Genomic DNA, 287,440 nt, shown 5'->3' with positions numbered 1-287,440 from the left:
GGAACACAAACAAAACGGAAACGTAATGGTGGCCGCTGGAGTGTTAAACACCTGACCGAATCTGGCTGCCACAGGTTGGCCAACTCCAAGGGGTTTTTTGGCAGCCGGCCTGCTTCCGAGCACATGTTGTAGTTGTGCGTCGGAGCGCGTGTTCCAAGCACGTGCGCATCCCACTTCCTGCCCGACGAATCCCGCCGGGTACAACCTGTCCGAATCAATTTCCTCTTCCGCCGCTCGATGGATCACGACGCGGGAATGAGAAAGAGGCAGAAAAACACCTGATCCTTACATCGATTCACCCTCCATCCTCCTACGATTAATTCTCCATTAAAACAAACGTTACACAGCAGCTCCTCGTTACCATCTACGTGCCTCAATCCTAGTTGTCCTTTTGTTTCAGAATCTTCCTCCCTCCTCGTAATCGTCTCCGGCCAACCCGCCGTGGGTTTTATTTGGGTTCGGCTATAATTTATCCCGTCTAGGAAGCTCGCCAAGCTGTTGTCCTCCCGCTGGATGGGATTTTTCGGTGGGCTCACCTGCGGTCTCGATTTTCCACCGATTAGCCTTCCGGAAAATAAAAGCGACGAGGGTCGCGGATCCGAGCGGTGGCACAAGTGTTGCCACAAATTTCGGCTTGATGTTACCGTGTCGTTCCGCCGTGGATCTTCATGTTTTCTTCGTCCAGCTGTTAAGCAACACCCCGAACAGGGAGGACGTAAGACAATAAGGATAATAGGTTGGTATGGAGCCCGTAAATTATGTCAAAACCAAAATAAAGCACACACTCAAAAAAGAACATTCTCATTTGCAGCTGGCCCTTTGCTTCGGAAGAGCATCAAGGAGAGGTTAACTTGTTTTGCATCGTTTCCCTGCGATTGTCCACGTGTTCGGCCTCGGGGTGCGGATGAACTTCCTTCTGGTTGCGGTTTACTTCAAGGCGGTGGATTTATTTTGCGAAGCACAAAATGATGAAGTTCATAAAGAATGACAGAAACAATCTTTGACGTGCCCATTGTCTCCTCGAATCCCATATGGAGCGATTATTAAGTCCGGGAGCTTGTGAAACGCAATACGGACACGGTCCACAAAGCCACTCACTCGGGGTTCAGCCGGACGGGATCCGTTCTGATTGAAATCACACATGTCTCGTTAAGTCCTGCCACATTTGCTGTCATAAATGGTCGCCCGAGAATGATGATGGAACGGCAGGAAAGACACGGAGGACGAAAGCACAGCACTTCGGCTTTAGTTCATGTCGTTACCTGGGCCCGGCTTTCGTGACTCCTCTCGGGGAAGTTAAACCAACCACTTCCGAGTGTGTGCGGCGGTGCCATGTGGTGGTCATCAGAAGTTAATCGAATCTGCTACCCTCCTCATACCCCGGTACGTACGTCACGACAAACTTCTCGCCCGCCGGAAAGAAGCTGCACCTTTAAGCAGATGGTTTGCGTAAATCTTTAATGTTGACGTTGCTTCGTTGCTTTCTTTCTCTCACTGCTATCCGTCGAAGCTTGAACTGAACAGAAGTTGAAATTGGCCGTGTTGGAAGGGAGAATAAACTCCCGGAAGCACAGTGAGCCTGTGAGGTTAGGTCCGGAGTGTGGTGTGGCCTGATGGTGGAGTGAAACCGTTCCCGCTCGACGGCTGACGATGGCAGGTGCAACGGACACACATCTACAGAGATCCTGTTTTCCTACGGGGGGAACGGTGCCGGTCGTTGGCGTTTGTGGGTTGGCACCGGGATTGGCAGGAGATTTACTGCATGCTTTCGTGTTCATACCAATGCACCTTTCGGAGCTGACATGCCATTCGGTCTGATGCAATGCAAATATGAGTTTTATTAAGTTGCTCCGACTGTGATGGCAAAACCATTGGGTTCAAAGTATTGACTGTCAGTAGTTCAGGGGATCAGAGAAGGCTTCCCGCAACGTTTCAGGAACTCGTTTCACCAAAGTCTCCTCCCAAACTGTTCATCAACTCCTGGAATGTTGCAAAAAGGTTAGCAAAAAGATATCATTCAGGATCAGAAATTCAAACTATTTGAATGCAATTCAAAGACTTCCCAAACCGCACCATAAGTGAATTACATTTGTGTGTAAAGTGACGTACGGTTATGTCAAGATGTTGGCTTGCTTTCGATCTTAATCTCTCCTTTGTCAGGTTTGCTCACGTAATATAAAGCTGAGCATGGTAATCACTCGAGCTGCAATTGTCACCGCCAGTGTTCGTGTGTTGAGCAACGAACAGACGCCATTACTCGGATCCCTGTTGCTTGTGGAACCAGCATGACAAGTTTTTATCCGACATGACGGGGAAAAAAACCGAACATACATATTTGGACCGAAATAAATTCCATCTTCTATCTGCTTACGTTAGCGACGGACCGAAATGGAACCACTACGATTTTCGAGCGCCGTACACCAAGCCAGTGGCTCATCAAAGATGTAGAATGTATGCGAAAGCTTTCCTCTGAGTGTGGGGTGTTGCTCGAAATTATACATCTACTTTGGGAATCCATCTAATCTCGAACGCACGTGCATGCAATCCACTTCCAAGCGGATTTCAAAATTAGTGCAGTCATAAATATTTAACCATTTTCATCATCATGTATATCGTTTTCGGGGTTTCGCTTCCTAATCTGCTGGTCTTTTTGCCTCCAATTTAATTGTAAACTTAATAAGCACGATTCTTAGAAGATCTTTTTTTGGCTATATTTGGCATTTCTCCTAGGAAACCTTCATCAACAGCATGGAACCGGACAAGGAACTCGATGTCAATCAGGAGATCTTTTTCAGTCGGCCTTCGAGTCCTTTCGGTTCGATCTAGGAAAAATCGATCCAATCTATTTACGGTGCCTCAAAGGCCGGTCGCACTTGTTGCTGACACGGCTGGATGAACCCTTTTCCGTACCTTAATTTCCCAATGTTTTGACATTTATTGGTTGCCTATGCCAAGGGACAGATTGATCGACGCACCTTTAAACACCTTCCCGGATGAAAATCGTGAACGAGTGGAAGATTGGTATTCGATCATTTGCATTTCTTAAAGCGATTCGTTTTCGGTTATCTATTAATTTGCGAGCGTCACTTCCTTGGTACGAACATTGATTGAGTATATCGATGTAAAGAGCGGACGCTGGAAACATTTCCCAACCCGTTATTTGAGATGCATTAGGTGTTTAATTGAACACGAAGGCCCGCTTCCCGATGGGCACATTAAAACACTTGCAAAGATACCTTTCCGGCTCGGGTGTCCGATTGGACCTGAGCTGCAGTCGAATGCGATGGAAAACCGTCTGCTTTCCAATGCGAACGGACCTCGCCGGAAAACTACTTCGATCGACTGTTCTCAGACCCATTAGGAAGAGAAAACAACAGTGTTGGTAAATGATGGAAAAGGAAAGTTTAGCCTTATAACCGGTGCCGGATATTCATTTCATCTTCCTTTTCGTTTTCTGTTGTGCCTCTGTTGTGACGAAGAGGAGTCTGTGGGGAAGGTGGGGTGTGGCGTCAATGATGCTAAATTATTCAGCTAATTAATGACCATTGCCGGTTTTTAGCGCAAAACCCACTGACTCCGTTCCGGATGGACGGCGGCGTTCGCGTCTCGGCGTCGGACTCTCGTCTGATTAATTGCGCAAAAGTTTAGCCCGTGACGGTGGACCGGTGGAGAGATGCTGTTGAAAATGAATTATCATCACTTCGGCGTGATGAATAATGCTCTCGCGGGTGGAACAAGAACTGGGCCACCGAACCTCGGTACCGTTTGTTTTTTTACGTTTTGGGGAAAGGTAAATCGAACAAGTGAAGTTGATGCATTATGGCGAAAATGTGACAGAAACTTACTTTTGGAGCGTAAAGTCCCCCGGGGGCTTAATGTGGTGGATGATTCGATAAAATAGGCAATTTGAGACTGTTGCGGGACTGTTTTGTGTTTGCTAGTGGACCGAAACAAGTGAGTGATTGAGTTCATTTGGAGGAATTGTAGTCCTAATGAAATAGTAAAGCGGGAGAAAAGCTTTACCGGATGACATAAATTTGAAGACAATTGTTTCTACTTGAAGTCTTCCTCTGCTCTTGAATCTCGAAACTATTCTTTCACAGTCAAGGTGTGATTTAGCCTTATTATTTGTTTTGCAAACTAACAAAGAACGGGTCAAATGAAGCAAGAAAATGTTTCAAGTGTTTCGTAAACTATTTAAAGCTGATTATTCAAAGCACTTTTCTTGATCACTTCACTTCTACCAAGAGGTGGCGAATAAACGGAATGATTCTACAGAAAGTTCTTTCAGTTTCTTCCTCCCCCCAGTCAACACGTTAGGGGTTGATTGTTTGCCGGAGGTTTTTCTTTTCTTCCGACCGCAAATGATCCGAGGAGAAAACAAGTTTCCATTCTTCCGGTGCTGGATGTATTTTTTTTCTTTTCGAATCAGTTTCACGTATTATGATAAGCCGTTCGGGGGGGTTTGGGATCGGTGGCGAAGGAGTAATTTGTTTGTTTTTGAGCCACTCCTTTTGCGGGTTAGTTTTTGTTTGCTCGCTCGGAACCACCGGATGAAAGCTTATGACCGTTCTTCCGACAGTTATGATAATCAACAGTCCCCGGCTAGTTCGCCTCTGTAGTCGGCCGCGTCTCGTCGCGATGAAGATGAATTATTCAAACCGCAGCTAAAGAAGCGTTGCGCTCGGTTCTTCATCACCGACTTCTGAAAGCTAGCGTTGAGGTTGAGGAACGCGCCGACGGAATTCGATGAGGGTGGATAGGTTTTTCTTTTTTTTCGTTTTTTTTCGCCAAATCCTTCTATCCATCACGACGGCCCCTTTCAGAGGAGAAGGACCCACACCTCATTCTTAAAAGCGCAACATTCGATTATGTAAATGGCGCCAGATTTTGATGGCTTGATAACTCATTCACCCGTTCTTCGTGAAGCGGAGAACCGATAGGAAAATCATTAGTACATCACTGTTTTTCTTTCCACCGGTATTCATCCCCAGGCAACACACGCAACACTTGGCGCTTCGATGGAAACCCATTTCGGGAGGAGCTTTGATTGAACAGCTGAAGACTTCCGTTGGCCGGTTTATGCCGCGCTCGAGCATGACTTCCGGTCGAATGGGTCAGTGCCGCTTGGTTGATGTTAAACCAAAAAATGGCATGACGTGTAATAGTTCTATTTTTCGATTTCCCAATAGACGATAACTAGTCTCCCTCCCAAGGAGGGAAAATTAATGATAGTGGAATCGGTGGTTTTTGCGGCTGCCCGAAATCGACCGAACGCCCCGAACAAATGTGACTGGTCATCGCGATGTAATCTGTTGATTGCGCCAGATTGACTCATTTGCTGGAGCCGTTTGTTTTATGGGCGTCATGATTATGGTAAGTAATTTTCATTACGATGAATTCTTGGCAGCCACAAGAAGAGGGAGTGATGAATCACAGCAACGGACACGGTTCCCTGCTTTGGGAGCAATGCCAAAGCAGAAGCTTTCGTGTGGTTCTTAGATTCGCTAGGATGGGTTTAATTAATGCAGATTTTGAGATCCACTCTACCTTTCTCATTAGCTTTGGTTTTAATTGGCGCGTGATGTTTTGTTGCAACAATTAGGCGAACACTTTGCTGTTTAACAATGTTATTTGTGCATTCTACATCATTAGAATCCACAACTTTAATCAAAAGTGCAGAACGATGACTAATATGTTGTACAATGAAATCATGTAGAGCACATTAGACACAACGAGAAAGGTTTGATTGTTCGTTTTAAAGGATACAATATTATCCCTCAACTTTTCTTAATACACTCATAACTGTACAATGATATGGTTGTTCTAAAATGCCATCAAAGTCGACTGTTCCGACAAGTTCCCTTGTTATATCAAACATATGTTTTTATTAGCTCGTCCTGTTTTCGGAGATTTGTGTGTCTTTTTCCAAAGAAAGTTTAAGGTGTATCTCGAGATAAGTTTCTTTCTTTCATTGTGATTTCTTTTCTTCCCGACTCGACAAGCTACTTCCACGAAATATTCGACAGTTATAATTCAAAACTTATCAGATGGTTGCCCTTTTGCCTCCACCTTACGGTACCGTCTCCATTGTTTCGGTGTCGTTGAATAACACACAAACTCGAACCCAAGCTCCTCGCAGCATAAATTTTCAACTTGATCCTTCCTTGATTCCCGTCCCATGTTGTACTTCGCTGGGAAGGGAATAAACGTGCGTTGTGGTACATATTTCGAGCGCAGGTTTGAAGGACAATAATACCACTTTATGCACCTGACGCGTTCGCCTTCGCCGGGGAAAATGCTTTCTCAAGCAATATATGGTGTGGATAAAGGATGCAACCTAAATGCCGCGTTCGTAACCTTCCTGCAACAGGTAAACAAGGCATCATATAGTCCTTCCTCGGAAGGAGGTACGAGAAGCAGCAAAACTGGTTCTCACACGGATGTGCGTTCGTAAGAACCTATAAACCATTTAGTGCTCGGATGACAAGAAACCATAGGTCTCCGCAGGGAGAGCCGGGCCGAACGATGCTTGGGAATCGAGGAAAAGGTGAGAAATAAATAGAAATAGCCGAAATTCCAGAACGTTGTAAACCGTTACGGCCAAATGCGTGCCACTCCTTCCCGGGCTCTTGTTAGGATTTGTGAACAGTGTTGTACAGTGCATTCGCATTGCTGATAAAACTTATGAAGAATGCACATGCAATTTTTACTTATGTTTTAATATGATCATCATAAGTTTTCGTTTCTCAATAGAAGATTGGAAAAGGATTTAGTATCAGAATTATGCTCTGCTATATTTTTGTAAACCACTGTGCCATTGAAGGGAAAAAGGACATACCCAGTGTATGTGTTAAAAATTTATCACAACAGTCAATAAACTCGTCCCTCGAGGACGTGAGAAACTCACCGATCCGCTACTAAACGGTGTGAGAATCGAGTCTGACGATGTATCGCCTCATTTTGACACGTCCCTGGTCGATTATTGGTGCCACTGTCCGTAGTAAGCCACCATAAACTTCCTGCTACCCTGCTGCCTATACTTCAGGCTATATGCAAATTTTAATACACCACCATTTATTACTTCTTCTTTACAGTAAACCGGAAAGAAAAGTGCGATCTAAAACTTTTGCCAACCTTAGAAAGGCGTGGGAAAATGCCCGTTTGCGGTAGAAATTCGACAGGCGATGCAGTTTTCTTTTATGGATCCTTAAATCTTAAACTGTGTCCTTTTGGCTCTCGTTTAACTTGGGTCGAGTTGTGGAGGACAAGCCGGAAGATAAATTATTCATATCTTCTCACTGGCATGGATTCACAGGTTGTAAAATTTATTAAGTAGAACCCTCGAGACTGGGGGTGGAAGGCCGACGACCTTTCGGCTCGGGTATGTCAGCATGATGCCTTCATTATGGAAAACATAACATTTCATGATTGAAACGATCTCTATTTGTTTTACCGTTTTTTGTTCGGATGGACTTTCTGTGGATCATTTTCTACTGTTGAAAGGGAATTTAATCTTAACAAATCCCCACAAATTCGCCACACAATCATCCGGCAGCGGGTTCTTAAGCAACTGGCCGTGGCCGACGTTTGATTGAATCACCCGCTCCATTCCAATTTGCCCGATTCTCGACGCCCAAGGGTTATGAATATATTTTGGGGTAATTCAATTTTCGACTCAACTTTTGCCCCGCCTTTCGGCTAACGTTTGACCAAACTTTTCTCAGGTGACATCGATAGCATCGACGAGGACGACGACGATGATGGTGAAAGCCCGAGCTTCGTCCTCGTAATCAAATAACCTCTGGGTAATTGCATTTGCCAAGTGACGACCGAAATCAACGCTGCCCTTGACCGTGAGTGGGTGGGTGAGATGGGGTGGAGGGGGGCGCAAATGCTGGGCGTGAGGTGAGAATTGCTCTAACGCTTCTGGCTGGTGGCCATCGGGAAGGTAAGCTGTAAGTGCTGCTGCACGACCGGTTTCGTTCTCAATTAACCCGAAGGGTCAAAAGTTTTTGATCTGTCTTCCGTTTCCCAGCTGTTGGCCGTTGACCGCTGGTGTTATTCTCCTTCGACGGGTCATGTTACGTCCGTGCCTCGCCTCGGGAAATCTCACATTTTCAACCAAATTCGGAAGTGTTAAAAGAAGCCGGGAAAAGGGAAAGACATGGAGGAAGGAAACTTCAAACCACATCAAACGGCCGACGGAGGACTATGACTTTTCGGGAACTGGTGCCGCATCCCTTTCGGAAATGTGTTGTGTATCGGCGCGTCGGGAAAGGAGCTCTGAAGAGATCAATATGTTTGTGGCCGTGTTTACGAATACGACCGACGACGAAAACAAGTACGTGGAAAATCCTCTTTCCGCTAGGAAAATTGTTGTGCGTTGGGTTAGGGTAGCTCTTGAATAACAACAACATTATGATGGGAAGCCCTTTTTCGAACAATGTTTAGATTGTGTTTGATTTTTCCAGGAACGCGTAAGGCAAGGAGTTTTCCGGGACTAGTCTGATTTTCTGCTTGTTGATAAAACATTTATGGTAAATATATTTTCTTGACTAAATGAAATTTAAATAACGAAAGTTCTCTTCTTTATTTCTAGTTCTATTGAAAACTAGTTCTACTGGAATTTAAAGGAAATGATGTTCTACTTTAAGATCTTTGGAATGCAGTGAATTTTGCTTTGGAAACTACCCTCCCAAGCAAACGAGCATTCGTGTCAATGAACAACGAGGCCACGTCGCTTCGTTTGCTTCCTTTCAACGCTCCGAGATCCTGCCAGGTTTTGCAAGCGACTCGCTGACTCCGTCGTAAAGATAACACGGTTCCTTGCCTCGAGGAACAGGATGCTGCCTTTGCCATCGTCCTGCCTGCGTAGTTTCGCACGCACACACAAATAACCTGCCTGTTGTCTTCGGCGCGTCGTAACAATGCCTCCATTGGCTTTCGAATCACCCGCCTGTTTGTGTTGGTGGTTCCCCGAAACCACCGGGAATGTCCATGTCCAGACGCGAACACCGTCGGTACAGATATCTCTTCCGAGGCTCCGGGGGTTAGTGAACCGTGCGCAGAAACCTCCCCCTGAGGTCGTAGTCGATCTACGTCAAGTGACGAAGCATAATTGGAGCGTCACATCGCGCCCGACATGGGCTCGCCATGGCTCGGATGGTGCCGTCAAGCAGTGGAAGTAATCTGTCCAACCGAAGCCTAAACGGCCCCCGCCCTTCCGTGACCCCTTTTGCAACAAACGGCCCCTTCCGGAAGTCCCCGAAACTTCGGCGCAGTACCGTAAACCGTCGGTTCTTGTTGCGTTCTTTCGGCCATCAATTATGCGCCCAACTGATGGCACTGAGGACGTCGGGGAGAGGGAGAGAGAGCTGGCCAGACCGAGTAACAGTGTTTTGTGGCGTTTGCGGTTGATAAAATATGAACCACCTCCGGGAGTGTCCGGGAGGTACGCAAAATATGCGTGCCATGTTCGTGGCCACCACAGGAAATGTATCCGGTCCGGGTGTGTGTGTGTTTGGTTGGCCAAAAAGCTGGCTCGCATGGACAGGCCATCGGGAAAATCATCTCGAGCAGAAAATGAAAGTCCAACATCGGCTGCGCTGTGTGCAAACAACGTTCCCGACGATCGTGGTTTTTCGGGGCATCCATTCCGGATGACACCGTTCAAAACATCGAGCACTTTTTACAAGAGAGACCCATTAAACCATGGCCAACGTTGCTTTGGAGGGTTTTGGTTATCTTTCGCCACATAAAACTGCAACAAGAGCTCGGCCAAAAAGGCCTCGAGATGTGTTGGCCTAAGGATAAAGAATAGAAGAGGTGTCAAGTGAAACTGTAAATGGTGCAAACGGCTCCGACTGTGGTGTATGATTTATTTAAATTCGGTTACATTTGGTGCGCTATAAACTGGCGGAGTTTCCGTATCTATTTGTGTGCGTCCTAAGATCGGACGAAAACATTGCGGATGCAGCTGTATTTTTCATCTGAATATTTGCACGACGGAATGGTTTTTGTGGTGCGAGTTTTTCGTGATATTAGAGTGCATTTGTTTGTGGTAAGTTTTACTGAACGTTGTTTAAATTATGTTCTATTATATTGAATTGTTTTGTTCCCATTTATTACAGCTCCAACCAATCAATGCACCAACCGGATATTCCTCCAAGCTGAAGGTGTCAATGTCACCCTACAAAATCGATCATTCGGTCACACGTTCCCGTTCGTACGCAAACCACACGACATTCCCGACCGGAAGGGCTGTTGAACTTCACCCCGCTTCGGGCTTCTGTTGGCCTTCCCTGCTTAACCCGTTCGCTCGTTCCGGGCCGCTCGCTTCGGATTTCCTTCCCGTAGGGAAACGGGTCTCACATTACACTGATGAACCACCCTCCCCCCACCGTTCCATTTCCAAATGATGCATGAAATACTAGAAAATCACTATTAACAACGATATGTGACAGTTACAGGTCTCATTGCAGCTCGTTTTCATCGCTCATGGGAAATTTCGCCAGCGGAAACACACGCACCGGATACCGGGAACCAAAGCCCAACCGTAGGGCAGGCCAATAACACCTGCGTGTGTGTGCGCGCATACCTGGCCGGGAGACAGGACTCTTCGGTGCCGAGACATTCGAGATGCGAAACAATGGATTGGATGTCGTTCTCCCAACGTGTGTGTATGTGTGCCTGTATGCTGGTTTAGATGCACACTCTTATGCTGCCCATTGTCACACGGAGGTTTCGCGAACGTGAAGCCATTTCGCATACACCCCCGCGCCCGAAGAGGAAAGTTATGGTGCAGGGAAAAAGAAATAAACAAACTACAAAAGGGCCTCCAGGGGTGGGGGCGATGGGAAAAAAAAGGGAAAGATTAGCCCGAAGCCACAAGCGGCCTCTGAGCGGCCGAAGAGACACCAAACCATCCCATCATCTTCCCAGCACAATGTTCGGTGGCACAATGGCGCAGCAACCTCTCCGGTGCCGGTGTACAGATGGACTGTTTTCATGTAATTCGAGTAAATCTTGCTCAATATTAATTTCATACTCATAATTCAGTTACCTGTGGCGGTCGATGGTGGCGGCCCGGGTGCATTCGTGGCTCGGCGAAATTGCGCAACTATTTGCTGGCGAAATTCCTGCCGACAGCCCGGCTGGAACGCGCCCGGGTGGCTCTGCGGGCCGCGATGGGAACGGTTTTAATGAATTGAAATGGTTCACATCTTCTGCGTGTTTAGTGTAGCAGAAAAAAAGGGGAAGCGAACTTCCCGCGAGGGAACAAAAACCCGTGCGCTTTGGGTTGTGCTCTGGGGTTTCTTATGAGGAGTCGTGAAGATATCAGAGAGATCTGTCGCTTTTCTCTTCAGCCGAGCGTTCTTTTTTCCTTTAGTTTCCTCGGAATGTCGGTGATGTGCGCGTATGATTGATGATGAGAGTTTTTCATCCCTTACGATGGTGAACCCGGCTGATGTACTATTTTTGGGATGATTTGGATAAATGGTCCTAGCGAGTGTGATGGACAAATTGTCAGATTTTATGGAGTGGAACCTGCTTATAACAAATGTTTATTTTTAGTAGAAGACTTTAGGTGCTCAAATGAAATTGTTTCGTAGATTAAAATGTACAAAGGGTACTCGGTAATTGAAATGAAATGCTAACGCTTGACCGTGCTTCTAATATGAACTATTACAAAGTCGCTTCAATTGGCAGTTTCAGGCCAAGGTTATATAAAACCTTGAAGTTGAACATCAAGTTCGTTACTGCGTTCGTTATCGAGCATGTGTAGCTGCAGATTACTTTTAAATTATTAAATAATAAGTATTACCACAGGCCTATCCTACGCCGATGGGGATCCCCATCACGAACTGATGTCCCACGGTGGCATAACAAAACCCTGGCATCGGTTAATGATTTCGTGTCCCATGGAAGCTCGCCACTGTCAGGTGCGAAGTAGATCATTTGTCCAAGACGATGATGAATGTTGTTGTCACGCTCTCAAACAACCAAAAACCTAGCCATGGTATCGAAAAACCCTCCTCGAAAATAGTTCCACCGTTTGGTCTCGTTTGGCATTTCCCAAGTAATTAGTTTTCGATTTTGCTGCCCCATCGCCATGCACATTCCCGGCTGGTTGCTTGTTATAAAGCGGATCACTTTCATTTTCTCATCAGCTGATCTTGGCAGACTGGGCAGGCGGCTTTCGTGGAGGCCATGGATGCGTGGACATCGTGCCCGGCGCCCAGGGAGCATCTGTTTTGACAATGATTATGTATCGATTTTCTCACGATGCGACGCTCGGCTTTTGCAAGCCAACGTTTTTTAAGATGGGAAAATGTGTTCACCAAGTTGTCCTCCAGTTGCGTATATGCCTATTTGTGGTGGTAATTTTGGTGCGACCTTTAATGTAAAAAAGTACATGCTTTTGTGGTACTTTTCGTCACATATGAGATTGTCGTTCGATAGCCTTGCGGTGCAGCGGAAAGTCTCAAGGAGTTCAAACCTACGAGCTGATGGTTTAGTTTAAAAAAGATGAGATGAAACTTGAAATGCAAGGGTCGCCGATCGAATGCTTGATTGGGTAATTGAAGCTTCTCGAACATGTACGAATTATTTTCTGCGACCCTGCGCTGACAAACTCGATCATGGGAGATTGATTAGCGATCAATTGAGACCCGCATAGTTGACCAACCTTTGCTTGAAGGCAGTGGGAAAGCCTTAAAGTTTATCAACCCACAATTTGCTGTCCATGGTCATGCGGAGAAGATACTCTTTTTCCAATGAGAAAAACGTAGATCAACGACCGGATTACTAACATGTTGTCTGCTTCAACTTTTCTTCTAAATGTATTTGGTTTTTCGCAATATAAAGGAAGAGAATAGAAGACAGAATTTCAGTTTTCTGAACAGTGTTAATACTTTTAATGTTAATCAGATATGGTTAAATGAATTAAGAAGCCACAAGGGGATAGTAACACGCAATGCTCAATTTACTCGGAGTTGCCAAAAGCCTCGGAGTCAATTGTCCGTACATCTGCAATCTAGTTAGCTGTGCCTTTTCTTCCGATCTGATTAAAAGTGGCTCCGAAAATGGTACATTTTATCGAGCCGGTGCAATTGAAGTAGAATAGCACGGAAATGAAAATGAGCGCGGGTAAAAAGAAACTGGAAGGAAACGATTATTTCGGTTCGGCAGGCCGTCCGCCATTCCCCGCTATCCATCGGCTTTTCCTGCCCCGAAGCAGTTAAATGTCCTTCCTCTGGTTATCTCGCGGTACAGATAACGACATGAAGCGGTATCCTTCCGATTGGCGGCGAAAATGAAAAAGGATGGCCAACGAGGTGAGCCTATCTGATGTGCGTCATCGACGCTATTAAACGGGAGCCTTGACGGGCAGTATCCTTTATCGTCCGATGGACACACATTTTCTTTCGCTATCCATCGCTCAGCAGTTTTCGGAGCCGTCACGTAGAAAAACACGGCCGGATGGCAGGAACCACGCACAATTCAGAACACGCACGCATACCTGACACCCGAGGGATGTGGAATGGATCGGAAAAGGACCAGCAGTTAACGCTAATGTCCACCGGATCTCGGGTATTCTCTCAACAACCAGCCGCGCGCTCCGGCCGTGTCCAATCGAAGCCGTTTCCTATCGACTTCTCCTATTTTCCCGAGCGGCCTTTTTTTTATTTTCCCTTTCCGGCATCTTTACAAAGCGTCGGAAGTGGACACAATCGGAGTAAATTTTAACGATGTTTCTGCTTTCGATTTTCGGTCACTTTTGTTTAGTGTCCTTTAGTTTCGGGCACATCCTCGGCGCGTCGAACGAATCAAAGTCGGATGCCTTGACCGTGTTGTCCAATGTGTGTCTTTTGTCCAGGAAGGAAGGCAGGTATATTGTGGGTGGTTTGGGAATGGAAGCTGTGCAACACTTGCCAACTTCCGGCCGAGGGCCAGGGTTTCGATTGCAGGTTATTGCCGGAGGGCAACGAATGGAAAATGAGACACTCGGAGAACTTCTTACCATCGAGCAGGTTTCCTCTAGCCTTTTGCGCTTCTGAGCCAACTTGGATGCAATTTAAAATTGCAAGAAGGCGTTGAGCGGCCCCTTCTTGGGTCGCACCTACGTCTGGGACACCTTTTTCTCGCGTAGGCTGTGGTGTATGTGCGGAATGGAAAGTAGGGCAGCGAACCGGCGGATGGCGTGTGCGCCTTCAGAACATGGCCAATCCGTTCGTTTCGTTGCACCGCCTCCATCTCGAGAGGGCATTGGCATCGCACCCCGGTTAGCATGTTGGCTAGTTAGGGCATAGTCATTTGCCGCTCGTTTTCGTTTCGTCGAGACACCGGAAAAATAAATTTCTGGCTTTGGTTTGGAAAGGAAAAGAACGCGCTTGTGGCACGCAGCCTCATCGCGGGGTTTTGCCGCAAGTGGTTTGATTAGTTTTATCAGCCCACATTACGTGGGGTGTTATACGTATGTATTTTACCCAGCTCGCATAACGTTCCCCCCAGATGCAGCAATGCTACGTTTTTATGGCATTTTGTGCACGCGAACCGAAGCCGTTTTCGTGATTAATACCGAGCGATTGCGTGGTATTCGCCCCAAACTGATTGCCTAATGCTATCATGTGAGAGGGTTTGAAGGGAAAAAGAGGAGGAAAGCAGCGGCACAGATTGAATATATGCGCGCAAAACATTAACCATGCTGAGGTTTTCTTGTAGTGAAGATAATTTTATTAATGTTGCAGCGCTAACGGAAAAAAGTCACGTTTGGATGAGAATTGAAATGTGTTTTGAGAAGAAGAAAATAATCCTTATTTTATTTTTAAGTCCCAAGATGTATGTTGCTCCAGCAAAATAAGTCAATTCCATCTTCATGATTCTTCTCGAGCGCACGCAGTAGCTTTTATGTAACGAATTCAATGGAAAGTAGGTAATTTTATTTTCATCACAAAACGCAAATCAAATGCTTTCTCGGTAGGAATTTTTTGTCATGGCTTTCCCAAAACTGCCGCTTCCCGAACCATGATGTTCCAAGTGATGCATATTCCGACGGCATTCCGACATCAACATTATTGAATGCGAATTCGAGAGTTTTCCTCGAATTTAGCCGCAAGAAAACAAAAACTTTGCCAAACAAATTCCTCCACCGAATGATAATCGCTCAGGAAAAATAATCTTGTTGAACATACTGTTTTTGCCGGATGAAAGGAAAATGTTATTCCAACCGAGGGAGAGAAGCATCTCGAAATCGAGCGAAATCATTGATATTCAATATATTTTCGCGTCATTTTCTTGGGACGTTCTGGGAACTCGCTGTTCGCTGGTTCGGTGAACAAACGCAGGAGGACGTATTGTTTTTCCAGCGACGAACGAAACGTCTTCAGTGATAATCGTTTGTGACCTTTATGGCGGTTGCAGATTAAATTCGATGTCTAGCGATTTTGTGTTTTCCTCTACCCTTCCGTAGGCAATTCTTTGCCAGATGGCTGCACAGTTTTCCATTTTCGCACGCACTTTCTCCGGCAGCATCGAAAACGAAAACGTTGGTTCACTTTCGCGACAGCAATGCAAATAGAAATAGAATAAAATGCAGTGCAAGAGCGGCGTTTGTACATCCGGTGGCGCCCATTTGCGTCTGGGAAGCAGGTTATGTTTAACCAGATTGTGGAAGATCAGGTTAACCATCTGGTAGGGTAGGAAAGCAAGCTTCAGCCTTCGGTTTGGGTGCAAGAAATTGGCGCGCAACCCGGCGTACGGGGTGCATGTTTTCACTTACATTTCGTCCGACTGCAACCCTTCATTGGGGGGTGTCTTCTTCTTCAGGGCGACAAGTTCACAGCGTTGCGATACACAATTTCCTTACAAAGAAAACCCAGTTCAGCCCACGAAAAACGGAGTGCAGAGTTAATACAACCCCCTGGGGGTGAAACTGTAAGTCTATTATGTAGGTGTGAATGGAGTGGCGAACGAATGAATGAATGAATGCAAAATCGAAAGTGCTCGAAAAGACGGGGTGCGTGCCGATCGCAAACCTGCCGGCCCCATCTGGCCTCGTTAGGCGTCGATAGACGGCGATGGAAAAAGGTGCCAATGCTTCGCTTCCCTTCGAGTGAAATTGTGGAAATGGGAAATTGGGTGCACTTTCCAGCGAGCCGCCTCGCCTTAACACTTTATGATTGTTTAATTGATGTGCGAACGCGGCACCGTTGACGCCTTCGGACGCCCTTAACGACACAAAATACCGGAGGTGACAATGAGCCGTAATGATAATGAACGAAAGCACGCGGGAAAAATTAAGTACCGGCTTGTGGGAAGTGTGTGAAGGTGGCTAATCACCGTCAAATTTTAGTTTGATTTTAATTATTTATATTCAATTTTAAGTTGTCAAGTTTTCAAGCCAGTAAAGTTTTTACTCTTGTAGGAATTGAACTCAAATTGCACAAGTTAATTGTAGGTTTAAAGACTTGATTTGTTTGACCATTTATTTCGGAACCTCCGTAAAATTTAAATTTATTATTTACTTTCAAATATTCAGGTCAAAGGTTCAATGTTGAGATTATTCCCAACTCTTCTGAGAAATTAACTACATCTTTTATTCTTGTATTTGCTGCATCCTCCAGCGTTTGATACTGATTTATTCTGATCCCCCGTATAGGAAGATCTCATAATAAATGATCAACATTTCTCGTTTCCGATCGGGTTCTGGACTTGGGCGAATGATGAACCATCAAAAGAACTTCAAACTACCATTGTATTCCAGGTTAATCTTTTTCGTACAGTTTTCCGATGTTCCACAAACGACGAACAGAAACATGCTGTTACAAAAGGAACGGAAATGACCTTTTCTTAAGAAAAAGAAATCTCCCGCATGGGTTTCGAGGAAGGGCCCGTGCTGACGATCGCGCTGCGCTCCGGTGGGATATGATCCCGGAAGGATCAACCGAGCTAGGAAAGGAAGGTGCGGAACCCGGTGTCGAGGCGGGGTGCACCCAACGGCGGAGGAACCGGATGTGTGGCGTGTTTCTCGTGGCAAGAACGCTCGGATGCAACCGGAGGTGGTGGGATGAATGATGCTGGCCCGGTTCATGCAGCGCGGGGGAAGTGGGAAAAGATGCACCCTGCGGCCAACCCTTAAGAGAAGCCTTGGGCGAGATGCGATCCGCATTCGCAAGCCAATCCGGAAGTGTTCTCTCGAGAAAGTGTGCCCTGCGTGGAGTGGATGCACTCCTCGGGGGATGCACATCCTTCCGGAGTGTCATTCATAAAAAGGACAGTTCGCAGTTGTGTAAGGGAATTTTTCCTTTCTCGAAAATTTCATGCTGCCTCCCGGCGGGAGCTTGCCGATTGAAATGGTCCACAGCGTGCGATTGCGTTTAATTTCCACTTCCTACTTTAATGTGTGTCTTTCTTCTCAGCTTGATAAACTGTCGTAAGAAGCACACGAGTTGCCATCGCTACGATCTCCGCTTGCCCAGTTTTTAATTTTATTTACATTTTCCCTCACTCCAGACCCCGAACCGTTGTACTCGAGTCGAGTGCGCCGTTCCTTGGGCCATACCATATTTCCGCTGTCATCATCAAACGAGTAAACTGGTCGGAATTAGTGTTAATGTTAATATCCTGCCCTTTTTCTCTTTCCATTTCCCCAGACTCGAGCCAGTTGGCGCCTTCATTGGACGAAGCGCCATGGAAAACGGCGGTGGACCGTTCCGTTCCGAAAGCGAATACGGTGCCAGCAGCAGTTGGAAAAAGTTAGTCTGATTGAGTCTCATTTCCTTATTTCATATTTCATAACGATTCGCAACTTCCCAGACGAAGCAAACGATTGCCAACGATTTTACTTCCTCCGACGACGGCGAGAGTTGCTCATACGAAAATGTTGTTCGGAGTGGTTTTGTTTTGGTTTTTAAAAGTCATCCTCAAAAAATGTCAAACATTTAATACACTTCCATGGGTGGTTTTAAAGTGCGGGTTTGGGGAGTACAAATAAAACCCCTTCTTTTCATCGAATCGTGGGTGGTAAAAGGTGTCACCGTGTGTGGATATGCTTCACCTTTGGTGGACATGTTACAGCAGCCATTCGGTGGAAGACCTACACGAAACACTCGGTTTCATGTTTACGGTTTTCGGTGACGCCATTAAACACGGACAGTTGAACCCATTCGGGCGCTCTAACTTCCTCGATCCTCCTCCTCGAACACTTTCTCTCGGTTCAGTTATGCTAACACACGAGGCCAAACGGGGGCAAAAGGGCAGGGAGTGTGTGGGAGTATGTTTTGTGATGCCACCCATTTTTCCGGCGGTTGACTTCATACGGCCACGAAAAAAAAACAAAAAAAGGAACCACGAACGCAAGCGGGGAGTTCGTTTTCGGAAGTGGTGTCACCAGGCCGTCACGTGAACCATGAAACGGAAAACACATGTTCGATTACGATTACAGGCGGAAAAATCGATCAACGTGCTGCCGTCCTTCTCTCTCTCTCTCCCTGCGTGTGGTTGTCATCATTAACCGTCGAGCCATAGATCACCCGTTTGCGAGCCCCGGTTTCGAACCCGCCGAACCCAAACCCGCCGGTCCCATTTTTCCCAGCGATCGCCGGTCGCCGGTGCCGGTTTCCGGTTTTTCCACCAAATGTTTTGACAGTGAAAGTGTGGTGTAGGGAATAACAATTATGAGGAAAATTAAATGGGAATCTTTGGCTCCCGCAGTCGCAGGCCGTAGATCATTACGATCGGTCCGCTGCCAAACACACAATAGAGTGCGCTTTCCTCCGACGGCGAAAGGCCGGAAATTGGTAACGTCGTTAGTAACCGGTTGAGGCGAGTGTCACCGCGTTACATCCTGGGTCGCGATGTCGCCAGGGAGGGGAAATTTAATGTGGGAGGGAACGAAACTAAATCCGTTAGACGAGTCTCCCGTCTAGTGATAGATTTTCCTGTAGATTTTATTGGTTTCACATGCAGTATGAAGTTTTCCTTCTAGGAGTTCGTTTTCCTTCATTTATTTTTTGTTTCTTGATTCTTTTATTGTGTATTTATTTTTGTTAATATTAACAGAATAATTCTTCACTCCATACACACTATTGTAGCATTTCTGCATTCTGTTTTCTTCTTTTAATGGCTTTACAAGAAATCAAACTCATCAACAATGTAACAATTTGCTACAAACATTATTTATTTTGGTGGAAAACGTCCTTCACCGATCGCAATAAAAACGCTAATGAAATTAGACAACTTTTCCCATTCCGTATGGATTTCCAAGGTATCTTTATGGTCGGTCATTAGGCGACCGGGTGTCAACATGTCAAGTTTTGGAGACATAATTCGGCTGAAGCGAAACGTGAACACGCACACATAATAATCCATTCACAAGGGGTCTTTCCTGGAACCACGCAAGATGAAACTTTTGGTGGTTAGGTTGTTGGCAATAAGAAAGAAAAGACGCTGAACTTTGGCCCGCAGTGACACTTGCCTACATATTCTTTCCGACGGCCTGAGTTCCGTTCGTGGAAATGTTGTGAAACAACCGTGAAAAAAACGCTTTGGTCATGCAAGATCCATGGTACAAAGAAAGGGCTCCCTCTCCCTCTCTGGGGTGGAAGATAAAATAACACTTCGTGGCAAAACCTCATCGAGCCTGGGTGGTACTTAAGGGGTTGAGGATTGGCTGGTTGGGGCGATTAATGCCGTAAACAGCAGCCAATTAGTTCACCGCAGTCGATAGAAGTTGGGCGGCCAGTAGCTTGCCTGGCTTTGTCTGAGTGTGTCTTTTATGGCTCGTTCACCCCCTTTTTTTCGCCGACCGTTCAAGTGGTTTATCCTTGGCCTTCGAAGAGTAAAGCGAGCGTTCTCGAAGACGAACGCATCGGGCAGTTAAGCGTGGGAGTGAAAGCAACTAGTGCTCTTATTCTTGTTCAGTTCAAATGCCATGCAACGGTAATAGTTCTTGTCTGAAATATGGGATATAGTTTACGGAGGAAATGGAAATTATAGCCTACTTTATAGGGTAGTTCTTTTCCTAGAGATTGGAATGATCCATATTTTATAATTCTTTTTAAAATTTGAATTGATATACGTAACAGTTTTTCTTTTGAGGTGTTCAAAAATAGTTCATCCAGTTTAAAAACATTTCGAAAGATTAATAATTCCACGTAGAGGTTTTCGATGCCCTCCATCACCCTTTGCCAAGAGTTATAAAACGTTGAATCATGCCTGCGGTTCATGAGCGTTATAGGAAAGATCGGTAAGAAAACTCGCACAACTTTATCATCGCACATTGGCGATACGGACGCACCGATGCGTGGAGTTTGGAAATAAAACTCTCCGTCACCATGTCTGGCCAGAACGACGGTGACTTGGCGTGATGGGCAAGAACAAGAGCGCACCTCAGGAAGAGTTGGATTTATTCCGACGATCATCCATCCACCCGTCCCGTGGGGGACACGAACTCCTCGCCGCATATCGCAGCATATTAGCGCCGGTCGTTCCGGGAAGGAAGGTCAGACAAACTGAAGCGCAACCGAACAACGTCAAGCGAACGAAGTAAATCGGGCCAAGCCCTGGCAGGGTTGTCGGTAGGGCGAGGAAAACATTATGAGTATTGCACGGAAGGAAAAAGTTTGCTGCGGCAAATTACGGATTCATCGGATAAGTTCCAGACCGCAGCCACTTTTTTTGCTACACACGGACACGGGAAGGCGTGGGAGGAGGAGCGACCAAAGGGTGGTTCCGGGGCGAATCGAACATCTTGCTTGCTTCACACAAGACACAAGAGAGTGGACGCGGGAGTGCATCATCCCGCCCGGAGAAAGAAGCCACTCTCGTGAAGTGCATTAAATGGATCATGAGTCGTACCGTTCTAAGCCCTCGACTGCGAGAGACTCCTACCAAAGACTATGTTGACGTGGGTTTGAGGGAAACTCTTTAAGTGCGATTTCTTTTACGTGTTTTTAATTAGCAGTAAATCTTGGAACATATGGAATCATATAAGGATAATCTGCTTGAAAATAAAAATGGAGTCCTAAACTTTTGCAATAAAACGAATCCCTTCGCGGTTGAGTGCCTTAGCTTTTCCTGCGTTGAATACATGTAATCTAAGCTCTTTTAGAGCTGGAGTGGAGGAAAACTTTTCTGCTGTGAAACTGGGTTCACATTTGAATAAATCTCTCCATACATCTGCAGCTCATATCTTCCTATTTTAATTCCAGCTCAAGTGTAATACTCGTGAACTTTATTTATGAGTTTCGGCAACTTCACTCGCAGCTACCGACTTCTTGTCGGGCGATTGGATCATCGACTTCAGAATCGCTCACTTGCATTTCTCTCACGCACGAGTGCAATCTAAAACAATGCGAATGAAAGTTTACCAACCAATTCCTCTGCCAATAGCATCATCGAGCCGGCAAGAGTCTTTTTATGCGTCAGCAAAAGCAAAACCCCACATCATCCGTGTGGGACTGACACTTCGACAAAACAAGGCTGCAAGTTCTTCCACTCCGATGCTGGGCTCTCATATTTTAGAAGTGTGTATCCTCCTTTTGCAAAGTTGTTTGCACTTGCAGTCGCCGCTTTCGGGCGAGGACGCGGACTCGACAGATCCAGTCCGAAAGTCGTAAAGTAGTGTTCCTGCCACCGTGACTTACTCGCAGGGAAAATCCCTCCCTGTACGTCGTGAAGATGGCACGTGTACGAAAGGTAACTTGAAGCCATGTTCGCGTGGTGCACCTTCTCGTGCTTGAGTACCCGGGAAACTTTGGTGGTCAAGTTGTGGTCTAGAAAACGGGCTCCGACTTCGAAAGGCGAGGGGAGAACCCGAAGGCGATAAAACTTTGGATGGAATAGGTGAGGATTTTTGGGAGTCTTGGAGCACCTTCAATCCATTTCCAGCAGAGAGTGTATCGTGGGGGGCTGGAAGTTGTTTGGGAAAACTTTTCAAGTTAGGATTGAACGGGTGTAAAGTTACGTTTTATTTTCGGGTTTTAATTCAAAGCCAAGAGAGTTTGGTTTTAGGCGAATGGAAGACTTTGGAAAGGATAGAACTTATTTTGTAAATAATTCACGTTTCAAGTTACAGCGCTGAGTCTTTTGCAGTTCATAGCTGGTATGGTGCATCCATCCATGTATAAAAAATACAACAATGCATAGCATAAAGAACTGGGCAAAGGGAAACAAGTGACGCCACATGGACAAATGTACTATCAGCAGATCTAGTTCTCTTGTTGTTTTTCGTTGCAGAGAATAGAGTGTCTATAATGTTGATGATTTCCTGCATCCGGCCACAACGGTGTGTGTGGTGAGCAAATCCCTTCAGGGACACGGACAAAAATCAAGGCCACAGCATGGTATGATTGATGCCCGGAAATAGACAGGTGTCCGGACTGTGCGACTGCTAGCTAGGTGATGAAGATGAACTGCGTCAGCCAGGGAGAAAAGACGCATCGAAAGGACCGGATCCGACCGGGGCACTAGAACTTCGCTTCAGTGACTCGAAAGAAAGGAAATGCAGGACAGGAAGAAGGATAGATTATGGCACGCACCGACACACACACATAGGTGTGAACGAAGGAGTGGCCCGAAGGTGTTACAAAGGGGACATGTTTCATATTAATTAAACGAAGGCAAACGCCTACACACCGAAAAGGGCTGCACGGTGGGGTCATTGGTGGGCATGCGAGAGGCGAGTGTGATGAATGATTACGGCACAGAATGTTGCTGGCAGGCATCTCTTTGAAGTTGCTCAAAACATCATCGTGGAGTACGTAAAGTTTCCCACCAGTGGAAGGGAAATCTGGTCCAAGCGGAGAGGTCTGTGCCACCTCGAGATGAGTGGAAAACAAACAGAACACGCCAACAAACAACGCCCAGCATCACACACACAAGATGGCGGACACCGTTCGGAGGACACTTTGAAGGAGTGAAAATTAGAAAGCAAAGCCGTGGAGCTGCTCCTTTTGAAGATGACGTGACTGATGAAACATTTTGCGAGAGACAAAGCAGAACGTGCTAAGAAAACAACAATCTTGGACGAGTGATCGTTTGAGCACGTGTTGCTCGTCCTTGCCCAAGGACACGTTCGTTGAAGGAGATTTTTCACTCCTTCTGGATGATAAGGAAAGCGTGAAAATGAATGAATTTCACCACACCGTTAGCGCATATATTTGATCTTCGGTTGATTACGGGTCACACATTCAGTAAATCACGACGTTTCGTAATGTCTTGTTTACTATCTTCACGCCATCTTGTCTTCTTCTAAAAAAAAAGACGCATTTGTTTAAGTCACAGTTAGTTATAAGGAAAGTAGGAATCATGTTAGATTCCTTGGCGAAAAAAGTCTGATTAAGATTTTCCTCAACTTTCCCATACGGTTCCTTTGGACCATTTTCATTGGCCAACGCCATCCAAGGCCAGCTGTGTGTGTTTGTCCTTGGATTCGCACTGCGAAAAGGTGCTCCTGGGGAAAGTTGCGCTCGTTTTCCGGAAACGATCTCACGGTTTGCCGTTAAGATGAGTCAGATTGTTTCGATATTGATATTTGTGTGGGTGGATATCATGATAACTGTTCCGTGGAGGAAAGCGTGAGCTAGAGCAGATTGGTTTAGATCTTTTCTATTTCCCAGTGTTTACTGTTATAGAACGCGGAGCGTTAGGAACGATTATTGCTTTTGGGCGACGACGAAACGCAGACCGCTTCTAGGAGGTTGTGTTTGTTTGTGGTTTTCTACTTGCACATTTTTCCCCCAAGATTTGGGTTGATAAGAAAATGGCGCCGTGGTTCTTTAAGGTGGCATTGCTGATCGTGCAAAAGCTCGTGATTCAATTAGAAACACCCTCGAGTGAACGGTTGAAATTGTTTCCGAAACTGAACGAAACATTAGTGGAACCAAATTGAAAATGTTACTTTAAATGTTTGGAATTAAGGTATGTTTTATGATCGTTCGGGTGACATCGTGTGCCAACCGCACACATTGTTACAAGTCCTTGCTTTACGATTTACCGCCTCCATTCGAGAGTAACGGTGTCCACATTCCGTGAACTAGTCCATTTGATGCAACTGCACCGCATCCTAGATCGGATCTGTAACGTTCGTGTGATAAAAAAAACCTTTCCCTTCGTTAAGAAAACTTCTTCAACTTCGAAACTATTTCTCGCTTGCACAGGCCCGGTCGGTTTCTTCGAGTCATAAATCCTGAGAACGTGGGTAGGTGTTTCGTTCTTCGCTTGACCGGGACAAAGTTAAACGTTTAGCGGTAGGCCACACTCGAGCCGTTTTCTTTGGGTGAACCTTTTCTCGTTTTCCTTTTTGGAATGCCGCCGGAAAAAACGAGACCGATCGAGGACTTACCCGACTGAAACGATACCTTTGTGGCTTTGTTGCTTTCCAATTCTAACTCCTGATGTAAGGCTGGACAGAAAACTTTGGTGGGCTTGAGAGCAACGCTATTGTTAAATCTTTAGCTTGTGATGTCGCCGGGTTGATCGCATAAACATTACCAGACAGTTCTGTGGCATCTTCACTTTGGAGATGGTTCTTTAATTAAAGATCCTATCCAATCAAAACTTTCATCAAACTTTCACGTGACTTTTGTTCCGTTTCAACTCCTTATGACTGGGAGTTGAGTTCAACTTAAAGATTCAATATTATAATTTACATAATATGGTACATCAATACTATAGTAGTGTAGAGTGTAACATGAAATGCATTGACTTAGAAAGCTAAGACAGAAAACCCTTGGCTCGTAACTCAAGTAAAGAGCTTGTGGAGCAAAAAAAAAGGAAGCAGGAAATGTTCCATAATAGGATGCCCTTACTTCCGCGAGGTTATCGGAGCACTTTTATCAATTCATTTCCGAAACATCCGCTTTTACCGACGGTCGTGTTTTTGCCGGCTTGGATGGAAATTGGTTGCGCAGCAGCATACATTCTCGTTAATCATAAATCCCATGGCACCAGATGCTAACCAGGATTTTGGATTTTTTTCTCACCCACCTCTCCTCTGTTTCTCGGTCTCTGTGGATCCTTTTTAGCACCTTCCATTTGGCCGCTGCCTCGATGCACTCGAATCGACCCCGGCAGGACGCCATCACCAGTGGCTCGTGGTGTGTTCCCATCAGGATTTGCTTTTTTTTTCGTTCTTCCTTTCCGTTGTGTATTTTCGTTTTCCTTTTTTTCGGGTTGCTCGATCGTATATCCTTCTCTTCAGTGGTGGTGGTGTTGGTGTCTTGGGAGAAAAATCTGCCTGCGTTCTTTGCTGCTGCTTCCCACGGCCGCTCGCGGGAACCACAGAATGCATCTCGCGCCCGGATCGGAAGGCAAGCAAGGAGGCTGGGAAAAAAATCCACACCAAACTAATAACGATGACGAAAAGTTAAAAACCCTTCACATAGCTTCTGGTGGCCGTGATGGGAAAAAAAGTCTCGCGGTCCAGAGCCACAGACCCCAGCTGCATCAGGTTTGGCCATATGGAGCGTACCGTTGGGTTGGGAAAATTTAGCGATGATACAATTTTTACACTCCACGCCAACACGGATACGGTTGCCATGGCGAGGAATCATGGCGGCATGGGAATTTTTGTCGATGAACAGCAGGTTGAAGAGGGCTTGATACTCAAGCAGATGAGATAATACACTTGTAACATTTTTAAACATTTATGTTTGAAGTTTCCGATAAGGCGAAAGCAAGTGTAGGGCGTCGAAGATGAAAAATATTACCGTCTAAAAAGCAAAATATTGCCTACACAAGAACAGGAAACTATAAAGGAACTAATGATAAATGTTTTTAACGGAAATATTGTTTTGAAAAAAAGCCTAGGAAGTGCAAGTGTTCCAACATCCTGCAGGAAATAGCATCGATCCAATCTAAATAGCAGAAGGCAGCGCCCAAGGAGCATAAAATGTTTTAAAAAAACCATTTTTACGATAGAACGGATGGCACCAGCCCGAACCTGCTGCTGCTGTCAGAAAAGAATCGGGAAAGAAGGAGCAAAAAATAAAACGCATCCGAACTTGAGAAAATCCTTGTAAACGACCATGTGTTTCACAGCTTCTCCGTCGGCAGAAATATGAGTTAAGGAAAAGGTCGTCAAAAGATGCGACCGGGCTAGACGAGATAGTTTTACTTCCCCGTTTGTTTGTTCCTTTTTTCGCCTCCTTAATGGAAGTACTTCCTTGTCGTCGGCATCCGTGCGTGCGTGCGTGCGTGCGTGGAAGAACGTAGGAAAAATGATGATGATTTTTATGCTCCCAGACGCCTTCTTGACCGGATCGCTTTTTCTGCTTCGCCATGCGTCTTCGCAGCGTAAAATGGACCCGGTGTGTCACATGGACCGGCGGTACTTTCCGACGATCACTTGTTTCCAAGGACCCGTGGCATCCGATTTGAAGCTGACCCATCGAGAACGGGGGTTTCTTGTGTGGTTTTCGGTACAAAATCTCGTATTACCTCCAAGAGGCCTTCTTTTGTGGATTCGTGATTGGGTCGCTCGTTAGGTTTGGTTGCATGCTTCATTTGCGAAGCTAAGATTTCTCAAGGATGCTCTAGTATAGAATTTTCTCTAAAGTTTTAAATTTGTTTTCTCCTTTTAAAATGTCTTGTGTTCATTTCTTCAATGTTGTTCTTTCTTGAAACCCCAAAGATTATGCCTGTAACAATTACTTTTATAATTTTACTCTCTTTTCGCAATTGCTTTGCTCTACTTTGTTCTCCTTCTTCTAGAACATAATCCCAACATAATTCCATCCATTGCGCACTTGAAACACCATCCTTCCGGTGCTTGTTAGCCAACCAGAGAGTAGTCCAGAGGTACTTGTTGTTTGTTTGATGTCCACAAAGTGCTGGCGAGTGTTCTGAAGTATCTAGGAACAAAAAAGAACCAAACTCCTCTGTCCAGCAAACGTCAACAGAGGGAGAAATACAACTCAAAAAAAGTAGAAAGAAGCCAACATTCCATCATGCAGCACTTGCGGCAATTTAGAAGCGCTGTTCTTCGGTGTTTGGCGCAGGAAAACTTTGTGTCTAACATATTTAGCGCACACAGAATGTTGGTTTAGGGACGGTTTCCGGCGTGTTTAATCCACTGCGGCGACGACCCCATGAGGGATTTTGCATAATTTCTCAACCCCGCTTGGAGCTCCCGGTCCCTTTGGCGTAATCTGGTGTTGGTTTGCTGATGGGTTTTCGTAAAAGCGTGGGTTCTCGCTGGGTTTGACCGCAGAATCTCGCGGACACGCAGCTTCGGTTGGCTCATTACCCAGATTAAACATTTGCTGGCCACCTGTTGCGGTTCCGGTTGGAAACGTAGTCCCAGCAACGACGTCCAGTGATAAAGTACCAGTAACTTCCACGCGGAAAAGTAATGTTTCCCCCTTCACTTCCCGTGTTGTCCAGGACTTTGGAGGAACCCAGCAGAAAATGCGATAGGTTGTGATTGAAGAGGAGTAGAGTATTTTAGTGACAACAGAATATAAAGGACGGTAAAAAATCAACAAACGCTACAGACAGCCATAACTTGCACGAGCGCGCCAGGAAGATACACTTGAACGCTGCGACAGCGATTCATCGACTTTACCCACCTCGACGGGCGGGAGTCGTCTGGAATGGGAGGTAAAAAACACACTCCACACACACCAGTTGTAGCTTCTGATGGCTTGTAGTAACTTCTTATTTCTTCCGCAGGGTTGCCGGCGAATGGTAAAAAACCGGAGAGTAAAACGACAATTTCATGTGTTGCAGTAAACGCGGGATGATGAAGTGTTATCGTAGCTCTATCAGTGGTGGGGCGCGAGTGTAGGAGAGAAAAAATAATAACCTCACACAAACCATCCATCCAACACCGAAACACGGACGGCTCAACACGCCCCGCGGTTCAGCTTTACATCGCCGATGTCGCAGCATTTGTCGCCAGTTAACGTTCACCACCGCATAGTCGTTAAAGGGCCTCGCAGGGTTTTGCAGTTCGCAGGAGTAGAGCAAAAAGTAAGGAAACCGAACAAACAGTATAACATGCAAACTAAATAAAGAAGAGGGGTGGGGGAGGGAGAGAGAGAGGAAGAAAAAAAAGGGCACTTTGCGCCACCAGATGAATCTATGATTAAGATGATGTCATACGTTTCGATGGCGTCTGGGTAATGTTTATGTCTGCGATCAGAACACGCGGCCCCGGGTGCGGCCTGCGAGTGCCTGTGAGTCTTTTTGCGACCGCCTTTTCTTGACGCTTTGCGAATGGAAAGAAGGAGCTAAGAATATGTATTTTAAAAAACCCCACAGTTTGTCCGTTGCGAGCGATGGAGGAAGCATAACTGAACTCCAGTTCAGCTCGGCAGAGAGTGGTTTGCTATTTTCGTATTTGCACAAACGGCACACTATCTGCGGTGTTGAAGACCGCAGTCTGGCACACAATGGCAGTCCGTTGAGGCGTGAAACGAAGATGGATCCACCAGATTTGGTATGTGCAAACGTTCTTTTCAAGGCCAATAACGTTTCGCTTTCCGTCTCGGAAAATGAGCCGGCATTAAAGTGTCATTAAAGCAAATATTAGGCCATCAAAGGTGGAGCATTCCTATACCGTTTTATTAGCCTCAGGGACTCACTTTTTCATATTTCATATGAATGATTTTCAATTAGAAATATTATGCACTCGAATATGTCGTCCAATCAGTGTAAGCATCTGAATGGGAAATGCTTCGTGAAACATCATCGTGTATCGTTCATTGCAAGTAATAACTTTTGTCGGGCTTTTGATTTGCTTATAGATAGCCCACCATATGCCGGCCTGCAAACATCAGCCCGTAGAGCGCTATAAATAAATCATCTCGTTACTTCACAATACTGGCAGCATACATTCCTCCTTATCATTGTATAGAGAACTACATGCGGGACCATACCGGCATTCGGTTTGCGTGAAATCATTTTCCTCGGTACTGGAGGACGATGGAAAGATTGGCTGAATCTTGTCTCGATGTATACTGGACGTAACAAGATTTCACGTCACTTTCCGGCACGGAGAAAGTCATTGCTGCACATGGAGTGTATTCCGGGTGGCAACGGAAGGAAATGAAGTAACGTTTGGGACGTCTTTTTCCATGGAAGAATACCACACAATTTTCTCATTCGTGACCATCTTATTGAATGATCTTGAATGCGTTATATGTTGAGGCAGTTTCGTTTCGTCTTGTCTCGATAACGTCTTTGAGAAGACCAAAGCAAGAAACATTTTTCCGATGAAACGTGCAAGGTTACCTACATTTAATGTGTGTGCATTTTTAGGTTCATTTCACGGATTCCGATATTTGTTATTAATTTAACAAAATACTGTTTTGTTCTTATCAAATTTTAACATTTCCCAATGAAACGTGCAATGTTACCTACATTTACTGTGCGTGTATTTTTAGTTTCATTTCACGGATTCCGATATTTGTTATTAATTTAACAAAGTACTGTTTTGTCCTTATCCAATTTTAGATAAAACAGATTTGATTGTAGACTAAGTAATACATTTTTTATCTTGGAAATGGATAAGATCAATTTTTAATCAACATTCTGTGCTACTGCAAACCGGAGGCATGCCATCATTTATTTGATCTGTACCCTGGAAATTATTTTCCCACTGCGGTTTTGTCGCCTTCCTTGAACCAACCACGAAGACACTTTCAGACAAAACCCACCGTTACAATGTTGCTAGCGAAGCGAAACTTGTTCTCAAAATCGTCACGCAAAATTTTCACCGAAGAAAGACGGTTTTCTGTACGCTCGCTTTTCATCTTCACCTTTGCGTTTATTTCGCTTTCCGCCGGCCAATGGAATGGTGTCTCGGTGTCTTGCGTTTACTTCAAGATCTGCACGGTAATGCCGCCGAGACGCAGACGGTGGTCAACGTGGGACCAGAACCGTCCGTTCTACATTATCTGCATAGGCCTCTACATCCAAGGATGGGGCGACACTGCAGAGAATCTTCAAAAGATGGTGGAGAAATTGTTCATCTTCCAACGCGCGTTGACGATGGTTTCGTTTTTCTGTCCTCCGTTCGTTTAACACCAACGTACCGAACTGCATTCCACGAGATCCTGGGACGACGAGGAAGGGCCCCAGTTGTGGCAGAGAACTCGTCAAAATACGGAAAAATATGTCTTTTTGGAGATGCCGTAATCGACGGCCCGAGCGGGCGGAGGGAACACGATCTCTCTCAAGGAACGATCGGTTCGAAAAAATGCGGCCAACTTAATGGCGCAGAATGGAATGAGTTTTTTTCGGTTTTGACGGCTTTTTCGTCGCCGGAGCAAACGATGGGGAGAGGAATGTTGGAGTCCGGGGTTGAAGGAAAAAAAGTGATCCCAAAAAGGGTTGAGACTACTTATGAGTGTGAAGCGTCGCTTGGAGATGGAGTCTCGTTGTCTTTTCCTCGCTTTCGATGTCTGCTCTCGAACCCAAGCCGGTCGTAACGGCCTGGTATGGGCTGAGAATATACACTTTTTTCAGATTCCTTGCCCCGAAAGTGGAAGTGAACGAGTTTCAGAGTGACGAAATCTCTCTGAACAGGGGATGAACAAGTGGAAGACCGAGTGAGAGAAGCCGACACGATGTGCATGTTTTTTACTTTGCTTGTTTGATGGAAAATATTTCTCTTATGTAATTTGGCCCATTTTCGATCCCATCGATATCGTGTGCTGTAGGGAAATTCTTTTTCCCTCCCCCATCAATCACGGTGCAGCGTTTCGAGGGGAAAGTGTTGTGCGTGTCTCGATCAGTTCCGGTTAGCTAACACTTTATCAAACATATTGCACTCAATCTCGTGGATCACCAAATTGAACGGACGGTTTTTCCTTAATGGAAAGTGTCTTCTGGCATTGGATATCATTTTTATTAACTGACGGAAATAGTGCTCGCCTGGGGTGGTGTTAATTTGGTGGAGATTGTCCTGATCGAGTTTTCGAGTTTTCCTCTAACCAAACTAGGTTAACGGAAGAGTGGCTCTAAAGATACGATACAGAACCTTTCATACGACATTGTGTCTCACGCTCTACAACGCGGGTTGAAGAAAAGAGAAGACCAAAACAACAATCTCAGTGATATTGCATCGAAACGACAGCAAAAGCCATGCTACCGTTCGCAAAACCACGACGACGATGACGCCGGGAAAATTCCAGGTGGATCGAATTATCCTTCACAATGACCGCACTAAATCAGGTGCAAGGTGTGGCGGAAGGATGCTCGGTCGTCTCGTTCCGATCCGTTATCGCTTTGATGCCTTCCTTTTCAATATATTGCTCCCGTTGGTTCTCGGTTGCAGGAACGCTTCTCAGACGGCAGCTCAAAAGCGGACAGGAGAGTATGAAGGACATTTTTCCCGGCGACCGAGACAAATGGACATGGTGTTGGGGCGCAAGGGCATCCTGGTACCCCCATGAGACTGGGAACCACTCGCTGGCCGAATGGAACGGAGCGAATGGACGAAAGTGCCTTCGTTTGGCCTTGGTGTACGATAGTGGTTTTCGGCATTCTGCGGCTAGCCACAGCAATCTTCCGGTGCACAGGAGCTCCAGGTCGGTGGTGGGAAATCAGGTGCCAGCTACCCGATGGCCGTGCTTCAGGTGAGACGAACGAACACACACACTCCACCGAGGGAGCTTGCGAGAACGAGTGAAACCGAAGTGACGAAATTGAGATATCGTTGGGAACCGGTTTTCCGAACGGAGAGGATCTGCCGCCCCAACTTTGAACGATTCAGGCCTGATGCAACGTTTGCGATCGGCCGCCCGCAATGTTTTTCTCTCTCCATCTTTTACACACTTTCCTGAATCCTTTTCCCAACCCAACCCTCGTCCCTTTCAGGTGGCGGTTCCTTTTTAAAGGGCTAACAACCGGACGTTTTCCGATGAGCTTGTTTTATTCCGGACGACCCAGGGAAGGGGGCGTGATCGACGTAAATTTTTGGCTTTGGCCCGTATTAGACCTACCGACCAAAAACCGCACAAACAAACCCATACACACACACGATGGTCGTTCGATACCGTCCAGTTTATTGCCTAGTCATACATTTTCGACTTCGATAGTTTGTTTTTCCGAGAGGGCGAGAGTGGAGGCTTCTCGTGTTCCCGGCGTATATCGACCCCTTCAGGTCCTTCGCAAAATCCAACCCATTCGACGCGAGGGCTACAAATACATTTTATCGTGGCAAGGGTTGCATAAAAATGGGTGCGCATCAACCCCCTGGAAAAACGGTAAAAAGGAGCTGGAGTGCAACGGGGAATTTTGAAACGCAAAGCGGTGTTTCGGGTTTTTCTGCACCGCATTGCACATTTATTCCCGCCACCCCGCCCCAGCGTTGGCCGGGGGTCGTGTTTTGGGAGAATTGGGTTATGGTTTTAAAGTTGGTTTTGAAAAATTTATGCTGATTCTTTCGGTGTGCCAGGGTTTGCTACGATTCGGGGTTTCGGTTTTTGCTTTGCCGGTGGTCTCTAGTGCGTTGTAAAAACAGCAGGATGGTAGTGGTGGTAACATGTCTTTTGGGAAACCGAAACCGTTGGCATAGAACGGACCATTTTGCTGACGACGAATGGAGTTCTACTTAACTCAAATACTATTACTTCGAATTTATTTCCGTTCGTAAATGAATCGTTGATAAACGGTACAGTTAAATTAAGCCACCGTTAAAGTTTTACCTAGTTTTAAGTTTTTATTTACATTTTATGAACCATGAGAAATAACAAATCCTAAAGAAGTTGTTTTTCTACACTTTATTTGTAGGCCATGCACAAGGAGGACACTAAGAACCCGTTTGAGAGTCGCCGGTCTAGAAGGTGGCACATAACTTCCGACAGCGGACCCATCAAGTGTTAGATTGCGTATCGATCGACTCAGTGAAACTCGAACCCACGGCTGCGGTTTAGGATGGACGAAGCATTGGCATTCAGCTTCCGGCATTCACGGTCCGGAGCGTGGGCCGACTCCTCAAACTCCTTCGCTAACAAGAGACGGGAGTCCTTCGGCGCCCGGCGAGAAGGTGATACCGTATATTATATTCTCAAAACACCCACCGTCACACCTACCGTGACGTGGAGTTGATTTACTCCGGGACACTCCTCAACTCCGGCGGGCCCACGTTCGAACAGACGCAAACAATCTCTCGCGTCGGGACGGAAACTGAAAAAAGCAACAGAAACATAAACATAAACAAACCCCTCGGCGTGCGGTCTGTGTTGACGCGACCATTTTTGGCGCCTTGCGACGATCGGCAATGGTTTGGTGGTCCGACGTAAAGTGAAACATAAATTAGGAATTGGCGATTGGCGACACACCAGGCCAGTGTAGCCCGGTCGAAGACACAACAACATAATTATTAGTTTGGTGCGTGGCGCAAACTGCACGTCTTTAAGGCAGTTGGCGCCTTTGAAAAAGTACGTGGGAAACCCGTTTCCTTTCGTCCGCTGTGACCCTTCTGCACGCAACGAAAACGCCAACGCGCTGAAGACATTAAACGCCTGCACAAAGAAAAGAACTTGGTTCGTAAAAAAAACTGATGATCGAGGCAACCACAGGCTCCCTAATGCCCCATATGTCACTCATCGGTACCAACCCTTCTCCGCTAAAGAGGCACGACATAATGCAACCATTTTCGAAACATCAGCAAATCGAGACCGATCATCGGTTTGGTTTGACAAGTCAGCACATTCGACACGATTCGATTCCAGGCGTTCACCAACTCCGGAACTCCACAACGGATGGCAAATCATCCATTTTTCGGATGTTTTCCTCTACTTTCGCGGGGGCTTTCAACCCGGGATCAACCCGGTGACCTCCCGGCTTGCGGGCTCGTTGGATTAGCATAACTGATGGGTCTCATAAAAGTCCATTAGTTCGAACGCGAAATCCAGAGGACGCTTCCGCCTTTCGTTCTCCCAAGGCTCCGGTTGAGTCGTTACCGTTTTTTACCGCTCGGCTGCCTAAAGCCTGATGAGCTTTGCGGGTCTTAGCGACACCTACGATCGGTATTAAACGGACGGAACGGGGCGAACCTCACAAGAGCAACAAGTTGGGCCGCGCCTGGAGCGAGGAATTGGGATGGGATTGACGATGAAACCAAAACGGTGACGATTATGAGGTATTTTCGAAGTAGATTACATTCGAATGGGACGTAGGACTTGATGCCGGACGATGCCGGGGTTCTCACTCGCTTGTTTGGTGAAGTGACTTTATGGACACCATCATTTTCATCTTTTTTCGATATGCTGTGGGAGCCTGCTCGTGTGGGTGGAATCACTTTGCTCGGAATGCGTCGTTGCGTCGGGGTTTTCTGTTTATCTATCCACCGGGTGCGCTGGTCTGCACCCTTCTGCCGGTGGGTGGGTGATCATTTTATCACGCACCCTGGGGAAATTCTATTACCAATGTCATAAATTATTGTCGTAACAGTTTCCCAAAAAATGATCGTTATTTATTCGCCTTTTCGTGTCGCCGGCCGGTTCGTGCCGAAGCCATTTGTTCGAACGGGGAGATTCCGTTCGCATGATTTGTGTCCCAATCGAAATTTAAGAGGATGAGATTCCGAAATTGATTTAGATATTATTTATGGCCCTTAAGAATCTTGACAAGAATCAAACGAAACGGTTACGATAGCTGGGGGAATGTTTTTACTTCCTTCTTTAATACAGATCCGGCGGATTTTCGGGTGATAAGCCACGGTTCCGTTCGGCTTTATTTTCCCCATGGAGGCGGATTATCCTTCACTTACATCCGGTCTATTCTGTGTTTATCGCCGCTAAGCAGGTTCTACTCCTGCGCCATGCAAATAATGTAAGGCACCCCGTGGCGTAGGCCGCGACTAAGTGTTTCGTAATCCGCCGACTCCAAAGCTTTGAAGCTTTCGGGTTCGACCCTTGACACCCACAAGCCGAGTGTGTGGAGGAGTTTCCGTTCGACCTTGAGCCAATGGAGCCTACGTACATTACATGACATGAAGGCGGTCAGTATACGCGCGCGCGCGTTGGCGTGAAGATGAAGAAAAACAGATAGATCCACGCACGTTGCGCCTTCCGTTCGGGTTTCCAACGTGGACATGGTCCATTCCGCTGGTTTATTGTTGCGTTCGCCCTTCGCTGTACCTCCGCGGCGTGGGCTTAATTACTTCATCCGCCCGCTGGCGTAGGTCGCCCGGGCGTCTGGGCGCATCCCACGTTCGCGGGCGGAAAATTCGGACCTCGACTCGGTCCGAAGAAAAACACTTACTTCCCCGGACGTTATCTTCATTGATCTTTCGGGGCGGCAGCCGACCGTAAGCGGGTCTCTGACTTCGTTTAGTAGCCAATTTTCCAAAAACCGGAGCGAAGAACAAACGGTTGATGCACCGATATCGGAACGGCCGAAGAAGAGGAGCTTCTTCCGAGTGTGTGTGCGTGTGGAAGAAGATCAGAATTGTTTTTCGGAGCCCTGCTGATTCGTTCGCTTTTTGCTTCGTGTGTTTCTTTTTAGGTTTTGCTAATGGAGAACGAAAAACCCATCAAGGAAACTGAGGGTCGGGGGGAGCTGGGAGTGGAAGCTAGACAAACAAAGACCGTCCGTTATTGCCCCAACCCCCAAGGGTGTTCCTCCGTCCTCCGTCCCAGTCCGGTCCCGTACAGCACATTGTGGCGTATGAAATTTAATGTCGGAAAATCCTCTAAACGGGCGCTACTGGGAGTTCCGGGAGCGTTCCGAATCAGCACGGAAATGACTGCTGCACCCAGGCAGATATGGAAAATCTAACGGGAGCGGCCGGGAATTGTGTGTTTGGGTGTAGGAAAAGCCTCCCCAAAATCCTATTCTCGCAGGATAAGCGAATAACAAAACCATCATCGGAGGGAAAAACAAACCAACACCCGCTGGGGAGCTGACTCCATGTTTTTTTATGGAGTATTCCACAAACAAAAACGCACGATGGGCTTGGTTGGTTTTATTTTTTTTTGGGTGTTTGGGCTTGGTGTATATTGTTTTCAATTTGCCTAATTGTATTACTACACCACACCCCTCCCGGTGAGGGGATGAAAAATCGGAAACCCGAACCGAACCGAGAGGGGAAGAAACGAAGAAGCAAACAACATTTAATAACGCCTCTTCGCTTTTCACTGAGCAACACGGACAAGCCTTCAAAAAATAACGAACACTGCTGAAGCCTGAGATGAGTGGAAGTTTTCTTGATAAATCTCGATTTATGGTTGCCCATTGTGGCTTGAGGTTTCTTTTTATTCAACCTTCTTCTTCCACCGGGTGGTACATTATTAAAATTTTATAAACGTTTTCGTTAAGATTATCCGATTTTGGAAATCTCTTCTTCCACCGGGTGGTACATTATTAAAATTTTATAAACGTTTTCGTTAAGATTATCCGATTTTGATTGTCGCTGCGCTCTCGATACTTTGAGTGCCTCTTTGGCGCAGCTGAACATGAGCTTTGAGCGATACACGCCAAATCGTCTGACCATTCCCATTTGGCAATCGTTTGACAATTCCTTCAAGAGGGAGGAGTTAAATTTTAATGGGTTTTTAAAATATTTCAACAAATCTATAGTTATGCAAAGGGAAAACGGGGTGGTTAGGTAAGCTTTTGAATGATTTCATAACATATGCTTTCAACAAGGGAGATAATACTTTAGTTTTGCTTCTCTTCTTGAGACATATTGTTCATGTTTTAGTTTTAGTGTAGAAATTAATCATTCCAATATTGTTTTTTGGCATTATTTTTCGTTCTTTATATACTTTAACTTTCTTATATTACGATTTTGATTCTTGAAACAATTTTGTTTTCATTTAGGAATATTTTATAAACCTCCCACGATACCTTTTTCATCATTCCCCCATATTTTCAACAATCCTAAGAAGTTGAAGAACCCGACAAAAGCAGACGCAAAAAGAGGATTGCGATCGCTAGCGGTGCAGCTAAATTATTTGCGGCTGTCATGCGCCATTAATCCAGCGTCAATTCTAAATTGGAACATTATGTCAAAAGCATGCAATTTTTTCCTGTGGCTTATTTTTCTCTCGCCGGCTTTCCTCCATCGCTGGCCCATCTTTTGCTGTCGGTGACACCGTTTCCTGACGATCAGGCGAAACCAAAGGGAACGAACCTGAACCCCCTTGTCCAACAAACGACTCCGGAGACAGGAGCCGATGTTGGTCACCGTCATGCACTTGGGAGCTGTTGTCACGCGATTCCAAAGCCCACCGGAATGTCGTGTGTCCCCTCGAAGGGCAACGCACACCAACGCGTGGAGGGTCGGTGGGCAAACATTGCCGGTGTGTGCATGGACAGTGATGTTTATTGAGGGAGCAGTGCAGTTGCTTCCCGATGCATGGTTGCCCTCCTTTCCTGCGGACGTTCCGCGCAGAAGCCGGACAGACATTGACTGACACGCGGAGCAGAACATGACAGGCAGTCATGCTCTCTCGCACCCTTCGGGAGGGGTGAGAGGGTTTTATGCTTATGCTTGCCGAGGAGGGATGAAAACCCTCCACCAAGCCCGTGCAAGAGCATAGAGAAACATCGACGGAGAGAGAATCTCGTGAGGCAGAGAGCGTTATGCTAGCGATCGCGAAGCTGCAGCATAAAGTCCGGAGAGCGAAAGAGAGTGCGTCGCGATTCGGAGAAAAATGCTTCTCGGAGAACTTCCCGTTGCATTCGGCGATCGAGAGGAGGCGCCGGCTAAGCGGATGTACGCTAAGTCAGTTCAGCTTAAGCCGTACGCGTGAACGGAGACCAAAAACCCGCACGTCCGTTACGTCCACCTATCCATCGCTAAGTGAAAACCATTGTGCATCCTATGTTTGTTGTTTGTTGCCTTTCCGGACATCAGCAGCATCATAAGTGTACACGACCGGAACGGTTTGGTGCTCGAGTGATGTTGCTATAATTGGAAGAACCTAAGGCGGCGCCATCCGTCCTGATAGTGCACTCCATCGGAAACAAGTGTAAAACAACGTCGTCCCATGTTGCAGCTTGCAACAAGTGCATCGTCGCTGGCTTATCAGTACCCGGAGGTTGTCTTTGGTGTTTGCTTTCAATCGCAAACGAACAGGGGGCCCATTCCGATATAGGTTCGCAATGCAGGGCACCGTGTCCTGCGCGTTTGTGCCTGTTGTGTAGTCCCGGGGAAAGGAAAATATAAAAATTTTCTACCCGATAGTGACCCATCCGAAGTGGCATTCCGGTCTGTCGGTGATAAGCGACGTGTCTCTGGCGAATCCGGAGCATTCGCCCGTACGCCGTGTTTACCCAATCGTCAAAAGTGAAACAAAAACAGACGCGATCAGGGAAACAATCCAAAAAGAAAGCAACCAGATAAATAGCTAAAACAAACCGAACCGAACCGTTGGAAAAACCCGGCAGCATCGGGAAAAGCAAACAGTCCACAGGAAGGAGCTTGGTGCGGTGAACGAGGGCAGTTTGGGGTCCGAAAAATTTGCCACGCCAATATCGGTGGTCGCTTTCATTAATCAAAAAGTGAATCCTTCACCCATCGGGGTGTCAGTGTGTGTGTGTGTATGTGCGCTCTTACATCAAGTAAAAGCTCGCGAGAGGAGTGATGATGTTGTGCTTTTTTGCCGTCTGTTGCGAAAACAAGTGAAACATAATCAGAGTAGGTGGTGCTGGTGTGTGGAGTAATCGAGCAACGGAAGAAAAACGAAAAGTGTGTACCAAAGTGCCGGTGACCGAAAGGTAGCAAATGTGCAACAACGTATATTAACAAAAAAAAAAATAAGTAAAAACGAATCAGCTCTTTGTGCAATCGCGAAAAACCGGGTTGTGATTGTTGGCGAGAAAAGAAACATAAATCGTTGCGAACCAAAGGCAAATCAACAACAAAAATAACACCCCGCAAATTGAGCGTTTGCAAAACAACGTGGCTGCTAAGGAAGTGGAAACGAAAATTAATAGATTGTCTCGCAAAACGTCCTATCGGGGCGAACAATTTGACGTCAATAACAAAAACGTGAAATTTATGAGAGCGTGCATTGAGGGAAAGAAAAAACGAAGGAATAAATCTATCTGCACAAAATTCCGATGCTGATAGAGTGAAGCAATAAAAAAAAGGAATCCTAATCTTCCCGCAACCAGACCCGTTTAATTAGGGAACGAAAACAAATTGCGGCAAAATTGTGACCGATTAGCGCGTGTGCCGATTGTGTTTGATGTGCGTCTATCAAAATTTTGAACGTTCGCACACGCCGGCCATCAGGAGCCACATTCACAGAGCCGATCGATCTTCCTCAACGTCTTGGCCGAAAGACCGAGTGACGATCGTAAAAATTAAGCTGTTAGCTATCAGCCGAACGGATCAGAAGTCTTCAACAAGGCAGCAAAGGTGAGTCACGGCACTTCCTTGATTACTCGTGAGGTTCTAAGTAGCTTATAGTTAGCGTGTGGCGATGAGGTGTTTTTTCGCCAGAATCGACGGCTGTCATTTCACGCTCGCCTTGCTATTAAAGCGTGGAAGCTGAATCACTCGAGTGTTTATCGAGCCGATGACGAGATACACTGTTCGGAACGGAGCGTGCCATCCATGAGGCGAAGACACCCGATTGCAAAAGACGTCTCGGAGAGAAAGAGAGCTAGAAAAAATATGATACGATCAAACCAAGGGGAAACCCGCGAGGTTACGAAATAACACTTGCTTACCTTTTGCCGCCCGAAGGGGCTCGTGGTTGGGTGTTTTAAATTTTCTTTAACGAGGCCCCCCGACCGACGTCTTGCGAGTTTTTGAGCCATTTTTGGATGATCTTGTTTTTCTTTTGCCAAACAAAATATCGTTCGACGCGCACGGGGGAAACTTTTCACTTCACGGATTGAAACAATGGAATCAAGAACAGCGAAACAAAAACTTTGGCCCGCGAGTGAGGGAAAACAAGGCGAAAAAAAAATGGTATAACCCTCCACCTCAAGTGAAAATCAGCCCCCTCGAACGCTGGCAGGAATGTGTCCGAGTATGGACGCGTAATTTATGGGTAATTTATGCGGGTCGCGATCGCCAGCCCCGGGTCCGGGCGGTTCAGCATTCCACCGGCACTTGTCGGTGAGTTAGAACACGACCCTCCGGTCTTCCCCCCCCCCGGGGGTCTACGGTGGTGGTGGTGGTAATGGTGGTCACTACGTTCACCTGACGCGCGCGCCGTAAACCACAAGCGGTGAAGTGGTTCTAGCCGTCGTTAGAAAATCCGTAGAGAAACGTCTCAACCGTGCGGCGATAGGGTAAAGCACCCCGCGGGTGGAGGGTTTCTTTTTCATTTCCTTTTTTTTTTTGGGTTCTTCCACCAGCACCGGATGTAACGCTCTCTAACTCATCAGTGCGCGAGGCCCCGCGATTCGATCGTCTAGCTCCTCCGAATTTTGTGCTTCCCCGAGTTTCGGTGATGAAAATGATCATAAAACAAAACAAAAATCTCCATCGAGAATATCTTCTAGCTTTTTTTTTTTTGTTTTGTCTTCCATCCTAGAAATTCCTTACAGGCCTTCGGTTTTTACTAGAGCACGCCGAAGGTTGTACGAAGGTGTTGGAAAGGCGCGTGTGATAAAAAACGACTTCGCTGATGGAATAAATTACCACGAGTCATTTTTCTCCTTGTAAGGAATTTCTTGGCCTGGGAGACAATATCTCTCCTACAAAAGAATATTCATATTTAAGATTATTTTATAACAAAATAAACATACACTTTCCGGCCATCGCAGGTCCTCGGGAAACTCCTGGGAAACAATCACTTACTGTAAACAACATTTTACAGCTACACGATTTCGTCCGGTCCGACTCATATTTCAACGTCGCCCGCCATTGTCGGAGTCGGTGTGTGTTCTTCTAGGTTCGGACACCCACAGTTTTCGTTTCGATTTTTCACGGCTACAACGGATCACCAATCAGGCCCGGTTGTGGATCCGATCGAGCCATCGTGGGATCGGTAGCGTGGAAAATGCGGCACAATTTCGACCGGCCCGCTTAATCACATGCTCTTGACGGTATGCGTTATTTCGGTAAATAAAGCCATGGTCTCTTTAATTGATACTCGCCCGAGCGGGTGTTGAGTGGCAGCAGCATTGGGTCTCGAGAATCTTCCCAAGAACCCTTTGATCCCCGAACCAACCGACGATGGCCTGCGGATCGAACGGGTTGATTGAGGGGTTCAGCACTTCGACACCAGGTGTTCTGCGTCCGCTTTGACGGGTGTTTGTTCACCCGCGGTTGGTAACGCACGAACGGAACCCTTCTCGAGCTCCCGAGGGAAGCGAGGAACCGATTCGGTGGAAGAGTTCGATCAGAATTACCAGTCCCTCCCGTCCATCCAAAGTTTGTGGTTACGCAAATGCGACCAACGCGCGGCGAAGGTTGACCCTACCGACCTTCGGCGTCCGTCCGATTCCGAAAACAGAGCATTCGGCAATCGCGATCTCGACCCTTTTCCGATCCGAACCTCGAACGCCTTAGATGGAGAATGCAAATTGACCCCATGGGCGCATCGCGCACTCGCCCGACGAAGGTCAACCTTGAGTGGACGATGCGCCGTGGCGATCGTTAAGCGCCCCGGGCCAGCGTATCCGCAAGGTTTTCCACCATCAGCAAATCACACTTTGTGGCCACAAATGGGGATCCCAGCCGTGTGTGTCGGTCGTTAAAAAGACCGCTCAGGAATGCCCGAAATTGCTGCAACTTCGCTCGAGCGGCCGACCCGCTGCAATTATCGATGGCTGACCGCGACCAACGGGGAAGATTCTCGATCTCTTCCGCATGCTGCACTGAGCTCACATATGCGATCGAGACGCACGCAGTCGAGCCTTTAATGGTGAAGCTAAACGATTCCACCGCTGGTTTCTTCTAATTTACATCTCGTGCTTTATAGCCTGAAATTTCGAGCCGAATCTCTCGACGAATTCAATCGAACGTCCATTGGCCTGGCGCTCCGGCTCTGGACCCGAAACCCAGGCACACTCGCTGCTGGACCCGCTTTCCGGTCATTTGTTTCAACTTTTCTGACCTGGCGCTTCTTCGCCTCCTTCTCCTCCGAAGATGGTGATGCTGCTGATGCTGATGATGATGATGATGGGTCAAAATGGACAAAGAAGGAATGTTCGGGGCTAGTTTGATATATTGGTTTTTCGGAGCCGATCGCTTCCACCCGACACCGATGAGCCCACGGGTCAGCATAGCACATTATTCGGCCTGCCTCGGAGGTTCAATTATCCATTCCAATTCCGGGTCCTTCCCCCGAGCCTCCATCTCGCTAAGAACATTTCGGTGCGCTTCGCTCCGGCCTCTGATTTCTCCGACACTCACAGTGGGAGAAAATCGAAGGTAATTATTAAAAAATTCCTTTCCTCTAAGTGGCATGACTTTTTCTTCCTCAGCGGAAGACTGTTGTTCTAAGTCTCCTCTACCTTCTGCTCCGTCCCGTCGAGTGGCTTCACCTTGGCGGAAACGACGCATTTCGATGTGAAAGTGGAGTGGTATTCTGAGGTACCGCTCTCGAGAGTAAAACAGCCACGATTAGCCTCTAATGACAGACAGATCGGTATGGCTCAAAGGAGCGAAACATTCTTAACGAATAGGCGCCTTAGGCCTTTCCTCAATGTCAAGCGAGTGCTCGGGCGATAGGCCTTAAGAGGGCATTATCATTCAACCGAGCCAAATGGCTCTATTTTTGGTCAATTACTTTTCGGAAAAGACGAAATTGGTTGCGAGTTTCTCGTTTGGTCGGAAGTTTTGGTTCAAGAATTCATCGATTAACGTTTACGAAGCGTAACCAATAACTTCACCCTCATAGAGATCATTGGTTTTAAGAGGACTTTGGATGCGAGTTTCCATTTCCTTTTTGCACCACCATCGATGCAAAGGCACTCCCTGCTCGGATCCAAAACAATGTCGCAGGTGCCACCTCGCGAAATAGTGTCGCGTAAATTTCCACTCCATTGGCCGCGTGTGCCATTTCTCGGGCACATCCGGCAAAAAAAGAGGCAACACGCGATTGGAAGAAGCAGAAAATGTCGCGACTTGCGTTTGGGTTCCCCCTTCGGGTTTCGTGCTCGGAAGTAGGTAAAGTCCGGGCGCAAAAGTGTAGAAATGTAAATTATAAATTGGAACTTCCTGTCACCCGGGCGACATGCGAAGTGAACTAGATCCGTTTATTATACGGATGGACTGTTCGTCTTCATTCTATCGTTGAATCGCTGGAGGGAGTCCAATGGTCTCACCGCTGGGGAATGACCGAGGGACACTTCTCACATCCGGTGGGACGTTGGTTTAAAGAATTTCCATACACACACACACACACACACGCTATCGTGTGTGACACTTGAGTTTCCTACTCTTGTATCGAATGAAAACAAGAAAAAAAGGGAAGCAACAAACCCATTCCCCAAATCGGTTGCGTTTCTCGGAAGACTTTCGCCCTTGGAGTCGAACGATAAAAATTTATCGATCGATCGATTTCTCTTTCGAATTGAAAAACTAACGCCTTAAAGCGACGGGGCTTCAAGAAGGAAAAACAATCAACTTCGGCTGCCAGGAAAAGGGCGCTTATGTAAGCAGAGTGGGACGCCCGGGTGGTGGAACGAATCGTAGAGGAGGGAAAGAATTTTGATATTAAACATTTTTACGATCATACGATTCGGGGTTTCGTCGGGGAGTTCGTCGGCTCAGCGGAAGTCACCAACACCAGGGCGAGCGAAAGGTAAACACGCGTGCACACACAGGGAAAAGCGCGATGGAATTTTTGGGCTTCAAGAACGCGCCGAAAAGGAGGCTAGAAAAGAGGAAGCGGACAATTCCAACGTTGATTATGATCGCGGCCGAAGAAAACGGTGGAAACTGATGGAGAGGACGATAATAATGATTGCCCTTTGCTCGCACACTCGCGCGATCGCGATCATCATCTGGCGCGAAGCGGGAGGGGAATGGAAAACCCGCGAGAAAGGGGGGGTGGGGATTATTAGAGCACTATTTGATGGGCATTTTTCCAACAACCCTGCCCATCGCCCGCGATGGCTGCCGGAATTATTCTAATGAACGTATTTTAGCGTGAATGAGGGAAACCGAATCGCACCCACCACCACCACCACCACCACTCCACGAAAACATCAGCACATAAGCAACCTCCGGCCAGGGGTCAAGAACCCCCCTGGGGGCACCTCCGCAAGAAATCCCGTTCCGGCAAATTTGGCAACTAAATCATCTCGCGATCAACAATCGGCCGAAAAATGGCCGTTCTTTGTGTGGAACATCATTTTTCTCTCGAGTGGAAAGTAAACTTGGTGGCTTCGAAAAAAAATTCCTAGCGATTTTCCACGGACACAGAAATGACATTTTGGAAGAAAAACGATGGCGTACCGTTTTGTCCCCGAGATTGTCGCGACTCAAACGGCACCGGAGCTTTCTCTCTTTTCCACTGGCTTTGGTTTGCTAATCTGCACCGGAGCCAGGGAAGATTTATGGAACAACCATTTCCTCCAGCCACAATGGTCCGAGGCGCTGCGTCGTTGTGAGACGAAAAACAATAAAAGCGAAAATGCTGGACGAATTTTCCCTCACCCACTCCCCGGCCGGTGCAACAGCGCACACAAATGGTGCAATTTTCCAACCACTCGTCAGCGCTTTCCCGGCGTTTGACTGGCGTTTGTTGCGGGAGGAAATTAACCGGGAGGTTTTCCATTCGCTTTCCTCCTGCCATCTCTCGCGTCTTGTACATGTGTCGTGTATTTGGAGGAAATCCCTCATAAGAAAAAAACGCCACTAGTTTCAAAAACACGCCGTGGAAGAATGTGTGCCTCATTAATGCTGTCATTAATCACACGAAGCGCAGAAGAAAGATTGGAACCGACAGCCATGATAAAGTGCAGTGCTCGTGGTTCCTTCTTGGCCGTCGTTGCTCGACGTCATTTATGTGTGTGTGTGTGGTCTCGTTTCTCTCACCGGTTGGTGGTTTTTGCACGATATTGTACGAATGACGGTTTTCATTTAATTTTCACTGCGCTGAACGAAAAGTAAACGAAATAAAAAATAACTGAACAGTATTTTCCCACAGAGAAAAATTCACCTCACGTGCTTGAAACACACACAACTAGGAGATAAAAAACAAACTGTAGCACATATAATAAAAGATAATCAGATGGGTTATACAAAAGCAGAGATGCATAGCTACAAACGAGATTTCCAGTCGGGAAGGGACACCTAACACATTCTTTGGAATGATTATGTTGACCGGAAGTGGGCCAACGGAAAGCGGGGAGCAAAAGAAGAGGAATGAATGGTTGAAACACCGATGGAGGCACCCATGTTTCCTACGGTTAACTTTCATCCACCCAAAAGGTATTCAAAACGCCCGATCGACCGAACGAACTCAACCGGAAGTTTAATGGTTTAATCCCGGACACATTCGTCGCGCAATGGCGTACCGGAGGGGTTTTGGGGGGTACCGGAATGGAATTTGAGATGATACCCCACCCTCCTTCAACCCCCGGTTCTCGGCCCGACGAAAGGTAGTGCGTCCTGTGTGGGCATATTAGAACCATTATCGTATAACCGAACGTGACACCTTCGCCCGTTTCTCGACGATCGCCACCATAATGATCATCATCATCATCATCGTCGCCGCGACGAACCAGAAGCGGCAGCAGCATTCGCATCCGGACCTCCAGCGGATGCTTCGGTCCCTTTTCTCGCCTGTAATTTTCCGCTTTCCATTCGGGGCCTAGAATTTGGACGCCGGAATTGCAACGACGACGATACCCGCAGCATAAAGCTCTGCTTTCGAGAGACCACCGGGAACTGTATCTGATGGTATGTGTGTGTGTCCTTTTTTTAGCCTTAATGTACCTGTATAATTTGAAAGGAGCTGAGATTTTAGTTTTGGGAGAAAAAATTGTTTTAACCACCCGCATCACCGCAGGAAGAGGAAGCTCTCAAAGGAAGCGTTAACAAATTTGCAACTCGTTTCCGTTTCGTGAACGATTTTGAAGAGGTAAAGAGAGCGAGAGAGAGAGTAGGAGACAGTTTAACATGGCCACATTAAACCACCCACTTTGATTGACAGCTGATTACGGTTTGGTTTTACGTCGTTCACTTCATGGGCCGGGTTTTCCCGGCCGGTTTCCACCTTGTTCAAGCGACATTAATTCCGATGTAACGACTGATAACGAGTGACGCCAGAAAACGTGCCGGAAAAGTAACGACGCATGTTCACTGTCGCCAAAGTTGGTGTGCGCTTTTCACCTTTCCATGCCGCTTTCGCATTTTGTAACATTTTCGCCCACCCCCCTCCCCAAAAAAAAAAACCGGTAAAAGGCGTCAAGTGTTATTGGAGTCGGCCTTGGACTTGCCTTGCCAAACGAACGTGAGATCGCGGTGGACACATTTCACACCCGAAGCCGTTTTCGGCCGGGGGATTTGTTTTGGTTTTTGGAAAGGCGCGCGCCGCGTGTGTGGGAGCGCGTCGAGTGGAAAAACGGGGACAAATGGCGAGACAAAGTGATGAAAAGCCGTCTCCAAGCATTTGCCGAAAACGAAAAGGGGCGATTCGGCATAACATCGAAAATACCCGGGCAACGAGACAAAGAAAAACAGGCATGTGTGTGTGTGTGTGTGTGTGTGTGTGCCGAAAAAAGCTCGTCAAAAAACCGCTTTGGTTCGGCTGACTCGCCTCTAACGAGCTCTTCCACCACTTCCTGCGTCTTGATGTTGATCGATGTCATTTTCCGCACATTTTCACGCACGTGAAACGCCCTATGGTAAAAATTGGGCCAGCCAAGAAGGTGTGGGGAGGGAGGAAGGGGGAGGAAGCAATTTGCATGGAATTCGCCACACTTGACTGTGGGAGCAATTCGGCCGTTAGAAAGGTCGAAGCTTTTATCGAAATTGGAGAATCGGTGAATCGAGATGTGGACACGCAACCGGGGGGGTGTGCGGGAAAATTGGTGGAAAATAGGTTCCCCTTTCGTTGGCCCGAAAGTGAAAAGCTGCAATCAGCAGGGAGTCGTATGTTTTCTCAGGCCGCACACAAAAGTGGGCAAACAGGTGGCCTATTTGATTAGCGGCATGCCAATTGCAAAAGATTGATTCGAAACGTCAAAACGAGATGCTTGTGCGAATTGCGTGGAATCAAAACAATTTATTTGACATGTTTACGATGGCTGCGGCAAGTGATCAAAGTGAAGAAAACCAAAACTTAACGTCCTCGTAAGTGGCCATTTCATCACGAGAAAATTCTAAATCACAGCCAAGTATAAATCTCTGCTTTTTGTTTTGCCATGACAAACCCCCCTCAATGCATATTAATCATAACAAGGAAATCTAATTCATATTCATCTTTTCACAGGCCTTATCAAAAAGCCCGGCCCTTGGAAGCACACTTTTTCGCCGGCTTTTTCTTGTGATTCTCGCTTGAAACAAAACAAGATTTCAAACGTTTCTCGAGGGTCGCCGGTTTGTCTTGACTCCCGGTGCGTGTATGGGTTTACCTTTTCTTATTTTTTCCCTTCTTGTTGTGTGTTTAATGTTGGATGTTTTCGTTTCGTGTGTCTCGGTTTTTGTTTTGTTTTTCTCTCCTCCTCTACCAAAAGCCCCTTTACGCTTATGATGTCAACGTATCGCGGGGCTGTTTTTGCATGTTGCATGCAATTCCAACTACCTCCAGCGAACCCCCACCCCATAATCCTCCCTTTTCGTCCCGATACGCATGGAAAACGCTCGTCCCATCCCGCCGCACATAAGAAGGAAACCGACGATGGAACCCGGCGAACGCAACGGAGCGTAGAAATTACTTAAGAAACAATTCAATCCATCTCGACGTCGAGGGATGTTGGGGTCTGATGTCAATATGTGAAGGGGGGGCTAGGGAGAGGGTGGAAGAGACAAACATACATACACGGCACGTAAAATAACAGCGACGGTGTGTGCATATGTTTAGCATGAATTTGCATAGCATCCGAGCATTGGTTCGGGCGCGGAACTTTACTCCAGCGTTGCAGTTTGGAGAACTCACAGTTCTCGGCATGTATGATCATCGTCATAAGCACTAGCTGTGTGTGTGTATGGTGAGGATTAGCTTCCTTTGGGTAGTAAAGCTATAAAACGTTTGTTCTCCTGCTTGTTGAGGGCTCTTTGTTTTCCATCCAGCAAACTTGCGAAATGGTGATTGAGAATTCGCAAAACTAGAGACGAGCCGAGATCGGAGTTCAACTTTGGAAGCAGATGCGGGAACCCCGTGTGGGTGGTGGGTGTATCACAAACGACAGTCGTCGTAAATCAAACCAATCCGCATAAAACATCGTCCACAGACCACATCGGTTTGTGGAACTCTCTAGGAAGGTATCGCCGTTGAAGCGTAAGAAAGCAAAGAAAAATGTTTCTTGCACAAACGATCGACCCGTTCGGGTAAAAAAAAAGGTTGGCGCATTTCGCGAGGGCTCTTCGAATGACCAGTGGCTTCGCACGCGACGCGGCTTCCTTGGAAGGGAAAAAAATAAAAAAAAAAACCGAGAGGAAACGCCATCACAACCCGGCCGGAAGGTGGGGAAAACACCGCGGTTGCGGTTTTTACGATGTTTGCATTCCGAACCAACGTCGCGGTTTTATGGACGGCGGAGTTCCTCGGGCCGCAAGTGGACATTGTTTGCACCCGAGCGGAGTTTGAAAAGGAAATGCGGTCGCGGGTTGCAAGATCGCGTTCTAAGAACGTTCCGCCACTGGAACAGTTCCCTGTTTTTTTTTTGTTTGTACCGGGTTGTTCACTTTCCATCGGAAGGGATAGAGTTGCTCGCCTGTTTTAGACGAAGAAGTTGCCACCAACCTTTTGCGTTGGGACTCCGGTTGCAAACGGACGGCGAAGGTTTAAGTTGCGAAAGAGTATCATTTTTCAATACGTGAACAAAAATACGGCGAGTATTTCGCACGATCAAGCAGAAAGGCAACAAAATTCGGAAAAAATAACCTTCCTTCAACCCCGGGGGTTCATGTTTCGATCCCCTTCGAGCGGAGGGAAATCGCTCCGAACTACTTCATGTTCGAAGTTCTCGAACTCAATCCCCCGCCCCGTCCCGATCTTCCAAACCGCCTTCACCGACCTTTAGACACGCTTCATTTATTCCGCGAGCAGAAGAAATCGAAGGCTCCCGTTGTTGCGAAAAACTTCCCCCATAAGACACATTTCGACACAAGTTCCTGGAACTTCGGTATCGATCTGGCTTCAACGAGGGTGGAGAAATAGCCGGCTTACACAACATCCACCGGAGTTCTTCCAAACGAGACCCGGCCGCCGAATGTTTATGTCTTCGAGAGGTCTCCGGTATTCCTTTCCAATCCTTGTGCTTGATCATGTTCACGGGATTCGTTTTGTTTTTGCTCGACCAGGCAATTAGGCTCCCGCGGCGAAACTTTTGAAAACAAACGGAACAGACTCGCAAAACTGCAACCGGTAGGATTTGTGATGTCTTTACCCTCGGCCAGCAACGAAACTCACCGAAGTGTGAACTAAAAGTATCCTTTGTTTTCGAGGTAAGTCTTTTGCTTAAGCTTTTCGTCGTCGTAGAGAAGAACAGGTGGATAAATCGAGTGATAAAGATTTAAGTTTATGTTCACTTAAGCGACTCAAATTTGTTTGTTTTGTGAATCTCTTTGAAGTACAATTCTTTCCCAAAATCGCTTAAAAGAAGATTTTACTTAGGCAAAAAAGGCTTAGATCCCCAAACTTTCATCTTTTAGTGAGGTCCGTACCAAATTGCTAGTACTTATCCAAAATAACCAACAGAAAGAACGGCTCACATAAAACAACATTGAAGGACACTTCTGGTTTCACGGTATTTTTTGGAGTGCACCCCAAAATTTTGGACTGAATCCAAGTGCACCAAAGCAAGCTGTGCCGACAAACGCGCTCACCTGCATTAATTTACATTCCTTGCCTAAACTGCAACTCACCACCTGACTGGCCAAAGGGAGTGCAAAGTTGAAGTGCTGCAATTTTCACCTTCTACACAAATATCAACAACCGGGCCAACCGTGACCAAAGAGCCACGAATCTACACGAATCGGTCGCATTCCTCAGGTGTCGTTTCCTCCGCCAGGTGTCGGTGGGGGGGGGTTTCGAGCAACCGAACCTGAAATAACACCCTTTTGCACATGTTCCTCGGGACTGTTTATCCCGCCGTCTGACGTCCTCCGGTGGCAAGGCATGGGAATTTCCTTGTGGCGCAGGTCTGTTTCGGTGTGTTTGTTTATTTCTTTTTCGGTGAAGGAAGGTTTCTCTCCCTCCCTGATCCGAGGACCTGAAGCAGAACACACAGCCACATCAACACACTCTCATACTTTACATTCGATTCCGCCAACTGACGGAACGGAAAAACAGCCATAGGAACGGAAGTGTTCCTTCCTTTCGACGAGTTTGCCTTCTTTAGAGTTCGTTCTCCCCGTGGCAGCAAAAGCCCGATCTCTGTCTGTTTGAGAAACGAAACGAGTTGAATCACCTACGGCGTCCTGCCGGTAGGAATGTGGAATGTAATTTAAAACAGCTTCCCTTCCAACCTTGTTGAGCGTCATTGGATAGGGTGAAAAAACAATAATCCTCAAGTGTGTCCATGTTTTGTCACTGACAGTTCCGAAATTGCACGAATTCTGTTAGAGGACTAAATATGCACAGGTGGAGTGGAGTTGAGCTGGATGTTCCTAAGAGCCTCTTGACGTGGGCATGGCGTTGGAGGACTTTTGTTGTTGTTTTTATAGGCTCGTGGGGATATCATCCTCTAAAAATATGTGTGTGTGTGTGTGTTTGTATATTGATTGCATGTTAATTTCATCATACCAATCCAAGTCCTTCTCGAGTTCCTGGTTCCAACTCCTGGATCATTGAACCTACGAATCGATTTCCAAATTCGGAAGCGTTCTTGACGTTCGCTGGCACGCCGAAGCATAACCGATCGTCGTCGCATACCCCTCTGGGGGAGAAGTACCTCAGCTCAACTCTGCACCTCGAGTTCCAGCCAAGCGCAAATCCTCTCATCCTCAGCTCAACCGTAACGGCGTCACCCAAATCTCGGCGCGCTCTTACAGCACAATGGACCCGCACCGTCTCGAACACGCTACTTCCGTTGTTTTGGGTAACTTCCTCTCCGATCGGATCGGCATAGGTACATTATGGAGTCTTCGATTCCACTCCAGCATGTACGCGGTCCGCCAACATAAACAATGGCCTCTATCTCCTCCTCTTCCTCCGACTGTGTTTTATATCCGCCCTGGTACTGCTTTGAGATTTTCGGTAAGCTTGAGTGCCGGCGCTGTTTTCCTTCGTTCTGAACGTCGACCTCTCCTCCCCCTCGGGGAATATCGGAGGGACACATTTCTGCTTTTTTATTCTCGTATGCCCCTGCAGACTTCATCAAGCTATATTTGGGTGTATACATTTTCATAATTTCAATCAGTCCCTTTATGGAAATCCTCCTCCTCCTCCTCGGTAGAAGGTTTTCTGCATTGCGTGCACGATGAAAGTTCTAACCACATCCGGGCACAACAATATAGGACACAGGCTGAATGTGAGTGAGTGACAAAAACAAGAACTGTGAGTGAAACAGATGAACATATCATCGTCGTGCAACGTCGGCAACGGGTTAACGGGCTGTGTAATGTTTCCGGTGCCACGGAACGGAACATTACATTTTTATGTTAATTTAATTGTAAACAATCGCGTTCCGGCAGTGTTTCACGAGGCAGCAACAAGTAACTAACGAAAAGGGAAAAAAAATTAAACGGAGGGTGAGCCCACTGGCATTCCGCCGCACAGATCGGGATTGGAACCGGGTTCCGGAAGCCGGGTTCTGCAGGGTTAAAAGGGGGAGTTGTGTTGTTTTGAATTCAAACCTCTTTGCGTACGTGCACCGGGAGGAAGAACGAGAATTACGGTGAGGAAATCATAATTTCCCGTCCGGCTTCGGGAGAGGAGCGTTGGAAGGCGAGTTCCGGTGTTTTGTTCTGAGTCGGTAAAGGGATCAATCCTCATATTCCGCGGCGCTGGGTTGGGCCAGCGTCCGGAGGGGGTTTTCGGATCAAGTCCCTTGGACCGGAAAGCGAGCTCTCTCTAACATTGTCACACGATGTTCTGTATCGCTCCCGTTAATGGGTTGGGTGACGCTCGTCGCCAACGTGTCAGTTCAGAGGTTTTCCTGTGCACCAAGTTCCATTTTAATGTCGGACCGTCCCGGCAACGAGTTTCATAAATTTCATAATGCAGTATGAACCGCCGCCAAAGGGGGTTTAATTGAAGGAAATCGATCCGTTCTCTCCACGCACCCGCCCGAGAGAGATCCACTGCCTCACCCTCGAGGTGCAGATGACATGCTTGAACTAATTTAAAAGCTGACGAGATCCAGCCTCACATTAAACGCCGGGGGGGAACTGGGCAGGGTCCGTCGGCCTTTCTGGCGCAGGAAGTAGCAGGAAGGAGCCCGGTAAGAGCGGCGTAACTTTAGTGTGCGGTTGGCAGTTTTATTGACGCCATCCTTCCGGTCCGGGGGTTCTTGCGGTGACGGTACCGTTCTTTCATTTCTGCTCGCAGCGGATCTGTTTTTCTTCCTCTCCTCTGGCTGGAGCTCTTTGATTTGACAAACCAAGTGCGGCGTTATGCTCGTTCCATGGTCCACTTTGACGGACAGGATGCGCGTGTGCTGCAGCGTCGAGGTCTCGATTGCGTGCGATTATGTGGAGGACAATTGTCTGCGAGCCCGACAAGGTCTTCGAGTGCACTTGTGGGGAATGCCTCGTTAACAGTGAATGGAGGTTTTTTTTTCTGCCTCTCTACTGGTTACAATTGTCCAACCGGGGGGCAGAGATTCTCCCGCGAGCGGGCTGTTAAGACTCTACCACCGCTTTCGGAACGGAAGCCGAAGATCGGTTTCATCCGTTTCGACCTGAGAGATGCCCATCGCTTAACCCATCCGAGGGGAAGCACTTTCGAAACGCGCCGATTATTAACTGGCGGATTATTGTGCCCCCCCCCCCCCCCCCCCCCCCCTTCAGTCTGGTACTTTGGAAGATCATGGTGACCCTCAAGGTTGGTTCGTGGAATGTCCTCCAGCACTTTTGGAACCACACCATCCTCACATCAGCGTGGAAAAACTGAGTTCGTTAGTGCACGGTTGGTCTCATCCGATCAATCGACGCAAGGTGGAGAACGGGTTTTCGGAAAAATTTATACTTTCCTCCACGCTGCGGCGCTCCAACATTTCCCAGCAGGGGAACTACTCCGCGAACGGAAGCCGCGTGGGGCGAGAATGCATAATCGCGCGCTCGATCGCCAAAGGACAGTTACGTTACCTTCGCACGCATACGCATTCTCCCGATGGTTTGAGATCTTCATTCCGCCCGTATGGGCCCGAGGGCAAGAAGTTGTCCCACCACCTGCTCCAAGCTCCGAGAGGGAGAACACGGTCCAGAAGAGAAGGCACACATTGAAAAGTGTACGATCAGTTCTCCGGTGGAAAGTAGGTTAAACTGCTTCCGTCGCCGCGCGGAAGGATGGAAGACGCATGCAGCGTGATTAGCCTCCTGCACATGACTTATGTATCCTCTGCCATCCCCCTCAGTCCCAGGCGGAAAAAGGAGGTGTCTAACGTGCCTTCGGGGGGTAGCCACAAGTCTCTGTTCATTAGGAAAAGATTTATCAAACGTTGGGTTTCTTTTCCCCTTCTCGCGATGATGTGTGAAGAAGCTTATTTTTCCTTCGGGGCCCCATTTTCAAACCTCGATCATCTTTTCATTTTTCGGTGCGCATCTGCCCGGTATGGAAAGAATATACAAAGGCCGCAAAAAAGCAGGTCCACAAAACCGGTCCAATTCGGCGGAACAAATGAGCTTTGGCCTATTTACGTTTTTTGGGTTGCTGTTCACAAATAGTTTCTTAATGGCAATTACTTTGCGACGATTTTCCCGAAACGACAAATCCTGTCAAATACAAGGACAATTATGCCCGTTCATGGTGTGTAACTCATCGGGGATTTTTTTCCTTTCTCCCAAGCGTCATCCCAAAAAAAAACTTCGAAAAGGAAAAAAGTGCATTCAATTGTGTTCGAAATCCTTTCTTCCTTCCTTTTTCCGATCGCTTCGTGCGCCGAAAGGGGACAAAAATAAAATCAGAAATCATTTCAAAGGACAATTCACCCGGGGACCGGATGTTCTCCGACACTGACCTGGGACTAAGGGATTGCCGGACAATAGGAAAAAGCTGCAAGCTGCAGAAGCTCCGTTTCCTATGAGGGTTTTCCACACGGCGGGTATCATCCCTAGTGTGACCAGCTCATTTTCATTTCGTTCCAATTCGGTTTCGACAAACGGAAAAGAAGCTGCTTCTGGTGGTGGATAATGTTTGGATTTAATATTGCCTTTTCCATAATGCCCTACCGGTGTCGCATTGTCAAATGGTGGCGGGATGTGGGGGGGTGGGGAGGAAAAAGATTTGTGGGTCATAAAAAGCTACCGGGGAAAGCGCAGCAAAACACAGCCATCCAGCTGACCAGCGCAATCGATGGCAAATATTTTCCCGGAAAAAATTACGTCCTCGTGCTGCCGTCAGCAGATTTTTTCCTGGAGATCTTGTTCCTTCCCTTTTAAAAACTTACACTGTTCGTATTTGCAAATGGTGTTTGCACAACCTCGAGTGGAAAGTGCAAGGAACGGACCGGGCGTTTGAGGGAAAACGGTGCAGTTTCCGCAATCGGATACGGTTCGCTCTCTAACGATGGTTTTTCCCCGATTGGTTCGATTGCATCAATACGGAAAGAGGAACCAGATCATTAGCATCGAATGTCGTCCCGGACGATCTCTGGAGTGAGGGTGGAAACATCATCCCCTTGCGCAAACTTTCTTCCCTTTCCGATCTTTTCCCGGGGTTCGGGGGGGCGCACAATGGAAAAGCTCTGGTTGGTGACTGGTGGTCACTTTTCTTTTCTTTCGTTCAAACGTTGGCGTGCGCGCGGGGAGGGTTGCGGTGCACGGAGGAGCATTGTTTAATTAGCCGTTGATGAGTTATGTGCCTGAGATGGAACACAAAAGCGCGCAGACGGCACATCGCCTGCATTTTCTGTTTCGTAGTTTTATTTTTCACCTTTTCGTCTTTTTGTGGCGTGAGAAAGGAAAAACGTGTGCGGATGAAGGTACGCGATAGCGCCCTGGAAGCCACCTTTTGTGCCAGGGTTTATCTTTGGTTGGCAAGTGTTTAAAATCCCCAGCTCGAGCTGGCTCGGAGTGTGCACGGAAACAACGGCCAAACAACATCATCCCTCGTGTTGGGTGTTGGACACGATGTTTGGTACAAATTTACCCAGGTTGGAAGCACAGGGAGCAGGAAAGGTCATCCTTGGGTTCGGGATGTAACACGTTAAACAATTACTTAGCGAGCTCCGGAATTGAAAAATGAGCAAAAATGAGGCAAGAGTATCATCTGTCTTCGAAGAAAGATGCTTCCGAGCGAGAATTATTATCCTATCTTCACGTACGTTACTCTTATGTCTTGGACTTGGATCGAACCAACCACCTTTTCCTTTCGGCTAACGGCGGGAAAGTTTTGTGGCTCAAGAAAGCACCAGCCCAAGAGCGGCAATTAGAGAGAAATTATTCTGTTTTCACTTTCTCCCAATCTTTCCCCACCCCCGCCCCCCTTCTGGATCGTCGCCGGGGGTGGATGGATAAGTACGTGCTCGAAATTGATGCCCGCCGAGGTTTTCCGTTTTCCGACTCTAATGAGGAACCGTGCCGTTTCCGCGGAAGTTTTGGGGCCCCGCGGCCCACCTGGGCATGCCACGGAAATTGGACACTAATTTCAATTCATTGGCGCACAATGTGCAACCCTCTCGCGTGAGAATACGACTTCGGCGCCGACTTCGGAATAAAGTTATCTTGTGCTGTCAAGGAAGGAAGGTCGGAGGGAATGGTACAGGGGGTGGGTGGGAAAAAGCAGGCAACCGTCAATGCCTAAATCAACGTCAAAGACACCCCCGCTTGGAGTTGCAATGGGAAACAATGTGATTTACCTGCTTGCATCATGTTCCAGCTGCGTTCGCGTTGTGGTTCCGAAGGCCAACGACGCCGAAAAACATCGTCTACTACTACTACTACGACTACTACTACTGCTAACTTCGTCGCCATTTTGCCCGCCAATGGCCATTTTGCTTCTCAGGGAGCTGTCAAACGGGTGCAATCAACTCCCCCCCGTCGGAGCGTCGCAGAACAATGGCCGATTGCGTCCGCTTCCTAACCTCGCTTTTTTTCTTCTGGGAGATCTCTCGCGTTTCGCGCGCTTTTGGGGCGGACAGTAGTTGTTGCGTTTTTGTTCCATGGTCCATGGTGTTGCTTCTAGACTTCCCGTTCGTTTCGTGACAGGGTCATCCGCCATTGTTTCGTGTGTGGGTGGGTGTGTTTGTAGATGAATCTCCCGGTGACACTTTGCACGGGCCGGGATTGCGCTCAGAAGACATCGAAGCGCACGACGCTCGTTCGCCCCGGTAATGTCTTTCGTTCGTGTTGTTGCTGGACCTTCCACGGCACGCGACCGCACCTTCAACCCCGGCACCACGCCCTCCCTCCCGGGTATTGTAATCGTACAAGAGTTGCGTGCCTTTGTGCAGACAAAACAACAGAAACTGAAATCTTGCTGGGAGAACCCAGATATTTCCCAGGGCCTCCAAGTCGCCTGCTTCCACTTCTGCAATTCGTCTTTGCAAGGGAGGTCAGCGCAAAGATTAAGGGTGCACACCATCCCCACCCCCTGGAGAGGCGAACAATCACCCGCCGTTGAATTTGAGCTTAACTAATAAATGAAAATAACTATAAAGCTAAACAAAACCGAGACACAGGCGATTGCTAGACTTTCCCAGGCGTTGTCTAGCTATTGTGTTTTAGTGGCTGTGTGTGTGAGTGTTTAACGCTGTGTTTTCTAGCCTTTCCATTCGGTTGTGAAAATGGGTTTTTGATTTGAAGTTGTCACAATTTCAGAAAATGACAGCCACAAAAAGAGAACCCTGGTAGTCAGCTTAGAATGACGGCAGAAATAAATAGCCAAATATTCTTTCGTCTAAAAAACAGGCGGTTTTGTGTGCGTGTACCCCAGGGTACTATTGTTCTTGACGTACAGAGTTTCACCATGGTGTGAGGATTTTTTGCGTGATTTTGGAGCTTCACTAACTGGCCTGGCGCTAATCGGTACTGTGGCCAGCTGTGCTGTCGACATGTTCCCCTCCGGGAAACTCCCTCTGCAGTAACAATCACTCCTCTCGGTCCATTGTAACGAACGGGCAGGTTTTCCTCACCATGGAAACCATGGTTGCTGTGATGTCGAGACCCATTTCCACACGATTTGTCCAACGTGAGAATGCTTTAGGAGCAGAATAAAAAAAAAGATAAAGCATGGAGAGATTTGACAGTCGGATTTAATACCCGTTCTCAGTAGGCTTTGTGACAGCTGTCAAGTGGCGTAAGAGTGACGCTCGTTTGCAGAATTTGTTGCATTTCGGGCCGTTTCGAATGGATTTCGCGTGCTAAGCGCTTTCGATTGGATTCGCGTATAATCGGTAGACTCTATATTTTAAAAGCATCATTTCTGTTGTTTTTATTTGCTATTAAAAAACTCATTGAAAAGCAAATTAAAAATCATAGTTACGGTTGTAGGTGGTCGTTGTTTCACTCCCCAAGTAGAAGATGGGCCTTTGATGATACTTGTGGCTCTCGAGCACGTTCTTAAGCCAACGACGTGGACACGACGGGAAGCACCAAGAATATTCCCCAGTGCAAAGAGAGAACGCCACCGTTGGGTTGACTCTTTGGCGCTGAAGATAAGCTCTTAACCGGGTGTTCCGACTGTGGAGCTTCTTCACACGATTGGAGCCTTGAGCTGAGGGCACTCCGGGGCAACACGATGGGCTGCTGTCGGGTGCACGTTGAATGAATAATTATTGCCTGCTTAACAAGTTCTCTTGAACACGGGCTACAACTTAACCGAATGGTCGAAATGACCGGGAGCCATCGGCGGGAAGAATCTGCATGCACATTTCAAACGTTCTTCCCGAAAATACACACACACACTGGCGTGAAGATTTTTGGAGAATGACCGTAAATTAATTTAATTAAGTGAGATGTTTCTCCTGGGTCGTAAAGATCGTTTCGTTCTGTCCGCATTCTTGCGCTCCTACTTCTGGACCATGTTTCTTCCCCTTCCCGTGGGTGAAATTTCTCCCAAAATCGATTCTCCATTCCGTCCGCGTTCTGGCGAGTTTTGTTTTTTCCCATGATCCATGCGCCCGCGCTTTCGGAATAAAAAGGGAGCTTCCTGTTGTTTTCGTTCCGGATTCCTGCCATCCCCGACCCGAACCGGTCGGATCAACAATAACTTTGCGCCATTCGGCAAACCCCCGGCGGACGGTTAATCAACCGATAACGCATCCGGTGTTCTACTGGGAAGGGTTTAATTTCATGATTTTCCGCCCAGAAACCTGTCCTGTCCCGGATCTGGGCTGTGGTTTGCTGAGGAAGACGACGGTGTGATAGTGAGGCACAAAATTCCGAACCCTTTGTGCAACTCGCAAATCCAGGCTTGCCCAGCCTGGAGCGATGGGACCCCCGAAAAACCGCACCGTGTTGCGGTTGGCTTTGGGGTCGGATGAGGTCCAATGATAGGGAGAGAGGAAGGCATATTTACATATTTGGAAATTTTGGAACAAAGGGATCAGGTGAAGAGTGACGCTCTAGGGGTGAACCAACGGATGTGGGAAGAGAGTGGTCAGTCTCCCGGAAACTAAGTTGACCTGGGTCGTTCCCGGGATCGCCGGACGTTATCCGGCGATTCTCAGGGATTTTGGAAACCAGAGGATTGGCTGAGTTTCGAAACATTAAAGTAATTGAAAGTCATGGCAGCTGTTTCTCGGTATTCTAACACCCTGAGGGATTTTGTGTCCAGACTTACCAGAAGTCGGAGGCCGAAGGTCAAACAGACCATTAGGATGCTCTTTAAAACTAGGTCATCCAATCGCTGGAACGAAAGGTTGGACTATGTTCTAAAGCACTTTCCACGATAAACAAATTTTCACCCCCGAATATGCTCCGGTTTGCCTGGCATCACTTTGCAAAACTGATGAAATTGTTCTTTAAAGAAAAAATATCATAAAAACCCATCCTCAGTTTCCCGCCGATACGCCACTAACGAGATCAGTGATCCCCGGATGTCGGACATACCTTCTCGGTTTCCCTGCGTGCGTATGAGAACGTCTGCAATCGAATGTGATGACATGATATTTGGGAAGGGAAAGAACTATGCGGTGAATGTAAAATCTGGACGAAACAATCCGGTGAAATGAAATTAGAAACGAACGAACGTTCGGAATGCGTAGAGAACACGGCATTGAGCCCGGGAAGAGAGGGAGACTCCCAAGAATGTGTCGTAATCATGTCGTGTGTTCCTCCCCGTGCGGTAGACGCAACGAACCTGCAGCGAACGGGATCGTTTCCCGCGGTCGCCAGATTTTCTAGAGCTCTCACCCATTCTCGCGGGGCTCTAGTTCCACCTCCTCCGGGGTGTAGCCCTTAATGGGGATTCCAGAGTAACCGCTTCTGCCTCAATATGCCTGGGACCAGCATTCTTTCTAAGGTCGTTTCGAAACGCCATCCGGGCGGTTTTGGGGGGATGGACGGTTGGATCATCTCCTCCAAAGGCGCTTGGTCCCGAGACGATTTGTGTTGTTGATCGTGAATCTTCAAAAGTTCATGTTATATTATCGCCCGCTTTTGCGGGTTCGCCGTGCCTTCTCATCCGGTGCGCTTTTGGAAGACCCTGCCGTCCGTTTTATTTCTTTTCCTTCCTTTCTCGGTTCTTTCGCCGATCGCCGCATAAACCAGCCCGAGCTGTGTACGGTTGACCATCGGTCCGAAGCATCTTGCGGGACACGAATCTAATTTGGATGGATCGCTGTCCTTCTCCCGCGCGGGAACTCAAAATTCGAATGAAAACGAAGCATTTTAATTAACGTAAATCGTCACGTAATGGGCGGCAGTTGCGCAACTTCATGCGGGCTCCAATGGATCGCCAGAAATAGGAAGTCGCGGGACCTAAACCGAAACTCTTCCCCAAACATTCCCGATACAGCGCTAGAGACTCCACCGGCGGCTTCCTTCTGGGAAGTCATTGTGCTGAGGACCTACCGCGGTGTCGTAAGTGACGACGCTGATGATCCAGACAATGGGGACAATGTACCGGGACTTCGAATGTGTTGTGACAAATGGAGTGGAATTCTCGATCGATTCGTCTCGAGCGCGAGGAGGTGTTTCTCGGCTTTTAATAGCCTTCAACTTCCGCGCGACTTCCAATGATCGATCAATCCTCAAACCATTGGATGGATTGGAGATCGATCCCCCTGGGTAGTTCGTTTGGTGTGTTTATTCCTCCTCGGTTGCATAACTCTAGCTTACAACATAGTATCAGTAGTCGCTAACGGAATCTCAGGGGAGAAGACTTTAGCACCAACGGGATGGACTTATCTTCCACGGTCAGATCTTGGAAGTATGCAACAACCGGGCCAAACGGTGAATGAACGGTTCGCTCCAAGTGCGGAACTGGAACGTGCCCCGGTGACGTCCATAATTGATCAATTAGCTCGACGACTCGATCGATGCCGGTGTCAAACCCGATGCCTGTGACAGCTGTGTCCGGTTTGTGGCTCATCGGAATATCGCAGAAATTATCTGTCATTACCTCCCGACAAACCAAACGTGTGTCCCACTCGTCTACTCGTATGCTCGTGTGTGTGTCTAATCGGAGATCCTCCTTCTTTTGCAGATGCTGAAACACGTGCAGATATCGCCGATGCGCAGCCGGTCCGACTCGCTGTCGATGCGTTCGTCCACATCCTGCGCCTCGTCGCTGTGCGGCAGCCCGGAACCTCCGAACGACCAGCTGCGAAGTCACTCGAGGGCATCCAGCTACTCCAGCCTCAACGAGACCATTCCCCAGGTAGGTGGCACCCAAGAGAAACCGCCGGAGCAAGAAGCCACGAGTGAGCGTTATGCAAAGTTTACGATTTAATTATTCTGCAATCCTCGGCTCGCAATCCGGGACTCCACAAGGGAGTCAAGTTCACTTCTCCAAGTGGCTTGTGAGTTGAACGTTTTGCACGGTCTTATATTTGATCTTGCCTTTTTCCCCCCAGTAAAGAGTCGTAAAAAATCGTACTCTAATTGCAACATAACGCAATTATTTTCCCCAAAACGTTCTTCGGGGGAAAAGGGACGGAAAAACACCATCACTCTCGGCCAAACAATGGTCGCTCTGATTTTGACTTTCAAGGCAAAAAGTTAAAACCCCACCGACAACTAGTTTTTCGGCGGGGGGATTTAAATTTTATTATCTACCCACACCGCCTTGTCCCCCATTTTCCCTCCCGTTTCAACTGGCCATTGCCAATCTTTCAATGAACCTGATGATGATGATGATGATGCGGCGATGAAGATGTTGACGAGGTGCTCATTACGGTGAAGTGGTTCGACACCCAATTTTTGGACCATTCGCGCGCGCTGGTTGTTGGCCAAAACGTAACGTTTCCGTACGAGAGTTTTCCGAGGGTTGGGTGAGGGAAGCCGGAAGAAGGTACCAAACGCAAACGGTTAGATCGGCGTAACGTTAATTATTGTCATTACGCTCGGTTGTTACTCTACCACCGGGTGAGGAAAGTAAAATTATTTTCCACGACGACATACATCTTTTTTCCCTCCCCACTGATGTTTTGGGTTGGCGTGAAAAATGTGTAGTGCTGAGTGTGCGAAAGAAGTCATCCGCTGGCCTGCATGAGTTTGAATCTCTTCCGACAAATGGTGGATGCATGTGGTTAGCAAATCATCCCCATTTTAATGAAGTATTGTTCGCGTCGAAAAAAACATGGCGTGCCGTCGAGGTTAGGAAAGCAATTTGGTTTTCCTTCGCTCGTGCCGGCGGGGCGAATATTTGCCCCCGTTCCCACCCACCTCCTCCGGAGAGACCTTTGCTATCGTTCATCGCCATTCTTGGTGCGTTGCGTGGTTTTAATTGTGCATATGGATCGCGGAACACACACACTTACTCTTCACTTCACTTCGCCAGGGAGAATTATGCGCGAATATGATCGTGCTCATAACGGTGTTGTGTTGTGTTGTTTTCATCTGCAGAACCGACGTCTAAGGGATGGTTGGGATTAAAAATGGAATAGATTCCCCTCGGAGAGAAAATATGAATCACACAAAACCAACGTTGCTGGGCCACAGTTTGCCATTTTCCAATCCGTTACAGCAGGTTCCTTTAAGCAATTCTCAAACCACAAGAACACCACTCCGGAGGTTGCCATGTTCGCCCTTCAGTGTTTAATTGGATTCTGGCTTCCCACAGCAAACACACATGCTGCTGGCTACGAAAACGGGCAGGAAGACCCCAAGCAAACCGAAACGGGCAATGAAGAATCTCGCGAGAGAGTTCTGGTGTGCGCGCAATCTGGTGATGGAATCGACATCGGATGCAACCGGACCAGCTGGTGCATGTATGCAACTAATTAAATCTGCAACAGCTGCCCGGTGGCGAACCGAACCCGGTGGTGCATTCGGTACGAGGGTTGCCCTTTTCTGGCCTCCGGGTGCGCGCAAGTTTACTACTGCATCGAAATTGACTTGAGAAAGTATTTTGCGAAGGCTAACAGCTCACTTAATAAATGAGGTTCACTTTGCTTTCGTTTTGCGCGGGAAAAGATCAAACCGAACTGTTTTCGGTTCGGTTTTCAAAGAAACACAAGAATGATTGCTTCAAACTGTCACAAAGTGACGTTTCAGTTCCTCCCGTCGTGCGCTTTCCATCCGTTTGCCACATATGTCAACCCTTTTGTCGGTGGAGGGTGGTTTTTCTTCACCCTAGCGGCGTGTCTTTCCCTGGTCAGTCAGTTGCCCCAGTTTTGTGGTGAAATTTTTCGCTAGAAATCGAAAGTTCAGCATACATCGTCCGATCGGCAAGGCAAAGATCACGAAGATGCACACACAGGCACACACACATACGATTGAGTCACGCACGAAGGAGGAAAAGCGGCTTATTTTTATTCGCGGAAAGGCATCGCAACGATCATCGCGATCGATGGATTGTAAATGGCTGCCTTTTCTCCCTACCTCTCTCCCTAGTAAGATTGGATTTCGTTTAGCATGTTTTGCTCATCCGGGGGGAGGGGGGAGGCTTCAGAAGGGAATTAGAAAAGGGCCTCATCGGGGCGGGCAGGAAATTGGTTTTAGCACCAGCGAGCGAGCAGATGGTTTCGCTTTCGCAGAGGAAAAGCTCCATCGGAACTTTTCGATGCGGTCTGTTTGTACTCTTTGAACGAACGATCGGAACGGAAGCTGCTGATATCAAGGGGCGGCATTTTGTTTTGGAATGGGAAGAGAAATGGTGGCTAGGAAAATATTGTTTAGATAGAAGAAAACTGGCCCCTTCCGGTGTTTGTGGAGCGAAAACCACACCAAAAAAGGTGAAAGACTGCCCAACGCTAACCGATTTATGACTCAGATTCCCCACATGAGAGGTAAAAGTTGGAGTGTGTCCGTTTGGCAAACCAACGTTAGCAACACCTGCTCTTTTCCTTCCTGAAGACCCTCGAAAGGGAACGCTCAGCTCGACGCTTGAAACACTAAACCGGAACATATGACCACCCGCACCAAGCACCGGAAAAAGGAAAGAACCGGTCCGACCTTAAGCCCGATTTATGATTCACCGGAAGCGTCAGGAGGCAGAAGCCTTACATGGGAGCGACAGGTGTGGCATTGTAGGACGTTCGTGTACGTTCTGGTGCTGCAGTTGGATTTTCGCAAGTGTCGACAAATTGCAAGCTGAATCATTGCGCCGTTGTCGGATTAAACCGTTTGGAAAACCGAGCAGGGTGGAAAAATTCATTCTCAGGAAGTAGTGAAATTGTTCAAGATGGCTAAATCTGGACGAATTCTTGTGAAGGTGTTCAGCAGCTCGTCGTTGTTTGCACGGCGTATGTACCGTTCGCTTACCTTTCCTTCTTTCGTGACCGAATCCCGAAATCCAAGAACGAAGGAAAGTTGCCGCAAATGGTACGCAGGCTCGGTCTTGTGTTTGCTAAACAGAGGCTCCTATCCGGTTTCCTTAGTACAACTGTTGCTGCTTTCTGGCTCCTCCCGGGGCATAAGAAGGACCGAATGGCCCGCGGTCTGTTGAAAGATGTTATGCTATTTTTGGGGTTCGGTTGCGTGAACCCCAAGGATCCTTTTTATTTCTTTTGCTGAGAAAAGGAAATGAAAGGACCTACACGACCTTTTACCTACTTCCTGGACCCAGCGAAGCATCTCCGGGTTCACCAATTCGGGAAGTATTATTTGCGGTTCATTATTTGACCATCTTTGGGTTTTCTTTTGTGCCCATTTTCTTACTTGAACTAAGATAGTGTTGGATTATTACATCCTTCTGTTAGGACGGTTACGTTTTACTTTGATTCCATTTGCTAGTTGGATGGAAGATCCCTGTCCTAGATGAAGGCTATGTTTGGGCTACCTTTGGAGTGTGCGCGCGCGTTCATTAAGACCGTTCTTTGCGTGTTTGCTGCTCAATTTATTTCACCTCAACAAGACCCTAATTTCTGGGGAATTTATTTGTCTCTTACGGCGGAAAATAGAAACGCACTTGTCGGAAGGCTAACTTAAAATAGATCTACACTAAAAGGAGGTCCTTTCTTTCCTTCATCAAAGGCAAAAAGGACAACGAGGTTGGAAAAAACCCTTATTTGTAACGTAAGCGGTAGTAAAAATGGTTAAACTCGTTTAGCAATCCGCCGCCGGTTTTGGGTTCTCGTCTCGGGCCTAAGCTTGGCTTAAACTGCTCGGAATCGGATTCAATTTGCCAAGGTTTGTTTGTGTGTGTGTTCGTAGATAAATAGTATTTGGGAAACCCGCTTGTGGGATATATGTTAGTTGATGAATTTAACGGACCGTTTCGGTTTTCGGAAGAAGATCCTCAGCGAAACTCCTATCGGTGAAGGAGAGATGTGGCCCTTTCCGGGAGTCGGCCTTGTACCTTGATCTCGACCTTCTCCGCCTAATGAGAGGGTGTTGATTGAGAGGATCAAAATCGGGTTTTCTCCTTGGCCGGAAGGGACCTCCTAGTTCCAATGCCGGAGGCTCTGCACTATCGGGTGTGTTTAAATTAATTTGCTTCAGGGGGAGAGAAAAAACAACCGGTGCTGCTCATTTTGCATGCGGTCAAAAGAAAGGGTTTGTTTTTTGGATACAGTTTGTGAAATTTCGTAACATACTTTTTCCGCCCTTTCCCCACCAAACGCAGAATCCACCCGGGCCGGTTGTTGGGTGTTTTGGGAATCGAGAATGTGGTTCCACCGGGGAGCTCATTAATTTCGCTTTTTCGGCTTTTAAAGTAAGTCTGACGTGTGCCTACCGGAAACTGCTGGACCGCCACCACCCCACTCTCACTGCCTCATCACTTGCCTTTGCGAACGATGGCCAGCGGGCCAAAACGCTAGAGGGAAGACGAAAAGAAATGGAAACAAAACTCGAAACGAAAATCACCACCAGATTGTGGCACCGGTATCCAATCCGCATCCACCCCTTGGGGTGAAAATATTTGGATTATTTTCATTTCCACCACTGGCCCTGGGGTTGGGGTTGGTGGGGTGAGGTTTCGCGCTTTCCCCGCCCGGTCTCCCGTTTTGTCATTTCACGAACGCCCTATCGTTGGAGCGGGAAAAAAGGAGGAAAAAAACCCTCCATAAGTTTGGTTATATTCCGCCCCGATAATGACGTGCGTCCGATTAAAGCGCGCCTTCTCTCGGCCACGGCACGGAGAGATTAAAAATATTCGCCCTTTCCCGTTACACCCGTTGACCGGTCCATCCGGTATCCAAATCAGAGAAAAAAAAATGGAACAGATGCAAAGAAAAACAGCATCAAAGTAAATAAAACAACCAACAACTCAGAGTGGCACAAATGAACTCGCAAATACTCGCTGGACAATGGGACACCGGGCAGCAGTTTTTCGTGCCGAATGATTAAAAAAGACTAAATCACTGTTTGATAACAAATGTCGTTACTGTTGCGAGGGGGCCCTCTCTGGGTCTTTTTATAGGTTGCGCTTCAGAACACACGCTATGAAAAACGGAAGTAAAAGTTCAAAACAAAAAGTGTAAAGGGGCGAAAAAAGTTTCGGCCTCTGATTTTGTCCACTTGGTGGAACATCGGGGGTTTGGAACCATTTCATCGGGAAAAAGTGTCGCCACGATGGAAAAACGATAGTTTCGGTTCCTTGTTTTCATTAATCGATCCTTTGGGAAACATGTGTTTGTCAGTTGTTTACTTCAAACATGTTTTTATTGCGTGACATTGAGACAAATGCCGAACCTTTTTCAAAACTAATAAAAGTTGCTAACGAATGTATCGAACCGATTAAAACTTGCACATGCCACCCTCGAGAGTGTAAAGTTGAGAAGTAAAAATAAATGCGAAACGTCTATCGGCACGATCGAATGGAGGTAGAAATTATTAGGCCATCAATCGGCATCGGGAGAATTGCGTTCCGTTTGACAAGAGTATCCATTCCGATTGTTTTACGACACAGGGTTTTTAAAAAATGGTCGTCCGGAACCGTTGGTGACTTTTCAAATTTTATTATCACCAGCGTCTTCGCGAATTCGAATCAATTCAAGGTCCAGTTCTAAAGTTCTGAAAAAAGGGGACACAAGACACAAGCAAATAAGTCGTAAATAAAACGGGGTTCCAAACTAAACCCCCAAGCTGAGTGAAGGGTCATCGTCCATGTGCGCCATAGCGATCAATTTAATTTTCTTTCAATCCCATGGATTGGTCGTGAAAATTGAAAGTGAGCCCCTGCGGTCGATTCCCCCGCCCGGAAAAGTTTACATTTCACGATTGATGCGAATCCCTTTTTTCCGCTTTTTTATTCGTTGATTAAATTTAAAGCTAGGTAGGCTAGATTTTATTTATTTCAATTCATGCTACCCGGTTACATAAAATAATAAATAACCCAATGGAACCGATGAAATATTTCTAACTGATTTTCCAAAATCAATTCCACTATAAACTACTTCTGAAAATCGGCAGCCATTTGTCGAACGCTGGTGAGGATAAAAAGGAATGTTTTATGTCCTAAAAACGGTCTCACACCCCGATCTACGCCTCCACCCACCAAACAAGGGCGGTCCCTCCGACGCCATTGTGGGTTAATTTGAAAAGCGGCCGTGTTCGGAAAAGCACCACGCGCGGGAAAGCCGTTTTACGCCTGCAATTTGCTAGACGCCGATGGAACCGGTGACACAAAGTTAAATTTTACGGTCGGCACAAACCGTCACCCCGAAGGGGCGGTACATTCCAGTTTCGGGTTGTGAAAACCGTGGGAGGAAAGGAAGGAAGTTTTCCAACCGCTAGTTCTCCGCTCGGGAAAGGACGTGAGGAGAAAATTTACTATTATGACGCGTAAAGTGTGTGTGCTTGAGGTTTCTTATCTTTCCCGAGCCTCTTTGAGCTCACGTTTGTCGAAGGCCATGACATGCGGTGTTGTGTGTGTGTGTGTGTTACGAGGTTCCAAACCGATCGTTTTGAGCAAAAGGAGGAGGCCTGTTGTGTGATTCAATAACTTTTGCTTCACCATTTCCATCCCACTGGAAAAAGGGTGAACGACGATAACGAATGTGGGTGGATGGTTGGAAGAGGTGACAAACGATGAAAAACTGCTTTCCTAGTTCCCCCTCCCACCCCCCTCCCCTATCGCGCAGTTTCGTCCTTAACTCGAGGAGAGGGCATAAAAATGTTATTCCTCAACGTGTGGAAAACCATACCCGGTCGACTTGATTTCCCCGAATTGTACCCTATCCCCGCACCGAACCATCCTGCTCCTTCAACCTGCCGGATGCCGAAGCAGATAAAATGCGGCGCAGTGGCTCGGAAAATGGAAATTAAATCGGAAAAAAGGAAGCGCGTAAACGCGACCGCGAACCTCGATTCCCGAATGATCTCGTGGAAAACGCGGAGAGGGAGAGGTTGTCAGGGTACCACACCACACCAACAACAACCGGTTGGTGAGCGAGCGTCTGTGTGTATTTTTCCAACGTTCCTTTTGTTGTGGTTTCTCACGTTGAAGGCACGTCCTTGTTGGTTCGTTCCACGAGCGAAGAAACCGCACGAAAAATGGATTTCCCAGCGTGCCAAAAAAATAAAATGGCGCTAAATGGAAAATATGCTCATTTGTCTAGCGATGTTGTTGCGTTGTACATATGTGTGTATGGGGGGAAAACCAGCCGGTGCCAATTTTTGGCGTCAGCTCACGTGCGCCCGGTGGTGAAAAGCCTATTTCGCTGTCATCTCTCGTCGTGGACTGACTTTCCCGGTTAGACTTTCCCGAGAAACACGTTCTTCGGTAGCTGGTTTTTGGCTCGATAGTATTGTACTTTATAGATTAATATATTTTTTCTCAAATCCACCGCATCACGCACGTGCTTTAATAAATCCTCTAACTGTTTTCCATAACCCCGTGAGCATGATCTTTGGTAATTTCCTTTAATGCTTTATCTTGTCACATGCGCGAATCCAGTATTCACACCCGCACATTGTCTCGGGCGGTTCACACAAATGTTCCCTTAAAGCCAAAGTTCAAAAACAGGATCCCCTTTTCAATGGCTTTAAGTTCCCGCGAAGATTTTCTTCAACCACCCAATGTCAAGCCGCGTCGGGGTAATATGAGCTCGTTCTTCCATTACAACGATCACAGCCACCGCAAACGGGCGTGCAAGAATTCCCGTGAGCGACACCGTGAGCATATTATTTCCACCCGCTGGCATCGGAAAAGCCTTATTTTTGCTGTGCGGAACGCTGTTTCACGGAAACACGTATCGCTGGTTAACCAAGGCACATCGTTTTCCTCGGATTGTCCTTTTGCTTTTGCGTTGCCAGACCTTTTGGGGTCCAATCCAGACCGAAAGGCATAACCTCTACGTCCAATAATGTCTAAGTGACGATGGGTGCGAATTATTGCAACTTTGTGTTACTCTTTCCCTAAACAAGGGAGCGTTCTTTCACCTTGTTTCCCGTCGGTTTTTCCCACCGCGATCGGTGAAAGTGGTTGAGTGAGTGAATATTCCACCGATTTATCGACTCCATCGAGAGCGTCGGGTTCCCTATGTTTTGTCACAGCGGACAGAGGAGTCAATCACGGGAGAAAAGAGAAGATGTGCGTCATGTGATGAGTGCACGCGACGATTATCTCCAATGGCCCCTTGTCCCCGCCGTTAGCTAGCGTTCCATCGGGTTTTCACCGCGCCCTCCGGTTGGAAATTTGTCTAATTAAAATAGTTTCCCCTTCTACTCCCGCCGGGGCCAACACTCCTCTTCGGGAGCTGGAAATATAAAAGGGGGTTCGAAAGGTCCATTGTTTCTGCATCGGATCACGTCTCTCCGGGGACCGTCTTGGAGTTAGTGCCAACCTTCTTCGTTGGGAGAAAGAAAAGACCTCCAGGGGTTGGGAGGAGTAAAGCTCGTTGCGACAATAAATTACTGAATTGCGCACAGTTGGGCGAAGGCGCACGAACGGAAAGTTCCCACGGGGAGGGGTTGGAAAAACCGTGAAAACTGCACCTTCTAATGCCGGTGGCACGAGCCTTCGACTCACACCGGGTTGTCTCGGGCTTCCAGTCGCAGGTCGAACACAAAGGTTGCCTCCTCCAACAAAACAAAGAAGCACACAACAGCGCAAAAGAAAATTCCCTCACCAGCGCGGGTGGCTTCTACTACTGGGTGGTTGTTTTATGCATTAAAATCACATTTGAGTCACGCACCGCACACCTCGACGGAACACGGAGGGGATTGAGCCATTCGGAAGGGGAAATGGGAGGGTGATTTTCCCGCGCTTTCTCTCCGATGCTGGAAGGAAAACCAAAACAAACCCAACGGCGCATGCGCGATCTCAAGATGGACGAGTTTTCCCGCGCACACGTTCCATCGTGCGTCGTTCGAGGTGAGACAAACAAACAAACTAACGCCCGAACGATTTATGGCACCTTTATCAATGGAGGCCGAATGCGCACAATGCGCAAACTCTCTATTTTCGCCGCGGAAATGCTGCCTTATCTTAGCGGCACGAAAATAAAAAAAAACGGTAGCGGGTTTTTCGATTTGCTTAGAAATGGTATCATTTAAATTATTAAAGCTTTCTCCGGCCTTAACACATTCCGCTACGAAAAGCGAAAGGTGTTTGAACTTATTTTTGTTAACCAACGCCTGCTTTAATGGATTTACCAAACGGATTTTTTGAATTCTTCGACGTTCGGTTAAAAAAAGACTCCAACCGGGAGCTTTTCGGCCGAAATCCTACGTTCAACAACTACGCACTAACGAAGGGACGGTTGAAAAGAACCAACGTCCCAATTTGCGTCACCAAAGCCGCCCAAACCCGAATTTTACTTCCGGGTATCCTGGATGCTCTTCCTTTGAAGTTTCCCGACCGGGAAACCGGGAGGAGGCCTCTTATTTTGCTCACCTAAAGCCGAAAAAATCCCAAAGGCACCGCGGACAAATCCTTTCGCGCTAACACAGGGATTTGTCCTTTTTTTTCGGTCGGTGGACCATTTCGACGACCAGGTTGGGCTTTTGTCCGGTGGGGTTTCGGGAAACGCACGAAAAACATCGGATTAATCTCTAACTGGGTCGAGGGACGGTTGCAACATTGTTGCACCTAAGGGTTTTTATCTGTAGGAAACAAAGAAAAGGAAAACCCCTTTACCAAATGGAACCGTAAATGTAATGATTTCCTACGTCCAGATGTTTCGCAAACCGAAGAATATCTATGTTCCTTCCGATTTATTTCCTTCGATTACTTATCGGTTTCTCGTTTTTTCTCTGCTCGTTTTTTTCCCAAACAGACCACAATTAAAATCTACACCGCGTGCCTGCGCCAGGACATCGAGTACAAAACGTTGGGCATCTCGTACGACGCCACCAGCAAAGGAGTCGTCCAGCAGCTTCTCCGAAGGTACGTGTTTCGGTCAAACCGAACCTTCCGGTTGGTTTTTATGTTCACTTTTCTTATCCACCGCTTTTCATTCTTCTCTTCTCTCAGGTGTAAGATGCGCCACCGGGATCCGAGGCTGTTCTATCTCACGATGGAGGTAACCGTACGCCGTCCGGGTGTGAAATCGGTCCTAGAACTCGACGACGAAGCACGTCCGGCGTTGCTGCAAGCGTGCCACCCGAAGGGAGACTCACGGTAGGTTTCTTTAATTGAAACCTTTTTTTTTTAATGTTTCCGAACCACATAAAGGCTTCCTACTAAACGCTCCCTTCCTTTGGTTTCCCTTACAGATTTTGTCTCCAACAGAGACCGGGAGGTCTTATACGGGTTCACACCTCGGCCTTGCAGCCAAACTCTCAGTACAAATCGCTGCTCATCTCGGAGGAGACGACCTCGGACGAGCTGCTGTCGCTGCTGCTTTCCTGCTACAACTCCATCGAACCGGTCGAGCAGTTCTCGCTGTACGAGGTGTGTCCCGGGCAGGAGTACCAGCGCAAGCTCCACCCGGACGATCTTCCCCTGAAGACGCAGCTGCAGCGTCAGCAGAAGGGTGAAATTATGCATTTTCTCGTGCGCCGCAATCCCAACTATCCACGCCGCCGCAGTGGCCAGCTGTTGGCAACGATCGCCGAAACGAAACACTTCATTCTAAACACCTCGCTCGACTCCTGCACCAACGGAGGTTCACTGCAGCAACCCGCGTCCCTCGCGCACCACAACAACCATCTACATCCGGCGCAGTTTGCCCACCATCGGTTGTCGCTGCACTCGACCAGCTTCTCGCTCGGACCGGCCGGCACCCCGACCAACACCTTCATCTCGGACATTGTCGACGGGTTGTCCTCGCTGAACGATCTTCCGGCGGAGACGAAGAGTCTTTGCTTGAAGGAGAGTTCATTCGTCGGCTCCTACCCGGAGGTTTCGTTGGACGATTCGACCGCGTCGACCGATTCCGCCGATTCGGCTGAATCGTCCACTTCGTCGGCGTCCTCCTCCTCATCGTGCTCGTCGTTTTCCTCCCTTTCGTCCGATACATCCTCTTCGTCATCGTCGTCGAGTGAACCCGAGGTGGAAGCACGAAGAAACACACCTCAGAAATCGGTAACCAACAACAACAACGACGTCACGAGTCCCTGCCACCAGTGTCCTTCCCAACCCCAAGGCACCACCACGACGTGGAGACATTCGGAACCTACGGAACTGCTCCACGGGGGAAGTGGCGCACCACCGGAAATAAAAAGTAAAAACAGCGCACAACACCAGCAACCTCCACCGCGGCCAGCTAAATCCTCCAGCGTGCAGTTGGTGGCAGCGTTGACCAACAGAGCGACCCTCCCTGCCTCGGCCCTCGCCTCACCGTCCTACAATCCGGTGTACAACATTCGCGAGATCCGCACCGTGAGCCACTCGTTCTCTTCGCTCGGCATCGACAAGAAGCTGGTGGACATTCGTGCGTCACTCGGACCGGAAGCGACCCCTGGGACGTTGCGTAAGGCATCCTCCACCAACGGCAGCGCACCGCCCGTCAACGAGATGGTCAACACCGACCCGGCCAAGGGTGTCGGTAACTTTGTGTACATCTAACTCTACTCTCCCCTACTCCCTAGCATGTCCCCCACGTGTGTGCGTGTGTGTTTTTGTTATCATCCTAGTCGCATCGTAGTAGTAAGAAACACAACAATCGTTCGGTCCGGCGGGGGAAGATGAAACCCCGCAGTGGATCCTTTGAATCGATTCCACCCAAGCGGAGGGAAGCCGCTGAAGTGGAAACCGGACCACACAACGAGGTACATAGAGGCACAGATTACCAGTTAAACCGAAGAGAGATTAATAGGGAAACACCAAATCGAGATGGACACCGTACGGAGGAAGAGGACATTCGAACGGAGGAAGAAGAGAAGAGGAGTGGACCTTTTTACGATTATTTTTTAAACAGAAGAAGACGCGAGAAGCAAGAAATGAACTGTATCGACAATGTGCGCTGAATGCCAAAGAGTTTTAAAGTAGATGCTATGGAATAGTTATAAGGCACGAGAGAGAAAGATAAAAAGTAAGTTTGCAGGACGTTTATCGAAGAAGAAAAATGAAACAGCACTATTAGCCAAAGCCACCCTTGATGTCCAGAGCAAGAAACAGGCGAGCCTGTTGCGATGCGTAAAGAAACGCAAAGGCTCCGCGAAACTACAGAAATACCAAATGAAGCATGTTTTAAAAGCGTTTAATCGAAGGAAGCCAATTCCAGACGAATTATGCGTCGCACTTTTCTATTTAACGTAAACCCTCCTCCACCTTTACCTACGAGTCGCACCTTAGATGGCTATTTGTCTATTTTATTGTCTACTCGCAACATCATCCTGCACATGAATATTGGAAACATTTAGCTTACATCTTATGGCATACACGTATCGAAATTTATATCAAATATCTCCGAATTTTACTCGTTACTTTCTGCACCCTTTACGTACGTTGTGTTTAAACCAATCTCCCCGTCAACAATTATTCTCTATGTAGATGTGTATGATTTTTAAAAATTATGTTTTAAGTAAGTTATGAAACAAATATAAACTAAAACATATGAAACCCTTAAAAGTAGCTCTTGTACGGTTCGATTTTGTGGGGATTATAAATGATGACTTCCTTGTGGAAAAACGTTATGAAACCGTTATTCTTTATCCAGCCAAATGACATTCGTTGTCCCTAAAAAAATCCCTCATTATGTCCGCCTTACCTCCGTTACGTTCTGCCATCTTTTGGGCCAATACCGATCGGTCTTGTGCGCCATCCATCAACGCTGCGACATGCGACGCCATGTGCCACTGTCCATAAAGGGAAAAAGGGTTTCCCGAGGTCCTTGAGCCACTTGTGCTTCACACACACACACACGAGCGATTTCTCATATGGCGTACCAACCGGTTCGTCCTGTCAAGTGTCTTGTGTGGGACGAACTAGAAAAGGAGAAAAACAATCCTTGCGACTCAAGTGCCTACCAGCAAACCACCGGAATCAACCCCTTGACACTCGGGGACTCTTTGGGTAATTAGTTCGTGGTTTTATGTGTGTGTGCTTTGTATTTGTGCACCACAATCCTGTAAGCCACCAGAAGCTTTCCCTCGGCTTAGCGCTAGTTTTCCACTCCATCGTTGAACTATTTTCCCAACTGCTTGGTTGGGTTCGGTTGGACCTGGCTGCACTTGTCGGGGTTTCCCGGTTGAGCCTGGAATAATTATATTCAAATTTACACCATCCGCTCGGGTCACGTGGGTGTTTGGAAAATAACTTCAAGCCCCTTCGAAACCGGTACCGAAGCAGGGAACGGTGCTCTTCGCGACCGCACATCATCCTTTGGTGATTAACGTCAGTTTCAAGTCGTGCAGCGACAATTCTGGTAACAGACTCGCGACAGCAGAAGCCAGCTGAAGCCCCGTTGGTGGGTTTCCAGATGACTTTGGACTTCGCTGCTTTAAGCTGGTTTCCGGCGCGTCAATCTTCAATCCTTTCCACTCGGCATCGGATCGGATTGTGCCACTGCAAGTTGGCGCCGTTCGGAAGGCAATAGGAAGGCTAATGCAGTGCACCTTCAGACCCACGTTTGCGATCCGATGAGAGGAATTTGCATTTCCAACACCAACAGCTGGCGAGAGACTGGTTTCTTTGGAGAAAAGTTTTCTGCCACACCGAGGCTTCATAGACAAAATCCGCCCGGGAAAAGTTTTCCCAACTCCTTACGCTTCCCACCGTTAATCTTCAACCAAACGCGACACCAGCTCAAACCATGGCACCACGACGTTCTTATCGCGGGGATTTTTCTTTGCTGAAGTAGAAATATCCTCGATTTACCCGTTTCCTCGTGGAAATGCGCTCGGAATGTTTGGCTCTCGAAAAGGCAGCACTAGAAGAAAAACAATTTCCCCGACCCCGGCCAACATGTTTGGACTGCTACGGATCACGGCTCGGATGGTAAATGGTGTGAAGGTAAATATCAAATGCACCGTTTGCAGTGAAATGCATCCACTTGCCCTTTGGTTGAAGTGGTGGATGAAAACAGTTTCCCACAGAAGTTATTTAACCGATGGTTATGGTTTCGGATTGAGTTTGTTTATTGCAAGGAATTGAAAATAGAATATTTTATTTCAGCATCGCGTTTCTATTAAATGTTTATTTGGGTTTGCTGATGTGCTTCTTAGTTCTTAAAGAATATTTTAACTACTTTTTGTTTCACAATTTTTACAATATTATGAGAATAGAATAGAATTTTGAAAATTTTTGATATAATTTTTTGTTAAAATATACAATATTATAGTAAAAACAATTCCATCATATTAATTCTTTAACGGATTGTGCAAGTCACAAGATATTCTGTTTCAAATCGTTTTGCAACCATCCCATGGATTGGACTTTAGCAGAAAATCCTGCAGGGATTCAAAAGAACAGCACCAGTTTCGGTCAGTTTGACGTTGAGAGATGTTTGTTTGTTTTATTTTCATTCCCCTTCCTTGCCACAAAAAAAAACAAAACTCGACCCAGGACGAACGGAAGCCTGAAAGTTTCAAGGCTATAACACTGCAGTCGGAAAACAAATTCCGTCCCGCGGTATTCGTAAACAATAAATGGCCCTCTCCTTTGGCGGGAACAGACGTGGACCACCGCCATCGACGGGGTGTGAGGATATTTACTGCACTTCCGTCCTCACAGGCTCTGGGGCTCCTACCCCCCCTTTCGTTTTCCCAAGCCCCTGGAAGTCTGGAGTTTCGTGCTCAAACCGAGGCAAGCTTCATAAACACGATAATTTAATAACAAAACATTTAAATCCGCCTCAGTGCCGGGGGTGTTATGTTATGTTGGCCGTGAATGACAAAGGGAATGGCTTGAAACAGAGGAGTAGGGAGGAGGAGATGGAGAGGATATAAAGATTAAACCAGCGAGGGCGGCCCACCAGCGGGGAAAAAAACAAAACAATCACGGAAAGGAACCGGAAATGTGGCAATAAGGATTAAAAATGCACCACACTTCCCTCACCCGGCGAGCCCACGTGTTTTTTTATTATTTTTTTCTCCCACCCAACATTGGGTATCGCAACCGAATGTTTACAAACAAATGAGGAATTATGTAAATCGTACCATAAAAACAAATATCATTGCCTTTTACTTTGTTTTCTCTATGTTGGCCCCGTACAATTGTCTCGGGGAAAATGCGGTGAAAATGCTGTTGCCCGTGGTATATTTCCGGATTATCCGCAGGACTCGTTTGGGTTCGTTTTGGGTTTGGTTTTTTCTATTCATCATCTTTTGGATGAAACACCAAAAAAAAAATCCTCCAAATGAGATTTTTCACCCGCGAACTTCATTTCCATCCGGGATTGGGTGTGGAAAACAATTTACTCTCAAGTGACAAAGAAGATGCTTATCTTGCCTCCAGGGCAAGCTGCGATCGATGAATCAACCGCTCTCCAAAATTGCCTTTTTTGGGCAGTTAGGCGCCAATTGCACATGGTCAGGAAATGGTTGAATCCAATTGCGCAATGTTACAAACCATACTTTCTCATAAGTGAGGCTGCGTCCAAGAGAGTATTGGCGTGGTGTCGAGTCAATATTGATTTGTGTGATACTATGGGTTGGTGTAAAAATGGGCTTTGACATTTTTATTTGAATAAATATGATGAGATTGGTGACTTTCCCAAAGCTTCGTTGCCCGTTGAACTTTTTTTTAAATTATTAGTTGAGATCAAATAAAGTATATTCCTTCATCAAAGCAAATTCTAATCGATGGGAAAAAATTCCATTTAAATTTCCAAACAAACCGGCCCTTCACTTTTCCATCAACCCAAGCATGTTCAATTGAGTTTGCCCCCCCATCGCACGCAGCTGAGATAAGATAAACAGCGTGATTCGCGAACACACTCGCCGGCTGAAGGAAAAAAAAATGGGGAGCAATGTGGAGCCATTCGCGTTCACGCAAACTTACGCATTCCGCGGCAAAACCTACACCAACTGGGGATGTATTTAAGCCGGTTCCGTGTGGACCACTCTAAGCGAACTCATCTCTGCAAGTTCATCGTCATCGTCGTCAGTGTGCCCGCGGTATTCGTGCCGACCAGAGCATAACTCTCCAGCCAAAGCAGACGGACAGCCACGGTGTGTGTGTGTTTAGAAAAAGATTAGAACAATCGTCAGTTCTCGTTCCCCAACAGCGCAACAATGGCGACCAAGAAGATCACGCCGATGTTCAACGACTACGTGTACGAGGCGATGCGGCGGATTGCGGTCGAGCAGGGCTTTACGCCGGATCTGTTCTCGGTGGACTTCGACGAGGAGACGCGCATGGAGTGCGACGGGTACGTGAGCTTCGTGTTCAAGGCCATCATCAATGGGGACGACCGGGAGTTTACCGTGTGGTGCAAGGTGCCGCCGAACGACGACCCGCGCTCGCTGGAGCTGTTCAAGCGCGAGTGTCTGTTCTATCGGGAAATTCTGAACGGGTTCTACGAGTTCCAGTCGGAGAAGGGTGTGTCGGAGGAGTCGGGCGAAGGGTTCTACGCAACGCCCCGGTGTTACCTGGCGCACTGCGATACCGAGAAGCCGGAACCGGAGGCCCTGATCATGCTCGAGTACAACGAGGCGTACGAGAAGTGGGACTGGGACAAGCTGGAACCGATCAATGTTGAGCACACGAAGCTGTTGATGCAGCAGCTCGGTCGGTTGCATGCGCTCTCGTTTGCGCTGAAGGAGCAGCGGCCGGAAGCGTTCGAGCAGTACAAGCAGATGACGGACGTGCTGGCGACCCAGGATGGGCTGGTGACGTTGATGAAGGAGTCGTTCGATCGCGCCCTCACCACCATGAAGACGCGCTTCGAAGACGAGCGGGACAAGATCGTCGCCGTCAAGGATGCCGTATTCGAGGCTCTCAAGGGTTACTTCGATCCGGCCCGGGCAGAACCATACTATGTCATCACGCACGGGGACTGTTGGATCAACAATCTCATCTACTCTCACAACCAGGTATGTTCGAGGTACCAAAACCGTCCAGAATGCCAGTTCCCTAACCGCTCGATTTCTTTCATCTTGACAGAATAATGTGGCCACGGGAGTGATTCTTACCGATTGGCAATCCTCACGGTACGCGTCGCCCGTTCTCGACCTGTGCTACTTCTTCTTTATCTCCGCCGGGGAGCAGTTCCGGCGGGAGCACATGGACAGCATGCTGCACCACTACCATGCCGCCCTGGCCGACTTCCTGGCCAAGCTCGGTGGGGACGCGTCGCGTCAGTTCCCGCTCACCACCCTGCTGCGTCTCATGAAGCCATACCGGGACCTGTTGGGGAGTTAGCTCCACGCCCCGTTCCCGCGATCCCGGGAGTAAACGCGGGATACCAATACGAGCCACCGTGTCGACGTTCCGTTGACGCTCCCATCCGATCGGATCGTGGGAATATCATTAATCTGCCCCGCCTCTGGCCACTCAAATCGGGCACAAATGGTCCGGGAGCCAGCCAAGGCTCGTCCGAATCAACCCCGTGTGTGGCGGGTGGAGAAGACACAACGAGACCGAGCCTAATGCACTAGAATGAGGCTATAAATACAACACAATTAGATAAGATATACACGTTGTCGACGCGAATGGACGTTTGTTGAAGGCGTGAACGGGTATGATGACATGGCGGGAATCGACAGCTGGCCGGGTGGGCGCTTGATTTATTGGCTCTTATATCGCACTAGGTATGCCGTTGTTCATAGTGTCAGCAGATAATGATTCGTTCGGCGAAAATTGGATTGTTTCTGAGATGATAACTTTACGAAAAAGTGGACCATATGGATTTCTACCATCGAGAACTTGGTGAAATTAATACTCGTACTTACTTCAGCGTAGTGTCCATCTCCCGGATGTTGCATTTTCCTACTACTTCCTTAATGCAGATGGCTTTTAGCTTGTGAAACTCTATTAATTAAATGGTTACGTTGCCGTTTACCCCACTTAACATTCTGCCTGCTTAAAGTCCATTTCTATACAGAAACAGGACAAACCGACGAAGCACAAGGCTTGCGGACGATGCTCCTAAGGCTACTGTTGCTGTAGCAGCTTCCGGCATTCATAAGTTATTCAAAACGGGAGCGAAATCTTACCCTGATGCGTCCCGTCTTTGCCGAGAGGGTCGGGCATTGGCTTGTGATATCCGATCCGATCCGCCACCGAAGGATACCATCGAGGAGTGTGTCGAACCGAACGGACGATTAAGCAGCAAATTGGTGGCAAACTCCCAGCGCACCGGCCCGGTGTTTGGTGGTCGATGGTGTAAAGTGGTGACTTCCGCTCGTGACGTTTTTGCTGCTGGATTGCGGGCAGTGTTTTGAACGGAAGGAGGGAACGTTGCATAAGTAAACGACCTGCTTCCTTGAAGAAGTACCAGAGGTGAATTAAACCATCCTCAACCAACTGGTTTAAACAGATATTTTAAAGTAGGTTACTTAGATCTTTGCGCTGCCATAAGATAACGAAACGGGGTTGGTACGTTTTGGCCATAAATATCCTAGACTCCCCCACCGCTGGCCCTTCGAATTCCGGTTGCAAACGGAGATTTATTGTTGCACAGAATGGATACATTTCACGGCGTTTTTAACAGCTACATTTTTTCTCCATTTGCATCCAAATGGAGGATGTACACGCTTTCCAGTTTGTTCCTTCCCGTTGGCTCGCCGTTTCGTGCCATGTGGCATTAGTTTTTCTTACGGAATTGTTTGTAACAAGCGGAGCAGGCCGGTGCACTTGGTTGCTTTGATGTGAGTTCATTTTCTTGTTCGCTACCGGAGGCGCTTTTACCGAAAGGGATGCAACGCAAATATGCAGATTAAGTTAAACCTTTTTTTTACGGATTCTTCGCTTGCTCGGGATCGTCGATTAAGTGTCGGGACCCAGTTTAAGACTTCGTTTCGTTCTCGCTGTATTTTCTTCTTCAAACAACAACATTGCACACGAAGAAAAAAAAAGGTTGCTTTAACACACTTCGAAGGATTCTTGGAACAGATTCCTTAAGGCGCTCCAGACGCTCGGTGCGTGATGTTTCTTGCCCTTTCGCCTTTCTGACCTCGTCTCCCGCGGGCTGTTGTTTTCTAGCAGCACGTGCTTGAGGGAGGACAGTTTCTTGCATAGTTCCGAAGCGGCATTATCTAGGAACTATGCCGTCTCCCTCTGCCTCCTCCGCGCTCGTTTCGGTTACGGAACCAGATTTTAGTTTTTCGATTGAATGAATAATCCACCGGCACATGTTAGGTGATGGTCTTCCTTCGAAGAAACGACCAACAGGAACGCTTCCTTTGCATCCTTCTTCAGTAATACGTGGTAGGGTTTCAGCCGTCCAAGGAAGGATGGCAAAGGAAACCGAGTTCAAATCAAAACCCGCTACCGGTTTCCAGCCTCGGTCGAGCCTTGTCTGTCTTGGGTCCCTTTTCAGGTCATCGCATGGTGATTCGATTCCTGACAAGTGTAATGGAAAATCAGGCCCGACGTCGGGCTATTTTTGTCCAGAGAATTCCTACCGGAAGCCACTAAAAAACAACCCGTTGGAACCGTAGAAACCTCCAACAAGCAAGAGTTAAATGTGAATCCTTTAGTCCGTCCGTCCGGTATATGGATACTTTAAGGTTTGAAATCACGTTTCCGGCTGGTTCGATTCAAAATCAATAGAAAGGGCGGTATGATTATGATAATGACATTCATGGTCAAGGCGGGTACAATAAGGGATTTTCCAGCACATGAATCGGTATGAAAGTAGTCCCAATCTAATCAAATGTGATCATATTATATTCATATTCGATTGATTTCTTCGAATTGTACAAGAATAAATTAGACGTTATGTTAACGCAGAAGGAAAAGCCATCTTTAGCAGTTACGTATGATTCAATTCTGCTTTGCTGATTATAGGAAAATATGTTTTTAAAAATTTGTTTAAATTTTTGCAGGCAATCCCGAATTGACTAGTTAAATACTGTATTTATTTGGTATTTTTGAAAAACAGCTGCATGCGCCGCGGTTTGCCTACCTTGAGGGGCTATAACATATTCGAGCTGTAAACAATGTGCTCGAAAACAAACAGCTACACAACAAAGTCTTCGTACAAGGAGAGCAAAAAGAAACATGCCCCGTATGATGTATTTGTTTTCCACCAACATGATTTTCAAAGTATTTATTTTTCCCAACTAAAACACAGTCACAACGTAGAATGACTCAACTTCATTCTAATAATAGCATAAGCTGAAAGGAATGGAGAGGAAAACAGACAACAAATACATCATCGCACGTTGTGTCATCGTTAACGACTGCAGGTATCAAAACTGCCAAACTCGATTAGTCTGCGGGCGTTGACAAAATTAAAGACCAAGAAAAATGTGACACCAGCGACGGAAAAACAACGAACATGCTTAAGGATACCGCAGCCGAAGGGACGAACACGCGTATTGGGATCGAAATAATGTAACAATTTTGTGTGCTTTTCGGTACGGCTTTTTTACGTGACGCTGTTCCGAATGGCGCAATCGTGCGGTCGTCGAACGAGCGATGAACCAGGACGCAAGTTAAATCGAGCAGAAGTTTGATTATTTTTAGAAAGACAGCGAAATCACCGAACCGGTGGCTTTTCCAGCCCGCCAACTTTTTCCCCTGGTTACAAGAGAGCAACAAGCGAAGGACTCGAGAAGGGAGTTACTCAAACAGCTTTCCACGATTCCACGTTCCGCTAAAATTATTTGGTGGAAACGCCGAGCGGGAGATCGGGAGTTACAAAGTGGAAACAACACAAACATCCTTCATTCTGGTGAAAATTTCCGGAGGCAAACCCGTTTTCGTGGGAGGATTTTTGGTACAGAAATATCACTGTGCATGTAACAGGAAGGAATTTATCAATGAGCGTTGAGTTGCTTGCGGCGAATGGGATTCTGGGAGGGGGGGCGAAATTTGATAACTTATGAAAAAAGTTAACTCAAGAGTGAATCAATTGATCCATGAAATGGCGAAAGGAAAAACGGGGAAAGTTTCCATCAGCTATTTCTGGCTACGGAACAAGCTGCTTTTTTCTTCCACCACAAACAAAGTAGAAACAAAGCTATAAGGATTACTTGATTTTGGACGATGATAACTGGAGAAGCGATGGATAAGTTTCACATTAAAAACAAACTGTAACTTTTATGATGGAGCGGAGAAATAAACAGATTTATTTTGTTCATTGGTCGATAATTTGATTTATCTGCTAGTAACTAAGGAGCGTTTTTCTTTTTGTTTTCCGAATGATATAAAGTTCACCTACGGTTCCGTTCTTGGAACCATCTGTGGTTAGTATGGAATAGCTTTTCTGTTTTCCCAACCCCCAATTGGGGCCGAAAACCATACGTCTAGACGCCAGACGCCGATGGCTCTGCCAAGCATCACGATTGGAGGTGCAGATGAGCCGTTATTAATTTTCCGCCACGGTGAGTTTCCCATTTATTATGGTCCGAACGCTACGGCGCAGTACGGACGACCATGTTCCGAACCGGTGTTCGGGGTTGATCGGTCAACATCCTCCATCTTCTCGTGAGTCCTGAGCCTAGAGCCGGTAGATTTTGATAGATTAAACCATTCATCCGTTTGACATGGACTTACCACGGACGGTGCTTTGTCCTGGTTGGCTAAGCGTACGTGGAAAAGGTTTAATCGTTTGATGGAAAGGCGAAAAGGGGAAGTCTCCAAAGATATCTGCAACCTACCAGTGTCGAATCTTGTTAAGCCATGTAGGCCGGGTTCTTTTCAGAGAAACTTTTGCTAATTAACTTTGACCGGATGTGAAGATGTATTTTGTGTTAATAGTATTTGACTTCAAACAATTTATCCTCGTTTAATGTTATGCCTAATAAACGAAGGTCAATATTAAAATACTTGAGAATCATCATTTAGCTGTACGGATATAAAAGTAAACCGAATTGGGTTTCTTTACAAAAAGGCAGAGGCTGCCACGTTACTTTTTATCGTTCATTCCTCGTATCATTTTATGCAATCGTTCCCATTTCTTCCACTCGTTCCAACTGTTGACACCTCTCGTAACATCAGTTCGACGCTTCAAATGGTGCAGTTTCTTTTTACTCCGAAACCCCTTAAGGATGTGTGCAAATATGGGCAAACCATTTCACGGATCATCTCGATGCAAATTCGCCCAACGCCCGACGGCAGGTTGGCTGCACAAAACTGCACCAAGTCCGTGTCGAAGTCGATCGTGGCGTGGTAAGGAAACGTGATCCTGGACGGGGGGTACGAGTACCCTTTCCCGGGGCAAGATCAAATACTTCACACAAGTTCACTTTCCAATAAAGTCGACCTGCCGGGTTCTCGGGTGTGCATTCCATTTGCATGTTTCTTCGTTTCGTAGGAACTTCCGTTTTGGGGCTAGGGGAAGGTGGAGCAGTGCCTTGTCCTCCCGAGGCAGAAGGTCAGAAGGCCTCCGAACCATTCGTGTGAAGCTTTTCTCGATTTGAAATTCCACCAACAGAGTATTGTAACAGTTTCAGATGCTCACCAAGATCCAAGCCGGGTTTCCAAGTTCCCCCGGACGCATTCATGCAATTGGGAAAGTTTTTCCGAGTACCTACAAAGGCAGGGATGGGAGCGGAAACATACTTATGAGCCTCGGCCCATTGGAGAGGGTCGTTTTCTTCATCCTTTACTACATATTATTGCAAACGGGATGTTGCCTGCACGTGTCCTTGCGCGAAAGCACGGCATTAGCCTATCAAAGAGTTCCCGCGGCAATGTCTTAGGAATGGGAAGCAAAAATAGTTGCCGGAGTTTATCATTTTTCGAAGGTTGGCTTTTCCTTTTTCTACCGCCTTCGTCGCTTATAAGATTGTTGAACATTCCAAGGCGTCAAGAGTCGGCAAAAACGGCAAGCCAATAAGAAGTCCTCGAAGCCATCCAAATATCCTCCCTTTTGGGCGAACTTTGTGCGCGAACAAGCCTCTCGAAGGAGGCAAGAACCCGTGAACAATGTGAACGTTACGTACAACAATTTATATGATAATTTTATCCATCCCTTTTCTCCTATCGCACCTACCGTTCGAAAACTCGAAGCTTTTGAAGGGCAATAAGATCTTAGAGTCTTCTTTTTGGATGAAAGCGCGAGAATTTAAATGTAATATGGTTCCCAAGCCGACCCCGGCTGGGTATGAGCATCCTTTTCATTTTTTGGCTATGATGTTTTTTCCCCCGATCGTTGTAGGTTCGGTCTTGGCACCGATCCAGGAAAAATCATGACTTTAGGAAAACCGTCTCGCTTACAGACACGCCGAGGTTCATCATTGACACTTTGATTGCCACCTCCAAGCCGACTCGAAAAGGATGCGGCGGTTCTTTGACCAAACGATTTTCGAATAAAATAGCCAATCGCTTGATATATGATGATGACAACAGGTCAGTAAGCTTATGTTACAAAAGGATTCATACCGCCGATGATTACGAAGCAACTTTGTGTAGTTCAACCGTCCTGACATCATCATAAATCTTGCTGAGAGTGCGTAAAAAACAACGTGACTTTCCAACAAGGTTAATCGGAAAGGATTAGCCTAATCTCCGTTGTTAAAACCCTTTTTCGTAATTAACCCGTGAATTTTGGGAAATGCAGCGATGATTCAGCCATAAGTCACCTCGTGGGTGGATCTTTTCCGCTTAAAGTAATATGATTAGCATAAACAAGTCGGTCCGTTTTTGTACGATGGTTATGGTTGTCTTTGTTCTGAGCTCGGAACACGTTAGCCGTCGTTCTTTTCACGTGTTTTTCTTATGGAAATGTCGAAAAACAGTACAATAAGGTTATTTTATTCGCTTTATGTAAAGTTTACTCATTGCTATTGCATGTTTTATTCAAACAAAGGACTCAAAATGGTTATAATTTACGACATAAATCCTTCAAACGTGAATTTCCTAACAAAGCGTTGATCGGTTCTTGTTGGTTGATAAATGTTCTCAGCCATTAGTGCATATCGAAATCGGTAATAATCGGTTTTCCTAGTAAATCAATATAGACGTTACTGTCGGAAGGCCAAAAACCCATTTCGAAATCCTCTGAATAGCAAACAGTAACAATAAACGCTGGCATGGAAAACCACCGTCGCGCCACCGTGGCCTCGTTTCGGAACGAGTAGACGACATGTTTGGGTAGGCAATGTAAATATAATTGTTACAAATTCCAGCAAACCATCGATCGAACTATGCTTTCGACAAAGCAGCAAACTAACGCGGGCAGCTACTTATGTCAGTCATTATTGTACTCCTTCTCCACAAGGACACCCCGAGCTGTGGGAAAGTTTTCCTCGTGAAAGGCACGCTTTCCCTCGCTTGATAATGTACTCGACCCTAGAGGGAGAAAAAGGGAACGAGGGGCCATTTTTCCATTCATACCATTATCTTATGCAAATCGACCGACGAAGAGACGGGTTTTACATTCATTCGGTTCGGTTGTGCTGACAGTATCTTGACTTACTTACAAATAACCCTTCTCGGTGAGTGTTAAATCTGTCAAAGTTTTGGCGAAGGAAGGAAGCTTGATGCCTATCGGTGGGAAACAGCTGGATGGAATGGGAACGGAAGGAACCCTCGTCACGAAGGGAATGATGTGCGAAGGAGTGATTTCTGGTGACTCTCTACTACATTAGCGGACCTTAGTGGTAGATTTGTAGAACGTATTCTTACTTGCAAAAAAAAGTTTAAAAAGTTACTGGTAATGTTAAAGATTAGAATAAAAGTGCGATTATGTTTTCTCAAGAAACCATAGCTCCAAATAACTGGTATATTGACATTTTCAGGAACAATATATCCCTTCAATCCTCTTCTTGATTCTTAGAAGCCATTTACCATCTTTTTCGAGCTTTTTATTGTCGTTCCAAAAGCGTATACATTTTTTTTTCCAACCGCTGGAAACGATGAAACGAGATAAAAATAATTACTTACCATCAAAATTTGATCTTATCGTATCGTATTTTGTCCGATTTTTCGGTTCTTTGCGGTTAGCCTCTCGAGGCGCAATCTGGATACCCAGCTTGACGACACTGAGACACTCAATTCCGCCGTAATTATGGCATAAACCTCTTACGGCATCTTTTCTTTAGCCAGATCTTTTCCCACGTTGCTACGGATTTGTCAGGCGGCAGCATTTGTCTCGACATAAAAAGACCTTTTCGCCAGTAACGACGCATCAAATCTAACTATAGCCCTGGTCGTCCACTTGAAAGGGCTTCCGCAAGATCGTGTTGGCCGTGACCGGGTGTTCCCTACGGATTCCCCCGTGTTTTTCATTCATCTCGGGCTCCTTTTGGCTCCGTCCCATTCCGGGGGAAAACCGTCAAGACTCATTCATGAAAATTCGCCCATCCGTCGTCGGGCGGTACTATTTTAAGCCGGCGGTGTCCTGCGTGTAGCCTTGACTTTGTTGCAGTTGGATGAACCTTTCCCCTCACCGCTTTGTGTGAAAACGTTTGGCTGCTTTGCATCAAACAGTCACGATTATTTCTTCCGGTGTTTGCCCTCCCTTTTATCTGATGGGTGCTTTTATGCAACAATTCCAAAAGGGGGGGACACAAGATTTTCAGTGGCATTTCAATGCAAATAATGGACAACCACGGGGAGATAAACGGGCCTCTTTCTTAACCCCAAAAAAAAGCTTATCGTTCGCGTCGGTCCGTACCCCAAACGGCAAACCCCGGCAAAGGGATGAACTTTGCGAACAATATTGTTCATCCGACCGGGGCGTTCATGCAACATCGGCACAATCGTCGTGACACGCGCGCCAGCGTCGTGCAACGTGTCGTCGTGATCGTCGGGATGAAAGATTTCGCCTCGCGGACGGTTTCTCGGTTTTCAAGTTCAGTTTCTATTTGCACGCGGTGTCGAAAAGATTGCTCGCGAAGGACACGCGGATTTGTTGAGGAAAACGTTGCCGCCCGCGGGAAAAATACGCGCACCACACGGCGTGGTGGTATGGTGCGGCGAGGAAAGTGTTTTCTTTACCAAAACAGGCGAACTACGGGTGGATAAAGTGTTCTGTTCCTGCAGCGAGTGAGAATAAATTATGGTGACAAACGATTCTTTAACGTCAGTTGTAGTAAAATCTCAGTGTCGGCCGTTTTAGATTTTACATAGTGGAAATTTGTGGAAATTTGAGTAAGTGTGGCTCTTCTGTTCGAGCTAACCCTCGTTAGGAAACTAAAAAGCAAAATAAAAATACCGAGTGTGGTTCGTCCGCAAAAGAGCTCAGAAATCTGGGATCAGTGCTAGCAAGTCTACGTGTGCATTTAAATCAGTTGTTTGTGCCGCACGTGTGTGTGAAAATAACACCCCAAGCTGCAAGTTGAGCAATGATGTGATGTGATGTGATAAGAAACCACCTCGAAGCAAAGGAAGGAAGGAGGAGTTCAATAAAGGACCGGTGTCCGATGTTTTGCGAGCTCACTTTGCTCAAGTGCCAATTACATTAAATCAATAACCGCGAGTCCCAGGGTGTTGAGGTGGACCTAAACCCCATCCCCAACCCTTCACCGTCATCCGGATCCGAAATCAATGCTGCCGGTGGATGGGAATGTGATGTTCACTACTTTGTAACGGAGCTGACCTCGACCTGTCGACACGGGAAGTGAATTAAAGTGTTCCTAGGTGCGCGAGGGTCTGTGTGTGTGTGTGTTGGGCAAAGTTTCCCTAACGGTTTTCCACAAGTGCACGCCCAAGACCCACACTCCCTTTAAAAGGAAAGATTTTTCACCGAAACATGACGTCGGAAGGTGAATAATGGCAAAATGTTGAGGCAACGCACGGATAGGTGAAGACACCCTGGGTGCTGAAGGTGGGAGGGGCAAGGTGAGCGGGCATTTCATAAATCAACAGCTTCGCGCGAAGCAAAGTGTGTTTTGTCACTCGTCGTTCGGTTTCGTCTTTATTTCCGTCTGTCAAGAGAAGCACTTCGTCTTTCGGTGTCCGTTAAATTGCCTGCGACGACGTTTCAATTGATTGGATTAAGGAGCTGTTGGATCTTAGTTTTTTTTTCTCCGGGGGCTTGGAAGGAAAAAGGGAAAGTGGGAGAGTAAGCATATATATTTTGATTTTTGGAGTACACACACACATACAAGGACACACCGAATCGCATTTGGATGCCTAGGAATTGTCCCATTGACGAACGTCGGGATCCATAAGCTGCTTGAATTGACGGATTAGGTGGCCCCAAAACATTTCTCTGTCGGTGACAGCCATTTCTTTCCCGAGTTCTTTCACCTTCATTATCATCATCATAGTCTTCCTCAACGTCTTTATCTGACGTCTTGCGTTGTCTTAAGTAACTCAGATAGGGAGTAAAGCATCTTTTTTGTTCTACGGTCCCGATTTGTTGGTAAGTGGACAGTTTGAAAAGATGCCCACTCAAGGCGCCGTTTGATGAGGGTCCGCCCAAGACACAATCGCGTTACGTTTCCTCCTTCCCCGTCTCCCGGAACGATATCCTCGTTTCCATTGATTAGCGCATGAATGAAAGACGGGCCGAAGATGGGCTGACGATTGGCCCTCTGGGGATTTATTCTCCTTGTTTTGGGCTATTTTTAGCACCGAAGAGGTCGCTAAGCGGATGATGAGTGGCCAAAAATACTAAGGGAAGCATCCCCCATGATTAAGCCTATTACATAGGACAGCATTTTGCAAGACGTCCGCATCGGATGGGGAATGAATGGAAACGTAATTTTGGTAATGAGTAGAGGAAGCAAAGAAGAAGTTCATTTATTTTACATAATCATTTCATTTCTTCCAAAATCCCGTTATCAACCTAAGTTTCTAAGAAATGGCTTCTGAAATGAATCAGATTGCATTTCAGCCTGTGATTGTGACTTGCGGATATCACGTAACGTTGATTGTTGGGCAACAAGGATCAAATGGCATGGTCAGAATCTTTCGGTTTCTCAGAAAATTGTATTCGCAGCTCCTGGGTATAAGGAATGTTGCATAACATAAGTCACTTCTAGAAAACTTGTAAAGAGGAAAAAAAACAAAATATGTGCGAAATATTTATTATATTAATGTGATGTAAACAAAACAAGATATAAGTGATATAAGATTAGTATAAATAGAAACATTAGGAGTTATTGTAGAAAACCCCCAATCAGACAAAATCATCATAAGATTTACCATAGATGCACAATCTCTAAAGATCAACCATTCTGCCTTTGTAACTTTACATGTATACCTTTGAGCAAATATTGCGCAACGTAACACATACTTCACTTCGGGAAATTTGGGAAAAAGGCATCCTCTCTTCTTAATCCTTTAACCTACTAACCGCAACCGGTTTGCAGATTGCGTTGGAAACCAAGCTGTCCGGCGTGAAGATAAATATTTTAATGCCATTTCGCTTGAATCAGTAGTCCGTTGCTCGGGAATGGTTTAGATTTTCCAAGCGCGATTATGTTATGCGATAAGAGGGGATGTGTAATTAGGGCTGATAATAAAAATAACGACCCTAAAGTTGCTTTTAACCGAGAACTGTTTATTTATTTTTTTCGCCACTGGTAAGGATACTTAAAAGGATTATTGCATGGAAAACTTTCTAACCCTTTTTAGACAACTGGTTCGCGGGGATCCACGGACGATACACCCGTGCTTAGGAGCATTTGCTTATGGTGGATATTTGAAGAAAGAGACCTCAAAGCAAATGGATCCGCTTTTCCTCGCTGAATCCATTTTGTAATGAGGATTTTTTATCCCGTTTCCTTCTTGAAACAACGTCAGTAACTTTACCTTCCGCTTTCGACGTAGGTTGAAGGGTACTTGGCAATTTGGGCCTTTTTGTCAGATTTTATTATTACACCGTGTTGGTAAGAGCTCACTTTTCTCCGGAACTCCCGCTGCTCCACGAGCATGTTTAATCGATGCCGGTAAATGTAATGGAAAATGTAATCGGTACGTTCGACGTTACGATAGCAAAAAGGTTATACAATTACGCGCCACAGGATATATGTTTGCTGCTAAAAATAGCTCAACTTCAAGCGAATGACTTTGCGGCAGAAGAGGTTATAAACGCGCTCTTGTGATGCCTTTTTATTTTACGATGTAACCGAGGGACCGTTATGAGTTATTCCTAGAACGTTGAAACGTACGACCAACTTATGCGATGAATAATTACCACCAGGGGAAAGTGCAAGGGCAAAAGGGTAAAATTTCGAACAAGTTACCTACGCCATAACGGGCTGGAAAAAGTGAATTGTTTTCCCGGCAGCCATTTTTTTTTGCGAGAGTTTAAATTCCACAGGAGTGTTGACCATTTATTCTCATTTATATTTATATCCTTCAAAACACTTTGAAACAAACTGTTGAAAGCCGGAAGCACGTTGCCTTGAGCCAACGTTTCTTGATGGTTCCATAAGAGCTTCCGAGTGGCGTCCGATTTTGAGCAATTTATCGACCGCCCCAAAACTGATTCCGCGACCCAAACCGGATGCGAAAAACCATAAATTGTATCAATAATAATTTTCCCCATTCCCCCCTGGCGTACGACTGGCAGATGGTTCATGAAAATCACAATCTTTACCATCCATCGGCGTGCTTCCCCCCGGGAGTCGGTGCCAAATCCGACGATGAACAAAACGCCAGCGAGCTTCGTAAACATTCCGACGCTGGGGTGTTTTGGAACGCTTAGCTTTAACACGCACCAAGGCGACCAACTTTTCACCCATAAATATCAACAACCTTTTCCCGATAACGGATCTTATTGAGTTCACTTCATCCGCTACAAATCCTCTCCAGCTTTTATTGCGGGATCCTTTCTTTGAGTGGGGGAAATGCGAAAGATTTTCTGGAAGTTCCGATGGTTTCAAGAAATAATTCCTCAAGTTAGGAATGGTGGATTTTGGTGAGCTGTTTGTTATTTTGTTTCGTTTTGTCAACAAAACATACGAACAATACACAACGCTTATCCGTAGTAAAACATTTGCTGCAATTATCAATACTAAAATTTGAAGTGTTCCAGATAAATTTAAACACTCTTTCGAAACTTATCTTACGATTAAACTTTTTTTGGAATTTCATCTTCAATTTACCACATCTAGATTGACTTTTATTTAGAATTGTTACTCATGTGTAATCAACTGAAGGTGAGCGAACGTTTACGGGCGAAATCCTACCAGTGCGAAGGGAAAACGATGGAAAATAAATGCACCACCAACATGCTCCGTTGACAGTTAGCAGACGCGCGTCGGAAAACTACAACGATAAATATTTCGCTTTCCCACCAAACTTTTTCCGGTGCATAGAACTCCCGAACCGTGCCACGTCCACGAAACGGCTCCCCACACTCGGTTGTAAAGATCAACATTCTCCTCCTCCTCCCAGAAAGTGGACAGGGCGCGGAAAAACTTTGTCGTTTCGCCGGGCGGGAAAAATCACTGGACGTATGTATGTATGTGATGCTGCAGTATGGTGCATTATGGTGTGTGTGCTTTGGGTATGGTCATGAAAATTAATGTTCGAAGCTAACAATGGCCTCGTTGGGGCAGACCCCGACTGGACAACCCTCGGGCGGGCGGAAAAGTTCTTTCCCGTTTCGGGTTCGGTTCAGTGTCAGGCAGAACAAATAAGCAGCGATTATTGTTTTAACGGTTATTTTATGCAGCATGTGGGAAACAGCCGTAGTTTTCCGACAACCGTCATTACATACGAGCAATTTCAGACACATGTTCGAGCGATCCTTTTCCATCGGAGTGTGATTATAACGAGGAATATTTGTTGATGCTTGGACAGCAGTTTTCCTTGCTCAATCGCTACATCGGTGTTTGTTTTGTACAGTGGCAATTCACCGATAAATATATTTACAAAGGACATGATTTTTCTGGCGTGAAAAGTGATGAGTATGATCAGATTTTCCTACATCGACCTTCATCAGATCCTACATCGATGATATCAACTTTCCAACCCATATTCTGAAAAACTGATTCAAATTTGAATCCGAAGCCGTTTGAAAGCTTTCGTTTGAAGCCCGCCGTTGCCATCGAGACGCCACGTGCTCGATTGGGAACTAAATGGCGGTCTCTGCGGAAACATCGGTCGGGCCTCGGTTTCCCGGCAAATTGTTTCCCCACAATCTGCGTGGACCCAAATTTTCGCCGCGATTAATATCGTTGTTGGCCTTTGATTTTCTTGCCGACTGCTTTTCGATTGATTTATTACGCCAATTTGGGCAGCCGGGAAAATTGCGCGAATTGGTCAACGAACCGTGCCAGTTCGTTCTCTCGGCTGATGAGTCGTTAATATAAGATTCCTTAAAGTTGCTGGAGCGAGATTCGATCTTATATTGAGTTGAGACGATGGGTGAGATTATCATAGGCTGATGTTGTTATGATTAATAAGCTTGCAATTACTGCCTACTAAGATGATTAATCTGATATCCAGTTAGGATATTTATTGACTTGGAAATTGTATTTATTAACACCTCCCCTCTTTGATGAAGGGAAAAGCTCAACCAATTTCGATTTAATGATATTAAAACGTACTTAAATTTTCCCCTGCGAACAATGGACCACTAATTAATTGCTTCCATTTGCCCCCGAAGGTCGCATTATAGCGCCATATTGAATGTTTTCCTTCTGTCACTCCGACGGCCCGCCATTTTTCGGGTCACTTGGTAGCAGTAATGACTAAATTAAACTGTTTTGCATACCATCAAGCCGAGCGGTTCCCGAGATTCAAGTGGTTTGTTTTCTAGCTGTCGATGTCGGGATGAATAATTTATCGACCGATGTTGCTTTTACTCCCCCCCCACTCGTGTTTTCCCCGTCCGCATCGAGGTGCTTGATTGAGTGAATGATGATGCACGTTGGAGGCACATCACGACACTGTTTTTCCTCGGCGAAACAATTAAAACGCCGGCAAAGGACATGGCAATCGACTCCAATCGGATGTAATAGAGCTGCCAGAGCATCGTTGCAATTGAGGGCAACAGCCAACTGCAGCCGGGTGCATACGAATTGTTGCAGAATTGAATGCGGATGCACACGTCAACGACGGTCTCTCGTGGTGCTAAAAATGGAAATGACACTGTTTACGATTCGTAGTGCGGAAGTAAAATTTCCATATCACCCGACACGGATCGCGTTTCAATTTGCACGACAAGTCGAAGCAAAACATCGCCATCGTTTCATCACCGACCCTTTCTCCAATCGCCTCCCAGCCATCTTGCTTGGGGCCCGTGGGAAGCAAATTGACGACGTCTTCACTATCATCAGTCGAACCCGACCGGCCCCGACCCGGCTGCGAGAAGGGATTATCAAAAGATCATCGATTAACGCTCGATCGAGAACGCTCATCGTACATCGGCGTCGATTAGTATAATTTTCGCGACTTCATCTAATCATATGGAAGAGGCGGAAGGTCGGGCTCGGGGTCTGGGGGAAGGCCGATTCGAAGAAGCGAGAGCGTTTGACGTACTCGTCGTTGCATGGATTGATTATAATCTCGCCCAACATGTGTTTCCGTAGGGTGTCTCCTTGGGGAGGGTTTGTCGAGCTCAATCTAATTATCTCATCGGTTCCACGTTGTCGCCTTTCGTGGAACGAGTGGGAAATTAGTGGAAAGATGTGACGAGCTGGAAGGCGGGCATTAAATATCACACATGCACCGGTTAGAACAGGGGGATTCTAGAAGAGACCACTTGTGAGTGAGCGAGCTCCATTAAGCAGAATTAATTAAATTCGCATTCAACTTCCGTTTTCCGTCGGGAAATTCCTATCGTGCAAGCAATTGGTTGGAGATAATTTGAGACAGAAAAGTGTAAGAAGAATGTAAAGTGACAATTTTCGTTCGTAGAAATTAACAATCACGTGTGAAATAAGTTGCTCAACTTTCTGACACACTGTTATTCTCAATTAAACTTAGATGAGTTTATTTTCAAATAAAATCCCGACAACCCTTCAAGCTGAGATACGTCGCTGCCAAGAACTATAATAAACCCTTGGGATTTAGCCATATTTCGATGCTTCATAAACTCAAACAAAACCCCATCCTTCGCAAACACGTTTTAGATTATTATGACCCACGGGACTTCCACAACGTATCGCTGAAGCGAACCGATTTGCTACAATGCTACCATTGCTGTTGGTTCGTTGTTCGCCAAAACAATTTCCCAAATTTCCCCGGAGCATCATAAGTGCACTTTCGCTCAAGACAAGCACACTAAACATGCTTATAATATACATGCAACATGTTTCGTCCACAAGTCTCATGCCGTACGGTGGAAAATCGAGCGCTCGGAGGAAATTCTAAACGCACGACAAGTTTACACGAGGAGAATAATCCATTTGCAAGGGATTAGTTTAAGCCACTTCTTACCGAGGGAGGGTAATAAATGTTGCCATTCATTAATGATTAGATCACTTTGAAACACTAAAAGATGATCAGGCAAACCGGTTAACATTTGGATGTAAACTTTTCCAACAATGTAAGTAACTGTTTATATATTTTCTCACGCCATTCGATGCTCTCGACATACATTACAACACCCGATGCCGACTTTGAAATATTCATTTTAACGATTGATTTACGGAGTTATTACTAACCTAAACACTATATCGCTTTGACGTTTATGTTTGCGGGTCGGCTTCACTCTCTGATGATTTATGACTCCAGCAAGGTTATGGCAGCTTGTCTTCCAGAGTTGATCTTTTCCATCAACCCGGCCCGAATAGACTTAACAAAAATAAATCATAAAACAAATTCACAATATTTACGCTTACAGCAAATTCACTCGCTCGTAAAATTCATACCAGCGCGGTTTATTGCCGGCGGAACGTTGAAGTTTCAAATCAAAATCGATATGTTCGGTGCGTGGTGTTGTGTTCGTACACGATTTGCCGGCCAACTAAAGAAAATGGACGAGTAACTAAGGTGAAATAAATCTATCCAAGTTGGAAAAGCATGGATCTTCAAGGAGTACACGTGCCAAGACATTCTTCACCCTTTCGTGGAAATTGCCTTCACTGGAGACGGTCTTTTAGCAATGCATAGTCAACAAAGCCACATGCCAGTCCGAACCAGCCAGATACATGCCAGCCGGTTTCCTCGGTCGTGTAGATGAAAATGTGAGGGAAATTATTGCGAGACGTCATGTATGTCATAATTTTGATAGAGCTGATTCAATTCATTCGTTTCCAGGAAAATGAAAGTCTGACGTTCGGCTATAAACAAGCTAACACGTTGACGTGCCGATGAAAAACGCGTGTCGGGGAACGAATGGTAAAAGATGGATGTCCCAATCCTTTCACTAACAAGACACTTCATTTAAAATTACGGCACTTCCCTCCACACTGGCTCCACATCAACATGCAAAACATCGGTAAACAAAATCCCCCCTCGTCGCTTCGTTCATGCTGGAAGTAATTTCGGCATTATGCAAAACTGTCACGCTTCCACGGCGTCAGTCGGGCGTGAAGAGTCCAACGTCCATCCGTCCGTCAATGCCTTTTTCGGGGATGGGAATTTCGATCGGCAAAACAAAACAAAAATGTCCCTGTGCAATTTTTCCGAGCCCGCCCGCTGTCGGTCGGCGTCACACGATCCGTCAATCAGCATGGGTCGAAGATGAATTCATTTTCTTTTCCCATTTCCCGACCGAAGTTGGGAGCGATTTTTCAGACGGCCTTCCCAGCCTATGACACGTCGGCAGCTGGTTTCGATCCATTGTTCGCCGACTTTTCAAAGACCCGGGATGGGATTTCCTCTCGACAACCAAGCTGCTGCTTATCAATCACAACAAAGTTGCAAAGTTGAAAATTCTGGCCTTCTCAAAAGCATCTGGCATCAAACGAAGAACGATGGTTTGGGTCAGCATGTGGATGCGATCATGATTTAGGGTGGACGTTTCAAAGCGAAAGGAATTTTCACTGACGTAATTCACATTTCTAGCGGTAATATTTTAATTCATAGGCCCCCTTAAAAGCTTTGATGCAATTTACAATCTCTTTCCCTTCCATGGCAAAAGTGCAGTAAATATGCAATCACTTGTGAGCCCCCTAGTTTTCCCCAAGACTCGAACAAACCCTTACATTAGAGGAATGTAATTTAATCCACACCGAGCAGAGCAGAGATTAACTTTTATTAGGATACCGCTTAAAGTCGCAAATCGTACTCGAAAAGGGTGAAGGAATGTTCGCCAAGGATTCACTAATGTTCAACTCATGGCCATCGCGGGTGAAGGGGATAGATGGGGGGAGATCGGTACGCCTCAAGTGCATGCCAGGTTTCGTGACGCCATACCGCACGTAACTCGATAGCATGAAAGTGATCTATTTTTACCGGGTTTTGAATTAGTTTAACGTTCCAATGAGTCAACATTCCTTTCCTCTTGTCTTGTTTCTGTATTATTTTCAAATGTAGGATTCGATGAAGCGAAGATCGTGTGTTGTTTTCCAGATCATTTAACTTAAGAAAGGTACCTTGCTTGAACTCATATTTCATTCATTCAGTTGGTAAATATTAAATAAAGTAACTTGTTTGATTCTAAACATGTCGCCACTCCTTATTTACTCGGGAGTTTGGGATGACTTTTACTCGATTCAATTTATTTAACAGAACGTGCTCAACATCTCAATCCGCCCGTCTGCATTTTATAGCTTCAAGACAAGTTTATCTTCTCTCCATGATGGAAGAGTGACGCCCACTCACACACGTGCACATGCGATGCTATCAAATACACCAACCGTTGCACTTTCCTTTTAAACAATGATTGACTGCACTGAACAGATGAAAATAAATGACCTCTTCAGATGGCGGGCGGTTTTGTGCCTTCTGGTCTCGTTGGTGAAAGACAAACGATTTTCTTTGGACGTCTGCCAGGAGGGATGGTAAGGGGTTACGGTTTTCCGATGCAATACGTATTGCATTCCCACTGAGCACAGATAAATTTTTCGGGGTCGGATTTACGATTTTTCTTGGCGCTGCTTTTCGCGGGGAATGAGTCAGAGAGTGAAGCAAATTGATTAGTCCATATATTTGTTTTCGAACTATATTGGAGAAACTTTCGCGGTAAACGATCGGTTTAGACTTTCTTGTAGCGATTGGACGGGATTTATAGGACATCTTAATGTGGGATAACGTTCACCTTCGGCTTTGGGACGGCTCGGATGAAACACGAAGCCAACAAACCATCGATCAATTGATCGGACGCGGTGAAAATGGGCCGCCTCGAGTGGCCGGGAAAATCCCCCAGGCCTCTGATAGATGTATATTTAGACGTAGGTAACTTTCTTTTGGCTCCACTTTTCATCCATCTTGCCACAGTGGATATTTCTTTTTCGTTTGAAAACCGCAAACTGAAAAAGAGAAGTATGGAAAACGACCCACGCAGCGTTTTCCCCACCCGCGTTCCACATTTCATTCATCGGCCGTCGTGAAGATCGGTCCACGATGCGGTACTCGATGTGAACCAGTAAACAGATCATTTTTGCCTACCTTTTTTCCGCACGGGCCAGGGTTCGGTCCAGACGTGGTGTTTACGATCCCAACCGAACCGGCCATTCCTTGCCCCGTTCGGGTGCGTTTTCCTTAGGCTGGACCCTTTCTTGTCTGGAACAGACGTTAAAATCGCCAGCGGCGTACGATGTTGGAGGTTTATTGGCCTGGTTTTCTTAACATTTTTTGCGTTCCGAATGGTCGAACCCAGAAGTCGTTTATGATCAACGCAACCGCCGGTGTGGAAATTAGCGAGGGTTTTCCCGCAGAGTGCTCGCACTCGACCGCTGCATCTGCCCGGGGGGCAATCGTAAAAAGTGCCATTTGCGAATGTATCGGCACTTTAACATCGGGCTCGGCTGCAAGCGTTAAGTTAAATAAACAACCAGCTTTAACGTGAGAGTTTGTTTGAAAGTTCAATCCGGTGGAAACATTTGTTGATGTTCTCAAAGAAATTAAATACACACATGTCTTCCTTTAATGTTATGTTTAATTTTAAGCCTCTACTACCCTAATGACATTACATTTGTTTGTAATTTAACTATAATTTTGTTGCAGATTCAGTTAAATTGATTTACAACTGTTGTAGCCTTTTCCTGGATGTTTTTATAATTCTTTGTCCTACGAAAATATTCTTAACTACGACATAAAAGAAGGATGAACTGAATGACGTCAAGTGGAAAACCAAACCCTTAGATAATGTTTCTCAACTCGTGGCAGCTTAATTGAAGGCTAAAGGTTACCCCGAAGCGTTTTCTTCAACGAAACTTGACGAAACAAACGACCCATCAATTGCTTTCCTTTGGGGATTTTGGTTTTTAAATGGCACCAAAACAATTACCATCAAGCTGTAGAAGGTTGATCCGTTCTGTCAATCCAACCGGAGCGTTCGTTCAATCGATGTTGATGTGGTTTCAAACGAACGGGTTTCCTCAGGACTTTAGCTTTAGCCCCTTTAAGACAACCCATCTGTCTTTTTGTTCTCTCGCTCTTTCTCTCTCTGTCAACCGAAGATGTATTATCGTGCAGGAATTTAACGATCAATTTCACTGTCTTCGACCGACCGAGATCCCGGGAGAATGCCGTTTTCTCCCACCGAAAGGATGCAATTTGATGCTCAAATGAAGCGTAAACGAGGGGACGAAAAAACCCGCATTTGCAATGACTTTCGGTCGAGAGGAGCGATTATTTTCCCGATCCCAAACGGGACGAGTTTAAAGATGGATTTCTTTAGTCAGTAACTAAACTTGGGTTTCTCTTTCACTATTTTAAAAATTAAATTAAAATCGCTTAACATTCTAGAATGGAAAGAAGCGGAAAAGACATTGAAAATTCTACTTTCCACCTAATGACCATCACACCGAGAGCATGAATAAAAGATAGAACACGAGCTCCAGACACCTAAGCAAACATGACGTGCCGGAATAAAAGGAAAAAGGAAACCATTCTAAAAGGCCATAATAGACAGCTTTGGTGGAGAACGGTTCGATAAATTTTCCTGACGATATTAATGAGGCCCAGTTGGAAGTCCGGACGGCGAAAGTTGGCAAAGTTGTTCATCATTTTCCGTCGATGGCAGGTTTGCTGACGCCGTTGACTTATGATTGACTTAGTGATTGTGTTTGAGTGCTTTCGGGAGTCGTTCACTTTTCGGGTTTGTTTTTGATTAAAATTTTCCGGAGGAGTTTTGGTTTTCAACTTAGCGCAAACATAAGGTTAACTGTGTTTAATATAACTTTATTTAGCCTTACATTTACAGCCTCAACAATTCATGTTCTTTTCGGGTTTCTACCCAAGAATATGTCCCTTGTCGTGGTACATCTCCTTGATGGTTGTAATCTTCCAGTTAGTGTCTCTCGGAATGGATCGTGACGTGAAGATGAGATCAGGGTAATTCATTCCCGCTTCATCCCGTGATCTACCATCCACTTTTTGGGGTGGAAAATGCGAAGGAAAACCACGTACGCTGGTAACCCTTAACCGCATGGGTGAATCGCCAACGAAAACTACCAAGAGGCCATGGAACTCGTTGAGGCCAAACGTCGCAAAAAGCTTCTTCCCATGCGAAAAACCTGTCACAAATCATTATCCAAAGGGCGAAGACGTCTTGCGGTGGTGATGTCATCGTAGCCCGCTGGATCGTTGCTCTGATGCTCGAGAGCATCGTGGGTCGAATGCCAAGCGGGACGATGAGTTATGTGGTAAGAAAAGGATCGTCCGGAAGGAAAACCACCAACCATGAGCACATACTCTTGGAAGACGCTGGAGTTGTGAAGATGGAGCAACGGCATACTATCTCCGCCTCCTTTTCCAACGCAATAACCTTGTAGCTCCTTCACGTATCAAAACCAGCCGAAGACGAGTTCTCTACACGCCTAAATATAAATCATTCTCGTATTTCCATTCTCTCCGTCCCGCGGGGCGGAAAAGTAAGCCATAAGAAAACAGTGTCGTACGGAACAGCGAGTAAATTATTATGCCTGCCTAGTGAGCCGAATTGAGGCGAACTTCGTCCAACATTTCGAACGGAAGCAATGGTATTATGTTTTATAGGCTGGTGTATGGGGCAAAAGAAAAAAAATAGCACGAGGCCCCAAACAGGAAATAGACAGCAATAAAAATAACGCTAGCAGTATCGACCCTCCACATAAAACTGGGATGGAAAAGTTCAGCCCTTCAGCGGATGTGACACACTTTTTCCATTGTGATGTTTACGATTCTCAACTATCAAGATGGAGCACACATAAAAGAATTTGTAAAGATATGAATCAAGTATTTCGATCATTAAATTATTACGATGAGAAACATATCAGTCAAAGATGTATGTTTTTAACGTGTCAGAAAAACATACGCGTTTTTTCAACACATTTATGCACACCATGAAATATTGAAGGGCATATGAAAAATTTCGAGCTGAAGTTTATGTTGCTCCCTTCTTCCATATCGTTTATTTTCCCCAAAATGATATATCGCCCCCGCTCCTGCTCCTCCCACAGGAGCCTCATTTCCTTTCCCGGAACGTTCAACATCCGGGAAATAAATGTACGGGGAAGAAAAGAAAACAAACTTTCACAAACATTCCGATTGGCCGCACATGGCTGACATTGTTACTCCGTCTCTCTCCCCTCCATTCGCGTTCCACTGACCCACTGCATGTGCGTATGAAAACATTTCCTCCTTTTCCCTTTTTCCCTGCCCCCCAGTGGAAGGAATCCATCGATTCGTTTTCATTTCGCTGCTGGTGAAAAACAACACACCGCATGGGCCGTCGTCATGGGAGGAAGTGAAATAATGAAATTAAATTTTCATTACCCTACCCCGGGCGTTCGTTATCATCGTTATCGTCATCGTCGTTGGTGAAGTTTCCCACGTGTGTGTCTTTTTGTTTCGCTTTCTTTTCGAGAACAACCAGGCGCCTCCATCGACGAGTGGCGCGAATGCTTTAATATTTTCCACCCGAAAAGCTTACAGCAGGGTGGTTTCACTAGACTTCTTTCTCGCTCATTTCCGTTTTCTCTATTTCCCTTCTTCTTCTTCTCCCTTTCTCTCTACAGATAATCCATTCAATTACCGGTAATCCAGTGTTTGGAGGACAACCATCAGGAAGGGGAACCGCCTATAAAAACCCGACGGCTGCCATTATGACAGCTGCGTTTTGCTGGAATGGAAAATCATTTCACTCAATTACTCAGCTTGGCTTCATAAACGGTGTGTGTGTGGGGCTGATTAAAACCCTCCATTAGCAGGAAAACGCAAACAAGTGGTTACCAGACCAGTGAAGCCAGGTCGTGCAACGTGCCGGTGGTCTTTTCCCACCCGGTGGCGAGGAAATGCAGCCGTTCAGCCCATCGTCAATCACCGTTTTCCACCGGCACGGTGTGGTGTGAAGTGGAAAAGTGTTCCTTACCAGCAGAAAAGCACACACAAAAAAAAAGCGCGCCGAGACAAAAAAAAAGTCACGACGCGAATTACGAAATGATAGACTTTCCCAACGGGACTTTTCCGGTGAACGGATCGGCCAGCGCCACCCAGGGGACGCTCTCGGTGATGAATTTCCTCAGCTCCAGCGGGCAGCTCCTGCTCGGTGAGCTGGGCTCCTCGGTGGGGGGTGGTGGGCTGCTGCTGTCGGGAAATGCCACCCACGGTGCGGAAAATGCTTCCGCCATATCGTTTGCGCCGGGAAATCTGTCCACCGCCAACGTTTCGCTCGGACTCGTGAACGGATCGGGCGTCCCGCTGCTCACCACCACCACCCTGTTGGGGGTGAACGGATCGCTGGAGTTTGGGCTCGGGGGAGCCGGGCCAGCGACGTCCGCCAACTCGACGCTTCCGTTTCCGAACTTCGTGCACAAGGAGTTCATCTTCGATCGGACCGACGTGAGGGTCATTTTCATCACGCTCTACTCGCTAGTGTTCTGCTGTTGCTTTTTCGGTAAGTGAAGCCAACAAAAGCTTGTTTAATTAAATATAAGTTTTTTGATTTCATTTCAGACCACTCAAGACTTAGAAGAACTTTAAATCTTCAGAACAAAATAAAATAGAAAGACTCTTCTAAAAACTATCTGAAATAAGATGAAAAACTTAAAACTAGCCTAGATGAACATAATTGAAAGCCTAATTCTACAAATCAACAAAAGATGCACTAGATAAGTGCCTTTTCTGTCAACTTATCAGTGGATGTGTTCAAACTTGTCGAGAGCTCCATTACGAACCTGAACAGTACAGCAAATATCTTTCTGGAATGTGATCCCTCGTTGCTCCCGGGCGCTTAAGAAACTTTTCCACTCTCCTTCCTTCATCCAGTACACATTGTTTATTTACCTCACGACTTTCGCTATCCAATTATCCTTATCAAACTTCGATCGATGTTTGGGAGAATAAATCCAATTTACCAGCAAACCGGAAGCCATTTTTCTTCCCTCCAGCCCAGAAAACCAATCGAGGCGGTACTTTTTTGATGTATGGCCGTCCGCCGAAGCCGGCCCAAGCACGCGGACACAACACAAATCGCACCAAACACCGTTGGCATTGAAGGGAATCGTTTCCACACTAATCAATAAGAAAAACTTGCCGCCTGAATTATTTATTAGTTTTTGTTTCTCGATCGCTTGAGATTTGGTTTCGGGTTTTGTGTGTGTGTGTCTGTGTGTTTTCCATGTAAACTTTTTCCCTTCCTCGAAGTGTGGCTCGTCAATTGCCATATTTATGTCATGCTTCAGTTCATTTCCCTCCACGAGTGGCGCGAAGAAAGGAAATTCAATCGCCTCGAAATGCGTTTCCATCGAAACGCGGCGCAATCACGATTACCCGGAAAGCCCGCACGAGGTATGATTGAGGTCTCGTTCGCAAGAAATTCCTTATTGAAAATAACCGATAGAGTTTCGCTGCTCGGAAAAAACTTTTCCCATTGAAGTTTTCCCAAAGACAAACATCGGATCGGCCAACGCACACTTTGATGAGCGATTGATTTGCCAACGGATGGCTCGCGCTATGTATAAGATATGAGCACTTCATTGTGGTCGGAAAATGACCCGGGAAAATGCGTGGCCATTATCGACCGGGTGACCGCGAGATGATAGGCTGATTTATGGTTAGCCGATTGCGGCCTCCATTAAGCCCGAGGCCAATTATGTCCTACCACACACACACAGGCAAATTGCATAGGTACGGAAATGAATCCGTGCCACGCCACTCAGCGTCCTCGCGCCCAGTTCGATGAACTTTGAATAAACAGCCATTTCACGGTGGCCAAATATGTTGGCCGGATATGATTTATGGAAGGATCCCTACTCCCTACTTAACGCTTCCCGGAATGCGAATGCGAATGGAGGGAAAACCCGCGACCTCTCTCTATCTCTCTCTCTGTGCGTATGGTAAAACAATTACAGCTCACCACTGAAGCGAGCCATGATTTATGGATGTTTGTTTTATTTCCAAACCCCGACCGAGCCGGAACGAGTCGGAACTATTTGCGTGTTGAAGAAGATGTGAGCGGTTAAATTAAATTACACTTTACGCGCTTTATGGGCAGGTTTCATTCGGATTTGTTTTCCCTCCCCTGCAAGCATGTGTGTTTATAATTCATTAACCTATCAATCACCTCCAGCTTGGGCCACGGTTTTGTTATTATCGGTTTCAAAATAAAAACACACCACCAGCAAGCGGTTTTCTGATAACGGATGGCTATTTACCACTTTCTCATTTGTGTTACAAACGAAGCTTTCAAACGAATGATTTTAGTTCAATTGTTTTAGAGGAAAGTGAAATGTATCACAACTTCATTCAAATCAAAAGTGACCATCATTTCTCTGCATCGAATCGAAAGCCACACTTTGTTGTCAATAAATGACGAATGACGAGGGTTTACTTTCTTTCTGGCGATCAGATTAAGCTGGAAACTTTTCATTAGCGAAGAAATATGAGGGTTATACGGTGGTGTTTGATGTTTCTTCCAGGTGATAGGGGCATCCTTTCCAATGTCTTAGCACATGTTAACACGTGTACGATGGTCTGATAAGGGAGTTCGAAAGCATCCAACCAACGTTCTGTTTGGATTTCAGTGTGGGTAACTTTCCTTTCTATTCGGTTTGTTGCACCATTGATGACCTGAACCGATCGACCGATAGGTTGAGCTGCTGGTGGGACTTTCTTTGTGAAAATGTCCATCGATGTGCAACAAGGAGGAAAGAATAATCCAACTAATAACAATCTCGCTCCTTCCATGCGTGCTCCGATTTTGGGTCTGGGAAAACTTTCCTTTTCTTAAGCTAGAAGTCAACTCTTCCCGGGCTCGTGAAACATCCCGTTAAACCCTTTTCAGGCCCCAGCGACAGTTCCTCCCTTTCAGGTTCAGTCCTTCCGCTTGAAAACGGAATTTTCGATAAGGTGTCAGATCCAGTCGACGCGGATTTCCATCGAATTTCATCCGCTTCCCAAAGCGCCGTCCTTTCCTGGACGTCTGTCCCGAGCAGTTGATCCATCTCATGAACCCCCCCGGCCTAACATTCCCCTGTGCCTCTGGTTACTCTTTCAGGGAACCTGCTCGTCATCCTGGTCGTGACGCTCTCCAGGAGGCTGCGCTCGATCACCAACTTCTTCCTCGCCAACCTCGCCGTGGCGGACCTCTGCGTCGGGGTGTTTTGTGTGATGCAAAATTTGACAATTTACCTGATAGAAAGGTAAGTGGTCTACAACACCTCCCCGGCCTTCTTGATGTTTTCAGGTTGATCCAAAAAATATTTCCATACGTAAGCAAAATTATTAAAGCATCATTTATATGTGGGTAAACTTTTCCGTAAGGCACCGAAAGCTGATATCGCAGAAATAAATCCACCATAAGATTACATTTCATTCCCAGCCAGCAGTTTGTCGGGATTTCAGCTGTCGCCGAACTCCACCGATGACATTTAATTTGGTGAAATAATTGATTTTCCGCCTCGCTTGCCTCGCTCCCCCACGAAAGCCACGGAGGACGAACAAACGGCGCCAATTCGCACGTCTCGTCGAAACCTTAGTCGATCGATAATGTTTTATGGAGTGGAAATAAAATCAAATCGTGACGACTCTGGCGACGAGGGTGTAGCGGAATAATTACGTTTCCCGTGCGGCCACTTCGGAGGAAAACAGTCACCGAAATCGCTGGCAGCGGAATGTGAAGAGATTTTCCCGACTTCGACGGGAAAGCTCTCGAAAGGTGCGTCAGTTTCGCTCGGGTTTTCCTTTCGAAGCGAGACGTACTCGGGGGGCAAGGATGGCTGGCTTTCGGGGCAGAAGTTACAATTACTTCAATTATTAATGCTTAATGACGCTCGTGATTGCGAAGGAATCGAAAGAGGGGGGCGAAAGACGCCAAGGTCGGAAAAGTTATTAATTATGGCACGTGTTGTGTGCCTCGTGCTGCAGATTCCCAAAACTTCCGGAAGCCGTCGACCTGCAGAAGTGGGATTTAAACGCCACATCAAATGCTTCAAGCAACATACAACAGTCAAGTCCTTCTGCTCGGGCGATCGTTTTACTGGAAAACATAATCCTACTATCTAATTAGCGAACATAATTAAAGTCAGGCGAAATACGCTACGGCAGCGCCAGATTGACGGTATCCAATTTCCGGCACAACTGTTTCCCAAAGTGGGGAAGATGGTGGAGAAGTGGCACTCTTCATACGAGTGCACGTGCTTCAAACTACGCCACAATACGATCTCTTCTACGATCCTTTCCTACTCGAACCGTTCCTCCCAGCTTCCCAAAAATCCCAGGAAGATCTTAGTCCAAAACCTTAATGCCTTCCCTCCCCCAGGGACTTCATCATATGTCACGAATTGCGCGCTGTTTCCACGCTCGGAAAAATAAACTTTGCAGCAACGCACGGTAGAAAATAATGACGCCACAAAGACACCACTCGGAGTGTGGGCCTGATAAGGTTGTTTTCGGTAGCCCCTCCAGCATGGAAAAAGAGATAGCAGTGTGTGGAAAGGTAAAGATAACACAGTCTCCACCATACAGTTTCTCTAGCCCGGGAAAATCGCGCACAACGGTGACAAGCGTCGTCGGTGGGCGAAAGGAAATGAGTCCAACGTTCTTGAGTAACGCGTAGTGGCGGTTGTTTTCATACGCTTTCTAAATAATACAGTTCTCTGCTTAGCGTTTCATTATGGTTTTCGTTTCACGGTGGGATTGTGGCGTGTCGTGAGTCGTTTTGTTCTTCCCGGAAAAAGGGGGGAAAGGGTGGAAATTCCGATGAAGGTGATATGCAAAACCGTAACATAAACATTGTGATACGTGGCAGTCATGCTATAGTCATGCTTCGCGGTTTTGTGTATTGTTTCACCTGGAATGATTTGCTTTTATTTCTTTTCTTTATCAAATAAATCATATCTACCGTTGAAACGTTGTCATAATGAGGGTCTATCTTTGTTTTTACATGCATTTAGTGTAGCTTCGATTTTTGAAAGCAATTAAGAAGGATTAGAAAATCGCTATACGGTTTGAGTATACATAGTAAAACATTATCTATGTTTAATTTGTTCACAAATTTCTTTGAACTTAAAGTGTCGATAAGCGTAAATCAATTCATTTTCGTTTGTTTCTGTTTACCTTCAAGATTGGCAAAATATGATTTGTTGGAAAAGAAGCAGACTTCGAGTTTCAAACTTCACACAATCAATAAATCGCCCTTGGCTTTGGTGCAAATGGTTTTTCCACCCACCACGGGGAAAGGCGTATATTTTCTTTTCCCTTTAACTTTGTTTGTTTGCCAACGGGCACTGGGTGGGTTTTTTTTCATTTCCTTTCCCTCAATGAATTTTCTCGCCGTAATATCGCTCGTAAAGGAGCGCTTTGGAGCGAAGGCAAACGTAGACGCCGGCCTGCGTAAACACAGTCCGGCCGGAAGTATGCTCCAACTTGTAAACAATCGCAGGGCGCAAAAACCTACCCCGACCTTCGTTTGAACACAAACGGCGTGTTCGTAGTCAGGTGATAAAATTCTTCTCCACCCCCCGGGTGTGGGGAATTACATAAATAAGCGAGCATTATTGGTGGTCGGTGCTGGAAGACATAAGGCAGACAACAGAGGCACACACAACTTCGTCGCCATTTCAATTTTACACCCAATGACCGACCATGCAACGAGATGTGGAATGTGCCAGTCGGTTTGAAGATGAGCGTGCTGATGATGTTACATCATGATGATGATATGAAAACCTCCACTCCCGGTCTCGGGAATATGTGTCATGTGTCAGCATCTTCCTTCCGATCCTTTGCGAGTTTCGCCTTCGTTTCAGCTCGATTGACGGCACGTCAGTGACATCGTCTTATCTGTGTCTTTCTCTCTCTCTCTCTTCCTTCCCACCCTTTCTTCTTCCCCAGCTGGGTGTTTGGGGACTTCCTCTGCAAGATGTATCAATTCGTGCACTCGCTCAGCTACACGGCCTCGATATTCATCCTGGTCGTCATCTGCATGGAGCGGTACTTCGCCATCATCCACCCGATCACGTGCAAGCAGATCCTGACGTCGCGCCGCCTAAGGGTAAGTCCACGAAAGGAAGGAAAAAAAAAGCCCCGGTGCATACTTCCGGCAGACCGGTTCATTACTCAAACCCGGCCCCAGAAGGGAAGACATGTGTCACGATTCGGGTGAAAGCTGATCGAAAAGTAAAAGAGAGCAGTATTGATCACCCTCTCCCAACCCACGTTAGAGACGTTTGGAGCGTCGGTGTCCAACATTAATCAAGATATCGGCAAACCGGCGGGGAACTGTCTTCCCGGAAATGGGAAATCGATGTTTTGCTAGTGTGCCAAGCTGGAAGATGCGTTACAAGTTTCCGAACCGACCGGAAATAAGTCAATGTCGGTGTTGGTTTCCGTGTAAAAGGTTATCGATACATTCTTGAATCAACATGATGGAAGTTGCATTTATTTCACGAGAATCGGAATGATCGTGATGATTGCATTTACTTCTCTCTTTTCCTAAATCTTTTATCTTGTTTATTTTGTGCAACTGTCTGCAATAACTAAAAAGGATATTAAAAACAAGATCAATCAAAAGACAGGTCGCAGCATACCATGTAACGAGCCGAAAACCGTGGGGAAAATTTTGACAGTTGGTTGAAATGTTGTTTACTTCTCACGAACAGCGAAGAAAGTGGGGTAAAACTGCAAATTTGGTATGTTTCATCAACAGAACAAAGAGTTGAGGCGTTCAAAATATGTTCTGGAGGAAGACTGGGTATAAGGCAGACCAACACACCTAATTTCGGCAATCACAGCGAGCAAAAGGATCTATATCACATGATTTCACACAGAAGAGCAGTTTCTATCCACAAGACCATGGATACTGTGATCTAGAATTACCAACTACCTATTTCGCGAAGATTTTGGCGGAGATCTCCCACAAGTAAGCTGGAAATTTTTGAAAACACTTTTTTAACCAACTGTCACAACAATGGCGGAGCAAAAAACAGCTTTGACCCGACCTGTCTGTTAATTGTCTTTGGTTAAAAATGATTACTTTATTTAAAAAATTAAACTATACTCAAAATAAATAGGTAAATCAAATGATTGCTTGAAAAACTAAACAAGATTGCATTATAAACCACAAATAAACCACCAAAACATCTCGATAAACCCGATTTAATCCCACCGGAAGGCTTCAGTCTATTAATTACCTTTCAACAGCCACTCAAGCCACTCTTGTCAGGTTCAATTCCGATACGGAACCAATGTTCCGTATATCGCTGCTCACAATTCAGACTCGAATCAATCGATAAGCCTCCCCCTCCTCCGTCCAAGGACGTGACCCTTTAGGCCCCCCTTCGGTCGGGTAGGGATCCTCGAACCGGAGCGCCTTTGTTCGCTCGCAACCACACAATTGGCCTCCCCGGCGACGTTTGACGACGTCTTCGGGCGAGATCGATAAGCGGCGAAGCAAACAACTCCAACCCAGTCTTTTCCAGCCAAACACTGGTACCGTTGCATGCACCAATGCATCCACATTGGCTCCCATTCGGAGCCTAATCTCGGGCACAAACACAGCGAGCTTTTGCATGTTCCACCCGCTGCAGGGTCGCTAAGGCTTTGTGTGTTACTGGGAGGGGGAGGGGGGGAGTGTAATCAGCTTAGTTGCTCCCTTTTGTAGGTGCATTTGTGCCCGGCACGAAGATGCAAGTTTCGCCTTGGTGGTGTTTGAAGGAAGGATTCCTTACTTTTCCCTCCGAATGCAACACGTTTTCTCCTTGGTTTATTTTTATTTTTACTACACTTTACGGCATCAGTGTTGAATGTGTTTGATGACACGAGTTTCCACTGGGCCAATGACAAAGATAAACCCCAAGGTGGCTCAACACAAGCTGTTGCCTTTTACATCCAATGTTCACGAGGTTGGAACTAACGATTTACAAACTTCAATCCACATTACGTCGGTTCATTGTGGAGTAATCTTTCAAAATGTCTGCTTTATTGAAATTCTAATGCAATCTAATCTTTTCGCTGTTGGACACATGAGGCAACGACATCCCCTACGACGTTCCCGAGAATCATTTTCCTTCTCAACCCCCTTCTGCAGCTCGTAATCGTCGCCGTTTGGATCACGTCCGCGGTCTACTCCATCCCGAAGTTCATCTTCGTGCGCACCATCACGAACAACCTCGGCGACGACCAGCTCGAGACGATTTGCATCGTCAACCGGAAGGCGTTCAACTCGGAGCTGTTCGACATCATCAACTTTGCGTTGCTGTACCTGCTGCCGCTGCTGGTCATGACGGTGGGCTTTTCCCCGGGCGTGCTTCCATTTCCGGGAACGGGTGTTTTCATGTGTGTTTTTTCATCTCCCCCCAAAAGGTCCTGTACAGCCGGATAGCGATCGCACTGTGGAAAAGCTCGCGAGGTCTCGAAAGGCACATCGCGCTGCAAAATACGACCTCGTCGAGCTACTCGAGCAACTTCCACCGGAAGCCGAGCAGTAAATATGACAAGCGGAATGCCGCAGTCACCGAGAGCCAGGTACGTGTCTGGGATGGCCACCGTAAACCCCTTCGGGAACCTTCGTAGGTTCTCCAATTTATCGGAGAAAGTTTTGCGAGGAACGTGAACTGCTTGATTTTTTTCACAAAAAAACCTTTATGCTCTTTTCCGGCAATTCGTTTACATATTTCTTTACTTTGTTGACTATGTTTTGTGTCGTTGTGAGTCCTATGCTCTGTAATGCGCTTGAAAAACTTTTGTTATTTGAGTTCTGAGAGCTTGAATATACTATTTATCTGTTGTTATTACTATGTCTAACGAAAGGATTTAGATTTTTTTTCTATTCATTTAGGGAACCTTCGTAGGTTCTCCAATTTATCGGAGAAAGTTTGCGAGGAACTTGAATTTTTTCGCAAAAAACCCTGTATGCTGTTTTCCGACTATTTATTTTAATATTTCTTTACTTTGTGGACTATGTTTTATGTCGTTCTGATTCCTATCCTCTGTAATGCACTTGAAGAACGTTTGTTATTTGAGTTCTGAGTACTGGAATATACTTTTTATCCGTTGTTTTTACTATGTCTAAAGAACGGATTCAGATTATTATTCTATTCATCTAGAGCAGGGGTCTCCAAACTATGGCCTGGAAACTTTTCATATTTAAATTTCAAGTGATATATTTTTATTCTCTAAACTAGAATTTAAAACTTTAACGCTAAAGTTAAAGTTCCACTTCCAAAAGTCCCGTTCCATAAATCATGCCAGGTTTAGGTGACCTATCTTTGTTATAGGAAAATCGTGTGTGGAATCGTTACGATTGTTTTAGCAGCCTGACAGTGCCACGTGAGATAAGAAAAAGAACTTTCCCATTCCCGACAGGGAAACTGAGCGAATTTTCATTTCTTCTTCTTCCCCTCTCTCCTCTCACACAGGTGTCGGTGGAATCGGACAAGGTGGTGGTGACGACCTGGCCGGCCCAGAACAGCTTCCACCAGCGGCACGGAACGCAGCTGACGCAGGTGTCCCATTCGTCCAACAACGTGCTCCGGGCGCGGCGGGGCGTCATCCGCATGCTGATGGTGGTCGTGCTGACGTTCGCCCTCTGCAACCTGCCGTTCCACGCGCGGAAGATGTGGCAGTACTGGTGAGTGGCGTCTCGGCGTGACGGCTTAATGGCTGCTCGCAAAAGTGAATCCATATTTCATTTTTATGGCCCACTCCACCCGGTGGGCCGACGCCCGGCCCAGGCCCGGCTCCATCCGCGGACCGGGAGTGACCGGGAAGGATAACGATCTAAATCGTTCGCCATAAACCGGCAGCCGGCCTAGTGGTTACTAAGTGGCCTTCTGTCACCAACTCCCGGTGCGAGTGAGCGAGCTGGCACGAACAATAATAGGATGATAACAAACCCCCCTTCGCCCAACCTCAAATCGGGGGAGGGAAATTCAATTGAAAAATCACTTCAATCTATTCGCTTGGTATAATGAGGATTAAATTAAAACCCGCCCAACATTGCGGCTCGGGCGCATTCACTAATTTATGCGCTCAATTGCAACATAGCGCATAGAATTTCCCACCCTTTACATTCCTCCAATTAGTTGCGGAAGGCGGGTTTTCCCCCGGGGAAAGGGCATGGTGCGCGAAAGTTATTTGCATATTAATCACCGAGAGCTTTTCTAAACGAAAACATTCACAAACACACACATATATGTGTGAGTAAAGTGGCTTCAAAATGCTCGATAAATATGGACCGCTTGTTGTCAATTGCTTAGTACTTAGTGTCAGACCTCGCGTGGTGGCTTAGTGGTGGAAAAATTTCCCCAAGAACACGCACTAAACCACAAGCACACACTTTCCCAGCGGTAATAAATTAGTTTTTCATGACGATCTGATACTTGGAGAGTGGTTTAATGTGCTTTTCTATTTGTGAGTTAATGGCGAGCATAAAGATCTTGAAAGCACTCAACTTACTTTTCCTGCTCATTGGAACTTCGCTTTGTTTTCTTATCCTCCAATGTTGGTGGAGCTTTGTTTACTTTCTCCAATTTGATTGAGCTCTTACGGACTCGGTCATGTTTTTCGTCTTCCTTCTTCTCAGGTCCACCGACTACAAAGGGGACTCCAATTTTAATGCGCTCTTCACGCCACTAACCTTCCTGGTGACGTACTTCAACTCCGGCGTGAACCCGCTCCTGTACGCCTTCCTGAGCCGCAACTTCCGGAAGGGCATGCGCGAGCTGCTCCTTTGCTCCTTCAAGAAGAACAAGAACAAGTCCCTCAACCAGCGCATCCCGCTGCACGTAAGTAGCCCCCTCCCCACCCCCACCCTCCCCACCACCTCGCGCGAGTCGCTTGTTTCGCTTCCGTGTGTGTATGTGTATGTTTGGCCAACGTTCCTATTAGCGCTTTTCGCTCCATGTGTTTTTCTCTGCATGTGTTGCTTCTTTTCCGACTTTTTTCCACGCCGCCTGCGACCTGCGACGACGACCGCCCTGCGCAGCGACCGCGCTCCGTCATGGCCCTGCTCCGGCACGCCATGCTCTGCTGGGCCGCGGCGGACAAACCGACCGTCTCCCTGGCGACGCACTGCCCCTCGCCGACGACCCGCTCCCTCGACGATGGCGTCGACGAGCGGATGCTGTGAGCTCACGGAGGTGAGCGAAATCGAAGACTGCAGGCTTGGCCCCTTCGAGAGGGGACGGTAGTCAGGGTTGTGGTCAGGGAGCCGGTTCGGAGTCCGGCCGGAGGAAGCCACGCTCCGGGAGGACGGGTTGAAGGTGAATGTGAGTTCCGGGTTTTTGCGAGCATGCTTTTTTGTCACTAGATGTCGTTTCATCTCATCATAATTCCTTCAAACCCTTTCCTCCGAAATTCTAACCTCAAATTATATTTGAGAACCGTACAAATATTTCCCAAATAATATTTAACAGATTTTGATCGTGAAACCTTAACTTTGGAGTGTGCAAACAATGTTTCTTTATAATATTACTTTCAAACCATAAAATAGAATACAAAAAGTACCACTACCGATAATTAGCAGTAAATTTTTTAGAATTTGTCAAATTAATAAATTCCTATACTTACTTTTTTCAAATTCAATTGTATTGATTTGGAAACTTCAAACAGATTTTCATTATACACTTTTATATCCACTTTTTAATTTTCTTCAACCAAATTATTGTAAGTAAAACAGTACTTGTTATCCTCTTTACTTCATTCTTTTACTCCTGGCACTTACATGTTCCTAACAAACCGGGGTAATCATTTTGCAAATTTTTACTACATTTCATCATAACGTTGGAAAAGTTTAATTTCAACAGTAATCATACTCATGGAAATTGGTAGCTTTTGGTCCTTTTTCCTCCCATTCCAATCTCCTCCTGGTAATAGATACAATCATCTAGCTCACGTGGAAAAGCGTGAAAACCATTGGCCGCGAAGCGTAGCGCATAAATATGGATGCCGTTGTTGTCTTGTGTTGTTGTGTTGTCGCGCCCGTAGCTAGTCGCCGTTTCGCCGTGTTGGTGACCAAATTTCGAGCAGACAAAATTTGCAATGATCGTTGCGTTTCTTTTTTTCTTTTCTCTTGTTCTTGTTTTTCCTCTTCTTTTCCTACCATTTTCCCTTTTCTCTCGTTGCTCTCGTTGCGTTTATCGTTGTTCGGCGTATGTTGCGTTATATGCTGCCGATAAACCGCCTGCCCGCCCGCTGCCTTCCGCTCTGTGTGTATTCCGTTTCGACCCCCTTGAATACAAATGGGGTTCGCGTGTGTGTGTGTGTGGGTGTTCCACACCACCACCATCATGTATGCGCGATGCACCGGCGAATGGCAAAACGATCACCTTTTTCAGAACCATTCCTTACCGACCGATTCGACCCATGTAGGATTTCCCCAATGATGCCACGACCTGATCGACTGCGGGTGGTGTGGCGGGGGGCGCCGGCGCCGGAGGGGCCACCATTAGTACCGCACTCGGTTGCTGCTCCTGCCCCGTGCCCCGTTCCCGCGTGCCGCACCTTCGCCGACCGCCGCTTTTCCGACGCACCGATCTGCCGCTTTTCCGGCACACGAGCGACATCGATGACGACGACGAGGACGATGGGAACGAGCCGGCCACCACGCTGTCCACCGCCACCGCCACCATGCCGCCCCTCACGGTCAGCGTCATCGAGACCTCCGGCTATCGTCCGCCGGACTGAAGGAAAAGCAGTACGTGGAGGGGAAAACAGTATTTGGTTGTTCAACGTTTTGGTGCTAAATGATGCGTACAACGAAAAACAAACTGGAAAAAAACAACTTCACTAATAGATACACACGCAAACACGCGCACAGACTAGAGACCATAAGAAGAGGATAATACTTTTTGTTTCATCGAGGAAAACTCCTACCGAAAGCGAATCGTGCGTGCATAGGTTCCATTTTTTATTATTCAGCCCAACTTTCACGGGTCAGCAGCATAAAACAAACTGCACACGAACACACACACCTACACACAGGGCCCTCGGTGTGGGCCCCGGTTTTCCTCATCTTCATTCGGGAAAGCATCTTCATTTTAATGCAAAAGTTTTAGCCCAAAGCCCGGATCGTGCTCGTGGGCCAAGCTTCGGCTTAATTAGTCCGATCGCATCAATTTAGTTTCTTTTTGCTTTCTTCTGCCAAAAAACGGCAAAGAACAACTTCACATCCGCATTCCCCGCGGGGACTTTTATTTTCTTTTCCACAGCACTTACACGGTTCCTTGCGAACGTGAGGCTCGGGCTTGGATGAGCGGAAGTTTCCCACCAACTTCGAACGCATAACTTCGATAAACTACTTCCTGGATCCCCCCCGGAAAGTGGGAGGGAGGGAACGGAAAACTTCTTATCGATTCGATTCGGTCCACTTTACCTAGACTGCAGTTGGGTGATCGTGTTCCGCTTCGGAATCGCCATTAGCGCATGTCGTTTGGCGCTGATGGAAAGCAATCACCCTTTCGAAGCTGCGGCTAATGTGGCCTAATTGGGAGCTTTATTGGCACTGTCGTCAGCTGTCGCACATTCCCGGAACCGGAGAGTATTGTTGTGCTTCCGACACGCACTTTGGTTTTACTGTCAGCAAGAATTTTTCCCCTTTTTTCCACCACATTGCGAGTTTATTTTCTTGTTTACCAAAGCGCACAATCGAAGGCCGTACGACTTTCGATAATTCACATCACATGAAGGGGAATGTACGGTGTATCATAAAGAGAGTTAAAGGGTTCAAGTACCACAGAGAGATTGCTTACTGTAATCCAAACGAATCATCGAATCAAACAATAAACTTTCGCACCGAATGTAACCAATATCAACGAGTAGCAAATTTAGTTTAGCTCAAGAAGAAATATAACCAAATCCATACACAATCAAGTAACAATCGTTAAGTTTCGGAAAAGAGTTCTAAGGCATGCGTTTAGTGTTTTACAAAACAACCCTTTTTTTTTAATTGCAACAAGAATTCGAATTTAAAACAATCTTCACTTGAAAGTAAACATTAAAACGATACTGTGATAAAATAAGAGGAAATACACGTGTTGGGAAACAACCAGGGATAAGAATTCAACGTGAAGTTAAGAGGGGTAGAGAAAATATATTGGAATCGAATTATGCCACCAGAAGTATTGCAGTTTGAGTTAAATAAGGATTACATAACGGATTTGAACAGCGTTTTAAACATCTAAACTCACATGGAATCAATTATAGTTTTAAATACCAAACTCTGATTACGAAGAGGTCGCGAAAGCGGGGAAATGTTCGAGAAGAAAAATAGAATCGTTTATTTACAGAAACATTTTAAAAAGAAGATGCAAATAGAATCGATTGAATTAGTTCACGTTATACGTACTTAACTATAGAGAGAGAGAAAGAAACAAGAAAATATAGATCCACTGTCATGAGAAACTACTAGCGGCAGAGTTTTGGACAAGCCAAAGAGATTGTTGAATGATAAACTAACTAATAGCTAAGCGTGTAAGATGAGATTATATAAAGATATATTTTTCAAATACCATTACTCGACTCTCGATCGGTTAGTAGAGATAGGTGCGTCCGGTTTATATGACCTCGTGCGTTTACTAGAACATTGGAAGGGCCAGCACAGTATTTGAATATTTTCCTACGTCTTGTTAACCGAAAAAGGATCGAAAAAAGTGTGGAATGAACCTTTAGGACAGTAACGAGAACAAAAAAGAGCTAAATATTGTGGGACGAATCGACGGACGCTAGTATTAATGGAATGGCTAGATTTATTTTGAAATTCCTACCACAAAGCGACACAAGAGTGAGGTCCTCGCGGGGAAAAGACTGGAAAAGGTTGCCGAGACTGCGGGAAACGGAGAGCAAGTAAAGCAAGGAAGAAAGGTCAGCCAATGAAAAAGATCAATAAATTTATTACAGTAATTAAACTGTTCGGGTAGTATTTGTTCTATGAACTTCTTGAAAGAAACTTGGAGCTGTTCAAAAACTTTTCGAAGAAGACCATTTTACCCCTGTTGTTTCCAGCTTCTAAGTGATCAATAAAGAAACTTCCAGTCACAGCAATAACTCAATTTATCATGTTATTTCATCTTGCATCAAAATTTGAAACAATTTTTAACTATTTTACTCCAATCATCCTTGTTCAATATGGATAAATGAACTTCAATTACTTCGGATTGATAAACATTTCTGCACGATAGGTCTGCATTACCAAATGTCTCCCAGTGAGGCAACAACCGCTCAGCGGAAAGGTTGACGCTAGTTTTAAATGAATTCTGTTTTCGTTTTCTGCTCCACGCCACAATATTTTCCACTTTGGAAACTTTTCCTACTATCTACACCTGTACTCCCACGCCCCCGTGTCAATGGGTAGTGGGGTGGTAAACTGGAAAACCGGAGTTGGAAGCTGTCCCAGAGTGTTCTTAATCTCTCAATTACTCACCTCAATTCCTGCGAACCCTGCATAGTGGGTTTCCCTTTTTCCACCGGACGCCGATAAAAAAAACGCCTTCACACAAACGCTCAACAAAGTGGAGGTAGTTGCGGGGGAGGGTTTTAATAGGAAAGTTTGTTCATTTCATTGCCCATTACACGAAAAGCCACTTGCTGCAACGGTGGCTTTCACTTTGTTACTACTTTTACGCTAGCGTAAATGAAAATCGGTCCCTCGGAAAAGTGGGATTTTACGTTCGGGGTTTCTTCTGAGAAAGGTGAAAAGGACGAAAGCCTCTTTTCTGCAAGCCTGGAATTGAACAATACGATCAACCCACAGAAATAAATCAAATGCATACACATGAATTTCCTGTGAGAAAGAAGCATTGCTATTTTCCATTCGATATGTTACCTCGACAAAATTTCCCATGTAATTGAAAAACGTACAGTTGTTCCTAGCTTTTGAAAATAAATGATGGCTTACACAAACACTATTCTCGTTCCACTGCTCTATGAATTATAACATTTTTAATTCCAACTTTTCTCCGGGCATCCGCAAAAGCAAAAGAAACCTTTTCAGGAGAAGTTTTTCTATTAACGTCCGATGCACTTTTCGACCGGCAAAGTATTTGATTTATGAATTAACTTTCCCCTTCAATGCGCGCACGCTTTTCTCCATTAAAATATCCGTTACGAAGTCTCCAAGGTGGCCATTCCAGTGTGATGAAAAGCTTTTCCGCATACGAAGTCGCAGATCATCTGTATAAAAGTAACGAACCAATGAAACCAACTAAAACATATTCTTCTGTTCTATTATTTAGTACCAGGACATATGTGAAAGTATTTTCCGCTATCTTGTTGAAAGGAAAATCGTCGACCAGTTCGTTCGTTTACACATTAATAATCAGAGCCCAATTGGGATGGATCTATTTCAAACGGAATAACCTCACGGGACTTTGGAACTTCCCTTTGTCACCGGTTCGTGTGCACACAATTTTTGCAAATCAAAATAAACATCAATTGCCATATAGATGATATTTGATTTCATGATAAAATCAAACCCCCCCATAATCAATGCCATGATCAAATATCGCTCGATTGATATGATATGCAAATCAACGTCAAAATATGGAAATGAGAAACGAAATCCTATTTGCATTAATGGAGGAAACATTGTGTGGCTCGTTTCTGGAAAGGTCATACCCAACAAAAAAAAAAAGTCTACAATAATAATCTTGTTTCAGTTTTTCTTTCATACTTCACTTCATGACAACAACGCAACCTCATTAGTGTTCAATTTTGTCATTCGATTTTCCTTTTCTATTCAGTTCGCATTTATATTACAATAAACATGTGCCCTTTTCACGTACAACAGCTTCTTTTTGGAAATAAATTACAACCATAAGCTACGAATATATTAGATCCTCTGGTGACTAACGCAAGAGCATACATACATACACCATGTGCGTCAACACAATACACGCACATCCTATTCTCACAAATCTTCTTTCCAAAGCCTTCTAGGACGAAAGTGTCCTGCGAAAGATGAACAGATCTTGATTTCTATGGCTACGAATTGGTTCCTCCGTCGTATGTCTTCACAGTACCTTTCCCTTCTCAAACGCTCTAAGGATACATGGCATGCCACGTAAACTTTCCCCTATTGTTCCGTTCGTTCGTTCGTTAGTTCGTCGGTACGTGCGTTCGAACGACGAACCTTATGGCACATGGGATTCTTCCCGTCGGTTTCACTGTCCCGTACGATTCCGAAGCCCTTTGGACGTCGTCTACGGTCGTCGTCACGTAACTTGTTCATTTCGGGGGCTTGCAAGATAATAATTCAATCCGGTTCTGGTCGTCTGTCAGACACCTTCCCATGGGCCGCATGGATTTGGAAGAAAGGATTCTGGCCCGGCGTTGCTGTTAGACGTAACTTTCGTGCCGGTTCTTATCCAGCGTAATGACCGCCCCGTTCACCGGATCGCGCCGCACCGTGAGCCGGGTAATGTGGGGAGCGACCGGCTGTCGGTTGTCCTTCGCCAGCTCGCCAACCGGAACCACTACCGTGGGCGACGAACCGTGGCGCGAGGTGACACTTTCATTGAACCACCGATTGATGGACGAGATGTCGCGATAGTGTTCGCTGGTACCGTCCAGCGTGCGCTCGATCCGGGCGAACACCGGCACCAGCGTCGTCTCGAGCAGCTCGAGCGTGGCGGGCGAGCTGGCCACCAGACAGCCGCCGCTCATCAGCCGCGACAGCACGTGCAGGATGTTCTTGATCGTTTTCCGCTGCGCCTCGGACTCGGTGCGGCTCGCGAGCTTCTCGTAGAACTTCTGGCTGAAGAGCGCCACCAGGAAGGCGACCAGCGGCCGGCTGGCGAGATGATGGTGGCACTTCCAGTTGGCCGACATGTTGTACAGCATCGAGGTGAATTGTTCCTGTGGGCACGAAAATAGAAAGCAATCGTTTTAGTACCGGAATAAAGCGTAGGCGGCATGGTTCTGAAAACTTTTTTTCCCCAAAACGGTTCCCCGGGAGCCAAACCAATTTGTTGGTTGGCCCTGCAGATCGGATTAATGTCCTCCCATCAAACACGAATCAATTCACGCCAATATATCCTTCCACGTCAAGGCATGAATTCATCGACGACTCAACAATCAGGGGGATGAGGCGAAAAAGGAAAACGCACACGGTTCCGGGATCAGAATGGTCCATACGGTGGCGAGGCAATCGATCAATTCACTCCCACCACCCATCGGCCAATGGTGGGAAGACCATTTTTCATCGCACCATCGAAACAAACTAGCATTGACTGATAGTATCTGGTGCCGGTGGTGGAGGACAACAACAAAAAAAAACCCTTCAACATAAAACTGCACCATCTTCAATTGATTACATCAATCAACCCCCAGGGGGAAAACCCGTCAAGGTTTAGGTTGGGCTTCCTGTATCTCTTTATTGTGCCTCCACCACAACGGAGGCTTCGGTTCCGCAGTGCAGTCACAATCAACCGAGTGCATCATCATCCGTGACGCATCGTTGCATGTGGAGCAGCACATTGTCCGAGTGGAGAAAAGTTGACCGACCGTTCATCTCTATTTAGTCACATCATGTCCAAGCAAGGAAAAAAGAACCGCGTTTCAAACCAGCTCCTAAACAGAGGAGGAAAAACCCCCATTAGGGTGGGGAGGACATCCAATCATGCGGACACACATCCATCGTTCCGGGGCAACGTCGAAGGCATTTATTACACCCGGACCGGGATGGACACTTTCCAATGCTTCCATTTTTTTCGCCTGTTTCCCACCCGCGCGATTAACGTTGCACACTTACGTAGAGAAAGATGGACGTGCCGGGACCACGCTGTTCGGTGGCCGTCTTCAGCTTGGCAACCGTATCCTGCGCCATCAGCGAGTAGACCGCCGTCGGTTCGATGCGCGTCATGTTGTTCAGGCAGGCCGAGCACAGGAGCAGCGTTTGACAGCAGGTCGTCCGCTCGATGATCTCTGCAGAATTTTATAATGATGATTCCACCGGAGGAAAGGACGCAAGGCCACGGCGCAGAAGAAATGAAACGAAAGATTAAATTGAAATAAAATTGAAATTAATACATCTACGTACGTATGGAATGAGGGAGAAAGGGCTTCGTAACTACACTCTGTTGACCAAGTTCGCGCGTGTCCGAAGACGCCTAAGGGAAAGTCGTAAAATGGACCGTTTCTTTTGCTCCTTTTAAGCCGGCAACAACCGTTAATTCCTCTAATTAAGAATTTACAGCCTTATCCTGGCGCTGAAGTGTAATTTTCGTGCGCTCAAAAGCTGGATCAGCACGACGCGTATAAACTGCAGAATGCGGATCATTGGTCGTTAAAGTTATGTAAGTGAGTGCGTGTGAAAGAGAGTGTAAGGAAGCATCATCTTTGCCATCATCGTACCATCCAATTACTTTTCTTCCAGCAATCCAACGTCCTTCCCCAAAGCCCTATGGAAAGCCATATAAGAAGCGATGGAATGGGGGAACTGGAATTTTAAGATGAGAATTTATGAAACTTATTACATAAATTGCTCGCGATGCCGCATGAAGAATGAATTTATTTATCCCACCCATTTCGCCAAACTAGCCATCAGGATTCGTCTCTGATTCCACGCATTCCACCAAGGCCATGCCCGGATGAGGCTAACGCGCCTAACACGGTTTCTTTTTTCCCGGAAAATATGCAGCATTCGAAACGAGCAGCCACATTTCCTCGAAAACTAGCGTCAAATAAGCACTACGAAATGGCCTTGAAAAGGTCAATGAAGCTATTCCGCACATGATTGCACGAAAGGCAGAAGTCTCCAGTAGGGATTCGATAGGAATTCCCATAGCAGAGAGATTGATTCTTTCTTCCAAGAAATCGAGCTTCTCTTTGATATCCTTTCTCCAGAAAAAGATCCAATATGTTTGACCACGAAAGAACTACGGAATCTTTGGAGAGGGATTCTTCCTCCTCAATAATAACATAGTGGAATCGAATCGAGGTTCTTCGTACGCAACATAATCAGCTTCCTTACCGGTTATCGCCTCAACGATGGAGTGTACGTGCTGCTTCAAACCCTCCAGCCGGTGGTCCTCCCCATGCCAGGGTGCCGTAATTTGCGTCAACACCGAAACGGTTTCCCTCAGTTCCGGTTCCGTCCGCTCATTGATTCCACCATTTGTCTGCTGCTTCTGATCGACCACCAGAATGTCCCGGAGGACTTCCAACCCGTCGGCACGTTCGAGCTGCCGGATCGTTTCCGTCGTCGAGCAGACGGTGGCCAAGGCTCGTAACGCGAGCGCTCGAATGGAGGAAAACTTCGACTCGACGCACACGAGCAGCAACGCCCGGACGGTGTAGTTCGCGATGAACGCATCGTTCAACGAGGCCAACCCGTTGTAGTCCAGGTTCGAGAGCATCGCCACGTAGCTCAGGTTCGAGCGCAGGATCAAATCACACTTGGCCGTCTCGACGGTGTCCACGATCACCTTCACGAGGTTCTTGAAGATCAACCGCACGGTGATGAGGAAGTACCGCTTCACGATCTGAACCTCCTCCTCCACCGAGCGGTAATCGAAGTCTTCCGCATTCGCTGCGGCTGCCCTCAAGTCCGACGTCATGTCCACGAGCGACTGTGCGTTCTCGAGGAACTTCCGTCGGTCGTCCTTCTCAACCTGCTCGCGCCCGAAGTAATCGTTTCCCTTCTGTTTCAGCACAAACTCGTAGATATCGCTTGCCAGCCCGTGCACGAACGGGGCCACCTTCTGATAGATCTCCTTCTCATCCTCCTCGTCATCCTCGTCGTTGTCCTGTTGGGACTGATAACGTTTGATGGCGGCGAAGAGTTTTTCCACCCGCTCGAACGCTCCCTGCAACGTGGTCACCTTCGTCTGGAGGTGGCGAATGATCTTCACCGCAACGGCCGAAGTCATCCGTGTCGTTCGTCCCGCTTCCGCCGCGATAGACTTTGTCTGCAGGATCGACATAACCTCGCTTTGACACGCGAACCTCAGCCCATCGAGCCAACTCTGCACGGCCGGTGTGTGACCGTTTAGTAAGGGATTGTCGTAGATGGTGTAGCTGAAGCCATGCTCACTGGCCGTAGTGGAGTCCCTTAGATGATCCAGTTCGTCGTAGAAGTTTTCCACCACGGTCGTTGTTGATCCGGAAGGACTACTGGCGGGTTTAATGTGTTGCAGTTCTCGAGGGCTAGCTGTTCGATGTGATGGAGAAAGGGGGAGCGATCGGTATAGCTTCGACTGATGCTTGATCGGTGTTGAAGTTCCAGCTGGATAGAGCTGGGCATACGTCGGAAGTTCTCGTCCTTCCCTTTTAAATGCTTCATTCTGATGGAGGTTATTATTCGCATCGGACCCACTTGTTCCTGCCATCGACTTTAAGATCCCTTTCGGTGTCCCAGGGACCGAGGTACAGCTTCCATCCAGTGAAACCTGCGGTCCCGGCGAACAATTCGTTTGGTTCAGCATCTCCGACAGTTCGCTTCCGTCCAATGAGATCATCTCCTCGCTCGAGTGGCTCAGCTGTTCGTTGAGGTTCCGCTTCACGCGGCTATTTTTCGTGATGACACGGCCACGCTTCAGCGATGTACTTCCACCACTCCGGACACTTCCCTCGCCATCCCGATGACTAGACTCTCCTTTCGTCCCCTGCGAATCAATGGACGACGTTAGGCTCGTTGGTTCGGTGAACGATAACCGGCGTCCGGTCGCCGTCTGCTGGGGTGCGTTCACTGTCTCCTGCTTGGGGAGTGGTCGCCGGATGACGGTCGGAGGTGTCGGCGCGCCACTGTTCAACGAAGGTGACCTCTGAAACAGCAGCTCCTCGTCGACGCTTCTCTTTGGTGTAAGCTTCTCCCCGGACGCATTTTGACTTTCGTTGATACTTAAATTACTACTGACGTTGCCCTTCGAGTGGCCACCGACCGCATTCGGTGAGGTTTCGGTGTCCGAAAACCCAGAGTCCTGCAAGCGAAGAAAAAAAAACGAGAACACATGTTAGTCTCGGTAGGGAAAAACTTTCTCCATCGCTCGACGACGGCCACTAACCTGACTTTTGTGACTAGCTGGACTTCCCTGTCGGTTCGCTTCGGCCCAGTCGTTGTTCCGGGCCGGCTGCTGTTTCTTCTGCTTCTCCTCCTGTTGCTGCTCCTCCTCGATCAGCTCGTCCTCCTCTTCGAGATCGTGAAAGGAAGGGTAGCCCGTCCGCGAGGAAAGCAGTGGCGCACCACCGAACCCATGGTGGTGGTATTGGTACGATCCTGTCGCCGCCCCGTACGGTCGAAAGCCAGCAAATGCGCCACCAATAATGCCACCGAAGGAACCACCTCCACCGTCGGGCTCGTTACCGAACCAAACTTTGCTTTGCGAGCGCTGAAAGTTTGAGCGTGACATCTGCGAACGAAACAAGAATGGACAAGAAAGATGGTTAATGAAAGTTAACGTTGCTTTCACGTTCCTTTTGCCTAAAGGGAGAAAATTCTGTGTACAATAAGAGCAATATGAAAACCACTTCGCAAACCGGTGCGTTGCGGATAAATCCCAATGATTTAGATAAACCTTATTGCAGCCTCCTGCGATCGATTATAAGTTCCTGATTGAACAAACGTTAAGACGCATTAAAATGCCATCTGCAACATCGACCACAACCAACCAAGGGAGGTTTATTTACAATCGCAACTAAATGCACATTGCAGTTTCGCAAGATTTCCAGAGTAAACTCATTCTCGGGAAGCTTCGGTATCGGATGAAATTAATTTAATTGCACTCGCCCTCGCCATCTACCGACCAACGTAAGACGTTCCGTTCGTTCGTGGAGAACGATTTCTTGTAACCGAACCTACGCTTCATCAGTGGAGTAAGTTTAACTGCTTCCCTCTCAACCATCCTTTCCGGACTTGGAAACATGGAAGCAGATGATGCTGTTTGTCTTCCACTTCGCGAAATCCTTCCTTCCAAAACGCGCAAGACTGAATCCTCGGCTCCGCATCGACTTTAGTGGAATGTAAATTCGTAATCGCACCTCATGGCCAACAAACCGATGCCGGTCTGCACAGTGCCGTTTCGGTCTTAGGAATAATTTATCCGGCACAACGCCGCCAACCACGAACGAGGCACGGTGCCGAACACAAACCGGGCGGATGGTTTTTAGTATTTATCCAATAAATTCCACGATCGGTCAAATGTTAGTTGCATTTGTATCCTCGCGTCGCAAGTTACAAACCCGAGAGAACCCCCGGGGAAGCGTTTGTAAAGTAACTTGTGGTCGGTTTACTTGCTTTCCTTCTGCCATTCGTACTTCGCTGCAAATGAGATCCTTTTTCTCGCGCATTTTGATAGTGATTTTAGCTTTCCATAAATCAGCAAGGATTAAACGGAGCGAGCTTTCGTTAGCGCTGGAATTGAATTATAATGCGGTCCCGTTTGGAGATGTATTAAAATTAATTATGTAACTTACAGCAACACTGTACGAAAGTTTATCTTGCTTTTCTCGGAACTAACACCTCACACTGTGAAAATTCATTTAAGTTAAATGGCGTACCTTTTGAATTACAATTTAAAACTCCGCACGAGCGCACGGCTCTAATGAAGAGAAACTTTCAAGGCACTCTTTTAAACACTTTTTGGTTTCGTGGAAACCACGAGAGGACATTTTACAACCGTCGCCTGCAACAACAGTAGCAACACTGCAACCAACTCCGCGCGTCCTCCGGGATCTCCGAACGCTTGCATTGCGTGTTCGTAGCGATGGACTTTGGAAAAATTGTGACGCTACCGAAAAACGTCCCTTTTTCCCCCGGCGTGTCGTAACGGTTCTCGGGGCGCGGATAGTTCGGAGTGTCGGAGCAGATGTTTCGTCCGTTTCGCCCTGGAGAAGTGATTCTCGACAAGGGCAGGGGCAATACCGGGACAATGTTAGCGAAGGAAAAAGGAAGGGGGAAAGGACGTTCGAAGGTTGGCTGCAGCATATCCTTAGCGTGGAATTTGCAGGCGACTGTATGTGCGCTCGTTAGGATGTGTTTGTGTTTGTGTGCGCTTGCATCTGATCGTGATCGTTCGGTACTGATTTGAAGCGTGTCGACGCAGAGGTCCTTGCACAAGCAACGAATGAACAAACGAACGATTCAGGGTCCCTTCCCGTTTACGTTCATTATATGGAAAAACTGCCGCGATTTAATTAAGCATAGGGGGACGGCCGTCCGCTTTTCACTCGTCGCCAGCAAATGGTTGCATGAAGGTTTTTCTCTTCATACGAGAATATGTCTGCGTTCTTGTTCTTCCGAATATAGGTTAGGGGTTTGGTGAAATCTCGTTGCTAATCTCGGTAACCGGTATGTGTTGGCATATTTTTCTTCATCTATTATTTTTCACCCTCTCCTTCCATCGTCCTCTGCTTGTAGAGGGGTTTTTCCCACAAACCTAGGGGAGGTACTCTAGCTAACGACTTTCAATTCAAAAGCGCCAGGTGATAGAATCGAGGCGTCGGAACGACCACGAGGGACCCTGAACGGAAATGAAGCCAGCAAGTCAGCTCGCAAGGAGCAAACGGTTTCGGAAGCAGCTGATTTGTTTTGGGTTTTTCAGTTTTCCCAAATCAAACCTTTTCTTTTCGATTTTTTTGCAATAGTTTTTTTCTGGGGAATAAATAATTCTTGTTCGTTTAACGATTATTAACTATGTTGTCACAATTACTTCGAGTGATGATTCAAATCATCAGATCCATACCTTAATAGTTTATACTTGCACGTATGTTTTAAAGCATTTCCGATACTTTTATGCATAATTTGAAAATCAACAACTTCTCCTAGACATTCCCTCAGGACGTCGTGTCGGGTTTAGTCACCCGTCAATAAATCGTTGAATAATGAAGGGAATGGAAACTTCCAGTTTGCGTAAATCTTCCGTCACAAATATGCATGTCTCGGTGGAACTTTCTCGACGTGCCTACCTTCAACTAAAGTTTGCCTCAGCAATCCTTTCATGAAAGCCATACCGCCAATGCTGGAAGCTAGAGAGCAGGAGTTCGATTCAATGGTTTCGATAAACGACATCATGTATCATGCCTTCAGTCTGGCCTATTCCTTCCGAAAGGCTCCACCACTCAGATGGAGCGAATCGTCTGCCAATTTCCAGCACATTTCCACCGAGGCGTTCGGGCGTGAGATTCCCCAGTCGATGGGAAAGTGCGGCTCGAGATGCGAGCGAAAGGGAAAAGAACTTCCGCCGAGAGGAAAAAAGGGCTGACGACAAGCGGCTGATGGCATTGAAACCCTTACGTGATGACATACCCCGTTCGAGCCGAGAGTCGGGAAACAAAGGGTAAATGTTGCCAGCCAGCCAGTAACGACATGGAAGTGGAAAGTTCTGCTGGAGTTAACGAAATGTACGGCACAACAAACGGGGAGACACAGCACGTAAGCTATCGGAATGCGTATATTTTGTTTTCTAACGATCAAACAACGACTCGAGCATCGAGAGGAAACAATTCCATAACTGCACCGGAGGGAGTTTGTAACTCTGTCGTCGACGCTGGCTGCTTGCATGCATGACTCATACCATGATTGTCCGCCAAAGGGCAGACCGACGGCAATCGAATTGAGACCCTTTTAATGTTTCCTGCAGCGCTACCGTCCTCGAGCGAAGCGTCGAGTCACACTTGATCTACTCGAGTCGCCTCGGAAAGTGGCTTCGCTGACTTGGCAATCTCCTTCCCAGGTGGCCCTCCGGTGGCTTTTTATACCCAGCTTGTCTTTATCTCCAACGTTCTGGATGCTATTAGTTGAGCAATCAACACGTTTTTTCTCTCCCTCGCCACAGCTATCCGTTTACGGAAGTCGTTTAAATGTTTCTACAAATATATTCGATTGTTAGTCAAACCAGTTGCACAACTCATACGGCACGTGGCTTATTGCGTTGGACGCATGTGTAGAGTTGGTTCTTTTTTTACTTTTCACCATTTGCGGAAACATTCCACCGTTCCCGGGGACACGTACACGGCGTGGGCACACACCAATAGAACGTACACTGGTAAGAAACAAAAAAAGGGAAAAACCTTTCATATCAAACCCTATCGAGAACATGGCGTTGACAATTGTTAACAAACTTGCAAAACTCCGGCTTTCGCTCGCCGACGCTTCGGATGCCCATGGTCAAACGAAAGCCACAGCTCGACACGGAAAGTTTTTGCTGGCAACCACTGACCACGACCGAAAGTGAAACGTGTTTCGGAAAAGTCAGAATTTTCACTCTCTCAATTCCGAGCGCGGGATCAAAGTTTTCCACTAACTGTCGAAACCATCATGGCACACTGTGTGTGTGTGTGCAGGATGGGAGAATAATTCTGAATATTGAATTGCATCTGCCATAAACTGTTAAGGATGGAATGTTGGAAAGGTTTTTGAAATTAGTTTCATTTTATGGGAATACTTGCACTGTTGACTCGAGAGAGTAATGGACCTTTTAAACAAGTGTAGATATTTAGTTTCGTTATGAAGCTCTACATGGAAGGCCAAAAGAAAACCTGGTCGCATGCAAAAATATGAGGTACTTTCCAAAGAGAATATAGTTTCTCAAAAATATATAACGTGAGAAACATAATTTCAAATTAATGTGCGAATTCTGAAATACCTTTTTAAATCTTACTCAACTTCTGGGCATAGAATTAAACTCCTCTCAATTGAATTAAAGTGCGAGAATTTCCAATTTTAATTAAACCATAAAGCTGCTACCGATTCGCGCGAAAGCACCTCCTCCGGTCTTCGATGCATATTCATGTCTGCACTCCTAGAACGTTCCGGTAAGACTCTCCCAGAATAGCCAATTTATACTTCACCATTACGGAAGGCGAGTGGTTATGGCTTCTTGCAAACTTTCTCGAATCGAGCGGCTCCTATCCCGCCACCTCCCCCCCGAGGTGCGCGATCTTCAGATTATGTTCGGCTTGAGATATAAATTTCATTTTCAATTTCCCACCAATTACGGCTCTCCTTCCCCGCGCCCCACCGAAACGAGACGAAGTGGTCCGGGCACGTTCCGCGAAAGGTATCAAGCTCATCGACGGGTTTGGTTCGCAAAACTTTATCTTTACACCTTGCCCGTGCTGAAAGGCGGTGAAATTCTTAGTAACTTCTCACCCAGAATTGAGTGCATACGCCCTCCCCAGTGTTGTAATTAGAAATGTCTTTACCATGCGAGTAATACGCTTCGTGACTTCTTAAGCATTTTCGATGATTTCAAACGATCGGTCTGGTTGGCATGAGACCGGCTTAATCATCACCCCAGAGGAAAGCACCAATTAATTGAACCCACAATTCCAGCTCCCTTGCTGGTCGCATGACTCATCATCGACGGACGTTGCTGAGGCGCAAATTCTGCCATAAATATCCCATCAATGCCCCGGCGGCTCGGCCGTTTTCGCACCACGGGATCGAATGGCGACGTGTCGTGCATCATAATGTCCCACTGGCTGGCCTCATGCGAGGAAGAAGGCCCTTTACGGCCGAACGACCGATAACGCCGACGATGATCGACGACAGCGATTGGAGCAGCAGCGCATGAATGAAGTCGAGTGTAATTCGCATCATACCCGAATATGAATTACCATCCCATTTACGATGCGACCCAGGCGTCCGCCATTGTGGTTCGTCGAAACGTCGAAACGTCGAAACATTCCGGCTAAAAATGGAACCTAGAATGGGAATGCACATGCTCCCCCTCCCGGCCCGAATATGAATAAAATAAATATTCATTCTGGTCGTTCGCTCCGGTAGTTCGGCATACTAATTTGAAGCCCGAAAGCAGAACCATCGTATTGCTTGGCCAAAAGGCCAACATAGACAAGGAGGTGCACCAGAAACCGCACCGTTTTGATGGAGAATAAATGACTGGCAGTAAAAAACCCACCTAGCAACTCGGCGGGGCTGCGAGTCGAGATTTCCTAGCTAGAGGCTTAGGTTCCCCAAAATTACTCCGAACTGCAGCCAAAAATCATTGAACCACCGATGACACTTTGATTTTCGACGTCCGGCTACATTGGAGGTGCCATTTGGGAACGATTACAGCTGCAATCAACGGCGTCCGACCCGACACTCGGTGCACTGTTTGCATCTAATCACTCCCGAGAGTGAGTGCCTCGGTGCAGCTAATTTACCTTTACCTCCGGGAAGGCGGCCTTCGGATAGGACCACCACGGCCAGAGTTGTTTCATGTGAGACCGCTTCTTCCCAAGTTTCCAGGTCAATAAAAAAGGGCTCCCCTTGTTTTCTGCCCCGCAATCGATCCACCGATGTCGATGGTGATGATGCCCCGGTGCATGCATGCTTTTCCGGGATGGGTGTGGCGCATGCATTCGTTACGCCCGCCCCCCGTTCGAGGTGGGCTGCTACTTCCCGGTGAAAGTGCGGTCGCTCGAGAGCCGTGGTACCGGACCCAATTGGTAGCGGCAATCGCGATTCGCAACCAATCATTTTTTATCGTCCATCCGATGTGGCAACACGTGTCCGACGCTGGTGCATATTTATCGCCGACCCAGTGGCCATCTGATGGTTGGTTATCGTGCCGGCTCCATCGCCAGACATTGATGATCTGTTTTCTTCTGGACGATCGGAACGGATTTTATTGTCGCTAATCGGTGAAAGTCATAAAAACCCGACCAACTTGTGGATAGAAAGTGAAACAGTGCAGAGTGATAGGATGTTTTATTTTCTCCGCCTTCATTGAAGCGGTTCAAAACACACATGTACAGTGTTTTGAATCCTGGTATTGGGAAAATAATGGTATGAATAAAAACTTTTACCTCGGACTCACAGATCTAAAAACAGATTCCTGTGACTTGTTATGCACATCATTAGCTGCCGTTTCAGCGCTGAATTCGATTTAGACGAACCGAAGTATTTCGGAGTACACAACATCCATTGATACCATTCGCCGGAATGCGTCATTAGTCGTGAGGAGTTAACGTGAGCGCATGTAGGAGTCTTTTTCCCCCCAAACGGCACGTAGCGTGTGTGTTGTCGTCGGGAAACTAAACAACATCAGCACAACAGCGTAAACAGGAGGCATGTATTTCCTTTCCAAGAACAGCGCCAACCATCGGTTCCACCGGACAGGAACAGTTTTTAAGGGAACCCGGGCACCAATTACCTAACTGCCCCGTTTGCTGCCAATCTTGCAAATTGCTTCCGTCGACAAACATTGGCGCCGTTGTCCGCGGGACTCTGCTACAGGGTTTCCCTATTTTTTTCCAGAGCAACATTCAGGTGCGGGTGGTCGGAATTCGTTTAACCGAGGTACGATGTCCGGTGGTCCCGGGTACGACTTTGATCTAGAGATTAATTACTAAGAACATCACTGGCGTCCCTCGACGACACTGTCGCGTTTCTGATTTGACTTCTCTCCGGCTTTCGATTCGAATTTACTGAATGTGCCTTTTCTAGCAGAGCTTTTAGCTCTTACTTCTTTTTTACACAAACTGGACCAGCTATTGGACAACCGAACGACACGATCCGGATGAATTTAGAGCTCACGATTTGTTCGACAAAAATTACTCTTTTATGGGTACCCCCACCGACATTCCGGTAACAACTTGACATGGCACGCTCACGGAGGGAAGACTTTTACCGAGCAGAATTACTCCAGATGTTCCGTCGGGGAACCGACCGGAACATTGACCGCTGGAGGACCGCAGGCACACGGAATGCCAAACAATCGACGAAAGCACCGAGGGTTCTGTGTGGAAAGTTGCCGCCTCGGTGAAGGAATGGAACTCGCCGGTACCTCCACCCGAGAGTATCGGTATCCAGAAATCGTGCGCCACTCGAACGTTCTCCACATGAAGCGTAGAAGTCCTCGGCACGATAATAGGCCTGTTCCCTCATAGGAGCCGGTCTATGCGGCGCGGTGTTATATCATTAAGCGCTATCACTCATCGGGGAACCTCGCGCGGTGGCTAAACGGACCCAGCCTAACCCTTTCCTATCTCGGGAAGGAACGAATCAAGCGACTAAACCACTTTTAATTCTCACTCGCTTGAAATGATTTAAGAGAGGGAGATTTCCAGCGTACCCAAGTGCCGTTAAGAAATTTCGCGCAGCCAAACATGCCACTTCATCTTGACGAGCCTCCTCCGGTTCCATCCGCCATCCCTAGGGTTGGTACTCGGGTACATTCCGCTGGCGGCACTTCAGACATCGAGCTCATCGAGTGTGGCACCGTAATTTTCCCGGCACAACATCCAGCACGGATCCACACCACGGCCATCACCATAGGCCACCGACGAGACTCTCCTTCACGAGCTTCTTCGCCATGTGGTGAAGTGGTTCCCTTTTGTTCCGCGAAATGTCTTACCCGAAGCCCGGGGACTAACTTGTGGACGACGGCTTGCCTTGCAAGCATATTCGGCACATTCGGGCTTTGACTGAAAACATGCTTGCTTCGATCGGTTTTGTTCAAGCCCTTTGGCCAATGTTCTTACCAGCCGTCTCCAAATGTTTTGCCCGCTCTTCCGCTGCTGAAGAACGGCCTCTCCTCTATGTCCGCTCCGGGGGTACTTCACTCCACAATGGAAACTTCGATCCTGGCTGGGGGGGGGAAGTCTGAAAAATATTCATCACCGTTCACAGTTTGAAACAGTTATCCATCATCGAAACGGTTCCATCCCTACCACGTCTTCGGCGCTCTTTATCTCGTAAGACGGTACGCAAGACGTGGGAGGGCACGATTGTGCACGAGGAGAGGCCTGGCCCTAAACGGTACAATAAAAGCAACAGGCGCACAAAGCAAATCGAAGGTTCCTTCTTCCTTCGGGGTGATGCCCTGCATTCGCCACGACCTGGGCCACAAAAGCCGTCGGACCGCCGGCTGCGAGTTCTTCCTTGGGGGGTGGGGGCGAAAGAAAGGAAGGTGCTGGTGCTTTCAAAAACGGTCTGCATTCCTTCCATTAGCGAGCGGTGTGTTGCCCGCACGTTTCTCCGGCGGATAATTGTTTAGACACTCCGGCCAATTGCTTGCCGGAGGGACGATCATCCGACATTGTGCTTAATGCTCCGAAATGTGGAGCGAAAGCACCGCTCCATTCCCTCGTGATCCTCCGATGGAGTCTTGTTCTCGTTCTCGGTGAAAAGTGGCTGCAAAATGCACGCGGACGAAACAACGACGTGCCCGGCATGGTCTATTCGCGCCGGCTCCGGCCAATCACCGTTACACGCGAGCGCTTTTTCCTCCCCGTGTGCAGTACAACAGAGGAGCATAAACACCTTTACACGTCAATCAGTGCCCCGGACGGAGCGCGTAAAGAATGCAACCGAACGATTCGCCGGATTAGATAAATTTGCATTCTTCTTTTTCGCTCGCTTTCCGTCGGCTGAAGAATGGCTGAAATAGGAAAATTCCCGGCGAAAAACAAGGGGGTGAGCGGGCAATAAAGATGTCAAGTGTGTAAGCGCGAAGTAAACAGATCAGGTACAGTTGCTGTCTGACGTTTAATCAAAGTAATCGCTGGAATAAGAATACGGGAGGAGCTTTCAGAGCTTTTCCATTCGTTAGAATTGTAAATCAGCTTTTTGGGAAATGTCAGATTTCACTCAAGATCAACGGTATTCATCTCGTCAACCAGCGCTCATCCATGTGGAAAAAAGGTATATTCAAATGGTTTACAAAAATAAATAGATTTATTTTCTACGCTTCGCAAAAAAAGCTAACACTGGTATTAATGCTGTGGAATGGAACCCAAACAAATCACTGGTACAACGACTCGCACGTCCATAACACCACGTTTCATCAACGTTCCACGCGAGCGTTTAACAAATCAACAAATTGACTCCAGTCAGATCGTCCCAGTGGACGAGGCAAGTATGCAAAACAAAAATCAAAACACCGTAATAAACGCACGAATTTATCATCACCCGCGGGTCGCCAGTTCCTCCCTCCAGGAGTACTTCAGGAGTCCGCACCACTCCCGAGGAGAATTACGACGAACTCGGGATTATTAACGCCGGTCGTGCACGGAGAAACACGCCGCAAACTCGGAATATTTAAAATTCTAAACATAGTTATAGATGAAATTGCTTCACGCTGCCAGTCCCCCGCAAGGCCCGAGGACCGGTACGTGATCGGATTGTTGGAGTGTGTCGGAGCCCCGGAGTCCTAGAACAGGTCCGCGTGGGAGCGGAAGGCACATGAACTGCGGGGAACGAGTTTTTGGTATACCTTTTTTGATTGTGGCCTGGATGTCGTGACGAGAATGGGTGTGGCCCTAGGGAGGTACACGACAAATCTCTGAGGACAATGGAACAGAGGGCGGAGAATGAGGAGGAGGAGGCGATGGAGAGAGCACAGAGCAAATGAACGGCTAATTCTAATTCTTGGCTGACAGATTATTCAAATTTAGTACACGCAAGTCGTGGCAGGACTTGGAATGGAGGTTGTGGAGCAACGTAAACTACGAATCCAAGGGATGGAGGAGCTTCAAACAATCAAGTCCTACGTTGCCAGCGCATTCAGGCCTTCATCCACTGTGCTAAACTTTAAAAGGAATACGCTCCGAGTTCAACAGCATCATACACTTTAAGTGACATTGATCTCTCAAGCAATGTCAAGCGTGCGGAGTTGGGGTGGAGGACGTGATTTTAGGCACACCAGGTTTCGGTGAGAAGCACAGGAACTAATTGTTTCCTGTGGGTGTTTTGTTGTGCCCGTACGAAGTTAAGATAGCAATAACTGCAAGCCACAATAGCCTGAAAGCCTGAAGAAAAGAAACCCGCGGAGTAAAAAAGAGCCAGCGTAGAGAAAACAATAAAACCGTCAGCACTTTATTGTGTTCAGTCGCGCAGGAAGGACATGACCCTTGAAGGCGCTACGAAGCTTATCATCGACGTCGATTGAGAGACACAGACGCTTTTAACGACCATAGTTGTCCACAACAGAGACGCAAAGACATAATGGCTGACGGAAATGTTTAGGGCGCGGAATTCTATACAAAATATTGAAATTATCAAAATACAGTTATTATGGCACCAATCAAATCGTAAAACCTTGAACTGCCTCTGGGTTGTAAAGTTGTCACCAAGATGTCTTTGAAGAACTTGACTGTATGCCAACTATCACCACAGGTGTCTCTGTATGCTTAACCCGGATTGTCGCGGGGCGTTCGTGAACTGGTTTTAGGTTCCCGCGGGTACGCTATCGATATATCGGCCTCATCGATGAGCAAACCACTAATGGGTAACCTTCAACAAAGCGTTATGCTACCACCCACCGGCCGACTCACCCCTGAGGGAGCATGTTTATGTCACCCGCGAGCCGTTGTTGGGCCCTTGGTTCCGTTTTAGAGTCCCGTTGTCACCGACCACGAGGCTGCACCACAAATTCAATTAATATTCTTCCACATTCGTCCGCTTCTTCCACATTCTAATAACGTTCGGGGCGCAGGTTCCGTTATCGGCCCGTGTGTGTCAACCAGCCCAAAACCGGGCGACAATGGCCACCGGAATGGTCGACGACGACGATGACGACGACGGGTTTAATGAATACGTCCGAATGCGCCACCGGAATGGGTTCGGCGACTCGGAACCTTAAGTTATGCAACAACGATCTCTACGCTTTTTCCTTCGACTACGAAAATTGCAGCTCGCCGTTTAATGCTGTCACGCTCATTTGGGAAAGCATCGTCGTAAGCCTGTTTCATGTATGTTTGGTCCACCATATCAAACTCCAACTCGAAGACATCCCACAAACCGGCGACTTCATCGCAAGATGAAAGCAAACCACACACACCATTCAAAAGCTCGACACAATTTACATACTAATAGCACATAATGAATTAAAAATTTACTTTTTCAACCAACTTCAACAACGCCTGCCCGAGACTCCGGGGCGGGCACATTTTCCTCGCGCTCCGGGAAAGAAACGAGAAACCGAAAAGGTACCGATTCGAAAAGCACCGCTAATCGGAAGTTCATTGGCTGGAGAAAGGGCTCGTTAGCTTTTTTCGGGGTGGAAAAGAGCTGGAAAGCAGGGAGAAAAAAGTAACATTCTACAAATTTTATCACACCGTTAGAGCTCGGGCATCATAATCGCAGCACTAATTAATTAAGGCACATCGCTAGAGATAATTCTAATGGACAGTTAAAAAAAGAGGAGGAGATGATCCGCATCTGGTCGGATGCTTTTATCGGACGATCGAGATCAAAGAGATTTTAGTAGAACGTCATTTTCGGAATGAAATTAAAGCGCAGAATCGATGAACTGTACTTTGCGAGCATTTATCCTAAAGCGAGGGAAATTTAATTTACTTTTATAAAGTGAAGTTCTTTCAGTTATCATAGACATCTTCTTTTCCTTAACCGAGCAACCGAAAGGAGTCAATTAACAGTGCACCTTTTTTTATCAATAAGTTAAAAATATTATTAAGATGCAGTTTCATAAAAATTAACGACCCCGATTATTTGATAAACGATCGATCGTTCGTTGCTCCGAAAAGGCCATCCCATTAAAAACATCGATCGATTATTGATTAAAACAACTTCGGCGATATGCAAATCACAATCTTCCATGAATCGTGTTCGACGAACATTCTCCATCGACAACGGATGTCAACGCATCATTGGGCAAGTAAACATTTTTTTGTACCAACCCACTCAAAATGGTTGTACAATATTTCACGGTTATTTATCACACGAGCCAGCGGCCCCTTAGCGCTTGATAAAGGCAAAACAATCACCACCTTGACACAGTTAAACCCGAAGGGAGGCATCAGCATCGCGTGGTAAACAACGACCATGCCACATTTCATAAGTTCTTCCCGAATATGTAACGTCGGGTTTCTTATCGTACGCCGGCCAGGTTCGGTGCAACGACACACACTTAAACAGAGGGCCCCGATAATGGGCCAATAATCGTGACAAATGAGCAACCGACTCCCGCTTGCTGCAAGATGCAGTGAAGTAACGACGACGCGAAATGTAAACTCATTAAAATACAAACAACGAAAAAGAAGGTAAGACGCGAACAAAGGAAAGATGTTCCACTATCTTCGCGGGGGGTTTGAGGATCGGTGTGTAACAGCTGCATTCGATCGAGAGGAATGTCCCGCATGCATCGGTAAAGCATGAAGCATAAAGTCCTACGCACGAGCTGGTAGCATCCCCCAACAGCTTGTTCCAGGAAACCGATCGAAGTAACCCAAGCCATCTTTCTGTAACTGACAAAAAGTGCGCCCTCATCACAATTCTACGATCTAAAAATATCCTCCGATGGCTCCAGCATGATTGAGTCGCACATCAAACCCCATAAACTGGTAAGGTACGCCGGGCCATCCATTAAGGCCGTTACCGCAAGCCGAAAGGACACATATGGCGCACGATACATCGCCCGTTCCCAACCGACCGGAAACGGATAGCGCGTATGGCACGCGCAGGCGCGCATCCCTGTTGAGGCGACGAGGGTTCGAAAACTATGTGTGAGGACCCCTCACCGGTTCGATCGTGGCAGTTGTTACAATTTTCAGCACCCTCGCCTGGACCTCTAGGGAGGGAACCTCAATGTTTTCAGCTCCGAAAGGTGCAACAACATGAACAGATGTGCCAGAAGAGGGAGAAGGCAGACCCTGCTGGGTACACTGATACCTTGGTAGGCCGTTACTCATATGTTTTCGTTGTTGTCCTAGCAACCGGGGTACTGGCACTCTGCGCAAGCAAAACAATTTAATTATTGAGTACGTCGACAGCTTGTTTTAAGTGCAATGAAATCTGTTTTCCCCGTCCCCGGCCTCTAAAGCTCTAGAATGGCTCTAAAGACTTTCGGATTCTGGGCGTGACGGCGGAGGCCATCCCAATGCGCGATCACCATACATCGAAGAGCGTCGCGGAATAAATAGCAACCGCGAACTAAAGATAGTCATCGTTCCCTTTGGCGTGCAGAACGCCATATCCGAGAGCGTTTAGGCCACTGAATTATGCATTACCGCACGCACCGCGTCCTAAAGCTACCGTACATAGACCTCTCCTCTGGAACTCTAGAGTGAGGATGACCTCGAGGAGTCCATGCGATCATCACCAAGTAGGAGGACCCGGCCCGATCCAATCTGTCCCCGGCGTGATTACTGTTTTCGGTGCTGACAGCGAGAAAAAGAGATGTTGTTGATCGGCTGCAACCTTCACGGTCGGAGCTGGGTTCTTCTTGCCGCAATTGCTCGCAGACCGGGCAGACCTTTTTATGGCCGATCGTGGTCGAGGTGAGGTGCTTTTTCAACTTCCCATTCTCGCGAAGCCACCGTAGTGTGATGTGTGTCGGATAATGGTTATTATCAACGGAACGCCGTTTGCGATCGCGTGGAATGTGAAGGATGCACGAGGCTCCAATGACTTCCCTTGCGGACGGCGACCCCTACCGAGACATCGATGTGGCGTCAACACTGTACAATTCGGTTTGGTTGCCAAAGGTGTGACTTCGCCTGCTCGACCTCCAGAGCCTCAGCCCTTCTTTTGCGGTCTCTCACCCTGACATGGATTTCACGCACGCTTCGCTCGTACTCGTATCTTATCGCCTTACAACCCAACAGCACTTTGGGGTGGAAGGTTGTCGCTCTCTATCTCCCCACCGGTTGTCATCTTCGAACACTCGACAGCGTGTTAGAGAAATCGAAGTTCGACTTCCAACAAGCCCGGTGCAGCGTTTGATAAGCCATCGAAGCTTCAGCTGCAAACCGATTCCGAATTCGCAAAACTTATGTACGCTTCAATCACATCAGTGCAGCGATAACGCCAGCATTGATAACACCTTTCCCCTCTCGTGTCACTCGAAAGGTGGGAGAACCTGGCCACCCCCCGGGAACGGGGCAGGGCATCGACAGTAAACGATCACGGGGGTGAAAATTATTCCACCCAATAGGCCCAATTATCCCCCGGGTCGTGGCATTATGCTGATTTAACGAAAATAAATTCGCTCAAACTCGATGGCGTTGGCGGTTGCACATTTCGTACTGACCCTTTCTACCATTCACGATGTGGGAACCGACACCTGTCCATCTCGTGGAGAGAGGTGGAAGAGCAAGCGTTGAGGCATGCAAACGATATGTTTCCTCGTTGGAAATAAAATGATTTACGCTGACACTGGGGTCGTTCGATGGGGTTTGATTTCGCGATCCACCTGGGCCTCGGAAAATATGACTTGCTGCCCGCCACTCAAAGCCAACAACGAATCGTGGAGTTGCCCCATGTTTGGGGGAAAAGTTATTGCGGTGAAAATTTGCCGCTTCGAGGGGCAATTTTATCAATTCGGCTGGCGAGAGAAATTGAACAATTCGGTACCGGTGTTGGTTTTGCATAACCTCACCCGTGGTGCGATGATGAGGGAAGTGTGCATGTGATGAAATGATAATGTTGCTATGATGGGTTAATACCTTTATGCAATGCAGAACGATTATAGGAATACAATTCCACCAAAATAGCCTTCGATAGGAATAATTGAACGTAAACGAAAATAAATAAATAGTTGAAAAACGATGAAGTAGAGTCTACAAGGTGTCGAAGATGTCTTCCTCGTTCGGTAGCTGTTGGCTCAACACTGTTTACAAGACTCAGGAAGTTCCCAATTCCCGGTACGACATAACTCACTTTGCAAAGAATGACTCGAGTCGTATCACACCAAATTAACAACACCGGCATTTGTGATGAATCATCGAAACACTTGTAGCAGCACCTTTGGGTTCAGTTAATGCCTTCCAAGGGCTAACTAACCGAACAGATAGAGGTGTGTTGTATAGTGAACATCCACTTGGAGTAAGAAAAAACACCGCATGAATCACAACAGGTCGGTAATGGGACTGGGGAGTTTCGTCGACGGAGAACATTGCTCAAAAACACCAATTCAAGCAGTAAAAAACACAACTGCGCCTTCCAACAAACATCTTATCGACGCAAGGTTCGTTCGCGTTTGCATTACTAATTGCTTGCGAATTGCTTGAACAACGTTCGGTAGAGTGCGGCAAATCGGTCTAACGTTGGTAATGAATTTATGCATATTTTAAAACCCCACCCCTTCCCCTCACAACCGGTGCTGTCCTCGAAACTGCACCCCAGAGACACACCGGTCAAGGGCAGTCTGTTGGCTTGACAAACGCCAAAACAAGTTACCGCGTGCCTATTAGGGTTAGATTCCGCTGCAGCATCTCACACGATCGATAAATCACACAAACCCTTAAATGGTTCCAACGCTACCTAGCACCTGAGAAGGGGTTTTCGTAGATTCTTGTCGATTGAGGCCCGTTGCGTCGTTGTGACCGATAAGAGAGATGTAAATAATATTTTTGTGTTTTGTAAGTCAAGATATGAAATCTCACCAAACCACCACACCACACACACATCGCTCATCGCCGATGGACAGATATAATTAGAACCGAGCAAGATCTTCCCTATCATAACCGTGTTTCCTGCCCGAGATAAGCGATCTTGTCGACGGAAGCGACGAACCGTCGCAAGTCCCGTTTTCTTACCTTTCCGTGCGTTTGTCAGCCTCCTGCCTGCCTTGCAATTCGATTCGAGATTATATTCGTACAAGCCGGAACGGATGATCCTCCCGGTGAAGATGGGCTCGCCTTGCCGAGATCGCCGTCCTGGGAAAGGGTCCAGGTAGCGAAAAGTAACGTTACCTTCCAACGCTTTGGATGGATTGCTTCCTTTCCACACACTGGTTAGATCTTCCCGTTGTTTCCTTGTATTTTTTCGGAAAGAATGTTTCGTTTGTCGTTGTATTCGTATTTCTCTTCGTTTTTCACCAAATTCTGCCAATTCTGCTACTGGAATGGTTTACCTAGCGGACGTTCGAACGCGGTTCCTCGTGGCCGCCGGCTACCATTTTCGTTATGTCATAAAGGGTCACAGACGGGGAAGCGAATGTGGAATATAAAACAACCTCACAGACAACCACCGCGAAACGGGTAAACAAAACCACCCGAAAGTAGCACACACGATCACCCAATAACAATTAAAAAACGTGACCTGCGCCAAAATTCGCAAATTGCTGTCAAACGGCGGCTCTCCTTCGCTGCCAATTTCCTGCCTTTTGGGGGGAAAGGCTTTGAAAAACACAACCGGGCAATGTTATTCACTTTTCACATGCTGGCATATAAACACACACTCATACACGCGACAGGGGAAAAGCATAACATTGTAAAATCAGCACCGTTGGGTAAATTTTAATTTTTTTCCACCTTTGCTGGCAATCACGAACAGGTCACGAGGCTGTTGCTTGCACGTCTCACTTTGCACGATCACCACTTCTCACTCGGGTGCAAGGCGGTGATTGCAATTTGATTGGCAAATTAGTAATCACCACACCGTCGTTTAATGCTACCGAGACGCAGGAATGCGATCGTGATCGTATGACACAGCGTCGATTATCCTCACACTTGGACAAAAACCACCACGATGCTGCCTTGTGCTGACTCAACCTACCAAGGTGAGAGGTTTTTCCCGGAAGGAACACTTTAATTTGCTTGATCTGCGCTGCTTTACGATGATCCTCACGTATCCGCGCGATCGTTTTCAGCTCACAATGTGCTCGCGTCGTCTCACGCACGTACGTCCGTTCTCGTTTGGGCTCCGGCCGCGAATGAACGGAGGTAAACAGAAAGCGACAGCCGGAACCCGGCGCAGGAAGGCACCGCACACGCACACACACACGCTAGCCGACGCTGAACAACGCGGTGAGATAACCGCGACGCGCGGCTTCTCGGTGGTTCGTGGAACACGCGTCCGGGGTTCAACACAAAAGCCCATACCGGATCGCGATCTGCGTACGCGCCCAAGCCACACCAACACATGCAACAAGGCTGCGTGACAGCTGAGCCGAAAGCGACAGCTGGTCTTGAGCTTTGATTCGGGCAATAACAAAAGGAACCTTTTGTTGAAAACCGAAACCTTTCCTACCTTCCTCCACCAACCCGGAGGACTTTCTTCTACCGCTTCTTGCTTGAATGAAGGATCGTGACTTCATGGCGGCGATCCTTTTCGATGACGTCATGGCGCCGCTAACGTTGCGAATCCGATCGTCCGAAATGTGTTGAAGGGAGCAACAGACTTTCGCATAGATGACGCATTTTTATTCGATGGAAAAATGGAAGGTAGATTGTACGAATGAGTTTGTGGCGTAATTACTTTTAAAACTGAACGTGACCATGGCAACCCGGCTGAAATTCGTTTAAAGCTAGAGGTGATTACTTCGCGTACTCATACCAAGTAGAATTAATTTATTTTAACTGTTTTGTGTCTGGATTTGTTGGACACGATTATTGCGGATGCCGAAAGTGCCGTTTAATATTCAAAATACAACACCGACAAACTTTCGCTGCCTCCCAGAACGCACCAAACCAAACTCACCGCCTACTTCTGGGGCCATCGAACGACATGCGTGTGCATGGATGCTAAGGGCTTGGAATGCAGCATAATAGCATAACGCCCTGCAGCATACGATTGATCGGCTCGCTTTGCCTTCGGAAAAAAGGGAGTTTCACCAAGCATTTTCTCCCCTCCCACCGGACGAAAGCAACAATTTGGCGTGGAATGTTGGATATATTACCTTCCCCCGTTCCCCTTTCCAGCCCTTTTACGCCGCGTTGCTTCTGACGCCAAGTGATTGAACCCGGCTCGGGAAATAATTCCTACCTTTTCGACATGCCCACCAGTCCTCCCACCCCGGCACAATGCTCCCCTACTCCAGTACCGTTCTTCATCGACGTCCGAGCAAACGTGATACGATCAAACGCGCAGGCATCGAACCGTAAAAACTTCTTGCTCTGGGTTTTTTTTTTATTTTTGGGAGTGTTTGTGCCTTTTTTCGTTCAGTTTCGTGAACATTCGATAGATCAGTCGGGATTAGGAGCAGCTTAGGAATCCGCGGAATCGCGGCATCAAGTTACCAATGAGTCAGTGCCATTGTCATGGACGGAAGGAGACCGGCTAGCGCACTATGGGACTGCTGAAGGACACGGGCGGGTTCAAATACAACCTCAGCGAATGAGGCGGAAACTATGACTTGATTTAATTAAACCTAAAAATAAACGTTAGCGTGTCTTGGATCTGATCGGTATCCAATTCTAACACTTCTTCACCATCCGGCAGTCACAATCTCCATGCCCATCGCTACGGACAACGTTCTTCCCACCGTGCCGCACCGCCCTACCTGTCAACGGCGGGTGTCATGCAGTTTTATTTCCCTCGGTTTCACTTTACGTTACGATTTTCAACCCCCCAACGTGCCCTTTTCCGCGCCATCATCCGGCGTGCGGCCGCGTCATGCGTAATCCAATTAGCGTTTTCGGAAGCTTTAGGCGGGCAGGTCCGGTTGGAATGTGGAATTCGAAGCGGTTCGACGGAACGAAAATTTAAAACAAACACCACGCGGTCGATTTGCTTGTTGGTGCTTGATTTATTCCATTTCTTCAAAGCGCCTTTTTGGAGCAACCGATGTCCGACAAAGGCGGCCCTTTTTCAAGCTGTCTTCAGCGACCATCAAAACCCCATCTCGTTATGTGACCAACTGTGCCTAATCAACCGTTCGATTGGAAGTTCATTTCGAGGGGAAATAAATTAAAGGAAAATTAACGAATGCTCGAGGTGGTTAAGGGGTTTCCCTTTTTTTGTAGAGATAAACAAATTACTACGTTTGAAATAATCAATACCTTCGTAAGAGAACTGGTGTGGGGCAAGCAAAAAAGCAACACAAACGCAGGAAAACACAACTTCTCAAATCTCCGATCGAATGTCGTCTGAAATCGAGCCCCCCCCCCGGGTTGGCTCTCGAAGGCCATCGTTCGAATGATCGTGATCCTATTACGGACGGCTTCGCAATCGTCGGACATCGGCTTATGCCTTCTGCGACCGACGGAAACCAGAAATCGGATCATACCGGGCACCCCAAAGGTGCCTTTCCGGGGGGTGTTCGGTGGCATACTTACGCCCCAATCGGACTGGACACGAAACAAAACACCCGGCAAAAGATACCACAGACCGTCCCTAAATCTTTTGCAAAACGACGCGAAACATATACGCAAAAACTGGCCGCTAAAAATAAACCACTCCATCCGATGCGTTCTGAAAAGTTTTCAAACATCGAGCAGACGTTCGGACCAATTCCGGCCTGCGTCTAGCTGGGCTTCTCCTTCATCGTATCGTGGCCCGTCGATCTACCCAATCTCGCAAAGGTCGCCCCGGCCGATTTCCGATTAGTCCGCGGGTCGGTTTTGGGTACTTCTTGGAAGTGCCACCTCCTTTGCCGAAGGACGCCTGTAAACACGGGCCTCGCATAAATACGTCTACAGAAGTTGGTGGTTGCCAATAGGCAAACCCCGATAAAGCGACCGACAAACAAATTGATTATGACATCATCCTTGGTTGGGTTGATTTCTTTCGTCCGAAGCGGAATTTCGGATTGCATTAGGCCAAGGCGGAGAGCCAAGTCCGAGATTCGGATCGGATGTTGCGAAAGCCGATTCTTGGAGATTTGTGTTCAGGTTATCCGTGAGCCGGCAGGGTAGTCGGGATGGTGGATTAAATCACATTTTCGGAGTGACTGGTTTACTTGGAAACCCGGCTAAACGATGGAGGTGTGGGAAATCCTTCCTTTTATCGATTTTGCATTCGTTTAATGGATTCGATCTGTAGGATTCTCTTCATTCAAGAGCTGTTCCACCCAAGGCCATAGCATTTAAATATCCACAATAACGACGGCCTTGGAAAGGATTCCGAACCGCTTAAGCAGGGTCCACTAAGCCTCACCACACAATTGAAACTCTACTCTATTTGTATGTATCGAACCGGCCAATGGGCGCCATCTGCAATGCAATGAGCCTCATTAAACAGTATCACCCAATTAAAGCGTATGGCGCTTTTCCGAGGTGCCGCAATATGGCGGGCAAAAATGGGGACTCATCACTGGCTCATTTCACGCCAACCGCTAAGCTGGATCAGCAGCCTGAAATCCCGTAAAGTATGGCCGTGCTTTCGCTTTCGTATTATGGCAACCTCACCAGAATGCAACCAGGACTTGGGGAGGGGGGAAAAGCCCAAGGGCCGAAGGAAAAAGGGGGAGAGATTTAATTATTACGCTGCCAGTAATGGCGGGTGCTTAACCGCTAAATTACACGCGACTCGGCCGCAACCGCAATCTGCACGCCGACCATCCGGCTCTCATCTCTGGCCTATTACCGTCTCCACATCTTACCTCCCCTCCCCGCTCGGTCCCCTTGCATAAGGTGCATTCGGTGGTGCATTCGGCGCTTGCATTACAAATCGGGCCACACGGTGTCGCACTGACACAGTGGAATGCTGCAAACTGGGCTAAAGGAAATCGATCCACCTTTTGTGCTCGACGTGTCCTGATTTTCTTATGCTCCCCATTTTTCGCTCCATTTTTCCAAGCCACCCGTTGGTGGGTGGCTGGTCCGACGTGTCGGGAATGCAATGTTTTTACTTTCGTTCCTGCTTTAGTAAACTGTTTTATATTCACATGCATATCGTGCTCCACCATGGGAAGAAATTATGCTGACAAATGGCAAAGAGACCTCCATGAATTCGACAAAATTATTTCGAAACAGGAGACGTTGTTAAGATAACATAAAATAAAAATGATGGAATTGTTTTACCTAAAATAGTCCAGGAAAATACAATGTTGCTACTCTTTGCAGTCAGTCAATAGGCCGATAGGGTTATGGTCTTATCATTTTGCGTGTTAGATTGAAGTTCAAAGATGACTTTTTAGTGCAATTTATTTTAACGGGTACTCCTTACATATTATCACAACATTAAAACTTAATCACGCACATGGAACTTACTTTCCCAAACATCTAGTAAATCTTCCAGCACATGTTTTAATTTCAAACAAACGCCACGTGTCTAGACCATCAATTGGAAAGCTTTGTCCCAGCGTCGCCACAAATGTTTACTAAATTAGCTACCCCGGGTTGAGTTTAATGATCAGTCCATCCAATCATCCCCGCAACTCAAGTCCCAGCCCCGCCAACACTCCACTAACAGACTCCGAAGGAGATGAACGGTTGAATAAATAACGAGCAGGGGGGAAGGTTATTGGCAGGTTTTATTTTTAATTCAACCCGACCAACACTTGACGCCCATGACGGTCGGACCTTCGCATCGGTGCAACTGCAACAGGCTAATGTGCATCGATGCACCCGGGGAATGTTTATTTTGCGGTGATAATAATGTCCGATTGCCTTTGCCCCGGGTGTCGGACCCGACGCGATCGACGTCTCTAATCGCCTTCCGTGTTTATATGACCCAGTTTCAGTGCTTCAATCGACAATTTCATCTCCAACGGAGGCCGTAAAGCAGTTCTAAGCGGGTCCGTTTGAATGTGATGCGTGAGCGTTGTTGATGTAAACGGAAGGGCTTTGTTCTGTAATGTTCTCGCCGGGCCTCGGGATCTCGGAACGCACAAAAGCGTGCCTATATATTCTGCCCGGTTTTATGCGGGGCGGCGGGGAAAACTTTGCCAACGCAAACCATCATTAACCGCAACCGAGCCGGCAATAAACTTTACAGCCTCATCGTAAAACTAAGAAAACTAAAACAGAACCTCCACATCGGGTTTGGGGCAACCCGCCGCCCCCACCACTGCCGGCCGGATGCTGGACCGTTCGCCGGATGGAAACACGTGGCGAGTGTAAACAAAAACTGGTAACACTATCCCTTCGCCTACTCAGCCCCCAATCCGACACGGAAAACAGCAACATGAGCTTCCCTTTTCTTTGGAACATCGTCCCCATTGGGCTCGAGAATACGATGCTTCCGTCGTGGTTTTCGCGATGAGTAAGCTTTTTCTTGCCAACTGGAAACCATTTCACGCATTTGTACTCGAGTTTTGTTTTCTTTTGTGTTTTTTTTTTATTATTATCCTCTCAAAGTGTTAGGTTTTTTCAACGTTCTTCATTTGCCTGCCCGTCAGATCTTGAGGCAATTCGAGCAGGTCCTTTTTTGTGCGATGTTTTGTTTGTTCCAAGTAGCCAAAGTTAATGTTTGGACAGGGAGGGATTACAAAAACACACGCATTGAAATGTTTTTTGTATTCAGGGTCGTTGTACGCATGTTTTAACATCGAAGCTCAACGCCTTGGGGAGTTAAGAAGAACTGTGTTTAGGGTAATTTGTTATTTATTTTTTTATTTTCATTGATTTTAATTAGAAATCCACTTTTTCAACAGATTAACACATGTGAAAGTTACTTTTTTTTTGTCAAATCCTCTGTTGCTTGTTAAAATCAGTTTCAACAAAGGATCTGCACTTTTGCTTTAACTTTCCCCCGTTCGCCCACATCCCGCCGGGGGGGAATGGAAATGCTTTGCAGCTCCATTTAATCCTTTGGTTAAACTTACCGTCCGGCAGGGAACCGATTAATGCACCGATGGTTGCCCGTGTCCATCATCACAAGCTCAAATATGTCCCTCGAGTTTCCGCAGGTTCCGCTTCCCCTGTCTCCCATCCGACCCGACCGGGGCGGCCACAACCAACACACCACACCACGTGCTTAATTCCACTTTAATTCCGCCTCCCATGGCGGGTGCGCCATGCAAATAGGATTACCTGATACTTTGTTACGCGGTCGCACGTTCGCATTCAGCATAGGACGACGGTCGGAAAAAAGGAGGAAAAGCACACGGAAGAAAGGAAATCAGAACGAGTTGTGGATCCCGCAAAACATGCTGACCCCATGCTTCATCCCGTTGGTGTTGTTGGTGGTGGCTTGTCCGCTCACCGGGTGCCATTCCGCCCGTCCGACCCGGCGGGAGTCGGTTGCAAATCCCTGCCTGGTTGGGCCGCGTGGTCGCATGTCACCTCGTTTGGTCCAACACCACGTGCCCTTGTTGGTGGTGGTATGCTAATTAAAATACCTTCAGCCAACTACTTTCTGGTCCCATGAGGCTTTGCGTATTTTTTTTTCCATCGACGTACCCGGTTGGAGCAACGTTTCGCCGAGCGAGAGGATGTAAATTGGTTCGGGTTCATTTTTAATGATTTGTGCAAAAAAAAAAAAGAAGAGTACCAGGAACGTCGATTTTAATCAACGCTGCACGGTCTTTTCACCAAACAAGCTCATTTGGTTCGATGAATTAACAGAAATTCCGTGGAAAAATAGGTTTATACAATTTTGATGAAAGAGAATACCCAAGTTCCTAAAACCAAAAGCTTTTATCTATCATGCGGACATATTCATCGATTCATCTGGTTCTCCTCTCCATGAACTAATTTCATTTGTCCATTTAGCCATTTGTCCACGGGGTATTTCGTTCCAGTTCAGAACTCTGCCCTGGTTCAGGTTCTCGCCAAAGGACCGTGAAATCCGCTTCAGTGTGCTCACGTGCCACACGTTGACGTATAATACTGCGGATGTAGTGTCACTTGCCACTTGAGCGTTGTGCTTGCACCTCCATGCCTAGAATGCCCGAAATGACAACGACACGAGGCGGCATTAAAATGGCATTAGTGCGTAATTATTCGCACAATCCGACCGCTGCAACCGGACGAAACTGCAACCGGACCTTATCCGCAGGACCTTTTCGACGTCGCTGCCATCGTCGTCTGTTGTAAGGATTCCTTTGGTTTGGCCCGTCCAACGGTGCACGGCAGATTTTAATTAATCTTCCACAGTTTCCACCATCGTTGTCGTTTAGGTCCGAACTTTCCAAACCGCCCTCACCAATGGCCCAAAAGATCGTGGCCGGTAAGGTCAGCTGGCTTTTCCGGCCCGCACACAATTGGATAACTTTCCTCCCTCGCCAGATGGGGCCGGGTTTTTCGGGGAACAGGGAGGGGGGGCTAATTAGTTCGTGCACTTGTTGCCGAGGAAAAGGGTCACGATCGGGGGCGCTTTCCATCCCCTTTCGAGGGCGTACGTATGATTACGTGGACGCTAAAGATGATTGTCTACGACGTGTCTCTCGTCTAGGACTCTTATCTAACACATAACTAGCAATTTTAATCTAGCTGTGTTGTGTACAAGCTTGGTTTTAGACATATGTTGCACATTAATGTTTCTCAACGTTACCCCAAGAGATTTCGCAGTTTAATAATCTTGGAGACGTGCACGTCATATGTTCCTTTTTAACACGACTTTAGACAACTCAGAACTATCCCCACATAGATTAAAATGACCTGGAAAATGTTAGTCATTTATAAGATAAGATATTTTCTACAACTTACTTTACACGAAGTAAATCGTTGATTTTTAAATTTTGTTTACTGTTTCATAAAATAATTTAACACTTTAAATTTTGAAACAACTTCATAACAATATTTTCTATGTTCAAGTAACGTTTTCTGCTTTTCGTTTGTGTTTATTATGGAGAAAGTGCAAATCTAAAAGCATGTTATAAAAATAATAGCAGATTTACCACCTCAAGAGTTTCCAACTTGAGAAATTAACTAATGTGCAGCGTTGCTTGGCGGAAATTAATAAAATATGCTGATGCAAACTCTTTCTCTGAAAACATACACCTTTTCCCCCCAAAGACTCACAATTGCTTGACCACAGCGAAAACAAGGAAAAGGAGCTAATAAATAAGCTTAAGAAAGTGACCGGTCGGCTCGCTCTGCCAGTATTCACATCGCATAATGCGACCTTGCCGATGGCGGACACAACACAACATTCCAACTGCTTCTTCGCTTTCACCTACCCTTGCTTTGTCAAGTGAGTCCCGCACAAGTGATAATGTCAACTATCTGCACTCGCTCCCGGCTGTTTTGCCCGCGGAAGGCCAAGGAAACTCTTCGCAACTTAATTAATCTCGGCTTAATTATCTCCTTGCAAGGTTTTGCAACCTTCCTTTCCCCCTTGTGGAGGGAGACGGGGTTGGAATTGTGATAGACGTTTTCCGGCTTGTTTCAGATAGAAAAATAGCTCCCCCCCCTGTGTGGTCGGGATTCTATCGGGAGACTCGCGGTGTCCGGGAGTACACGGTTGACCTTGCTGCTGCCTTCCTTTCTAACATGACATCGCTGAAAGGCCCGGAAGCGGCGGACAAATGCCTTCCTTTGGGGGTCCCGGCGATGAGTTGATGATTTCATCTGCTTACAAAGGGTACGTTTGTATGCGTGCAAGATCTATCAACAACAAACGCCGACTTAAAGGCACAGATGGGACGGGACTCACGTATTTTTCCACCCCGTCCGCTCCGTGAATCATTACGAATTCTGCGGTATTCGCGGAAGCCACCAGCATCCCTCCAAGGGGAGGGAGGTGGGGTGGACAAAGCTGGCGCGAGTGGGGTTTTAAAGGTTCGTCATCTCGCCCATTCGCTATTCTCGGAAGAGCCGGTTTTCGTGTTTGTTGTGTCTGTAGCCGGTAGCCACTTGGTGGTTTTCCAATGTTGCGGTAGGCCGGAAGACATGACGACTTTGTGGGTTCGGCATGGGATGTTGATGCAGCGGTGGTTGGGAGTATCAATAACCAGTGGTGGAGTGTCGCTAATTTTGCGGACAAACCGCAGGTTAATTGCATAGAAGTGGTTTAACATGAATCGATAGACTTGTACGGATAACTTTAAGTCTTAAGGTTCTTTTAAAGATCTCTAAATCTGAGCACATTAAAGACCTAATCTCCATGAAGTCAATTCAGAAATCTCTATATTCACCAAAACTCCAAATGGAAATAAGTTTCTTTGGACTTAAATTGAACGAGTTATAACAGAAACACCAAACCATGCCATCATCCAACCATAAGTTAGCGATCCTTTGATATTACCTTATCGTAAAAGCGATACCATAAACCATTGATTGTGGCTTTAGCAATACGTATGAAACCAATCTCATGTTTTGTCCGGTTTGGTGCTCGCCGTAACATGTCCCTGTTGTTCCAAACGACATAACATAAATCCCCCATCGAAACGACTTCTCCCTTCTGCTTCGGACAAACCATATTCCACCCGGAACACATTCGGTTTCGTCCTGATTTAACGCCTTTCCATCGGCATTGACATGCATACAATTAGGGCACGCGTATCCCGCCCTTTGCATCAATCAGCATATCATAAATGGCTTCCAAATGGCAAGCAATATCCCAAACCCAAGCAACAAGCGTGTCAAACGGTGGCTTCAATTAGCAAACCCACTTCGAGGATCAGTTTATCATACCCATCGCAAATTCGATTTCGGGAAAGGGCGAGGGAACGACGGAGTTGTGTCCTATGGTTTCATAGTGTCTACTGTCATCATTCCACATCCGCAACATAAATAGCAGCCACATCGTTGTCCGTCTCGATAGCGAGGTGTCAACAGGCCCGAGATAAGATAAACCGATCCGTGCCTTCCATCCAGCTCCACAGAGAGCGAATGTCTTCGGTACATCGTCACCATAATCGGAACAACCGGTCGGGGTCGGGTAATGTATTGCGACAATATTTGCCCACCGGTTAAGAGGTGTGGAACGACTCGGAAGGGTGTACCACCCAACCACGGTACGTTCCGATGTGCTTCCAGAATCAATATTTGGTAAGCTGCACCCTTTTCGGTCGGGGCTTTTAAATTCGCAAAAATGCGCGTATTTGTCCAGCTTACCAACTAACGGTCAACACGTGTTTTTGGGGTGCTGGGAAGGGTTAGGACCAGTAAAAAGGCATGTCCGCTTGAGACATATCGATGAAGTTAAGAAGGGTACGGTTTCCGAATAAATTGGAAAGGTACAAGAAAAAGGTAGGAGTCGATATTTGCTAACGAAATAAAACGAAGCTACCTTTTCGAAACAAAGCATGTTGAAATAGTACGAAAAACTTGACAAGAAAACTTCCCACAACATCACAAAACTTGTTGAGCTTCATAATGAAAAGACTAAAGAAGAACTTTATGTGCATACTTGATATTCACCTAATAAAACAAATAGATTAAAACATTGAAAGTTAACGTAGGGGACATCAACTGTTTGCCGATGCAGAACAATAATCATGAAAATTATTATTCATTTCTACGATACACAAAAATCATTGAATTACATTTTTTGATTCATCACCAAGTCAATATTGGATTCTTTTATTTTGCATCTTAAAGGTCAATCCGGTCAAGATTCCTTCGATGTCAACTTTTCCCTCGGGGGAGTAGAATGGATATCGCCGCCAAGAGAATTCCTAATGATTTCCAGTGAATGTTTCGGGTCGTGCAAGATTTTCAAACCACATTTCTCAACCGGAAAGCCTCCATCCCTCCTTTCCACCCTCCCCACATTGATCCACTTGTTTTTGTCCTTTCTCTTGGAAATTCTTCATTCGATTACGACTTTGTAACAATTTCTCTTCCATTTGGCCTTGTTTTTTCTTCTTTTTACTTCCAACAAACTCTCATTGGATTATGATTCGGAAGAAATGTCCCGCCAAGTTCATTATCTCTCGCTTCTCGAGCCTATTCTCGCCGGGGACGAAACCATTCTCAAGTTGCGCTCTCTCTTGGGTTGCTTATTTATTCGATCGATCGGATCGCTGAAATGGATTCGCTTTAATAAGACGCATTCGATGACACTCCCGCACGGGGGGAAGTTTTTCCCGGCTCCTTGTGCCTGTTTCATTTATTCCCTCCGATTCATTTCGGCTCCATTTGCTCCCGAACGAACTGTTTGAACTTTTGTGCAATTGAACGCGGAAACGAATTTCATTTATTTATCCTTCAAATCCCCCGTCGTCCCCGGGTTGGCTTTCCGGGAATTGGAGAACACGAACGATTGTTGCCAAACTTGAGCCTCAAGTACAACACTTACCCGCGCGTTCGAAACACAATCGTTCGGGGAAATTTTAACCTTCACGAGTTTACCAACGCAAGGAAACAAAAAAAAAACACGACTCCACCGGAGGTTTCAAACGGAGCGGATCCTTCCGAAGGAACTCTTGCTCGCTTCCCGGTTCAACGCCGTTTCGGGCTGATTCTGATTTTTGAGCCCTCGTCTGCCTTCAAGAGGTGGATTCTCGGAAAACTAAATTCCCAACCTTACTGACAGCTAATTCTCCTGGCTCAACATCCTTGGCAGCATCGGGCTCTCGGTCTCGGGATTACTCTTATCCTATCCCTTAGCTACTCCAATCGGCTCCTCTTCATTCGTTGCCACGCGCAAGCCATTTTTAACAGCGTTACAGAAGGAAACGGACATTCCTCTTCACGCTGCTTCCTTGAGGAAAAAAAGAGAAAAACCACCCCGAAATGAAAGAAAAAGGATTAATGAAGCCTCCTTGGCAGCTCCTTTCACGATCCGAACAGTTCAAAACTCAAACCTCGTCCACCTTCCTCGACGCACGATAATCTGCTCGTCGTAGAAGAGGAGATTTGAATAATTTCAATTTGTATGTATCATCCCGATCGGATCCCCCGTCCCGTTGTCATGTCCCTTTGCCCCGTGGAAGCAGCATGGAAAACAAAAAAACGATCAACGGATTAAAGCTGCACGCAATCCGGTTAATGACAGCTTCCCTTCCCTTTCCGACCGAAGAAACAAATTTCCTTCATCCGCTTTGCGTGAAGATGTTGCCGGTTGTGGCTTATCCTCCATTGGAAGGGAAGAAAAAGGCTAACACCCACAGGATGTCTTCTTTGTCGGTATGTCCCTTTAAAGGTGTATGATAACATTCGGGAAGGTTTTGTCGACGAACGAAAAGTGTTGGACATGTGAAAATTGGGATTGTTCCTTCCCAAAAAAGGGAGGAGATGATACTTCTTCGCGTTCGATGTGCGTTATGAAAAATGGAATGTGATAACCGAAAGGGATTCGTCGATCCCATGCGTTGCGTCTTCTCCCAAAGGCGATGCGGGGTTTGTGTGGGAAAAGTTTACACCATCCAGTTTCCCGTCGTGGAAAATGCAGCCCGGAATATCGATAAGCTGCAGAAAAAGAAAATGGCCACGATCGTTATCGGGTGCCGGTGCACACATTTGGCGTTGAAAAGCAAAACGGGGAAACCTTACGCCACACATGTGCTGGAGTGCATGAAAATCCATCCTTTTCTTTTTTTTTTCATTCAAAACATTTTCCAATCAGCTGTGCGATGTGAATGTCGAGAACTGCAATAACATCAATTTCACGGACGGGGTGAATTATTATAATGCTACGAAAAATGGATGCTCTCGGAGATGGTTTTAGACTTTAGCAGTCACTGAACGTTGGATTGCTTTCGACAAAAGGATAAGGAACGTATGTTTTTTTCACATATGGGTTTCAAAAACCATAAACATGTATGAAAAGAATTAAATTATAGTCTTGCTCTGTCTGCTTTAAATTTAAACATTGTCGTATAATCACGCAAACGAATAAATTGGTGAAAGTAAGTAATTTACAGAGTTGATTTCCGTTACAACATTTTCATGTGATCCGATTATCTGATTTGAATCCTCTGGATCAGATGATTAGTATTTATCATCGCCGTCAAATCCAATTGATTTGCAATTATTAGATTCAATCGGTTGCGGTAAATGATGCGGGACAAATTTAGACATTGTTTCAGTTGCAACAAATAGGATCAAAGGATGTACGCAGATCTATCAGTAAATCCAATTGAATAAAACACCCTCGCCCTCGGAAAGTGTTGCGTTTTATGACGGAAATTTCCCGCTTTTCATGGTTGTTACAGCGTTTTACATCTCACCTAGCAACCGGGGCAGTGTATGTAGAACATCAAGAATGATAGCCTACTGCAGAGTATTTGATGTAGAATAGTAAAACCCACAAGTGGCAACACAAACCAGTAAGTAGAATATCCAACACTTTCTAGGATCTACCAGAATGAAAGTTGTCGCGTGGATGTTCGAAGTAGGCACGACCAGTCGAGGGGTGCAGGTAAAAGTAGGGGAAATCGACAACTTTCATTCTGGTAGATCCTAGAAAGTGTTGGATATTCTACTTACTGGTTTGTGTTGCCACTTGTGGGTTTTGCTATTCTACATCAAATACTCTGCAGTAGGCTATCATTCTTGATGTTCTACATACACTGCCCCGGTTGCTAGGTGAGCTGTAAAACGCTGTATGTTTTCATTCACTTCACGCCGGAACGACGATAGGTGCAGTAACAATAAAAATTCATCTGAAACCACTTGTAATCATCCAACAACGAGACCGTTTTTCTCGCCAAAGTTTTTTCTCCTAAAAGTTTCGATATTTCCGATCCCGGTTGTAAAATGCGATTACCGATGTCGAACTGGTTGGACTTTTGGTGAAAAGTTGGTCCTGTCTGTGGTTCGCTTTTCGCAGATGTTTTTCGCGCAGCCCCAAAGCGAGGCTAACGGCAGATCAAGCGGAATTTTAAGCTTCGACAACAAATGTTGTCTGACAAACATCTTTTTCTATCTTTTGCACAAAGTAAGACCGCTTTCGTTGACCTTCACGAAGCGGATTGTTTATTATTATTTCGGTCGAGTTATTAAAGTGCTTCGATGGACAGGAAAAGAATGATAAAACCTTGAACAAATTGGTCCCGATTCTCATTCGCGCCAACTGCGACGACCGATATTTTCGTTCTCGCAACAGACTTTGGCGATGAGAAAAGTTTTTCCAACTTCACTATTGTTCATTGAGATTTACACTCGATGTGGTAAGTAAAAGCGAGTTAAAAACTGGAATTAAACTTAACGAAATATCATTTATCCTCCACATCTTCCAAACAGTTACAACTTTAGTATTCAAAAATAAAAATTAAAAACTTCAGTTACTTCAAAACACTTCAACGCTATCCACATTTCATCCAAGCAAACCATTCCTGACGTTGCTAAAATAAATCAGTTGTAAATCATTGCCAAGCGCTCGCTCGAATTTATGTTTATTTTCCATGGATTAGCGACCGGTTCGTGGAATGAATCTTCTTCGGCTTGCAAATTCCCCAACCCAAAACCCGCTGGCATTTCGTTGTCTTGTGTTTTGTATTTGTATTTTTCAAGATGTTTGTTCGTATTCCGCAAGGATGCGCTGTGCCATTCTTTCCATCCTTCCATCCTCTTCTTCGGTATGATTTAGCGATTTCAATTCGTTCCCACTCCGTCCTTCGCGTTGAGCTGCCAAAAAGTAATTATTCCACGCGAAACGGAAAGGATATGTCTGGTGGATCAACGGGTTTCCACAACCGCGTGCCAAACCGGAACACGGACCGGCATCACGGTGGTAAAAACTCCAAAAAACTGGAATGACCAGACATCCACCGCGGGGGTTTTGCTGAAAAGTATACCCAAAACAGCTGATAATAATGAAGAGAGTTGGAGGCGCCGAGGAAGGCGGCAAGTGAGACGGATAGGAATGATAATTAATTATCAGTTTGGGGCCCAGAAGTTACGCGTTCCACCGGGCGGAACACGAAACCCCGGCACACGCTTTGCGGTTAAAGGATCTTTTGGGAGAAAACCATTTTCCCTGTTCTCGGTGTGAAGGAAATAAAAGGAAAAACTTCACTTCTCGATCAGTTTTTTATGCGGAAAGAGGAAATTTGTTTTCGTTCCCTTTTTTTCATGATCTGCTTCATGGTTTTTTTTTGTGGATGAACCGGTTGATTTATAGATAGTTTTCAAATGAAAATCTGTCAATCTGATGAACAAAGAAATTTGTCTATAGAAACAAATCGTTCTGCCTTCAAAACCATTCCACAAAGTTAAAATACGATTGAATGACATTTGTTTTGGGCAGTTAAAGTCCGACTAGTACTTTAAAATAGAAAACGTTGATGCCAGACAAAAACCACTGTGACTGTGTTAGACTTCGAGATCACCTTAAGGAAATGTAGCCGTTATGTTGTCCCGCAAGCCGATTAAAAAACTCCCTGAGGTCTTCGAAGTGGGAAGGAAGAAAAACAAAGAAATATTTTTTTAAGAAATAGCACCCTCACGAATCGACAAAATTTCTGTTTTCTTCCCGCCCGAAGGAAAGCGCCGTTTGGGATGGGCCGTTTTTCACAACATTCTCCCAACCGGAAGGCATGCTTAGCCGGATTTGAGGCAATTAATGCCACCCATTCCGAACTGCAACAACCGCCCGGAAAGGAAAGAAACATGGCTAATGAATTCTGGTCGGCCAACGGCCGGTGGGGAAAAACATCAAGGTCAAACTCCTTGCATACGGCGGTGGGCGTTGGCGTTGGTACGCTTGACCTTTTTATGTATTTTTCATGTTGCCTCCATTCGGATGCCCTTTTCTTGTGTTTTGCGCAACTGAATTCGTTCATTGGTGTAATCCCTTTTGGACCTTTTTATTCTTGCGTTTGTTGTTACATATTTAAATCCGAAAGAAGGAAAAACAGAAATGGGGTAGATCGAGACGAAGACGATCGTGTCGGGCGAAAGCAATTTCACGCCGGCCCGGCGTACATAAAACATGTCTTTAGAGGCGCACCGAACGTTTTGTGGCGAACCGACAGAACGACGTGAAAACCACAAAACAAGAAAACCACCATGACCCCGCGGGTTCATCATTGTGTCCGACGGTGGTTTTTCGGTGGGTCCCCGCCGAAACGAAACAGTAAACAGCAGTTAGTAAGTGTTACAAAAAGTAATTGTTCCACCGTTCGCGAGGGATTAATCCCTTGCATGCGAACACTGGAAAGATGATAAAGGGCCGCCCAAAGCAAAGCGCTCGCGAAATTATATTCTTTTCTCACCCGAATGTTTAACGGCTTTCTTTCTGCGGCCGCCCGAAAGTATCCCGATTAACAAGCATTACCAAACGGGGACGAATTATGTGAAGCCATTTGAAACACTTACCACGTTGGCGCGAGTGTAATTCATCGTCGGTAATATCTTTACCGCATTGTAAAGTTGAGAAACAAGCCAAAGATATGTTTCTTTCTTCGTGGCAAAACAGTTGGGAAGATAATTCAAACATCGCTCGACTAAATTTATTCATTGTTCTTTCGAGGGTGATTTAATTTGAACTCACTATGTTTAAAACTAACGGTTCCAAAAGAATAGACATCGATATCGTGTCGCTGTATACACCTCAAATAAAATGCTCTTAAATTCCCATTGTTAAATAGATGAATTTGTTGAAGTACCTTCTTAACTTCCCATTTAATCTAGATGTACATTTTCCAACACTTCAAACCAAGCTCAACGACTATCGAACATTTTGGAAGCTCCATTTATTCTGGATGCACCGTGAGCGATGTTGCGCTTACTGCAAAACTGCACTCATCGCAGACGCTCCGGGTGCTTATGATTGATTGCATTTATGCATGCGTTAAACCCACCCTCCCCCACAAGTAACGCCCATCCATCGACGCATTCCCACACGTTTGGCCCTGGTGGGAGGGAAAAAAATCGGACAAAAAAGGAAACCCTTCCCCCAAACGAACGAGGCCAATGCGTCAATGATGCATCCTGCAGCAGTAATATCCGATGGATGCGTTCGTTGGGCCACAATCACCTACCTCTGCACTACACAAACCACCTGGAACGCTGGAAAGTTGCAATCACAATAATGAACATGTTGCCATCGAAATCATCATAACCTGGCGCGAGCGTTCGCTTTTGGCATGCGGCTCGGGAAAATCGTTTTGCGGCAGGAATCGGACGCGTAACTCTATGTAATAAATTTAAACGGCTCGATGCAGCAAACTGCAACACTTGAAGTAGCTTACATTCGAGTGGAGTCGAAGCGATTTACTTTACTTTGCGGTTTTGTTCGAGTTTGGATGGATGCAAGTCTTCTATAATATAATTTTCGATCAAACAAAATGATGAAAGTTTTCATAATTTGATTTGAAGGATTTAACAATTTTGATTTACTGTTTGTATCTCTGAATCATGAGTTGAAAACGAGATTTAATGCACTACCGTTAAGCCGGATTTTGATCAAAAATATTGTTTAAAAGGCTCAAAAGAAACTATTATATTTTATTTCAATACGAACGCTCAAGTTAACGTGATTACTAAAAATTACTTTTTGTGAACAAATTTTGCACGTGGAAATATTGCTTTCTTCGATTTTGACGTACCAAAACTGTTTTACTTTTCAAACTATTTTTACATGTTCCGATGAGTTTTCAATCTCGACCTTTATACCTAGTATTTTTAAAGAATAACCTAATAATTATATGATTTATGAGTTCTTATTTATAATAATTCAACAATTTAATTTAATCCAGGATTAATCATACTTTTATTCTATACTTTGTCTTTCAATGACACAACCAACATCCTTTAGCCTCTTGCGAAAGGTGTCGGACATTAAACCTCGGCTTCCTTAATCGTCCAACAATCAGAAAATACTCAAAAGGACTCACCTAGAACTCGTTTCACATATCGGTGTGCCACTTTAATTAGCAACATCAGTGTTTTTCCTAAATTGGCTCCGACTTGCACGAGAGATCATCTTGTTTCATGACGTTTATTGTTTCGGTCTGCCCGTGTCCTCTATCGTGTTTCGTTCTCCAATTCGATTTACTTTATGGCTTGTTCCAGCCTTCGGTCCCATCCATCCTCCATTTGCTCGATAGGCTCCCCGGGTGGGGGGAAGGCTGGAAAATCGTTCCTAAACGAACCGTAAAGAATGTTCAAACGAAGCGAAGTGCAAATATTTACGCAATCCCTACTACTGCAAATAAAAAAAAGCCCACGCATGCTACGATCTCGGAGACTTCGATCGACGATCGTGGCACGTGTCAGAATTTACGACAAACACACACACACATATGTGTTGGGATGGCCGGAAAAGGTAAGAGCGGGTCCTCGAAGCGTGTCTCGATCGAAAAGGCACACCGGGAAGGTTCGAGGAGAGATAAGAAAGCATACGCGTCCCTGGAAGCTCCGGACCGGCGTTCGACCATCTGGAAGTGGAAGTTATGGCCCGCATTCATCAGACCGAGGGATGCCAAATGGGGCGAATTGAAAAAAAGCACACACACACAAAAAGTAGGAAATAACATAAGTTGACGCCCTCCGTGTTCAGTCCTTTGTTCCCCCCCCTAGGAAAATAGTTGTTTGTTGCCAATAAGGCACACACACTCACTCTCGGGGAGGCCCACGGGAAGGTGATAAACCACACGACGGGTTTTGGAATCGCGCTGGCATAAGGGAGCATAAAGCATAATAAAAACGTGCGCAGCATAACCTCCGGCGGAGAAGGGATGGGGTCGTACGTGGGGAAGGGTTTGGTCGTGTGTCAGTGGCACCAAGCGGAGTGTGGTGTCTGAAAGGTGATCTGTCATATTAAAGATAGATCCGAGTATCGTTCCGTGAAGACGTTTACGCCCCGGAAGAGGGCAAACACTCGGTTCGGGTTCGGGAGGCTCGGGAAACTGGTTGTAACGGAAATATGTTTGAACTCGAGCACGTCCCAACGGATGGAAGGATAATTCGAAGGGACGCGTTCGCAACCTCAGACAACGAGGTGAAGCGCCTGGAGTGAGGGATTTTGACATTAATTTTGTTTCAAGAATGCGTCAATTATGAAAGCACTTAAGGTGCCGATGTTCCTTGCGGAAGCAGAAGATGATGGTTATCTCATTTTTACAATAGTAGATAGTAGATAGGTTTTGCAATATAACAATTCACATTAGTTTGGCATTATACCCTCACAAATGATCGTAAAAAGAGAAATAAACGTAAGATAAACAGTAATTTGCGAACCATCCCTATCAAAACTGATATGAAACCCATAATTGCGAGGATAATAAACATACCAAAGGCCCACAGGGGAGTAACACATTGACCATTCCATCATGCCCTGATTAAATTTCAAATTGATTGCCGTGATTTATGACCAACACTCGCGTTATGAGCTTCATAATCAGTCCCATATCGATGGAACTGCATGATGAACTGTCGAACGCACTAAAGGGAGAGAAAGTCCTCGAAGTAGACGTGCGTGGGTCACCCGAAGCGACGTGCCTGGGATTTGACGTAATTCAGTGCAGTCCGGACTGTTCAGCCTGGGAGTTGGCCATGACCGGCAACCGCCACGAAGGTTGAAAGTGACTCCAAACAGAAGCAAACTTGAGAAAAAATCTGCGTTGTGTGTCTTAGCTCGATTCGGTTCTCAAATGTGAACTGAAGCAGGTGGTTTATGGCCAAACCAACGAATTGTGACCAACATTTTGCCCATTAGCATCAATGTGCGAAAAGCTTCTTCAGCCAAACTTGACTGGTTGAGGCTTTAACCAAAATTGGGTGATAAAAAAAGCAGACAGCTTACTTTACGTGTCTCAAGTGAATGCTGAGATTGGGACAAATCTTGTTTTGAAAAGTAAACATGCGGCACTTGATCCTGCACGGCCTTTACAGGCTTCACAAAAGTCAACATGAAAGAAAGAAAGGGTTGAAGAAATAAAAACCAGTCGCTTGGAAAATGTGCGAATCGAAAAGAGGATTATAAACGACACGTTCCTCCACAATCACTCGGTGAGATACGGATTATAATTAACTGTTTCACGACTGAACCCAGTATGAGTTATGGTTCTAGGGGTTTTGCAGCTCAACATTACAAATAATGTGGTGCCTTTTTAAAGTCTTTTGGAACCGGCATTATACATACCATTTATCTGCTTTAAATGCTCTTTTAACGACCATTTTAGTGGCATTTGAGATTTTAAGATCTTTGGGCATGTGCTTTGAAATTCCGGCGAATCATTGCACATGAAAGCAGTCAATGGATCAAACCAAGTCAGTCAGGATCTGCAGATGGCATTTATGGAGATTGTTTCACAGAAGTTTGTTCGCCTTCTGCTGCAGTTCATCAGCTTAAAGATGCCAAGGATGTTTCCTCTAGCAGCAACCGGCAATACACTTGAGGCGCAAGAAACTCTAAGATGAAATTTTACGATCAGCGCCCTCCGCTCCCAAACCGAACCAGCACATCCTTCCATTAAAGCACGATGGAATTGAAATTGAAATAGTATTCCCAGTTCGGAGAATTCACTTTTCTGGAATGTACATTAGCATATGCTGCCAACCCCTATGCGTTTGATGGTGGATGCGTGTTGAATTGCATTGCGTTTGCTGGAAGAGTTAAAGTGCATCTATTGCTATATAGATGGGTATTAATCCTTCCAAGAGATGAGATTAGGTACGGAGAAGAGAAGGTTCAAGTTCGGTAGCTGCTAAATTGAGCATGGGTTCAACAATTTTCCATTTAATCCATCCAGTTATCTTTCACGAAAAATAGTATGGAACAATTCATTGAGATTGATCAACTGATTATCACAATTTATTTATGCTATGTACGATTGTAAAGTTACATTATTTTATTATCCTTAAATTGTTCGTTCAGTTTAACGGTTCTTTCGTCAAGACCATCGACCAAGGCTGCTGAAAAAAGCTGTGCTAGTTGACCAGGGTTTAGATGGAAAGCCTTAAACACAAGGCACCTAAAACAAAGCTGTACCAAGGTATGTCATGTTTTTGCTTGCACACAAGTTAGCGGACTCGCACGCAACAAATCAATTTCGAATTTTTTAATCATCGTTATTTTACGGGTTTTTAATTAAAAACCAAATGTAATTCCGGTAGCATGATATCCACAGACATCCGGCACAATCGTGTTAGAGTATAAAATAGTAAGCGCAGCAGTTCAGTAAGATAGTGTATTTGAAATAACAACATCTCGCTACACATTTCAAGCAGAAAATTTTCAATTGCATCTCACAACTGATAATTGTAGATTAATTCGTTCGCGTGATGTTCATTGTAAACTATTTTAAACAGAAAATCAAGTTTTAGAATTGTTTAGAGTAAACTAGAAACGAACTCTTTATTGATAAATTATTGAAAGGGCTTCCATAAATAAGATTCAGCGTTTCAGTAAAAGTTTACTTGCTTGGAAGGTTGATTTGCAGCACACATCTTAGATTCGAATATGGAACGTGGAGAGGAAATCTGGTGCCCGCGTAATCACGTGTTCAAACTCCAGATAGGAAAGCTTACCATCCCCATCCACGTCCGCTTCCTCGATCACTTTCTCCGCAATCTGCTGATGTTCCTCTGCCGTTAGCTCGTTGCGAGTTAGCGCCGTTATGACGTTCAGCAGATCCGATTGTCCAATGAACCCGTCACGATCGTAGTCTGAAAAATGTAACAAAAAAGAAATAAATTTTAAAAGAGGTTATAGCACACGTTAAAAACAGTCCCGTACCATAGATTTTAAACGCGTAGTACACCTTAATGTCCCTTGGAGCTTGCTCGCTAAATACCGACAGCAGATCGAGAAAGTCCTCGAACGTAAGATTGCCGTCACCATCGCGCGAAAACGCCTCGCACATCCTTCCCTTGAAGGGATTCTCGACCAGCTCAGGCAGCTTCTCGATGCGTTCCCGGGGCACCTGCAACGTGGACGCCTGCCCTTCGGCCATGACCAAAGGCACCAGATCCGGACTTGCCTCGTGGAAACGCTGGTGCACCCGCAGGATTTCCTTGCGCGTGAAAAACGTACAATCCTGGTAGTCTTCCAGCTGCTGGTCGGTAAAAGTGACGATTTTGTTCCCCATCAGGTCCCGTGTCCGTCGGTCCCGTTTCGGTCGGTAGCGCGAAAATGACTGAGTATTCGTCCCGCAACGTTCCAACGAGCGCTTATCGACGCGCCCACGAAAACGCTCGCTCCACACCTTTTTCCGGCGAAGCAACAGGATACAGGCAAAGAATTGCCAATCCCCTCCCCATTGTTATACGCCTAATGACTTGTTGCCATCAGGCATCGTTTCGTGCACCATCGTCTGGCGCGTGTCTTTACGGTAACGGGTTGGGTGTGTCCTTTTCCTACAGCGCCCAGTTGCCTCGGAAGGAATTTATCGTCACGCAAAGGGCATCCCATGCGCTCAACTGAAAGGATACCAACACAATGAACGACACGCGGATAACTGGAAAGGACGACGCGAAGCATCCCCAAATAATTGATCGACGTTCTTTTCGACATTCCACATTCCATCCTGAAGCTCCACATCTACCAATAATTGCTTCTATTAACAAATATCAGTTTATGGCCCATTTTATGACCATCGAACGAAAATGGAACGAACCAAACAAAAGGCGTAAAACTAAATGTATGTTTATGTGTGTTTCGGATGGCTGTTTTTTCGTATTCTTATTACTTTTCTTACCTAATTTATTTTATAGTTTAGTACACTTGAGAACAAGTAATCATGAATATCGAATCATGTTAAATATAAATACTTCTGAAATTGTTCCTTTGTCTTAAACGCATGCCATACCGAGTGAAACTTACTGAATACAGTAGAGAAATGTGTCAGTTTCGATAGTACAAATGCACCTTAACAGATTATGCGTCCTCCCATCTTCCCTCTTTACCCTCGATACGATTGATGAAGAAACTTTTTTTTCAATAAAATAATTAGCTAAACACACTTTCTTCTACATCGTGTTGAGTAAGGAAACGTTTTACAATCCAGACTTTTGTTCCAATGCGCACAAAGATGCGTGTCTACGCTATAAATATGACCACCAGGGTTTCGCTTACTGCACATAAAATTGGTTCGAAAAACGCTCTGTATAATCCCCGCTAAAGGTAAAGTGTGAAATTGAATCTTAAAACGGGTTATAAGACAAACAGTGGGAGATAAAAGTAAATCGGTTGCACTTATCAGCACTATCTTTAAACTAAACATTACACTTTTACGATGAATCGGAAGTCATAAATACTTAAATTATACGACGCCCTATAATGCGTCAGTGGAAATAAATAAGTTCATAAATAAAGCAATCGAAACGGTACGGCACATTAAAGATGAGCACCCAGTTAGTAAGGAAATTGTTGGTTTCGTTTGGCAATAGCATGTCTCTTCTGTAGGTTGTTTGTATATAAAGTCGAAGTAGGCGAAGTTTCGCTAAGTTTTCCATCATCTTTTTCCCTAGTAAAAATACAAGTGTCCAAATACTTTATCGAGTCATCTGTGCGAGTGCTTTGCAATCAGTTAATCCCTAACAAGGAAACGTAAATATAATCTTCCAACAACAGTTAACAGTTCGTGCTTTTCTTTTCCGTACTTACTTGCTGCTTTGTAGCCATTGTTCATACTTATTTTTGAATGAATTTTAACGCTATCCTCGAGCATCGTGACCTATTCCTAACTAACAGTCACGTGTTTGCACGTCTTTTCCTGTATTTAATCTTTCCTTGTCGCTTGTGCTTTTGTCAGGAGAAGTTTGTAAATGCTTAAACATCCGCCTATGAAAAGAAACAAGCACACTCACTCATAACTTATCCGCTAAAGTATGTTCATATGCCACGTAAAACCGTTTGTCTATTGCTGTGGCGCGTATAGGGAATTCTGTGTTAGTAAGTGTTCATAAATATTCTTACACCACTAGTAGAGAGTTTTGCTTTAAAAAAGAAACAGATGAGCCACGCCGGCCCTAGTTACATTGATCAGGAAATACATATGCGTGTTATTGCTTTTCATCTGAGGTTCGGTTCATGTTGCACAGAATTCTGAGCGACTGACTGCGTATATAAGTTTTAGAACCATTAACCGGATGGAGTAGTTTGTCCTGGGCGCCCGTTCTAGCGCCTCAGTTTGCTCATAAAGTCTCGGTAAGCGACCACGGATGTCGCGAGCTGTTCGACGTACTTGGTGTAATGTTTGTGCGATTTTGGGTCCAGATCGGTTATTGTCACGTTCACCATAAACTTCATGCCCTCGATGGTGACGATGTGATTCCGAGCTGTGGCGGACAAGCTGGGGAGAGGAAAGAAAACAAAGAATCGTGTTTTAAAATTGACTAGATATAGGCATAACGCTATGCAAAATGTAAAATAACATTAAAAAGGAATAGAAATAAACGAACTAATTATAGAAGTGACAAACATCGGAAGAGAAGTGTCCAATTTTATGAAACTTCCTGTACCTCCTAGCTGTAAAAATCTGTCCATTGAAGCAAAGAAAGCCATACCAACGTTGAAACATAAAACCTTCAACCAAAATTGGTAGCTAAAGCATGGTTGGTCGAAAACTCATTTACAAAAAACACAAACAATTCATGAACCGGACGAAAGCAAAAGGATCCCGATCGTGACGAATCCATACAAGCGGCGACACAATCTCAGCGGTCCAAAAGTCCCTTTTTCCGTTAAAAAACAAATTCTCACCCGCCGGGTCATTTCCTGTACACAAGCCACTGTCTCAATGCTTCCACCATCGAACGTTAAAACCCATACACAGCGATGAAAAAGAACACACAGAAGCGTTCGCCGAAAAAAGGAAAATTCTCAGGAAATCGTCCCTAGAAACCCAATACGACATTAAAGTGCGTCGGGATTCCTTTTCCATCGAACACATGGGGAGTTGTTTACAAGGACCTTGGTAGGAGAAACTTTAATTGTTTTTTTTTTAATCTGCCAGACCCGTACATTGCTTCGGCGGAGGCCAGACACAGACCTGTGCATCGGTTCTTGGTCGGGATAATAAATAGGTCTGTCAGTGTTTCTCAGCCTCGAAATCTTTATCCTTTGAGGTAATCTCATTTCCTTTTCTTCGTATTCTAGCCTCAGGCAGGTAGTCAAGCAGGTTCAATCCTGCTTAAAAATATACTCCCCCAACCAGCACCACCCGGACAGAAAGGACAGACATGCATAGTGTTCCCTACACCCTCGGAGGGATTCCTTTTTCCCAGTGCGCACATACCTGTCCTCTTCGGCACGGTCTCCTACCAGCCGACGGAACGTGATCATGATCGAGCAGTCCAGGGCAGTTGCCCCGAGTTGATACTGTTCCTTCTCGGACAGGTATTCGGTGCAGAACAGTTTCGACTGTTCGCCCGCGCCTTGGGATGGCCAGGTGTTTGCATCGGAATCGGAGCCGTTGCTGATGTTACTGCTGCCGTCGCTCCTCCGACTACCGTACGCTGTGTCCTCTTTGTAGTCTAAATACTTTTCATACATTTCATCAATATAACCATACGGATCCGTCGACGATGGCGACGATGACGACGACGTCGTGGATACTAATGATGATTTGCCGAATTTAGACGCGCCAAGGTGATCAATGCTTGACTGGAAAAAGAGAATAGTTAAACAAAAGGGCCTCCGGTTGACAAAAACGAAACGAGTGTACCTTCACGAGCAGCTGAACGTCGAGGATTTGGCGTAGGGCACAGCTTTCGGTGAGAAACGGTTGACTGACGGCATTGCAAGCTCGTTCGTGAAGCTGATTTTTGTCTTTCTGCAAATTCAAATAAAAAAGAACGATATTTTCATGATCACTTCCGATCGTAGGAGCAACATAAACTACAAACCTTCTTGCGATCTTTCCTAATCGTTAGCAACTTTCGATCGCTATTTTCGTCGTTTGTGGAAAAGTCCTTCAGCAAGATTTCTTTAATCAGATTCATGAAGATTGTTTTCCTTCTACACGGAAAAAGGATAAAAAAACACAATAATTAATAGGTTAAATAATAATTCATAATCAAACACAATCATTGCTATACTTACTCTTCTTTTGTGCGACCATCGCGGGGAAACATCTCCTTCAGGATTCGATTGAACACCGACTTCTCGCACTTATCATCGTACACGACCTTGCCATTTTTCAGTATCTTGAAATTGTTCTGCGGGGCACCGATAAGGCCTTTCACGGCATGGAGAACACGTATGGGTTTACTGCAATAGTAAAAGAAAACAAAAATATGGTTAAGAAAAACAAACACTTGATCTTATTTTTCCCTTTTCTAGCCTCATTTCATTTCTAACCATTAAACCCGAAGGGAAGGTTACTTTCCAAACGAAGAAAACGCACGTGAAGGCTATCAGAAAAGGAAGCATTCCAACTTTCCCGTGCCCCTTGACCTATTCAACGTCTCGGAGAGTGCGTGTGGAATGCACACTGCACACAGCATCACCCGACGATGCAAAGATGATTGCAAGGTTGTGGAGAAAGTTGAACGTAAAACGATGTGGTAAGTAATGGCAGGAAAATAGAATGTGGCTTAAGGAAGAAAATAGTAGCCTGTTGAACATGTGGATGAAATAAAACCGTAACCTAAGAGATAAAAAGGATATTTTTCTCAACGGGCTATAAAGTACTTCTTGAACCTCAGTTGTTCAGTCGCTTATTCACGTAGGTGAAATTATCCTTCCCCCCGTATGTCATATAACGCGCAAGAAGTGCAATGGCACCATTGTGATGTATGGCCAGCTGAGGTGGACACACGAGTTTGTTCGCCCTTCTTCTCTTCCTCGCGGACCCCATTTCAACCTTTCCCTTCTTTTTCCTCGATTACACCCACTCTGATCATAAGGTGTACACAACTACACACACCAGGCCATCCCAACGCCAACCGCAACAAGAAGGAGGCCTAAAAATATCCCCCGAAAAGATCGCACGTAGATGTAAAATCTCCGAACGCGATCTCGTCCGGTTGCACCCCGATGGCGTCGTGTGTTGCATTGCTTCGACATTTCTTAGCAAAGATTCGCACAACACGCGTTGGTTGCTGCCGCACTATCCTATACCGTCTTTGTCCTTTTTTAAACACTCGGGTGGGAGAAGAAACCAACCCCGAGTGGAGGGGTAATGGTGAAAATATTGAATGCCGCAACACGACGATTCGAAAGTGCATGGATCACGTAAACGCAGCAGGCTAGGAACGCAACGGATCGGTACGGTGCATATTCGTATGGTTCGCAAACGAGATCGGGATCGAGGCGATCCGGTAGCGTTGGCCAACCGTTGGTCGTTGGAAAGCGACGGAGAGGTGGGAATGCTGACCGGCTGCGGGGGGAGAGAAATTTACTCGAGGATGTGTTTATATTTTTGGGATCGGGCCAAAGGCGAAGTAATAATTGAAATTTATTTATAACCCTGTCCCCATCCGTCCCACGGACCCACGGAGTAGGAACGTTCATCCGTGCGTGCGTTCGTGCATGGCTTGGGACCACGCACGGTGCAACCAACGCATCGTGACGCGAATCCTCACGAGTCCTCGCCACCCTCCAGGTAAGCCAGCCGTCCACAAGCAAACAAGCTGCTGCAACTGAAGAAGACGATGATATGCCATTAAATAACAAGTCCGTCATAATTAACGCTTAAAGGTCAGTCACCGGTTTTTTTTTACCCAAACATGTCATCGATTCACTGTATCCAACCAACCAACGAGGGACTCAATTTGCAAAGATAACTAAAGATTCAATGCGAAATATTTTAAGTAAAAGCTAAACCATTCGGCCAAAGCAAGTGTCTCTTGTAAGCAGAAGAAAAGATTTCACAAGCAGCACGACTTATTCTGTAACTGTTCGCTAGAAAAAGATGCCAAAACTGTCCCAGCGAAGAAGCAAACCTCAACCAGATGGATTATAGAAATAGATTTCAAACGAACGCTTCAGTTGTACCGAAAGAAAACTAGCTAAAACGAGTGGACTCTAAGTTCGGTATGATCACTAAAATAAAATTCCGATTTTTCACAAATACCTCCGCGGGAGTAATATAAAAATAAATACTTAATAATAGCGTAAACAAGCGTTCAACTGGCTTGTGCCATCAAAAATGCATGCCCTATCATACCGGTACGTGTTGAAATCCATTGGGGATGGCGTACACTGGAAATGGTCGTAGTTGAAGTGGTTTCCCATGTCTCTGATGGACGCGATCATTAGAGGGAGGTGATCATTATTTGGCATTTTCCCCAAAAGTACGCAATCATGCGTAATAATAGCAACGTTACTCATGCGGCTCGCTGTGACTAACGCCACCTGCGGACACAAAGCAAACACATCCATATGACACCGTACACTTAAGGACAGCAGGAGCAAAAGGCTACTCATGCATGGTCAACTTCGAAAATCGATTTTTCCGTCCAATTTTTCTGATGTAAAAATATATTTGTGTACAACACCCTCGGTTCGATTCATCGCAATGCTAACTGGTTCGTTCTCCTTGAGGTCCATTCGGGACTGGTCATACTTTGTAAATGGATACCCGACCCACCCGGATAGCGGGTTTGGCCGGCAGTAAAAGGTTTGTTTTTCGGCGGCTTTCGGCTTCGGAAAAATGTCGATATGAAACGTGCACCCCGTTTTTTTTCAGCCGGGTGACATTCGGCACATCCGTCGACACAGGACAACAGCTACGTTCGCCACTATCCGGCAGCGAGGTCGGTTTGACAAGACAATCGCCACACCAAAACCAAAACCGAAAACAACAAACTTACACACGACGGGTTGTGGCGGTTTCGTCCGCGCTATTGATCGCTATTTTTGGTCACCAAAAACAACCCCCGAGGCAGAGCATCGGATCGGTTAGTTGCTGTGGCCACAAAGGGCAACCGAAAACGGGTGACGCTTTACGAACGGCACAAGGCGTAAATAAAACACAACGAAGAACCTGATTACGCCGGTAACCATCGGCCGGGCTGAGCCTTGAGAGATAGGGTGACCACGGTTTGTAGTTCGTAGTAATTTCGAGCCGTAATAACAAATCGTCCGAGCAGCATTTATAATAACAGCCCCAAACGGCCAGTCGTTCTACTTACCCAGAGTAGAGATCCAAGGGACAGTATTTACTAATTTTGGCTATCGATTTCTTTTGGAGCTGTAAACAACAGAAAGAAAAAAAAAAACAGTTGAGTAAATTGATTTTGTTTTTGATCACACTTCATTTGGTGCGTCCTTCCCGCGCGGGAATTAACATGTCTACCACGCGCCACTTCGTACCTACCTTTAAATATTGATGTAAACAGTAACGGCACTTCCGAAGGTCGCCACTGGCTAGCTCCGGAATGGGAATGTTATCACAGAATTCGTACGAGAACCATCCCTGCTTCGGCTTGATCTCGACACAGTACGTCTGAAAGTGGGTCGGGGTGATGTTTGTGGTGGAAATTTTACATTCCTGTAATGAAAATAGGACAGAGAAAAGCGGGGTAAGAAGGGTGTTAGCGAGCTTGATTGATGTTTGCACCCGAACGAATGCAATTATAATTAGACTTTTGCCAAACACGCGCTACTATAAATCGGGGGATGATGAACCTGTCAAAAGGTCCTCCAGATTGTCCTTTGACGTAGTGAATTTTGATGTTAAGTAATGTATGTTCCGAAAGTACATTCACATTCGATCCTCTTTACAAAAGCGTATCTCAGTGAAGGAAATACGGATCGATGCAAATCTCCAAAGAGATTTTCCTAGAAAAGGAATCTCAAACCATTACATGGCGCACGTGTACACAGTTGTTTACTACTTCGGAATCGGATAAACCCGTGCCGTTATGCCACGCTTCTGGGAAAACGTTTGAAAAGAAATATGTTTGATGTTCGTTTCTATCACGATAACGAACACTAAGCATGATTACCAGGTAAATGTTGTCCTTGTGTCGTACATCATGAAATAAAAGACATTAAACTAGAGTTATAAAATAATGACGTTCGAAAATAGAATATGTATTTGCAGATTGCACGCAAACGATATCTTCATTAGAGAAACAATATTCGCAGACACAATGCCCTTTCTACAGAGGTATTAATTAAACCAACTTATAAATGTATTTCATTACAATCAAACCAGTTGCACTTACCTGATTGAAATCGCGATCCGGTGCCGGAGACAACCACTTCGGTAGGAAAGCTACGTCGGGATAAAGAATGCCATCGAGTTCGCGGATTTCCTTCCCAAGCCGGGTCGCTGGAGAGTGAAGGTGTAGAATAAAAACTGGATTAATTTTTTGCCGCGAACTCGATGTGGCTCGAAGAAAAGATATCTTCATCGCAAGGATTCGTAGCCTTGGTGAGGGAATCGGTCGGGACAATGTAAACAACTGACATTTCGCAGCGGATGCGCAGCGGAGAACAACATGAACAACTTCTTACCGGGCCGAAAGCGTCTCAGTTGCTCATTGAAGGCCTGCAGGTTGTACGTGTTGAGGTGAGCCAGCTTGGGCGTCGGTACGTAGCAGGCCGAGAACTGATGCGAAATTGCCAGCGAGTACTTCACGAACCGCCGAAGGTCGACGTTGGTTTCGACTGGAATAGGAGAACCGAAAGATTAGGTTATCTCATTGGTCAAACACATAATTTTCGATGGAAAATCGATTGCCTACCCTTGCCTTCCCGCGTCACGATGGTGGATTTGCGCATCCGGAGGACGTGCTTGTTGTCGGACAGGGAGAGGACAATGTTGGCGTTCCCTTCCGCGCGGTACACCAGCCGGTGTTCGTCAATCCGCTCGACACCGTCGCCACCATCCTGGCGGTAATGTTGATGTTGATCTTCGACGCGCTCGTCATCCTCACTGTTGTCATCGTCGTCGTCCTCGTTCTGCGAGTCCTTGTACCACTCGGATTTACGTTTCATCCGTTCGCACGTCTCACCTTCTCCGGTCTGGGACACGTTCGAGTGATTCCGTTCAACCTCGTCGATTGCTTCTTCCGCCGTGGCGCTGCAGCTTCTCAGATACTTATCATCCGAACGCTTCAGCATACTATCGTAACAGTAGTTACTGTGACTGGCGTTTATCTTGCCCATGGTGATGCTGATGCGGTGGTCCAATATTCTTACGTCCAATGTATAATCCTTCGTTTCCTAAGTCCTCACTTAACACTTAACACGCTCGCAGCGTATTGCTTCGATCGTTCCAGCACCCAGTCAGCTGGGGTAGCAGCGCTCGATGGAGTCCAATTGTGCGATTGTGCCAACCGTTGTTACACCGACGGCACCGGGGCCACTGAAGAGACTCATGTTTTATTCACCTCACCTCAAATGGATGGAACAGCGCCGGTACGGATACGATGCAACGAGTTGCGCGCCAGCGACGCTGGGTTTGGGTTCGCGCCGGGTGCTATCTGTAATGGCAATAGAAATGGAAGAGCTCGGTGTGAGTCGGGTGTGTAATGGGGGTGTACAGAAATATATAAACGTCTGATAATATGCCAACCCACTCCCAACGGGGCCGAATACCATACGGTGCCGCTACCACAAACACAACCACCAAACCAGGTCGGTATCGCTGAATCACCTGCTCTCTTAAAACATCTGAATTTCCACTTCCCGAAAGGGTGTTATGACTCCACCAACAAATGGGGTGTTAGGCGTTAGGCAGCGCACCTCTTACGCGTCGAGGTGTGAATGACTAACCGAAATAATCGGTATTTTTTTGTAGTTAAATGTCATAAACCTCAATGCAATTGGCTAGCGATAAACATTTGTGCGTGTATTGCATTGCGCGCACAGCCTACTGATAGTGGAAACCCAATTAGCTGAGGGCAAACTCAAGAGACACCCTCCCCCCCCGTCCAAAAAGGTTGGTGCTTGTAATCGCAACCACATCGAACGACAAGTTTTCTTATCTTAAGCGGAGGAGTAAAATGCAAACATGAAAACATTGAACATCCATAAAGATTGTGACCATATAAGCGGTACGATTTCAGGGTGGGAACCGGGAATTCACCACATCGTTCTAAGATAGTGTCACAAAAAAAAACAAGTCATTTTAACAAAAAAATAACAGAGGGAATTCCCTTACATAAAATAATAGTAATAGAAAAAGAAGTAAAGTGCCAATACTAAACCTATAGACACGGGGTGTTTCAATCACTTCCAGCGATCCAATTACTAATGGCAGTCATAACCGACTGCTTTGATCAAGCAAACAAGATAAACATAGGCATATTAAAATGTATCCAATAAAAACTATCGTTTCTGTCAACAATGTTTCAATGCGATGTTTTCCCATCGGCAATGGCTATGACTACTGTGTTGCGCAGCTGTCGGAAGTTTAGATAAAAGTGAAAACTTGTCACCCACGGAAAGGGATAACAACCACAACACATTATTGATCGTATCGAATGGCTAATTACGTGCATGCAAAGCTCGCCTGGTGCGAGTTAACTTTTGACAGGTGGTCCACCATCGCTCGGCATTAGAATCGAACTCTCAGGCGGTGGGATCATGTGGAACATAATTTTGTGGCTTACGTTATTGGTGAACTTTTCCACTGTAAGTTGTGATTTTAACTGTTCATGTTTCCACTGGATAAGAGTAATTTTCGTTGACGTACTTCACAGGCTAAATTTGTGATAGAGGTGAACAAGTTATTTAAGGAATGTCCCTCCATTAGCAAACCGTTTCCATGGGACGTTTCGGATCTGAAGATCTTTCTTTCGGACGACGACGAGCTGTTCCTGAACGGAAAACTAGTCGTCGTGAAAGATATTCATTCTCCGATCGGGGTAAGTGAAGGAGTTGGTATGGCGTCAGCACTGAAGCTAGTGAATTAGACTACAAATGAACAAATTTTCCGCAGCTCAACATCTTCGGGCAGAAACAAGAAAAGGGAGAGTGGATCCCGACGCCGTACGGAAAGCGGGTGTTGAATCTCTGTGGCGCTATGCTCGCCAAGCACGAGATTTGGTACTCCGTCACGAAGCATATGAACAACACGCGTTGCCCGCTGTATGCTGGAGTGAGTATAAGCAATGGGAATTGAATGTTTCGACCGGAGGAAAGCCCCAATTTAACATCCAAAACATTCCTTCCAGCACGTGGAATCGTTCAATATGGTTCCGTTGGGTACCTTTGGGTTCGATGACATCCTAGCGGAACTGGTTGGCGAATGGCGAGTGATCGTTGAGGTTACTACCGGAGTTCCACCCAGCTTGGCATGTCTCATGAACGAAGTGTCGGTACTGGAACATTAATAAATGTGGAGGAGAACACATCGAGGAAATTATTTAAAATACCCCAAATTTTGTGTGTAATAGATACAACGTTTTGATGTTGAGAACCAAACCTGCTCAAATCTGATAACTTCTAGGTCACTATACATGCCTTGACACATTCAACGGTGATTGATGACACCTTCAAGAACATTCGTCTTTATCGTCAGTTCTTCACAGATATTCAAACGACTGGCTTGTCGTCGTTTCATACGTGCTTTTAATTTCTTGCCCCCTCTATCCAGGTCAAATGGCACAATTAACGGTGTTTAATCATTAATCGCAACACCAAGTGCAGAAGATGGCGCTCTCGGCACCATGCGTCCATGAAGCGCACGATGAGCAAGATTGGAACGAGAACAAAATGGCCCCTGCACGAAGTAATGGCTCCGGCCTTCGAAAATGTAGTCCAACCAAAGGCACAGATCGAGTCCGAACCGATGATGATCGCACGGAGCATAATTGTGATAATCGCGATAAACATGGACCGGACCTCTCCACCACCTTCGCTACTGAAGCGCTGGTTTCGTCCTTCAGTCTTTGTTCTTTACATCAACGATGTAACTCGTCGCTCTTTCTCTCCCTGAACCAAAGGGTGCTGTTCCCAAGGTGGATAGACATGTACTAGAGAGCAGGTTGTGCGTATCCATGTCTAATTTTTGTTGCCGCTACGGCGGGGAAATTCGATCCGATTTCGGCTTTAGCTCACCATAATTCAATTACTTCTCGCCCACGCCCCCCCGGTTCGGACACACCGTGGATCCTCAACCGGATCGGCATTGGCCATCGAGCATTTGGGGGCCGGAGCCGAATCCGGTGCGATTTCCAGCAAACCAACCAGAACAAACGAGTAAAGGCGCCACACACTGGTGGAGTGTAACATAGCAGTAGGCCAACTTCATGAAAAGCAATCTACTAACTCACTGGACTATTGAACGAAATAAAAGAACTCGTTTGAATAAATAAACGCAATATTCTGTTCCTAACGAAATTCGGGGTAATCCACTGTTTTGCCAATAAAATAACACAAACCTTATTCCAACGCCCTTCGCTGTAGATTATCACCCGCCTCTGAACGTCCGTTGGTGTTCCGATTTTGGCCGATTTACCTTCGAAAACACCATCAGAGCAGGCCGCGCGTTTCGGCGTGAACAATCCGGTGGCTTCGGAGAGCTCGAGAGGTGCAACTAATTGCAAATTGAGATCAATAACGATCATTAAAGCTGTATCTCGGCCTCGGTACCGGTGCTTGGGAGAAGCAACGGTGATGATGCTGCCCCGCTTGATGTACACGCTCTACAAAATCCGCACCACCACCATCTCCACGCCAACCTTTTCTCCTCCTCGTTGCTGAGGTAACGAGAAGTAAACTGAAATAACTGGCTAAACCGGTTATGGCGTGCACGTTCTGGAAGAACTCGACATTTACCTCGGGAGTTTGTTTTTTACTTTATTTTGGGAGTTAATAACTAACAATTAAGTGAAGAGAAATACGAGCATTTTGCTTCGTTTTAATTGTGTACCTCGTCAGGAAAAGCAGGGACACCATTCTACTCCTATCTATAATGAATCCTCTTCCAAGGATCAATGTGGGTTTTAATTAATAACAGACTTTATTACCAGTTCCTTTCCTCGAATCTCCTAAAGGGATGTCTAACGAACATGAATGTCCTTTTTCCCTTTCACTCACTGCCACTGTAACGTATCTTTCGCTGTTCACCTGTGTTCGTTATTGACGTCATCAATAAGGCAATTAGAGAAGCTTCCGAGCAGACGAGCACCGTACGACCGGTGTGGGAAGAACGCACTGCGCGCGATGCACTTCACTTACACTGATATCGCAAAAGGGCAGTCTAAAGTATGGGGAACATCGGTTGCGGGGGAGGGGAGGAATTGGAACGGAATAAACGTGATTCGTAGAAGCCTTGGAAGCTCTACTACAACAGCTCTCTATCGTTACTCATCGAGTACACGTAGACCCAGCTGCTTGCTACCCAGCACGTCAATGTCGTTCGCAGCACAATCAACCCAACCGGATTTGTGTCTGCTGATTTGTGTACATGCAGAACCGATGCCGGGGCTGTAGGCTGTGCAATGAGGAAGCAAAACAATGAGCATGTCCTCCAAGACGATCCGTGGATGATTTACAACACGGAAGACACTGATCGCACACGCAGTTGGTGGGTGGAATGTTGAGTGGAACGGCTTCACACTCTCTTAATGACGCCAAGTTGATGACGCGTTCTGAGCTACCAGGAATTTTATACATGACTTACAAGTTCTATGATCCAGTACCGCACAAGTCCCTCTAAGTCAGATTAATTTAATCTAACTTTTCGAGGGTGATTCCAGGAAGTTCACAGCTTGAGCACCTTGGATTGGCTTCGTTGGTTACGTCACGTTGGCGAACGCGTGCACCGCCTTAGGCGTCCCCGGGGGCAACTGGATCAAACGAGATTGCCTAACGACGCTCGAACCGCTGGCGCCCGGAGAACTTTGCACCAAACAACTGGAATAAACTCTGGCCACAGACACGGACTGGTGTTGGCTGTATTAACTCTCCCGACGTCGATAATGGGGTTTTTTGTCTACAGCTTTAAGTCTGATGACACACTAAGAAACACGCCAAGACCAGCTGTTGGCACACAGTCGACTACAAGAAAGAAGGCAACATTACTTGCAGCACACACTGCAGCCGAGGGGGTCAGCGCAAACATCCGTTTCCCGGGGGTTGGTGTGTACGTCATCGACGTATAGGGGGGAAACACCTGGGCCGCCCACACTTGTTCATTTGTTAAATGGACGCGGGAAAACATTCCTCAGCTGAGAGGGTTATTGAGCAAAATTTCGTTACACCAGAGGTTGGCCCTTCCCACACACGTAAACACGTCGCACTGATGACGTAGGTCCTGTGTAAGGTGGCCCCCGGAACAAGTGCTTCCCTCACATCCTAACCTGTAGTAAACTACATGTACCACCTTCCCGGATGTCCGCCTCGATTTTCGTCATTGTTTAAATACTTTTCTTACATCTCTTTCATCCCACTTTCAAAAGAAGCCAATTGAAGCCTTGGTTTAGACAGAAGGATCTCCCTCGGTTACTAGTAACCCACAGGAACTTGAGACAATCGTACGTCATCAACCAAAGCTGCCTACGTCAGGGGAAAGTTAGGCGTCAAGGAAAACATTTGAGGGGCTTGTTACCTCGGGATCTGATAACGCCTTATCGGTAAACGCGATCCAAAGTGATCGAACAGCTACGATGGGAAAAGCCATGGAAAGTTCCATTCAGGGTTTTTTTGCAGGAAAAAGTTTTGTATTTGACGAACAAATAATGTTTAATAAACGACAATAGCTCTGCAACAAAAAATTGATGATGAATAGTGTGTTCTACAATAAGTAGAAAGTCAGTAGTTGAAGAACTTAACAATAGAAGCCCAACTTAGAAGCTCACTTATCTGCCATATGTTGTTCATGGAAGTTTTCAGTTCTATAATTCGATTAATTGTGAAAAAAAATCAAAAACAACAACGTGATTCTAATATAACTAAACCGCAGTTACAGATGTTCCCGTCGCATTTCTCCCATAGACTAGACACGCGCTGTCCCATGTGTCGTCCCACGAGATTAGCGGCTAGAAATGGGAGTGGGTGCATGTCACCAAACGGGTTGGCGTGCGGTTAATGAGCCACGGGTAAAGCCACACATGAAAACTCGGAGTTGGACTGCTGCCAGCGATTTTTCACAAACGGTACCTTTTTTCCAATTGATGAAACATGATGTGGAAAAAAAGGAAGCGGGGAAAAACAACTACTGGGCGGTGGTAATGGGTGTTGAAATGAAGCTAAAGTACGTTTCAAGCTGGCATCGGCTAAACAAAGTTCATGTAAGCAGCATTACATGCGATAGTGTGCAAAAGCAACCGACGCAGCTTGAAGTATGCAAAGTAGCAACAATTTCCCGATGTGAGAAACAAAAAGAAGATGGCCGATGATGAGTCGGGGGCCAGGGTGGGGGTGAGTTTTCAATGGAGTTTTGTTCTCTCCTCAAATGTGTGTGTGTGTCCGAAGAGTCGGTGTCGGTGTGATGCGTTCAACCGATGCAACCGAGAAGCGCAGTCCAAACGACGACGATTGGGAAAATGTGTGTTGGTTGGTCGGAAAAATTTGAATAGTAAAATATGCACGACACGCTTCACGGCCGTGTAAGTATATGTGCCGCCTAATGAGCGCGGTTGGGTCCATTCCAACAAGAAGCAGAAGAGCCGAGAGATGCTATCATCTCTCGCCAAACGAATCATTCGAATGGAAGCTTCGTGGGGGGGGAGGGGGCCCACCCACCCACCGCAAAACGGGGAAAAGAAAATCCGCGGTATGGGCTCCGCTTTAAATGAATACCTTCTCCACCCCCCTTTCAACCCTCTCCCAAAAGTAAACACAATCCAAATCAAAACACAAAGAGAGGCTGTACAACAAATCCCAAAAGAGATAATAAACGGGCATCGGTTCGGGGGAGGGATTGGGTGTTGGGGGGATTAAATCAAACGCGTATCCTCGGAGGTTAGGGGGCGCCAACAAAAAAAAATGGGGGGGATGGCAGAAAAATTATCCCACCAGTGGAAACCCGGGGGCCAAAGTGTGGCGAAAATGGGAGATTAAAATGGCCTCTGTCCGCGAAAAACACTGCCTCCAAAGGGTTGGTAAGGAAGAGGAGGGGGAGGGGTGGGGGGGGGGGCAGCAGGAAGGATTAGTGATGCGCTGATTCACGCCAAACACAAAAGAGTTCAAACACAAAGACCAAAGAGGCGCGTTGGTGGCGCCCGAAGTGGAGACGAAGTGGAAGCCCTCGAGGGTTTTTATTTTGTTTTTCTTCTGCTGTTTTGTTGTTCAAAATTTGTTTGATTCAATTTGATCTATCCAACGATCGACTACCGTACGGTAGTAGTACCTTTTCCGAGCTACCGGATTATAGTTTTCGTTCCATTTTCTGTGTTTTGAGGTTAAATCATTAATGTCATCCTTATTTTACCAACCGAAGAGAAAGTCGTTTATTTTGAACTGACATTTAGAAGAAATTATCTCACGCATGAACTGCAAGTCAAACCGGTAACATAGAAGTGAACATTTCTTGACTAAACCGGCTCGTGATTCTTTCATAATAGCGCACCGTTGGCAATTGGTTCGGACTGCGCGACAAAACGGTTACACTTTCCCAACACACTCCTTTCTCAACGGTGCATGTAGGAGAGAAGAAAAAAAACAAGCCCGTCGGTCTAAACTGCCTTTTGACATTCAACACTTGCGTAAAACGTCGTGAAGCACGTCATCGATCGGATTAGCAAATGCATGTGTGTGGCGTTCCAACACATCGGTTGGGACACCAGCATACACGACACCGTCGCCAGTGGGCGAATTAATAGTTTTACTATTTTCGTACAAAATTGTACCACCTCCCCCGCAAGATCATCCCCCTCCCTCCCTTCCGTGGAGAGGATCGGCCCGTGCTGGCAAACGGCCCAAATTTTTGGCTTCCACCATCATTGCGTGCACGTGCTTCGCGGCCATGTTGGACACCGTAGCCATAATGGAACCGCACAGAAGCCAGTGTCCAGTGTCCATTGCCGGTTTTAGCCATCGGTACCATCCGAACGTGGGTTGAGGAGGGGGGGGAGCAAGTAACGATGGGCGGCACATTTATCTCACGTGTTGTTGCGGAAAACGGGCCTCGGATCGATACTGTCTGGCTGGGGAGGGAGTGGAAAATTGAAGGAAAAAAAGAACGCGGTCCCATCGATCCGTTGACCCACGAAATATGATACTAAAGCCCCCTTCGACGTTGGAACACGTTCGAGTATCCGTAGCGCTTCGGTCGTTATTCCGGTTTCTCCCGGCCCATCGCCTCCCGCCGGGTTCAACAAACCAACTAATTGAACGGTGCAGCCAATGCATTAGAACGGAACCGTTTCCCAACGCATCACCCACCCTCTCCCTATGTGGAACATCTTAATTCGTGGCGTTTTAGATTTCCTTTCCTCGAAACGTCCATGGGGGGACTCGATCGAGTCCAAAAGGCTAACTAAAAGGCAACGCAAAGTGAAGCATGGATCCGAAATCGTTTTTTCGCTGCTTCTCTTCCTTCCGCCACTAAGAAAGCAAACGCAAGTTCACTATTCTCCACCGTTATATTCTGTCTTTTATGTGTTCGATTTAGGTTGCGTTACTTCTTCAATTTGCTTGGTTTTATTGAGGTGATTTGCTTCGTTCGACATTAAGACAACAAACAAAGAAGGTGAGCAACTTTTAGTATAGGAGTATAACGAAAACGTAATAGTAGAATAATTTTTAAATGAAGATAATGAAAATAACCTATTTCTAATACCTAATAATATTTACCCAGCGACATCTTTATTCCCAATGAGCACACAATTGTTGAACGATACATTTGAAAACCAATGAAGAACCATCGACAAAGGACATAGTAAACAGCATTAATAGGTGTACATATGGAATGAGATTCTGCAAGCGGATGAGCAAAACAGTCCGCCTAACGGTGACGACTTGCATAATGAACCGTGCCGTGCGTTCGAATAGATGCATAAGGATGTGCTTGTTCAATGGCCATCAGCAGCAGGATTTGCATTGAAATTGAAATTCCATCCGTCCAGCCATCGGTCGTGCCGCCCTTGTTTGCATACCCTCGCACCCGGGCTTGCAGATTGGCAAGTCCGATAAGGATTATAGAGTTATTGCTAAATCGATTTTCTACTGTTCTTTCTCGTGCTGTACTGTTGTTTGTAAATGATTTTTCTTTTCTTTCATACTAAACAATTAAATTTTACTATTTTTTACACTGCACAAAGCTGTACAAAGTTAAGCAACATGGTTTATGATTTTGGAAAGTGTTTTCGGTAGATACAAAGGTAAATAACATCGTAAGTTTTAGCGGTTATCTGTATAAGAAAAATTGTAAAAGAAGAGCTTGCTTATGACCCAACACGACATGGACATCATTGCCAGTTCAAACACCTCTTCGCCACGCTTTTGAGTCATCCACTTTCATACCTCCAAAAGCTTATGATAATTCGTGCAAAATTCCCTTTCTTCGCGACTTCGCATTGTCGAAAAGCTGCCTGCCCGACTTTATGAGGTTGTAAAAGCAAAACAACTCGAGGCTTTTCTTCTGTTTTATGTTTTTTGGGCAATGGGAGAAATTAAATTCAACTTCTCAAAATTAGCCTTCCTGATGACGCGCCGATTTCGCGATCGAATGCCCGAAGCGGCCCAAAAGCTACCAACCCTTGCCGCTCGCTGACCAGCGAGGGATTGTGTGTTGTACGCTGTATGAATAAAATATTGTTTCACAATACCGTGGACAACCGTTCATTAATTCATGTTCGGACGGTATATACCATCCTTTGGTGCAACCCATAGAGCACACCTCAACCATTGCCGGACCCGTCTCAGCTAGGCGATTTGCGCAAAACGGTGAATGCCACAAGAGAAGATTTATTCTACACCACCTTCCCTTGCCCCTCATCGGCGGCACCAATCCTTTTTCCTCGCTTCGACACTGGTTCTTTGGACTTGCAAATCCTTGCACATCGGCGGAGATGTCGAAATCGGTCACCGAAAAGGGATTCTCCAACAAGTCACGTTGCCATTTAATGTAAGCACACTCGATCGAAGCCTCACATCGGTTCTAAATCTCAAGGTAAGGCCTCAAATGGCCTGACGATAAGCTTCTTTTAAAGCGAGACCATTTTCAAAGTGTCGATGTAAATCGTCATCGGCCTTAAGCAGGAACCTTGTAGACATCGCCAAACAAAATGCCATGGCTTTCAATCTGTATTGTTCAACGACCGTGAAGGGCCAAAACGTGCGTTAATAACATTATTATTATTTGCCTCCATAATGGATAAGGTGGGACTCGTGTGGGACAATTTTGTTTCTGGGAGAGAGACGAATAAAAACAGAAAAACATTATGGTAAGAGAAAATTGTAAAATAAGAATTAGTACCAGAACAAAAAATGTATATTACCCAAACAGATAAAGCAAAACAAAAACAATAAAGTGTCGTAACGAAAAACAAGATCACCAAAGTTGGGAAACGAGAAAGAAAAAAGGCTGTCAGGGATTTTCGCTGTCCACACCGTTTGGCCATCCAGCGATCGCATCTGGCGTTGATCGGTTGTTGATTTTTCAAAATGCAAACGAAGCCCGCGATAGGAATACATTAACCTCGCTAAAAGCTGACACACGAACTGAACCCCCGGCGGGCCTTCTCTCTGTCTCTCTCTATCGAAGAGATTGTGCCACGCACTGGAGTGGCCAGACTTATAGAAGAGGCATTAGCGTGTCGCTTTTGATGGATGAAAGACGTAATGGGAGAAGAAGGGGAGGGGAGCTAGGTTAGGAAAGAGTCAGAGCATCCAACGGTCCATCTATGCTTTTCCAACTCGTTTGGTTGGCCACTCCGGTTTGCATACTCCCTCCTCTCCCCCCACCCTCTCCCTTCACTTCACAATCAGTCCATTGCGATCTATGCTTTCCTAGCTGACGGCCGTCCGTCCCTTTCTCCTAGCTCGGGAGGGAGGGGGAGTGTGGTGGTTGCCCTTTTTCCGAACGCGCTCCATAAAAATCACGCTGCCATCACGGTTAGAAAGCTTCCAAACCAAACCGCAGAGGGAGGTGGGGGGGCCAATTTCAGCGTCTTTCACTTTGTCAGGCGAGTGTCCCAACGGCGCAGCTGGACGCCAACGGAGGCAGCCGGGAAGGTGGTGGTGGCCAGGGAGACCGAAAGTTCAATCAACCGTCCGCCCCACCCCTTCAACCGGGGGGGGGGGGGCGAGCGAGTTCTCGCAAGGGTCGCGGGCCAAATAGGAAAATGGAAATGGCCAGGCTGCGAGATTCGAACGCATATCTAATGTCGCACTCGGGGTGGATTTGTCTACGGTCGGTTGGGTTATTGCGAGAACAATCATTTGCAACCGTGAACAACAATTGCCCAATGGTATTAATTAGAATCTAATTTCATGTTTTTCTATTGCACGGCTTTGAACGAACGCTGCAAGACCGGGAGATTTCTATTCACATTGCATCAATTCTATAAAAGGAAAAGCACACAGATGTAACTGTCTAATTGTCCTATAAATTTATATTGGAAAAAAATGAAAAAATATTACGAAACCTAGCTCATTCCGTTTCATTCTAAGCATATATTAACAATTATTGTATGAGAATGAAAAAAGAAACCATTCATGATGAAAACAAAACTGCCATAAAAAGCAATAGTTGTCGATGGAAACAAACAACTATAACTTCGACGTTAACCCCGGCCTGGCCATATCAGCAAACGCTTATCATGCATCCATAACTCATGGATTTATTACCTTCAGCCTTGTGAGGATTGAATTAACTCATAAGGAACTCAGGATCACAATTGATTAAACTAAAAACTATAAACTACAAGTTCAAAAGAGCCTCGTTTGAGTTCCCAAAATTTATTTTTTCTTAAACTATGACAAGACAAGAAACCACAACCGTGAAACTGGTCAGGATCGGAATCGAACGACCGGCATACATCATGCCTATGTTTTACGACTTGAAGGCTCCCTTATCACATCTTAACCTTTGCTGCAACTCGATTTCGGAATGGTAAAGCAACAACAGCAGATAGAAGAAATGAAAACATCACAAAAACAGGCTGTTCAGGCTGAAGCGGTCCAGTGTCTCGTTCGCAACAGTCGAGTTGCTGAATGCATTCGATGAATGTTTGCCGCAAAGAAGATCCTTCCATGTGCGATGGCGAAAGATGCAAATGGACCGAAGCATGATGAACTGCCACATGGTTTCACGCAATGTCCAACGTAAAGTAAAGCGAATGGACAGGATGACACTGGGAAAACATGCTCCAGGCAGCTGATAACGCTGCGTTCGATTAATTAAACCCATCCTCAGAGCTTCGGACCGTATCAAGTTGGATTAAGAAAGACAACTATTAAGTGGACGTCACCATTCTTTATTGGAACCATGCCGTCATATGAGAAGAGGAAATATATGTAGGGAGTAGATCGGACCGATTCCTTATCGCTTAGAACACACAAGCACGTTGTTGCAGGAAATAACATGCTTAAAGAACGTACAAAAAAAAGAAACTGTCCGCCATTAATTACATTTTTGTAAAAACACACTCGTGAGCTAAAAATCTGGTTCCTTTCTCGAAGACCAAAAACCGGTTGCCATCAAAACTAACGTCAATCGTAAGATATGCTCGCTTTGTACCTGCATTGTTCTGTCATAGTGTCAAAGGTTTAACACTCTCGCGTTTCCTATTCTTGTTCCGCGCGTGATTTCCTGAGATCTTCCGCCTTCTGTTTTGCGAAACTCCGTTACTCACGACCCGCGAGAAGACATACAGATCACCTCGGAAGTGAATTAGTATGCTTCCCGATTGGCATTCGATCGTCCCCACCACCACCATCATCCCCCCACCACCGTGAAGTGATCATTCAAGGTACGTCCGATTCCTAGGAGAAGTAGCGTCCCACACTTCGAGACGTCTACGGAACTAAAATTGGATGACCCGGGTTAGCACATGTACCGTTAACGGCGTCGAGCGAACGTCACACCATCCATCCATCCATCCAACCAACCCCCTTGTCCCCTTCCGCCCCCCAAACCGCCCTTTCCTTCCTTCCTGAGGGTCGTGGTAACGAACGCACCACTCGGCAGTTCTCCTCTTTCTTGCGACTTCTTCGCTCAAGGTGAAGTGTCAAGCGACTCGTGTGTCCTCGGCGTGGTTCAACCGGTGGAGGTTTGAGATGGGAGGGGGTGGGGGGGGGGGGGGTCGTGCACACAAAAATCAGACATCGTGGCGTAGCACTATAACGCTCCCCAGGTCCCCCCGAGGAAGGAAGGTAAGTAAATTGGAAAACCGTTTCATATTTCGCCAATTGCCAGGCAAAACCTTCCCTTCGGCGACGGCTGGAATATGCCTGTCGCCTCCCCCCTCTGCCCTCCCCTGCACTTTTCAACACCAAATCCCAAATTGTCGGCAACGAAATGGCGTTGGACAGACAGACCGCGGATGGATGGATCGGACAGGCGAACAACGGAACGAAAGGCAGACAGCGTAGCAGCGGTACAAAACCCAAACATGACACTCCTCAATTGGGTGAAGGAAGGGAGCTGGAGCAGTGGAGTGCAACTGCATCATGCACTCACGAAATTGCATTCGCAATCCAATTGTAGGCGATTGCCGGCTTCGCCAAACCCGAGCGGCGTTTTGCTTGATTCTTCTTTTCTCGCTGGCAGCAAACTGTGTGTTCCCATGGCTTCCCCCCCCTCCTCATCCGTGGGGCTTTGGGGTGGGTAAAGGGTGGAGGGTGCGGTGCCGATTCCCATCCCGAGAACGAACGCGTCCACGAAGGACAGAAGGGTAGAATTAAAATCAATAAGCTCTATTGAGTTAAGCCCTTTAACCAGGCGCGATGAGTTTCAGTCATTTAACTACGTCGTTTGCAACCAACTACGCACTCGACTGGCGAGAGACAGAGACTCCCAGCAGCGTCCCAAATCCCGCCCCCCCCTCCCCATCCCCCCTGGCGGAACAAAGTGTGGGCCGAGTCGGCCATACTGTTTACTGGCAAAGGAAAAAGATAGCGGAGACACTGTGGAGTGGTATGATAGTTAGCGCTCGAGTGCAACGTCTCATTGCGTGAAGCATTGGTTTTTAAGTGGAGTGGACACATGCACATAAACCTAGATAGATTAAATCGGATCAAGTGGAACGCTGGTAGAACGGAGAAAATGTAATCGCTTTCAGATAGGGAGCGCCTTGGAGTGCAGGTGCGTATTACTTTTTATTTCATAAACAATTATGACGGAATAATCTTGAAAAAATCTTTTTTCTTGAGGAAAACATAAAAGCGAACAGAAAATCTTGCTTAGTAAATAAAATGTGTTATACAAAAGATATAAAAAACAATAAAACAAAATTATTAACATAAATTACCCATTTGGAATCAACAAGAGACATGATTAGGAAGACGTTGCCAAGACTAGAACTATGAAAAAAACTTCGGAGTTCAAACGCCTACATGAAAATCGATAACGTAAGCCTACATGAAAATCGATTTAAACATTAGCTATTTAACAAAAGGTAATAAGGTAAAATAATAAAGGTAATTTTTATTCCAATTAACTTGGCTTGATTTATTGTTAAGTTGAACGGCAAACTTTGGGTTTATACCTCCACAAATTAATCAATGTGATAGTATACTTTACTAATTATCTTAAAAACAACTGTTTTAGTGTTGCATTATATTATATTATATATTTGATTGTAGTTTAACGATGTATTTGGAATTGGTACTAGTGTATTTAAGATGAGCAGAAATGAACTATAGAAAAGTAGGCTGTAGCCTTGGTTCAGAAAGTTTAATCTCGCATACAAAAAAGTAGCATTAAGAAGCTTTAAGTCCAGTGCAACCACCATGATGCTTGAAAGTTTCCAATTGAAATTGAAAATTGCTTTTATTTATGATGAATTTGAGATATTTAAATATGAATAACGTAAAGACAGTAGTTCACAGTTAGTTGTAAAACAACGCATTATAGATGGTTTCATAAATATATGGTAATAATATTCAAGAAATCTAAACCCATAATAAACTATAAATTGACTAATTTATTACATATGCTTTTAAACAAAGCCATATATTGTAGGATTAATCTACAACTTGGCTATATGGTTGCCAATGTGAATGAAATGTTCCATCTGTACTTCAGTTTCAGGAAACTCAACGGACCGACAGTCGTGCCGTGGGTACACGATCCGAACCGGTTTGGAGCCGATCTAATCGGGAACTCGCTTCCTATGCCCCAACGCCACGCCACCGGAGTACTAAAGGTTCAATCGTGAGTCCGGGACACTTTTTGATTTCTCAATACCTACCTACCTACGCTGGAGCCCCGTTCTTTACTTTCCATTCCGTACGATACGATACGATACGATGTCAAGTATTGAGCGCAAATCTCCGGCTTCGACCGGGGGCCCGGTTTTTGCCGCTTACAAGACTTGACACTCGACATACTTCCGTGCCACATAGTCCAACAACAACAACAAAAACAGCAACACCGAACCAGATCGCGCGCTCGCACACACGAGAGAAAGGCATCGGAAATGGTTGACGGCATCGAGAGTGCAAAATGCATCGCAATGCAATCCACCACCCCCACGGACTTTGGGGGCGAACGGTGTGTTTTTTCCCTCCCCCTTGGTTTTAATCGCTTTTTACTATATGGAACGCATTGCCTGACGCCCCAACTCCCTTTTTCCTGGTGTTTTCTACTTTGGTTTGTGCTTCCCTGTGTTTTTTGTTTTTGGTTCAGCGTAGCCAGGGAAGCGTTGCTATCGTAAACAAACATCAACATGCCACCAACCTTCCAACGCTCCAACAGAATCAGAACAAACGCAAACCGACGCCGCCGCCCCGGGAAAGCAAGATTTTCCGATAGTTTCCTTCCACCGCACGTTCGGGTCGGCCGTTTTCCGGTCCCCGCTGGGATGGCAAGAAGTGCATCCCGTGTTCCACCGGCACGAGTTCGTGCTTGAAGTGAAACGGCAACAACAAACAGAAAAGCGTCTACATTTAGTGCATCCAAAACCACCATCACCTTCCTTTTGGGTGTTGCTCACCGTTTTGCTCCAAAAACGGACCGATCTGAATTTCCTTCCATTTTGTTTTTTGTTTTTTCCTTTTTTTAACGCTTTTCCAACCTGAATATTCACACTCCGATGTGCACACAGCAGCCGAAACTGTGCTGAGGTAAACGACTGCAGAAACGACACCAGCTGAAACGCAAATTTTTCCGCGATCTTTCCGACCGTTCTCCCGTCTGCATAATTACCCCCGGGCGGTTCCGGCCAACTGGACACCGCTGTGTAAACGGTGCTGTTGCACAACGTGCAGTTTTTGCACATCGATTTGCAATGCGTGACGACGACGGCGGTGCATGGCGACAGACGGCGGGGTTTTGGGTTCTTTTTTTTCGCCAGTTTTCCGTTTCAGAATAAACCAACTGTACCGTAGGGAGGAGTTCTTTTCCCAACAAAAACAGGACAACATACGTACGTCCTATTAACTTTCCATCCGTTTTTGTTGAACGCAAGGAAAAATTATTGTAACAATTCATTCCGACGGCAGAGTTCAAGGAAACCATCAAGGATGGCGTCATGGGAGAAAGTTTACTGTTTGAAACAAAGAAATGGCTCAGGATTAACAAAAAAAAACCCGAACCCGAACAAAAACCTTTTGCTTACACAATCAATCTCGGGGTGTTGTTTGTCGATCTCGCATGGGGGGAAAAGAAAGGCACACTATCTTTCGCCAAGACACGGTCCAATATCTTGGAGGTGAAGGATTGAACGGTTGTAGAAAGAAAAAGAGTTCCCTTTCGTCGAGAAACCACCCCGCACTTTCAGGGGGGAAAGGCCAAATTCAGCCAATATTTCACACCAAATCGCCATTGGCCAGCACACGGGGAGGACAAGGGACCTTTTCCTTGTTCGATCGAAAGCCGAGGAGAGAATGTTGGCGGGAAAATTGTTGCAAATTAGCAACGTAATTCACATGCATTCGAGAGACTCGGCCTTTTATCTTTTCTCCGTGGGTTTCTGCATGCTTTGCCCATTACACTCCACCACTTATTTGTCGTCGATTTTACAACCCCCACCCCAAGGGGAGAGTTCCCTTCGCAAGGTGATGCCCTTCCATCCAACCCATGAATTGCAATAATTTCACCCAACCTCCGACCTGCTTCCATCCTCGAGGACGATGGGAGCGTTCTAGTCATTTCGCAAATCATCATCATCATTATCATGATCTTCGCACGCCGCCAATCAAAATGGTGAACACATTGCGGCAAACTTCTTGGTGGTGGTGTCTCATCTGAAACCCGCGTTGAGCGCGTTGTTGCTGCATCCATACATTGTAGCGTGGCACGTAATCTCCGCCGAGCAGGTCCGAGGTCGACCTAAGAAGTCTTCTTAAAGGTACCTTTTTCCTTCCGATCCTCGAAGAAATCGCCCCAAAAGAACGGTCGAAATGGAATGTTCGTGACGAACCGAACCAACTTACCAATATCTATAGCCAAAGGAACGGTTCTAACACTAACATTGTGAGGTCTCAATGGAGGCCTTAAAAAGTTAAGTTTTATTAAATAAACTTTAAGTGCTCGATCTCTCCATTGACACCGGATTTCACCAAAACGCTACGCCAGCGACTTCAACCTCCGCCTGTTTTGTTGATGAACGCTAATCAGTTTGTTTATTGATTTGTGCCATTAGACAGCGCCACAGCGGAGGGTGAAGATGGGCTCGGAAGGGTGAACCCGGCGGAGGCGGGTCTCGATCGTACGATCCTTTCTATTTTGCTTGAGCTTGACCCAAAAAAAAAAGCAGTTTATGACCGGCTCACGGGGAGAAAGGTGAGTGTCGGACGGGGGGAGTGATTTATTCACAGTGCATCCACCGCCAAGGGAGTAGCGATCTGCTTGGGGACCCCTTTGATCTTAGACACTCCATCAAAGCCGACGTGGTTTGCATTTTGCGGTCCCCCGTTCCGAGGTTGCCGGGAGTTGTTGTAGGCCAAATAATTCTCCTTTCTTCGCGTGGGGAGTGGAACAATTATTTATTATGCACCTAAACCACCAGCACAAGGAGTAGTAGGTAGACCTTCGAAGCCAAACGCTTTGATTTAGTTCATCCGCGCCGGGAACGAAGGAACGGGACCGGGTTTGATGTGTAGTTCGAAGCCCGATCCCTCCTTTGGCGGGTGCCCTCTATATTCTTGGTTGGTCCCGACATCCCAAACCCGCCATCGTACGCGGAAGCGTGTTTTCTTTTGCAGTAACGATGCCGCCTCTTGGGCGACAAGATTAATGACATCGATTGGCAACGCTTCCTGCTTCGGCGGAGAAATGCTACTTTTTCTGCTGGAAGATCCTCGTCGAGCCTTCCACACGTCGTCACCGCGGTAATCCAGTTCCAGTTCCAGCGTCAGCGGGTGAATGTGTGGGCCCCGCAAGCTGTCGATGGAGTTCGGGAGAAAATAAGTGCATCGATGTGCAACGCGGGATCGCTAATGGATTCGTTGCGCGTTCGATTAGCGCAGTTCCCATTTCCTGCCAGCTGCACACCACAGCCTGTTTGTGGATGGCGGGTGGTTAACCGCATCGGAGTGACGTCGGGAAGCAGGAAAACGGACCCACCACACCACATGCGCTTCACTACAATGAAGCAGAACCATCCCACGATCAGGGCCGACGACGATCGTTCGCGCGAGGGAAACGTTCTCAAATTTCCCTACGCTAAACGACTTTCGTTCCGGCGGCAGCAAAGTGCAGTTGTAGCACACAACACTGTAACTGGAGAAAACGGAAACCTCCGAGCCCGGGGGGGTCGAAACTATTCTCGAAGCCATAAATCAAAGCTCAAACGAAGTGCAACGTGCAACGGGGTTTCATGGGCTGGTTTCTTGCAAGATGGTTTTGACTTTCCATAAGATGACTACAGCCGATCAACAAACAAAAGACACAACAATGTGTTCTGGTATTCGTAAGATAAACAACTTTTTAGAAAGGCTGTATCTTTCCAAGATGTTCAAAACAAATAGTCTTGTGAATAAGGAATAGATAATATAAAGGATAATCAACAGAGATATTATAAAGGAGAAGAACAAAAAAGAAAAAAATAATTCAAAACAAAGCATGACTTTAGAGAATTAAGGCAGGAACGAAAAAGTGTTGAATTAGTTGTGTGTCGTTCACGTTTAATGTTACCTAATAAATTACATTTATAGTTGTAAACAGTTTTTTCCAATAACATATTTAATATGTCTTTTGAAGTTCTTTCTCCAATCTTTTCTTTTATCACGAAAATACGTTGGATTAAAAATCCAAGAAATCACAAAAATCCCAATATTTGATTTTGTTGATCATCCCGACGTTCATCGAGGGCTGAGGCTAAATTTAACCAATGACGAACAAATCTCGACTTGTAACACCGTTTTACAACTCTGCCAAAACAAAAAGAAAAAAACCCACCACCAACAAAAACGTCCACAAGAACTCTCGGCACCGTTTAGCCGGCCCAAGCGAAAAGATCAACCTTTACAGAAATGCTTACATATTGCCGTCTGTTTACAGCTCACTTACCTTTACTGCGTAATAACTTTGAAGCTCGACTGGTTCGTTTTGCTGCGAACGACGCAATTTCTGCTGGATTTTTGGTTGTTGTTTTTCCACTTTTTGTGCCCCGTTACCTCTCGTTTTCTCCCGCACCCGCGTTCAACTGTGCCGAGTCGGAACGAGAAATCGACTTCTAGCTGGACGTTTTATCTTATACGGTTTATATGCGCGGCCGTTCCCGTTCCCTTGGGTGTTGTTTTCGAACACACCAACCGCGCTGGAGCAGGAGGAGGAGGAGGAGGTGGCCGGCTACTCGTCGTTCCCGGCACGAAAACGGGTGTGAAATTATGGACTAAAGTTTTCCTTCCACGTTCCTGCCGACGCAACTTTTGATGGTTCTCGAGAATTTGTGAAGCAGGAGAGCGAACCTCGGACAGGCTTGGGAGCACGAAGGAAAGAGTGAGAGATCTGCAATGAAAGGAGGAAAAAAAACCGTAAAAACCCATCACTCTGGGGAAGACCAAAGCACCAAATGGATGTTGCGTAGCAGGAATACCAAATTATTGGAAAGAGAAATTGATGGAACTCCAGCTCGACGAACAGACACAGCCCTGCATGAGGGAATCCGGGATGGGCAGGCCCGAGGAGGGGGGGGGGGGGGGGGGAAGAAAACGTCCGCTTCACGCACATACCCGCACAAGGTGGCCACATAAACAGTGGAAACATTAGCCACATCCGTCGCTACGAACACAACAACCACCACCAGGAGGAATGTTCTTCCAGCCAGAACAAACACCAGAGTTCCCTTTTTTTCTGGAAGCGATCCGACTCTGCGCGACCTCTAAAAGCGAGGTGGAAAGATAATCTTACACAACTCTTCACGTCCTCACCACCCGACTCAGCCAACCGTGTGCTGGCCGCCGAACAATCTTGATGAAAGGAAACCTTTGTCCGCAATATAAGAGAGGACCGGAGCACCGGAAAACGGGCAGCATAGAAAAGCATAAACCGAAAGCATGTGATCATGCGAGCTCTCGATCGCAGAACGCACACTGCCATCGAGGGATGCGCTCACCACTACGAGTTCTTAGGCCGAGAAGCCCTGCAGGTGCTGAGGACAAAGAACAACCAGCGTTCGGTTGAATTCCTGAACAATTCCTCAAAAACTGATGAGAAACGCAACAACTTGAAGACCAAAGGATAAGAAAGCCGACCACAAACCGTTATTGCCTCTTGCAACACATCCTACATAATTGATGAACCATCTTCATCATCAAAACCGGGCTTGAGTTTCTAATTTTTTAAGATAAGATCGTGGTAGAATCGACAAAATTCCGGTGAACGGGGTCACACCATGCCCTTCGAGAAAAATCTCGACCGAAACGAACCGCATCCCGGGTGTCACATTTCTCTCGAACCGAACACAAAAAACCCCGTGTGTCCCGAAAAACGATCGCAACAGCTTCATGATGGACGGTCATTGGCAAGAATACAACGCGAGCTCATTTGCGAAACCGTAAAACCGACTGCACCGACTTCTCCGGTGACGATGACGCAAGTAGTCCCCAAAGGAAGGCCCAAATGTGGGGGACCTCTATTGCGCAGCGACTCAAACGGCGTCCGAAACCAGAAAACCCAAAACCTGACCCCCTCCGGGCGATAAATAAAGTGCTGAGTGGAAGAGAACGGAAATGAAAGACGCGAAAAAAAAACCGGTGCACTTTACTACAAACTTATCAAACAAGAGGGAGAGGTCGGTGGGCGTCAAGGTGCACGGGATTTTTGACACAAACGTCCTAAAAGCAGGTGAGATGAATTAGATGAGACTCCAAAAACGACGATAGAAGACTATGACTGTAAGTAGTGTGATTTTGAAACCGAAAATATGATCATTATTTCGATTCTATGGAAGCTTCAAATCCCATATTCACTAAAAACACAACATTACCAACGCTTGCTATGATAGCAAAACACCAACGCAATTCAAGGAAAAACAAATGGAGCCTCGGTATTTGGATTAACTCATATGCAAATGGGGAGCATAATATCGACTGTTTTACAATTCGATAGCATACACTCTGATTTAGATGAATATTGATGAATATAAGGTAAGAATGCTTTCCGAAGCGCCATGTTGGTATGCAAATTGCATAAAATTGGAATCGAACATTGTTTTGCATGAGAATTTCCCCTAAAATCGATTCAGAACTGTTGATAACACGGTTGTGGCCAATCTTGTTTAGATCGAAATTTATTTGTTTTCAGGAGTACAATACTTAAGCAAAGGGGAGCATAGTTAAAAGTTAAAATACTCAGCAAACTTTGAAGCCAAGTTATTGGCAATACGCTTCTGAAACTAGTAAGCTTCCCATGACCTCTCGGAAAATAATACGCTTTCGCTGCAACAATCCTTCCAAACTGCAAACCCCCAAGGCTCGCAGAGAAAGCGGTCCAGGGTAATAAAAAGTTAACCGATCGTTTCGATTGCACGCAGTAATAACCAACTTCTTGGTCCATCATCACCGTGACGACGACGACGATATTCTTGATGGTGCCCCTGCGAACCGCCCTTTATCTTCTGCGGTTTCTTATGGGTACTTTTTCCTACTCCATGTTCTTCTTCGAGAGAAAAAATTCTGCAAGAAATTTCCCTTCAGCTTAACTCTAGTTTTTTTTTTATTCCTCGCTCTTGTCGCCGAAGGATGTGAAATGCGCGGCGTTGATAATAACAAACCGTACCCAACCGGAAAATGACTCACGCGATAAGAAAAAAAAGGGGGAAAATAAAGATACGACAAAAGAAGACCAGAGAAGAAAAAAAAGCACAGCCCTATGGTTGGTGAAATTGGTGGGCTAAACGAGTATCAAACAAAAGCCCCACCACAACAACAACAACGAGCAGGATGAGCTCCACGTGTACGTGAAGAAGACCAAATAAATAAATGTGCAAGTTCGCAAGTTCGAGAGCGAAGCGGGGAAAAAACGCATAAGCAAAGAGGAAAAAGGCTTTCCCATTGGCTGGGCGGGGCGGGGCGGGGTTGGGGCCATTTGTCATACTCACGACTGTCATTCGCCGATGCGAATCGAGCCAAACAATGCCAGATGCATCCAAAATACTCCATCGTACGCCATTATCAATCTTTATGCACCGATGGAGGGCGTTGAAAAAGTGCATTGGCGTTCTGCAACGTTTCACAAATCGTTTACGAGAATGAAAACTCACTCGTTCACACAAATGCATTTTATTATCTGTAAACAAAGCTAATGTTTAGAATTTAATAAAATAAGTGTGTATGTGTGTGTACAAAAGTACGGAGTAATGAAAAGCTTTATTTACTTATCGATCGTAAACAAAACGCTCGAAACGAAGAAAGTCATGAACGTTGCGCTTTAGCCCGTCCCGGCGCAGAATGCACAAGGAATGCATTTTGCATGTGTGCACGTCCGCGAATAATGCGCTTTCTGGCAGAACGAGAAATACGCCATTTCGAAACAATTACGCCCTTAACCGGCAAGCAACTCGTTTAATATGTTGAAAGACCCCGGTTGAGTCGTGCCGGTGCCGTTTGCATGTTTTCATAATTTTTTGATGACTTTCCCCATCGTGCTGCTGCCATCCTTCTTGCCGCGCCGTTCCCGTACGTTCTGCGGTAAACAAAATGGTAGAACGCATCACGAGAAAGCAACAGAAGAAACCTTACCCACTTCTTCCTTCAATAAGCTGATGCACGACGAATCGTTGAGACGTTGAGTGAATTTTGTATCTGTTCGGCCCTGAGCTGGAACATCTCGCGGAGACATCGAACTCCGTGGGACAGTGGGTCAGTTTTATCCTTATTTTCTATCGTTACAATATTTCAATAAACGGAAGGTATGATAAACTTAAACTTAAAAAGATTTATTACACCAACAAACAAAGTAGGCTATGTTAAGAATAAAAACATTACTTCAGTAAGACATTAACCCCACAGTCTCCTCATTAGTGGCTCACTGTGCAACGAAGTAATAATACCAATTTTGCACTTCCACCACCTCCCTGTTCTCCATCGTTCGGCAACCCTCTCTTCTGTTTTTTTCTCCTTTTTTGCATAATTTAACCGATGCGTGTGCGATGACAACTTCTCCCCGGCGCACCGATTATGACCGCGTGTGACGAAAAAAGGCGAATGACCACCATCGGACTCGGATGATGGCCGCCAACCAAGTGCCCACGGTGGTAATCACGTACCAGGGCACGATTTGTACGGTTTCCATATGTTTTTTTCTCCCCCCGCTGACTGACTTTTACACTCCGTCTACGTGGTTTTCACGCTATTTTGGGGTTGTTTCGTTTCCACTCGCACTTTTACACATTGCGCCGACCGGACGACCGGTTACTCCCGGCCGCGTAAGGAGTGTGGTTCGTTTTTGTTTTGGGGTGCTTAAGTCGGCTGCGTCCGAAGCGAAATCGGTTACCCAATGCACCCAACAAACCAACAAACATCATCCGACCGCGCAGCATAAGGAGCCTCGCGCGTGGAGACAAGGTTTGAAGGAGGTAGCTTTCAAAAATACGGCATAATCTTGGGCCCCTTTTTTTTTTTCATTCACTCCCTCCCCCTACCGGACCGGTTTGTGAGTTGGTTTCATTTTTTTTGTTTATTTATTACCACCTTCAACAACGGGGGACATTTAAAAATCGGAACACAACCGATACTTTTGCCCAATTCGATGCCTGAACCGGAAAATTACTCTTTTTTCCATATTTTTATCCTGCGGGGTGAGTCCACCTCCGACAAAACGCTACAACTTGCGCTGGGAACGGTCATATTAATCTTTATTTAATGGCGCTGGAGCATCTCCACACCCAAGCTCGGCCGTTCGGGGGTTTGGCCTGAGGTTTGGAAAAACACGACCCTTTTGGTAGCTTACGTATTTTTTCATTTTCAAGCCAAGGTGTGTCCCAAATTGCTACTCGATTCACAATTGAACGGATCGTGCCGTTATTATTATTTTGACTCTGCCCGAGCGAAGCCCAAGGTATGTTTTCATTCTGCCCAACATCGCCCGGGACATCGCCCCACGAGGATCGTGATCTTTGCCGTCGAGTTTGACATTTTAACCTACCTTTGTGCGGTGGCGAATCTCGGTGGCTTTTCGGTTGCGACAGGCGTGGCATCTCGGACCGTTCCTGTGGCCATTTGCCGCTCCGGATGATGAAACCCAACTAGGGGATAGTCCTTTGAAAGCGAGCATTTCGATCTGTAGCAACGGTTTTACGTTGGGTTGGCCCTTTCGATTGTCTTTTGTTTTGGGCAAAATACGGCATGAAGGCTGAGAGTGATTTGATTTCTTTGCATTCAGAGCTCATCTGCGTTCGTATTACCTTAACGAAGCTCGTTAACCTCAACCAAGCAAACTACACCTTTGGTCATATCTGTTGGAGACTTTTAACTATCCACCTTATCTTATCCAATTCCCGCAAAACCATCTTTTGCCAGGGTTTTCTTCTAACCATTTGGGTGGTGTTTTAGTATCCGTTCCAAAAAAAGCGTCAACCTCTTTTAATTGGAAACTAGAGATCTTGGACGCACGAAACGACCAAACAAATGACCAGGGGTCTGAAGGTAGGCCACTTTGGGCCTTCGCACTTTTTACGGCCCTCGAGGGTTTTCGAGGTTCCATCACCATAGATGTTGATGCCCGAAAGACATTCGTCGAGCGCATTGACACCGTTCGGGGTGGAGGCAAAAGAGCCGAGAAGACGGGAAAAGAAGTCAACCTCCCAAGAAAACACAAGTCGTCCGGTAGAACCGAAAGGTGGGAGGTTTGTCATTTATTTAATGACTTCGGGCAGTAGCGACCCGAAACTAGTCAAACTAGCCGGTCCGGTCAAGAGCGGAGGCTTTGGAAGGCTTTTCTATTTACTAAAGTGAGTAGTTTATGCGCTGGAAACCTTCGTCCATCGCCAACGCCAACTGGATGTTTTTCGTTTTAGATTCCCACATTTGCTTCACGTTTCGTTTGCGTTAAGGAATGGACGTACATTTTCTTCGGAAGAGTGCAACCAGTGTTGTTTACTTTCCGTCCTACCGAGATTAAGAACCTTCTGCAATCGTAAAACCTCCCCCCAGATGGGCGCAATGGGAAAACACAATTCGGCGATAGGCAAACAGAGAAAGAAAGAGGGAGAAAACAAAAACACCTTCCACACCAAAGCGCGTAAAACTAACTTTCCCGGCCTCAGAAAGATACTTCGGGTGTTGGCGCATTGTCATCTGTAAGCGATCGTAAGCGATTTCCTGCGAAGGAACAACACACCGAGACTAGGGAGCTAAGAGCGAGTAAACTGTAGAAGCAAGGCATAAAAACACCCGTGGGATCGTATTTTCCACATGCGAGTGTCCGCGCGCATGCCGAGACGTCGAAGTGTGGAAAAACTCGGCCGGGTTCTCGATCTCTTTTACTTTTATTGCCCACTACTTTATTATTATTTGTGTCACTTCGTTTTATGCCGATCCCAGCAGCAGTATCATCTTTGTCATCATCAACGTCCGCACCAATACGAGCAAGGAAAGGCTATAAAAACAACAAAATCTCGTCCAAACACCGGAAAAGGGCCCCGCAAGAACCTGATGCTTCTGGGTAGAGAAAGGAAAGAAAAGCAACGAACAAACTCGAACATACATACGGGTGAACACCAGCTGCCACCAGCATCATTCGATCGAGCCGTATCTCGTCAGCATAAAAAAGGCAGCCGCGCGTTTGTTGATGATCAAGCTCGTCCGATTTAGCTCACGGATCCGATCCGCGAACTGTACGCCTTTGTATTCGCCAGCTCAGAGTTGTTTTTATGTTTTTGCTAACATCTTTTTGCTCTTCACGGGGGGTTGAGGAACATGAGCCATGAGACGGAGAGCAAACGCGTCATTTTGCTTGACGGTTGTAGAACAACATCTGGAGTTCATTTGCGATGCCCACTTGTGGGAAGAGCGTTTGTGCGAGAATATTCCCGTTTGTTTTTATGACTTAACGCTATTAAAAATAGAATTATGATCGGTAAGTCGTTTGGTGTATTTTTAAACTAATTTATATATTTTTAACGTCCTATGGAAGTTGTTAATTGGAGTATCACTATTTAATTTTTTCCAAAGAACGGAAACGTTAAACGGTAAAGTAACGTAAGCGGCAGGCTTTAGAACGCAAGGTATTATTTACAAAAACACACAAACAACAAACCCCATTTCCTGTTTGGAACATCCATTTTAGGAGACCATAATGGCCAGCTGTTCCTCAAGATTTGAACCAAAGCATAAACATTCCGCACCACGAACCGAACACACCACACAGCGGGCACGTAATGAAAATTCCTTCGTGAATAAACTCCGACGCCACGGAAATGAGCGTAAACAACGCTGTTTTTCGGATATTCATGAGCAGAAAATAACCCAAAATAAACGCTGCTGAATGCGGCCGGCCATATTGATCGTGACGCTCGTCGTCGATTGAGTTAGTGAGCGAAAAACAGGACAACATTTCAATTTAATCGATTCGATTCATTATCTCCCCGGCGCGGCTCGCCAATTAACACTCTGATCTCCTACTAATGGCCGGCCCTACCCATTAGGGCCACGCAACATCGTCACATGGAGGCTGTGTTTTGATGTTGGTCTTCGACGAGATCTCTCCGGGAGTGTGTTGACCAGCGTGCGATTGTTGTTGACCCGAGGGGGCGACTGGCAGCTTAGTGGGTCTTAATAACAGTCCGTGTGTCCCGCGAGTGTGTCCTACAATTAAAGTGAATTATTCCAAGGAAGGGGGAGGGGAATCGATCGGATCAATGTACGGCGTACAGCGTACAGCACTAGATAACAAGCCGGTCCCGGTAGCTTCAATCGATGAAGAGCGGACTACTTGGAGATTATTCCAATACGTTCTTCGCACTTTGTAGTTTGTAGCCTACAGTTGGATTTATTTAACAACGTCTCCGCATTGCATAATATCTGTCATTTGCCCCTCCGGGGAGAGGCCCCCCGAGTGGGTGAACCCACGATGATAGTGGTCATTTGTAGGACACTGCCGCTCCGATTGCATCGCCATTGCAAAAATCCAACATCGAGTGCGCCCTTTCGTTGATCCTGAAAAATGGTGAACTAGCCGTGCTCGTCGGCGTCAATATTGACTCCTCCCCGCGGTGCCCGGGGACGCGAACCCCAAACAAGGCGCAAGTTTACGTAAAGCCTTACGTCAATCGGGTGATTGATGTAGAATTGCGCAATTGGAGAAGAAGTACAAACTTTAATCGCAATGTTGTGGAACAAGGTTTAATAACAGTATGGTAGGGATTGAGCCGAGCTAGATGAATATTTAGAAAAATAGTAATAATGAACAAATTGATAAACGAATGAATTTTGAATGCGAGACAACGAAAAATTAAAAATGAAATCAATCGCTAGATAGTTGGCAACGAAAATTGGAAGAGCGATGGCCTACTACTTAATGGATCTGCATATTGAAAAAAGATGGAACAAAGTAGACATTGAAAAACGAAAAGGATAGAACCAGCTGTCTTTTGGTTGAATTTGACGAGAGTCGATAGTGAAAATGAAACTAATAGTTGAATTTGGAAGTTGAAATATATGGAAATAGAGAAATAATTCGTGAAATCACGACAAGTATGACAGGAGAACAAGAAAACGACTAGGAAAGGTAAGTAATGTACACAAAATGAGATGATCTAAACTAAAATCAGATCACTATATGCAGATTAGACAACGCAAAACCCAAATGTTACATTGTATTCATAAAACTACCAAGATGGAAAAACAATCAATAAATAATCAGGTCAATCCAGAACATAACAAACCGGTAAATCTGGTAAATACTAGAATTCTAAGTAGGGGGTTTCCGGCTCATATATCTCGCTCCAAACATCTACTAGTTACTACGCTGTAACAAGCGTTACCTTTGTCCACACTACGACGCTTGGCGCGAGAGTTTTACATTACAAACCGGACCAATTCTCGATTTCCAGCCGTGCGGGCAGCAAACGTGTTTCACGACAGCGTAAGACCGGAAACTCACGCGTCACACAATCTCGGCCGCCACGTCAGGGGCGTCTGATTGCAATCAAATTACAAGACCGACCACCGGCCGGGGGGTGGTACACGACAACCAGGCAACGTGAGCAGTTAACGTGTCCCAACACCCGCCGTCACATACTTCGAAACTCGGGCGAAACCCACGCCATATTATACGTCCACAGAAATAGATGACGCGGCTAGACGAGATTAGATTAACTTTTGAGCGACAAAAAAAGAAAAAAGGAAACACTCCCAACGCTTCATCATATTCAATTTCATCCCCTTTCTAAGATCGAAGCATAGATAATCGAATTTGCATTAATTTTAAGTTCCATTAAGGGAGAGCGCGCGCCTCTCGATAAGCGGGGGGGCCTGAAGATTGATTACGATCGTGGTTGGGAAATTACTGTTGACTCAAACCAAAAACTCAAAACCTGCGGCACCTGTTCCACACGCCCGTATGTGACTACTCCTAGGTTCATTGATTAAAAACAAAGAAATTGGCGTTGCGATGATAACAAACAAACAAAGTGATGATAAGAAATGGCTTTCCTTGCCGAATTTTGAGAAGGCACCGCCAAAGGGCAGGTACGAAACAGATAAGATGTGCGAAATTGGCAACAACAACTGAAAGAGTAATCAACATATCAAAACAAGACAAACAAACTGACAAAGAAAAAATCATGATCCTGGAGATCTTAATCCACCTGAAGATCCTGTTCCAGATGGAAAATTAATTTACATCACATCGTTTCCCTTTGGGTCTTGTTGTCAAGCAATGCTCTTTCAGTTGCTAAGAAGTAGGCTGTTTTCAAAAGAAATGTAACGATTCATACATTGAAAAGAAATGTCTAAATCCGTTACAGCGCACCCATTCACCCCATGTAAGTTGTTCTGCAATGTTTGCCAAACTACTTCTGCGGCTCATACGGGTTACAAAAGGCCTCCACATCAAGCTGCCATGAGTGTCAATCTGGAGTGACATTCTCTCGGTATCTGCACCGCGGGACCGACTTTGCCGCCGTCCTGTTATCCAGCAGACGTGCTCCAAAACACCAGTGGTACCGTCAACCAACCTAATTACACTCGCAAGTACCGTAAAAATCGCTAACGAGCGGTGCCGAAGAATAGCGCAGCAGCAACATGGCCTCGCGCTCTGGATTCTGCCTCGTTTTTTTCCTGCTCTGGCGTCCGGAACCTCCGCCAAGGCGATGGCACCGTTTGAAGCCCGCTGGTAGCCAACCCCGATGTTGGTGGGTTTGCAGCAATGACACCCATCGGGAGGTTTCTCCAGTACCATGCAGAACAAGGGGCTTTCGAATGATGCAGTGCTTCGCAAAGACTTTACGCTACTAAGGAAATTTAACTGAAACTAAGAAGCATTATTGAGACAAACTTATCGCTGCGAAGTTGATCGATTCCAAAATACTGTAGGTTCGAGCTTTTGTTACTAACTTCTTTGAGAACCACTGGCCAACAAACGTAAGTGATCTCCAGACCAGTGAACCTCAGTGCCAAGCCCCTCCGTGATTCTGAAAGGTCTGAAAAAGTTCACGTCTCTCGAGCAGAAAAGCAAGCAAGTTCCGTTCACCCAAAGTGCTACACAGTCAGCCTCCGCCGGTTTCAAGCTGGTTCTAAAGCAAGCCTCCGCGTCCGGCTAGACCTTCCCCGACCGCCAAGGGAAGGGGGAGGGAAGCTGCAATTACCTTTCGCCGCCCCGTCAAAGGGTGCCAGCCACCATTACCTCGCCGTTAAAAATGTCAAACAATGGCAGGGAGGAAAAAAAATCAGTCCACTCACAATAGGAAACATGGCCGCCAGACACACACACACACACACACACACGGGGGGAGGCCTTCTTTCAGTTCTAGTCGTGGATGTTTTGTTTCCAAGAGAATTTCGCAGTGCATTTAAAAACCGAGAGCTTGACTCGACGGGTTGGCTGATGAAACCGTAGCCGTGCCTAAACCGCGAGAGCTGGATTGCCTTGGACCATTTCGCTGCAAAACAAACGCGAATGTGACACCGACATTGGTTTGAAAGTCGATAAGTACTCGAGAAGTCATACAAAACAAGAACAGCTTTCCATGAAAGTTTAACGATCTTAGTTCAGCGGACCTGAGGTAGACTTTTACATTTCTTTCGAGGAAAAAAACACGATTACTTTCTGATAGAACCTCTTTGATGGTTCATGGAATGTCAAAGGAAAAAAGAGCAGTCATTATGAAAAACCGAAACGGACTAATCTTCTGCATAATTCACATCCTAATTGTCGTAAATGTCGACCTGCTGGCAGTACCAAGTGTCCACGGTTTTTGGGAAAGGGCATTTGCTAGGCTACAAACATCAACCTAGTCCTGGGTTTGTAGTTTTCCCAATTGAATAATGAATGTTCTACTCCGGGGATCGATTGGAACGCTTACCACAATGATACAACAACACTTTAGGCGGTCCCCAAAGCTGCACCAAAAAATGGTACCTAGTTCCCGCGCGAACGCTTTAAAGTGCCTGGTAATTGCTGCATTATGTACTTCGAAATCAATCACTGTCTAGATAACCCTTTCCCGGTTACACCGCAAATGGGGAACACGTAGGGTCTGGCGCTCGTGAAAGTAGGATCGTTTCGAAACGAAGGCACCGAACACCGATCTAGCACCGTCGCGTAGGCCTTGTAAGCGGGCTTTGTCGGGCCATCGCAGCCCTCAATTTCACCACGATTTCGATCGACACCATCGCAGCATGCAGGAAGGGGTCTAACCCCGGGGAACTTTGCATGAGATCGGCACGACCGAACCGAACCTCGATACCGGGGCGGCCAAGAATCGAAGCCCCAATCCAGGGATCCCACGATTCCAGGGAGAACTGGGAGGGATGAGGATCGAAATGGGATCGAGTTCGGAATGAAGAACATTACACGACTATATCTTTTTTTTTTTCTTTTATTTGTAATTCATTTTCCTCCACTCTGTCATTTCATCAGGGCCATTTCTTCCTCCTACGAGTCGTGTCGGAGAAAAGGCAGAGGTGGAAAAAGAATGCGAACCACCCTCGGCCCAACCTTTACCGGGCCCGGTATGTTTTGTAGGGCAAAAGGGCTCTCGCCAACCTACAGCGAAAAAAAAAACGCGTCGTTGAAGCAGTTTTTCAGGCTTGCTCTTCTTGCCCCTCTCTGGAGGGCCCGCATTTTGAAAAGCACATTACCGAGCGACGCCATGTTTGCCGCGGCGAACAAGGGAGCGATCAGGTCTCCAGGGCCAGGGCCTTATTTGCGATCGTGCGAGGGTTTCCCTCCTTGGGCTTCGTTAGGTTATTCCAGTTTTTCATTTTTCTTCCCTCTCAAGCTTCCCTCCTACTCGCCGAGGGCCAGAAAGAGAGAGAAAGAGGGAGAGGAAAGGGTCCAAGGACTGGTAGAAACAAAGAAGGTTAATATAATGGTCGGTGAAGATATACAACGTCTTCTTGATCCCGCACCAGCACGAACCAGTGTCCGGGATACACACAGCGATAGGTAGGAAGGTAAAGTGACAGATGGTTTCCGAGGCAGCCACAGAAGAAGGCTTCAGATATTAGACTACGGCAGAAGCGATCGCACCAACACCGATCGGATCAAACAGAGGGATCGGGAGATAGGGATATAAACGGTTGGCTTGGCAATACACAGAGAATGGAAGGTTGGATGCGGGTGGTATGCCTCAAGGGCTTCGAAACATAAATTTGGAGGATACCACCCTTGAAGGAAATAGGACTCCGATGAGATACCTCCGAAGTTCTGACGATTTAGTAACGTTCCATATGGCTCTAAAGCTATTCTAGGATCTTACTGAAAGAACGCTTTTATTAAATTCTTGATTGATTCTGGCAAAATAACGCTCAGACGGTCTTCGATGATATCCCAAAATGGCTGACGAACGACAATAACTCGACACTCCGAAGCACCTCCGGGACTCGAGTTGACCTGGACTGAATACGTTTTTTCCCACTTTTTCGGCTCACCCGATCGCTTCACAGCTTTCTCGTTTCGGTTTTCTGGCTGATTTCCTTTTTCTTGTTTTTTTTTGGGAAAACGCCACGAAACTCTACACCGTCTGCGTCCTCGATTATGGCTGTGGTGCGCGGCTTTCATTTGACCCTAGAGAGCGCTCTGGGTCTGCGCCTCTGCAACTCCTCGATCGCCACCTCGCCGTTCCTCGACGCTTTGCTTAAACACAACGCGCACACGATCAACCGTAACCGTCTCCGCGTGTGTGTGTTAATGTTTGTGCCTAAAAACCAACCCAAATGCACCGGTAGCAAGCAACGGGGCCCGGCCATAATACATCAAATGTACATATGCACTAGGCGAAGCATAAACGTTGTTCTTTTCTTCCCAAAAACCCACTATAATCCACCATCCGTGACTCCGGTCGCGAGGGGGGTTGGTTTTCGAGGGCACGCACTCGAAAGACACAGACACACACACACACGTCGCAGGGCTAGGGCCAGCGGAAAGAGGTTTGAGCCTAAAATTAAACAAACGAGCTCGTTCAGCACCGCCTTTCCTGTCAATGTTGTGCTGTGTTGCACTCTCAAGTGCTCTACCGCTTGATGTTGGGCCGCCTCGGAGGCGATGCACTCGTTGAGGCGTTGCTGGCCGGAGTTAGATCTGTCTGCCTGCCTCTTCCAGAACTGTCCCAGCCAGTGCCAGTAGTGACTTGACCTAGACCAAATGTATTTTTAGTCCATAACGGTTACGACAGAGAACATCAATTAGAGTGAGCCTCTAGTGCAGCAGCATGATGCTAATGTTATTTTTTCCTCTTCAGCGATGTAATGAATATGGGCTATATTTTAAGAACATTATGGGCAGAGGCGGTAGAAGCGAACATGAAATAGAACATGAAAGATGTGTTTTCCAGGCCAAAAAGAAAAACACAACAAGCAATAAATTATTCCGGTAAATAAGTAGCAGCATCGAACGAAGTTGAAGTATGTAAATGAACAGCGTAACCAAATTAATCCAACCAAATTAGCTTTATACAAGCTTACCACTCTTCACAGGATTATATAAAAGGTCACGTCACGAGTCGTATGGTAGCTGATAGTATCAGTTTCGGAAGGAAACCAGCAACCTCAAAGAAAAACCCCGTCCACCATCTGTCTGACCATCGGGAACCTGCAACTGCATCTCTTCTGCTCCCGCCTGCATTCGCAGACGACGACCGTATAGTCGATTAAAACCATGGGGCAGAAACCACTGTCCTACACAAAAAGGAAAAATCCACCATCAACCAAACAAGCTGCTGCAGCTGCTGCAAAAAGGAAACGATTATTTTCCTCTACTCTTTTATTTGCTCGCTGCATCCTTGCAACTCCGCCTGGCGAGTGCACCATCATCAACATGACGGAGGTAATTTTTATGTGCATGCAGCAGAGTTTATATGCTCGGAATGCATCCATGCAACGTCAGGTCTTTTCGTCTAATCTCCGTCTCCCGGTTTTATTTCGGGATTTTTATGTTTAGTTTAGCGGTGTTGCCGTGTCGGCGTGTTTTGATTTCGGGTCGTTCAAATGATGGTATAAAAGTCGTAAATAGATGAAAACCAACGCAATGCTGGCGTTGAGTTATACTGTTTTTCCATATGTTTGCTTTCTTTTATCTTTGATTTATCTAGAGGATTTGCTTTTAGTTATTGTCTTTTACATTTATCAAAGTCGTATAGTTTATCCCTAGTTCTATTCAAAACTTCATTTCCGCAACACATTGCACAATACACGACATTTGATTCCCTTAAAGCTACCCCTCACGAGGAGCCACTTGATAAAATTGCATCCAATATTTGTTCGCAGACAAATGCAAATTGCTCGCACATAACCAAAAACGCACTTATCTGCATCCGGTGCAGACCATGCAGCAGCAATTTCTCCGATGCAATTCGTCGCACACGTCGCCCAAGCCCAATTACCCATTCCAAGGTGCATGCTTGATGGTCGTTGCCCACTGGCGTCTTATCTATCAACAAAACAGTGCATTTATTGTGCACCGTAGGACCGTATCCCGCAGGAGGAACGTGCTCGCATCTTCCCACACACGGGATGCCCGATACGATTATCGATGATCGTGCGGCATCGCAATGCAGCAGCAGCAAAAAAACCAACAAGAAAGAAACACGGTGTTACCGATAGCTTCGATAAGCACATGCATCCGAACATGCAACACCGGCACAGCATACCGTAGAGCCGTTGTCATCGGACGGGAACCCGGGTCACGTTTGCGATCCGTACGTCTCGGTTCAAGGTGGCCTCCTCCCTCCCTCCTTTGTTTCTGGTGGGATAGTTTCCCACTTCTCGGATGCATTTCCCAGACAGACCTACCGAACGGTGAGCTATCGGTTGGCAACCGATCCAAAACTTGTAATAGTCAAAACATGTCTTGGCTTACAAAACCACCCTTTTGAATAAACAATTTAACCCGTTTCGATAGAACAACGCTTGAGGAAGTTCTCATTCGATAACCGAACACGATTTTTTTACTGACCAGAAACACTTTTACTTTCCGTTTGGTCACGTGCACCGTTTATCACAAATTTATTGCATTTTGTTTATCCAATCAACGCGTGCTCTATCGTCGAATGCAAATTGTCGTGTAAAACGTGGAAGGTACTTCATAATAAAGGGAAGCCAGGTCGATGTTAACGCGATCTAGACTATTGCGCGACGTCCCGTTTCAAAAGTAGCCCAGTTTCGGCAGAACAATCGCGCTAGCAAAGCGAGACAGAGTTAGGGGGAGTATGTGGAAATGTGTATTACATGGAGGCGCAAACTCGGCCCAAAAATTTTGTTGAATTTTAGCGCAGTAGTGTATGATATTTGTTTAGCACTTATTTTATGTATCCTGAGTAAGTGTGGCGCTTGAACTAAAACAGCCAACGACGATATTTTGCCCCACCGTAGGAGGTATATTTTTTTCCGTCATCTCCTACTTGTTGAAGGGCAGTTTGTTTACGTTTCGGTACCCGAAAAAACTTTGGTAAAAATGTCAATTAAAACGGTGTTTCATAACTGAATTACATTTGTGAAGAGTAGAAATAAGAGGTAAAACCTAAAATCAGGTGTTTCGTGGAGAATGTTGCTCGTTTTGTTCGCGTTTGTGTTTCGGTTTGTTTTCGTTTCGAATTGACATTTGACAACAGCTAGCGCGACGTCGTGTTTTTCGCTGTTTCTACACCTGGCATAGTCTAGCGCGATTTGTGCGACATTTTTTTTGTATGGAGTTCATCAGCCGTCTGTCAGGCGACGTCGCGCTATAGTCTAGATCTCGTGTTATAAAGAACGTTCGTTCAAAGTCGCAAAAAAAGTCTTCAACAAATTACTGCAAAGCTATGATTTTGTGCAAAGAAATAGACTATTAATTTCTTCGTGTGCCGTTAAACAACCCTTCTAAAACATCCCAATTGCATTCAGCCCACCTCCAATTGGCTAAGAAATTGGGTTCGTTCATGGTTCCATCCTACAGTGGCGCAAAAACACCTACAGGGGCGCCGACGTGAAACTTTCATGTCAAAGTCGCTTTCGAGTCTCGCTGGGACTCTCAAGCCCAAGTTCCCAATCCCTTTCGCCGAAAGTCCAGCGACCGGCGCCCAGACGAGTCCGGTTCGCGCGCTGGATAATTTCACTTTCCTTGCACCGAAATCCGACCGATCCGAGCGCACCCAGACCATCGTCGTCGTCGTCGGGGGAGAACATCACTCCAAATGCACCCAATGCACCAGATGCACTCCACCCGGAGCTGGACGGCTACCGTTAGCGGCTTATCGAGCGGCGAATCTCTGCGTGAGAAACAGTGTGTGTGTGCGCCTTTCGTCGACCAGTTTTAGCCGATCCTTCCCCCCGCGACGGACACCGTGTGTTTGTGTGTGTGTGTACCGACAATCAGGTTAATTTATCGCACAAACGGGCCAACGGTCTCTCTGGTCCGTGCGGTGCAACGGGGATTGCGGGGGTTTGGAGCGGTTTTTGGGATGGTTGGAGCGCACCCAGTCCGACGCACAATCCGCTAGACGACTAACTGTACGCCCCTGTTCGCTCTCCTCGGGTCGATAGTGGATCGAATCTAACGTACCCACCCTATGGCGGCTGTTGGGTTGGCCGAGGGAGGGCGCAATTGAACATTCATTAGACATGGGCACCATTATTGCTACACTTACTTCTTCGGTTAGCCCGCCAGCGGAAAACCGGCTTTTTCGCCTTTTCCTCGAACTGCATTTTCTTAGAAAGCAATCTTGTCTGTACTTTTCAAAGTTAGATCTCTTTTTAAACAATCTGAGTAACGGAGAATTTAAAATTAAAATCTTGGTGAACCTTCAGATGAGAATTATTGAGAAAACGATCATTGAAACACCGCAAACAAATGTTTTAAAAACGCCCCCAAGCCCCAAGCATTGAACTCCTCTTCATTTTGTGCAGCATCCGATCGCAAAATCTCCTTTCGAATCCCGCACGAACCGGATCGTGCCGACTCCAAAAGGGAAGGGCACGGCCAAGAGATCTATTTGAAACCGGGGGGGAGGGGGTTCGTTCCCAAGTAGTCCACCCGACATAAACGATGTCCAACGATGTTAGCAAGAGCTTGCGAGCATATCGAGCCATCAGGCGGTCACGAAGTGGCTACGAAAAGGTGAAACGGTGAAGAAGTCTACCCAAACGGCAGTCGAAGTCGATGGATTCAGGTGCAATGTTTAATAGGTACATTTCTTACGAACTATAAAGCGTCTATCATGAGATCGGCACATAAACACGGACGATATTCTATTCGCTGCCAGCTGTTAATTCGCCTCAACTCACTTAGTTATCATTTAACAACCTTTTATTTTCTTAGACTGTCGTAAATGGCGAATAAAATTACTAAATCTTTTCAAAACAACAACACTTAGTGTTCCATAAATTTCCCTCGCATCGATATGCCATCATAAAATTATTTTTATGCTTCCATTAACTGCACACACATGGAAAAAGGGCACAGTCAAACAATGGAAGTTTTACTATCACCCCGGCAAAGTATCGATTGGAGAAGGGCGAAAGACAAAGCACCTCGAGGCTGGCGGAGTAGTAGCGGTGCATTAATGGCCTCGGACCAATTGCCGCATGGTGGCAAGCCCGAAAAAACCCAACCACGGTGCTTGGCCGTGATTTGGCAGCAGTCTTGAGGAACCGGTGGGGGGAGGAGGACGGTTCATAGATCTCCATCTCGACGGCATCCGCCGAGAGTCGTGATGGCGCACGAGCGAAGGTTCGCTCCGGCCCGTCGATATGGTTTTAATGCACCATAAAAAAGGTATTGGCGTGACGCTGCTCGGACATTCCCGGCTTCCTCACACTGCTGACTGAAACAATCACTATCAAACACACACACACACAAGAGTTGGAGTGAAAGAGTGTTTGCCCTTTACGGAAGATAGGCCGGAGGGAGTGATGGATGGATCGGAGTTGTGGAAGATGAATGTCAAAATATCCATCAATTCCCGTTCCCAGTCCAGGAGGAGTGGACAAAGAGGGCGAGTGGCTAACATAAATTGGTTGGTTACACTGACGTAGAAAAAGTAGTGTCCGGAATGAATATATGTTTGGAGGTTGATGATAATTCACTGATACTGTGTGTACTAACGATTTTGGGGAATAGTCCTCAAATTAAACTAACACTCCCTTTAGCAGTGATGGGCGCTTCGAGTGAGATTGAGTGAATGATTTGAATCCTAATATTGAATGAACGATTTAAATCCTAACAGTTAGTTGTTGTTACTCCCTTTGATTTGAATCCTTAACAGGGATTCGAATCCCAAAAGAGTGATTCGAATCCCAGTTTGGGAATCACTACATGTGATTCGAATCACAACTTGGTATTCGAATCTCTATGACGACTAGCGATTCTTTTATCCACTCGATCAATCTTTTGGGATTCGAATCCCTGTTAAGAATTCAAATCTCTTTGACGACTAAAAGCTCATTTTACACATTTTAAATTACAAAAGGGTGTCCTAAAGATTCGAATCATTGTGATGATTATTCACTCCGATTCAAATCTCTAAAAAAACTGTTATTCCCATCACTACCCTTTAGGAATCAAATGCTGCAATTTGTGTACAATTTACTATACTCCTATCTTTAAATTTTGGGGCGTTGGTATTTCTCAATTAGAGATCTCTCTCCTATAAACTCCCTCGCTTGTAATTCATCACTGTCACAAAACGTGTAAAGGTGTCAAGATGACAAACCTTTCCTTCCCCAAAGACCCCGAACGAAGAAAGTGGAGCTTGTCGAAAATGGTATGGCACAAAAATCGAACCTTTCCTATCCGGCTTATAACCGTGTTTCGCAGCATTCGACTCGGTTCGTTTTAATCTCGATTGAACTCCTTTCCGGAGTTGGAAGTGAACTGCCCCCAGGGGGTTGGGAGGGGACTGGAAAGAAAGTTGTCCACGACTCTCCGAGAAAGAAAGAAAAAAACGAACCTGTGTCTGTTTGCTTTCTTTCGTTGAGGGTTTTGTCTATTCCGAATGCCCGTTTTCCTTGGGGGTCACCATCCAAGTCCAAGAGAGGGTCCCCATTAAAAACCCTCGAAACGAACCCTCGCTTCATCAACGCCGTCACCTGGGAGGCTGTCGGAGTCGGAGTTGAAACAGTAACTTCAAACGATCTCTCGGGGCTCAAAGACGAACTGTGGGTAGAAGACAACACCGACACATAGCAATCAAATCGCCCACTGATGCATCCATCTCCATCTTCGCCAACAAAACGGCTCCAAAACGGGCCGAATATGCTGGGCTCACAATGGTCCATCATGACACACAATAGACTCGCGAGATGGCGGGGATGAATAGGATTGCAGGCGCGTTATGCACGGTTCACCGGTTCGATGGCTTTCATAAGCGCATGCAGAGTAGTAGTGGGTGTTGCGGGTGAAACTTCTCCTTTGTTTGCGAGGAGGCAGAAAAAAAAACAGAAAGAAATGTCGAGTCTTTTGCATCGGAATCATCGGGGGCCCCATTGTGAAACGCTGCGCTTCCGATCGGATGTAATCTGTTTCAACAATTGAACGGAAGAAAGTACGAAACCCGACAAAACTTGTTTATTGCGAGTGTGTTTGCTTTTTTATTTTGTTTTTCCATCGAAAGTCCATGGCAATCTTTTGCCCACCACCGCCGCAAGTCTCCCCATAAATAAATCCGGTAAACATCAGCCAGACTTTTGGGCAGCATACGTATAAAATAAACATCGAAACCACGTACCCACCACGTAAAAGCAAACATCAAACCGGAGCTCGAATTCGAGTGGAAGCCAATGCAACAAAGAAAACCTCACTGCGGTCCCCCTTATCGGTGTATGTCACTGATAAGATTAACCACCCAAGCGCAAGACGCGCCCCGATGCTGGAGAAATGGTGAAACAAAATGGCAAACAAACACCACACCAAACAAACGGGCCCCCGATAGTAGAAGAACCATTTCCAACCGGGAACATCCACCACCACGATAGTTGCGGTTGGTGTTCCCTTTTTTATGCTACTTTCCCTTCAACTCCCACCCACCCTTCACTCCTCGGTTTCATCAAGCATGATTTCGGTCGCGCCCGTTTCGCACACACAAAACAAAGAAAAGCAATTCGAAGAGCGACGATGTGCCATCGTTCCAGTTTATTATCGCTGCAGTTTTTCCGTCGATGTCAGCGGAAACGGGAACGGGGGGGGGGGGGCAATCGAGGCACATTTCGAGAAACTGGAGTACGATAAGGGTGGCCGGGACTGGGAGTCAAGGATTGTAAACCCTTTTATTAGAACCTTTAGAACGTTCTCCTTGGCGTGGTTGAAGTTTCCGCATGCAAAGTGATTGTAATAAAAACTATATTGAATTTTAAAACACCCACGAAGTAAAAACAAAAAGGAATAAAGATTCTGCAGAGGGAATAAGAATGCTGACATAAGCGAATAGCAATCAGGCACTAGAGAACATGCAGAAAAGGGAGATAAAGCTCGATATCAACATATTGCGGAAAGTTATGTGACTCAATTCCAGCATCCTGGTTTCGCGACTTTTTTGTCGACTATTAATATCGTCCGAAAGCTAAGCTTCTCGGGCGTGATACGATGAGGCACACCAAATATCACTATGTTTTTGCATAACACACACACACACACAACCCCAGACGATGGTCTCTTTCGGTTGTGCCAGTTTTTTTGGGGGCGATGATGCTCGCTCGCTTGCCAATTTGGTTATGCTTTGCGTTTGCGGATGGAAAGGAAATTGCTCGCTTGATTGAGGAAGTTGATTGATTTCGGGCACACCGAGAGAGAGCATCGCAGAATAGCCTCAGAGACCAACGAGACAAAATGGTATCTCCCTCTGCCTCTTCAATCTCTTACCGTCTCTGGTGATACCCGAAAATCCGGACGACGAAGTGAACCGTGGACCGCATCGAAAAAGCCATCGAAAAAGCGAACACTTTACCGCTAGGACACGGCGGCAGTTTATGCTTCCTTTGCGACCTGTATGGGGGTCTTCCTGTATGAGTCTCGTCCGTGTTCATCCTAATTGGCCGCCGAAGGGGATGGGACGTTTCCAAACCCGAAATATATGCCACAACACGCTCGCTTCGGACACGGCGGACTTACCTCCGGGATCCGGTGAGGCTTTACAGTAAACTGTCGAGCCCAAAACCGTCTGCAAAGAGAAAATGTAAATGTGTTAGAAAGGAAAGCTTTTTCAGTTTCTAATTGGACAAAATTGCTAACGGAACGTTGTTGTGGTTCTTAAAAAAGGAATCATGCTGAAAGGTGACATTTTGAAACAACAATTTAATGATGGCATCAATTTGCTGTGCGTAAAGGAAAACATCCTTTTGAAGACAAAACAATGAATAACGAGATCCAGCATAAAATGCACGACGAATAGAATTAGTCCCCCACGAATCCTAACTTATTTATCAACAAACAACGGCGTAACGATCATTAAGTGAACAAATTGAATTTCTTTTCCATGCTGGCAGATGCCCGGAGGCAGAAAAAGAAACATGTTTTTGTGTCTTGAACAACTCAAACGGTTTCTCTCAGAACAATTTAGGACTCGTGTGTGTGTGGGGGGGGCTGTATGTATGATCCGGTCCATTAATGCTGTCACGCCACGGCACAATTAACATTCATTATGACCTCGCGCACACCAGTTTCAGAGACACAACAACACACACAACGGTACAGACAATTGATTAAATTGATAGATTGTTTGTAGTTTCCAACCTTTTTTTCTTTTTCTCGCAGATCGGGCAGCTCCCATTTGGACGCTGGCCAAACATAAGACAAATGGTCGTTCAACATCATGGTGACAAAAAAAAACTGCTCCAGGCCAGGGTCGTTGTCAGAAACGACACAGTTTAATTGTGCCCCAGACACAACATCATTTGCGGTGGAGTCATTTTAAGCACGTCCAAGGATCATCTAACTTGTCTTCAAATCAACAAAATCAAAGATACAACAAAACGTTGAAATAAGTAAAAATGAAACGAAACAAATAATAACATTGGGAGAGTATAAATGGTTGGCTAGCAAAAACAAAAAAGAACGAACTCAGGGAAAGATATTCAATAAACGTTATTTTTGGGGAAACCAAATTCGGCCGTTCGGTTAACTGGTTTGGAGTTTCCTTCTTCCCACTGTGATGTCACTGTGCCTTTCGTGCGTTCGAATGGGATTTACCTTAACACCGAAATAAATACCCAAAAAAAAACCACACGCTGAAATATCCTCCTTTCACGCGGATGCGAACGCCGGCTCTTTCCGGTCCACTCCATATAAGGCATAATTGGAGAGAAACTGCGGTCAATCCCTGCACACGCCAAAAGTCGCAGTCGCAATATCAGGCTAAATAGGCGAGACGCGCGTGTGCCTTTGATTGCCAACGGTTTGGAAGTTGGGGTAAACCAAGAGAGATCCTAGACCTGCGCGGTCCTAAGAGGTCCGAGGACGCAACCGACGACGAGGCTTGCAGCCCCGAGCAGACCACAAAAGCGCTCAAGGGCTGCAGCTGAAGTGGCCGCATCGTGGTTGAGAAACAGAGACAAGGATGAAAGTTGGCAAACCACCGAGGTTCCACCACCACCACCACCTCTCTTAACCGGTTCGTTGGTCGATGTCCGCCGGGGCAGGCCCGGTGTGGAGATAAAAATAAAAACGTTTGCGAATTAATTTGCACCGGAATGCAAATTAGCTACCGTTTCATAAATAAAGCCCCGAACTAGCTCCGTACCGAGGGACACACACATACAAGGGCGGCGCACAGGGAAAGCTTTCCGAATGTTACATATATTTCCTTTGGCAAAGGTGTGCCAAAACCTCCTGGTGTCTGCAAGAAGAGGAGGTGGCCCAGCGAACCGAGACACCGCCGAAGTCATCTTGTGCTACGAACTCTGACTGACGGACTCCGCGCGGAGTTACACCACACCAAAGTGTGGAGGGGATGTCGGTTTTTTGTTTGTCGAAGGAATTGGTGACCGGGTTGAGGTAGGCGGGGAAGAAAGTGGCACTTTCTTGCATCTTGCCTCTGATCCCGAAGACGACGACGACGAAGAGACGAACTCCTTCTTCATACGCCCCATCGTCTTCCGCCATCGTGAACCTTTGTCGCTGACGTGAGCTGTTTCCGCGACTCACGGAGAATCGAAGGCACCTCCAAGAGAGGCCATCATGATGAGTTTGTTTGCCGCACCGATGCGAGGAAATGCGCCGGGGCTACGTGTTTGTTTAACGTATTTACCTTAATGACCATTACGAGCTTCCTGTCCCGTTGTTCCCCACCAAGCAACGCGGAGTTGGCTTCCACTCCAGGGAAGATCTGTCGTGGTCGTGGTTCACTTTCAGAACCCCACTTCCCAAAACAGTCTCCAGCGAACAAGGGAGCGAAGAAAAGCCGTGACTCTTACCTTTATTTCTTCTTCTCCTCCCCGAGTGTGGCTATTGATTCACTTCCTTCTTGGCTTTCTGAGCCATTTCAGGTTCTTTCCTCAGCTTTCCTTGTGCCACTCGAAACCAGAAGATCTGCCAAGTGGCTGCAGATGGTTGGATGCAGAAGTTGCCAGCTCAGTCCAAAACCGCCGTTCGTTTCATTTGCCTAAAGGGAAGTGAACACTTGAAGCGATCGATAGGACGACGTACTTTCTCTGTCGCAATACTTCCCAAATGGGATCTTTTAATCCCAATTGTGTCATCAAAAAAGTTGCGGATTCTTCAAAAATCCGCTGTTGAAGATCCAATGACTCATCGGACTTCGAAAAAGAGTTTAAAAGATCATTAAAAACCTCCCGCAAAATCTCCATCCAATTAGCAAATGAATCTACGACGTAATACCTGATCGATCCTGCGTCATTCGCGAGCACAAATTTCCAATCGACCGGCTCGTCATCATTCGAAGGCTCCACCAAAATAAGCCTTTCCCCACCCGGCGGGAGGGGGAGGTGTAGCGAAACATTATACCACGCTGAAACACCTTGAAACACCATCACCAACGAACTCCGCGCAGGCGAGAGAGGCTTCGGATTTTCGAAGCTCTTATACCATTGCAGGCTAAATGCTAACCGCTGATGACTCACGCTCGACACGGAGGCAACCTGAAGCCTTACCTTACCTTGTAGCTGATGGGACGGGGCATTTTTACGGGCCATTCGCTTTTCCCGTCCACCCAACCACCGGCACGTCATACTTATTTCTGAAGAACTGAAAATCCGTGCCGTGAATGAGTGTTTTAAGGATACTTTACTACGCGGGAGGGTTGATGGAGTTGGGTTGCGGCCCAAAGTGCCCAAGACGTTTTGTTCGGTGGTATTGTCTTGTAGTAGTCTCTTCTGATGAATCATCACGCCATTTCACGCCCGGTGGGTGGCTAACGGTTGACTGCCCACACGATGCCGCACCCTGGGGGGAAAGGGAGACGCTACTCCTACCTTCAAACATTGAAACAAACGTACAATCCGACGAGGGCGCAGTAGATAGAGGCGCCTTCATCGTTCTTTTTAATGCCATCATTCCGAACGGATCGCCAAGAACGTGCCGCGTACTAAACTACACTCCATCAGACTGTTTAGTGCTTTTGCATGCATGCCCGATGTTATGTTGCTGTGCTGAAGGATTTCTTTTACACACTTTTTTTCCCTGTGTACTTTGCGCTCTTATGCCACACCATTTTCACACCTCCAGCGGCGTGCGGTGGAAAGGTAAACGTATCGTAAATCTTGTACCGTGCTCTTTCGAAAGCTGTTTTTTCTTGTCTACCATCTAAACATACACACCAGCAAACAGAGAGTCGGTTTAGGCCCTTCCACAAGTAGATGCCGAAAACTGAAATCACAAAACAAAACCCCAACCGTTTGGAATGTCAGAACACACTCAAGCCAAAGAGCGATCGAGCACCTTTTACCATAGCATGTTTCTAATCCGTTTCGAACTGCTTCAAAACATACGAGAACATAAGTTCGACGTTGTGGTGGTTTCTTTTATTTCTCCATCGAAAACTTCCTTCATCCTCTTTCCATTCAACCACAAGCCGCAAAACACAAAGCAACGTAAAGCTGAGAGGAAGTGCTGTTGTTCAGTTCTAAATTATGGTTGAGAAATTCTCATCAAGAAAATGAATTGGGATAAATAAACTCGTTGGCCTAACTTCGGTTATGCTTTCTAATGTTATCTTCATGCAAAGGTATTTTACGTGTTTTCTATAATGTTTTACTATGGTGTACCTAAGAAGTAAGTATTATATCGTTCAGATCGAAATAAACAAGAAGGTAAGCGAATTATTTGTGTGTACTACATAGAATTCCATTTTGCAAAGACAACTCTGGGTAAAATAATTTCTATATGTTTCTAAATCTTCAATACAAGTTCAAAAAGTGTTTCTCTTGGATCTGAATAGGATACTTTTGTTAGTGATTTTACAAAAAGATCTACCTTCAGTATTGCGAACTAGACGCAAATATCTTTCCCTTGAAAATTTGGTTGGTTGGTTCCTCTTCTTCATTGGTTGTTGGACATCTCCACGGGTTTTGGTTATGATCGAATGCGCCGTTTGGAACGTGTGAACAATCTAACCCCTTAATTGTGGTGCGTCTGTCAGAGTTCTGTCAGTGTGTGAATCGTCTGACGCTTCGAAAGGGAGAAGAGGTATTCGAATTTAATCACAAACAACGTTCGTCCAAAATTAAATATAACATCGCCCAATGGCTGCTAAACAGTTGCAAAAGTGTCGTGCATCCGTCGTAGAACTACTGACGCAGCTGCATCATTACATCCCCTGGTAAACATCCTGTAAATTATAGTCACACACACAGACACACAGGGAGAGGACGAACACCCACTCTAGTGAGGGGAAAACAAAATATGCAAGATCCTTGATGCTCGGATCGATCGATTATGAGGGTGTTCGCACATCGAACGTTAGGACCCGGGCTAACTTTACTTCCTTCATATCAAAGAGGGCTTTGATGAGAATCGGGGAAAACCATCACAACCCCTCGCGGTGAGGCAAATGCGCAGCAGAAGAATGGTCAGCCGTCCCTTGGTTCTAAAATGCAATACAGTAGTTTTGGAAACCTAGCCATCGAAGAGCGCTATGATAGCAGACACGGCCTGTGTTGCACCCTCGTCGTACATGCATGCACAACCCTCTTGTCAGGGACGGAGTCCTTTTCAACGGTTTTCCGAAGGGCTAGCCCAGAGCCAGCAGGACCGGTGTGTCATTGAGGGGTTGCTTAAATTAGAAACCCTTACCTTTTTCCCTCCCGATGCTATACAGTAAAGTAATCATCCGTTCTAAGCCTCGCTCGTAGCTTATCATCGAGCAGCTGGACGGCTGTAACGTATTCGAGCGGCTGAAATATCATTTTACCATATTAGATGTTGTCCACCCTACGCTCTAACACGGCTTCGAATAAAAATACAACAACGCTCATTGCTGCTAGTTATGATGCTGTCGTGAATGGACATATTCGCCACAAAGAATAATAAATTTAAATTCCCTTTTCGAACCCGTTTTTATGATTATTTGAACACAGCCAGAGTCAGAGTAATAAACCGTTCGAAATAAAAGTAATACAGAATTTTCCCAGGCATAATAAACCAGACGAAGAAAAAGGACAATGAAAACGAGAAATTCAACTCTAACGAAACAGGTACTACAGGTATAGATTTAAAGCGACTGATCGAGGGATTTAAATTTGGCAATGACTCAAAGTACATTAAACGAGAAAATGATGATAGAAACTAACCTTAAAGAAGTTAATAAGTCCAAAAGTAAAAATAAAAACAGCGGTTCACATGTATTAACCAATCTTATTCGTTGCCGCTGCATCAGTAAAAACTCATTCCCCTTTGCTGATGATGCAACATTAACGCCACAAATGAACCCCTCCCGATAATCAGCCGATCGAGCATCGAGTATCGGCAGCATCTCCGTTAAAGTCATTCAACTGCAGGCATCGACTTTACTCAACGGTTGGTTAAAGTGCGTCTCAAGAGAGATAAAAACCAATGCATGCATGCAATGAAGAAAGAAAGAAAGATTACCAATCCAATCCAAGCAGGCACACGCAGCAGCAGCACCAGAAGCTGGGACAAGGCGAACGACATCGTGGGGGTACGTGAAGGGCCTATTGTTCCAAATATGGCCACACAACGGCGCAAACCCATCGACGCCGCATATGTCGTCGAGTTGCGAGTCGCGACAACGCCATCGTCGTGTGCATAAAATAACCTTTCTGTGTACGTACACAGAGACGGCCGTATGGCATCCATGCTTGCTTTGATAAATCATCGCTGAAGGAATGGTGTCAACTTTTGTTGCGCGCTAAATAATGGAAGCTAATTTGTCGAGCCCCCCACGTGGGAGGTGAAATGGGATGGGTGGGAGAGGAAGAGGAGGGAGGAGGATATGTGGTAACCTAATATGGCAATGAATGTGCAGAAAACGTGAGAAACTTATTTATTATGATCAATTATGGGTTTGCATTTTAAATTAACTTTAGTAAACAACCTACTTCAATTGTATTGAGCATAAAATCAATGTCGAAAAACGTAAAAAAAGTAAAACCAAATAAATATTTGTAATACTAATAAAGAAATAACAAAATATTGTTAATTCATTCGCTTCTACGCCGCATGATTAAATTTATCTCAACTTCTTTTTTTCTCCAGATGTGCTTACTCCATTCACATCCTGCATCTTTTTCCTTTGTAATGAAGGGATTCTAGTTGATGGGAAGGATTTTCTACTCTATTCCCAGCACACACGACGAAAAGCACGCTCCCTCGGGAAATTGAGTCAAACGAAACCGCTTTCCAGCGCGTTTTTCTTTCGCGCATATGGACCCGGGTAAACAGTGATCGGTCCGTTTCGATCGTGCCATGTTGCAGTTTTCACACGCCTCTTCTTTCCCAACTCACCCACATCGACTTTCTTGTTCGGTATTTCTCTTCGTTTAACAGTTTGATTGGAAATGGAATGATCTTTGGACTTGATTTCACGGAAAAGAGAAGAAGAAATCAATCCTAGTGGAAGAAAGAGATCACTTTCTATCTCAAAAAGTAAGTGGTGGTATGTTGGGGTTTTTATTTAATCGATTTGATTCGTATCACCAACTTGAATATATTTGTGTGGTTTTATCATGGACAAACAGACATTCGTTTCGATGTCAGAATGAATCGAACATGCCAGAAATTTGTTGTTAGAACATGTCTGTATGGCACACCCCTATATGAGACCGATAGGCAGGCCGATTATACGTCGATATATTCTCATCACCCTGGACCTAAATTGTCGATCGAAATGGATGTCCATCGGTACTAACTGCGTCAAAAAACTTCATTTCCGTTCCAATAAAACATCGGGAAGGGACTCCGACGGCGAACCAGGACGAAGCAACCGACGAGAGGAGGGTGAGAACCGGCACAAAATGGAACCGACCGGCTAGGAAAAGGGCTTCTGGGAAGCGCCCAAATGCAGTGAAAAACGAGTCGAACAGGAAACGGGCGAACCGAATCGTTCGTTCCGACAGAAAGAGAGGGCTGGGAAAATTATACGGCGTTCCCTATCTGCTGCGTGCGTGCGTGCGCGGGAACCGTTACCATCGTAGAATGTATTTATCAACCATTTTCCCAGCGGACCCTCTGGGTGGTGGTGTGGCCGTGGAAGTTCTGCTTTCCCTCACCAGCAAGGAAAAGTGTTTCCCGCAGTGGCCTTCTTCGATGGTTTCGAACGTTTTTTCGGCATTTGTCAGCGGGATGGAAAACGTTTAACTTTTCTGCGGGTTTTTCAATGGGTTTGAGGTAGACTTTTTCAAGTTTAGGAACATTGAAACCATTCGTCTGGACGTGTTAAAATACGTTGGAACAATTTGTATTTGACAACAAGATGGTTCCTCCTGAAGCAGAATACCAACTTTACTATAAAATCAAGCGTTTATTCTCCATCGAATACAATTAAAAGCACGAACTAAAACGTTTCCACAGCGAGCAAACATGACGACGCGCGAAAAGGTCCAACAACGAAGCACTTTTCGCCCTTCCCGTCGATTAGACAGCCACGGATCCTGGAACCAAAACATCTGCCCCTTTCGGCAGCCATCACCGATAGCACCACCTTTTCCGTTCGGTTGCTTTTTTATGGTTTAATTGTCAAAATTTTTCGAAAGTTCCCTACTGCGTTGCCATGGTCGCGAGCTCCATATGAATGCGGGTTCGCTTTGAGTGTGTGTATGTGTCCGATCCCTCTAGTTTTGACCGTTTTTTTCCAAAGGTCACGTTGCGAGAAGTAATGGCATTTCGCTTCCCCAAACCGGAAGAAACGAAATGAAAAAAAGAACTGGGTAGAACCGATCGACCCGTATCAGCAGTAGTTCAAACAGAAAAGGAACTAAAAAGTTTATTCCAACGGGTCACCCAAGTGGAAGGAAAATTGACTTTTCTCCGACCAGGACAAATAGGCGAGCGAAACGGCCGCGACCTCTGTCGACGGTGGTGGTATTTACAATTTTTTCGTTTTTCATTTATGCGTTTATGTAAATTATTGGAAACCCCATTTTCAGGTAGGTGCGCGAATGAATTATCGAAGGATTTCCGTTTCCTCGAGTGGCAAAGGGGTTGCTGCCCCCTGGTCGGGCCCAGCCGTTCAGTGGGTCAGTTGTAAACCGTTGAATAATTCCTACACCCGATCAGCAGCGGCCCAAGCAAGCTGTTGAACAGAAAGAACTTGCAGCACAGGTATAAATTATCAAAAAACCTTTTATTTTGCATTCACCTAAACGAAATGTCCTTTTGCGTGCATAGGCAGGGAAGAGAACTACCAGGAAGATATTTCGTACAAGAATAAACGAGGTAGACCTCCACAATTATGTTGAAAACGTGTCATTTATACAGAAGAGTTGAGATCAAGATTAAGTCTTACTTCCTACACGCTTATTACTCATAAACAAGGACCTCCAGAAGAACCTCGTCTAACCTCTCGCTTAGATGCAGTCCTCGAGATATCGCCACACATTCGACGCAATAAACCTCCCGGGGGACTTCGAAGGATGGAAAAAACCGTCACACCACCATATTTCTTGCTGCGCACATTTCGTAGCTTCGAGTTGTGATAACAGTATTAGCTTGTTTGCGCGATTTCGTCGCCTCCAAACGGCGTGAAATGATAAGCGCAGCGCGTTGGCTTAGTACATATCAACACACGCTTGCATAGGCAACGGTCGTTTTGCTGTGCGCCATATCGACATTGTTTTCGAAGGGGACGAGCAGAAACAACGACCAACAAAAAAACACAAACCACACGCACAAAACAAGCACGAGCAGCAAAAACAAATGTATGTCAACTTGGTGGAGAGACCGTCCCAGGCCAACCCGAGCGAGTGTCGAATGTGGAGCGCAAGGCAAACAAATGTCAAGAGGAGCTTCGAAGCTTGGCTTTTCGAGGGCGTCCACTGGTGTTTGCTGACGTATCGTAAGGTATTTGGAGGTGAAGTGCACGTACAATTATTATTTTCCAAAAAAAATCCCCCAAGCGAAAAACAGGCTGAGATATTCAGACATAACAAGTACTCTATAATCGTCATGCAGAATCAACGATCTGTCGAACAACAATTTGATGTAAATTAGTTAATCAATAGCCGTGGAGAGGTGGTCATACCGTATCAGATTTAAAAATAGAATATGACTCTGAAAGTTACTCACTTCGGTAACCTTACCGGTTGATGAATATTTCGCAATGATCAAACCGATTCCTGTCTAGCTAGTCGTACCTAAAACGGGCATGACCAAGTCTCACATCTACCTAAACAGCTTCGGCAGCTGGTTCCCATTAATGGATGGTGTCAAACGGTTCCGACAGTCTTGCAAATGAGCACCAGCGTCTCACACCTTTCGCTAGTACATCAGAACCATATTACATATTTACATACGAATACGATAACATATGCAGCCACCGAGCGTAAGCCGATCAGTCAACAGAACTTCGACAACCTTCCGGTATGAAAAGAATTGGAAAGGGACTGCAGAAAACAGGCAGACGTTTACCAAAAGGATTGGCGAACCGATGGTCCCGATGGATTTACCGGGAAGGTTCAGGAAGTGACGCCGTGGAAAAATCCCTTGGTGATAAGGGTGGACGAGCAGGACCATCCACGTCGAGCCATCGATAGTGTTTGACGCGCCGTGACGCAAATAACAGGAGAGGTGGTGTGTGGCTCAGTTCAGAACGGTTTTATCAGCGCCGAGCAAAAAAGCCACAGCAGATAGAAACGTTCCTCCTTGCACGTTATCAGTTTTATAGTAGACCGGTGAAGAGAAAAAGAGAGGTCTGGGAAGTCGATTCAAAGACGTAGTAGGGTTTTAGTTGTTTTTCCTTATGTAATTAATAGTTTATGGCGGTCTGATGTTGGCATTAAAATAGTTTACTTTAGAAGACAGTTTACTGCTTTCTTGATTAAGCTGTCTCTAAGAGCAATAAGTAGCAAGAAGACTAAGAATACTTTTATAAATCTGACTTTTCCTACAAATCCTACTCACCTCTTCTAAACCAAATGATCTTGAAAACCCTGCAGAGCTTCTCCGACTGACGAAACATGTTGAACAACCCTGAGCAACTGCCAATACGTCTGTGGCTTCGTCCGGACAATATAAACATTTACATTGACGTACCCTCTATCTCTCGCTGGGGCGTACAAAACATCACCGGGGCCACCCCCCTATTTGTCGACGTTTGTCTCCAAAGGCACCACACCGAGGGGTCGTATTCAAATGACTGACGGGCTCCTCTTGGTGTTGGTTCTTCGAGCGCGCTTGGTGTGTTCGTGCCGGCCTCTTTGAAGGTTATGACAACCACTGGACCGTGGCCATTCCGTCTTGCGTGTCGAACGGTTGGTCCAACAAAAAAATGCTTCACGGGAAAAGGAAGACATCCCACGACTACCAAACAACAGCGAGGGCCAACATAAGCATGAATAAGCTTCCCTTTTGCCTTCACCAGAGCTCATCCAATATATTCCGAATGATAAGCGAAGCCAACGAAGATGGTTCTTTTGGCTTTAATAAGCGAAGGCTCAGAAAGACATCCGTGTTTTTGCTTCGGAATTATCTTTCGGTATCCGCCTCTTTTCATTCTACTTCTCTATTCCACAATCGACGTTCGGCAAACTTTTCCTCTTTCACGCAAGAAAACAACCCTGGCCTATTTGGCAGGACTTTGGCAAAGCGACGCTTGGTGTCCAAAAACTGGTGTTCCGTTTTCTATCGCTTGTGGCAGCATGAACACTCCTCCCTTGATCCTATCGATACTACTTATAATGATATGTCTTTATAGAAACTTTTACTTTAACCTTGTTGTGTTGAAAGGGAACAAGAAAGGAGACTCTGCCCTTTTGGATCCATCTGCCAGCAATCAGGGAAGAATTTCACATAAGCCTTATTATGTAAAGGCACATAAGAGTGAAAAATAATGAAGGAAGTAGCTAATTTACCCGTCCAGCCCATTAACCGGTAGTTAGTGTGACGTTTTCGGCAGGTGCGCACCGGGGGTTGGCTTGTATGGGAGGAACACTTACTTTTGGACGGTATTTTCAGTCCATTTACTCGCCGTTCTTTCCACCCCTGATCGAAATGGGGATTCCTGGGGCGTTGTTCTTCATTTACTTGCTTTTGCTTTTCCTCTCATTCGGCACTCCAGAACCCCACTCAGGTACTCCTTCGCGTCCGGCAGGAACCGGTTTGCGCGAAATATTTAAGACGCAATATTTTGATCGCGAACCGGGAGCCGGGAGGAGAAGAACACTCCAGAGCAACCGGATGAGAAGAGGTAAAACGAAAAACATAACAACGGTATTGGAACGGTAAAAAAAGGAATTCGCTGATCGTTCTGTTTTGTTTTGACCGAAAATCACATTCGAAATGAGGTAACTTTAGCCGCTAGCCACACGCTAGGACACGAATGTGCCCGCGACATAAAAAACAAAACGCTGACAAATCGAACATTGGCTGCGTGGTAAAATTAGAACAACTGGATTCTCGTCGGGATTTAGAGAGTGTGTTGTTTGAGCAACATGCTTCCAAGAATACGATCCTCACCTACTCATCCAAAACCAGACGGGGCCGGCCGTGACGCAGAACACCTAAAACAATGTTCACTGCCAGATAGCGATGTTTAAACAGTTGAATATAATAAGATCATTTAGGCGAAATAAGAGGACACAAGGGGCCACCAACCTACAACAACAAGGTCAACAGCAACGTGTTCTGATTTTGCATCTATATATAGCACATGATTCAGGCTAGAGCCAGTTTATCTATTCGCAAAACACAACCTAGAAATGCTGAAATGATAACTTATTTCACAAGAAACCTGTCTGAAATCATGCACCACTGGAAACAGACACCAACGGCCATGAAAACCAGTCTTATTTCGCTGACTTCAATCCCTAATTCAACTTCTGAGTTGGCACTCATGTAGTAAAACAATGGCTCTACGCGACTCACGATCGCAATGTGAAGGACATAAATCCTGTATTTACTTGCACCTCCTATGTCAATCTCTAGATAACGAAATATAACTCGCGATGATAAAACTTTAACGAGTCAAAAAATAAGACCATTGGAAAATGGCGCCTCCCGAAATTACCCATTCCAGTGAAACCACCAATTATTGCATTTGCAGAACGAACCACCATTTTGTTTTGACAACACACTTCACCCCTGTATGGTCCGGAACCGATAAAAAAAAACACAAGTGTTTCTCAGTAACTAGAACCCACCCCATGTCGTTAAACATTCACCCCCGGTTGGTGGAAATAATTGAACGCCGTTTGCATTTCATTTTTTCATCAAATTTATGCTGAGTTTTATTTCTATATAATATACGTTTTAATTACTTTCAAATGTATTTTTCCAGCATGCTATGTTTCATCATCATGTTTTCATCATCATTTATCATCGGTTTTGTTTTTTTTTATCAGTAATCTCTGTACAATCAGTATGCAATTATTAAATTCATAATCATTTTAATATATATATATTTTATGCTTATGTTCATTTATAGGGGATTGCAGTTGCTTGTATTTTTTGTGTTTTTTTTTGCATTTCATTTCAATTTCATAATATACTCAATATATATATATTTTCATCATTTAGTATCGAATTGTTTTATTTTGCTTTGTTTTTGTTTCTTCCATCTGCATTTTCCATTTTCATATCCTCCTCATACTCTATTAGAAAAAGAAAGGAAAAACTAATTCTAGGTAAAAATAAGGAAAAATATTTGGGAAACAATATTTTTCCTTTTTTTTTCTTGCATCAATGAGAAACCAAATCTTAAAACTAAAGGCACGCACATGAGCGCACTTCAACAAACCAACCTTTGAAGTTTATGTCGCTTTATGTGTCGTGGTTTTTCGTTATATGATCTTGTTGGTTACCTTTTCTCGGCTTACTACGCTTCGGTTTAAACGAATGGATGCTTTTGCTGAAGCACTGTTGTCATTTTCCAACCCATTGGATGCACATACGCGTGGCAAGTTTTGTGATCAATTGTCTGCACAATATAATGCTTGCATCAAGTCTTTCGGTTTCCACCACTCTCCCCCAGCGTTTAGGAACGCTATTAAATCTAGCACAAACATCTCCTGCGTGTTGTGTTGAAGAAATGGTTTGACATGGAAAATGTGACGAGAGTGATGTGAGAAAGAAAGACTACCTTTATGACACATACTCAGTAGTTTTATCGTTATCTTTCGAATCAGTGTTTTTGGATCAACAACAACTTCGCTCATGTTACACGTGAAAATAAATTGATACATTTCAACGAAACTTCGACGTTTTGTAACTTGATTTAAAGAGAATTCTTGCTCAGGCCCAAACATAAAGTGATGGTAAAAGGACAAGTTATGTGATTGCACATAACTAAATGATCATATTTATCTGTCTTGACTTGTGGAAATATTATATTCACGTTAATCATTTTTATCCTCCTCTATCAACATATTTCTCGCTTTCTCCGTTCCGGCCATATTTACACACAGGTCAAAGGTATCGCAATGGTTTTTCTTTTTTTAATGTCGTCTATCACTGGTAAAGGAATTATAGATGTTGATTATCATATATTGGTGCATCACGGCTCATGACGTTGGGGGTTGACACATACACATACATACGGGATTTGTTAGATTTTCATTTGCGTTGCCTCTGATAGGTGTGTGTGGTTGTATTTTACAAATTTTTCTTGTTAATTTTCTGATAGAGGATTAAGTTTACGTGTTAGTACAACGGGATCATGAGAAATCTCTACAAAATGTTTTGAAACGCGGTTTTATTAGATGTCGGTTTACTTCCGGTGGTTAACACAAACAGGATCCGTATCCGTGTGGCAGCTGCGTGACGTTAAACATTGTTTCAAATTCGTCACATTTTATGCGGTTGGCGCCACATGCTTGTATGCCACATTAATACAATGAATTTGTCGTAGAGTAATGGTGCTTTGATTTTAAATTATTAATTTTCTCTCGTTAACTTCGCATACGCTCATCGTATTGAATAGGTTTTGATAATTACTTCTTTCACTGCAACTACTGTCGTTTTGTTTTGCTTTCGTCCTTCCAACATGGTTATGCTAAACGTATGCTGCAAATGTCTGATGATTTGGTGTGTTTAGGTGTATGATTTTTTGTTTGCTTTGTTTTGTACTACAAAAACCAACAGATTCAAAGGTTTGTTAATTCATTTTTTGACAAAATTCGGTTAAAAGTGACACACACTCTCTCTCTCTCTCGATCAACATTTATCAATCGGTTTTATCTCAGCTGCTGCACATTGTTGTCGCTCACGACTAGCGTTAGAAAAACGGGGTTTTAGACACGGAGTTCGACAATTGGGGATAGGTAAATGCTATGCAATAGTGTTTATATATTAATAACGCGTAAAAAGATGCATCAAGACGGTACACACACGCAGACTGTTAAGGAAGGATGGTTGGCTTCCCAAACCGCCTTTGCGTTTCGTTGCTTCCGAGACAACCAACACCGGACTGATTTCAATTCGATTTGTTTACTGTCACTTGTTCGTGCGCCATGCGCCAGTTGTTGTTTGTTAAATGGTGTGTGGTCCAAACTAGCCTTCTTCCTGTCCTTCGTTTTACCATCCGTGGTTTGACAAACTTCAACCAACTTGATTGATTCTTCATATTGTTGGTGATAGTTTTTTATGTTTATGATAGCGGACGTCCCACAGAAATGGCGTATTTAATGGTCGTTCATGATATTTTTACACTTTACATATACACAAACTACGTTTCTAGTACACTGCTAACGAATTGGTATCGCAATAGATATCTTCTGTTTACCGGCAGCCCTTCCCTTTTCACTATTCAAACAACGACACACACACGCCTGGCTCCTTCTCTTCAGCCTCGAGAGATTGGATAAACTTTTTCCTCTTTTTTGGATTTTTTAAAAAATGTTATAAATTTCAGGTATTTCCTCTTTTGCACCTGCCATTTTTCATGACGCTGCCAGGAAAAGGGGGAGGACAGGGCAAAAGGTGTCAGTCAATAAGAGTCAATAACGGAAAATAATGCTCTCCTTTGCTAACAAGAAAAAGTAGGTTAGGTTAAGTGGTAAAGAATGTTACAAAATTTACATTACGTATATAAATGCTTGAACAATATTTTCGTTTCGTCCGTCCAAAAATTGGACCGTTTCGTTCCTGTCCTTTTTCTTGCTCTGGCGGGGCTGTTTTTCCGCTTCGACGAATGAATGCTCGGTTTTCGTTTCGTACAGTGCGCTCTTAGCGAAGAGAGATAATCATTTCGAACGTCTGTCCATCCTTATCATCGTTCTTTAGTTAGTTTTTATAATATTTTTTCTCTTTTTTTTTTGTACAAGTTCACAGTATAATCAGTACTTCTGCTCAACAGTTCTTCTCGTTTTTTTTTCTCTTCTTTTGTTTTTTCTCTTCCATGGGCTTTTTGATTTTTTTTTTTTACAAAAATGAAAACAATACTGAAGTTTCGGTCTTATTTCTTCCTAAGAGATCAATTTCAAATTGGGCAAACATACTAGAGCGGTTCGCGTACCTAAGTTCGTCATTTTTCACTTTCCATTTCAGATTGAGACTGCAAATGAGGACACTCTTTTGCCTTAAAGTTCTGCCAACGGCAATCGAGACGCACTCCATGTATAACATCATTTAGGTGGGAGAGTACATTAAAGGTTATTACAGGTTTTTTGGTCGTTTTACTCTACTAAAACATCCCAACAAAAACGTGAGAATTTATTTGCCTTAGCTTTCGACAACGATAAGATTATCTGTGGGGTTTCGATGAAAATACGGCGATGTTTTAGTCTATACATAACGCGGTACATTGTCAGCTACTTTACTTGCCCACTTCGAAATTGAACTGGTATTTGTTTAGTTTTCACCATTTTTGTTACGTTTTCCCCTGCTTCAACAAACGTAGTATATAATTTGATTTATTTTTACATTTCTATACACATAATTGTACAACTTTACTACTCATCGCCGATGGGTTTCTCTCCTTTCCTATAATAGTAGTAAACACTGTTCGCCTATGCAATCTATGTATTTTAGCTGTTGTACTATTTGCACGTCATCCGTACAGCGCCAAACTCTAAGATTTTCATCTTTCACCTCACAATTGTTGTTTCATTAATAAGTTAAAAACAGAAAAGATCAAACAACTATACTCGCATCGTTTAAATATAGCTGCTCTTCTCTTGACCCTGCCGTAGGTATACGAAAGATTGTATGCTTCGAGTGCATCAATAGCCTTATGCCTAACCGGTAGATCTTTTTTGCATCGGCAGGGAGTATTGGCTTACAAGAGTAATGCGCGTCCTTATATTCTCGTGTCTTACTTTTCACGTTTGTTTTGTTTTTTTTTTTTGTTCATTTTAATCACAGTTCTTTGCATCAATGTTGTTTTCGTGTGTTGTTGTCTTGTGTTGTCATACTTACGGTAAACATTCGGTAAGTTTTTTTTGTTTTACATTATTGGCTGTCTCTTGCTGTTTGCGTTCGCTTCGGTTCGCTCGTTTTATCACTTCACCTTATGTACGGGTAAAAAAATATATTTTTTATATTCATTTGTTGTCTGGGTTTATACCTCTATAAATCGTGCATCTCTCCTCAGTCGATGCGCACGGTTTGCGGCCCTTCTTTGGATGTTTGTGGGTTACACTTTTTTCGGTTTTCGATTAAAAATTTGTACATTTCTAGAGTCACAAAAGTAGTCCGCGAATGTTTGTTTGATGTGGTACAGCAGTGGTGTGTGAATTAACGTTTTAAAGTTCAAACGCAGTCTCTCTTGGACAAAAAATTAAATCACTTGAAAGAAGTGTTTTGCAACATTTTTTTGAATGAATTATCCCAGTTCTTTGGCATACTGAGTCGATCAATTCGGGGACACCTAGCCGAGAACGTCCAGAGCCCGGTTCGAAAAACCAGTTCGCTTGGACTCTTCTCGCCGCACCCTGCTGCTATAAACCTCGAAGCTGGCGCCAATCCCAAACAATGCGCGGGGGGAAAAAAAGAAGACGTGAAAACCCTGAGACGCTGCGCCACGGAAAGAGGGGAATGATTAATAAAACACGCAAACCCCGCAATCACACCAAACTGGTCCTCTTCGCCGTAAGACCATGTTCACACACTCTCTCTCAAACACACACGCATAAAAGGACTTGCACAAGCCCTGGTGTGCTGCTGGTGGAGTCTCGCATCATCCCCCTACAACCTTCCGGCTACACACACACACACATCTTGGTTGGCTTTTCTCGCCCTCTCGTGACATCCCCCTTCCTTCCACCATTGGAGTGTCTCTTGCCCAACACGGCTGAGGACTTCTCCTGGTTCTGGAACCGGTTTTGTAAAAACCATAAAAACAAACGTCGGGCCATACTACTACTTTTTCTGCCAAGACAGAAAAACCGGTTTCCTGAGACTGCGTCGAAGACAGAAGACCAAAAAGGAAACAGAAAAAAACACAGGTCCACCTCCAACACACGCACCCACTCTTCCCAACCCGTTCCGCCACACAGGAGGGGGGGGGGGGGGGGGGGGGGTAAACCGGTTCACGCAACGCGTTTACAACCGCGACGTTTGGCTTCACCCCAAGGTGCACAAGGGAAAAGAAAAGAAATCCCCACCGCTCGTACACTCGACCGACGATCGGCGATCGGCTGCTGCTGATCCAATCGGGCCAAGAGAGAAAATCAAATGGCAGCTGCTTGGGGCAGGCCACAACGTGCAGAAGCGAAACTTTCGCAACGCGACACCGAGGCGCCACCGAGGAGCCCGGCCTAGAGTCCCAGCCCCACCAACAATGGCGGCCCAAAGCACCGGGCTCTGGGAGGGAGTAGCGTTATGGCGGACGTTTAGTACAGTAAAGTGTGTGGCTGAGGTGCTTGTTGGTGATTCTAGGCTTGCTACACACTTGCTCAACCTAACAATTAATAGCTACGATCGACTTGCAGCAAGGTGTCTTGTAAGATTTTTCGAAAAGCTTCGTTCCAAAAGACTGGCATAAAAACAGACACTTTTGTGTTTTATATGAATTTTAATGGGTCTTAACTCAGTGTTCTGATTAACTGTATAGTGTGTGTTTCTTTTCCGAAATATCTACCCACACCCAACATCACTCTAGTTTGCAGACAAATTTTGCTTACATTTCGCCTCAGCTACTACCTATAATTTGTACGTTTGGATTGTAGTCTTATTGATTTCGTATTGTTCTGATTCTATTCCATCCGCTCGACTGGCGATCAATAAACGTATCCTGATGACAGGGAAACAACATTTGAACCAAATACTCAAAAGTGTTTAGAAAAATGAAAGAGAAATTCTTAACAAAAACAGAAGGGCATAAACCAAATCAAAACAAAATATTCAGTAACGCCGATAGAACGAGAAAAAGATTATTTAAGTTTGGGACAAAACCTAACCCAAGGTAAGTGATCTTCCGACCGGTTAGTACACCGAACATGGAGAAAATGTCTCCGGCCACTGCCGGCACATCTTTGGTGGACAACATTCAACACGATAAAATTGGAATTGGAAGATTGGTTGGTGATTTTCTTCCACAATTTTTAGCATGAATATCGAACACCAAAGAGCGGGAAGTGGACGGAAAAATAATTCTTCTCTCCATGGAACAGCCATTAAAACGAGATGCATCTCATTGGTGGTTTCGTTTGGGCATTGCATACGCTGGTATGCTTCTTGCACCGCAATAACACCACTTTCCAGCCTTCTCCCGTCTCTAAAATAGACGCTTTTCGATTCGCAAAGCTTCCCCAAAAACAACGGGACGTTACATCGTCTTGTCCCACGCGAATATGATTTCTACAGTGACGTTGACTTTTTGTTTCCTTTCGTTTCCTTAAAAAATATCGATGAATGTGATAGTACATGTTTTTATAAGGATTAAATATAGCGCTCTCTCTTTCTCTCTCTCTGTTTCTTAGCATTAGTAGTAGCACGCATAATGTTGCATCGAAGGGGGGTTACAGTTTCGTTTGTTTGTTTGTGCGTGAATGATGTTTGAGACCATCACTTCCAACGTAACAGTAGGGGAGTAGTGCCAAAACAATTGGCATCCCCTTACTCGGTCGCACTCATACACACACTCACACACACACGCTAACACACATGCACACAGCATCTCTATTGGTAAGTTTTAAAAATGAATATCCCCTGTTTAAAATCGGTACGTTACTTTAAGCGTGTTCCTGCAAATGTTTCACCGTTTGATCACAATAGATTGAGACTTTTGAGTTTTGCATCTTTCGTTCATCGTTCGCTTGCCACGATTTTTACTCGCAAACATTACCACTTCCGTTGTTTCGACCACTCTTGAACGTAATTTTGAACTGTGTTAACTTCTTTTACCAGAAATCGTATGTGTGTTTTTGCTAGCTTTTATATTGACTGTGATTATTCGGAACGTTTGGTTTTTGTGATTCGCCAGTATGCATGATTTTGATTGGAAGAATGAAGATGACTGTCGTTTTCTTCATCTACTTTACCTATTTTCTTTTGTGTGTGTGTGTCTATCGGTTTGATAAGTATTCCTAATAACAGTGGTATTCCCGCGTTTCGTGCATCGCGTACTGATTCCATCTTTTTGTGAACCATTAGAAAGCCTCTTTTCCTTTTGCTCACCGACCGTCGCCAACACTTTTTTCTTTGATTTCTGTTGTTGTTATCTTAATCTGTGTGTTTTGTACGTCGTTTATAAAAATATTTATTATCACATTCAAATATATTTCTTTTAAGCGCTCCGTAGGTCATATATTCCTTGCGTTTGTGGGAAGCAGTACAGTTACGACGCCATCACCCAACCATGGGGCCCCCGCCCCATCCCTCTCTCTTTCTCCTTTGTATGACTCTTGTGACTTTTTGATTTCCTATTTACTCTTCTCTGTTGCGTCGATTAGTTTGTTTGTTTGTTTGTTTGTTTGTTTGTTTGTTTGATTCTCCGTTTCAATTTTTACTTTATTAAATCACAACAACTGCGAACAGTTCGCTCCACATGATCGTGAACAGAAAACTGATCTCATAACCAAAACCTGTATTTAAGGGTCTGTTAGTATGAGGATACTCAAATATGTTGACTATATACAACAGCTAACACACATTGAACCACTTGCTTAGGGAGAATTCTTGCTGCCTCCATGCATGGTAGGGTACGACTCCGCAAAGGAATATTCACCACGTGTGCCAAAACAAACGCGAGACTAGCAAATCAACACCCGTACCTCATAACCTTATGAAAAAGGAAGCACAAACGTTGAAGAAAAATGAGTCTACCGCAATGCTGATTACTTTTACTGCACACGAAGTTCGAAGAAGTCAAAATGATTAAAATGAAGATTTGAAAGGTAGCTCATAGAAAGTATAAAAGATCGTAGAGAAAATAATCATTATGAGATCTCTGACAGGAAGATATGGGTTTTCATGCAGTGCTTCGAAGAACTGAGAGTGATTGGAACGCTATTATTTCAAAACAAACTCCAATAAACGTATTTTAGTTATCTAGCTCTCTAATGCACAGCAATAAGTTAGCGAATTTCAAAAAACCATTGACCTAAAAATTTAGCATAATCCTTTTTTGATGGACCATCAACAACGAACTAGCCTATACAAGTTTTGCGCTCGTAAGTGATTTGCTACAATTAAAGGTGAACCCAATCCTTACAAAGTCCTCCCCACCCAAACCCACCCCTTTCTCTTCCACATTCGTTGTCGCGTTTGTATGTACAAAGATGTAAAAACAAATCCTTAAATTATATACACCCCAGGCGGAGATCGTTTGAAATGTCGATTGATGTCAAAAGAGGTTTGCTCACTGCGGATGGAATTTTACATCTATTCCCGATTCTGATTCGCTAGCTGCATTATAGTTGCATAGTTGCATTCTCCAAGAACGAGAATAGGCAGTCCAAACCACTTCAATTGTTGAAGAGAAAATTGGCAATTGGCATTCGCTGACTTTCGATTTCTTTAACGATGCTCTGCCATTGTTGACCTGTTGAGTTTCTTTCCAACATCATGACTTTACCTATCTTTATCTCTCTATCTCCTTCGAAACCAGCTGATGGAATCGCCTTAAAATGGTTGCGTGACTCGCAAAGCATATTCATCAATTTCTCCGATTTTGTTTGAAATCCGAAAGATTGTGCTAAAACATTCATATACGTAACGCAAATCGGGTGGAAAGATTCGCTAGGAGGTTTTAAAAATCCTGATACGTGGGCGAAGATGATGGTCACAAACTGCCAGTTTAGTTACTAAGTGAAACAGAAATCAACATTCTGAACCAAAACATGAATATGGGGATATGGCAAACGAGGAAATAATGTTTACTTGAAAGATACTAGGAGTAATCCGCAAAATCTTCCACAAGGAAGCTGCGTGTTGAAGGACACCCTCGAGTGCTTCTACGTCAAACACGACAAACGTCACTCCGAACACATGACGATCGTCGAGAGGCCGCATCGGCTGACGAAAACAAGCCGTATTCGACCCAAGCCAAGCTGCTGCTCGTTGGCTGAGTTGGTGCAAATAAGATCCGGGCACCCATGTTGGCCACGAGATCACGCGAATTCGGATTTCTCGTTGCTAGAGAAAGGCCTCGCGGGGTTTGTCTATGTGAGCGTGTACGGGACGACGATTCCACAACCCCTTCACCAAAATGGTCGCTTTTAGACGCGCTAACATCAACCCCTATATCTAATCAGAAGCGACGGTGATTCTCTTTCACACTCATAGAGAGAGAGAGAGGGAGAGAACGTTCCGCGGGACAAGCACTTCTGGGACAAATTGCGTAGTTTAGAAGAGTCTCAATGGGACGTTTCTTCCTCACCACCTATTCATTCTCCGAGATTAGACACCCCTCGCTGAAGGGGTGTTTGGTGCAGGGAAAAATGATAAGCCATCTAAAAGATATCTCAGCGTGAGAAGCCGTGGGAACAGCGTTCGTAACGAAAGAAGAAACATCCTCGAACCGTCGGTCTCCCGACGTAAGCAACTGGGGGCTACGAAAAACAATTCTCTCTCGCTGCCTTTTGTTGTTCCGCGGAAAAAAGCACGACTCATCAGCTTCTGCTCGTGCGAATGTGTTCTGTTGTGTGCGTTGGTTTCACGGTTTGACCACCCTTCACACGCCAAACACGATGGAAGGAGTCTACGTGACTCACGCGCCCCGCCGCGATGGCGGCGAAGACGACGTCGCCCGTGTGCCGTGAAACGTGCGTTTGGCCCTCGCGAACCCGCGACGAGTTGCAGTATTTTTCCAGTCGACCTCGCTCGCTGCTGCTGTTGCTGCTGTCGATGTGGACGATGACGCGCTGGCGCTTCACACCAGAGGCTAGATAAATTTACGCACGAACACAAACGCATCCCTAGCGGGGCCTTCCCTACAAATACAATCGAGCGAATCGTACGTCGAATAAAGGCAAATGTATGCCTTTGTCGATGGACAAAACGCATTAGCAAGGAGAAAATGATTGTGAAAATCCATAGACAACCTCCGCAGTCCGTATCGAGATCCGTGCTCATCATTCTGTGTAAACATCATTCCTCGAAAGTCAGCTTTAAGGCTAAATTAAAGCCAGCCAGATGCTGAGCTCAGAACGCCTTGACCATCTTGAAAAGCTAAATCAAAAACACAATTGACGCCCATCCTTGAGGGTTGGAAAAACTTGTGTCATCTGGACATCATCTGGACTACAACAAAAGCATCCTTTCTTGTGGACGAAACGCCGAAAAACAAATGCTCCAACACTCTGCCTTCCGAAGGTTCGCTCGCTAAGCATCGGACGGCAGAAGAGAGTTTGTTTAATCGTACAACTTACACACTTTAGTACTTTTGCATCTGTCGATTTTTACGATACGATGGCGTACAATCTCTCCGGATTCGGTTTCGTTTCATCGCCACACTGTGTTGGCAGATTGATTTTCCCGACCGTTGTTCTCTAAACCCACACTTACTTAGAAAGAAAAAAAAATGAAGTAATGTAAAATAAATCCAATAATCCGATAATCCATTGTCCGAGTCCGAGTGTTCCGTTGATGATCGAGAGCAGTTTTGACGTAGTTATGTTACTTTCCCGTTTCGCGGGAACGGGTTCTCCCTCTTTCACCCCCTTTCGACAGCTTTTCCGTTAAAATTTCCTTACTGTTTTCCTTGGACCTCTCGCCCTACTACACAACATTGACACCCTTCCTCTAAGACCCGCCGCCCATGAACCCGTGGCTTTTCCTACAACAAACAACAAAAAATAAAACAAATCTGGTGCGCAAAGTGGAAGGTTCCTCCCGAGATCGGATATAAACTGGTACAAACAAAAGAAAAGCTACAAACAAAAAGTTAAGACGATGATGACGACGATGATGAGAAGAGCGAAGCGAACCAAGAAAAATAAAAAGAAGGGGTTGTTTTAAATGTTTTTTATGCAAGTGTAGATGTTATTCTTTTTTCTTTGATTCGAAAATTGTTACAGCAAAATAATCGTAAGCAAATATGTGTATATATATATATAGTTTATAAACAAATCAATCCTCTTGGCCTCCATCCCTTGCTCCACCTTCCGGCCCTCCTGCTCTCCTCCTCTATGTGCCCCTTCACAATCGTACTCGTTATTTATTTTTCCTTTTTAACCCTGCCTCCTCTCCAGTTCCCACCAAAATGGGGAAAAGCTCGATCAACGGAGCAAACCATAATGAGGGGAAAGAAAAAAGAAAGAAAAACCTAAAAATTAACCTGGATTCACTCGCGCTCTTACTCACTAGCATCTCATCACGCGTCACATTCACACACACACATACTCTCTCTCTTTCTCTCATTCGCCCTCCACTGCTGGATCTTCTTCTTGATCGCGATCTGCTGGCGATGTATATCACTATATGCAACTAATCCGTACTTCTTTCACCCTGCGACTGCTGCTGCTGCGTTTTGCAAGATTTTCTCCGCTTTGTTTGAACATTGTGGTGGAAAACGATTCGCACAGTGGATGCTGCGCGCTAATGGATGTTATTTCTAACGTTTGTTGGGGCATTATGCACACGCACAAGCGGGCGAGAAACAAAACAATAAAAGAAATACAGAACAGAAATCTGGCATCATTTGCTTCCACAAAACACTAACCCCTATCATCCTTTGTTGTTTTGTATAGTGTATATATAGTAGAGTAATTGCAGCTTGCTTTCCCTATGTTTCCCAATCTCCCAACCACAAATACACACACACACGCACAAGTGTGTGCGCGCGTATCACGTTTTTGGGATGAGTTTTCCATGCTTTAGCAAGCAAGCGGCGCTTTCCCTTTCCTCCTCCTTCTCCTCCTCCTCTTCATTCCTTCCATCCTCCTCAGTATGGATGCACTTTGCGTCTGTTGCTTGGATGTGTGTAGCAGCGTGTTAAAAAAAATATCGTAGAAAATAAAGTATCTAAAAAAAGTAGTATCAGTAGTTTTACACAATATTACTTGATCTCCTTTACTCTTTCCCTCCTTTTTGCACTATCGTGTCGCGATAAATGAGCTGAATGTGTTGCATGTACTTCTAGTGTACCGACGTTTCCCCCCTTTTTTTGTTTCCTCTCACTAGTGTTTTTTGACTTTTCCTTACCGCGATGCTTACTTTCCTAAACTTTCAATGTCATCCCGAGCGAATCACATAAAACGCATTTGTGGTGTTGTTTGTTTGCGTTTCCTTTGTTTGCTTGTTTGTTTTTCTACATTATTAGTCATACATCTCATATCCTTCGTCGTATCGCTGCTTCTGCTTCTTCTTCTTCTGCATTGCAATATTGCAGAGTTACTGCAATAATTTGTTTGACTTTTTTAACTCATTTTTTGTATCTTTACTACTGGTATAAGACGTTTTTGTGTTGAAATTAATATTGATCACAATTGAAATGCTTCGCGCCACTACTGTAGGGCATCCTTCCTTCCTCTAACCCCTCTCCTCTTACGCTCTCACCATCTCTCCTCCTCCCTCTCTCGTCGTCCAGGTTCTCAACATCGTCATCACAAGCGGCGTTTGTTTGTTTGTTTGTTTGTTTGTTGTTTGAAGATCATTCTTTCCCTGCTGCCGCCTCCGGGCTCCTGCACCAGTCGACTTCTCTCCTCCTTCTTCCCCATCCGTCTTCTCCAGCAGCACCATCAGCTTCCATCCTCCGACAGTAGGTTGGGGGTGGTGGTTTTTGGGGGGGTAGGGGGATTGAAAATTGATGCTGCTTGCTGCTACATAGCCTAGGTTTGCACTGTTGTTGTGTGTTGCTGTTGTGTATGTCATATTCGATTTGATGTTACCACCGCAACATCCCCGCAACATCATCACACATCGCCCCACACTCCACACGTTTTCACCCTTTTCCCCCCAGGGTGTTTTCATCATCATCATCATTCACAATCGACGGTTGGTTGTATGTGACTTCAAAAAAAAATTGTAGGAACTGCTTTTCCGTTTCCACTGCTTTCCTTCTTCGGCTTTCCCCTCTTTTCTGCCTGCTTTCACGCTGGATTTTACACATACACACACACACGCACCCACATTGCACACACGTACGCACAAGGACCTTTTCTTCCTTTGTTGCTTATCAGTCGACGACGATTCGCATTTCCCGGATGCGAATGGATTGATGAAAATTAAAAGCAGCGGCCATCTCACAGAGCAGCGCGCTTTCCCTCCCTCTCCTCATATTCCCGTTCTCTTCTTCTCGTTAGAATTGGATTTGGCAACTACTTTTGATTTTTCTCTACAGCGAAAATCACCAATTTCCGCACTGATGGCTGCTGTTGCGTGTGTGTTTTATGTGCGTGCGTTTGTTGATCGACGTCACTATATGGTCAGATAATATTTGACTAGTTCGCGGAATTGTGCGTGAGGTCGAGAGCACTTCGGAGTGGATGTAGTTTTTGCTGGCGGCTCGATAGCGATGCGCCGCACAAAACACAGGAAACAAGCACATTTTTCTTTTGAAACCCGCGCCGATCGGAATGGGGGTTGGTTAGATTCGATTTTTGTTCTTCGGCGAGGGCGTGGAGATATGGTGATGATGATGGCCGGAACTTGTTCTTCTCATGCTGCCGGTGGTAACACAAAGTGATCGTAGTACGTTAAAAGGGCGATAGTACACTACTTTGTTTCGGGGGCACTCGATTCTTCTTGCTCTCTCTCTATTCGTCTCGTCTATCTGCATGCGTTGCGCTCCATCGCTAGAAGTAGCTGCTTAGCATTGAGTGCGTACTTTGTTGTTGACGAACTGGTTGTCCCAGGGGAAGTACTGCTGGGGCTGGTGGACGGCAGCCGAAGCGTAGAAGTTGTTGCCATGCTGCTGCTGCTGGTGCTGCTGATGCTGCTGCTGGTTGTGGTATCTGGCGAGAGTTTGCTGCTGGTGGTTCAGGTAACCAGCGGCGGCGGCGGAACCGTACGGAGGGCTCAGCGGGGGACTAGTTTGTCCGCTCGAGGACGAGCTCATGCTGTTGCTGTGACGCTGCTTCGCATAATGATGATGGTTGTTGTGGTGGTTGTTGTTCGATGATTGGTTGTGATTGTACTTGTTGTTATGGTGCTGCTGCTGCTGCTGCTGCCCGTGGGCCTTTCCGGAGCCGGTGCTATTGTGCTCCATGTAGTCGGCCATCAGGACGACCCCACCGTTGGCACTGCCGCCGTTTCCGCTGTCCACCGACGACACGGACAGGTCGAGCCGGCCGACCCTGTCCATTATGAACTCGTCGCAGGCGCTGCTGCCGGTCGAGTCCAGATCCGACGACGGGCTGGCACGGCTCTGCGCCGTATCGTACAGCACGCAGATGGTACCGTTCTCCCCGATCCGGTACGACACCTCGTCCGGGTCGATCCAGATCGTCAGCTCGAGCGGGAGCAGCTTGCGCAGGATGACCGTGTTCAGGCCGACGGCGTGGCCCGCCTTCTCGATGATCGGGTCCATCTTGCCATTGATGCGCAGGCAGCGGTACGCCGAGCCCTTGTTCGGCACATCCGGGTACCAATGGCGCTGGAAGTGGCGCGTCAGGATCTGCTCCAACGAACCCTTGAAGTGCTGCAGCTGGCTCTCGGAAAGCTGATTCGCCTTGCGCACCCGCAGCAGGTTCATGAGAAAGTCCGCGGCCGAATTAACCTCTATTCTCATGGTCGGGCGGCGACGGTGGTCTTGGAACGCCGTACAATGTCTCTACTGGCCTCGAAGGGTTGGAGCGGGTTCTTCGTCGGAAGGTTGTCGTTGTGACGCGAGTGCTGCCGATTGTTTGTAAGTTCCGTGGTGTTTGCCAACCGTCGTCGTGCCAACATTCAAAGCACTCTGCTTCTTCTTGCACACACAATGCGATGATGACGCGACGTGTTCGAAACGGGAAAAGGCAATCAAGTTCCGTGTGAAACTGAGAGAACGCGCACTACTTCCTGCTTGTACAAAAAAAAAACGCCAATTATACGCCGAAGGTGGAATATCGCGAAATTAACAGAAAGCTAACGCACACAGCAGGTGTTTTTCGCTGTTTCTTCTTCCTCTGCTTTTGCGACTAATAAGCAGCGAGCTCCGCGAAGGACAAACGACGTCCTATGCTCGACCGAAACGCAGTAGTCCCTTCTCAAAGGCGATGCGTACGCAAAGCACACACAGCACACGCACGCACACACACACTTACACACCGTGACGAACGGGAACCGAGACCGACACGCATACACTGCCCGCGACGGACGCACACACAATGGTTAACACAAACTCTCCCCGATAGAGGTCGTTCGTACGCACACACCGCACATACACACTATCGCGTTCGACTCAGCAGCTTTGTGCTCGCTTCAAGATGGTGGCCCGTATGGTGCTTTTTCGCTATTACTTTTTTGGCTTGAAAACACGTCGACAACTTGTGCAGATTGTAGAGTGTGAGGAACTAATAAAATTGCAGCGAATATATGCGGGTGGTTTATATCACGGGGCTACTGATGACTAACTGATGCTGATGTTGGCTGCAAGTGGAACGAGGCCACTTTGCTGAATTTGCGGAAAACAGCACACACTACTCGCTGCGAAAGAAACGACGGGGAGATCTTCTGGTTCTGCTGCTGCTGCAAGCGCGACGGCACTTTCGCGAAAATAAAATCACATACACGGTATATGCACGATAATGGCGCAAGATGTCGAGATGGTGGTGGGGTGGGGGTACTTATTATTTTTGCTTCTTTGTACTTTGCCACGAAACGGGACACGAACGACGACGATGATGACGACGCACACTCTTTGAGAGGCAGGATTGCGAACAGCGAAATTAAATTCACGGAAACGCGTTTTTACTGGCTCTTACGGCACAACACACGGGACACACAAAGGGGGTAATAATAGCTCCGCAGCGGAATTACGTTGAAAAAATCGGGTGCACGAAGTAGGTGGTGGTAGAGCTACGACAGAGCGGGTTGCTTGGGTCCGGGGAACTTCTTTCCGTATCTGGTTGCTAACAGCAGCTTGCTTCGCTCTGGTACAGCAGCTCGTGGCAATTTTGAACTTAATCGTTTTACTCACAGAGAGAGAATCACAAGATGTTGGTTGGAACTAGGTAATAGCTTTGCTTTCGGGATCACATATATCGAAGGTGCGCGATGCGAAAAGAAATGCAGAACGGAAACAGCCGAAATTCGCTCGCTGTGAATGGCGGAAGAGTACCTATTGCAGCTGGCGTGTTATTAGCTCCATGTATGAAACAAATCGCTTCCGCAGACAGATGAGGCTGGTCGATGTTTGTACATTAACCGTCTGGCTGCTGCTGAATTGCTGCTTTTGGCTTCCGAAGGGCAAACTAAAGGCGATTGCTGCTTGCAAGATGGTTGGCTTTTCGCTGCTCGCATCGATTATACAGGCCACACAAAAACTGCGCGTTGCTGGCGGGCTCTGCTGTTAAAGCTTTCGATTTTGCAACCGTGTGTTAACCTCGTTTGTAATGAAGGAAAATGAGCACGGTATCCTCTCCGCCGTCTGCTTGCGGGGTGGCGGCGTAGTCCGGGTGGCGAGCGCGTTCAACTTTCGAATCGTTATGAATTACACACTCTTTCCTCCTCGCGTACAAAGCAAATGCACTGTCCCGTTCTCTTTTCCACGGAAAATCCACACACTCCGTCCGTTTTCCCTCACTCCTTCTACTTCTCACTTTGCTCTTGCACTGCCAGCCACGTTGCCAACTGCTCACTGGCCGATCTACACACCACGGAGGTCCAACTACGAATGACCGAGGCTGAGTTCGAACGTCCCTTGGCAACCCCGGACACGGGACGGCTCTTGTGTGAAAAAGAGACAGAACTCTGCAGGAACAAGGTAGATAAACCGTGAGTACTAAAAGGCAAACAATTGCCAATTTGTGAATAACTATTGATTCTTCCAACCGATTTTCACAAATGACTCTTTAAATGAAAGATCTTTTGAAGATGCACAACTTTGTCGAAGCTAAAATGTTACCATCATTTCTTGTTTTTGAGAAAAACACCCGTGCGGGAACTGGGTCCGCGGACCAAATTCACCCAGCAGTTTGCGGAACGCTGAGCAGACATTCCCACCTCTATTCAACGGAGGGTAGGAAAGTGTTGTTTTTTTCTAAACTCCAAAAATGCAACTCATCTGCACATTTTTAGCAAAAAGCATGGTAAACACTTCAAACTTTGTCATTATTTCTTTACTATGAATGTGCTTTTAATAAGTGGCATCATAGAATTATGTGAGAAAAGAAATTGTGCATACCGCTTTAAAATGAACCTTTTCAAATGATACCGTCGAGAACAAAACGCAGTAAATAAAGCTAACCAATTAAGTGCACCGATTGGACATTAACTATGCATATGTAAAATGCACATGCTGTCCATTAAATGCACTATTTCTATCTTCTATTTATACACTGCACTTTATCGTGTTTGACATTGAAAACAAATGAGGTAACCTCTTCTTCATTACCCTTGGTTTTATCTCGTACTCTTTCTCGTTCCCTCTCGCGACTTACAAATGCAGTTCTTGCGGATGCAAAGCTTTAATTAGAAATAACATCATCCACATGACGATCATCGTGATCCAGATAGAAAATGTAGACTCTATATTCATGGAATAGCAAAATGCCTAGTAGCCCGATTAAAGTCCCTTTTGCTGTGCTACTTAGAGAGACACGTACAAACTTAGATCAAGAATTAGGTCGCATATAAATATTTCTAGAAGCAGTGGCAAAACAAGCCTATGATTTCAGGGACACATCAATTTCACTAATGACTTAAAAAGATTAATCATAAAATCTAGCTTTGGAAAACAAAGATAAGCACCTACCTGTTTCACGAACATGTTACACCAATCTTCTCGAAGTTTTTAGAAGCTGCTTCAACCAATGCAAAAGATGATCCCGCTCGGAACCTCCACCATCACTGAGCATCTTATGAACAAACCATTGGTACAGCAGAACCACTTATTTATCACCTTCCTAAGCCTTTTTCGATTCACCTAGACCGACTCCGATAACATAAATTCCCGAAGTATTACACAATAATCACTTCCAAAACTTGGCCCACCCTGATAAGAACGAAGCACCCAATTTTCTTTATCTCATCACAGCACACAGATGATTCCTTCTATGCAGCAAGGACTTCTCCCTGCTCACCACCCGATACCACGGGATGCACAAATCATTCCAACACTTTTTTACACTGCACACGAACCGCGGTGGGTTTTTCTTTTCGAGAAACTGCACACAACCCACGTATTTTGGAATCGCAGATATACATTCGCGACATTTGTAAAATCAAACAACGCGCCGCGCTTTTTTGACAACCTTCAGTTTGATGTCGAAATTTCCATCCCCGCACCCACTAGGTTCGTTCCGGTCGCGATTACCGCGATTGTATTGAACCCAGCCGCTGAAAATGGCGAGGATCGCGGAAAATTCCGTGGCAAATAGCTTGTTAATTTATTTTTAAAATGTTAATGCGACGAGAAAAAGAAAAGCTATTTGAAAATAGTTTGTAACGCGCTTGTTTTAAAATATCGACCAACATTGTGAAGCTATAAGATCTCCCAATGGTGTAGATAAATCGTTAGTTAGATGACCCCACATTTAGAATGTTGTAAATCGCTCCCTTCGTCTTCAAAATCATCTCCAGTTAAATAAAAAGAAATAATTAAATCGATGTTTGCACAAGTGGCTGAAGAGAATAGATTTTCTCGGTTTATTTATATCATCATTTATACTTTTGTTCAATTTCGTTTTGTAGAATTGTCCAGTTTAGTCCTATAATAATTTTGTTAACTGTACACATGCTAGTTTTCTATTGCTATCCAGTTGCTTTCCTGAATGCCCTGCAGTGGCGTGTCTTTTTTTTATTTAATTACGTACTTGCTAGTCTTGCTGATGGATGGTGTCGCGTGGAATAGATCGGTAAATAATAAATAGATCTTTTTCTCTCTCTCTTTCTTACATTTGCACCTGAAAGCGATGAACTGATCGAAGAATTAAAATTTTAGTAACATTTTACTCCAACACAAATTCCAACCTGATTAGCCAAAAAGCAGTAAATCATAGTAGGTGTAGATCCTTCATCGTCCTGGTAGTGAACCGTTTTCGAACTTGCCAGCTTACACAATGATTCTATAAAACTTATCGGTTAAAATCACAATGCCAGTGCAAAGCATGCGAGCCTTTGCGCCATGTGTTAATAAAAACACCTTCCCCCACACGGTTTGCTGCCGACCAATGCACAACTAATAGATAAGATGGTGGGTATAAAGTACATACACTAACAGGACGAAAAAAGGGTTAACAAAAATAGTTCGGCTGGACCCTACTTGCCACATATTCCATGCAAGTACCTATTCCAATATCATTCTTCTGATGCTACCCGGATCGGTTCTAAATCTATTCTTGTACATTGCTTGTAGCCGCACGAGGATTCTGAAGGATCATTGCTCTTGATTCGTTTCCCTTTGGAGGCAATCGCTTAAGCAACTGTGTGTGGATTTGTGGTATATACAATTTCTTCTGCTATGACAATGCGCTGTTTTTGATGAGTACGTTTTGAGGTGTTTTCTCATCCGAGTATCATTCCGGGGGGCTCAATAAATGAAAACGATATGTTGTTTTATGTCCTGGAAACCGAAATTAAAATCAGGCAAATCACTGACCTTCGACATGGGTATCTGAGAGTTGACACATTCCCTAGCCTTCCTGCGCCGGCCTCTCTGTAAGCATACCTTAGGTATATACAATTTTTCTATTGCTTTTAAGAGTTTTCATTGGAATAAATTAACCTTAGGGTAAAATTGTGAGCCATAACTGTTTCTATTGAACGGGTACTTCTTATCTTTCGCCTACTCGTTAGTGGTTTGTTTTTCGCTATACCCTGCCAAAATCTACCTTATTCCTAGCTCGAGGCAGATACATCTATAAGCATATACATATCCCATTAACTACATTAAAAATAATAAACTCCATTAATAGATATTGATTGATTTTTTTTTTCTGTATCTAATCATTATATGTATCTTTCTACTCTGTATCTAAATCCTTGCGCCATTTAGATCTCTCCTAGTGATCGACAATTTGTGACAATATACACAGCAATATGTGCATTAAGGTGTATGTTTACAATTATCCACATTCCCACGAACGCTGGGGGGGGCAGTTCTCGAACTTTTTATACATCTCTAACAGTCAATGTATGTACGGGGAAAGAAGAAGAATAACTTTCAGCAGTTAGAACCATGAACACCAGTTGCTTTTCCGTTGCGGAACGAACGACTGACGAGCGTATATGTTGTTGTCACAGAACGCATTTAACCATCAAGTTAATTGTTGGCCGCCGGTGGTGGCCTCCGGTCGAAATCCGGTCTCCGGTAGTCTAAGTAATCGGCCGGAGGTGGAGGACCACAACCGACTGCACTGACGGCTCCACCACTACCACCAACACCGCCAGGTGGTACGACGACGGGCGGTACGCCGGAGGCGCGTGGTGGAGGTGCAGGTGGGTACCCTCCTCCTACACCGGGCCCATATCGATACGGACTGTCGCCCGGGGGATAATATCCAGCCGGTGGCAACCCGTAACCATAGCCGGAACCCGGCCCCGAAGGATATCTGTATGAGGAAGGGACGAGACGAGACATAGGGATTAGTTTTATTTTCGGTCGGCTTGCCGTAACGCACAGTTCTTACCTTCGCTTATCTTTGTAAGCACGATCCCCTCGATCGCGATCCCTTTCACGGTCGCGATCTCGGTCCCGATCTCTGTCACGGTCACGATCCCGGTCACGTTCCCGATCGCGGTCTCGTTCGCGGTCTCGGTCCCGATGGTAACCACCACTTCCACCACCACCGCTCGAGGGCGTATGTCGGTTTCCGTAGCCATCGTACCGATCTCGCTTATGATCTCCCGCAAACCTGTGAAGAAATTCAGTTATCATTAACCTTCGGTACTATTTACTTGACAGTATGTTCAATAGATCATTATCCTTAATGAAGTAGTAACAGTGCGAGAAACCAAAATCATGAATACAATTGACTAAGAACAGCCATTTTGGATTACCAATATTGAGAAATCAAAGCTAGCTTTTGTTTCGAGCAGAAAATTGACGAATCTAGCAACCTTTGGAATAGTTTCGTCATCAAAATCTCGAGCATCATTCGTTTCGTTCGAATCTAAGAAAAATAGTAGAATTTAAAATTGATATATGAACACTATTCCTACCTATCCCTCCATCCGTCTGCAGGATATCCTCCAGGCGCACGATCATCTCGAGCGTCCGGAAACATGCGCATACTTTGCGGTGTCGAAGGAGTATTACCAGCAACACCACCACCACCACTTCCGGCACTCCTGGAAGATGCGTTTCGCATACGATCCCGATCAGCACCATACTCATCCCATTTCTTGTCTCGATCCCGATGATTACTGTCGTGAATATGAAACAAATGTAGTTAAATATCCAGTGTCCAGTGCCATTTTAAAACAACACCAAAAACCCTTACCTCCTATCACCGCCGTGCAGTCTTTTGTACTCTTTACTGTTCTCATCGTACTCGCCTTCCTCGAGCCGCCGCTTGGAATGCATCATCGACGAGCCTTCCTCCTTTCCACCCGCACCCGAGTCCGAACCGTGGTAGCTGTTGTCCCCGGCTTGCGCTTGTGCGGCCGCATTGGCCTGCTGGTACCGTTCGCGTTGCTGCACGGCGGAATCGCTATGATGATGGTGCCGTTTCTTCTCCTTGCGCTCTCGTCGACCACCACCGGAAGAGGTCTTTTCTGATCCTCCCTCGTCCTTATCGTCCGCACTGTCGAGCACGCTCGACACTTGCGAGCCGGGCGATGGTCGTCCATCGGTGTGCCCGTTGTCTTTGAGTTTCTTAATCTTTCCCAGCGTTGTCAACGCGCTCGACGGTGTCGAACCGGGTGGAGTAGTGTGCAGGTGGTGGTGTTGGTGGTGGTGATGATGCATCTTTCCATCTTTGGTGTCCTTCATCGGCGACGAGGTGCTGCTAATGTTTCCTCCCCCCGAAGGAACACTATCGATGGCGGATCGATTTTTACCACCACCCCCACCGCCACCATCCGACGCACTGTGATGGCTTTGGGAGTCCGTCCCAGCATCGCCACTCCGTTTCAGTGCGTGCTTGTACAACTTGAACAGCTTCTTTGCATCGAACTCGGTAAACTTCGACACAAAGTACCACAGATTGCTGCGCCACTCCTTCACCTTCTCCGGATCGCGGTACTCGCCCAGACACTGGTTAATCTGATCGCCGATACTCAGCAGGCAGGCACGCGTCTGCTTCAGCTGCTCCTCCTGGGACAACGTTTCGTCCGGGTTGTCCAGCGTTTTGAGTGCCTTCTTAACGGGGCGCATCTTTTCCTTGCACTCATTGAACACGGTCGGGTCAAGGTCGCCCAGGATGTTCAACGCGCACGGTTCGTTGTTCGCCGTGAAGTGCATCGGCCCCGTGTTGTTCTTCTTCCGATCCTTCTTCGCGTCCTTCTGCTTGTCTTTCTTGGTCTTTTTCTTATCCTTCTTTTCGGCCGTCGGTACTACAGCCGGATCCTTCCCGTGGTGGTGATGATGGTGATGGTTCGACTCATCCGCCGTTCCCCGCGAACCATTCGAATGCTCATCGTGATGATGGTGATGATGATTATGATGATGGTGGTTGTCCGATTCGGAGAGTTTTTTAATTTTGCTACCAGTCTTTTTCTCATCAGTCGAACCCGCCGCCGCCCCCGTCGTCGCAACGGACGTCCCCAGCACCGTATCGGTGCCCATTGTCGCACCGGTCGACGACACCGAAGTGTTCGGTGCGGCTGGAACGTTCGTGATCGATTGGGACACATCTTCACCGGCAGCGACCGCCGCGATCGTGGCCGATATGCTGCACGCAAACGAATCTCCTTCGTTCACGTGCGCCACCGACGGACTTCCACCGGTCATCGGCGCATGATGATGATGATGGTTCGCGACCGACGCCGCCGCTGCTGAATGTTTCGGTTCCTTTGGTTTCCGTTGCTTCCTCGGTTTCGAGGTGCCGCGCTTCAGTTCGAGCGTTTTCCGAAGCACCTTCAGCAGATACTCGGCACGCGATTGCAAATGTTTGCCTTGCGGTTTTTTGTTCGCCTCGTTCGACAGGATTTTGTCCGCCAGCCCAAGCGATGGGTCCATTTTCATCGCTTCCCATGACCCAATGCCGAACTGGTAGATCCCGCGCAGTAGCCTCGAGTCGTCCACATCCGTCCAGTCGACGTCGTAGTTCGCCGGACGGGTTTTGATGTTCAGAGTCCAACGGGCCCGTTCGGCCGAATCGGCCGGTATCACCTCGTCCAACGGTTGCAACTCGTCCACACACTGCATCATCGTTTTCACGTTAAAAGACGCCCCACCCAGCTTGACCGAGTACGCCGCACGGGCACACTTCTTCTTCCCGTCCGGTCCCGCCCCCGCTCCAGCCGATTGCTTCAAGTCGTGTTCCATTTCCTTCGCAATTTCCTTCATCGTCTGGAGACATCGCTCGTGCAGCAGTTGTGCCACACGCTTCAGATCCGACAGCGGTTTCTCCTGCAGCTCCGCGTCACAGGCGATCGCTTCGAGCCGCTTCAGCGGTGCCGGGAACTTCTTGTAGCTCTTTATCAACCGCCGCAGCTCCGCATCGTTGAAGCCTTTTATTTTCTCCTTGGTCGACGTTCGACCCCGGCCACGCTTCATTTCGCTCGCACTGCCATCCGAATCCACCTCGTCACTGTCCTCCTCGGCAGCAGCGGCACCCTTCTTCTTCTTCTTACCACCCTTACCATCACCACCATCGTTTTGGTTGTTCTGCTTTGCCGCCGGCCGTCGCGGCGGAAGATAAAGATCCTTGATTTCTCGATCGCGCTCTTCCGCCTCCACCAACTCGCGGTACGATTTCGGGATGATCTCGTCCCAATCCTTCGTGTCCTCGCCGGCGCCACTCTCGGCCTCGATCGCCTTCGCTTTGGCCACCATCGCCGCGTGCGTACCCGCCACCACCTTGTCCTCGTCAAAGTCGAACGTGGTGACGTTGAACGCGGACAGCAGCTCATCCCCCGGCATGCTCGGCGCTTCGTCACGCGTTTCCGCTCGCCGCAGGATTTCATCGATGTCGCACACCAACTCCTCGTCCCCGTCCTCCTCCTCCTTGAACAGCTCCTCGGCGCCAAACTTCAAAATCGCCGACAGTTCGTCCTTATTGAACGGATTGCTACCCGTGTTGCTGCCACCGTTCTTGTCCAGCACCGTCCGCCCCGTCGTGTCCATCCGCTGGATGACGAGATGGTCCAGCACCATCTTCTGCTTCGCCCGCTCCACAATGTTCTCCTCCACCGAGTGTGCCGTCACCAGGCGATAGATGTTCACCTGGTTCTTCTGCCCGATTCGATGTGCCCGCGCTTGTGCCTGCAGATCGTTCTGCGGGTTCCAGTCGGAGTCGAAGATGATGACCGTGTCCGCCGTTGCGAGATTAATTCCCAACCCGCCGGCTCGCGTCGACAGTAGGAAGCAAAAGTCTGTCGAACCCTCCGCATTGAAGTGGTCGAGGGCCTGCTTGCGCAGTTCACCCTTAATACTGCCGTCCAACCGCTGGAAGGAAAAGTGTCGCTTCTGCAGATACTCCGCCAGGATGTCCAGCATCCGTACCATCTGCGAGAAGATCAGCACCCGGTGGCCGGTTTCCTTCAACCGGCAGAGCAGCTTGTCCAGCAGCACCAGCTTGCCCGAACCCTTCAGCAACTGCTGTACCATGTCGTCCTGGTTGTTTCGCTGCGTATCGAACTCGATTGGGCGCGTCAGGGCCGCATGGTTGCAGCACTTCTTCAGCTCGATCACAATGTTCAGGAACGTGCCGACCGATCCCTTCATGCCCTTCCGGAGCGCGTCAAAATTCTTCGATAGTATCCACTTGTAGTACTGCCGCTGGATCGAGGTCATCTCGACGCGCAGTATCTGCTCCACCTTGGCCGGTAGGCTCTTCTCGACGTCCTTCTTCACCCGCCGCAGAATGTACGGCTCGAGCTCCTTGTGCAGCTTCGTGTAGCACTTATCGTCGTTCGTCGTGTTGCCGTAATTCCGCTCGAAGTCTTCCCACGAGGCGAACTTTTCGGGCATAATGAAATGCAGCAGAGCCCACAGTTCTTTGAGCGAGTTCTGCAACGGTGTACCGGTGATCAGCAAGCGGTGGTTGGTGTTGAACTCTTTGAGAGCTTTGTACAGCAGCGAGTCATCGTTCTTAAGCCGATGCGCCTCGTCCACCAGCAGCGAGGCCCAACTGATCGAGCCGAGGAACGTTTTGTCCTTGAGCAGAATTTCGTACGTCGTGAGGATCGCGTTGAACTTGAGCTTCTTCGTGCTATCGTAGCACCACTCGTACTGGCGGATGATGTTGCGCGACTGCACGTCCCCCAGGTACGTGACCATATTCATCTCCGGCGCCCAGATCGCGAACTCACGCTGCCACGCCGGCATCGTACTTAGCGGTACGACGCACAGGAACGGCCCGTACAGCTGCTGCGACTTGAACAGATAGTACAGGAAGCAGATCGTCTGGATCGTCTTACCAAGGCCCATTTCATCGGCCAAGATGACCGAGTTCTCCTTGCACCACGTCAGAATGAGCCAGTTCAACCCATCCATCTGGTAGTCGCGCAGTTTCAACCCTCGGTCCTCCCCCAAGTACTCCGGTTGCGTCTTCAGGTGCTTGAAATTCGGCCGATACCGTATTGCCTTGCAGTGTTTCGAGGGCGTCCGGCGGGACTCTTCCCGCTCGTGAAACTCGACGATCTTCTTCTGCCACTTCTTCCGGATCAGTGCCGCATCCTCCCACGTCGAGTCGGAGTACGGAAGCGATTCCCACTTGCACAGATAGTCCAGTCCCGAGCCACCCTCCGTCTTGTCCGCCTGCGCGATGATCCGCTCCACGTGGTAGTAGCTCTTCAGCAGATCCTGCTGTAGCTCCTGTTGGCACTCGTAGTAGTCGATGTCTTCCGGGCCGGCCTGATACTTACGCCAGTAATCCAACGACTGTTCCCGCTTAATGTAGTTCTCTAGCTTCTTCATGCCCTTTACCTTCTGCTCCTTTAGCGTCTCTTCCGATTCCCAGGTGCAGTGCAGGTACGACCAGCCGGTCCACTTGATAAGGAACTGTTCCTCCAGCTCGTCCTTGCTCACGCCATCGCCTCCGATCACGTTCGGATCGCCATTCTCCTCGATCGCGTACACGGTCGTTACCGCACCGGTGGCACCCTTTCGCCCCTGCCGCTTGCCAATGATCCGCTCGACCGTTTCTGCCTTCTCCTCTTCGGCGGCGGCTGCCGCAGCCGCCTCTTCCGCCTCCTGGTCCACCTCCATCAGGTCGTCGCTGTCCGTTGGTTCGTCCCCGCTCTCCTCCTTGTAGCTGACCGTGTTGTTCTTTCGCCTCGTGGCCGCCGATCGCTTCCGATCGTCCTCGCTATTGCTTCCCTCCTCCGAGCTGTACGCATTTCGTTTCTTCTTCTTAGCCTTCGATTTGGAGGCGGCTGCTGCGGCTCGCTTCTTACCGGCGGCGGCCGTCGCCGCAGCGGTCGACTTTCGCCGGTATCGTTGCTGGTCGGAATCATCCGAGTCGCCGTCGCTCGCTTCACTTTCAGTTGTTTCATCGCGCCAGCGGTTGTTGGAACTGCAAAAATATAACGAAAAGAAAGAAAAACACATACACACGCAATGTTGTTTGATTAGAATTAGATCTCGCGTGGTAACATCAATCCGTTGAAGGAGAGAAGAGAGTGTAAAGAAGAAAGCAGATGTGACTTTTGGCTGTGAGATAAATTTAGACATTTTTTAATAAAGATACGATTCTGCGCGCTGCCAAAAAACACAACGAACGAATGAAATGAAAGCCGCTAGGTACATCTGGATGCTGTTAATTTGAAATGTCGTTGAAACATCTGTGCGTGCTTCAGGTTAGAAGGGAGCAGCAACTAATTTTCAACGTGACTAACATCAATCCTCGAATAAAAGTCCACACAAAAGGTCTATAAATAAGTTACAAATTATGTTTAATTCTTTCTGATAATATTGTTCATTATTGAACGGTGTGCTCTTGAGTGGAACACAGCTTAAAAACGTAAACATATTAACAATATTCAAGATCTTTTTTCAACAAAAATTGGAGAAAAACCACGATGGAGAATTACAAAAGTTTACTAGTTTCAAACCATCACAACCGTGTTTAAATGTAACGGAACTCTTCGATTAGCCACGTTTGTACCAAAGGCCAGTCAAACTACAGAAAATCTCTAACTGATCTACCACTAAAAGAAATGAAGCAACAGTCAAACGGACTGACCTTTTCTTTTTCTTCGACTTCGAGGACGATTGTGCTGTGGGTCGCTTTCGTGCAGCAACTACGGCCTTTTTGCGTGCACTTTTCCTCCGCAGTTGATTTGCCGCGTAGTCTTCATCCTGTCATTGTTGTACCGCCAGGGGAAAGAGTAGAGAAAGGATCAGATTTAACCATTCTTCGAGTGCAAGGATAGAGGCGGGTTTGATAGGTTACATCCGTACGTTGAATTCGCCATATTTTAAACACTTCCACTGCACTTTCCCTCTACTAAGTCCAGGGAAAGGAGTTTGTATAATATTTGAATGTTTTTAAGGACCACGAATTCAAAGCACAGGACAAAAGAGATGTTTGTCATTATTACATCGTAGCTGCTTTTAGAAGAGGGATGTTCCTCCTCCTCCTCCTCTTCTTCGGCGTCGTCGTCATCGTCCTCTTCTTCTACTGACGTCGGTCCAGCGGACGGGATGCCTGGCCTCTGTTGTGCGACGTTGACTTCTTCGTCGTCCTCGTCCTCCTCATCATCCTCATCTTCGTCGTCGTCTTCCGCGCTGTTTCCCGACTCACTTTGGTGATGATTGTTGGCCGCACTAACCGGCCCACCAGCACCTGCCGGCTTCTCATCTCCACTGGCTTCCGACTCCGACCCAGAGTGTGCGGTTCCCCGGGAATTATGCTCATTCTGTCGCACCGGAGGCTGCTGCTGTACATGATTCGATGCTCCGTTCGCATCGGAATCTTCGTCCTCATCGTCCTCCTCGTCATTGTCGTCCTCGTTAGCGTTCTTGCCACCGCTAGCTTTGCTGTCCGAGAGCCCATTTTCGGCCAACGATGTGTTGCGAGCCTCGCTGTTACTGGACGTGTTGTTGCTGGCCGTCCCGCTTGTGTTTCGATTCGAAGAATTCTGTTCGTTGTCACTCGAACTGGCACTAGACGATCCAGATCCGGATTCGCTTTCAGATTCGGAAGACGAACCACTTTTGCTGTCGCTGCTCGATTCATTCTCTGAATCGCTTTTATCCTCTTTTGTCTAGAAAAGAAAAATCAGCAACAAACAAAACAGCGCCATAAAGTAATGGACAAACCATTCATCAAACAAGTATTCGATCATATCCGATGTAATAATAACCCTGATTCCAATGCATCTTTTCACCATCCTCCGGGAAATCCTTTATTCTCATGCTCTTGTAAGATAATCAAACTCAAAGGAACGTTGAAACTGTAATTGTGATGTCCTTTATTTCACATTAATCAGTTTGATTCAATATTAACTTCCATTCGACACTCCTCAAGCTGACCAACGTTCATCAACGTCTGGCAAAAACGCTGCTAACTATCAATAAAACTTTCCACTCGATGGACAAATCATCAATTCTACTCACGATTTCAACCGGAAACTAACTAAGAAAAGTTAAACAACATCCCTACTATTAAATTTAGCTTCACAGGCTACGTATGTACTAGGCACATCTCTTTTAACCATCAAAAACCGTTTCAATTCCTTGGAAAACCTAAGGAAAGCATTATAATCTACTCGTTTTTCATCTCACAAGATCCACGGCCACGGACAGATACAGGTCACGACGTAATAACGGAAAATGCACCGATATAGCAACAGAATAACGCCACTTTCATCCGGATGGATGTAAATTCCGCACTGGTCCATCGGGGGTATGTGGACATTGTGGTAAATCGAATCATTTGGCTTTCTTCACACAATTTTTACAACGATGGCCGAGACAAAGGGCACGGTTACGTAACCTTGAAAATCGGTAAAATCATTCAATTTTACACAAAACCAGCACACAAACCGAAGCGGTTCCACGCCAGAACCATGAAGCCCTAAGGTTTGCAGGAAAAATCGCTCAAAATTGACCACGAAACGGTCTTTCACCGGACATGTGACGCATTCTAGAAGATTCCACGTGGCACAGCACGGTGCTGGACACGGGAAAACTTCGCGGAAAGTTAGTAAATCCGGCTACAGCGGGATATTTTATCCGTGGCGGCTGTTTTACTGGTGGATCGCTTTGGTTTTGGGCTCAATTTGCGGAAAAGGGTCCCCTTTCGATTTCCATGAAATGGACCTCGTGGAAGTCTACGGACACGGGGCTATCGGGTGGGCCACGTTTCAGGGTGGAACAGTGGCCAGTTCCGGCTCTGGGGACATGTTTATGATCCAGCCTCAACCGGTGCTTTGCTGGTGAATCCCCGTCGAAGGGTCCGTTTTCCCAACTTGAAGCATCCACACGCCACACCCAGCTGATGTTCCCGGGAGGAAAATAGGCTCAAAACACAGAAAGGACAAAAGTTTCATTAAATTCATCACAAACCGTACAGAAAAGGGCTATTTTACCTGGCTCATTACGTTTTTTAACTGGTTTTTCTTCAGCGGTGTAGGAAAAAAATATTTCTACCATATGGAAATGTTGCTGGAAAAATGCGTTACACCGTTTCTAATCGAATGCAGCTGAAATCGGGCCGAAAAACGTTCACTCCGACCGGGAAAACGATTTTTTCACTCGTGAAAATTTTTCCCTCAACATTCAACTAGCGACGCCATTTTCTTTCCTGCGTCTTCGAGGTCGACCGCAACCACTTTCTGCACGCCGACCGACAAACGCCAGAAGATTCGAGTGAAAATGCCACTGAAAACACGCGAAACCGGAGCGAAATCAACGAAAACTTTCACGCTGGCACATTGGCGATTGCTTCTATTATTGTTTACTGCTGGTTTGGAAGCGCTGCTTGCTTCCTCGGATCGAAATTCGCACAAGTACGGTTTTGCAGCAGCCCACTTCAATGCGCCATCTTTGAATACTTGATCTACGGCATTCACATCGTCAGCGGACCAAGATAAGTGTAACTTTGAACAAGGTAAAGGAGTGTACCGCATTTTGACATTTATAAAGGATAAAACAACTTTGACAGTAAGATAAAAGTCAATTGCGGTTTTAATTAAATCAAAATACTTTCAAATCTCCATACCTTTTCGTGTGACGCTTTATAAAAAAACATGGTTTTCATCTCACTTTTGTGGATGTTTTTTCTGGGTTTGATTTGGTTGAACTTGGATTCAGTTTAGTTCAGTTTTGACAAACCTAAAACGGATGCCATTTTGCAAGAAAAGCACCAAAACTTCACCTGAAGTATTACATTAACCTTGTGAAATACCTAAAAATTTGACACTCTGTTTTGTGAGCAATCAATGAGACTCACAAAAAATATTTAGTGAGCTTTCCGTACCAAAGCAGCAAACCTGTTAAAATCTTTAGTTTTTATTCATTTTTATCTTTTCACATAGTACAAAAACATTAATGAAACGAAATTCAAGCTAATTTACACCCTGTTTTAAGTTAAAAAGTGAACAAATTGTACAACCCATCAACAACACTTTCAAAAACAAACTGACAACTGCTTGACAGTTGCCAAGAATAGGAAAAAAGCTGAATTTCGCGGCAAACGAAATATTGTTGAACGCGCTGTGCTCGTTAACGAATTCTTTTTTACTTTCAAGTTATATTAAAGTGCTCAGAATCCCAAAATGCAGTTCAAGTTAGAACTACCGAGATTGAAACTAGAAGAAGTGAGGACATTTATCAAGTCCATGGATCTGGACAGTAAAGAATCGATGCAGAAACGTAAACGAAAGTACGTGTTTTCCTGTGACTCTATGAATTCAGCTGAAATAACCCCTTTCTCCATTTTCAGTTCTTCATTCATTCCGTTCGAAAATTTCCTATTGGATGATATCTACTTCGGTCGTGCCAACAGCAAACGCAACCGAACGCTAAGCGCATCTGTTGTGGAAGTTCAACGATCGCATAGGAAAACCAACGAGAAACGGCACGTTATTGAGGTGAAATTCTTTAAAGAAAATGAAAATGTGGAAACCGTCTTCTGTACGTTATGCGACAATGCTAAAGGTTTGTTTCTCTTGGACTGACTGGTGCCTGAACGTTCTTTAATGCTTTGATGTTTTTCAGCCAGCTGCAATGCTATTTCTCCTTTCGTCACTTGGATTGAGGTTAATTTGCCGAAAGGCAATTCCGAGAATGTGGCTCCTGAAGAAAACATACAGAAAAAGAACGGAACAAGAGAATGCTACGTGCTTGTCAAGAAGGAAATTATCACGCCCGAACCAGCATCGGCAGCTCCAGTAGCACCAAAAGCGTTGACGAAGGTAAAGAAAGAGAGAATCCCCATCACCCCACTTCAGCTGGAAAGTGCCCAAAAGTTATCCATGTTTAGCTTGATCAAAGAATACAAAGGTAATAGTCCGGAGGATTTTTTGAAACTATGCACTGATCGTATGATGCGAGAAAACAATTGCGGCTCGATCGAGCTACTGACGATTGAGCAGGCGGACACGGACCTGTGGCACGAGCTGCGCAAAGGACGCATAACGGCGTCCCGCATACACGAAGCTTCTCGCTGTACAATGCTCAATGGTTCGTTGACAGACAAAATTATGGGCCTCTCTAGGGGCTTCTCTTTTGCCATGAAGCGTGGCACGGATCTGGAAGGGCACGTATTTGCCGTGCTGAAGAAGGAGTACCCGAATCTACGTAATACCGGGCTTGTACTAGATCCGCAATTTCCGTGGATGGGCGCATCGCCTGACGGGATCTGCGACGAATTCGTACTGGAAATTAAGTGCCCGTATACGCAGAAGACGTACGATTGCTACGTGGACGTTACGAAGCTGTCCAAGAACTACTTTGCCCAGATACAGCTGCAGATGCACATGACCCACAAGACGAAGGCGCTGCTCGGAGTGGCAGCGTTGGATTTCGAAAAGACAAAAAAAGTTACTAAGGTCTGGATTGACTATGATAAGGCGTACGTGGACAAAATTATGGCAGAATCATACGAATTTTGGTGCAAAGCGGTGTTCAAAGCTTTGCTGAAGAAACGTGGCTCTAAAAAGTAGCTGTTTCGTTAATTTACACTGTTCGAATTTATATATCCATGAATTAGCCTTGTTTTATATTTGTATACGGATTTACGAATCTCAATTGTTTCTAATAAAACAAACAATGTTGATGGGAAATCATCGTTCTACTTAGTGTTTTATTTAAGTTTCTTGAAAATAATTTATCCCGTCACAGCCCTTTCGAGGAGCGCCGAGAGCGATATTGGAGTCCAATTGACACCACCATCCAAACTCACGATGCACACCGATCGGTCTATGTAGCAAAACAGTTTCCCAACGCGATACACCTGTTTGCCCAGCTCCCTTCGTCCCGGCATCGGAGCAAAGATAATACCACGTTCGGCGCACTTTTGCGAGACGAGCTCCTTGAACTCGAGCGTCGGCTGGGCGTCCATGGGCAAGTCCAACAGTGACGGTGGTGCAGGTGGTGGTGGTATCGGTTCGATCGGGGTGGGCGAGTTTGAACCACTCTGACCACCTGCGACGATACCGATCGATCGTTGCATCAGCTCCAACGCCTTGCGGAAGCTTTCCTTGACGTTCGGTTGGCGTACGATGTCGTCGGTGAATTGTGCCTTCCAACCCTGGTACCACCGGGACACTTGGTCGAAGTTGGGCGACTGGTTCAGCCATATGACGAGCGTTTGGAGCCATTTTGGGAAGAAATATTTGTCCAGCATGTTCGCCATTTGCAGCGGAGAGATGAGTTCGTTCCACTCCCACACCTGATTGAACATTTCCAGATCTTGCTGGAGCGGATTGATCACTACCTCGGTCAGTCGCAGCTCCAACTTCGGAATGATGTTTTTCGTTAGGAACACCTGCAAATCTTCCTCACCGAAAACGCCCTGCCACGGAGTCAGCATAGCGCGGGCCGATCGATCCTCCGGATGCCAAGCCTTCAGTGCTTTGGCAAGCTTTTCCCGTATCATCGGGTACACATTTCCCTCCATTTTAGAGCCAAGCAGATCCTTCCAGGGATGAATCCAGCAATGAATGGGTACGGTATCGGTCAGTGGATCCCACTCGACGACGGCTGTCGTGAGCTTGGCGAGAACGATCTGTTCGAGCACGTTGTCCAGTATCCAAGCGGGCAACAGTGGAGCCCACGCGTCCAGAAGGGCAATCATCGGTTGGTGCACCCGCGGGTTCCAGATGTTTGCGGCGGCACGGATACTCGGAATTACTCCAGTCCAAACGACGGCCGAGTATGGATCGAGCAGACTGCTGATGTTATCGGAATTTGATGACCCAAGAATTGATTTCCAACGTTTAAACAGATCTAGGTGGCGTGTAGGTTCCGTAAATGGGTGCCATTCCTTCAGACGACTGGCAATGAGGGGAGCAACTACGCCCGCAGCCAAATCGGACAACCCGAACTCTTTGCATTCGGCCGGATAGTCAGAGTAGAGGCGGAGGAAGATTTTCTCACACTCCTCTAGCTCGAGCGCCCCATCGGTTGGTTCAACTAGGGCTCGTACCAGTTCCAGGGCACCCTCCAACGTGTTTAGGTAGTCCTTCTCTAGCTTACTTATACGAATCAGATTTTCCTTTTCCTGCACCAGCTGCTCTTCGCGGTCGATGGCCTCACACTTTTGTTTATCGATCGCTATAATATCCTGCTCGCAGTATTCCACCATAAGATTTAGATTGTGCATCAGTTCCGGTAGAGCAAAGTGCACTTCCTCCTTGCTCTGTGCCGGTTTGCTTCCGATTGATGTATCGTAGAGTTCCTCATCAGCCACCTTGGCCTGCCCAAGCGCATGGTATCCGCTGAGGACACGCTTTTCCGGTCCCGTCATATCGATGACCGTCACCTTGCTTAGCTTGGAGTTTTTCTCAAACGGAGAGTAGATTGATTTTTTACCCTTCTCGATTACATCCTCCACGGTTTTGTAAAAGTATCGGTTCTTGCCCTGCTTCCCTCCTTCCTTCGCTTTGCGCCACTGCTGGCCGTCTTCGTCCTTCCCTGCCGCAAGTGCTTTGGCATCTTGCTCTAGCTTCTGTTTCGCCTTCGCATCGACCACGATCGTTTTCTTCTCCGGGCCATATGCACCGATCGCTCCACGGCCTTTCCTAAGGTGCGCCTCGATCGGGGCCGAGATACCCTGCAATTCCTTCCCCAAACCCTTGCCCGGCTGGTAGCCCATCTGCAGCAGTAACTTTGCACCGATGCCTTTCGTGTGCTGCTCCCAGTTGGCCATATTTTTCCCGGCAGCCGGAGCTTTGTTCAGCGTTCTAAATCCAGCCATCGAGCGCATGTCCTGAACGTTCGGTCGTCTTTCCTCTTCCGATTCGGACGAGCTGTTGCTACTGTGCGACACTTTCGCACCAAATCGTGCCCGTTGATCCTCGCCGTCGTCGTCATCATCATCGTCTGCACTTTTCTTCTTCTCTTCCGGCTTCTTTCCGGACTGTTGAATCCCTCCGGCAATGAATCCGATCGGGGCGGTATAGTCCTTTGGTTTCTTACCAGCCATCGCACGGTTCCGGCCTCCCCGGCGTCCACTCGAGGTGCCCTCCCCATCGTCATACTCGTTCTCTGAATCGTCCGCCCAAATGCCGTAGATTTGCTGGTTCTTTGTGGGACGACGTCGCCCGCGGTTCGGGTTAAACTCGTTATCCAGATCGTGATCCGTTATTTCGAAACGTTCGTACTCCTCGTCGTCCATGATGTGGATTTTTACAGGATCCTTTTCCCCTAGGAAAGCAAACGCACTCGGTTATTTGCTAAAAGCGTTGTTGTTGACAATCAACCTTTTTTCGCTTCTAGCAATCGCCTGTCAACTTCACATGTCAGTAACGTCAAACGAAAACAATAACATAAAATACGCCGCACTACAATACAGAGTTGCGAACGAGAAGCAGATTCGTGCTCAACAATTTCACAACATCGCATCGCAGGACGATAAATAAAATGTTGTCCTTCAAGGCGCGCAAATTGGTCGGTAGCTGGACGTTGCAAATATTGCGTAGCTCAAGCATTCCCACGAGAAACTATGGTTCGGGTAAGTTTCATCACACTTTTGCTACATTGTTGTGCGTCATCGTGTGAAAAGCATACCGCACTAGTTTCACCGGATTCTCCGGATTGGCCTGCAAATAGTACGACAATTTTATCAACCATCCCCAGTGAATCGATAACAGCTGATAAATATTTATTATTCCGCTTTCGTTACTAGATAAAAAATTCAGCATCAAAGATGAGGTGCTCGATGGACGGCCACTTTACTTGGATGCCCAGGCCACAACGTCGATGGTAAATGAATGATGGTAGATAAGAGTTAATCTCCTTCTATACCCGGAAGGAGAATCCATACGATGACGACACATTGGAGGGGTTCAGTGGACATTAAATTACCTGCTCACAGCGTGCCTCTTATCAGCTCACGTACAATTTAACTCAGAAACAAATAATGATTTTCTATTTTTTTCGCTCCCTTAGGATCCCCGGGTTCTCGATGCTATGATGCCATACATGACCGCATACTATGGAAATCCCCATTCGAGAACTCACGCTTACGGTTGGGAATCGGAAGATGCAGTTGAGAAGGCCCGTTCGCAGGTTGCGTCGCTAATCGGTGCCGATCCGAAAGAAATTGTTTTCACATCTGGTGCGACTGAATCGAACAACATCTCCGTGAAGGGCGTTGCGAGGTTCTATGGAGCGAAGAAAAAGCATGTCATCACCACCCAGACCGAACACAAATGTGTCCTGGATTCATGCCGAGCACTTGAGGGCGAAGGGTTCCACGTGACCTACCTTCCGGTTGAATCGAACGGTTTGATCAGCATGGAGCAGCTGGAAAAAGCGATTACACCCGAAACTTCGCTCGTCTCTGTGATGTCGGTTAACAATGAAATTGGTGTAAAGCAACCCGTTTCGGAAATTGGACGGCTCTGCAAGGCGAAGAAGGTGTTCTTTCATACGGATGCCGCACAAGCGTTGGGAAAGATTCCGATTGATGTGAACAAAATGAATATCGATTTGATGTCCATCTCCGGCCACAAGATCTACGGTCCGAAGGGAGTAGGGGCGCTGTATGTACGTCGGCGACCACGTGTCCGTGTCGAAGCGATTCAGAGCGGCGGTGGCCAGGAGCGAGGCATTCGTAGCGGTACCGTCCCAACTCCTCTCGCCGTGGGCCTAGGGGCAGCCTGTGAAATTGCAAGCCGAGAGATGGAGTACGATCACAAGTGGGTAACATTTCTATCGCAACGGCTCATGGACAAAATCTATGCAGAGCTACCACAAGTCATAAGGAATGGCGATCCGGTTCAGTCGTATCCCGGATGCATCAATCTCTCGTTTGCTTACGTCGAGGGCGAATCGCTCCTGATGGCTCTCAAGGATGTGGCCCTTTCCAGTGGATCAGCATGCACATCGGCTTCGTTGGAACCGTCATACGTTTTGCGCGCGATAGGAACGGACGAGGATCTTGCACACAGCTCCATCCGGTTCGGGATTGGTCGATTCACAACGATTGAGGAGGTGGATTACACAGCAGACAAGTGCATCAAACATGTAACCCGTCTACGGGAAATGTCTCCGCTGTGGGAAATGGTGCAGGAAGGTGTGGATCTGAAAAGCATCAAGTGGTCGCAGCATTGATTTGGACGGTCGAGCAGCATCAGCAGAAACGGTTTATTGCATGTTATTCTTTTGAACAAGATCCCGAGATTGCTGGGATTAACCTGAATTAGCATAGCGAGGTGGTGTTAGTCGAAAACGGTTGCTTCGTTTTCTCCTCGTTGTATTTCGACTTTGAGGAATAAATTGTATGTTAATGGAAATAAATCAAAAGCTTTACAACAATTTAAAACATCTATTTCTTTCTATGCATTACGAGGAAGTTGATGGAAAAGTGTGACGAAATGGTTTCGTAATTTTCCAATTTCGATTGTACAGTTGGTCCCCGCAGTACGCGATACTCGATATACGCGAATTCGCAATACGCGATTTTTTACAACTGACAGCTCATAGCGTTGCTTGAGTTCAGACTAGTCAATTTTACTTTGTTTTGGTAGAATGAAGTTTTTAATATGCACTTTTTAACAAAGACATAATTATGCAATGTAAGAAATGGAACACTTTTTAGTGATTTCGATAAAAGATATGTTAAATAAGCGGTTCCCTCTCAGTGTTAACTCTTCAATATGAGGTATAAACGAAAAGGCAGTGGAAATCCGCAATACGCGAAAATTCGATATACGCGATTGCGTCCGGTCCCAAACATTCGCGTACCCAAGCGACACTCCGGCTCTGAGAAGTTCATTTTCTCTTCTCAACTCCATATGAAAAAAACGGCCGGTCGACTCGCCGCGTGAGAAGTTCACTAAAATGTAGACAGATGGGGGAAAGGAAAGCAGAAGGTCCTCTCACAGGCGGGTGCGGGGTAAGAATGATGAACGCACCGGCAGATGAATGTTCGTCAAACGTAATGAATGCAAACTTTTAAATACGTGTGTAAATGTGTGTGTGTGTCTAGCGCTCATCGCATAGCAAGGGGTTTGATTGTATGGATACACGTGCCGATCCGGACGTCCGGGTACACAGCAAAGCATCAATACCATTACGGTCGGATCCGGACGACGGCGTAGGGCAAAGCGTGCCCACTACTGTTACGCCCGGATCCGGACGACCAAGAAGAGCAAAGCTTGTCCAACACCATCGCACATCATTTGCACATGCTGTTTGTTTATGTTTCGTCTACGCCTTGCCGCGTAGCGAACAGTACAATGGAACAGGAGCAGCTGACCATGAAAGGCAATAAATCGGAACTTTGTCGTGCGGTTTCTGCAAAACTACAAATGATTGAAAGATGTTTTCTTTGACAAAGTTGTTTCTCTTGAGTATATCTTTTATTTGAAATGTCGTTTGTAAAAATTGGGCAAAGACAAAAAATGTTGACAAAATTGAATTATTTAGCAATCTGGAACTTTTCAATTGTTAGACGGATTTCTACAAACGACATTTCAAACGAAAGATATTCTCAAGAGAAACAACTTTATCCAAGAAAACATCGTTGTATAACAATAAGATAATGCAAGAACGTCTCGCTAAGATGTAGCTAAACAATAAGAACAGAAAGCTAATCGCTGAGCGAGTGCGATTGAGTTTGTATGCATCGCTTTAGCTGAATGTGTTTGTTCGCACCGAAAGTGCCGGATAAAAACAAGAATCAGCTGGCTGCGGTTTGTGACCCTACTTCCAAATACGCTTCTAAAAATAGCACCACGTATGCAGCGTAGCGATTAGAGTCCATCCGATATAAAACAAAACTCAGCACGAACGGGTAGCGTAGCAACGGACTTGGTGCATCACGGGTACATTAATACCCCAACACACCAAAGGTTTCGGACTGGTGAAACCAAACGGTAAGTATAAAACTTTATAAATAAAGATAAATATATACACTTTTCTCCCTCAGGCTTCCAAAAGCAACGACCGCCAAAACACCGAACTACCAGCCGAGCAGACCACATGAGGAGGTTCGGCGGCCACCTCCGGGAGGCGGAGTCAACACCGAAGGAGAAGAACACAGAGAAGTGTGCGAGCGCACACACCCTACTTTATGCCATTTAAAAGATGAATATTTGTATATTCATTTTATGTCCAGCGAGTGAACTATGGTCAACTCAGCGCGAATACATCACGTCAAGACGACGTCTAGGGGACCGATTGTGTTCATGATGAACGCTATAGTGAGAAAATTCACGGAGCGTCGCCCGGGTACTGCGGGGACCAACTGTATTTGTATTTACGAACCTATCGAACAACGCTCATTAGGCACTTAGGCGTTTGACGTTTAGAAATGCCGCTTGCCAAACAGTTGAATGTTAGTAAACAAAGCCATCGAAAGAAGTGGTTTCTAGTTTTCCACAGAATAAAATAACAGAAAAACAATGAGTAAACGATCTACTCGCCGCGAACCGTCCTCTTCGGACGATAGTTCCGTCGATAGTGAAGAGGAACGCCGCCGAGCGGATCTGAAGGAACGGGACGAGTTTGCTCAACGATTGAAAAAGCGTGATGAGGACCGAACGCGAAAAGTGGTCGAATCGACCACGGGCAAGAGGGCCTACGAGGAAGCGGCCAAACGGTTGAAGCTGGAAACAGAGGACAGAGAAAAGCTGCTCCCAAAGTTACGAATCCAGTCCCGTCGCCAGTACCTGGAAAAACGTAAAGAGGACAAGGTTGCCGAACTCGAGGCGGATATTCTCGACGATGAGTATCTATTTGCGGAAACGGAAATTACCGAGCGTGAGCGGCAAGACCGGGAGTACAAGAAAAGCTTGTTGCAAATTGCCAAGGAACATGAGAAGGCTCGGGAGCTGGAGCGCATCCAGCGCTACCACATGCCAAAGGACATCAAGAAGGGCGAAACGCAGGAGTACGTCGAGGTGGATGAGCGTGAGCGTATGCCACATTCGGAGCAGAAGAAGTGGGAAGCGGAACAGTTGGCCTCGGCAGTGTACAAGTTTGGCTCGAAGGATGCAAAGGAAAGGGCAGCCCAGCAGGAGGAGTATGAGTTGCTGCTGGACGAGCAGATCGATTTCGTACAAGCGATGCAAACGGCCGGCACGAAAGACAAGGAGCGCAAACGGGAGGTTACGGAGGCTCAGAAAAAGAAGATGAATATCGAGGAGACAAAAAAATCACTCCCCATCTACCCGTTTAAGGAAGATCTTATTGCAGCCATTAACGATCACCAGATTCTGATCATCGAGGGTGAGACGGGGTCCGGTAAAACGACCCAAATTCCCCAGTATCTCTATGAGGCGGGCTTCACTAACGATGGCAAAAAGATTGGTTGCACGCAGCCCCGGCGAGTTGCCGCCATGTCGGTCGCGGCACGTGTCGCTGAAGAGATGGGAGTAAAACTCGGCAATGAGGTTGGTTACAGCATCCGATTTGAAGATTGCACCTCCGAACGGACGGTGATCAAATACATGACCGACGGTACGCTCCATCGGGAATTCCTTTCGGAGCCGGATCTTGGGTCCTACAGTGTCATGATTATTGACGAAGCTCACGAACGTACTCTCCACACGGATATTCTTTTCGGCTTGGTGAAGGATATCGCTCGGTTCCGGTTGGATTTGAAGCTGCTCATTTCTAGTGCAACGCTGGACGCGGAGAAGTTTTCCGACTTTTTCGATAAAGCACCCGTTTATCGAATACCAGGACGTCGTTATCCGGTAAAGTTGCTTGCGTTAAGTACTATTATTGCCGTTTATATTAATTTACATTCTATATTCTTCCACAGGTTGATATATTTTACACAAAGGCGCCCGAAGCGGATTACATTGACGCTTGTGTCGTTTCCGTGCTGCAAATCCATGCTACTCAACCGTTGGGTGATATATTGGTATTTTTAACAGGTACGAATAGTCTTTTGGTAACATTTAAACAATAATAATAATTTAATCCAATTTTCAACTGTTCCTAGGCCAAGAAGAAATTGAAGCTTGTCAGGAAATGTTGCAAGAGCGGGTTAAACGCCTTGGTTCGAAGCTAAAAGAGCTGCTTATACTGCCAATCTACGCCAATCTCCCTTCGGACATGCAGGCGAAGATATTCGAACCGACCCCTCCGAACGCTAGAAAAGTCGTTCTGGCCACCAACATCGCGGAAACGTCGCTCACTATCGACAACATCATCTACGTGATCGATCCCGGGTTCGCAAAGCAGAACAATTTCAACTCCCGCACAGGGATGGAGACACTGATGGTGGTTCCCATATCGAAGGCCTCCGCAAACCAACGAGCAGGCCGAGCTGGTCGAGTTGCGCCGGGTAAATGCTTCCGGCTCTATACGGCTTGGGCGTACAAGAATGAACTGGAAGAGAATACGGTACCGGAAATTCAGCGTATCAACCTAGGAAACGCTGTGCTCATGCTGAAAGCGCTCGGAATCAACGATTTGCTGCATTTCGACTTCCTTGACCCACCACCGCACGAAACGTTGGTTCTGGCGCTCGAGCAGCTGTACGCACTGGGTGCGTTAAATCATCACGGCGAGCTGACGAAGCTTGGCCGGCGGATGGCCGAGTTTCCCGTCGATCCAATGATGGCCAAGATGTTGCTTGCAAGTGAAAAGTATAAATGCTCCGAAGAGGTCGTCACGATCGCCGCCATGCTGTCGGTGAACGGAGCGATCTTCTACCGACCGAAGGATAAAATCATTCACGCAGATACCGCGCGGAAAAACTTCAACCACATGCACGGAGACCATCTCAGCCTGATGCAGGTGTACAATCAGTGGGCCGAATCGGACTATAGCACGCAGTGGTGCTACGAAAACTTCATTCAGTTCCGCTCGATGAAACGGGCGCGTGATGTACGGGAGCAGATCATGGGACTGATGCAACGCGTCGAGATAGAAATGGTATCGGCACTGCCGGAGACGACCAACATTCGGAAGTCGATAACGGCCGGCTACTTCTACCACGTGGCCCGACTCTCCAAGGGGGGCAACTACAAGACGGTGAAGCACAATCAAACAGTGATGATTCACCCGAATTCGGCGCTATTTGAGGAGCTTCCTCGGTGGCTACTGTACCACGAGCTCGTCTTCACGACGAAGGAGTTTATGCGCTCGGTCATCGAAATCGATAGCAAATGGTTACTCGAGGTCGCACCGCACTACTACAAGCCGAAGGAGCTGGAAGATTCAACGAACAAAAAGATGCCCAAAACGGTTGGACGAGCCACGCTGACAGAAGCTTGAATAACGGAAATGGAAACGAATGTAAGTGTAGATAATAATTAACAATTGAAAATAAATTTAAGACAATGATAAACTATGAGAAAATAGGAGTGAAATTAACATAAGGTGTAAATTGTGTATTTCATTTTCTTAATACTAATGTTTTCTTATATGGAGATTATTGTATTCTGTTTCGAGTCTTAAAGGTGATGGGTATATTCTACTACTTGACAAGATATTAAACTTGTTTTTACGACTTCTTGGGTTAAAACCAATTGTATTTAAGCGTTGTGCAACTTGACAAACAAACCAATTTTCTGTTCAACATGAATGAAGAGAACCCGCATGGCTATAAAAGAGACTAATCAACGAACTATTCTTTCGTCCCTTCCCTTGACTCCCATCAGGAGTGTCGAGAAGAACCGAACATTCTTTATCGCCCACAGTCTAATCCACTCGACTGTCTACCAACTGTGTTTCCTTCGAAAGGATAATGATGACGATGATTCAACTCGTCCATCAATCTTTATCCCGTTCCGCAACCAACCGGACTACATTTCGTTTTATCACGATGCCTATCGTAACATTATTCCTTTGCTGTCAACCCACCGACCCCCATTGGGAGAGGTGAGGTGAGAATGTTGAAGACAAGCGCAACAAGTGGAAATCCGCAACGAAAATCGCAAGAGAAATCTTTGCGTTCTATTCAGTTTCTTCTTAAAAGCACCCCAAGGGATGAAAGAAAAGCAGATGAGTAAACACAATTTTCCATCTCCTACTGGAAATGATTTTCCGGTGGCCTTTGAGTGGCGTATTCCCCCACCCACTTGGATCCTTTTCGCTCCGTTAGTCGGAATCTGCGAAGTTGGACAGGAAAAGTCGATTCTCTAGTGTGTTACCCATTCCATCACGTGTACGACTGTTTTCTCTCTCTGGTTTCTTTACCTCTTCCACTCTAACACCCACTTTTCCACAGCATCATCGCTCGCCTACTTTGATTCATGCATTCCACTTGCCCGTATCGTCCTTTAACAGTCATTCAAGGGTCCGCCGCACACTCGACAGCATTCGGAGCGTGAAGCACGAACACATCGCTGCCATCTACAGAGAAAAGTCGTCCTTTTCACTTCTCCCCCCACAGAATGAGAGAACACAGTGGGAGAGGGCGGTAGAAATTGGCTAAATTAAGCACGGTAGTAGATTTCATTGAAACCTGCTGGGGCACGTATTTCGTTCGATTTAATTCTCCTCGAAAGTACACTGTTGAAATTCCTAGAGAAAATACAAAACCCATCAAACCGGCTGGGGAATGTCTTGTCCGGAATGGGGAACATGGGCTGTGAACATAAAAAATTAAATACATAAACCTGTTCACATTATGCGCTGGCCTTGCAGGTGCAGGAAAAGTTTCATTGTCAATCGCTTACTTCAAGTGATCAACCATCTAGCAACTTGGTTGCATAAGTTTCGAAGGATATTGAAAGAGAGGGAAAGAGAAAAGTGTTAGGTTTCGACGGGCAAACATCCAAGAAGCCGTGGTTATTTCCTTTCCATAATCTCAGAACCATTCAATCCGTGTGCAAGACGTTGTTTAAATCTTTCCCCATAAAAGTGTTGGCAATGAAACCGAGTCTACCCGAGTATGTGCGCAGTTCGTGGACCTTCCGGTTTCTTTGCCTTGCGCTGCCGGTGTTCATAAATCTTCAAACCGGAAAAGGACTACATGGTAAGGTGAACTGTATCGACTATCCGCAGGTAATATTTGTGATAAGTGCTAGTTTGCTACTAAGTCGATTGTTCGAGAAAAATGTCCGCTTCTACGAAGACAAGACCGAGAAGAATCCTGAAGCATTCAAATCCGAAGTTTTCCTGATTGATTTTGCTAAGGTAGGATTCATCGAGAGGTTTGGAATCCCATGCGGATTGCATTTGCAGATGCTTGAACAGTACTTTTTCGGAGAGCTTATATTTTTCATCGCTTTTCTCCTTAGATACTTGCGCATACTGTCCTCTGTGATTTATCACTGAGATTGATCTGGTTTCCGTTACAGTGGTTTTTACTTTGGATCCATCGAAAGAATGTTTTGGTAAGTTGCATAAAGGTTCAACATCTTTCAATATCAGTGTAGACCAGTAATATTTCCCATAATATTTTGATCTCAGTTGCCTTTAGCGCTTAGTTCAATCTAAGCAGCGGATCGTAAGGTTATTTCGCTAAAACAATACGTTATTTATAGAATTTTTCTGCTTCTTTTCTGTAATCTTTCTATCTATTATCTCTTTATCTACTTACAGACAACTCTTGTAAAACTTTTACTATATGGGGTGAAGGATTTTTCGACGTTTCGCCCGTTTTACTTGGAGTTAGTTGCACTTTCTAGCTCTACGAAAGGTCTATTGTTTTTACGTATTTTTGCTGCGTTGGCAATACTTAATTCGGTTGAGAGATTTTTTGGGCTGCAGCTTGAACCAGCCAACTCGTATAACGTCAGGTAACATTCTTTGCCAAATTGTAGATGTTTATCCTCCTGTTGACAATGTATGGGGTGATGTATTTTTCAGGAGTCATACAGCGCCAGTGGATCCTCCGGTAAAGGAAGAGCTAACACTGTTAGCAGATAAAACAAATATCAAAAATCTTCCTCCTTCAGCATGACCTCTTCGATATCGATCTTAGTGGCGCTTGTGCTGAGTTGTGTGTCGAAAAATTCAATATTCGTGACAACCGGATCTGCGCCGCTTGCGGTCACTGGCTATGGTCAGAAAATTCAGCTGGTCTTCGTTCTAAGCTCTACCGCGCTTTGGCTTTCAACCTGTCGCGTTTTCCCGCCCCGTGTTCGACGAAGGCTTCCCCAGGTGGTGCAAATGTTTGCCGAAACGATTCTAAATCTTCTAGCAATCGAAATTGTCCGTTACAATATCTGGTGTCCTATCCGGGGTATGATACAATTGAGAAGTTTTTTGCAGAATGCTCCCAAAATCAATACACAAGATGATTCAACCATGTCATCCGAAGTGGTGCCTGCCATTTGTGCATTTATGGCGTTCCTTTACACTGCCATTGGAACCGGACACTGGGAGCAGTGGTTGCGTTGGACCGGAAATGGGCTGCAAATGATACGACAGAAAATTTTCGGACCTACATCGATGGAAGTTAAAGAAATGGAAACTTTGAATCAGATGAGCCAGACATCAGATCCCACGGTTGAAAATGCTTTTCCGGTTCGAAGGCGGAATCGCACAAGATCTCGACGAAGAATGCCACGAACCATGCGTACGAGATCGATGACAAGAAACCGAATTTAAAAAATAACTGTAGTGTGAACACTATTAGTATATTTTTGAAAAAAATATTATATAAACCTTTTCACTCATATTTAGTATATTTTTAAAATGTTAAAGATATTTGGAAGAACTAAATCAAAGAACCACTCAAGTGAATGGTAGATTCGAAAACGGTCATGTCTACTGTTTGCGTGGATTGGGTGAGATTTATATTTATTCTTCCACACTTGCACTTGAATCGGATTTTCCGACAACATCGGGGTCGTCCATTGGCATCCTAACTGATTTCCACTTCATTCATATGGATGCGATGCGATGGGCTTTACTACCCGCATCATGGCAAGTGTTTCGGGCCCTTTTTCTAGCAAGAAACCCCTCGGCCGTTCTCATTGTTCCACGCGTTTTCTCTCCACCCTGCCCCGGAGCTTAAGTATGTGCGTGTTGAATGGCCGAAGGACGGCTGCTCGTGGCACATATTATGGTGGCCCGCTCAGCATGCTTGCGTCCTCGAACTAGAACCCAACGGCTAGACGATTGTATGGCACATTTCTCACCCGATCTATCGGGTCGAGAACGAGTGAATGGAGCCTTCGTTGTTCGTTTCTGACCGCTGCGGTGCATGCATTGCAAATAGTCATCCTCGTAATGTGCAGCTATTAACGATTTTGGCACCTTAACGCTCATATCATCTAAATAGGATAATCACTGTCCAAATTATGAACTCTTCCTCAGGAACGGGTTTCCTTAATGAAGTCCATTTTCGTGCTAGACACCTGTTAACCTGTCCAAAATGTAAAGAGAAGGCAACAGGTGAGGCCAGAATGGGTGAGCGAGCACGAGTGAGCAGTGAGAGTTCACTAGCTCGTAGTACTTCGCGCGAACACGATTCCACGAAGTGCGAGTTTAAAAGCTCGCGACGGCCATCGTCCGGCTTCAGTCGACGACAAACGGCGCGTACGGACGGATTTCAGTCAAACTGTCCACTGCTTTGTAGTGTGCCTCAGGAAAAATACACTGCAACGGTTGCAGTATATTTAAACGACAAAGAAAAAACCCACTCCAGCATTCATTCATCACGAAAAGCAGCTACATCGGAAAAGCGAAAATCAGTGCCACGTTTTCCCTCCTCGAATATCCTGCTCCTGCCGTCGTCCGTGGTGTGTGCCGTTGTTGGTGGGGTTCAAGCAGTGTTAAAACCACTTGTTGCCACTTGTCCCGTTCTGGTACGTTGTGCGTGTGACACGCCGAGAGTGTATGTGCGCCAGAGACTGGAAGTGGAAGTACAGCTCTTCGCCATTATCCTTCCATTAGTGTGTGACTTTAGCCTCAAATGTGATTCCTTTTCACGCTCCAATAAATCATCGCGCGCGTTTTCCCTTTCTCGTGTTTTCAGTGTATTCCGGTGGATCAAACTACGTCTCGTAGCAGTTCTAAAGTGTTAAAAAGTGTCTATTTAAATCGTAAGTAACCTACGAATTCCTACAGTTACTCATCTATTTCTGACTTTGGTGATGGGGAAACCAGATTTTCTGTCGTTAATGTATGTCTCTGCCCATTTGGAAGTGCATGTTTTAGTGTAGCCAACGGACAGCAAGGACAACCGGTTTGGTGGGTATTCGAATACAACGTTTTCAGACATTTGCTACCTGGCAACATTCTGCGATTGGATTGGAATTCTTCCGCTAAACTGGTTCCTGCTTCCGCTGCACCCTTTGCCGGTCACAGGAAAGAACGTTGGATTCTCTCCACCCTCCCCACCTCGTCACGTGGTACCAATAACCTGTCGGGGCCATGGGATGGATTTCGATCACGATTTCACGTTCGCTTTCACGAGCGTCTGTTCGGGGTGACCTTAGAACGGCGGTTGCAAAAGTGATTGGCTTTTGGCAACGTATGGGGTAACCTCCTGCTGTGTGAGGGTAAGGGGAGGTTTAAAAAATTGGAGCCTGCTCTTGTTCTTGAGCTATTTCCACTGCTTTTTTAAAGATTTCTTTTGGGGAGTTTTGACACCCAAAATGGAACCGTTGGCCATGGTTCTCTCAGAATGTACTGAATAGAAAGGAAGCAGTGAAAGAAATTACTATTGCCATGGGAGTCACTTCAAGGGAAACACCGTAATGGGAAGGGAAGCGAGGTTAGAGAACAGATCCATCTAGTCTATCGCTTGTTTGACGTTCAACGAAAGGGTTTGTATGATTATTTAATCACTTCACAACGAGGAAGCTGTTACGCATTGAATTATCGATGCAGCATAAACAAGCGTGATACACAATCACAAATTGCTAAAAATAAGAAAATAAAACAGTCATTCAGCGTCGTGATAAGCAATCAATGCCAGGCGGTTTTATTGATAGCCGATTTTGCTCGTCAGTTGATAATAACATTTCAACAGGTGGCCCTACTCGAAGATGCATCTAGGCAATGACGCTAGAAACATGCGAAACCCTAACGTTGAAAACTGGCTAGAATAACTCAATTATTTTGTGTACCGCTCTTCGAGCATCAGGATCATTCTCATGCCATTAGAAGATAAATTCAATTAAACTTCGTCGAACTGGGAGCCCTGCTTTTCATCGCCTGGCAACGGTACCGAGCAAATTAGGGCCTTTATTGTACGATGGCAACACTATCGATATGATTCGATTTAAAATGGTGTGCCTAAGCCGAACGAAGGTGCCCTACAACTTTTTTAGTATCTCCCCGGGAGTCCTTGCGTCTGGCACGTTTGGAAAGCACTTCTTTTTGCCATTGTGTCTGTGTCTGTGTTTGTTTAAATTTTGATTTTACAGTCGTTTGAACAAGACAAAATGCCGGTTCCGAGTGAAAAACGAGTAACTATCCCGAACCTCCTTCTACTAACCATAACTACTAATGTATTTTATATTCGTTTATGCACGTTTTTCACTAACTCGACCCACGCACCTCTTCTCACTAACAACTAAAAAGAAAAATGGACAAAATGTTCGAACTCCCTTCGGTTGTAAGTATAACAAAAACTAACATCATTTAACAAGGTAGAAAATCACCTGCCATGAATTATAATATTTTTTCTTTCCCCAACAGACCGAAATGCAGGCCCCGGAGTTCAAGGACTTTGCCAAGGAGATGGTCGACTACATCGCCAACTATCTGGAAAATATTCGTGACAGGTAAGGGCCATTTTTTGTATAGGACCGGTGGTGTTCTTTGCTGACGCCTAGAAGAAGTGGGCAAATGAGACCGAATGGATGTGTGTGTCTGTCTGCTGGATGCCGCCTCCACGCCTAACACGATGAAGAGTACGTCATTTGCATAGTGATGGCGTGGATTCCCCCATACGCGAAGTGTGCCATCCCCGGGAAGTACCAGATGATAGACAGTTAAAACCGGTCGCTGTGATTCACCGAACTGGTATTACTGACCTATCGTAAATCACCCCCGGGGCATCCAGCATCAAAACCCTCCTGAAGTCATGGGCTTACCACGTTGATAAACTTCTTCTGAATTGATATGCTTCGGTTGAATGCACTTCGCAGTCACACACACGTGCACGAGTGCGTTGCTAAACTGATTGATCAAGCTCACGTAATAATAATTTGCACCGAACCGCGGCCTGTGGCCGGCACTTTCGACCGTTTCGAACCGGCGAGATTCAATCGAGAGTGACGCGGGAGTGTAAATTATTAACAATCACCGATCAAGGCCAGCGATTTCTGGGTTCCTTCCCCTTCCCACCCTCCGGTGCTGTCCGCCACCGCGGTGGCGATGGCCAACAAAATGAAACCAGTTGTTTGATGAGCGTGTCATTTTTCAAACGTTTTGTGGGAAGGGCAAACATGGTGGCCACCCCGGCTGGCTATTTTTTTTTCGCTTTCCTTCGGACAAAAACTAAAATCCCTAGAGTATAATATCTGAGTCACGGTGAAGGAGACTTTGTTAAAACCTTCCGAAAAAAAAAAATCAACCCACATCCGGGGGACGGCTTGCTGACAGATTAGTGGTTACCATTGGTTTATATTCCTTCACGGCCAGCGACCGCTTTCTCACAAATTCAACTACCACAGTGCTACATTGACGTGCCCCAAGGTTAGATTCTGCTGAAGCAGTTTTGTCCTACGATTTTGTCGCTCTATCCACATCTAGGTTGAGGTTTACCTCAGATTGAGAAGCTGTACAGCACACACAAAAAAAAAGAAACATCCTTCCTGACGAACGGTCAGATTCTATCGATAAGTGAAATGAAGAACCTGTCCGGTGGATTTGCTACATTCCTTACGTTGATACGGATGATTAACAACAGATATTCAAGGCCACCCAATCGTCGAGGAATGAAGATGGATGGAGACCGGTATCGACTAGACAAAAAGTGACAAGCTGAGCTTTTCTGTATAGTGAGCACCAAGTCCAGGGTTATGAAACGGTGTACGAAGGTGTCATGCACACGGAAAACGAGAATTTAACCGGTCGGCAGCATAATTACACTTGTCTGGTTGGTCAAAGAATGTGTGCGGCCTACAACTATTGGAATTCGAAAGATTTCCTTCGATCACCTGGACCCGTACAGATTGATGAACGTCAATTAAAATTCCAGTGGGTTTTTCGCAAAAAAAAGTTTTAAAATATTCCAACAGGTTTGTCCAAGTACAGGTCTGCTCGGAAGATATGAAATAGTTTACAGGATGATGATCTATGGCAGCGATTCTCAATGTTTTCACATCATGGCAACTTTTTTAAAGGAAATAGAACTTTCGGGCACATCGTTGGAGAATCGCTGACCATGGATTTCTTAATGTGAAACATAGCCTACCTTGTGCTAGGTCATGATCATATGAAATCACAGTTGATCATGATCGTAGAAATACATGAACAAAATTAGTGTTCCATGGTCTACTTAGATCGTCAATCAAATTGTGACATTTTGTTCACGATTCAAAGTCGCAACGAAATCTGGCATGGCTGTTGCCATAGAGACCACCATAGAAAAACGTGACGAGTATTGAAACCTGTTAAACGTCGAATGAAACAAATGAATATTAAATGCATCCATCAGAGCTTCGAATACGAAGCGCGATAACTAACCTCCGACACGAACTGATCCTGATCTGCCTGGTCAAGTTCAAACCTCCTGTTACTTTTTCGATTTGTTGAGTTAAACATTTTGTCCCACGGTTCACTGGATTGGCCTGCAGTGAGCAGGAAGGTAGTAGTGGGGTCCAAAATCAAGATGAAGGTCTGCGCGAAAACAGAAAGCTAGACAACATAAATTTATCCCCTCCTCTTGAAGGCGAGTAGAATTGTGCAAACCACGACCGCCACGTCAGTATGTGGTAGCAATTAAACTTGGCATACAACCGAGCGAGAAGGTGGCCAAAGGGTGACGGCTAGAGGGGGTATTCGTGAGGCTCGGCCAAGCGTCATAAATTGGCGTATTGCTCAATTCCCAAAGCCACACAGTGTTGCTTGTTGGCTTCGTGGTGTTGCTGTGTGGGGAGATCCGCGGTAGGTTTTGCTTTAAATACACCTACACCATTGTCGGACATGCAACATGACCCACTCTCCGCATTGCACCGTCCCCTTTTCCATGTTGATCATTTGAACATGACCTGGATGTAACACCTGCGGTACTTTAAGATGCACATATAAACTCCAACGGTTAAACGGCAACGGTTTCCGACGTCCTTCAACTGAATTCTCCATGATCCAATGTGATGAAATCTGTATCTATCTGTGTTTCTTCTTAAGGCGAGTTCTGCCGACCGTACAGCCGGGATACCTGCGGCCACTGATTCCCGATGAGGCGCCCCAGCAGCCGGACAAGTGGGAAGATGTCATGGCCGATATCGAGCGTGTCATCATGCCCGGTGTCACGCACTGGCACAGCCCGAAGTTCCACGCGTACTTCCCGACCGCCAACTCCTATCCTGCGATCGTGGCCGACATGCTTAGTGGTGCTATCGCTTGCATTGGATTCACTTGGGTTAGTAATCAAGCGGATGTGAATAAAGATAATTTAGATTTTAATCACTTTTCTTTCTGGATCCTCTTTTAGATCGCTAGCCCCGCCTGTACCGAGTTGGAGGTTGTGATGCTCGATTGGTTGGGCAAGATGTTGGATCTGCCAAAGGAGTTCCTGGCATGCTCCGGCGGACAAGGTGGTGGTGTTATTCAAGGTACGGCTAGTGAAGCCACCCTGGTCGCACTGCTCGGTGCTAAGGCGAAGACGATGAAGCGCGTCAAGGAGGAACATCCGGACTGGGACGACCATACGATCGTGTCCAAGCTGGTCGGATACACTTCCAGTGAGTAACTCTCCCGAACAGGTATCCGTTCGATCGCGGGTTGAATTTATTCGACGATTAATTCACACTTTCAGACCAATCTCATTCGTCCGTGGAGCGAGCGGGTTTGCTTGGAGGAGTTAAACTGCGTGGGCTGAAAGCTGATGAAAATCTGAAGCTACGTGGCGAAACGCTCGAAAAGGCAATCAAGGAAGATCTGGACGCGGGTTTGATTCCGTTCTATGTGGTGGCCACCCTTGGTACGACGAACACTTGCGCCTTCGATCGCCTGGATGAGATCGGCCCGGTGGCCAATCGCTACAACGTGTGGGTGCACGTCGATGCCGCTTACGCCGGTTCGGCCTTCATCTGCCCGGAGTACCGTTACCTCATGAAGGGTATCGAGACGGCCGACTCGTTCAACTTTAACCCGCACAAGTGGATGCTGGTCAACTTCGACTGCAGTGCCATGTGGCTGAAGGAACCGTACTGGATCGTGAACGCGTTCAACGTGGACCCGCTCTACCTGAAGCACGACATGCAGGGCTCCGCTCCGGACTATCGTCATTGGCAGATCCCGCTCGGTCGTCGCTTCCGTGCGCTGAAGCTGTGGTTCGTGCTCCGTCTGTACGGCGTGGAGAACATTCAGGCACACATCCGTCGTCATTGCGCGTTTGCCAAGCAGTTCGAAGCGCTGTGCGTCGCCGACGAACGGTTCGAGATCTTCGGTGAGGTTCAGATGGGGCTGGCGTGCTTCAAGTTGAAGGGCTCGAACGAGCTGAACGAGGATCTGCTGCGACGCATCAACGGCCGTGGCAACATCCATCTCGTGCCGTCCAAGGTGAACGACGTGTACTTCCTGCGTATGGCCGTCTGCTCGCGCTTCACCGAGCCTGCCGATATTGATTTCTCGTGGAAGGAAGTTGCTGCCTCCGCCGACGAGCTGCTGGCAGCGCAGAAGAAGTAAACACAGACACTGCTCTCATTCCGATCTGGACACTCGTACCGGTCGTGTGCCGAGTGTCCTTATGCTGCAATCATCGAAAGAAATCTTCCTGTTTTCCGTTAAGTTTTTACTCGTACGACACTTAATTTATTTTATATTGCGAGCGCAACTCGATACACGGTAGTGAGCATGGAACATGTGCCCCCGTTACCCTCGCATCAGGATGCGTCAATACATCTTATTCCTATTGATACACCGTACAGCATTATACAGGGACCAGGGGAATCTTTGGGGAGAGACAGAATGGGCTCAAATTCGCGTGGCAATAATACCCTGCAGAACAATAACTTTACAATGAACGATGAGTGTGTTAGCAATCATGTTGATGTTCGATGTGTATTTGTAGCTGTTGAGCTGATGCAATAAAATTTTAAGCATACTATTAACTTCTTCTTCTTCTTCACTGGCCCGCTCGCAGTTGAGCACGTCGTGCTGACATGGCCTGGTCACCAATCGTTCTCCAGGTAGCTCGGTCCATGGCTGCAGCCCTCCAACCCCGGTCGCATCCGATGTCTCGCAGGTTCTGCTCCACTTGGTCCATCCACCGAGCTCGCTGAGCTCCTCGTCGTCTCGTGCCGGGCGGGTCGCTGGTGAGCACCTTCTTGGTGGGGCATGAGTCCGGCATCCTCATGACATGCCCCAACCAACGGATCCTGCCGGCCTTCGCCACCGTCAGGATGTCCGGCTCGCCATACAGCTCAGCTAACTCGTGGTTCATTCTTCTCCTCCACACGCCCTGCTCGTACACACCGCCAAAGATAGACCGGAGCACGCGCCGCTCGAAGACTGCGAGAGCGTTAGCGTCCTCCGTGAGCAGAGTCCAAGATTCGTGCCCATAGAGAACGACCGGTCTAATCAGCGTGCGGTATATGGCACACTTAGTGCGTGGGAGAAGCCATCTGGACCTCAGGAGTTTGTGGAGGCCATAGTAGGCACGATTCCCCTGAACAATGCGCCTCCGGATTTCACAGCTCACGTTGTTGTCCGGAGTTACGACAGTGCCGAGGTAGCAAAACTCCTCTACTACCTCAAGTTCGTCGCCGTCGACTGATACACTGCTCCCCAGCCTGGCTCTGTCACTGTCAGAGCCTCCGACGAGCAGGTACTTTGTTTTCGTCGCATTGATCATTAGTCCAATCCTTGCGGCCTCGCGTTTCAGTCTGGTGTACGCCTCGCACACCGTCCTTGTGTTCCGCCCGATGATGTCGATGTCATCCGCGAAACCGAGGAATTGGAGAGAGCGGGTGAAAATCGTGCCACGGATGTCGAAGCCCGCGCTCCTCATGACACCTTCAAGAGCGATGTTGAATAGAAGGCAGGAGAGTCCATCACCATGCCTCAGACCCCGATGAGATTCGAACGAATCCGACAGCATGTTTGAAATTCTCACCTTACACAGCACCCTCTCCAAAAAAAAAAAAAAAAAAATTGTGGCTTCTAACAGCCGAACCAGCTTCTCGGGAAAGCTGTACTGCCGCATGGTCTTCCATAGCTCCTTCCTGTCTATGGTGTCGTAGGCCGCCTTGAAGTCGATGAAGAGGTGGTGCGTCGGGATCTGGTGCTCTCGGCACTTCTGGAGGATCTGCCGTAGAGTGAAGATCTGGTCGGTGGTGGATTTGCCTCCAACAAACCCAGCTTGGTAGCTTCCGACGAAATCTGTAGCAAGGGGCGCGAGTCTGCAGAAGAGTATCTGGGATAGGATTTTGTAGGCAGCATTGAGAACTGTGATGGCTCGAAAGTTGTCACATTCCATTCTGTCACCCTTCTTGTACACTGGGTGGATGACACCCAGCTTCCAGTCCTCCGGTATCCTTTCCTGCTCCCAGATTTTCACAATTAGCTGGTGCATACTGACGGCAAGCTCTACCGAATCCATCTTGAATAGTTCTGCCACCAGCCCATCGCTGCCAGCTGCTTTGTTCTGTTTCAGCTGCTTGATGGCACTAGTGACTTCGTCCAAGGATGGTGGGAGCACGTCGTCATCTACCTCCTGGCTAATGTGCTGCTCAGTTCTGCCTGCGCCGCTGCTGGACTCCCCTAATTCCGCTCCGTTCAGGTGTCCGTTGAAGTAGCACTTCCACCTTTCGATCACCTCTCGCTCGTCCGTAAGAATGTTGCCCTCCTCGTCACGACACATTGCGACGTTTGGCGTGTAGCCGCCTCGTGTCTTCTTCAACATCCTGTAGAACTGGCGAGTATCCCTCGACTGAGTTAGCTGCTGCATCAGTTGTTCATCCGACTCCTCGAAGCGGCGCTTCTTGCTCTCGAAGAGCCGGGTTTGCTGTGTCCTCAGTCGTTTGTAGTGTTCCACGTTCTGACGGGTTTCGCGCTGCAGCATTCGGGCGCGCGCTGCGTTCTTCTCGGATAGTGCCCGCCTGCACTCGTCATCGAACCACTCTTTCCTCTGGTTACGTGGCTTATGGCCCAGTGTCTGCTCGGCTGTGCTGCTGATGACTCGCTCCACCATACGCCAGTGGTCATCGAGGGACATTGTGGCGGTCGCGATGTTGTCCGGTAGCGCTTCCCCAAGCGCTGTCGCGTAGCCCTCGGCAACAGCAGGTGTTCGCAGTGTTTAGGCGTGGGGTAGGCCGGTGACGCAGTGAGTTGACAGCGCAGAGCTTCTGCCGTAGCTTCACCATAACCAGGAAGTGGTCCGAGTCGACGTTTGCGCCCCTGTACGTACGTACGTCGATGATGTCCGAGAAGTGCCTTCCGTCTATGAGAACGTGGTCTATCGATCGAACGATCTCCAGGTGTAGCTGAAACGAGGTTTGTGCTGGAAGAAGGTGCTACGGATGTTCATGTGCCTTGAGGATGCGAAATTTATGAGCCGGAGACCGTTATCGTTGGTTAGCTGGTGGGCACTAAAGCTTCCAATCGTAGGTTTATAGGCCTCCTCTCGCCCGACCTGAGCATTTAGATCTCCGATGACGATCTTCACATCATGTTGTGGGCAGCGCACTATGGAGCGAAAAGAGCAAATTGCCGGGATAAAAATCGTATTCAAATGTTTTGCAATTTTTTCATTGTAATATCGTGTAATACTATTATGTAACACGAAATTATGGTGTTTCTGGACAATCCCACCAGGTGGCGCTGCAAAAACCACATATTTTTTTTATTTTTCTATGGGTGCATTATTTTTTCAATCTTTTTTTATATTAACATAAAGATTTTTTGATAAAGAAGTTTGATATAAAACAAACTAAATTTACTACAAACTTTCATTCAAAATATTTTTATCTGGAAAATAATTGATATTTAAAGCATCTAACGCGGACATAACGTCTCCTAACGAAAAACTACTATCTGAATATTCTGAACTTGTACCATCATCTTCTCGGGTTTGAATTGGCAAGGGACTGTTACTATTTGAGGAGCTGTAATCTACGAAGAATGTTTTTACTACGTCTGGGTATGGGATTTGTTTTTTTTATTTTTCAACGATTAAGTCAGAGATATTGTTGAAATGTATGGATCGGATGATTGTAATGCTCTCCTAAACATGTCTTTAATATTGAATTCTCGTGACATTTTACGGGCGTGTTCTCTTCTATCCCTTCTGTAAATTTTATTTCTACCTTCTGCTGCTTCCTCTCCTAAGGATCCCAATGGAGCTGGGGCATTTACAATGATTTCACCTACATGCGCAAGAACTTTATGGGCAGTAGAAGGCATTTTGTATCAATTGTAAAGATGTATGTAAAACATGTATGTGTCTTTGCAATATAGACTAATAGTTTTTGGATTTAAAGCTGTGAACAGTTGATGGATATAAAATATTTCAAAACCTTTCTATAAGTTCTGTTTCTATTTGCAAAATATCGCTCAATTTTTCTATGTTTGAAAAAGCCCGACGACAAACATTTCCCGTCGTACTATTACCACCCATTTGCCTTGGTTCATCTACTTTAACACCAAATTCCTTGTACATCTTTTCCAATACAATTTTTTCGATCATTGTACATGTTTTTATAATTTTTAATAACCTTCCATTTTTTAAATTCAATTCTGTACGAAATGTGAAGCAAGCATTCGAAAAATCTCATCCAACAGTGCAGTGGAGATATTCCATAAGATAAATTCTCAGGATTTGGAATAAATCCATTTTATAAGTGCTCTACACTGTTCATTTCTGTTGGTTTTGCTCTATATATACAACATGTTTGCGTATACATAGTGTCGGTTAAATATGCCAAAATTTTTCCATCAATTCAACTCATGTCATATGAATAATTTACCGTCACTTGTTTCATTTAGCTGAATTGTATAAGGAACTGACCTGGTTATTTGGCTTTTTTTTTCGTCTACTATTTGTATAACTTTATCTTTTGACTCTTTCGCAAACTTGATAACAATTGGCCTGAAAAACCTAACACTTTGGAGCATCAAGTTTATCCAGATGATATCTGAATCGTCACTAATGAACGCAAGACGGATAGGCGTTAATGCCGATACTAGTAAATCACTGTCTGATGCAGTATTTTCTCCGGAACCATGAAACAGTTGATTGTAAATGCTGTGTCCACTAGATCCTTCAATGCCCCACGAGCACAAAAATACGACATTTAGTGAATCACACAAAGAAGCTGAAAGGTGCCGCAAGATTTTTGCTTTTTGCATTTCAATTATTCTACACGCAGTGTGATTCACCAACTCTTGAAGATTAACTTCAACTTTTACAGGTAAGGGTACAAACAGAACAAAATGTTAGTGTAGGGTACATTATTAATAAGAATTTCGGGTATAAAAAGATGGGTTTTTGAGCTGTAGAACAAGAAAATGCGACCTAATGCATTTCCTTCTTTGCCAAACCAAATTTCCTTCTTTGCCATTGACTTGGCTTGTCTTTCCCCTTTTACGTTAAGTTTCAACCACTACCCTGCTTCACATTTTTACGATACGATCGTCGACCTATATTTCATTGAATGAGAATTTCAAATATTTCTTACCACACATGTGTGCACCATGCGGCGTATGGCATGATGGAGACGCCTAGTAGGTGATAAACTGTAAGCTTCACATACGAAGTTAAAAAAAACAGGTAAAGTTCGCGCGTATATGCAAAAAAAACATCATTTATTGTTACAAAACATTCTAGACTATAAGTGGGTATGCAACATATTACAATCTTTTACAATCCTTAGCGATGGTGTAAGGTTAAAAACAGAAAATTGAAAAATTTTCCAGGAGTTTTGCGAAACAATGCTTAATATTTTGTGACATTCAATTTCAATTTACTTAAACTGTCAACAATTTTAAAGCATGATAATAAACCTTTCCAAAACTGTGCTTAAAATTAGATTCCGGCCATTATTATAGGAGTTACAGACCTTCCAAGTTGATGGATCACGCAATATTTTCACAAATCTTGACTTTGACGGGCTGTTTCTCAGAACCTGGAAGAACAGAGGCTCTAGTTTTTAGGTCATTTCTTAGTTTCATCTTGTAGTTTAAGAAAACATGTTTAATTTTTCTGAAATCCAAAAATAAATTTTTGATTTTTATTCCGGCTTCGCTCCATCGTGCACTCCGGAGCACTTGTGAACATATGTACATGCGTATGTATGGCGTGATTTGCATTCCCTCGCCTAGCGTTGCGATCACGAGCGATTAATGAAAAGAGCACATGTGGAAAGGCAACGATATCGTTTGGAAGTGGTGTAATAGTAAAAAACCTATTTCTTAAACAAATCTGATTTGCTTTCGTCTCATTCTGGTGTGTGGTCGGATCTACACACGAACAGAGGAGAGCTCACGCTAGGGGAATGGTCGTGACGTCACGATTCGAGCACTGATATTTTGCTAATCTTTTGCTAATCTTTCTAAATCTTAATCTAAATTTAAAACTCAGCAAAAAAGATAAGCAATTGCAAGGCAAATGACGCGCAACAATGCCCGCTAGGCATAAAATTCCTTCAATTTTTTTTAGATTCCTGATTTTATTCGTGGCGCGGTCCATCGCGAAACGCGTTGATCGCCTTTGTGAACTCCGTTATCGCACCTTGAAACCGGAATATGACATCTTGCAATCCTTCATCGCGTTTGTGACCTTCATTAATGATTCTATAAACTCGAATATGATATCCTTAAACTTCATTATCGCCCTGTCAGATTGCAGGCCTGTTTGTTTTGGGTTTCACGGATGCAAATTGTGTACACATACATATATGGTCAACCATTCGAAAAAGACGTTACTGGTTATGTATTCCGGTTACACAATCCGATACTGGAGTTCGCAGAGGCGATCAGCTTGTTCTATGCATAGAATAGGCTGTACTGTAGGCGATTAGTATAGCTGACTAATAATAGTTCATTAATCCATGAATTGACACCGTGTGTGTTATTTGTGAACAGTAACGTCTTTTTCGAATGGTTGACTATATATGTATGTGTACACAATTTGCATCTATGAAACCCAAAACAAACCGGCCTGCAATCTGACAGGGCGATAACGAAGTTTAAGGATATCATATTCGAGTTTATAGAATCATTAATGAAGGTCACAAACGCGATGAAGGATTGCAAGATGTCATATTCCGGTTTCAAGATGCGATAACGGAGTTCACAAAGGCGATCAACGCGTTTCAGCTTACGCTATCCATCGTAAAAGTCTGTAAGAGAAATAACATTAAATATAAAAAACTTCTGAAAATAGTTCAACAAACCACGTTAACATAAGTGTCCAACTTTATGTTTGACTGGCAAGATTATGACTTTTTGCACTTGTTCGATCATTGCGGCGCTTGGTGATTGATTTTTAAGCTCTGTTTTTGCACATGCTTCGTAGAAAGATAAAGAAGCTGTGGTAAGCAAAATTCAGTATTATCTATGTTAAGTACTCTTCTTGTCTACAAACCCTGACAAGGGTTATTTTTTTAAGCGTCCCACTTACCGATTTGCACTCTTACGATCGATACGGTAAAAGCGTACGCGATGCAAAATTCGGGTAGATAACTTTATCCACCGATGAAAATTTATCGATCGATTCGCGAAACCTGCTTCGTTCCCGATAAGCGCCGTAGTGTTGGTTTTATTGAGTATCACCATTTTAAGCCTTCCTTAAAGACATTTTTAGATTCTTGATTTTATTCGTGGCGCGGTCCATCTTATCTTCTATTTTTTAATTTATTCGTGGTTATCATCTAGTCTCTTCCCCCATGCTCTCTTGATAAACCACTATACTATGGGTCTTAATCCAAAAACTCGCTTTTAATTCTCGGAATCCGTCTTGTTCTGCGAATGTGTTTGTGGCGCCACTTGGAGTGTGATGTTTTGCGCCCTCGCGAAGAGTGATTAACCGGCTTTTTATTATCAGCTCGCGTGTGGCTACGAGCTCCATGGTTCGTTGCTCAGTTGTTCCGATCAGTCTTCGGTTTATATTGAAAGTGTTTATATCTATGACTTAACTTGATGTTGAAGTCAGCAGTGGTAAGTGAAATAGTTTTGTTATTTGAAAAGAGATTTTAATCGTTCTGATCGGTTTGCAGGGAAACAAAATGGCAAAAGGTACATGTGTCGCAGCAAAGCGACATTATTCAGTTTATGTTAACGTTTACTTCTTGTTGTGGAACTAGGCACATCTTCACCAGCAATGAGTGACGTAGAGCTAGAGGTCGCTCCGCTAATTCCGCAAAACAGGAAAATCTACCTATCTAACAAAGAAATAGAGGTTGGTATGGTGCATACAATTAATGGAATATAAAACCACGTGATGATGATTGACTGATGTGATAAAGATGAAAAAACGTTATTATTTGCTGTTTTCCTTTTTTAGGAGGTTCAAAAGCGCTTTAATGACTTTATCGATACCATAACAGTGGATAATACATCCGCAAAGTTGGAAGAATTCAACGGAATATTGGCCGACGATAAAATAAAAAATATGGAGGCGTGCTATGAGCAGGAAGAGAAGAATTTGCAGAACGTGCACGCCCACCTTCCTGATCAGAAAAGTTTTTTAACCCGTTTTAGCCTTCAGGAGGTATTGCTAAGAATGCTCAAAGACATCGCTAAATATCGTGAATTTTTGGAATTGTTCATCGAACGTTTCAATGCGCACAAAGAGGTATGAGTATGTTGTGATGAACAGAGCACTGTAATTCAAAATATATTTGTTTCAGCGCATCGAAGCTAAGCATCTACTAAATAAGGACACCGTCCTTCGTCCAAAGCTCAAGAACGACCCAAGAACGATGCGAGAACTGGACACACCTCTGCATTGTGCGGTAAGGCAGTTGAATGGGGTTTTCATTATATGGCTCTTGGAGCAACCTGAGACGGAGGTTAACCTGCGTAATAAACGTAGTGAAACGGCTCTAGCTATTTTATGCTTCATGTATGACTGGAGTAAGGAGATTGAGCCAACTTTAAAACCCCGTTTGAAAGATATCGAAAAGGAGCGCAAAAAAGCGGATAAAATGCAGCAGATTTGGTTGGATGACGAAGAAATCGAATTGGTTGCTCTAGAGAAGCAACTGGAGAAGACACCAACTATCTTAGAGCTCATAAAGGAGTTGCTGGACAAAGGAGCCGATTTTAACATCTACATGAACGATGGCGCTCTGCCCTTTGATTTCTTGCGGAAGTATTATACAAAAGCAGTTTTGGACGATGTAATCAATTTCCATGCTAAATCGAAAGTTACAATGACTGACAAAGCACAAAAGCAGTTAAATGCCAGTACCGAAGGCAAGAATTTATCGAAAAAGCGAATCGTGCAGTTTTACAAGGAAACTAAAGACATGAAAGTGCGTGTCACGGTAGAGCTTCTTGAAATATTCATCCGCTTTAACGATTTGGAAAAGTTTAAACAATATTGGAAAGATTTCACAGTCACCAGTGACAATGTTAAAAAAGTTATAACGCTACTTTTACATGTGGCTGTCAAGCTGAATTATACGACTTTCGTGGATCATATCATTAAGAAGGCATCAAAAGAAATCTTCAAGCTAGAGGAGAACAAAGCAACGGAAACCCAGGAGCCCACCCGTTCGGTTAATTCAGAGAGAAATCACATTTTTTGGTGTTGT

General features: G+C 46.0%; 14 protein-coding genes across 16 annotated transcripts; 8 read left to right on the top strand and 6 right to left on the bottom strand.

The window, feature by feature from the left end:
- The first annotated feature begins 60,800 nt into the window (after positions 1-60,800).
- LOC131281828 (uncharacterized) lies at positions 60,801-72,656 on the top strand. The gene is made up of 5 exons (XM_058311184.1): positions 60,801-60,974; positions 70,924-71,033; positions 71,121-71,267; positions 71,363-72,214; positions 72,290-72,656. The coding sequence occupies exons 1-5, from the start codon at positions 60,801-60,803 to the stop codon at positions 72,654-72,656; spliced, it is 1,650 nt and encodes a 549-aa protein (XP_058167167.1).
- A 4,610-nt stretch (positions 72,657-77,266) lies between these two features.
- Positions 77,267-78,442, top strand: LOC131281522 (uncharacterized). Its single transcript, XM_058310856.1, has 2 exons — positions 77,267-78,067; positions 78,138-78,442. Exons 1-2 carry the CDS (start codon positions 77,267-77,269, stop codon positions 78,393-78,395), a joined length of 1,059 nt encoding a protein of 352 aa, XP_058166839.1. The 3' UTR covers positions 78,396-78,442.
- Positions 78,443-101,522: 23,080 nt separating this feature from the next.
- Positions 101,523-112,650, top strand: LOC131283150 (trissin receptor). The gene is made up of 8 exons (XM_058312728.1): positions 101,523-101,979; positions 104,581-104,725; positions 107,415-107,574; positions 109,609-109,806; positions 109,884-110,045; positions 110,939-111,150; positions 112,105-112,306; positions 112,507-112,650. The coding sequence occupies exons 1-8, from the start codon at positions 101,523-101,525 to the stop codon at positions 112,648-112,650; spliced, it is 1,680 nt and encodes a 559-aa protein (XP_058168711.1).
- A 5,421-nt stretch (positions 112,651-118,071) lies between these two features.
- Positions 118,072-278,790, top strand: LOC131281640 (aromatic-L-amino-acid decarboxylase). Of its 2 annotated transcripts, none has more exons than XM_058310987.1 (5): positions 118,072-118,076; positions 274,210-274,294; positions 276,867-277,101; positions 277,174-277,423; positions 277,498-278,790. In XM_058310987.1, exons 2-5 carry the CDS (start codon positions 274,215-274,217, stop codon positions 278,367-278,369), a joined length of 1,437 nt encoding a protein of 478 aa, XP_058166970.1. In that variant the 5' UTR covers positions 118,072-118,076; positions 274,210-274,214; the 3' UTR covers positions 278,370-278,790. The 2 variants fall into 2 exon arrangements, with proteins under 2 accessions (XP_058166970.1, XP_058166969.1); XM_058310986.1 differs by lacking the exon at positions 118,072-118,076 and adding an exon at positions 273,823-273,976 and having other exon boundaries at positions 274,209-274,294.
- On the bottom strand, positions 118,854-123,865 carry LOC131281636 (uncharacterized). Its single transcript, XM_058310980.1, has 6 exons — positions 123,521-123,865; positions 123,126-123,436; positions 122,923-123,071; positions 121,489-122,859; positions 120,268-120,440; positions 118,854-119,372 (listed from the first exon to the last, which is right to left on the bottom strand). Exons 1-6 carry the CDS (start codon positions 123,863-123,865, stop codon positions 118,854-118,856), a joined length of 2,868 nt encoding a protein of 955 aa, XP_058166963.1.
- Positions 162,256-170,686, bottom strand: LOC131281644 (calcium and integrin-binding family member 2). The gene is made up of 3 exons (XM_058310990.1): positions 170,675-170,686; positions 162,544-162,898; positions 162,256-162,473 (listed from the first exon to the last, which is right to left on the bottom strand). The coding sequence occupies exons 2-3, from the start codon at positions 162,893-162,895 to the stop codon at positions 162,256-162,258; spliced, it is 570 nt and encodes a 189-aa protein (XP_058166973.1). The 5' UTR covers positions 162,896-162,898; positions 170,675-170,686.
- Positions 164,912-244,101, bottom strand: LOC131281639 (inositol-pentakisphosphate 2-kinase). Of its 2 annotated transcripts, XM_058310985.1 has the most exons (12): positions 243,681-244,101; positions 212,951-212,999; positions 171,447-172,187; positions 171,217-171,369; positions 170,925-171,031; positions 170,072-170,245; positions 169,887-169,945; positions 166,852-167,019; positions 166,656-166,767; positions 166,475-166,582; positions 166,046-166,413; positions 164,912-165,100 (listed from the first exon to the last, which is right to left on the bottom strand). In XM_058310985.1, exons 3-12 carry the CDS (start codon positions 171,868-171,870, stop codon positions 164,926-164,928), a joined length of 1,848 nt encoding a protein of 615 aa, XP_058166968.1. In that variant the 5' UTR covers positions 171,871-172,187; positions 212,951-212,999; positions 243,681-244,101; the 3' UTR covers positions 164,912-164,925. The 2 variants fall into 2 exon arrangements, with proteins under 2 accessions (XP_058166968.1, XP_058166967.1); XM_058310984.1 differs by lacking the exons at positions 212,951-212,999; positions 243,681-244,101 and adding an exon at positions 191,276-191,544.
- LOC131283146 (uncharacterized) lies at positions 173,293-174,041 on the top strand. Its single transcript, XM_058312723.1, has 4 exons — positions 173,293-173,340; positions 173,409-173,573; positions 173,648-173,806; positions 173,883-174,041. Exons 1-4 carry the CDS (start codon positions 173,293-173,295, stop codon positions 174,039-174,041), a joined length of 531 nt encoding a protein of 176 aa, XP_058168706.1.
- LOC131281643 (protein Tob1) lies at positions 237,708-241,224 on the bottom strand. Its single transcript, XM_058310989.1, has one exon. It carries the CDS (start codon positions 240,513-240,515, stop codon positions 239,595-239,597), a length of 921 nt encoding a protein of 306 aa, XP_058166972.1. The 5' UTR covers positions 240,516-241,224; the 3' UTR covers positions 237,708-239,594.
- On the bottom strand, positions 244,533-256,010 carry LOC131281635 (chromodomain-helicase-DNA-binding protein 1). The gene is made up of 7 exons (XM_058310979.1): positions 255,569-256,010; positions 253,577-254,242; positions 253,219-253,334; positions 247,369-252,549; positions 247,088-247,291; positions 246,556-246,780; positions 244,533-246,477 (listed from the first exon to the last, which is right to left on the bottom strand). Exons 1-7 carry the CDS (start codon positions 255,575-255,577, stop codon positions 246,189-246,191), a joined length of 6,690 nt encoding a protein of 2,229 aa, XP_058166962.1. The 5' UTR covers positions 255,578-256,010; the 3' UTR covers positions 244,533-246,188.
- On the top strand, positions 256,653-258,197 carry LOC131283145 (uncharacterized). The gene is made up of 3 exons (XM_058312722.1): positions 256,653-256,863; positions 256,924-257,138; positions 257,199-258,197. Exons 1-3 carry the CDS (start codon positions 256,757-256,759, stop codon positions 258,143-258,145), a joined length of 1,269 nt encoding a protein of 422 aa, XP_058168705.1. The 5' UTR covers positions 256,653-256,756; the 3' UTR covers positions 258,146-258,197.
- LOC131281638 (septin-interacting protein 1) lies at positions 258,265-260,879 on the bottom strand. Its single transcript, XM_058310983.1, has one exon. The coding sequence runs from the start codon at positions 260,818-260,820 to the stop codon at positions 258,310-258,312; it is 2,511 nt and encodes an 836-aa protein (XP_058166966.1). The 5' UTR covers positions 260,821-260,879; the 3' UTR covers positions 258,265-258,309.
- LOC131281642 (cysteine desulfurase, mitochondrial) lies at positions 260,996-262,960 on the top strand. Its single transcript, XM_058310988.1, has 3 exons — positions 260,996-261,156; positions 261,331-261,407; positions 261,594-262,960. Exons 1-3 carry the CDS (start codon positions 261,066-261,068, stop codon positions 262,758-262,760), a joined length of 1,335 nt encoding a protein of 444 aa, XP_058166971.1. The 5' UTR covers positions 260,996-261,065; the 3' UTR covers positions 262,761-262,960.
- Positions 265,055-267,919, top strand: LOC131281637 (pre-mRNA-splicing factor ATP-dependent RNA helicase DHX16). The gene is made up of 3 exons (XM_058310981.1): positions 265,055-266,350; positions 266,419-266,533; positions 266,602-267,919. Exons 1-3 carry the CDS (start codon positions 265,055-265,057, stop codon positions 267,879-267,881), a joined length of 2,691 nt encoding a protein of 896 aa, XP_058166964.1. The 3' UTR covers positions 267,882-267,919.
- Positions 278,791-287,440: the final 8,650 nt, after the last annotated feature.

Source organism: Anopheles ziemanni, chromosome 2 (assembly GCF_943734765.1).
Source record: "Anopheles ziemanni chromosome 2, idAnoZiCoDA_A2_x.2, whole genome shotgun sequence".
NCBI lineage: Eukaryota > Metazoa > Arthropoda > Insecta > Diptera > Culicidae > Anopheles > Anopheles ziemanni.
The sequence above is the reverse complement of the archived record's forward strand: the minus strand, read 5'-3'. Positions and strand labels throughout refer to the sequence as shown.

Excerpts from the sequence above, each read along its gene's own strand:
- LOC131283145 (XM_058312722.1), top strand. The coding sequence starts at position 256,757 with ATGCAGTTCAAGTTAGAACTACCGAGATTGAAACTAGAAGAAGTGAGG. Across the intron at positions 256,864-256,923 it reads ATGCAGAAACGTAAACGAAA|TTCTTCATTCATTCCGTTCG; the intron begins GTACGTGTTTTC and ends CTCCATTTTCAG. Across the intron at positions 257,139-257,198 it reads GTTATGCGACAATGCTAAAG|CCAGCTGCAATGCTATTTCT; the intron begins GTTTGTTTCTCT and ends GATGTTTTTCAG.
- LOC131281828 (XM_058311184.1), top strand. The coding sequence starts at position 60,801 with ATGCTGAAACACGTGCAGATATCGCCGATGCGCAGCCGGTCCGACTCG. Across the intron at positions 60,975-70,923 it reads TCAACGAGACCATTCCCCAG|ACCACAATTAAAATCTACAC; the intron begins GTAGGTGGCACC and ends TTTCCCAAACAG. Across the intron at positions 71,268-71,362 it reads CACCCGAAGGGAGACTCACG|ATTTTGTCTCCAACAGAGAC; the intron begins GTAGGTTTCTTT and ends TTTCCCTTACAG.
- LOC131281522 (XM_058310856.1), top strand. The coding sequence starts at position 77,267 with ATGGCGACCAAGAAGATCACGCCGATGTTCAACGACTACGTGTACGAG. Across the intron at positions 78,068-78,137 it reads TCATCTACTCTCACAACCAG|AATAATGTGGCCACGGGAGT; the intron begins GTATGTTCGAGG and ends TCATCTTGACAG.
- LOC131283146 (XM_058312723.1), top strand. The coding sequence starts at position 173,293 with ATGTGGAACATAATTTTGTGGCTTACGTTATTGGTGAACTTTTCCACT. Across the intron at positions 173,574-173,647 it reads ATATTCATTCTCCGATCGGG|CTCAACATCTTCGGGCAGAA; the intron begins GTAAGTGAAGGA and ends AATTTTCCGCAG. Across the intron at positions 173,807-173,882 it reads GTTGCCCGCTGTATGCTGGA|CACGTGGAATCGTTCAATAT; the intron begins GTGAGTATAAGC and ends CATTCCTTCCAG.
- LOC131281637 (XM_058310981.1), top strand. The coding sequence starts at position 265,055 with ATGAGTAAACGATCTACTCGCCGCGAACCGTCCTCTTCGGACGATAGT. Across the intron at positions 266,351-266,418 it reads TACCAGGACGTCGTTATCCG|GTTGATATATTTTACACAAA; the intron begins GTAAAGTTGCTT and ends ATTCTTCCACAG. Across the intron at positions 266,534-266,601 it reads TATATTGGTATTTTTAACAG|GCCAAGAAGAAATTGAAGCT; the intron begins GTACGAATAGTC and ends AACTGTTCCTAG.
- LOC131283150 (XM_058312728.1), top strand. The coding sequence starts at position 101,523 with ATGATAGACTTTCCCAACGGGACTTTTCCGGTGAACGGATCGGCCAGC. Across the intron at positions 104,726-107,414 it reads ACAATTTACCTGATAGAAAG|CTGGGTGTTTGGGGACTTCC; the intron begins GTAAGTGGTCTA and ends CTTCTTCCCCAG. Across the intron at positions 111,151-112,104 it reads CGGAAGATGTGGCAGTACTG|GTCCACCGACTACAAAGGGG; the intron begins GTGAGTGGCGTC and ends CCTTCTTCTCAG.
- LOC131281636 (XM_058310980.1), bottom strand. The coding sequence starts at position 123,865 with ATGTCACGCTCAAACTTTCAGCGCTCGCAAAGCAAAGTTTGGTTCGGT. Across the intron at positions 123,072-123,125 it reads CTAACGTCGTCCATTGATTC|TGGTGGAAGTACATCGCTGA; the intron begins GCAGGGGACGAA and ends AAGTGTCCGGAG. Across the intron at positions 120,441-121,488 it reads CATCGTTGAGGCGATAACCG|AGATCATCGAGCGGACGACC; the intron begins GTAAGGAAGCTG and ends AAAATTCTGCAG.
- LOC131281635 (XM_058310979.1), bottom strand. Across the intron at positions 252,550-253,218 it reads AAGTCGAAGAAAAAGAAAAG|TTCCAACAACCGCTGGCGCG; the intron begins GTCAGTCCGTTT and ends ATATTTTTGCAG. Across the intron at positions 246,781-247,087 it reads GCAGACGGATGGAGGGATAG|GTTTGCGGGAGATCATAAGC; the intron begins GTAGGAATAGTG and ends ATTTCTTCACAG.
- LOC131281644 (XM_058310990.1), bottom strand. The coding sequence starts at position 162,895 with ATGGGGAACAAAATCGTCACTTTTACCGACCAGCAGCTGGAAGACTAC. Across the intron at positions 162,474-162,543 it reads CTACGCGTTTAAAATCTATG|ACTACGATCGTGACGGGTTC; the intron begins GTACGGGACTGT and ends TACATTTTTCAG.
- LOC131281642 (XM_058310988.1), top strand. The coding sequence starts at position 261,066 with ATGTTGTCCTTCAAGGCGCGCAAATTGGTCGGTAGCTGGACGTTGCAA. Across the intron at positions 261,157-261,330 it reads CACGAGAAACTATGGTTCGG|ATAAAAAATTCAGCATCAAA; the intron begins GTAAGTTTCATC and ends TTTCGTTACTAG. Across the intron at positions 261,408-261,593 it reads CCCAGGCCACAACGTCGATG|GATCCCCGGGTTCTCGATGC; the intron begins GTAAATGAATGA and ends TCGCTCCCTTAG.
- LOC131281643 (XM_058310989.1), bottom strand. The coding sequence starts at position 240,515 with ATGAGAATAGAGGTTAATTCGGCCGCGGACTTTCTCATGAACCTGCTG.
- LOC131281640 (XM_058310986.1), top strand. The coding sequence starts at position 273,953 with ATGCCGGTTCCGAGTGAAAAACGA. Across the intron at positions 274,295-276,866 it reads CTGGAAAATATTCGTGACAG|GCGAGTTCTGCCGACCGTAC; the intron begins GTAAGGGCCATT and ends TTTCTTCTTAAG. Across the intron at positions 277,102-277,173 it reads CTTGCATTGGATTCACTTGG|ATCGCTAGCCCCGCCTGTAC; the intron begins GTTAGTAATCAA and ends ATCCTCTTTTAG.
- LOC131281638 (XM_058310983.1), bottom strand. The coding sequence starts at position 260,820 with ATGGACGACGAGGAGTACGAACGTTTCGAAATAACGGATCACGATCTG.
- LOC131281639 (XM_058310985.1), bottom strand. The coding sequence starts at position 171,870 with ATGGGCAAGATAAACGCCAGTCACAGTAACTACTGTTACGATAGTATG. Across the intron at positions 166,768-166,851 it reads GATGGTCGCACAAAAGAAGA|AAGGAAAACAATCTTCATGA; the intron begins GTAAGTATAGCA and ends TTTTCCGTGTAG. Across the intron at positions 165,101-166,045 it reads GACCGTGCCGAAGAGGACAG|CTTGTCCGCCACAGCTCGGA; the intron begins GTATGTGCGCAC and ends TCCTCTCCCCAG.